The 284,566-nt window shown below is 42.4% G+C and overlaps 12 protein-coding genes and 2 long non-coding RNA genes across 23 annotated transcripts in view; 8 read left to right on the plus strand and 6 right to left on the minus strand.

Annotated features, from left to right (window-relative positions):
- Window positions 1-13,401: 13,401 nt before the first annotated feature.
- MFSD2A (MFSD2 lysolipid transporter A, lysophospholipid) lies at window positions 13,402-57,546 on the plus strand. 2 transcript variants are annotated; one of them, XM_026702642.2, is made up of 14 exons: window positions 13,402-14,007; window positions 17,192-17,317; window positions 20,296-20,420; window positions 31,259-31,382; window positions 32,242-32,320; window positions 33,804-33,976; window positions 36,521-36,611; window positions 39,318-39,439; window positions 40,720-40,803; window positions 49,513-49,596; window positions 51,575-51,687; window positions 52,196-52,339; window positions 53,064-53,240; window positions 56,786-57,546. In XM_026702642.2, the coding sequence occupies exons 1-14, from the start codon at window positions 13,918-13,920 to the stop codon at window positions 56,844-56,846; spliced, it is 1,593 nt and encodes a 530-aa protein (XP_026558427.1). In that variant the 5' UTR covers window positions 13,402-13,917; the 3' UTR covers window positions 56,847-57,546. The 2 variants fall into 2 exon arrangements, with proteins under 2 accessions (XP_026558427.1, XP_026558428.1); XM_026702643.2 differs by lacking the exon at window positions 13,402-14,007 and adding an exon at window positions 14,164-14,570 and having other exon boundaries at window positions 56,786-57,359.
- Window positions 57,547-80,258: 22,712 nt separating this feature from the next.
- CAP1 (cyclase associated actin cytoskeleton regulatory protein 1) lies at window positions 80,259-107,269 on the plus strand. The gene is made up of 12 exons (XM_087939418.1): window positions 80,259-80,346; window positions 89,077-89,198; window positions 90,362-90,462; window positions 91,904-91,981; window positions 94,295-94,489; window positions 96,513-96,677; window positions 96,799-96,982; window positions 99,719-99,909; window positions 100,476-100,599; window positions 103,176-103,258; window positions 103,995-104,138; window positions 105,856-107,269. The coding sequence occupies exons 2-12, from the start codon at window positions 89,087-89,089 to the stop codon at window positions 105,937-105,939; spliced, it is 1,461 nt and encodes a 486-aa protein (XP_087795544.1). The 5' UTR covers window positions 80,259-80,346; window positions 89,077-89,086; the 3' UTR covers window positions 105,940-107,269.
- A 393-nt stretch (window positions 107,270-107,662) lies between these two features.
- Window positions 107,663-121,690, minus strand: PPT1 (palmitoyl-protein thioesterase 1). The gene is made up of 9 exons (XM_026702641.2): window positions 121,565-121,690; window positions 117,911-118,020; window positions 116,965-117,092; window positions 116,295-116,365; window positions 113,163-113,262; window positions 112,338-112,428; window positions 111,299-111,397; window positions 109,315-109,386; window positions 107,663-108,487 (listed from the first exon to the last, which is right to left on the minus strand). The coding sequence occupies exons 1-9, from the start codon at window positions 121,680-121,682 to the stop codon at window positions 108,365-108,367; spliced, it is 912 nt and encodes a 303-aa protein (XP_026558426.1). The 5' UTR covers window positions 121,683-121,690; the 3' UTR covers window positions 107,663-108,364.
- Window positions 121,691-123,320: 1,630 nt separating this feature from the next.
- Window positions 123,321-126,913, minus strand: LOC113437686 (uncharacterized). Its single transcript, XR_015744720.1, has 3 exons — window positions 126,421-126,913; window positions 125,787-125,937; window positions 123,321-123,493 (listed from the first exon to the last, which is right to left on the minus strand). It is a non-coding gene; the product is annotated as an uncharacterized LOC113437686 (long non-coding RNA).
- Window positions 126,914-130,109: 3,196 nt separating this feature from the next.
- Window positions 130,110-135,450, plus strand: CGAS (cyclic GMP-AMP synthase). Its single transcript, XM_087939419.1, has 6 exons — window positions 130,110-130,329; window positions 131,312-131,586; window positions 132,318-132,549; window positions 132,886-133,134; window positions 134,022-134,121; window positions 135,039-135,450. Exons 1-6 carry the CDS (start codon window positions 130,110-130,112, stop codon window positions 135,448-135,450), a joined length of 1,488 nt encoding a protein of 495 aa, XP_087795545.1.
- A 1,912-nt stretch (window positions 135,451-137,362) lies between these two features.
- Window positions 137,363-147,118, plus strand: RPL11 (ribosomal protein L11). Its single transcript, XM_026702637.2, has 6 exons — window positions 137,363-137,483; window positions 140,837-140,990; window positions 143,087-143,193; window positions 143,272-143,403; window positions 145,444-145,554; window positions 147,041-147,118. The coding sequence occupies exons 1-6, from the start codon at window positions 137,430-137,432 to the stop codon at window positions 147,068-147,070; spliced, it is 588 nt and encodes a 195-aa protein (XP_026558422.1). The 5' UTR covers window positions 137,363-137,429; the 3' UTR covers window positions 147,071-147,118.
- A 2,877-nt stretch (window positions 147,119-149,995) lies between these two features.
- LOC113437719 (kelch-like protein 31) lies at window positions 149,996-162,212 on the minus strand. The gene is made up of 3 exons (XM_026702849.2): window positions 162,107-162,212; window positions 153,681-154,967; window positions 149,996-152,138 (listed from the first exon to the last, which is right to left on the minus strand). The coding sequence occupies exons 2-3, from the start codon at window positions 154,868-154,870 to the stop codon at window positions 151,406-151,408; spliced, it is 1,923 nt and encodes a 640-aa protein (XP_026558634.1). The 5' UTR covers window positions 154,871-154,967; window positions 162,107-162,212; the 3' UTR covers window positions 149,996-151,405.
- A 3,888-nt stretch (window positions 162,213-166,100) lies between these two features.
- Window positions 166,101-187,387, plus strand: ELOA (elongin A). Its single transcript, XM_026702636.2, has 11 exons — window positions 166,101-166,240; window positions 171,427-171,483; window positions 172,135-172,253; window positions 175,205-176,375; window positions 177,730-177,844; window positions 178,573-178,728; window positions 179,746-179,843; window positions 181,080-181,260; window positions 182,556-182,667; window positions 183,269-183,429; window positions 184,075-187,387. The coding sequence occupies exons 1-11, from the start codon at window positions 166,169-166,171 to the stop codon at window positions 184,134-184,136; spliced, it is 2,304 nt and encodes a 767-aa protein (XP_026558421.1). The 5' UTR covers window positions 166,101-166,168; the 3' UTR covers window positions 184,137-187,387.
- A 1,856-nt stretch (window positions 187,388-189,243) lies between these two features.
- PITHD1 (PITH domain containing 1) lies at window positions 189,244-197,082 on the plus strand. Its single transcript, XM_026702635.2, has 6 exons — window positions 189,244-189,545; window positions 190,784-190,827; window positions 191,439-191,516; window positions 193,268-193,372; window positions 194,979-195,087; window positions 196,357-197,082. Exons 1-6 carry the CDS (start codon window positions 189,348-189,350, stop codon window positions 196,456-196,458), a joined length of 636 nt encoding a protein of 211 aa, XP_026558420.1. The 5' UTR covers window positions 189,244-189,347; the 3' UTR covers window positions 196,459-197,082.
- A 1,276-nt stretch (window positions 197,083-198,358) lies between these two features.
- Window positions 198,359-220,738, plus strand: LYPLA2 (lysophospholipase 2). Of its 4 annotated transcripts, XM_087939619.1 has the most exons (11): window positions 198,359-198,466; window positions 207,131-207,227; window positions 207,306-207,523; window positions 209,352-209,383; window positions 210,837-210,902; window positions 213,010-213,057; window positions 213,824-213,894; window positions 215,666-215,739; window positions 217,066-217,167; window positions 217,350-217,526; window positions 217,984-220,738. In XM_087939619.1, exons 3-11 carry the CDS (start codon window positions 207,380-207,382, stop codon window positions 218,032-218,034), a joined length of 765 nt encoding a protein of 254 aa, XP_087795745.1. In that variant the 5' UTR covers window positions 198,359-198,466; window positions 207,131-207,227; window positions 207,306-207,379; the 3' UTR covers window positions 218,035-220,738. The 4 variants fall into 4 exon arrangements, with proteins under 4 accessions (XP_087795745.1, XP_026558417.1, XP_026558416.2 ...); XM_026702632.2 differs by lacking the exon at window positions 207,306-207,523; XM_026702631.2 differs by lacking the exons at window positions 198,359-198,466; window positions 207,306-207,523 and adding an exon at window positions 198,477-198,850.
- Window positions 220,739-225,263: 4,525 nt separating this feature from the next.
- Window positions 225,264-241,979, minus strand: GALE (UDP-galactose-4-epimerase). 3 transcript variants are annotated; one of them, XM_087939617.1, is made up of 12 exons: window positions 241,871-241,889; window positions 239,022-239,103; window positions 231,426-231,552; window positions 230,139-230,254; window positions 228,855-228,968; window positions 228,030-228,206; window positions 227,825-227,938; window positions 227,659-227,725; window positions 226,768-226,853; window positions 226,407-226,484; window positions 226,113-226,227; window positions 225,264-225,928 (listed from the first exon to the last, which is right to left on the minus strand). In XM_087939617.1, exons 3-12 carry the CDS (start codon window positions 231,544-231,546, stop codon window positions 225,873-225,875), a joined length of 1,044 nt encoding a protein of 347 aa, XP_087795743.1. In that variant the 5' UTR covers window positions 231,547-231,552; window positions 239,022-239,103; window positions 241,871-241,889; the 3' UTR covers window positions 225,264-225,872. The 3 variants fall into 3 exon arrangements, with proteins under 3 accessions (XP_087795743.1, XP_087795742.1, XP_026558415.2); XM_087939616.1 differs by lacking the exon at window positions 239,022-239,103 and having other exon boundaries at window positions 241,871-241,979; XM_026702630.2 differs by lacking the exons at window positions 239,022-239,103; window positions 241,871-241,889 and having other exon boundaries at window positions 231,426-231,778.
- A 4,153-nt stretch (window positions 241,980-246,132) lies between these two features.
- On the minus strand, window positions 246,133-262,977 carry HMGCL (3-hydroxy-3-methylglutaryl-CoA lyase). 4 transcript variants are annotated; one of them, XM_026702627.2, is made up of 9 exons: window positions 262,821-262,977; window positions 256,576-256,659; window positions 255,436-255,543; window positions 254,902-254,997; window positions 253,671-253,819; window positions 252,338-252,401; window positions 250,066-250,254; window positions 248,597-248,722; window positions 246,133-246,617 (listed from the first exon to the last, which is right to left on the minus strand). In XM_026702627.2, exons 1-9 carry the CDS (start codon window positions 262,929-262,931, stop codon window positions 246,516-246,518), a joined length of 1,029 nt encoding a protein of 342 aa, XP_026558412.2. In that variant the 5' UTR covers window positions 262,932-262,977; the 3' UTR covers window positions 246,133-246,515. The 4 variants fall into 4 exon arrangements, with proteins under 4 accessions (XP_026558412.2, XP_087795746.1, XP_026558413.2 ...); XM_087939620.1 differs by having other exon boundaries at window positions 256,576-256,662; window positions 262,821-262,946; XM_026702628.2 differs by lacking the exon at window positions 262,821-262,977 and adding an exon at window positions 260,972-261,094.
- On the plus strand, window positions 254,196-256,603 carry LOC148124892 (uncharacterized). The gene is made up of 3 exons (XR_015744757.1): window positions 254,196-254,509; window positions 255,824-255,909; window positions 256,458-256,603. It is a non-coding gene; the product is annotated as an uncharacterized LOC148124892 (long non-coding RNA).
- A 2,532-nt stretch (window positions 262,978-265,509) lies between the features above and the next one.
- Window positions 265,510-284,566, minus strand: part of FUCA1 (alpha-L-fucosidase 1) — a 20,268-nt gene continuing 1,211 nt past the window's right edge. Inside the window, exons 2-8 of the mRNA XM_026702626.2 lie at window positions 281,926-282,060; window positions 281,694-281,831; window positions 279,960-280,065; window positions 277,342-277,542; window positions 273,446-273,636; window positions 269,960-270,059; window positions 265,510-266,820 (exon numbers count right to left, since the gene is read on the minus strand). Coding sequence (XP_026558411.2) covers window positions 266,680-266,820; window positions 269,960-270,059; window positions 273,446-273,636; window positions 277,342-277,542; window positions 279,960-280,065; window positions 281,694-281,831; window positions 281,926-282,060 — 1,012 coding nt within the window. The 3' untranslated portion in view covers window positions 265,510-266,679. The remainder of the gene's footprint in view (window positions 266,821-269,959; window positions 270,060-273,445; window positions 273,637-277,341; window positions 277,543-279,959; window positions 280,066-281,693; window positions 281,832-281,925; window positions 282,061-284,566) is intronic.

Raw genomic sequence — 284,566 nt, forward strand, 5'->3', positions numbered from 1 at the left:
TTGCAGGAAATACGACTTCAGCAACAGAATGGTCAATGTCTGGAATACTTTACCTGACTCTGTGATTTCTTCCTCCAACCCCCAAAACTTTAATCTTTAACCTTAACCTACTATTGACCTCACCCCTTTCCTAAGAGGTCTGTAGGGGGCGTGCATAAGCGCACCAACGTGCCTATTGTCCCGGTCCTATTGTTTCTCTTTATTTTTCTTATATGTATCCATTTCATGTATTCATAACTATGTTTATACTTATACCTATTATCTTGTAAGCGAATGACAAATCAAATAAATCAAATAAATAAAATTGAAAATTGAATGTCTGAAAGACTTGAATTCAAAGCTTCCCATCAGTTGCAACAAGACTGCCTGCCTGATCTCAGAAAGCACATTGGTTAATGGAGATGTTTTTAAAAATGAAAGGCCCCATTGTTGAGCAGGCCATTTTTTATCCTTCCTTCAGTTGTAATTTGTACTTTGGGTTTTTTATGATCTTTATTATTATGGGTTTTTATTCATATTTACCATTTTTCTATCTTTGCTTTTTATCTATTGTTGTGAGCCACCTCAGAGTCACCCCGGTCAAGATTGGCAACTATATTAATTTGATAAATACATACATACATACATTACATAAAAGGTACCTTCCACTTTAAAAAATGTTCCAGATAAGTAGCCTCTTGACACAAAGGGACTCTGCGGGATAGATTGCTGTTTGTCATTCTCTCGACATGAAAGACTGAGGTGTTATTGTTTGTCTAAGGCCCGGTCCTGTTTGATTTTGTCCTGTGTAAGTCTGGGCTGTCCATTTGGTTTGATGTTTTTAATCTGTGTTTATGTATTTTCTAGTTTTGTACACTGCCCAGGGTCCACTGAGTGGCTTTGAATTCACATGAATAAATAAATAATAGACACGAAGTTTTCTGTTGATAACTTTGGGAGGGGATTAGCATACAAAGTTCTCTCCTGAGGCATTTTTGAAAGTCAGGAAGTTGAGTCATGGCAAGTGGTTTCTTGAAATGCTCTCAAAATGTGTCAGGAGATTAAAATCAGTTTCCAAACTTTATGGTGACCAGCTCTGAATGGACTGCTTTAAGACGAGAAAGTGGGGCCAAATGTTGTTTTCTTGCATATGAATAAAAACTGATTACCCATCATGTCAAGCCATGGTTTGCTTAATGTCAGTTAATAAAGAATAAACCAGACACAGGACAGACACAGACTTCAGAGGATAATTAGAACTGCAGAAAAAACAATTACTAGCAACCTGCCTTCCATCGAGGACCTGTATACTGCACGAGTCAAAAAGTGGGCTGTGAAAATGTTTACAGACCCCTCACATCCCGGACATAAACTGTTTCAACTCCTTCCCTCAAAACGACACTATGGAGCATTCCTCCCACTTATGATGATTTTTTTACTGTTTCCTAGTATGATTTGATTGCTTATTGTACACTATGACTATTATTAAGTTGTATCTTATGATTCTTGATGAATGCATCTTTTCTTTTATGTACACTGAGAGCAAGAAAAATTCCTTGTGTGTCCAATCACACTTGGCCAATAAAAAATTCTATATCTATCTATATCTATATCCATTGATGCTATCACAGAAAGCATCAAAAACTGTTGAGAACAGTGTCTTTCAACCTTGGCAACTTGGAGAAATGTGCAATTGAAATTGGCCGAGGAATGCTGGGAGTTGAAATTCACACATCTTAAAGTTGCCAAGGTTGAGAAACACTGGTTTGAAGTAAGCAGGCAGGAGGTAGACTCATTGCAGAACGAAGTCCGACTAATTCAACCCTCAATACCCCTCTAACTCTGAGAAGAAAACTTTCTCTAACTTTTCAGTAGTTTTCTTCCTACAAATTCCTCCAGGTCCCATACGTCACAACACTTGTTCCAAGTCTTGCCTTTTTGTTTGATCAGATTTTGATCAAATGAATAACAAAGAAGCAATATTAAGAAACATGACTGGATCTTTTGGAAGGACGCTTAGTTGAAATTTCAACGGCAAAACCCCAGTTCAGCAGATTAGGACACCAGGTGGATGGTTGTATCTACCCATCCATGTAGAAAGAGGCAGGCTGGGTGCCCTTGGTTGCCTTCCACACTGCGATATCATCTACAAATGATACAATCATGTAATATGTGTAATAACCTTATGATGCATGCAACGTCCACTGTGGTACAGCTAGTCCTCAACTTATAACCATTCATTTAGTGGTCAAAGTTACAACAGCACTGGCTGATAGAAAGACACAGCCCCAAAATTTGTACAGGTAGTCCTCAATTTATAACCACAAGAAGGACTGGAAAATTCATTGTTAAACAGTGCAGATTTAAATGATGCGCCACATAGCCATACCAAATTTTACAAGTGTGTTTTGTTTTTTTTGCCATGATCTTTAAGCAAATTACATATGGTTCCACACTGCTCAACCAGCAATGGGAAATATCCATCTGTAGCAGTTTAGAAACTCCAAAATTCACAACAGAAACAATAAGTGTAAACATATGCAAACCAGATACAGTAAAACAGTGATTTTTCAAGAATGGACAGATTCAGAAATGAAAGAGAAATTGATACTGATCTGCAGCAATTGACAAATATGTTGTCTGTCCACATTTGAATTAGTTACAGCAGACAAAGGGACAAGGAGACAAAATATCACGCAATACGCTCCACATTTCAGAGAACATTCCGTTTATAATATTGAGTGACATTATTTCTTTACATTTGTTATAGCAAACTGTAAGCAAGCTCGGGGCCGCTTACAAAATCCAGATACAGTAAAAGCTGTTTAATAAAACATAAAACAAGAGAGGAAACCTGGATTGAACCCAGGATGGGCCCCCCACAAATGCATCGACCCCAGGCCTGAGACGCCAGATCTTAAGGGATGGTGCAGCCCCTGGGAGAAGATGCCTCCGTATCCTGGGAAGATACTGTTCCAGAGGCTAAGGCCCTGATAGAATAGGGCCACTTCCTTGGCCATTCAGTACTGAGGCACTCTGCTAGAATACACTTCGGGGCAGAAGCAATTGGAGAGAAGTGTTGTGGTTTGCCGGCAGCGGTGCAGACGGCAGTGGAATCAGACAGTGGGGAAGAAAGGGCACCAGTCAGGGAGTCTGGAGAGGACTTGGACGAGGGTCCTGCATCCAATGCAGGGATGGAGCCAAGACCATCTGGGAGTGGGATGCTGCCTCCGGAGTCTGGCAGCAGCAAGGCAGATGACACAGGGGAGCCTGTTCCCAGTGCACGTGTGCGCAGAGCTGCTAGAAGGAGAGAACAGCTGAAACAAAAGGGAGTAAGGCTGGGAGGTGATTGCCCCTCCCATCAGGGATAAAAGTCAATCCTCGATGACGAAGAGCTTTGCAGGAAGCAAAGCAGTTCAGTAATTTCCAAGTCCTTCTTGAAGCTCAGTACTCTGGTCGGTTTTTTCTGGGGTTTTGGGTTGGTTGATGTTAGCCTTAATTGGACTTCTGTTTCTTGGCAGCATTCTGCAGCACCGAAAAGCGTGCTCTTATCTGGAGGAACGGTGTATAATGAGTTTTGGCTGGGAATGTAAGTAATTCCCAGCGTTGCATTAAAATAGTTTTACTTTTAAAATTAGTTTGTGTTTTATTAGGTTTGACGAAGCCTGGGTCAGAACAGTAAATGGGCCCCTCAGATAACTCGGTCTAATGCCCTCAAGGGCTGTAAAGGTAGCAATCATCACTTGGCATTACACCTGACTGACAACAAAGGCACTTTGCAGTGGTGACACATGAGCATACCAAAAAGCACATGTTACTGCTCGTGTTGCTACACCTTGAACTAATTGTAGCTTCAAGGGCAGCCTCATGTCGAACACATTGCAATAAGCCAGTAGGCACGAGTATCTGAAAAGCCGCCCGATTGAGGAAAGGGCACAATTGACGCACCTGGAGAACCTGCACAACGGCCCTCCTGGCCAGAGCTGCCCCCTGCACTTTGGGAAAGGAGCTGTGAATCTAGAAAGACACCTAGGTTGCCCTCCACTCTTGAATGTGGGAGCGCTGCCCCTTTCCATGGATGGAAACCTCTCTAAACCAGTCTTGTCAAGCTTGAGCCCAAGTCTGATTTGCACCCTCCAGAGGCAACCAACCTCCAGACTTGGGGTCAATAGATTGACAGCTTCACCTGCGCAGCCCAAGGTTAGCGTGTAAAACTGGGTACCATCAGCATACAGATGATACCTCACCTCAAACCAATGGGGGATCTCATTTAGCAATTTCAGGTAGATGAGAAAAGGAGGGAGGAAAGTATGAAGCCATGAAGCACCCCAGAAATGATGGGCCATGGGTGCGATTTCTCTACTGCTGCCAACACTGAATGAGACTGACTGCTAGAAAAGTAGCAGTTCAATCCTGGCTACTTCCAATCCTGGCTACCATGGTATCACAGGCTACTAAGAGATCAAAATGTACAAGGATGGCTGCCCCATCACATGTCAGTTCCCTCAAAGATCATCAACAAACACCCCAAATGCTGACTCCGTATAGTACCCTGGTCTAAAACCTGATAGGAACAAGTCCAGATGATCTGTTTCCTGAAAGAACCTTGGTAACTATTGTCCATGGATCTTCTTCACAATCTTCCTCACAGAACGATTAGAAATTGGACAATAATTGTCCAGCCTTGTCCACAACGATGATGAGGAGATTCATTTATAGAATGTATACAACTGCCCTTCTCACAGTAGTGAGAACTTTAAAGAAAATTAAGAAAATTAAAGCAACAATTTAACTATCTCAGCCACAATGCCTGAGGTCAAAATAATAATCTCAACTGATAAAAAAAACAACACTAACCAGCAGAGCTCGCCTAACCTCTTATCATGAACTACCTGGAGGGAACTGCAATGGTCTTCAGTGTCTTATGAAAACCTTAACAGGATCAAACCATCTAGATTTATTGGTTCCGGAGGCACTGCCATGAGAAATCACAATTCCTGGGCATTTTCCATTTCTCTTTGCCAGGGATTTGTCCACATCTCATCTTAAATCATTGTTTCTCAAATTTAGCAATTTTACATTGTGTCAATTCCAACTTCCAGTTTCCCAGCTTTAAATTTGCAGAGATATACTGCCTTAACAGCTCTTGCCACAGAAACTCAGTGAGATCTATGGCTCAGGCAAGAAACAACTTTAAAGTTGGGCATAACGTGTCTGACACAACCCACTCAACCAACATTCATCTAGGAAAGATTTGGTTGAAGAGGATGTTCCAGGGTCTAAGTGTCCCAAGGAAGAAGGATGGCCTATAGCAGTGGTGGCTAACCTTTTTGGGCTCCTGTGCCAAAAATTTCTGGAAATACAGGAAGTGACGAAACAGGCCTGTTTTTCGGCCTCCAAAGTCTGCACAGGCTTCCCTCGAGCCTCTGGGAAGCCAAAAAAAGCCTCAAACTGGCCGAAAAAATCAGCTGTGAGGCATGCACATGCGCAGAGAGGTAAGTTTGTCTGGGGCTCACGTGCCCGCACAAATGGCTCTGTGTGCCACCTGTGGCACGTGTGCCATAGCTTCACCATCACGGGCTTATAGTGATCAACCACAAAAGGCCATTTCTCAAGAATGTCACATTGTTTAGGATAGTATTTCTCAACCTTGGCAATTTTAAGATGTGGGAACTTCAACTCTCAGAATTCCCTAGCCAGACATGTTGGCTGGGGAATTCTGGGAGTCAGAGTCAATATATCTTTAACGTTGCCAAAGTTTCCTGGCAGGGGAATCCTGGGAGTTGAAGTCCATACATCTTAAAAGTTTCCAAGATTGAGAAACACTGGTTTAGGATCTTGTGCATCACAAACAAATCCTGAAGTTGGTGTGATGCAACTTGTACATGGCCAGGTACTAGACTGCCATATTCTGCCATCTTCCACACCAAGCATGGCAGCCTCACGTGGATTGTTGTTGTTGTTGTTAGTTGCGAAGTCATGTCCGACTCACCGAAACCCCATGGACAACATTCCTCCAGGCCTTCCTGTCCTCTACCATCTTCTAGTGTCCATTTAAGCACACGCCAACTGCTTCAGTGACTCCATCCAGCTACCCCATCCTCTGTCGGCCCTTCTTCTTTTGCTCCAGTGAGTCCGTCCTTCTCATTAGGTGGCCAAAGTATTTGAGTTTCATCTTTAGGATCTGGCCTTCAAAAGAGCAGCCAGGGTTGATCTCACATTGATATAGAATTTAATTATAGGCCACTGCATCGGGACTGACCTTCAGCAACTCCATTGGCTCCAAATGCCTGCCCTCTTTTTTCTCTGTCACTCCATTTTGAGAAGCAGAATTGTTCCTTCGAGTCCATTATCCATCCGCATCACATGCCCCTCGTATGCATCCTTGCTGATCACAGCCTCAAGGGAAAGCCAGCCTTTATGGGTTGAATTCTGGGGATCTTAATATCTCCAGCTTCATAATTCAAAGGTACTTTTCTTTCTTCCTCCCAGTCTATATATCTTTGATATTTCTACATTACCAGTGGAAAAACTGTTGCTTTAACAATTCTGATTGCCATAGAATCTATTATAAATCTATTTCCTTTCTGATCTTGTCTAATTTGTCCTTGTCTCTTTTTCTTAATCTTCCAGCACCCTTTTCCCTCTCTGCACCTTATCTATTCTTCAGCCCAAGAAAACAAAATTATCTACTATCTTTGCTTCTTTACTATCAGTTTAAATTCATTAAAAGGTTAGTTTTACCTTTATTGTTTTTATAATTTAACTAACCCCAGGTTTTTTTGCTTTCCATTTTTACCCCCGTAATGACTTTTGTAGCTTTCTAACTAAAAAAAGAGGCTATCATTTGCTTTATCTCAAATTTTTAGGATTCTGGCCTCCAATTCTAACAAAGTTGTCATCTCTTCCTCTCTTGTAATTGTTACGTTTGCCGAAGAAGACAACATGCCTTTCTTATCTACTATCTCCCTATTTTAAATTGCTCCTTTTCTCCCAATTCTGTCCTTTATATTGTCCTACATGTCAAATTCTGACAATTAACCCTCAACTTGCAACCATTCATTTAGTGACCTTTCAGAGTTGCACTGGCACTGAAAAAGGTGTCTTATGACCAGTCCTCATACTTACAACAGTCGCGGCATCCTCGTGGTTGTGTAATCAAAGGTTGTGTAATCAAAATTCATATTTATGATGGCTGAAGATTTGCAACCTTCCCAGCCAGCTTTCCACAAGCAAAATAAATGGGGGAAGTCAGATTTGTTTAACGACTGCACGATTCACTTAACAATTGCAGTGATTTGCTTAACAACTGTGGCAAAAAGGTCATAAAATTGCATGTGATTCATTCAACAATTGCTTTACTTAGAAATAAAACTTCTGCTCAAAACTGTGGTTGTGCATCAACGGTTACCTGTACATAATCAAAGGCCTTGGTGTGGCCAATGAAGGAAAGGAAATCTATTCTCTTGCTCTTTCAATTATCTATCTTATTTAATTTAGCCGTCATCTTGATTTCTCCGTTGAAGGCTTGGAAAGTAATTAATTGAAGGTGACCTTCTTGGTCATGTAATTAAACTCCTTACCTAGGGTCAGAATCCAGGACCACAGTGACCAGCCTCTGTTCCAACTTTGCCGTTTCGAAAAATAGAATGTTCCATTGTTACACAACTCTTGCTATTAACTATTTTTTCTTGAAGTCTAGTCATACCTTGTAATTTAAAACCCTCATTCCTTGACCTGGCTTGTGGAATGATTCGGAACAATGCTACTCTTCTACACGACACCCTTCAGATCCTTGAAGACTGTGATCAATCATGCCTCCCTATAGTCTTCTCTGCTCAAGGCTAAATATAATTCATGTCTCCAGCTGTTCCTCATCAGGTGCCTCATTCTATACTCTTTACAGTTTGGCTTGCTCTTCTCTGAATGTGCTCCACTCTGTTAATGTTCTTTCAAAAATGGGGTGCCTAGAACTGAATGCAAAATTCTGGATGTGGCTGGACAGGTACAGAATGGAGAAGATCAGTGACTCTCTGGAGATTATGCTTCTGTAGGATTGCGTTACTCTTTTTATCAGCTAACCATCCTATTGCCTTTAGGTTTATCTGATAATCCATGAAAGACATCTAGATCCTTTCTTCAAAGATTGGCATCCGATTTGGTCCAGCCACCTCTATACAGGTGTATTTGATGCTCCCTACTGAATGTTGGGTTTTGCCTTTCCATTGTTGAATTTCACCTGCCTCCTGACTTCCAATATTCCAGCTTGTCAAGATTCTTCTGAATCTTGATAGTGTCCTCCAGCATGTTTACTCTCCTTGTTTTTCCATTTCCTGCAAATTTTATAATCATATTTTCTAATTCCACATCCAAGTCATTTATGCATAGTGGCACTCCTCAATTTATGACTATTTTTTTAGTGACAGTTTGAAATTGCAATGGCACTGAAAAAAGTAGCAGATAACCAGTCCTCGCATTATGACCATAGCAGCATTCCCACAGTCACAGGAGTAAAATTTGGGCACTTGGCAACCAGCATGTATTTACAATTGTTGCAGCATCCCGGGGTCATGTGGTTTCTGTTCATGACCTTCTCAGCTGGTTTCAGGCAAGCAAAGTCAGTGAGAAAGCCAGACTGCTTAATGACCACATGATTCACTTAACAACTGTGCCAAAAAAGGTGATAAAATTGGCACAATTCACTTAACAACCATCTTGCTTAGCCTTGGAAATCCTGGTCCCAACTGTGGTTATAAGTCAAGGATTACCTGTACACTGAGACCAAAAAAGTCTTAACTCTATGATTGTTGTGGTTTACTGGCAGCCCGTGCAGACAGTAGCAGAATCAGGCAGCGAGGAAGAACGAGGACCAGTCAGGGAGTCTGGAGAGGACTCAGATGAGGGTCCTGCATCCGATGCAGAGATGGGGCCAGGACCATCTGGGAATGGGGTGTTGCCTTCGGAGTCTTTGGAGTCTGGCAGCAGCGAAGCAGAGGAACAAGGGGAGGCTGTTCCCAGTGTGTGTGTATGTGCAGAGCTGCTAGAAGGTGAAAGCAGCTGAAACAAAAGGGGCAACTCAGGAGTAAGGCTGGGAGGTAATTGCCCCTCCCATTAGGGATAAAAGCCAGGCCAAGATGACAAAACCTTTGCAGGAAGCAAACTAGTTCGATCAGTTCCAAGTCATCCTTGAAGCTCTTGCTACTTCCGTTGGTTTTTCTTGAATTTTGGTTGGTTTCTTTTCTAGTTAATTTGATACTTCCTAAATGAGGTAGAACGAGTGGGAAGTGGCTGGTGTGTGTGCGTGTGAAATTAAGCCTCCTTCGTATTCAGAAAACAAAGGAGCAGATATGGTTTAATTCTGCTTCAGCCCAGATTGCTGGGAGAGAAAGTAGTTTAAAAGTATTATTTAATTAACTAATTCATTGGCTTCCCGGCACTTGTAGTGCTAAGGAGCTGCTTGCCTTTTAAAATCCAGCGCTGAAGCCCAAGAGTGCTGGATTTCAAAATAAAAGCCAAAGAGCTCAGTGCTACAAGGAGAAGTTCCAGGAAGCCTTGTTGTTGGAGCTGAACTGGGCTTTACTTCTGTTTTGGCATCACTTTACAGAACTGAAAGGTGTGTGCTTATCTTGGGGACTGTTTGAGCTTAATTCCGGCTGGGAAGGAAAACAATTCCCAGTGCTGCAATAAAATAGATTTTGTTTTTAAAACAAGTTTGTGAATAATTATGGTTTAGAAAGCCTAGGTCAGAACAATGATGTACATTCGATGCTTCCTTCCAGCTTGACACAGAACCAGTGAACCAAAGGTGCAGCCAACTCCGTATTCATTTAATGATAGCATAATCCAGTCCTCATTTTACTATGTTCTCTCCTAAGATTTCCACCGAGGCGTTACCTGTGGTGGTGCAGTGGTTAGAATGTGGTATTGCAGGCTAACTTTGCATTCCCACTGCCAGGAGTTCAGTCCTGACCAGCTTAAGGTTGACTCAGCCTTCTGTCCTTCTGAGGTCAGTAAAATGAGGATCCAGATTGTTGAGGGCAAGACGCTGACTCGGTAAACTGCTTAGAGGGGGCTGTAAAGCACTATGGACTGGCATATAGTCAAAGTGCTATTGCTATTGCAAATCTCTTCCCACATCTAACCCTACTAAGGTTTAAGTTTCCTCTGCTTAAGTAGGAAGGAGCTTAGAAGAGGCAGAAGGTTAGAAAAGTTCTATTGCTGTACCATAAATACGCCCATATATTTTTCCAAGCTGGTGTAAATCTTCTAAGAATTGCAGAGGGCATCTTTCACACTCACCCACGTCTTTGCAAAGGAACAGCGGTTTCCTGGCTATTCTTTCCAAAGCTCTATCTGCTTCTTTCACTACAGATAGTCCTCGATATATGACCGCAATGTAAAGTAAAGCACTATGAAGCGGTATATGTGTCTAAGTGCGATTACTGTTGCTATTACTGATTTGAGGAAATCAAGGTACACTATGTCCACTACATTCCATACTGATTATTCTACCCAAAGAAAAACAAGTAGGTGTAAAACCTGCCTGCTCATATGACATTTCTGGTCTCTAACATTTTTTTCAAGCATGCTCTTTTTTGAAAGATCTTCGGGAAAAGGCATTGGTTTGAGGAACTACTAGTGCAAAGTTTGACAATTTGCACACTGTCTTGTTTTGTCGGAATAGGTACATCTATTAGTCTTAAGCCACAATCTTGTTCCGTATTTGTTAATACCCCAATTGTCTATTTCCTTTACTTTTCACAAAGTTACCAGCACACTGTCTTTGTTTAGGGAAAAGGAAGAGCAGGTGAACGGTTACACTGTGGAATTTATTACCACAACAACCACTAACCTGAAAGGCTTTTTAAAATGGATGTGACCAATTTATGGCTGAAAGTCAGCTGGTCACTTATGGAAAGGCTGGTTTGCAAACAATGCTAAGACAGATTTTTTAAAACAACCATTAACGAACCTGCAGGAACACTTCATGCAAAGCCAGAAATCAATGAAATTCAGGATTTAGCCTGAAGGCCAACAATTTATTGACCACAGGCGTAATGGCATTCACTGACTTTCCACAGTAGTTTGAAGTGAAGAATTTTTTTAAAAATTAAAAATTTCCAAAATCTGAAATTGAAATTGAATTTTTTTTTCTCTTCTCAGAAATCTCTGGTTTAAAAACCGAGATCCTTAACCCAGTTACGGCTCTTAAACTCCATACTCTTTATGGCCGTCTCAGAAGCTTAATTATCTCATTGAGCAAGGTGGTTCCTTGGAAGTTTTCCTAACACAAGGAACAAAGCTAAGGCTTTCTCAATTCATCCAATTAATTGAGGAGCTGCCCAATCCACTGACCCTCAAATGGACCAAACTAGTTCGATGTTCAGGCGACAGGCTTGATTAAAATATCCATAAATTAGTTTGTGCTTATTTACCCAACATACTTAATCAGATGAATGGAAAATTTAGCAGCTGTAACTTGCAACTTTGGTTAATTTTAATCTTGGCTTGATTTCTGCTTGATTCAACAACCAGATTAAGCATGGTGGCTAAACAGGCTTCAGGATTAAAGTGAGGGTCAAATTCAGGCTCTATTCTATGGTTAGTTATACTGTACTTGCCTCAAGTGAAAACGCAGGCTATGATATTCATTGCATTACACTGCATTACTTGTGAGGAAGGTCGGTGTGTTAAAATGTGATGAATAAATTATTGAATTATTGAATTATATATATTGAATTATTACAACCACAACTGAGCCCAAAATTTCCATTGCCAAGCAAGGCAATTGTTGAGTTTTGCCCTTTTTACAATCTTTCATGCCACAGTTGTTTTTTTTAAAGAATTTTTTATTTTATTTTGATAACAAACATAGACAAAACACAAACACAGAACATCAAATAAAACCATCTTTCCATTGTACAGTGTGTCGGTTGGTATATATCTCTTGTGCACAATATTAACAGTCTTTCTCTCCTAAACTTAAAGTTCATATTATGTAAATCACTATCCATATCATATTATATTGCTATGAAACTATTATTAGACTTTGATTATAAGTTCATATCATCCTTTTTGAGCAAATCTCAACTTTTACAACGTCTAGTTCATAATATCATTCATTTCACAATAAACAGACATAACATATCATTTCAATGCATCATCTTTACTATTATTTTATATCTACGGTATATTATAGTGTATTTTATTTCTCTGTTTTCTTATCTAGCCATTGATAAAATAAATCCCATATTTTATAATATTCTTTTTCTTCTTGCTCTCTAATTGCCAATGTCAATCTATTCATTTCTGCACATTCCACAGCCTTTCATGCCACAGTTGTTAAGTGAATCACTCATTCAATTAGAAACATGGTTGTTAAATGAGTCTGACTTCCCCATGGACTTTGCTTGTCAGAAGGTCGCAAAAGGGGACCACATGTTCCCAGGGACATTGCAACCATCATAAATACACGCCAGTTGCCAAGCGTGTGGTGCAAATACAGTACAGGTAGTCCTCAACTTATGTCCACAATTGAGCCCCACATTTTTGTGGTTAAATGAAACATTTCTTAAGTGAGTTTTGCCCTGTTTTAAGACTTTTCTTGCCACGGTCGTTAAGTGAATCACTGCAGCTGTTACGTCGGTCCCATGGTTGTTCAGTGAATCTGGCTTCCTCCGTGACTTTGCTTAACAGAAGGTCCCAGAAGGGGATCCCAGGATCCCTGGGCCAATGCAGTGGTCATAAATGTGAGGCAACTGTGTCAAGCATCTGAATTTGGATCTTGTGATTCTACGGCAGAGGGGTCTCCAAACTTGGCAACTTTAAGACTTGTGGACTTCAACTCCCAGAATTCCCCAGACAGCATAGCTTTCTGGATCAGTCTATTCCAAGGCTGTTTGGATTTGCCACAGTTCTGAAGTCGTGGTACTTAGACCGGTCCATAAAGCAAGAACTGGCTGGAGAATTCTGGGAGTTTGAAGTCCACAAGTCTTCAAGTTGCCAAGTTTGGGGACCCCCTGCTTCTACAGGGATGCTGCCATGTTGTAAGCCTGAGAAATGCAATGCTGCCATGTTCTAAGCCTTGAGTTCCTTGTTTTGCAGCGCCGCTGCAACTTCGAACGGTCACTAAACGAACTGTGCTCCGTCGAGGACTCCCTGCATCTCAGAAAAAGTCTGCATTCTTTGGATTTTTTTTTTTAACCAAGCAGACGGAAAGGAGAAGTCGGGTTCTTTTTCTTTTTCTTTTTTTTGGGTGGTTTTTTTTTTCCGCAGCCCGCGTCTTTGGAAGGAGGCAAGTCCTGCTGCCGGCTGTCCCACAGTGGGAAAGGCGAGGGTGTTTTCAGAGGCTCGGCTCCGGATTGGCTCCCTTAAGACACGGAGAATTTGGGCGGGGGGGGGGGAAGTGTTTCTAATTCCGGCAGAGGCGGGTGGGCTGGGCCAGGAGCGCCCTCCCCGTTAACGAGCCCGGGGTGGAGCCCCGGCTGGCGGCACGCGAAAAAAAAATCCCGTCCGCCGGAGAAAGGGGCGCATTCATTCATTCTCCCCCGCTCGGGCTGAGCTCTTCCGAGGCGCGCACACGGCAGCCTTCCGATCGTCTGAGCCTGTCCCGCCGCTGCTCCCTCCCGGAGAAGCAGGTTTCCCGCGCCGGGACAGAAAACGTCTGAAAGCGAATTGAGGAGGGGGAAAAAAAAACGAAGAAAGAGGAGAAAGGGAAAGGAGAGAGGAAAGGAGGAAGGCAAAGAAAAGAAAGAAAAGGGGAAAGAGAAGAAAAGAGGGGAAGAGGAGAAGGCAAAGCAAAGGCAGAAGGGAAGGGAAGAAAAAGGGGAGAGAAGCAGGGAAGGAAAAGGAACAGAAAAGGAAGCCAGGAAAGGCAAGGAAAACTTTCAAGCACGGAGATCCAGTGGATTATTCGGAGCCGATCCCCGGGGCTTGCCAATGGCCAAAGGAGAAGGAGCTGAGAGCGTCTCTTCGGCTGGTCTCTTGCAACCGAGCATCTTAAAACCGGAGGAGCTGGCCCGATCCAAAGTAAGGGCGAAAGGCAACGGCGGAGCAGGCGAAAAGGGGGGCCGGGGTGGGGTGGGGGGAGAGAAAAGAGTTCGCGAGGGCGCGCGGAGGGGCTGGAAACCCGCGCGCGCAGCTGGCCCTGCTGAGAAGAAGCCAGGGAGGATTTTTTTTTTTTTTACTCCCGAGGAAGCAACGGCGAGAAAACAGCTGGGGCGATCCACGTGCAGCCGATCGACCGGAGAAGAGGGGACGGGCGTGGGTGGGATCCCGAAAGCCCGGGGATGGGTCTGAGGTGTGCGCGTTTGCTCGCTCGCTTCCTCCTCCTCCTCCTTTTCCTCCCGAGCGGAACCGGGAGGGCAATGAAACGACCCACCTCAAAACCAAAAACACGGGTCCTGGAGGCGAAGTTCGGCGACCCCGTCCGGATTCCCGCCTCTCCCCCCACACACACTCTCTCCGGATCGGGGCGGAGGTGGGCGGACGAGCCTCCCTTATAAGGCTCGGCGCCTTCAAATTCGAGCGGGCTCGGGCGATCCACCATGGCTCTGCTGCAGGCGCTGGCTGGCCCCTGGCGTCGGGTCAAGGTTAGTCTTTTCCCCCGGTAGGACGGGGTGAACGGGGCAACGGGGGCGTGCAGTAGCGAAGGGGGCTGAGGAGAAGAGCGGAAAGCGGGCTGGCTTTAACGCCGCCGGAAAGCCGCTTCGCCTCTTTTCAAACGAGCCAGCGGGCTTTTTCGGTGAGTCAGCCTTAAAGAGTTTTACGAGACCCCGCGCGGTTCAAGTTCATTCATAAACCGTGTGAGGAGAAAGGTTCGGCCTCCTTGGTGCGACTTCCTCTTGGGGAAAATGTACACCTCAAGAGGCGAGAAAAGAGCTCTCGTTCTCTCTCACACACACACAAACACACACACACACACACGCACACGCACACACACGCCTCACAGCCAGTGAGAGCCACTCGGCTCGTTTCCTTTAAAAAAATATGTATATATAATTCATGGGGAAGGAGGCAGACTTTCCCCTTGAAGTCTCTCTTTCAAGCCTCGTGGCTCTGGGTGTGTGTTTCTGCCTCAGTGTGGAGTACTACAGAGAAATCCCGGCTGTTTGAGACAGGGGTGGGGTGAGGTTTTAATGCAGAAGTCTCCAAACTTGGCAACTTTGTGGACTTCAATTCCCAGAATTCCCCAGCCAGCATAGCTTTCTGGACCGGTCTAGGTACCACTACTTCAGAACTGTGGCAAATCCAAACAGCCTTGGAATGTCCTTGAGTTTTAATTTGATTGGAAAAGCTTCTCCTATATCAGAGGCCTCCAAACTTGGCAACTTTAAGACTTGTGGACTTCAACTCCTAGAATTCTCCAGCCAACTATGCTGGCTGGAGAATTCTGGGAGTTGAAGTCCACAAGTCTTAAAGTTGCCAAGTTTGGGGATCCCTGTTTTGAAATGCGAGGACAGCTTTTCAGGGTTTGACTTCCCACGTAGCCATGGGTGACTGGAATGCCCCGATTTCTAGCATCAGGTGGGGACTTATCATATTATGCATGAGAAGGTGACCTCGGGACGCAGAGGTCTTGAAAGAATGGAGGAATTCAGTGCTGAAAATCGTCCTCGCGCTCTTACCCCAGTTTCCACTTCTCACCAGGATGGCCAGTTTAACTGACCAGGATGGCCAGGAAACAAACCTTAATAGACAAGGACAATTCTCTCTTAAGACCTGGTGTTTCTTAATCTGTAACCTGAGCGCTGTAAGGGATGAAAGGGTTTTGATGAAGAGTTGGTTGGGCTCTGTCAGATGGTTTTAGGGTGAACACATTATGGGTTAAGTGAACCACACAAAAGGCTAAACAATAGCTGGATTCACTAAATGACTGAACACCCAATTGCATTGTAGTCCAGCTTTGCAAACATGGCCACCGTATGTGGCTTGATCTTGAGGTAACCATTGAATGTAAGCCAGAATTCAGGGCATAGCACTTGGCTAGGCATTACGGCACCCACCCAATGTTTTGAATTTAAATATTAATTCAGCTTTAGCCAGCATATCCAGTGGCAAGAGAAGGCAGGACTGTATCCAAAATACTGGAGAACATCAAGTTGTCCACCTCTGATTAAAGATGGTGTGAAGGTAGTCTTTGTGTCTGGATGTCTTAACTGGAAGGATCTCACTATTCTTTCACTTGTGACATGCCTTTTCATTAGTAAAAACTGAGCTGAATTTCAGAAAAGAAGCCTAATTAAATCAGGAATGGCAAACTCTTTCAAAACAATGCACAGTAGCATGGATTGAGTGTTGTAAATAAGATTTTCTCTAAAAAGCACTCCTGTGATTTCAGCCAATATGTTTACGATGATCCTTCTAAGTTCACACCGATTGGTTGTTTTGGGTGTGTGATTACCGCAACTTCTTGGAGATGATGCACATTTTCTGGGTTCACCCCAACATACATAATCAACTCTGGTAAAAATCCAGTGGTGTTCAAAACTCAGCTTTAACTTCTTGGTTGGGTCCAACGGGGGAGAGGATTTCAAAGCTGAATACTTTAATGCAACATCTCAACTTTTTCAGTCGTAAGAATTGTTGATAGCATTTCCAGAGTTGTTTGAGTGAATGAGGAGGTTGTTTCAGACATAGACCCTGCTGGCACTGGGAGAAAGTGTTTCATTGTTTTTTTCATCCCAGTTGGGTTGAAAGCGTGAACAAACACCACTTTTTCTGGACTAGCTTCTATTATCTGTCCTTGGTGAGATTTATTGCCTATTTGAGCTGGGATATTTGCAAAGGGTGAACAAAAAAAGTTGTTGCTAGAAAGTAGGAGTGATAAATACCTCAGGAAGATACGTGCAGATATTGCTAAAGAGACTCTAGAAGGTACAAAATTCTCCCTTTCTGAAGCTAAGTACAAATCAAAGTACTGGGTCAATTTCCTGTTCAGTGTATTGTGTGAATCCAGAAAATAAGTTAATTTTGCAAACTGAGTTGAGTGCATTTAAAGATGGATTGCATTTGATCATAGAGCAGTATTTCTCAACTTTGGTAACTTTAACAGATATGGACTTTAACTCCCAGAATTCCCCGGCCGACTTTCTGGGAATTAAAGTCCATGTGTCTTAAAGTTGCCAAGGTTGAGAAACACTGATACAGAGTGACTCCCGTTTGATTTTTCTTCTAGAGCTTTTGACCATTGCTTCCAAATTCTTTTTTCCAGAGAGAAAGCAAAACAAAGTTATCAATATGCAGCAAAGTGTGTTATGCCATTGGTGGAGCACCCTATCAGATCACTGGTTGTGCTTTGGGATTCTTTCTCCAGATTTACTTGCTGGACGTGGTGCAGGTAAGTCTTCACTGGCTTCAGTCCTCTCTTTGAGGCTGGGGGGAGGAGGGTGGCCAAATCAAAACTTATTTGGGACCCGTGTTGGATTCAGTTCTAGGCTGAGCCACTTCTACAGATTTACACCCAGTATAGATTTTTTTTAAGAGCTGTTTTCGTGGGGTTAGAGCTCCCCAAAGCTTTTCGTTCCGTGCAAAATTTCCTACATGCTCCACTCTGTGTAGAGTCATCCCTTTTCAAGGAAGCTTCTTGCATAGCCTTTTGCTTGAGGTGCTAGCTTTCTGTACGGCGATACTTCCTTGTTGCTCTTTCAGATCTGGTCTCAGTGCTGTGCCCCTTGTAGCCACGCTATGGGCAGCCCTCCTCCCTATTGAGCTCAGGATGCCAGGGCTTCTGCAGGGCCATGTGAAGGTAGTTTTTGACTTACAACCCCAATTGGGAGGAGGAGTTCGGTTGCTGAGCAAGGAGGTTGTGAAGTGTTTCATGCAGCCTTTTTGCCGCAGTTGTTAAGTGAATCATGCAGTTGTTAAAGCAAGTTCCATTGACTTTGCTTGTTGAAAGCTGACCGGGAAGGTTTGAAATGGTGATCACATGATCCTGGGAAATTGCAATTCTCATAAATTGCCAAGGACCCAAATTTTGATCATACCACCGCGGGGACACTGCAGTGTGAGGGATGATTGCAATGGTAACCTGGTAATTTCGACCAATTGCTAAACAAACGGTTGTAAGTGGAGGATTACACAGTAATGCACCTTTCTTGCATCCAGAATCTTCCGGTTGTGGTAGAGTTCAAATTCCCAGAAATCTTAGAAGCAGGGTAATTACTGTTTAGGAACTCCAGGAGTACCTAAGCCATAGCAATAGCAAATAGGCTGCCCCATTCCTCCAGAGCAGGGCTGGGCAATTAATTTTCCCAAGAGGCCACATGAGAAACCAAGGCTGTTGTGGAGAACCAAAACAATCGGGCTGTGTGCTTATTCACGTTTGATTTCTAATTTCCGATTGACCTCACGTGGGCCAGACAGGAACAGCCAAAGAGCGGGATGTGGCCTGGTGCTGCAAAATGCCCAGGTTTGGTCCAGAGGATGCCAGCTTAGGGAAGGAAGAACCCCCAAATTGCAGGGGTGCCTCTTGCTTTTCTCTGAGCTGGAACATCATGCTCCCCTTTCGTGTCTTGTTTCCCCGGGGCACAGAATGGCTCTAGAATCTCTGACCTAATTAATGTGAACCGATTCAAGGGCTTCACCCCACTTCTAGCCTGATATATGACCAAATTGTTAAATGCATTGTTCAGTCCATTTTACATGCTCCTGGCAAGTGTTCTCAAATGAAGAACATCTTGTTTTCTTGTGGTGCATTGCTTGCCTCGATTATATGTTCTCAGTGGCATTTCTCTTTCGGTAAATAACTCCTGCTGAGAAGAGCAACGTGTTTCCTATTGCTTGGTAACTCACCGACTTGACTTCACACATCCCACAAAGCCCCAGCTTGCTTGAACTGTAATTTGTTAAACAAGCTACACCGGCTTGGTTCAACAATCCCCCAAAGGCCAACCAAACAATGAATGTTATGTACAACTGTTGACATGTGGTTCCATCTGTATTTTGGCCCCGTCGTCCCCGGAAGCCTCATTGCATGTAGAAGTTCATAGCTTTGGGTGAAGAATGCAGCAACTCAACATTTCAAAACTTGAGGGTGGCAGACCTAAACATGCAATTAATGTGACCATGGAGATACTCAAATCATCCAGCTCATGGTTGTCCCAATGTGCTTTTTTTTAAAAGGAAGCTTGGACTTCCTTGGGTGTTTTTCTTTGAAAACATTTCATTTCTCATCCAAGAAGCTCATCGAGAACTGAAGAAGCTTCTTGGGTGAGAAGCGAAACATTTTTTAAAGGGAAAAAAATCCCAAAAGAAATCCAGTTGTTGTTTTTTGTTAAAAGTACCTTTGGGACAATTAATATAACTTCACCATCTGATAAAGCATCTCCAGATTCCAACTTCTCAAGGCCAGGTTTCAGCTCGAAACAGAATTTGATCCACTTAGAGAAGCTCAGGAGAAAATATTAAAACCACAGTGACTCACACAAGTAGTCCTCAACTTAAGACTTGTCACTTAGGAACTGTTTGAAGTTATGGTAGGCCTAAAAACTACTTAAGACCTGGATTCAAAGTTCCAATAGCTGCCCCTCCCCATCACATGATCACATTTTGGGTGCTTGGCAACTGGCCAGCATTTATGCCCATTTGTAACATCTCACACTCACCTGACCATGATTCATAACGTTTTTTGCTGGAAACAGGCATTTACTTCTGATTGCCAGCAGGAAAAAAAACCACCCATTGTGGAGAATAGCTTCACTTAATGACTGCAGTGCTCGTTTACGACTGATACAAAAAAGGTGTATGATGACCCGCTTAATAATCAGCATGATTTAACCAGCATAATTCTGGACTCAATTATGGTCATAAGTCAAGGATTAAGAGCCGTGGTGGCACAGTGGTTGGAATGCAGTACTGCAGGTTAACTCACTGCTCACTTCAAGAGTTTGATCCTGACCAGCTCAAGGTTGACTCAGCCTTCCATCCTTCCTTCCGAGGTGGGTAAAATGAGGAGTCAGATTTCTGGGGACAATGTGCTGACTCTGTAAATTGCTTAGAGAAGTCTGGGAAGCGGTATACGAGTCTAATGCTTATTGCTATTACCTGTATTTATTGAAAGAGATAGAAAGCAAGAGAATTTCTGCAGCTGTAGCTGCTGAAGAAACTGGCTTGAGTTTATATGTCCGGATTTGGTTCAAATACTGAATTTTCCACTTTGCCCTACCTTGCTCTCATCCCAGTGGGTTGGCTTGTTTCTACTTGTCCTTTTTTTCTGCAAGAGACCAATTTGCTTTGCTTTCCCTTATGACTTACAGTGAGAGAATGAGCTCTCATGCTCGAGTTGAATGGCGGTTCTTCCCTTCTTCTGTTTAACAGATGGACCCGTTCTATGCATCCATCATCCTTTTTGTGGGACGTGCGTGGGATGCCATCACTGACCCCCTGGTGGGTTTCTTCATCAGTAAAAGCTCCTGGACTTGCTTTGGACGCCTGATGCCCTGGTAAGCATGCCTGGATGCCATCTTGTGGGTGCCACTTTCAAACACAACTTCATGATGGATGGTGACGTCTGTCGAGTTTCCTAGTTACAATTTTCTTGTAGCAGGAGTAGTTTGCCAACACTTTTTTCTTCTCAGATGCTATTTTATCCAATAGCCTGGTGTCTCTTGGTATCTTCTCATCTCATATAAGAACTAGCCAGCTCCAACCTTGCTTAGCTTCCTGAAGATCAACCAAGGTTGGCTATGTTCTGCCACCTCCTGTGATGAAACTTAAGGAAGTTTCAAATGCTGCTGATCACAAGAGCACATTTGTGTGCTATTCTTTGGTAACGAAAGAGATTTGCCATTACTTTGTGATATATATTTTTTTTCAACACCCAGAACTAGTCTTCACCTTGGAAAGCTAGACAGAGATGCTCCTGTAGTCATTAGCAGTTAAGCTCACTTAAAATCAGTCTTGACTTACCCTAAAGTGCTGGGGGTTGAATTTATAGACAGAATCATAACCCTGTTGTTTGCAGTTCTTGATTGGAGAATGTCAAAAGCACCAGGTGAGTTTTGATCCCCTCTGACTTGAGTTGGATGAACTGGAGAGTTGGACTAGCTGTGGGTCCTTTTCTCCATTGGGGCTGTAGAAGAAGCTACTAACAGTGGAGGGAGTGGGTTGGTGTGTATCATAGTCGAATGTGAAACATTCAAGGGGTGCTACTGGCAACTCATTATGTCCCCTAGCTTTGTGACTGCAGCACTGTGAATCAATTCTGCTTCTGCCGCAACCTGGGAGATATTTTTGGGTCCTTGTAGAGCCATAGGAAGAAGGTGACTTGGTGAAATTGAGATGTCTTGCATGGTCTGAGCTTGTGACACAAAAAGTCTGTAGAAGTTCTCAGTCATCCAGGTCATGGTTGTCCCAAAGGTGCCTTTTTTTTTCAGGAGGCAGTTGGATCTTCTTGCTTTTTTCTTTTGAAGCCTTTTTGCTTCTTATCCAAGAAGCTTTTTCAGCTCTGAGAGGATAGTGAGGAATGGAAGGGTTTATATTCCTTGCAGACAGAGCTGGTCATTTGCATCCTTAGAGGATCATTGAAGCACTTGGAGGTTTCTCTGTGTGTCCTCAGGGTCACCTGAGTAGTGCTCATCATTCCTGGTTGTGAAGCAAAGTTTGTGTTTTGGTGGGTCATATAAGGAAGCAGTCAACTAGCACTTGGGACTGGGCTGGTCCATGAAAGGTTTTGTATGTGTAGATATTAAAAAAAACCCAACCACAATAGGCAACACATTTGTTCAAGCTACATCTTCTTCCCATATATTCCATTCTCCCTCTGATGTTTGCTTCCCCCGCCTCTCGTTTCAGCTGTTGGTGAGCATTTTAGGGATAGCATGCTCCAAATGGCTTGGGAAACACCTGTTGTCTTATTTTATAGCAAGCATGGGCAGAAGACTTTTCAGTATTGTTCCGGTTCTTGAAGCCCATCTTGTTGACCTTATTAATGCTGATTGGAAAATAGCAACTGCATGGCACCAAGTTGCCTGTAACAGGGTTGTTCAACCTTAGCAACTTTAAGATGTGTGAACTTTAACTCCCAGAATTTCCCAGGAAGCATGCTGGGAGTTGAAGTCCACCTACATCTTATAGTTGCCCTCAACAATACATTGATCGACCCAAATCACCTTCTCAATTCACATCTAAGAGTTGAACATCCACTCTTATTTGAACCCCCAAAGAAAAGAGAATTCTCAGTTTCACAAGACAACCTTCCCCTGATTGACAGCTTATACAGGACATCAGAACAGGTTATTCTGATGTCTACCTGGAGGTATAAAGACTCAAATAATGAGAATACAAGCATAAAAACCTAGACAGGATATTATAAAATGGGAATGCACGATGTTTTCAATGTTTTCTTACATTTGGATTTTTAGATATACCTAGGGCTACAGTCCAAAAATTGTTGCTTGATGCCAAGACAGTCAAACTTTGAGTTGATTTAATTCACTTTTACATAATTAAAACTGGTAGCTAAGAACAATTGGCAGTTAGAAGACTTTCCCATTCAGCATGAAGACTAACTGTTGGTAGCAAATGGTCCTTGACTTATAAGTTATAACCATAATTGAGCCTGAAATTATGGTCATAATTTGTTGGGTTCATAAGTGTTACAATCATAAGTGTTACAATCATCATGTTACAATCTATAAAATGGTCAGATTTTTTGAGGGCTGAGCATGGGTTTGATCTCAGAAGCATGAGGTTTCCATTGTTAAACCAACGAACCAGGAACTTTTAATAACTGCCTGGAATAATTCAGTCTTCTGGCTAGAATCATGTGTGTTCTCTTTGCGTAGATTGGCCTTTAAAAGGAAAAAAATTATAAGAGCAAAGAGTGTATGAATAAATGAGTTTATTCAGCCAAGCCTTAGGGACTCTTTCTGAAAGAAGTTTTTGTAAAAGCTTTTCCTGACTCTGGGTTCAAACAATCACAATAAGCCCATGTGAATAAAACACTGGAGTCCCATAATATGTAACCCTCACCGAACAGAAATGAATTATGTTTTATCATGCTGACTGGGGAATTCTGGAAGTTGAAGTCTGTTGTGGTTCACCGGCAGCCTGTATAGATGGCAGCAGAATCGGACAGTGGGGAACAACAGGGATCAGTCTGGGGGTCTGGAGAGGACTCAGATGAGGGTCCTGCATCCGATGCAGAGATGGGGCCAGGACCATCTGGGAGTGGGATGCTGACTCCGGAGCCTTCGAAGTCTGGCAGCAGCAAGGCAGAGGACCCAGGGGAGCCTGTTCCCAGTGCGCGTGTGTCCAGAGCTGCTAGAAGGCGAGAGCAGCTGAAACAAAAGGGGTGATTCGGGAGTAAGGCTTGGGAGTGATTGCTCCTCCCATAAGGAATAAAGGACAAGCAAAGATGACGAAACCTTTGCAGGAAGCAAAGTTGTTCGTTCGGTTCAGATTCCTTCCTGAAGGTCTTTGTACTTCACTTGGCTTTTGTTCTAGTTTATTTGACACTTCTGTTATTGGCACAGGAAAGAAATGTGGGTGCTTTTCTCAAGGGACTGTTTGAGAATTCATTACCAGCTGGGAATGAAAGTAATTCCCCACATTGCAATAAAACAAAACTTGTTTTTAAAATAAGTGTATGGGTAATTATGGTCTCGGAAGCCTAGAACGAAGTCCATGTGTTTTAAAGTTGCTAAGTTTGATGAAATACTCGTCTTACAGGTAGACCTCGACTTAACAACCATTTCTTTAGCAAAAATGACTTATGACTGGACCACACCCTTGCATGACCATCCTGGCATCCCCATGGTCAAGTGAGGATTGCCCTAGGCAACCCGCATGTATTTGCAATGTTTGCGGTTGTCCTGCAGTCACGTGATCCCCATTTGCAGCCAAGCCAGTTGGCTTCTGGCACTGGGGGAAGCCGGATTCATTTAACAAGTGTAGTGATTCACATAACAACAGTGGCAAAATGGTCATAAAACCAGGTGTGACTTACTTACTAACTGCTTTGCTTCGCAAGGAAATCTGGTCCAACTATGGTCATAAGTTGAGTACTATCTGCACTTCATATAATCTATCAAATAATGGCTGGGTTGCCACATGCTGTATCACAAATGCACTAATCCTAGTTTAGCTTAGTTTAGCCCAAATATTGTATGGATCCAAACAAAGAATCTCAAAGTCCTGCTTTGCCCAAGGCCTTTCAGGTACCTTAGTTGGCAGCTACCTTCACCCTTTCCAAGAAAATTACTGTCCTGGACATGCTGGCTGGCAGTGATGGGGCATGAATTGAAGGGTGCAGGGAAACCGTGTGCTTGAGGAATGCAGGTGTGTATATGTATTGTGGTGTGTTGAAGTACCTATAGTTTTCGCTCTTGGCATTTGCCCAGGGTAGTTGTTGGCAGAGTTGCTTCCTCTGGAAGGCCTGACACAGCCTCCTTATATCAGCAGCTAACTTTAGTGTCGCCTGGCACAAGAGGAATCTGGGATTTAGGAGGTCATGTCCTCAGGTGGCTGTCCTTAGTCCTGCAGGACAGCCTGATGCACGTTGCAGCTCAGTCATTTGAGAATGGCCTCCAGCTCGCCTTTTCTCCTTCTCTTCCTGCAATGAAACCATGCAAGGTTTTGCAGAGGTTTCAGATGGACACTCCTGAAAATTAATTCGCCCTTTACATCACAGGTCGTCCCGGATTTACACCATAATTGAGCCCACAAGTCGTGAAGATGGTTCAGAGGCTGATCCGAGTTTATGACATTTTTTGTGGTGGTCATAAAGCAAGCTCATTGTTCTCTATGGGACGTTTATTTTTGCTGGACACCAGAAGTAACTGCCAGTCTCCTGCAAAAATGTCATCGATTACAGTCGTGTGACTGTGGGATGCTGCAAACAGCCATTAATGCTGGTCAGTTGCCAAGCATTCCAAACATGACAGCTGGCCGCCCTGGTCATGTGAAACAGCCCCCTTATCACATGACTGGGGTGAGCAGCTGTCAAAACTTCAAATCTGGGTCGAAAGTAGCTATGTTGCATTCCGTGGAACTTTGAACAGTTTCTGAGCGTCCAGTTGTAAGTCGAGAATGACCTGGATGCATGTTCTTTCTGAGATACCTGCTCGCTCCCTGTGTAGAGGATCAAAGACAGCAGACATCCAGCCTGGAACTCAGCGGTGACGTTTGCACAACCTGCTAAACCTGGTGGTGGTTTTATTTGGTAGATATGTACCCAGTTGGCCATTCACACCATTGAGTGGTTTAGGATGCAAGATATCATGTGTGATGCAAACCCAGAAAATAGACTAATTGAGAAAATCCACTCAGCATGTTGCATGGATCTGGTTACTGAACCAGCTTTTGTTGTGGGAATTGAAGCTAGAAGGTGCAACGTTAAGAACATTGCCTTGAGCTCTTGAAGGAAAGGCCAGAAGTAAATCTAGCCATGAGTTGCTGTTATTCTCCCATCCGTTTCTACATGGGAGACTTTAGTATGAAAAGTTTCCAAGCTGTTGTTATGCTAGCCATGAGGCCTTTGGCATTTTCAGTCCTTTCATGATTCCCTGAGCCTTTGTGCATTTATAGTTCAGTGCATCAAATGTAGGAGAAAAGGCCAGTTATTGGGCATGGAGAGAAAGGGGAAGGAAGGACAGGCATCTCTAGGGAAAAAATTGATCCAACCCTGTGCTATGATTTCTCACTGCCAATCCCGTGGCTTACGACATCTTTGCATCCCATCTCAGGACACACGTACAAAACCTGAGATTTGCCTTGTGAAATCCTGATGCGCGTTTTGTTATTTTGGCCTCATTGTGGTTGTCCCATTGGAAAAAAAAAAGTGATTTGCCATCTCTTTGCCTTCTCTTCTCTCCCGCCTTCCCCGCCTGTGACTTTTTCCGGTTGGCTTTTTCCGCCCTGTGCTTGGCAGGTTGCAATGAAGGCCCATCGGGGTGGCAATAAGAAGCAGATTCACACGCCAGCCCTTTGGATTGGCATTGCATTCCTCTTGACAAATATCTCCTTTCGAAGGGAAACGGTTAAAGCCGTCCAAGTTCTGCAAAGGGGTGTGTGCTGAGAGAGAAGTGTGGCCGCCGAAGAGGAGATGTGTGTAAAACACACCACCCAAATCGGCCAATGGGGAGGCAAGGCGTGTGTGCTTGGCTAACATTCCATCTGGCTTCCTTCCTCCGACGGGCCACGCCTCGGGCTGGAGGTTACTCTCAGTCAAATGGCTCAGTCACCCTTGTGGGGTGAGTGGGATGTGAGACCGGCTAGGCTGGGCTGGGCTGGAGCTTGCTCTGCTTTTCTCCCATTTTTTTTTAATATACATTAAAACTATAAAACAAAAATGAAAATAAAAGTAATGGGCAGGGGAGAAAATGGAAGAGGAAAAAAAAAAGAAAGAAAAAAAAGCATTGGATTCCAATTTTTTTTTTCCAGCATCGTAAATTGCAAAACAGAATTACTGCTTCAGCTTTTGACTGTATCGGTTTAATAATCCTAACCGTTTCTATGGTTTAGAGTACAGTATAGCAGGCAAACTAATTGAAAGAGGAAGCAGCCTGGAATTAAGGAGAAACTTCCTGCCAGTGAGGATAATTAACCCGTGGAACTACTTGCCTTCAGAAGTGGTGGGGGCTTCATCACTGGAAGTTTTTGAGAAGAGGCCGGACAGCCACTTGTCTGGAATGGTAAAGGGCAGCGACACCCAACTTTTTGGGCACCAGGGACCAGTTGCATGGAGAGAGGTTTCTCCGTGGACCGGTGAGGATGTGGATTCCCATGCGGCCTGCATCCCTCGGATGGAGCTTCGCTTGCTTGTGTGGCCTGGTTCCTGGCATGCTGTGGCCTAGTGCTGGTCCAAGAACCAGGATTGGGGACTACTGATATAGGTTCTCCTGCTTAAGCGGAGGATTGGACTAGGAGATCTCCAAGATCTCTTCCAGCCCTATTCTGGCCTCTGCCCACAGCCTGGAATTCGATCCTGGTGAGGCTCAAGGTTGACCCAGCCTTCTATCCATCCGAGGTTGATAAAATGAGGACCCAGATGTTGGGGGCAATAGGCTGATTCTGTAAACTGCCCAGAGAGTGCTGTAAAAGCAGGGCTCTCCAACTTTGGCAACTTGTAAGACTTGTGGACTTCAATTCCCAGAATTCCTCAGCCGGCTTTGCAAATGGAAGACCATGTTCAACTGTCCTCTTGGTAGTTACCAGTTTCGGAGGATGCCTTTTGGGCTGCAAGGGGCGCCTGCAGCTTTCATGCCGCTGTAAACCCCTCCTGTAAAGCACTATGGGGTGGTATGTAAGCACTCTTGCTATAACAACAAATTACTTCAATCAACAAAGCCAAAAGTCAAAATTTTGCTTTTGTTTTTTTTTTCCTGTCCTGACCACAACAGTTTAGAAGTGGGTTTCTAGACAGAAATAAAACTGGGTATATTCTTGGCCGGCTGCAGTTTGTTCCCGAAGAGCTCGGCTCCTGCTCTCTGGTGGGAGGGATTCCTTCCTGACTGGTCATTCCCCCCCCCCCCTTCCCCTGAGCAAACCGCATTTTCGGCATTGGCCACGTCAGTTTCCTTTCTTTTCAGATCTAGGGCAGTTTGTAAAGATAAGCGAGCTGAGGAGATCATGGAAAGGCTGAGTAACTAGCAACCCCTGTGTGTATCAGAAGCACGCGGAGGAGCAGGAGGAGGAGGAGAGAAAGCTCTGGGCTGAGCTGCTACCTGGGGCTGCTTCCTTTTTGAGGGACACGTCATTTTTATGGTTCCACTTCACTGGAAAGAACTAGCTGGAAGGAAAACCTGCATGTCCAGGATCTTCCTCTTTCACTTCCTGCTTTCAGCTTGCCTCTTTTGTGCATGACGCAAAAGAAATGAGAGAGAGAGAGAACTCTGCTTTTGTGGGATACAGGAAGCCCTCGATGTACGATAGCTCACTTAGCGACTGTTCACAGTTACAACAGCTCTGAAAAAAGGAACTTACGACCCTTTTTCACATTTATGACCATTACAGCATCCCTGTGTTCATGGGATCAAAATTCAGGCGCTTGGCAACTGCCCTGTATTTATATAACCGTTGCTGTGTCCCATGGTCACGTGGTCGCTTTTGGCAACCTTCTGACAAGCCAAGTCAACAAGGAAGCCACGTTCACTTAACAACCGTATTACTAACCTAACAAGCCAGTGATTCACTTAACAACTGTGGCAAGAAAGGTTGTAAAATGGGGCAAAAATCACTTAATTTTGCTTAGCAGCAGAAATGTTGGGCTCAATTGTGGTCATAAGTTGAGGACTACCTGTATAAAATTATCTCCAAGGCCCATGAGGTCGGCTTCAACCCTCCTGACCTTCCCTAAGAGCCCAAAGACCTGGCTCTGCCGCTTAGCTTGGGGGCCTCAGTGGGGGGGCATCACAGGGGGAGAAGATCCCATCTCCCCACCCTCCCGTCGTCTTTTCATTGGGCTGCTGTGTTTTTGCTTTTTGTATTCACTTATTTACGTTTTTACTTTCTATAGTTTTTATCTTTTATGGTTGTAAGCTGCCCAGAGTTGGCCTGAGATAAGATGATCAGCCAATAAATTTCACATGCATATCTAAAAACAAAGAAACAAATCAATAAGACAGACAGACAGACAACTTGGTGCAGAAACAGAAAGCATTCTAAAGTCAGAAACCTGTTAGAAATTTCCTTCCTTCTCCCTTTCTTTCCCCTCTCCTTTCCTTTCCTCTCCTCTCCTCTCCTCCCCTCTCTCTTCTCCTTTCCAACAGACCATTGTTCTGGCACTCATAAAAGCTACATAAAATGGTCACAACATTTAGGGAAGTTGAACTATGCATGTCTCTAGATGATAGGTAAAATTTTCTCCCTTCTCCCACCTGACTAAAAAGAAAGACATTATAAATGAGTGTTCTTTGTTTCTCTTCCTCTCCTTGTCATCTCCGTGCTCCCTGCTCAACCCAAAATAAGTTTTCCCCAGTAACTTGCCTGACTGCAAGGGAAACCCCAGGAAATAACCCATCATCTGGAAGAAGAGAACATTTTTCATTTGAGTGGTAAAAAGTGAAGGCCAGCCTGTGCCGCAGGAGAAATCATATCCTCTTTAGTCTCCAAATTACTTTTAAATTCAGTGTGTGCTTTATTAAGTTTGAGGAAGCCTGGGTCAGAACATGAAGCCAGCTAAAGGTGTTCAGTCCTTCCACCTCGCTTGAATGGATTGGCTGAGTTTCTCTTTTCCCTGGTCTCGTTTTACACATCAGGCACGCAGGCTTGATTTATTGATTGATTGATTTGATTTGATTTGTCAATTGCTTACAAGATAATAGGTATAAGTATATACATAGTTATGAATATATGAAATGGGTACATATAAGAAAAAATAAAAGAAACAATAGGACAGGGACGGTAGGCACATTGGTGCGCTTATGCACGCCCCCTACAGACCTCTTAGGAAAGGGGTGAGGTCAATAGTAGACGGTCTAAGGTTAAAGTTTTGGGGGTTTGGGGAAGAAACTATAGAGCCAGGTAGAGTATTCCAGACACTCTGTTGCTGAAGTCGTATTTCCTGAAATCAAGTTTGGTGCGGTTAACCTTGAGTTTGTATCTATTGTGTGCTCTTGTGTTGTTATGGTTGAAGCTGAAGTATTCATTGACAGGTAGGACACTGCAACGTATGATTTTATATACCATGCTTAGATCAGAACCTTTCTCCCTTTCTTCTAAAGAAGACCATCTTGGCATGTTGCTGCCACTTGCAAGTAATGTTTAGATTCCTCTAGTCTTCTTCCTGCTGCTTTTCTGGACATTTTTTTCCTTAGGAACAACATTTTTTGCAAAAACATTGCTCTGCTTTTGATGCATTATGGAAATTTGCTCCACCAACCTAGCAACTAGCCTCCACTCCCTAGGAGGTCCTAGGAGATGTGAACATAAAGGGTCATTCTGAAAACTTAAAACTCTTAGAAATTTGTAAGGCCTATTGACTTGAAGAAGCGTAGACTGAGGGATTCTGGGAGTTGAAGTCCGCACATCTTCAAACTGCCAAAGTTGAGAAACATTGGACTAGAGAGAATCGTGCTTAACTGAATTCCCTGGATCTTAGAAATATAGTTTCAGGTAGAGATAAAAGTTTAGTCTTGCCGGTTTTATTTCATATGAGAGGCTTCCTAATCATGGCTTCCTAACTCTAGTTAGATGTAAATATACTGTTTAAATTAACAGTAGGCATCTTGACATCTTCCAGATTTTTCGGTAGGTCTCTCTTACCGTTCTTTTCCGGTGGCCATGATAGTTGGAACCAGGAGAAGCTGAAAGCCACAACATCTGCAAAATGACCGATACTGTATGGCTTGGGAAGAAGTCTAACTCAAAAGAAACATCGTGTGGGGTTTAGTTGAAATAGCTCCAATGGCTTGGTTTGTGAGTTAGAACAATGGCTTAAATCCTGCAAAGCACAAAGCCATGAATCCCATGCCAAGGTTGATGTCGTCCTAGGACTTGCGAGCCACGTTGAAAGCTGCACTCAAAAGCGAGGGTGGGGCTGGTCTTGAGTGGACAAGGAGATTTAAGGGGTACATTAGGTGCTTGAAGCACTGAGAAGTCTTAAGAGATTTATTTTGCAATGAAAAAAAAAAAAAAGGCCTAAAGTTCTAAGGGCATGAAAAGGATGTTCATAGACCATCATCTTGTTTGTTTATTCCTACATTAAGCCAAAAAAAAGCAAACCACTTAATGGCTTAGAGCCATCAGTGAAGGCTGAGTGTGTGCATGAGAGAGAGAGAGAGAGAGAAGAAAGAGAGAGGCTGGGTCCACATACTTCACAGGATTAAGCCAAGTAGAGTTGGCTACTGTGTGCTCAGCAGTTTGGGGTTCTCAGTTGTTGTTTAGCATGCTGGACCAATTAAGCCATCAGGATAAGCCACCATATGGTGTGTTTTTTTGGGCTTGGCTCTGGGAAGCAGTTATATTCTGTTAACCCAGCTTGGGGAGTGTGAGAAAATTGGCATTGGGTAGAAACCCGAGAATGTGTATTGTGTTGGTGGTTTTTCTTCAATCTAGTGCTGCCTTTGCACATTCTCATTGAAACGTTCCATAACTATGGTTAACTTGGGTTGTCCAGCTGGGGTTAATGTGTTCAAGGTGCAGCCAGTGGGATCCAAACAGAACAGTGAGGTCTCTTCCCCAAATTGGTTGGGATTTTGCTGAGATCTCACTGATCAGACCACCTTAAACCAACTTAGCACATATCACAATGGCGTGACAGCTCAATCCTGCCTTTCTTTGCCTTTTCTCCGAGCACCCCCGTATATTAACTCTTTCATTTGACTTGATCTCCCAACAGGATTGTCTTTTCCACTCCCTTTGGTGTGATCTCCTACTTCATGATATGGTTGGTGCCCGACATCTCTCAGGGACAAGTCATGTGGTACCTTTTCTTCTACTGCATTTTTCAGACCCTTGTGACGGTGAGTCTGTCCTTTCGCAATGCAGATTTTCGGGCCTTCCTCTTCTCCATGGTCCTTTCTTTTGTCCTGCCCTTGCTTGCTTTGATCTTCTGCTCCATACAGCACCTTGATGGGCTATCGTAAAACCAGCATATAGGTAAAATGCTGGATTTAAGATTGTCAAGATGGGAGGGGAGCTCAAATAAGCAAGAAAGGAACATTTTAGCAAGGAGAAGCAAACTTGAATGGACTCTGCTGTGTATCTATTGCTATATAGAACAGGGATCTCCAACCTTGGCAACTTTAAGACTTGTGGGAAAAGTTGGCTGAGGAACTCTGGGAGTTGAAGTCCACAAGTCTTAAAGTTGCCAAGGTTGGAGACCCATGATTATACAATGTATATCTCTGATAACCTGTTTCTAAGATTCTAGTCCCCCTTGTTCTATTGCAGATACATCCACTCTTAACCCACTGCTTGGAAACTCTTGGCTTAATGTTTGCAATTGTAGGAATATTTTCTACTCCTTGTAATGGGGGGGGGGGCACCATTTTTGCCATAGAGGTATCCCAATCAATTCATCAACATAGCCTGATAAAATCTGAATCAGATTTTATGTGCTGAATATGCTCTGAAGTCTTTCAACATATTTTAGAATTTAATTCGGCCTGTTGGTCTCTGTCCTCGTAAGGTCCCAAAGCTGGTTTCTCCCTGCCCATGTCCAAATCATTTCTTCCAAAAATAGTATGTCTTTGCATGTGTTACATCAAATCAAATCTTGATTGCAGCCATAGCCCAGCATATAATCCTTCTATATTTTGCATTTATAAGCGGAATTTGTGTGTACAAGCTTAGCATCTTTCCTTCTTTTCTCCTTGGCAGTGCTTCCATGTTCCTTATTCGGCCCTCACCATGTTCATCAGCAGAGAGCAGAGTGAAAGGGATTCTGCCACAGCCTACCGTAAGAGACCCCCATTTCTGTTTACGCAAAACTAATATTCAAAGGCTTCCACGCTTCTAACTATGGAAGCCGACTCTTCCCCTTCTGATACACTGAACTGCAAAACACCACAATTTGTGTGTGTGTGTATCTAAATGGCTGTCTGTCTGTCTGTCTATCTATCTATCTATCTATCTATCTATCTATCTATCTATCTATCTATCTATCTATCTATCTATCTATCTGACTATCTATGATCCATCTACTCATGCATCCACTTACCCATTCATCTATGTCTGTCTATCTGTCTGTCTATCTATCTATCTATCTATCTATCTATCTATCTATCTATCTATCTATCTATCTATCTATCATCATTCTAGTCTATTCTCAATACATATGTAAGCTTGCACATTTGCACCCTAGATGGCTTTATGGGAGATTTATTAGCCCACTGATGATTGTCTGTCTGTGTTTGCAGAAACATACATAAAATTGTACGATTGAACCCAAGGAAGATGCTAGGAAATTATAAGATTTTCCAGTCTATCCATTCTTTGTTTTCCAGTGGTTGTTTTTAATATTTGTCCCAGTGATCTAAAGAAATCTAAAGGGCAAAGGCAGTTTGATCTTGTTGGACTGCAGTCATTTTTAATTCAACCAGTGTTTAGCTTTCTTATGTAGTTTATATTATATGGAAGTGATAGGAAGAATTCTGCTTGTAGTATTCTCCAATACTTCTTTCCAGTTTTCCAGTGAGGTAGCTTTTGACTCCTTGCAAAATCCAGGCTGTAGTACCTTATTAGCCCATTTAAAGTAGCATTTAATGTGCTGTCTTGAACCCTTCATCTTGATAATCCATTCCACTTATCTGATGTGCTAAGAGCAGCTCATTGTATCATTGTTTCATAATTCATAACACAGATCTCATTTTCTCCCTTATTGGGAACGAATATAACTTTATAGCTAGGAAATGAGAGATAAAGTGAATTATTTTCTTTGATGTTTGAGAAATTCATCTTTTAAGAGGTGCTTGCTTACATGGCTATCAAGATGCTTTCACGTGGATGCATATTGCTTGGAACACCTTGACTAGGTTTACCTATCATTCTAAGCCACAAAATCTAGGGTCTATCTTCACATAATATTCTGGCTCCACCTCAATGAAGTATATTGTAGCTTAGCAGGATGGCTTGGTTGAAGTTTGTGTTCACTACTTGATGAACCAAAATCTTCATTTTGGTTCAGTTGAGCATGTTGGCCAACCATTGGGGGTGTTTACGAATCGAGCCTTGACATGTATGAATTATGCTTCATGAGGTGGTATTATAAATGAACTGGATTGGATGAACCCACAACTAACTTAAAATATGGTTGAGTTTAAAATGTGAACGCTGATATTCAGGTGCTCAATGAGTTAAAACCAGCATCTACCATTACTTTTGAAAGGGGACTCGGCCTATGTTTTATGCATTCTAATCTTATCTATCCCTGATTTCTACAGGCATGACAGTAGAAGTGCTTGGCACTGTCCTAGGAACAGCCATCCAAGGACAGATTGTGGGGAGAGTAGATATTCCTTGTATTTCTGACCCACCTTTCTTGAACATGAACAACTCTTCGGTGGTCCTAGAAGAAGTCAACATCACCCGTGACACGGGTTCGCTTTCTGATACGGTATGGACTCTTACGGACAATTCCGTGTTCTTACTACAACGCGGTAAAGCAGTGTTTGTCAACCTCGGCAAGTTTAAGATGAGTGGATTTCTGGGAGTTGAAGTCCACCCATCTTAAACTTGCTGAGGTTGACAAACACTGTGATAAAGGGTTTGGCTGAAGGATGAGTTGAGAAAAAGATAATCTTCATTTTTGTGGCTGCTTTGTTGGGCTAACCAAAGTGAAAAGACTGATGTTCCGCCTTTAGAGACAGAATGACCTACAGCCATGATAGCGAACCTATGGCACGCATGCCACAGGTGGCACTCAGTGTCATTTGTGCCGGAACATGATCTGCGGGTAAACTTACTTCACTGCACATGTGCATGCCTCACAGCTGATTTTCAGCCGGTTTGAGGCCTTTTTCAGCCTCCAAGAGGCTTGAGGAAGGCTTCTGCAGGCCGAAAACTAGCCCCGTTTCATCACTTCCTGTTTTTACAAAAATACCGGAAGTGATGAAATGGAGCTAGTTTTTGGCCTGCAAAGCCTGCAGAAGCCTTCCTCAAGCCTCTGGGAGGTCGAAAAAGGCCTCAAATCGGCCAAAAAATCAGCTGTGAGGCACAGTGCAGGTAAGGGGTCAGCGGAGGTGGGGGTTAGGTGGGAATTGCGCACGCATGCGTAGGGGGCACGTACATTGCCTTCTGGGTGCTGGCGCGCAAGCGTGTGTGTGCAAGCACGCGCACAATTTTTGGCACAGGAGCCCAAAAAGGTTAGCCATCACTGCCATAGAGTATCTTCTCCTAGGGAACAAAACTGGGACAGAGCTGTGGTCCAACTTCTTGTTCATTCGAAGAGGTAGTTGGGAAGAGATGAAACCAAGAGAGAAGATCAAATCTTCTTTGGTTCTTAGTTGCCAAAGCTCTTCTAATAAGCTGCATCCATATAAGATGCTTCAACTGGTTATTAAGTGAACCTCTTATTTTGGGTTTCCACCTACGTTGAACCCAGAGCTAATTAAATGGGCTTGAGGTGCACAACATGCTAAGATAACCCACGTTAAAATGGATCCTACTTAAAGGCTTATGCAGTCACTGGGTGTGTTGCTGACCTGATTAAAAGTTGTTTTGGTCAGTTTAGAAGTGTTGGTCAGTCTTTCATGTCTGAAACAAATGGAATTTCTGTCAAAAGGAAAAGAAAGCATCTGAATTTATGCCCATATATTAAAATATACGTGTGCAAGATGTAAAATCTTGTTGACACTAGAGAAACAACACAGTCCTCGAGTTACAGTTGAGCCCAGAATTTATGTTGCTAAGTGAGAAATTTGTTAAGTAAGTTTTGCCCCATTTTACGACTTCCCTTGCCGCATTTGTTAAGTGAATCTGGCTTCCCCATTGACTTTGATTGTCAGAAGGTCGCAAAAGGACATCAGATGTCCCAGGACACTGAAAACGTCACAAGTATGAACCAGTTGTCAAGCATCCAAATGTAAATCACATGACCGTGGGAATGCTGCAATGGTCATAAGTATGAAAAATGGTCATAAGTCACTTTTTTCAGTGCCGTTGTAACTTCGAACAGTCATTAAAGTCGAGGACTGCCTGTATTATAGACACATAGTTTCGATGTATCTACTTTAGCTACTAATCTGCAGATCTTGTAACATCAATACCAGGATGTCTCTTCTAATCAGAGTTTGATTTTATCTGGAAGAATTGTTGGGATTCTGGGATTATTGATACTGATTAATTTATAAAACTATTTACAAGATGGAAAAAACCCACCTCCTAATGGTTCTGGGGACCATCATTTAGCTACAATGCTTACTAACCCAAACCAGGTGACTATGGAACCAATCATGTTTAAAATAAACCCCGGTCAAGTTCTCAGGGTGCCTTATATATAAGATACTGCTTTTAACTGAATGTCTTTGAGGTTGTGGGATAGTTGCTGGCTGCAGGCCATAATAAATGAAAATGAAAATTGAAATTGCTTTGGGAAGGAATGTTATACTGTTACTGTTAATAAAATAAATTAACAATATTGTTATTGTTAATATAGCAATAATAGCAATGGCTTAATGTTCTCCTTTTTAGTAGATCATAAAACTTTTTAAATACTTCATGACCAAGGACAGGTAGTCCTTGATTTACAATGATTAGTTTAACCACAGTCCAAAATTACAATAGTACTTAAAAAAATGACTTATGACCCAGCTCGCAGCTATGATGTGGTGTGTCACGTGATTGCAATTTGGGTGTGTTGGCAACTGACTCGCATTTACAACAGTTGCAGCATCAGTTGACTTCCAACAAGCTGGGAAGCCAGAATTATTTAACGATTGTATGATTCACTTAATGACTACATGATTCACTTAACAGCCACCATAAAAATGGTCATGAAACTGGCCTAAGCATCACGTAGTGATCAAAATTCCAATCCCCATTGTAAGTCGAGGAATACTTTTAAGCATCCAATGATGCTTTTCTACAAAATATTCTGCTTGAAATATTGATCTCATTTGAAATGTTCCTTTTTTCCACCGTTCTTTCTATCCTTTTACAGAGAAATGCCTATATGATTGCAGCCGGGGTCATCGGTGGGATTTATATTCTTTGTGCTACCATTCTGTCTCTAGGCGTGCGGGAAAGACAAGGTAAGCCAAGTGAATCAACTCACATCGTGTAATATTATGTATTCTCAACCATGGCGACTTCTATGTGTGTGGACTTCAATTCCCTAATAACAGGCACAAATAACTAGATGCATTCATTGAGTTCAAAGCATAGAGGAGTTTACTATTGCAATTGCTACCTATATACAAGAATCTAGTCAACAATTGGTCAAAGTTAAATTGACACTAGATAAGGGATAATGGAATTCAAGGGGGAAGGGCTGGACTGGGATCTTTTGTGGCAATGCAAGGATTTCAAACTTATAACACATTTAACTCCACCTCCTATTTCAGCGTTTTTCTTCTCCTTCACCAAAATTCCTCAGCTGGCATTGTCCTTGCTTAGAATTCTGGAAGTAGAGTAGACATGCATAAAGATTGCAGTGTTTGGGATAAAGATACCTCTCTCTAAAAGGGCAGAAATCTTGAAAGCACAGCCAGATTGGTTGAGTCACTGAGGTCAAACAGATGTGAATCCATAATTTGAGTTGAATGATCATCTGCTAAAACAATATATTGCCTCAAAGAGGGATATTGCGATATGCATGGAACCTCTGTAGAAGCCTATAAAACCCTGACCATTTGACTTTAACGTTTTGTTAAATATGCTTTTACTTTAAAAGAATGAAATGAATAGGAATTTAATCATGCCAGCAATTATTTATTTCGGTTCTGCCTTTCCTCGGAGTGTGCAAAGAGTGTTACAGAGGACTTGCCCCAAGTATATTTCCACAACTCTAATCCTGGAAAGTAGATCGGACTTGAGTGGGAGAAAGGCTGGCTTAAAGAGATCTACACCATCCTTTCAGAAGTGTTCTCTGGCCCCCAAAATGCACTCTGATGACACCCTACTAATGAAGGATGGGGTTTTTTTTCTCTTGCTGGATACTGGAGGCGTGTTCAGTATCACTACTCCCACTAATTATGTCCACAGACTCATCAGAGGGTTACAAAAATCGCTTGCTTGCCCCTTGGGGCAACCTGATTGTCACTTTCTCTCCCGTGCCACTCCTGTTTAATACCTGAGCAAACTCTGAGGGAGAAAATGACAGTCTTGTGCAAGAGTTGGGGATTGCATAAAGCTGCCGTGCTTAGCCTCGGCTTCTCTCTCATGAGGCAACCCCACGTTCTGGTTCTAACCAGCTGCCGGGAAGCAGAAGTTGGCTCACTCCCTGGATGTGTTCTCTGCTTAGTCTTCGGGACGACGTGACATCCTTTTCAACCTCCTGAAGGAAAGCACCTTCTCAAGCCCACAGTGGCCTGGAGGCCTTGCCTGGAGGATGCTTATCAAAAGAGCCGCACCTCTTCAGCAAATATTACCTGATACCTCACCCTTGTCCACACACTTCATGTCTGAGAAATCCTTCTGAGTGTTCCTTCAAGAGAAAAGCCTTATCACCTCATGCACAATATTAAGATTAGCCGAGAGAGGAAGTTCGATGGGCAAACTTCCAAATATAGGACTGATGGGATGAAGTCATCAAAGGATAGGGCTGGATCATCTTTCGCTAATGGCTCACATTAGCTAAAGATAGCACACATTTACTCCAGTATAGGTCATTCTCAGCTCACAATCTTCTGTCTGACGACACTGAGAAAAGCCACTTATGACCAGTCGTTGCATTTATGAGGGGTTGCAACCTCCCCATGGTCACGGGATCAAAATGGAGGCGCATGGCAACCGGCACGTATTTACCAAGGTTGCAGGGTCCTGGGATTGCACAGTCGCCCTTTGCAACTTTCCAACAAGGAAGCCAATGTGGGAAGCTGGATTTACTTAACAAGCATGGCAAAAAAGGGCAGTAAAATCAGGCGTGATCCACTTAACAACTTAACAACCACAATCCCATTGTCATAAGTTGAGGACTATTTGTTTCTGAATGTCTATGGAGATTGTCAACCATCCAGGTCATGGTTGTCCCAAAGGTGCTTTTCCAAAAGACAACTGGACTTTTCTTGGTGTTTTTTTTTTCCTTCGCTCCTCATCCAGGAAATGAATTGAAGAATGAACTGAAGAAGCTTCTCGGATGAGAAGGGAAATGTTTTCAAAGACAAAAACCAAGGAAGTCCAGTCGCCTTTTGGAAAAGCACCTTTGGGACTGCCTGTATCTACTTTGTCCAAATCTTTTTGCATTGATTTTATCAGCTTGGTGCTGCCTTTTGCACCAGTAAAAAGGTTGGAAAACACCCTAATATCCAGCCTTTGTTTCTCTCTGAGGCAGACAACGGGATGGGCTGAAGGAAATGCACACTGAACAAACGCAGTTCAGGGAAAACCCTTGAACAGCCCTGTTGCCTAAGTAGGTGTTTGCATCATACCTAAGCTTAAGTTTCTGATTAGGGGAAAGAGTGAAGGTTTCTATGTTTTACTCTGGATTTATGGAAACTGCTGATTCGATCTCTTTCCTACAACAGAGGAGGAGCTCACTCAAGGCAGTTGTCCTTTTAAACCTTCTTGGACATCTTCCTCCTCCTCCTCTGGCTGGCAAAATTAGGATAAATTATTAGGATAAATTATAAATTATAAAATTAGGATAAATTAAAGCAAACAAGAACAATTATGGAATTAACCAAGACCATGAAAAATAACAAATGGTGTGTTCTAGAAATATGGTAGCCAAATACTTATGATCCAGAACGTCCATGGAAGAGAAGATGCTCACCTGCTCCTCGTGTTTTGCTCCACAGAGTCTTCCGAACTTCAGTTGGCTGAGCCGGTTTCCTTCTTCCAGGGTCTGAAGCTGGTTATGAAACATGGACCCTACATCAAGCTGATTGCGGCTTTCCTGTTCACCTCCCTTGCTTTCATGGTGAGAGAACTTCCAGTCTTTCCCATCACAACTTCTAGGTTTCTTCATCACACTTCCATCCAGGGAGTAGTGTCAAGCTGGCCACGCCCACCCAGTTGGCCACACCCACCAATCAGCCACGCCCACTCCCCCCCCCCAAGGTCAGCCCTGACAGCCCTGATGTCAACCCTGACGGCCTCAATGAAATTGAGTTTGACACCCCTGTACTAGAGCACAGGTAGACCTTGACTTACAACCATTCATTTAGTTTAACGTTACAGCAACGCTGAAAATGGTGGCTTGCAATTGGTCCTCATACTTACAAGTGTTGCAGCATCCTCACAGTCATGTGATCAGAATTCGGGCCCTTGGTAACCAACATGTATTTACCATGTTTGCAGTGTCCCAGAGTCACGGGATCCACCATTTGTGACCTCCTCATCTGGCGCTTCTGACAAAGTCAATGAGGGAAGCCAATTTGCTTAACAACTGCATGATTCAATTAACACCCATAGCAACAAGGGTAATAAAATTGGGCATGACTTACTTAACAACTGCCTTGTTTAGCAATGGAAATTCTCGCCCCAATTGTGGTTGTAAGTCAAGGATTACCTGCATCTTGAGTACATCCTAAAGGGATCCCAGATCTTTCTTCTTAGAGTTTAACCTGGGAAAAAGTCTAAAGCTCTTGTTGGAGAGTCTGTTTTGATTGTCTGGACCAAGTTGAAGGACCCTACATGTTCTGAATCTACATGCTCCCTAAGAATGCCCACGGCCTCAACATTTTGGAGAATGTACTGCCCAAATATCAGGAGTGGTGCTGAGGTCACTGCTCAGCTGAATCCTTCTGCGCTGTTGTTCGCTTCCAATTCAATAATGGACAATGAATTCCACTTCCCACCCTCCAGCTCTCTGGGAATATAATGAATATTTGTTGCCTCTACCTTTCTCCTTCTCTTTGGCATTTCTCCAATAGCCTTCTCTCCTCTACTTTCCTACCCTTAAGTAGTCAAAACAAAGATCTGCATTCTTTCAGGACTTCGCTTCTGGAACTTTACAGAACAGCATTTCTCCACCTTGGCAATGTTAAGATGTGTGTGGACTTCAACTCAGCAGACTTTTTGGGCTGGGAATTTCTGAGAGTTGAAGTCCATACGTCTTAACGCTGCCAACGTGGAGAAACATTGTGGAGATCTCTGTTCTGGTAAGGTTTTTTTTTTTTTTTATCAATTGCCATCTTCCTTTTCTCCTTGCCAAAATACTGTTGCTTTTTCCCACTGACATGTCTTGTTTCTTCCCAGCTGTTGGAAGGGAACTTTGCCTTGTTCTGCACTTACACCTTGGGGTTCCGCAACGAGTTCCAGAACATTCTGCTCGCCATCATGGTATGTGTTCTGCAAGGCATGCAATGACCTTCCTCCCTCCCTCCTTTCTCTTTCTTTCTTTTCTTCTTTCCCCTTTTTCTACGTGAGTTCAACTGTCCCTGGCATGACAGCTTTAGCTGGTTCAAGACTCACGGCTGATGTTATATAACCTACTAAGCTTGCTTGGTTAGTTTTTGTGTGATTTAATATGTTGGGTAGAGTTAATTACTTTATAGTTCAATATACTTTCTCAACCCTAAAGTTGGATTATTTATTTATTGCCAATATTTATTCTTGGGGACCTTGAGTGGGCCACCATATCATAAAACTTAGCTCAAGAAAACAAGAATGCAATGGAGACCCCATAATGAGGCTCCTACGGAAAACCTATGACCCAAAGCAGATTCAAACAGAACTGTTTAAAGTTACGCGTCAAAGTCAGCAAGATTCAGACCATCCGTATTTCCAAGGGGAGGATATTCCAAAGAGTGTGATGGGAACAAGAGAGGGGTTTGAGTATCTCTTTGAGTAATATTTTAAATAACTAGGAAAGTTTTTGATTAATGTTTCTAGTTCTTTGGAGTAACACAGACTGTTCTCCATATTCCAAACCCAAAGTGTTTGAAATGTATATAAACCAATTCCCTATTTTGGGGGAGGTCCCCTCCCTTTCATCCATGGGGTTCCTCTCCTTACTTATGCACAAATTTCTCTCTCTATATATATAAAAGCAAAATACCACTCAAGCATCATCACAAAATCTCCAGAACCATAAAGCCTACAAACTTGAAATTTGGCACGTATGTTCCTCTTGGCTTCTAGGTGCTCACTAAGAAAGGATTTTTCAGAGCATTAGTATTTCCTATATTATTATTCACACGCTCTGATGCTAAGGAGTTCTATTCCCCCTCCCCACCTGAAAAGAAATCTGTTCCCAATGCAAAACACAAGCAGAGGAGAGGAGTTTTACTTTCACAGCAGCAAGCAGCTTTAGTACAGAACAGTTGAGTTAAGACATGCCCAGGCTCCTTGCTGTCTCCTTGTTGCTCACACAGCAGATACGGTTTCAGTTTCCATATTTCAGTTTCCAAACAGCCCTCAACTCTCTCACGCTAGCCAGATGAATACCGACGGATGCTGGTAGGCAGAGGCACAATTTTTTTCCCTCTAATTTCCTCTTCCCAAAAAACTAAGCCCAACCAGATAGCTTCATAGTGAAGCACGGGTATCGAGCTAATAAAGATATACTGTATTAAACTACCTGTCCGATTTAGGCAAGGCACACAGAGCTAGTGAATCTTGCCGATAACTCACAGATAACAAGTGGGCCGTTATTCTTGCCCTGTGAATCTTAGATCCTCGGCAGAGACGTCTAGACCAGAGATCAGGTCTTTCCCAGCAAGGCTTCACCCAATAGATCCCAGGGCCGGGCTGCTCAGCACAAGTAGTCCTTGATTTGCAACCATTCATTTTAGTGACCATTTGAAATTACAACGGCATGAAAAAAGTAACTTATGACCGTCTTTCACGCTTACGACAGCTGCAGCATCCCCATGGTCAATGATCAAAATTCAGAAGCTTGGCAACTGGCATGTACTTGTGACATTTGCCGTGTCCCAGGGTCACACGATCCCCCTTTTGCGACCTTCTGACAAGCAAAGTCAACGGGGAAGCCAGATTCCCTTAACAACCAGGTTACCGACTTAACAGCCTGCAGTGATTCACTTAACAACCGCGGCCAGAAAGGTGGTCAAATGGGGCAAAACTCAGTTAACGAACCGTCTCACTGGAAATGTTGGGCTCCACCGTGGTCGTAAGTCGAGGACCGCCTGTAGCAAAGTGAAGAGCGTCCTCGTGGGAGAAGTCTTTCCGCTGTCGGGTTCTGCAAGAGAACCGGAGGACGTTCAATGGGGAAAGCCATCTTTCAAGGAGCCGAGCCCAGGCAATTAACCCTCTTTCTGGAAAGATGGCGTCGTTGATCACAAACAACGCGTTCTTTGTGTGCTTTTAGAAGCTGGTCTGAAAAGATAGGCGGAAACAAAACCCAGGCTGATCTTTTGTCCATTAAGCCTGCCATTTTTCTCCCCTCCTGCCGGCCCTTCATCACCAGAGAGAGAAAGCTGTCTTGATCAGGCTCGGAATGGAAGTCTGGGGGCCAAGTTTTCTGAGAAGGCCTGAGGAGGAGGAGGAGGAGAGGGGGGAGAAGAAAAGACCAGGCTTCCTGCCAAGCCAGAAGGGAGTAGAAACCAACCCCCACACACACACACCCTACCCCCCCCCCCATCTTTCCAAGGAGCACGGAAGAAAGTAGCCCATTTGGGGGTGGGGGATCTATCCAATGCACTGAAGCCTAAACTAATCTAACCGTCTGGGGGAATCCAATTGCCAAACCCATCAAAATGTAGAAATGCTTTTTAAAAAAAAAAAAAAACTCCACAACTTTCTGAACTGTAGTTGACAGCAGACCTCAGATTTAGGGCTGTAAACTCCCACCTATGTAATTTGCTAATTTCCTTTCCTTTCCCACATTCTCAAAAAGAGGAAAATGTTAACACGGTCGTTCACACACACACGCACACCAGAGAATCACACCTATTCCAAGCTTTTACCAAGTCAATTACAAACCTACATGCCAAACTTGAGACGTTTGTTTGGAGCTTTGAGCTTGCCTTGTGTTTTCGATGCCTTTAAAGCGGAGGTGGGTCTTCAGCAGGTTCTGACCAGTTCTGGAGAAACCAGTAGCGGAAATTTTGAGTAGTTTGGAGAACGGCAAACAGCAAAGTTTGGAGATTTTACAGTATCCTCCTTCCCCTGCCATGCCCACCAAGCTATGCCCACAGAACCAATAGTAAAAAAAATTTGAATCCCACCACTGCTTTAAAGATAAAGGTCAAGGTTCCCCTCGCACATACGTGCTAGTCGTTTCCGACTCTAGGGGGCGGTGCTCATCTCTGTTGCAAAGCCAAAGAGCCAGCGCTGTCCGAAGACGTCTCCGTAGTCATGTGGCCGGCATGACTAAATGCCAAAGGTGCACAGAACATTGTGACTTTCCCACCTAAGTGGTCCCTATTTTTCATCTTGCATTTTTACACGCTTTTGAACTGCTAGGTTGGCAGAAGCTGGGACAAGTAACGGGAGCTCACTCCGTTACGCGGCACTAAGGATTCGAACCGCCGAACTGCCGACCTTTCTGATTGACAAGCTCAACATCTTAGCCACTGAGCCCCCCGTGTCCCTTTTGAGGCTTTTAGAATATTGCATTTACTCAGCCTCTCTGATTAATTTATGATCCGATGCATTCTGCATGACCCCAAAATTAGGTCAGTGGGTTATTGGAACGTGGCCAAATGTGGTCCTTATGTACAAGCAGCGAAGGGTGTCAATAAAGGAAAGCAAGGGAAAATTTATGGGCACTGATGTGCTCCAACTGCTATTAGTGTCTGTCATGCATGTAGTCCTTGACTTTGCAAGCACAACTGGGGGCAGAATTTCCATTGTTAAGCAAGATGGTTGCTAAGCGAGTTGTGCTCAGTTTTTCGCAATGGTTATTCAGCGAATCACTGCAGTGAATAATGAGGTTGTTAAGGTAATCTGGCTCCTCCTATGGCCTTAGCTTCCCCAAAAGCCAGTGAGGAAAGTCGCAAGTGGAGATCACCTGCTACATTGGCCTTGTGAGAGGAACAGTTGTAAGTCGTTGCTGTAACTTTGAATGGTCACTACAAGAATGGTTGTAAATTGAATTCTCCTTATTCCAGTGGTGATAGAACCTTTAGAAGTAGGTCAGGATCAAAATGAGGCATATCAAAAATGAGAATGAAAATGTACCGCTAGTTTCTCCTCAAACTCAGTGGTGGGATTCAAATTTTTTTACTACCAGTTCTGTGGCCCTGGCTTGGGAAGGATACTGCAAAATCCCATTCCTTCCCAGCCCCACCCCACTAACCTGCTTTCCAGCTCTGTTCTCCTGTGCAGGGCAACCAAAAGAGGCCCAGCCAATCAGCTGGGACTCGGGAGGCAGAGAAGAGATGGGGGCGGGGCCAGTCAGAGGTGGGATTTGCCGGTTCTCCGAACTACTCAACATTTCCGCTACCGGTTCTCCAGAACTGCTCAGAACCCGCTGAATGCCACCTCTGCTCAAACTGCTAGTTTCTCCTCTGTTTTTTTTTTTTATTTCAAATGCGATGGGACTGTTACGACTCAAAGCAGGAAGAGGGGGCTCGATTTCCCACACTGAAAGAAAATCCGCCGTGGACTAGAACGTCGCCAAAGGGAGGAGCTGATAGGCAAGTTTTCTGTTATGCAAAGCTGCTGCCACTGAGGCGTTTTGCCATCCAGAATTCCCAAGATGCTATTAATATGTAGAGCAGCCTTTTGGGGGAAGAGCCGAGCTGAATGGGAATAGCAGCTTCAAAGCAGCCATTTTTAGCTCATTCCGATGGACGTCGTCATTGGCGGCTCAGCTTTATATTTGAGGCAGCCCGGTCATGAATGGAAGAGACGCTTTTGAGGGATGTTTAAGCCCTTTCAGCCAAAGAGCCATTGCAACCCCCAGCCACCAACCCTTCACTCACGCCCCCTCCCCTCCCCTTCCCTGGGAGATTAAGACGTTGTCTGGGCCACAGCAGCGGGAGACGAGGGTCGGCCCTTCAGAGAAGCCAGTCTTGCATTATTCAACGAATAGATGGCCAATCTCTTCTCACGCTTCTTGCTTTTAGTTTTTCCCCTGGATATGATTCCAAACAAAGCTTTGGTTTGCTAACAGCTGCTATTTATATTTCCTAAGAATGCTTTTGCCGGTCCAAGGGTGTGACTGAATATAAAAACGATGCTAGACTTCATTTGGGGGAGGCGGGGGGGGTTGCTTTGAATTGAAACGTGTCCATATCTCTGTGCTCCACCTGCTGTTTGTGAAAAGTTTTTTTCTCCCCCTGATGTAAATGAAACTTTAGGCATAAAAGAATATCTATGGATGCTCAGAAAAGCCACGTTGCTTCCTTATTTCAGCCTATGGCTCTCGTGACTTTGGCATAAAACACATTCTTATAACATGCTGCACCTAGAGCCTGAATTAGCCTGTTTCCCAAGTTGCCCCAATACACTGAACATCAACTAAAAATAAAACTAAACGTAAGCGAGAAAAACTGACAAAACCAATTGTGAATCTTTAGCCTTCCTCAGGTCACCAAACTTAAATTCCTTCTTTGTGGAATCTAAACCCACTTCTGGTCTACAGGTAGTCCTCAATTTATAAACATTCATTTAGTGTCCATTTGAAGTTACAACGACACTGATAAAAGCTACCTATGACCGTTATTCACACTTTTGACCGTTGCAGAATCCCCATGGTTAGGTGATCAAAATTCGGACGCTTGGCAACTGACTCGTATTTATGACGGTTGCAGTGTCCTGGGGTCATGTGATATATCTTCATTAACGGCTTAGATGAGGGAATAGAAGGGGAACTTACCAAATTTGCAGATGATAATAAGCTGGTAGGAATAGATAATACTCAAGAAGCTAGGCTCAAGATCCAGATGGATTTTGACAGACTAGAACACTGGGCCATATCTAACAAAATGAAATTCAACGTAGAGAAAAGTAAAGTCCTACACTTAGGCAAGAAAAACCAAAAGTGCACATATAGACTGGGTGAAACCAGGCTCCATGGCAGTAACTGGGAGAGGGATCTTGGAGTCTTAGTGGACAACCAGCTAAATATGAGCCAGCCGTGTGCAGCAGCAGCAGCCAAATAAGCCAATGCAATCCTAAATTGCATTAACAGAGGGATACAATCGAGATCAAGTGAGGTACTAATACCACTCTACAAAGCCTTAGTAAGGCCAAACCTAGAGTACTGCATCCAGTTTTGGTCACCACACTATAAAAAAGATGTTGAGGCTCTAGAAAAAGTGCAGAGAAGAGCAACCAGGAGGATTAGGGGACTGGAGGCTAAAACATAAGAACAGTTGCAGGAACTGGGTTTGGCTAGTCTAGGGAAGAAAAGGACCAGGGGAGACAGGAGAGCAGTCTTCCAATATTTGAGGGGCTGCCACAGGGAGGAGGAAAGGGTCAAGCTATTTTCTAAAGCGCCTGTAGGCCAAACAAGGAATAATGAATGGAAACTGAACAAGGAGAGATTCAACCTGGATATAAGGAGAAATGTTTTGACTGTGAGAACAATCAACCAATGGAACAGCTTGCCTTTGGAAGTTGTGGGAGCATCATCACTGGAGGCTTTCAAGAGACTGGACTGCCATTTGTCAGAAATGGTGTAGGCTCTCCCGCTTGGGCGGGGGGTTGGACTAGATGACCTATAAGGTCCCTTCCAACTCCGATTATCTGTTATCTGATCCCCTTTTGCGACCTTCAGACAAGCAAAGTTAATGGGGAAGCCAGATTCTTTTTTTTTTAATATATTTTTTGTTAATTTTCTTTTTTTTTACATCATAAAACATCTTGGTATCAACAACGTTCTTGGCATCTATACAGGATTTTGGTTTAAATATCATAATACATTATATTGCATTTGTCTACTATTAAATAATATCTTTAGCTATAATTACTATTCTTATATCTTTATATAGTTTACAAAATTTTATTTTACTTTCTTAAGGGTTGTTTCAATTAACTATTTTTTTGTCTCGCTTCTTGGTTCTGTTTGTTAGCCATTTATACCAATTGTTCCAAATTGTAAAGAATTCAGAGTCGTCTTTTCCTTTCAATTTCATTGTTAGCATATTCATCTCAGCACTTCCTGTTTACTTTGTGTATTATTAGTTCTTCATTGGGGGTATTTGGTGTTTTCCATACCTGCACAAAGGCTACTCTGGCGGCTTTTGTAATATGTAACACTAAGTATTTTACTTCTTTCGGTAATCTTTCTTTGAGGATTCCTAAAAGGAAGGATTCTGGTCTGACCTCAATCTGATAGCCAGTGATCTCTTTTAACCAATTTTTAATTTGAATCCAGTATGTCCTGGCCTCAGGGCACATCCACCACATGTGATAAAATGTACCATCAACTTTTTTGCACTAGGGAAGCCAGATTCACTTAACAAACGTGTGACAAATTTAACTACTGCAGTGATTCTTAACAACGGTGACAAGCAAGATTGCAAAATGGGGCAAAACTCTCTTAGCAACAAAAATTTTTGCGCTCAAATGGTGGCTGTAAGTTGGGTCTGTAATCAGTGGGTTCAGCCTTTCTGCTTCTCTTCTTTATGACTGAGTAGGAAGTGAGTCAAGTTACATTATTGCTGTATGGAAATTTCTAACCAGGCTAGGCCGAAGAGTAGGGAGTTTCAAATGGTGTGGGAATGTTTGTATTAGCCTGTTCAATGGGGAAAACTTGGTTCTGTGCTTCTGTATGTGGTTAATGTAATTGTTTTATTGCATTATAAGATGCAAATAATATCTTAAAAGAATGCAGATAGTAGATAGCTCAATAGAGAAAAAAAATGTAAAATATAAATTAAAAATTGTTAACAGTGTGCTAATTTAGATAACTTAAAGCTTTAAAGATAAGGGGGGAGTTTTTATTGATGTTAACTATAATTCTGAAATGTTAATGAACTTAACGTTGCTTGAACTGTGAAGTTAAAAATAAGTGGCATTGATAGCCCGTTGCAAAAGGCATACAATTATTTTATAACATAATTATGATTTGTATCTTGAGCTTGGTGAATAATACTGAGGTCTCCACTGTAATGTTATTTATTGTTGTTTATGAATATTAAAAGCTAAAAAAAAGAATGATCCTGAGAAAAAAGGAAAGGAAAGGGGGGGAAATGCTTGAAAAAATAGATAACTTCCCCTTTATTTTATTATCTGTTTGTTTTGGGTGCCTTTGAGTCAGTTTTTGACCCCTGGTGGCTTCCTGGGCAAGTCCCTGCAGTTTTCTCATTAAGATTTGCGGAAGCGGTTTGCCATTGTTTCCTTCCGAGGGCTTAAGTGACAGGGACTGGCTCAAGATCATCCACTTGGCTTTGTGCCTAACGTCTGACTAGAACTCGTCTCCTGGTTTCTAGCCTGAATCCTTAACCACTTAACCTAAACTGGATCTCTCCCTTCTTTATGCTCCAATGGATTTCTAAACATGGCTTTGGAAAGAGTTCTCACTTTCTGCACATTTTAATTGATGAAGCTTGATGGCAATCCATGTATACAAAAATATGATAGAAATAGTGGCCGTTGCTCCAAGGTAATCAGAGCAGCAGATTCTTCACACATGGCATTTTAGGCTTCTTCTGGTTGACTTAAATACAGGTAGTCCTCGACTTGCAATGGTCCTTGTTTAGTGACCATTTGAAATTACGACGGTGCTGAAAAAAGTGACTTACAACCGATATTTGCCCTTATGAACATCGCTGCAGCCCCATGACTGCGTGACCAAAATTTTGGCAACTGGCATGTATTTACAAATGCTTGGCAACTGGCATGTACTTATGACGGTTGCAGTGTCCGGAAGTCACATGATCAGCATTTCCAACCAGGTTCTGACAAGCAAAGACAATGAGGGAAACCAAATTTTCTTAGTGACTATGGGATTCACTCAACAAATGCAGTGATTCTCTTAACAACCATGGCAAAAATGTCATAAAAAGACCTGTGATTCACTTAACAATGCCTTGCTTAACAACAGAAATTCTGACCCCAATTGTGGTTGTAGGTCGAATCCCATCTACAGTATAATAAACATTCTTTTTTTTCCCTTTTGTTGTTCTCTTGCAGCTCTCAGCCACACTGACCATCCCTTTCTGGCAGTGGTTCCTTATACGTTTTGGGAAGAAAACTGCTGTTTACATTGGCATCTCGGTGAGTGAATACCAATAGTCCTCATCTTATGACCGGTCGCGTAGTGACCATTCAAAGTTACAACAGATTCCCCCAAGAGGTACTTACGACTTAATTTCAATGTTACAATACCTGCTCCTCCTCCCATGATTACGTGATTGCATTTCGGGCATTTGGTAACTGCCCTGCATTTATAAGAGTTTGCAATGTTTCCAATCAAATTGTTTGTGATTTACAACTTTTTTTTTTTTTTTTTTTGCCAGAAACCAGGGTTTACTTTCAGTTTCCAACAAAAAATGCACATGAGCTAAAATGGGTATGCTTAATAACTGCTGTGTTCACTTTACGACCACGGTGTTCGCTTAGCAACCACAGTGTTCACTTAACCACCACTGTAAAAAAAAGATCGTAAAATCAGGCATGGTCACAGGTTGATCTGCTTAATGACTGGCACAACGTGTGACTCAATTATGGCCGTCGTGGGGAAATAATGTAGTCTTATTCCCTGCTTAGGTAACTTCTGAACGAGGCCGCCATGAAAATCATTCAAGTAATGATTCAAACACATGCAGCTATGAGAGTTAAGCTTCATGCAGGGCCTTCTCTGGGGCCTATTAAATGCTGCAGCAGAATCTGAATGTTTATTTTGGAAACATCGGTTTTTGGACAGGGCTAAGACCTGTTAGCAGGACTATCCTGCTCCAGGTGTGTCCTATTTATATTTTCAGAGAACAAACCCTGAGGGCCTGATTGGGACAATCTCAGACAGGATGGGGGTTGAACTGTGGTGCCCAGCAGTGGTGGGATTCAAATTTTTTTACTACCGGTTCTGTGGGCGTGGCTTGGTGGGCGTGGCAGGGGAAGGATCCTGCAAAATCCCCCTTCCCTCCCCACCCCACTAACCTGCTTTCCAGCTCCATTCTCCTGTGCGGGACAACAAAAGAAGACTCAGCCAATCAGCTGGGACTTGGGGGGCGGAGCATAGATGGGGGCGGGGCCAGTCAGAAGTGGGATTTGCTGATTCTACAAACTACTCAGAATTTCCGCTACCGGTTCTCCAGAACTGGTCAGAACCTGCTGAATACCATCTCTGGTTCCCAGACTGTTCTCATTGGCGGATACAGTGGCCTTGTCCCAAAGGTTCTTGTTCAAGAGGCAACTGGACTTTCTGTTTTTCTTTGAAGCTTCTTGGATGAGAATCAAAACGTCTTCAAACAAAAAACAGCGAGTCCAGTTGCCTCTTGAAAAAGCAACTTTTGGGACAACCATGAGAATCTCCATAGATACAATGGTATTGCGTGCAAAACAGGCTAAGAGATCATTTGGTTGGTTGCATTTTGCTAGGTCTTGGTAGCATGTGCGTACCCAGCTGTGCTATATATAGTTGTGATTTAGAGCAGGTGTCTCCAAACTTGGCTACATTAAGACCTGTGGACGTCAACTCCCAGAATTCCCTGGGGAATTCTGGGAGTTGACGTCCTCAAGTCTTAAAGTGGCCATGTTTGGAGGCCCCTGGTTTAGAGTAAGGTATGAAACCAGCCAATGGTGGCTTATTCAATAAACCTTGATGAGTCGAAATATGATTCAGCGTGATGCATGAACCAGTTCAAAGACATCTATCGCGGTCAAATGTAAAGTAACCGATAAGTTTCAAGTCTAAATATCTATGGACTGATAGACATTTGGAGAGGTTTCATCTCCACCCATGGTTGTATCCGAGCAAGAATAAGGAAGCCGCTCTGAATTATTGATAGATTCTCATGAGCAACCATGGTCAAGTAAGGAAAGAAGCACCCACCCCCCAAAAAAGAGAAGCCGACAAGTTTCCCTTAAAGATCAAGTCATTCTTAGCTCTCAAGGTAGCCCAATTTTCTTGAGGCCCTTTTGTAGCCAAAATCCCTTTTCTATTCTGTTGTCTTAAGGTGCAAAATTGCATAAGTTCATTCAGGTTTTAATCCAGGTGATCTTCCTGAGCACGTCTTCTCTTCTCATCCTTCAGTCTGCCACTCCTTTCCTCATCTCAGTTGTGATTTTGGAAAGCAACCTTGTGATGACTTACGTGGTGGCCGTTGCAGCTGGAATGAGTGTCGCCGCTGCTTTCCTCCTGCCGTGGTGAGTGAATTGCCAGGTATCTTTGCCTGTTGTTAGAACCCAGTGTACAGTACAGGTAGACCTTGACTTACAACCATTCATTTAGTGACTGTTCAAGGAAATTTCCATGGACTTTAAGTGGAATTGCCTGAGAGTGGAGGAAATACAGTCATTTGGGTGGTTACTGACTTGTTTTCCAAGCCGGTACATTTCATACATTGTGCAAAAATTCCATCTGCAGAAGCTTTGGCTTAATGGTTTGGTTAATGTTTTAAGGGACGATGGAAACAGTATAAAGGATAAAATGTATTTTGATATAAAACTTCTCACGGAACGGAAAGGAATAGAATTTTGAAGCAATTAAAAACAGTTCAGCTCATCTTTCACTATGTGATTTCCTTTTTACTCGCATTGAAAACATTAATTTGGTGGCCGCTTTTGGGAAAGATCTGGTTCGTATCTTGTTCCTTAGGGAACCTCCTTGTGGCTAAACTGATTAGTTGGCTTTTGTCTTGTCTCCTTCCATTAGGTCTATGCTGCCAGATGTTGTGGATGACTTCAACCTCCAGCACCCGGACTGCAGAGGCCACGAGGCTATTTTCTTCTCTTTCTACGTCTTCTTCACCAAGTTTGCTTCCGGAGTGTCTTTGGGGATCTCCACGCTCAGTTTAGAGTAAGCTTTCACTATCACCCCGTTTGGCTAAATAGAATTCAGATTCCCAGCTCTTTTGGGATCCAGGAATTGCAATCCTTTGGAAATCTCTCTACTGATATGCCTAGTTATCAGCAATTTCCAGATGACACCAAAGGTAGTCCTCGAGTTACGACCACAACTGAGCCCAAAATTTATGTTGCTAAGTGAGAATTTTGTTAAGTGAATTTTGCCCCATTTTACGACTTTTCTTACCCCATTTATTAAGTGAATCACTGCAGTTATTAAATTAGTAACCTGGTTGTTAAGTGGATCTGGCTTCCCCCATGGACTTTGCTTGTCAGAAGGTCACAAAAGCAACTGTTGTAAATATGAACCAATTGCCAAGTACCCAAAAGTAAATCACATGAACATGGGGGATGCTGGTCATAAGTGTGAGAAATGGTCATAAGTCACTTTTTCCAGCACTGTTGCTACTTTGAACAGTCACTAAGTGAACTATTGTAAGTGGAGGACTATCTGTATAATTCCTGTTCCAGCATAATTTGGCTGAAACATAATGATTTGTCCAATAAAGAAAATATTACCCCACGACAAAGCTCGGCATTCAAACTCTCTACACAGCTTTGCTCCAACCGATCGTCCTCTTGCATCGTTTATTCTGATTTTGTTACCACCACAAAGTGGTTCAAATGTTTTTCTCTGGTCCCCTTTATTCAACCTCCCCCTGTTTAATTTGGTGCAGCTTTGCGGGATACAAGACTCGAGGCTGCTCCCAACCGGAGGAGGTGAAGCTGACTTTGAAAATACTCGTCTCCGCGGCCCCAGTGGCATTGATCATCTTTGGCCTGCTCCTTTTTAAGCTCTACCCCATCGACGAGGATAGGCGGAAAAAGAACAAAAAAGCTCTGCAGGATTTAAGGTGAGAGGTCTTACCTGCTACAGGCAACCGGAGAGGAAGGGAAGGAGGGATCTCCTCGGATGGGCACTGATGGGCAGAGGGAAGGTGGGCTGGGATTTGCCTTTCGTGGGCTGGCAATTGTTCTGACCCAGCCGAAGTTTCCAAAAGCAAACACAGATAAACTCCAAAACTGAAAGGTTCATGGCTTTATTCCACAAATTATCCCCTCTTTGTAGATAACAGGTGGCTTGCAGCCAATTAGTCCAATAAATCAGAGTCTGTAATCATCACACTAACTCCTTCGAACTTTTGCCTTTTGCAAAGGCATAAGCCGTTTGAAACCAGGCTTATATTCCCTTGAGGGAGGGGTCATTAATTAGCATTCTTACTCCCAAGTCGCCTGTGCTGCTCTTCCATGAATCATCCTGCTGTCACTCACACCCAGCACAGGCTTCTTGGGAACGTCCTCCTGATTGCTGCCGGTGAACCACAACACCCATGGGGAAACAAAGGTCATCACTCGTGCCATCGCGTTATCATGCAAACTTGAAGAAACCTTGTGCGATGATTAGGAGCTCTGGTGGTCCAGTGATTGAACTACACTATTGCAGGCAAACTCTACCCACAGCCTGCAGTTCGATCCTGATGGGGCTCAGGATTGACTCAGCTTTCCATCCATCTGAGTTCAGCAAAAGGAGGACCCAGATTGTTCAGGGCAATATGCTTGCACTGTAAACAGTCCAAAGAGGGCTGTAAACATTGTGGAGCAGTATATAAGTCTAAGTGTTGTTGCTATTGCTGTGATGTCATACCACAAGTGATGGCCTTTAGGGCTTCTACATAACCACCCGTGGCTGGCATAGCCAGCAGAAATGCCCTTCATTCAGGATGCATTGCCACAAGGTCCCCGCTCTCTCTCTCTCTCATCGTTTTTGTACCATGATGGTAAAAATAGAATTCTTTGAAGTTGCCCTCTGGATCAGTTCACATGTTACCCAAAGCCATGAATGTTCTGAATCGTGGTAAACTGAATAAAGACAATTGGCAAACTTTATTGAGGTTCTTGGAGAAGCAGCTAAGGACGTTTGGCCATGTTTCTCTGTTCCCCATGTGATGTCCTAAGATTTCGTTTAATAAAAAATATTCTAAAAACTTGGGTGACCACGACAATTGGCAGTGCCTTTCCTTGTAAAGTTTGCTGTTTCTCCCTTAGCGCGCGGTCTCCAACCTTGGCAACTTTAAGACTTGTGCACCAACTCCCAGAATTCCCCTGCTGGCTGGTGAATTCTGGGAGTTGAAGTCTATAAGTCTTAAAGTTGCCAAGTTTGGAGACCCTTGCCTTAGTGTAATGTGTGAACCAAGCCTATCTCTGAAGCTTCAGTGAAGCATAGCATGAACGTGGTGTGCTTTGTTCTGGTTGGGTTGGAGGCAGGAACTCTTACCTGCATACTTCATTCCCAGGGGCTGAAACTCATGGGAATTCCATGCTGCCCAAGACCATGTGTCATGTTGTGACCGTGTGGCAACTTCTATTATTTAGGGAGAAAGTAGGGAGATAGGGTTACCTCTACCCCACAGCTGCAGAATTCCAAGGGAATACAGAATAAGAGAGTTGGAAGGGTCCTTGGAGGTCTTCTAGTCCAACCCCAGGCTCAAGCTGGAGATCCTATGCCATTCTGTACAAATCACTGTTCAATCTGTTCTTAAAAGCCTACAGCAACAAGAGGACCCACAACTTCTGAAGGCCAGCTGTTCCACTGATTGAGATAGATGGTTGATAGGTGAGGGGGGGAGGGAGTGGGAGAGAGAGGGAGAGAGAGAAATGGAAAGATGATAGAAGATAGATAGATAGGTAGATAGATAGATAGATAGATAGATAGATAGATAGATAGATAGATAGATAGATAGATAGATAGATAGATAGATAGATAGATAGATAGATATAGAAAGACAGAGACAGACAGACATAGGTAGGTAAGTATCAAGAATTCCCTTGGAATTCTGCAGCTGTGGGACATAAGTAACACCAATCCCTTCTTTACCCTAAATAAGGAAACAAAAATGGTCACATTTAATATATATTTGAAAGAACTCCCTCTTATGGATAGCATTTGAAATCCTGAACCCCAGGAGCTCTGCTCGAGAGCATCCTTGTAACTTAATTGCTAAAACTTAAAATAGATCTGATGCTTCTGGCTCTGAGACAAGTGGCTATCTCATTTCTCTGATGTAGCACTTTCGCACCAGAAGGGCAAGCATACAGTAGAACATACAGGACACTAAATATAAAATGCTGAGTGTTCCTTTACCTTACTTTTGCAAACAGAAGTCTTGCACAGCTTCCTGATTGTAGACCCAAACCCAGAGATGACCCAGTGAACTCCAATTGAGTCCAGTCCTTCATTTACTTGCACCTATTAGACAGGATCTTGCCAAACTAAAGCTATGAGTTTTTTAAACTATTAGATACCTCTTGAGAGATTCTCAGGTGTGGCTACCGTGATTCTCTTCCCTGCTTCCACTCAGGACTGTGCAGTCTCTTGATGTGGGCCTCTCTCTGGGAAAGCTCTTGTGTTGCCCAGTCTCCACCCACTTTTCCTGCAGGTGCACATTCCAGCACACTGATGGCCTTTTAGTCTTCTTTATACTAGACTGTAAATATGGTTTTCCCAGTTGCAATGTAGGGCTGTGAAAGTTGGATCATAAGGAAGGCTGAGCGCCAAAGAATGGAGGCCTTTGAACTATGGTGCTGGAGGAGACTCCTGCGAGTCCCTTGGACTGCAAGGTGATCAAGCCGGTCAGTCCTAGAGGAGATCAACCCGGTCTGCTCTTCAGAAGGCCAGGTCCTGAAAAGGAAACTCAAAGACTTTGGCCACCTAATGAGAAGGAAGGACTCCCTGGAGAAGAACCTAAGGCTGGGAATGATTGAGAGCAAAAGAAGAAGGGGACAGCAGGGAAGAAGGTGGCTGGATGCAGTCACCAAAGCAGTAGTCATGAGCTTAAATGGACTCCGGGAGATGGTAGAGGACAGGAAGGCTTGGAGGAACATTGTCCATGGGGTCGCGATGGGTCGGACACAACTTCACAACTATCAACAACATACTAGACTTCTAACATTTCGAATTTGTCCAGTTCTAAGATTGTAAGCCCTTGGCTTTTCAGAAGAATAGGAAGAGTTCATATATTGTTCCATCTTGTGCAGAGAGAATGATTTGGGGGCCACCTACCCGAACCTATAGCTAAGTTAACCCTTCCTTAAGTAGCCATTCTTTATACTATGCCTGGCACAAAAGTAATCCCCAGCTTTGGCTTGGTCTTGTATTACACATGATCTTCCTTCTCTCGCTTCCAGTCTGACCTGGACCAGGTGTTGCATCATAGACTAAGCCATAGTTCATTTAATCATCTGTTGTAGAGTTAATTTTGGCTGGGTCAAAATCAAGGGGACCACACCCATGGCCTAGGTAGGATAACATGTGAACTCCGTCCCTGACTCTCTGCTAATGTGATATTTTTTCCTCCTAAGATGATGTACTTATTACTTTTCTACATTTTGACTCTTCCAGAGATGAAGAGAGCAACAGTAGCACCGAGACAGATTCTACAGAATTAGCCAGTATTGTTTGACCTTGCCTTGTCTTGGTTTACACCCTGGGATCCTCCAAACACAGGGCCACCATGACATCTACTGTGAAAGACTTGCTTCCATGGGAGAGCACTTGTGAAGCCTTAAAGACTGCTCTGGAAATCAAATATTGATCGACGTTGTGCCTTAAGTGGGATCCATGGATCACCAATTGTCAAACATACTTTAGATTTTGGTACTCCAATAAGATACCTCTTACAAGAACAAGCATCATCTCATCTGTGTCTTTTACCAGAATTGGTTTGAAAAACTCTGTTGTGTTATCATATCTTTTAAACATGTGTTATTTATCACTAATCCACCCACTGAATGGTGCAAATCTCTAAAGTACTGTTAAGTGCATTTTGGTATGTTTTTTCCCTATTCAATATTGCATTATATATTATATTATCATGGACCCAGATGGTGCTTTTGGTGTATATTACACCGGTGACTTGATCTTGTCGAAATATCCTTGTACTGTTTTTTCTGTAAATAAGATGCAACTAATGAATCATCCTGCGATGTTCCTGTTTATATATAAGTATAAATATATATATATATATATTTGTATATATCAAGCACCTAATTAAAGTAACTTAATGCTGTACATATAAAAATGACATGTTTTCCTATTTGTATATTGTGTACAGAAAGAAAACTGGATTTGTTAATAATGTACATTAAAATGGAAAAATAGCATGGCTGTTTTTCTTTAACATTTCTTTGAAATATGAGTGAAGATAATGCATTAATAATAGGAAACTATGCACATTATCCTGGTTAAGATAAACTGAGAGGGAGGCAAAAGAGCTTAGGAAAAATAATAAAAAAGATACATGTGGTATGACTATAAAGTTAATTGGATCCTCAAACTGATTAAATCTGATTAAATCTGCAACACAGGGAAATATTTTGCTCCATCTTTTTATTTGCGTATTACATTTGTCATTAAGCGTCGTGATTTCAGTTCTTTCACTGAAAAAAAAAAGGCAGAAAATAATATGAATGGAAGACTTTCAGTTCAGTTTACTGTGGTCATAGACCAGTACCATTTATGAAACAGCCTAACTAAGATCTATAAACGAGATCCAGGATACAGCCTATATTAAAATTATAATGTAAACACTAAAATTATATTGAATATGATAAAATCTAAAATTATAGCAAAGTAATAGTATTACTAAGAGACATGGTGGCTCAGTGTCTAAGACTTGTCGATCAGGAAAGTCAGTGGTTCAGTGATTCAAATCGCTAGTGCCATGTAATGGAGTGAACTCCCGTTACTTGTCCCAGCTTCTGCCAACCTAGCAGTTTGAAAACACATAAAAAATGCAAGTAGAAAAATAGGGACCACCTGGTGGGAAGGTAACAGTGTTCCGTGCACCTTTGGTATTTAGTCATGCCAGCCACATGGCCATGGAGATATCTTCGGACAGCACTGGCTCTTTGGCTTAGAAATTGAGATGAGCACCACCCCGTATAGCTGGAAAGACGAGCATACATGTGCAGGGGAACCTTTACCTTTTCCTTTAATAGTATTACTAGTAATATTAGTATTTAGTATCAAGATATTTAAACTATCAGTATGTTGGAGAAAAGCAGAGCTGGAGAGTGGAGTTAAAGGCATCATCAGTTTAGAGTCCTTGCGTTGCCACAAGGGATCCAAGTCCAAACTCTTCTGAATTCTGCTGACGCTTCTCTGGCACCATTTTAAATGTTGAACTCTTGTTTGTAGGCTTGAATAAATCTGTGCTGCAAACTTATCAATGATTCAATGCGCATGACAAAGAATCAACAGATTAATAATATCTAAAATTTAAATGAATTACACTTACAAAGATTGCATTGCGGATACATTGGCTCTTCGGGGTTCAACAGATATTCCATGCTGCTGCTATATGCACTATTACAAGGGACACTTCCTCTATGAGCAGCATCTGGGCATAACCTAAATCTGGGCAGCTGGAATATCTACTATCAGAAGTAGTATGAGTCCATTTAGATGTCTCTGTAAAAGGAGCAACAAAGAATCTGTTCTGTAGTTTCCATTTCTCTAAAATCACAGAGGCAAAGCCTTTCAGCCAATGGTACTTTTTAATATAACAGAGTAACAGAGTTGGAAGGGACCTTGGAGGTCTTCTAGTCTAACCCCTGCTCAAGCAGGAAATCCTGTATTGCACACCCCCAAAGACTCGGGGCTGGGGTAATTGTTGCCAAAGGTGCTTCAACAAAGTACCGAGTGGATATTTCAGTGTTTTTTTTTCTTTTTAATAAATTTACAGACATTTCTAAACTTGTTTTCACTTTGTAAATGATAGGGTACAGAGTGTAAATTAATGAGAGAAAAAATGAATTATAACAAGTGGAGAATCAGGCTGAAGCATAACAAAACTGACAAAACTGAAGGGGGTCTGAATATTTTCTGAATGCACAGCCTTCCAGACAAATGCCTGTCCAAACTCTTCTTTAAAACTTCCAGTGGTGGAGCATCTGCAACTTCTGGAGGCAAGCTGTTCCACTGGTTAATTGTTCTCACTGTCAGGAAGCCTCTCCTTAGTCCTAGGATAGCTCTGTCTTTGATTAGTTTCAATCCATTGCTTTTGGTTCAGGTGCTTTGGAGAATAGCTTGACTCCCTCTTCTATGCGGCAGCCCCTGAGATTTTGGAAGACTACTATCATGTCACGCCTAGTCCTTCTTTTAATTAAACTAAGGATACCCAATTCCTGCAGCGGTTCCTCATACGTTTTAGCCTCCAGTCCCCTAATCTTATTTGTCGCTCTATTCTGCATGCTATTAGGAAAGAGAGAAAGTTTTCCAATGGTTGGGTGTTTGTACTGTGTAAGGTAGCTGGCAGCAGTGACAATATATCAGTTGTGTACTGGTGACAAGGAAGCTATGGAGGATTTTTGTGCCAGGTGTGCAAAACAATCTGTCAGGGAATGTTTCAGTCTCCAAACAAAATGTTCTGAGTTGTCTGGAAGGGGTCCAGCCTTATAACTGATTTTTTTCTGGATATCAAAAAGCAAAAGTCAATTTGGTCTAGTGATTTAAGCCAGAACCCAGGACAGTGTGGCTCCTATTTCCACTTTAGGAATGAAAGCCGGCTGGGTGTCTATGGGCCAATCACCAGAAGATAGTCTTAGGCACAACAGCCAATTGGTGACTTTTTAGACTAATAATTCTCTCTCCGTCCAGTTCACCTGACAGGGTTGCTGCTGCTGTGGGGAAAACAGGAGGAAGAAGTAATATTAAATATTATGGGCATTAGGTTGTACGTTCACTGCCTTGAGTTATTTATAAAAAGAAGAATGGTGGATATAAATGCGTATACTAAATAAATAAGGAATTTTAGCAGCTCCAGAAAGATTTCTTTAAAATTGTGTCAGAGATCAAACAAACAGCAAAACAATTTAAGATAGACAGCTCTTTCTTTTCCCAATTTTGCATATATTCTGATAAAGTCACAGTTATCTGAAACTAATCAGGAAAATGTTATGTGATTATAAAAGGTAACTCCAGGAAGAAATTGACTCAACATACAGCAGCGATGAAAAGGGCAAATTCCGTATTGGAGTCATTTGTTAATGGACCAAAAATAATATTGCAATGTTGACTCTAGGGTACAATTCTGGTTGCCACGTTGGAAAAGATATAACAGAGCTGGGGAAAGTGCAAAAAACACAGCCACAATGACCAGAGGCCTTGAATGCTTTCCATCTTTGGAGAACAGAAAATACCTGTATCATTTTAGGTTAGTTTTGTTTTTAAAAAAAATCAACTGAGGGAGAATGTGATTAAGGTCTGCACCAGGGTGTCCAACCTTGGCAACTTTAAGACTTGTGAACTCCTAGAATTCGCTAGCCAGCATGCACTACTCTAAATGTCACTGAATTCTTGCCTTTTCTGAATCACTGCCTTTTCAAGCAATGTGTGATTTGGAGCACATGCACCATATTTCTTTTTTTTTAAAAAAAAATACCCAAATCTAAATCTTACATAATAGCACCTAAAATTAACTTATCTGTGAGTTCACATGAACGGACATGACAATAGAAGATTCAGCTCATTTCAATTTTTTTAAAAAAATTAATATTGGGATTCCTTGAGTGCTGTTTTAAGCGATGCTTGCCATGGGGCTGGCCAAAGTGTTCAGAGTTCGTTTTCTTGATCATTCATAAGACCCCTCATTTTGGCTTGAAGTGACTATCTTGCTTTCCAGATGGTGAAAAGGGACTCTGAAGTCAAGGGTTCTCCCTTTCTTTGCAACTTCAGCGTCGTTCTGGCACTCATTCAATGCACTTTGCAAGCCTTAACAGAGCATCGTTCTCAGAAGTGGATGGGAAGATTGCACGAAGAATGACTCATGCACGGCATGTCAATGGAAGGGAGCCAAAGAGCCAGGAGGAGGTTGTGGGTTAAAAATAACAAAAGGGATTACCCCTCAGATAGAAATGCTTTTTTCTATCCTCCCAACAAAACAGTCTGAAAAGCAGTTGGGGATCTCGAGCCAAAGGCAACCAAGTTAAAGGACTGGCTTATGTGAATCAAGAAGTGAAGTGCACTTGGATTGTAAAGGTGAGGGACCCGGCCGAGATGGCAAAATTGGCTGTTTTAATCGAAGAGAAGAATTTATCTAGTTTTGTTTCCACGTGGAAACCATTTCTGAACTTTGTACTTAAACCCAAAAAAAATGAAACTCGGATTTTAGGTTTTGATAACTAGAATGACTTCGTTGTTATAGAAATGGCTTGTAGCTCTTAGATATATCACACAAAAAGTTGAGGTTTTAACTTTTTTTGTACTGTATGGCACTGAAAAAAAGTCAGAAGTGACAACATGTTTTTCTTCTTCCTTTTTTTCTACTGCTCTTTTTCCTCCTTTAACTTTCTTAAGTTTTGTTTCAATTTGGATTTGATCTTTATTATAACTTTAGCCACTTCTTTTAAAAAGAAGTGAAGTAAATTTCCTTCAGCTCAGACAACATCAGATCATGCAATAGCAGCCTAACAAATAGAGCCACCCAGGGTCATTCAGTGGTCTTCGTTTTGTAAAAAATACACGAATTATGGGCCTCGTCATCCATTGGGCGAAAAGCTGACTGACATCCCAGATGCATATGGCCTGATCCTTTGGCTCAATAAAAGATCCTTCCTCATAAAAAAGGAGGGAGGGAAAAAACCCCAGCAGAAATGAGGGAGCTGCTGAGGAAAAGGGGTTTGTGGCGTGGGAAAAGAATCGAGGGGGCTATCTTGCCATTTGGATGAATGGTGGGGCGGAAACAAGGAGACAGAGGCAGCCCAGATAATGCCTTCCTGAATAGGCCAAGGAAGGCAGGCAGCTTCCAAATTAATGCCTGTGTGTGAAAAGGGGAGGGGGCGCTCATGGTTCTCCCCCATCCCCATGGAAGGAAAGAAACAACCGGTCCATTCAAGCACAAGTAAATTATATCCTCTGGAGAAGAAATGGGGAATGAGGTCAGGAAGTGGAGTGAATGCACAGCAGTGATGCTGGATCCACAGCTGGCCATGTGGATGGTTCCCTCCATGCTTGGGAGCAGAGATAGCTACAGACAGTCCACACACTTGGCTTATTTTAAAACTTATCTCAGCCTTTCCCATATTGTGACTCTTCTCTTCATGCCTGGGACTTCAGCTCCCCAAATTCTCAGGCATTGATGGGATGCTCACTTTGGGATCCTGGGTGTTGAGGTCTATCCCATCACAAGGATGCTAGGAAGGGAACATGGTGTAGCTCAATGTTTAGGCAAAATATTTCCACCTCAGTAGATGTAAATTTGTTTAGCTGCGGGCTATGAACTTTTTCAGTTTGGAACTGTGATCACCTCAACGGGAATGAGAATGATCATAATATACTCCATTTGTTGACAAACTTCATCATTTCTTTTCTCTTTTTGTCTGTAAAAACCAGGAGAATACAATTGGGTGACAGGGATATAAAATGAACCCAATTGCAACTTTGGTTTATAAAAATAGGTTTTAAAAATAGCCATGTATATTTTTAGGAAAGTAGTATGTGCTTTTTTCCTATGAAACTTTTTGGAAAACATAAAATTTAGTAAATTAAAAAAATAGTCTGACTCACATACCTATTTCTTGACTTCCGCTGACATTTCCTACCTTTATTTCATCTCTTGATCTTTGAGCTGCTAGATATAATCACAACAAAGAGGCAGTGTTTAAAATTGCATGTATGCTTTTCTCCTTCTCCCCATGTATGTATGTTTGTGTGTGTATTTATACACACACACACACACACACTTCTCTTCTCTTCCCCTCCCATCTTCTCCATACTGAACAATAAAAACAACACAAAAATTAAATTAAATTCTAATAGGAAATATTTTTGCACTTTAGCCTAATGTAGGGATTTGTACCAAACCCCAAACTACAGTTTTTCTATATTTCCATATTTCAGTTTTATGAAATATTTGATCTTCAGTATTGATTTTAATGATTACAGTTTATTATACTAGTTATCAATAACTTATTGTGCTAACCAGATCTTTTTAAAGTTTATGAATTGTAGGTCTTTTCTTAAAAAGTGATATAAAAGTAATATATATATTCTATAACTTTATGATTAGGGAAACATTGAAAACTTGTAATTTACATCTCATTTCAGATCCCAGGTTAATTTACTTTAATTTTAATAAGCATTTTATTTTTATATGCCCTTCTATTCTTTGGGCTTATATACTTTTTTAAATCATAGTTTTTCTTTAAGGATAAAAACGATTTGCATAGGTTTGCATCAATGTACCACTTTGCTGATTTCTGTACCTCCTGTAGGATTCTGCTGTTTGTAGACCAGATAAATGTATGTCCATCACAGGAGCTTATTGTGTAAAAATCAGGACTTTTTTCATTCATTTTATTTATACAACATAGAGAAAAATAGGTGCTGAACTCATTCATTTTCTATGTTTACCCGGTATAGTGAATCAGAAACTTAACCTGTTGTGGCTCTGGGCTTGGATTCAGCTCCTGTGATTGATATGAGTTCAAGTGAAGAGGTTATGTCAGAACAATATGAACCAGCCTGGCTTACTGATTGGACTGATAACCAGGATGAGGAGATGAGCGTGACAAAGGACGACAGACCTGATGTATTAGAATTGTCAGGACCTTTGACCTCCTCTGGTTCCTTATCTGATCAACAGCCGGGAATGGCTGACAGGGAAGTTTTGAGAGAGTCTTCTAGTGGAGATGAGAACTTGGAAAATTTGTGGTTAAATGTAAAAAATAGAAGACGGTTGAAAAGGCAAAATCAGCTGGAGCAAATGAGAAGGGCAAGTCAGTAAATTAGCATGTTGCCTTAATGAGTATAAAAGGACACAGCTGGGCTGGTACATTTCGCCAGGAACAAAATAACTATTTGAGTGAAGACGTTACAGCAAAGGGCTCTGAGGCTGAAGATTTATTGCCAGGACTGGTTTGCCGGACAGAGTAAAGATTTATGCTGTGGTTTCTGCCAGCCATTATCTTGTAAGACTTCTGTCCGTTTGATTTAATTGTGAAACGGCTGCTTTCTGTTTTGTTCGTTTGAATTTCGAAGGGGAGTCATAACATTAACCAATGTGCTATTATCTTATATTTCACTTAGTCAAAATATGAGCAAACAAGCCAGGATGAATACTAACCGAGTTTAGAAGGTTGTGTGAATATAGCCACTAGCTGCCAAGTTGGCAATGCTGCTTTCTGATGTCAAACAATGATTAAATTAATCTTTCCCAATCTGTTCGCTTTCATGTATATTGTAAAACTGATAAAATCTTCAGCTAGCAAGGCCAATGGCATATACTGTATATGGTAGGCAAGGCTCATCTTATACTGTACATATGTATCTATATTCCAGCAGAATGAGAAGTCTGCTGTTAAAATAATTATTTCAGGATGCAGCTAAAATATGAAGCTAATCTTTCTGATGGAATGCAAATGAAAGGCTAAATAAGTCCACTCTTCCACCCTCAAACACCAGAGATGCAGAATCATAGTCAACTACAGTAAGAAATATTTAGCAGCTAAGCAGAGTTTTTTTCCCCCATTTTTGTATATTGATCCATATATTAGCTGTTGAAACATGGAAAGAGAATCCAAAATGCCAAACGAATTCAAATAAATGTAATATTCTGGAGCATGGAATTATTTTTGTTCAAGAAATTTTAACATATGTTATAGATCTTGAAATGGAAAACATTTGGATTTTCAATAGATGATAAAGTTAGGAGTGCTTCTTTTTATAAGAGAAGGAAAAGGGGGAGAAAGATAGAGGTGGCATTCGGCAGGTTCTGACCAGTTCTGGAGAACCGGTAGTGGGAATTTTGAGTAGTTTGGAAAACAGGCAAATCCCACCTCTGACTGGCCCTGCCCCCATCTATTCTCTGCCTCCCGTTGAGTCCCAGCTGATTGGCTGGGTCTTCTTTTGTTGCCCTACACAGGAGAACGGAGCTGGAAAGCAGGTTAATGGGATGGGGAGGGAATGGGATTTTGCAGGATCCTTGCCTTGCCATGCGCACCAAGCCACACCACGGCCACAGAACTGGTAGTAAAAAAAAATTGAATCCCACCATTGGAGAAAGAGGAAGAAGAGAAATAATGTGCATGCAAAGCTAGACAGCCATTGTCACAAGCCAAGAGTCAGGAATCTGTCATCCTTAAATGCTACTATAACCAACAACAGGTTTCTCATCATTGATCCTCTTGGCTATGACTGCGGAACATTCAGAAATATATGAAAAGCCCTAAGTTCCTCATATACCATTCTCAAACTAGGAAACAGGGAATGGAAGTGTGGCTCCGGAGGTTGTAGAGGAGGCTGGGGAAGGGCAGAGGCCGGCTGGGCAGTCAGAGGAAGACCCAGACCCTCTTCATCCTAGGGCACACAAGGAGGAACGGAGAAGGGGCTAACGTGACTTATGGGAGAGGAAGTGGCCATGATCCCCCTCATTGGCTGTAGCTGGGGGGAATAGTATAAAGGAGGGGCCTTTAAAACACAGCATTGCTAGAAGCAAAGCATGTTTTATTTCTGGCTGAGGTTTATCTTGGTTGGAGTTCTTCTAACAGGACTGTGCGTTGTTATCTTCTTGAAGTTTGTAATTAATTATCCTGGTTTGTTGTGGAAATTCCTTCAGTGCGGTTTGTTTTGGTTTTTTATTTCTCCGTTATCTGTTCTTTGAATTTGGACTGCATTTCTTTCTTTCGGAGACTCTTTTGGAAAGAGTTTAATCTACAACTGTGAACAATTGAACAGTGAGGCCAAGTTGGAGGCATTAAAGGACATTTATTTATGTTTGAGAATTTATTACATGAGTGCTATTTCCCAGGTCATCACAGGAAGGCTAAGTCAACCTTAAAGTTACAATGGCACTGAAAAAAGTGACTTATGAACCATTTTCCTCACTTTAGACCATTGCTGCATCCCCAGGGTCATGTGCAGGGGTGAGTTTCTACCAGTTCGGACCAGTTCTACAGAACTGGTTGTTACCATTCTGTGCAGTTTGGAGAACTGGCAATTTGTGCCACTGGCTGGCCCCGCCCCTCTCCGCCCACCCCCTCCCTACCCCACCCAGTCACTCCTTATCTCGCATGCGTGCCATTCAACTCACCTGCGTTGTGCAAGCAAATTTTATGTGACAGACTCAGGCAGCAGATTGCAGAAAGGTAGATCTGTGAATGAATCTGTGATTCTGCAAGCAAATCTGCCTGCCTGCTTTGCCTGACTTTGGGTAAAAATTGTTCTTTTTTTTAAATAAAAAAATCAATATTTACATAAATATTTACAATATTTACATACAAGCCACGCCCAGCCAGTCATGTGATCACCAAGCCACCCACCCCTCCCCACCCCACAAATTAGGCCATGCCCATAGAACCAGTTGTTAAGAAATTTGAATCCCACCCCTGGTCATGTGATCAAAATTTGGATGGCAACCGGCAAATGTATTTACGATGACGGTTGCAGTGTTCCGGGGTCATGCGAACCCCCTTTGTGACTCTCTGACAAACAAGGTCAGTGGGGAAGCCAGATTCACTTAACAACCATGTCACTAATTGTTTGAACTCAATTGTGCTCTTAAGTTGAGGACTACCTCTACTGACAAACAGGCCCTGTGAGTAATTCCATCTGAAGACTCCTGGTTCCAGCCTAATCTCCCTGTTTTATCCCTATGCATATTTTTGCAGAATCAGAAAGTTTTCCCACTATTCTTAGGTCTTTGAATTACCCGAAGAACATGTGAAACAGCACCTGAAAATTATTTTTAGAGGGAAGAGTTCACATCCTGGCTCTGTTGCTCATATGCTAATACATCCCACTGGAGAAGAGAAATGCAATATTTTCCCTTGAAGTCATCTAATTACGAGACACGACATAAATTAGTGTTGCATAACAGGTTACGCTTTTTTATTCTGGTTTGACTTCTTTAGGCATAATAGTAACCAGTCCATCTGTACACTGGCCTGCAGTAGGATTATTTCCAGGACTGGAATAAGCGCGCCACCTCCTGGTCTATGTGGAAAATGACACGCTTTTAAACTCAGTTGTCAGCCACTTTAAAGCCATTTGTATTAAAATCCCCAATTTTGATATAACCACATATTATGGAATTATTAGCTCGATACCCGTGCTTTGGTACAAAACTATGTGATCAGGCTTAATTTTGGGGGAGGAAAATAAGGAGCGGGGGAATTCTGCTTCTGCCTACCAGCATCCATCAGTATTCATCTGGCTGGTAAGCCACTTTCTAAAAAGAAGTTTTATGTTTTTGTGTTTTGTGTGTTTATGTTTGATTGAGAATTAATAAAACCTTGGAGGAATGTCAGATGAGAACAACTGTAAACAAGTCAGAGGGAAATATAAATATGATGACTATATAACAGATAAATATAGAAAAGAAATGTAATTGAATAAGAGTAAAGAGAAATAATGAGAAATTTGTTAAAAGATATTTATGTGTTCATATGGAAATGGGGTAAATTAGAATTATGCGGTATAAAATAATGTTTTATCTGCCTTGTAAAGATTTACAATGGAAAGAGGTTTTATGTTTTTAATGTTTAATGATGTTTTGTTTGTCTTTAAAATTAATAAAATTTGTTTAAAAAAATAATAATAATATTCATCTGGCTAGTGTCCTGTCAATGTGTGAGAGAGTTGGGGGCTGTTTGGAAACTGAAACAGTATTTGCTGTGTGAGCAAGAAGGAGACAGCAAGGAGCCTGGGCTCAACTACTGTACTAAACTACTGTTCTGTTCTCTACTGTTTTGTACTAAAGCTGCTTGGTGCTCTGAAACTGAAACTCCTCTCCTCTACTTGTGTTTTGCATTTGGAACAGATTTCTTTTCGGCGGGGAGGGGGAGTAGAACTGCTTAGTATGAGAGCCAGGGATGGGATTCTACCAGTTTGGACCAGCTCTATAGAACCGATCGTTATGATTCTGCGCAGTTTGGAGAACCAACAAATTGTGCACCTGGCTGGCCCCGCCCCTCTCCACCTGCCCTTTTCCTTCCTAAGTCAGTCCTTACCATGCATGTGTGACATTGCACACATGCCTAACATCGCTGGCTGCATTGTCCCCCACCGAGTCACTTCTTAAGGTATTTTTTTCTCTTCCCAATGATCAGCTGTTCCAATGATCAGCTGTTCCAATGATCAGCTGTGTTGGAATCCTTCTCCCAATCTTACTGCTTTGCCCAGGAGACTTCCCTGAGGCCCAGGAGGCCAAAAAACGGACCACCGGGGGGGTGCTGCATGACCCCCCCCTGCGCTCCATTTTTTTGCCTTCCTGGGCCCCAGGGAAGCCTTCTGGGGAGCAAAACACTCCACCCAGGAGGCTTCCCTAAGGCCCAGGAGGCCAAAAAACGGGGGGGAGGGCGGTGCAGAAAAAAAAAGAAGCCATGCCCACCCAGTCACATGGCCATGTCCACTTAGCCACACCCATTTAGCCATGCCCACCTAGCCATGCCCACAGGGCCAGTTGTTAAAAAATTTGAATCCCACCCCTGATCGGAGCGTATTAATAATAATAATATAGGAAATACTCATGGTCTGATGGTCATTTTGAAAAATCCTTTCTTAGTGAGCACCTAGAAGCCAAGAGGAACATATGTGCCAAATTTCAAGTTTGTAGGCACACCCACGAGGGCCACACAAGATGCCACCACCACACTTCCATGTAGAAAGCAGACTCACAGCCACACAGATGAGACACGACCACGGACCAGAAGCCGTACCGCAGCTGCATCACTACCTGCTTCAAACCCCACCGACCCATACATGAAGCGAACGGACGCCCACCATGAAGATGTGGCACGACCACGAACGCGAAGCCAAACAACAGGATCACAGCTCACCAGCCCAAATACCCCAGCAACTAAGACTAACCTGAGCACAAGCAAGCCCCCACCTGAACAGAACACACCCGCAGCCAATCACAACACGGCCAACCCCCCAACCAATGAGAACACACCCCCAGCCAATCAGAACACAGCCAAGACCCCACCCAATCAAGTCACACCTCCACTAGCAGTTAAAAGGAAGAAGCAGCTGCATTACTCCAAGAAGCACAAAGCCGAAGACACAAGCCTGAAGATGATGAATGAGACTTCATCAAAACGTCACCTAGATACTTCCAATTTTATGTGGGAGAAAACCCGAATAACGATAGATAGATAGATAGATAGATAGATAGATAGATAGATAGATAGATAGATAGATATCATATATATATCATTACCGCAATAAAATCTAACAAAAATAAATGAATCATAAGAAACATTGCTTACAGTACTGTATGCAAATCTGCATATCAAAAGTGGGAATCTTAGTATGGTGTTCTTTGGATTCACTTCTTATGTCATTCATAATCTTGTCTGTCACATAATCTGTCACCCAGCAAGACACTAGAATACAAACTGACAGCAAACTGTACTCCTTACTAGTAGCACTGATGATGTTACCCAATTTGGGTAATGAAATATCTGCAAAGAATCAAAAAAGCACAGAGAACACCAAGGACCCTACAGTCCTCCTTCTCCTCTTCTCCTTCTCTGCCACCCAACAAACCCCAATCCATTCTAGCACTGATGATGTTACCTAGTTTGGGTAATGAAACATCTGGAAGAAAACAAGCAAGCTCAGAGAGCCCGAAGGAACTCTCATGTCAATCCTGAACTCCAAATGTTCTCCTTTATTAGAGAATGCTCAAGATCTGTGGTGGCACACAGAGCCATTTGTGTGGGCATGCAAGCCCCAGGCAAACTTACATGTGCATGCCTCCCAGCTTGAGGGAAGCCTCTGCAGGCTTTGCAGGCCAAAAAATAGGACCGTTTCGTCACGTCCTGTATTTCCAGCCTCAAATGGGCTGAAAATCAGCTGGGAGGCGCATGCAGGTAAGGGGGCAGTGGGAGGGATCACACGTGTTTGCACAGGGGGCGTGGGGGAGACGTGAGCAATGCCTTCTGGGTGCTGGCACACACAGGAGCCCAAAAAGGTTAACCACCACTGGTCAAGCTCATCTGTATAAAAAATTGGAAATAACTAAATACATGTCAACATACTGCATCTCATATAGAGCCTTGTTTGGCCAGGGTATTTTAAAGCCACCTGCCCTCACCTGATAATCTACAGGTAGTCCTCAACTTACCACCACAATTGAGCCCAAAATTTCTGTTGCTAAGCAAGAAAGTTGTTAAGTGAATTTTGATCACATGACCATGTGATGCTGCAACAGTGTGAAAAGTGGTCATAGGCAGGGTTGGGATACGACAGGGTTAACTACCAGTTTGGGATTTACAAGCTTCCCTGTACGCTGCGAGCCGCACGCCTGTAAATCATCATCAACACGCTGCGTGCAGAGAAGCAGCCTTTGAAACAGCCCTCTTTTCCTGCTTTTTAAAAAATGTCGCTATGCCTCATTCGGCAGCTGAAGTTGAAAAATCAGGAAATAAAGATCAGGTAAGAGCCCAGGTGGGCGGGTGGGCAAAAACATCAGCAGACATAAAACCGGTTCTATGTCTGCTGCTCTTCAGAGCTACCAGTTCTACAGAGGTGGACAGAACCGGTAGAAACCACCCCTGATCGTAAGTCACTTTTTTCAGTGCCATGGTAACTTGGAACAGTCACTCAATGAAAGATTGTAAGTTGAGGACTACCTGTATGGCTAGCTGCGTTGTAGTACATGTCCCACGTTGTTAAAGCTAGCGCTTTGGAAGGTAATAGGCCACAATTTCCAATCCTCTACAGGAGTCTTCAATGATTGTTAAGTGAATTGCTACAGTTTTAATTGAATCACACTCAGAGGTGATATTCAGCTGGTTCTGACCAGTTCTGGAAAATCGGGAGTGGAAATTTTGAGTAGTTCGGAGAACGGGAAAATCCCACCTCTGACTGGCTCTGTCCCCATCTATTCTCCACCTCCAGAGTCCCAGCTGATTGACTGGGTCTTCTTTGGTTGCCCTGCACAGGAGAACGGAGCTGGAAAGCAGGTTAGTGTGGTGGGGAAGGAATGGGGATTTTGCACGCTGGTAGTAAAAAAAAAATTGAATCCCACCACTGATCACACTGTTGTTAAACAAATCTGGGTTCCTCTATTGACACAAATGCTGATCACATGACCCTGGGACCCTGCAACGGCTATGAAATGCTTTGATAAAATGGAGTTCGCATCCAGTTTTTTTACATGGCAGCTTATGTGATATGTGTCACTGAGGACACAAATCATGCCATTTAGCTTAATTTACAATGCAAGTGATACTCACAATGCTTGTCTCCTTTTTCCCCACACCCGAGAAGAGAGGAGGGCCCCCCCCCCCCCCCCCCCCCCTCAACAAGGACACTACAACCGTCATAAATATGAACCAGGTGATCAGGTGACCCTGGGGATGCTGCCACGGTGGTGTGAAAAACACTCATAAGTCACTTTTTTCAGTGCCGTTGTAACTTCAGATGGTCACTAAATGAACGATGAGGGCTACCTGTATTGTAACTGTCATTCTGTATATTGTCATTCTGTATATAGAATGAACCTCATGTAGCTTCATGAAGGAAGAGCATCCTCTTCTGCATTATAGAAGCAACAGCAAGAACACTTAGACTTATATACTGCTTCCCAGCCCGCTCTAAGCGGTTTACAGAGTCAGCCTCTTGCCCCCAACAATCTGGCTCCTCATTTTACCCACCTCAGAAGGATGGAAGGCTGAGTCCACTTTGAGCAGGTCAGGATCAAACTCCTGGCAGTGGTCAGAGTTTGCCTGAAATAGCAATATTAGCGGTATATAAGCACTTAGACTTATATACCACTTCACATTGCTTTACAGCCCTCTCTAAGTGGTTTACAGAATCAGCGTATTGCCCCCAACCATTTGGGTCCTCATTTTACCTATCTCGGAAGGACGGAAGGCTGAGTCAACCTTGAGCCTAGTGAGATTTGAACCGCCAAATTGCAGTCAGCCGGCAGTCAGCAGAAGTAGCCTGCCGTATTGCACTCTAACCACGGTACCACTGTGGCTCAAGACTGAAATTTACAGACCCTCTCCTCATCCACAACTCAGACATAACAGTGGGGCAGAAAAGAACAGTATTAGAAAAAAATGCATCCAAATACTGGGGGGGAATCCTAAAAATAAGATTAGAAAGGAAACTTCAGATATTTTTTATCAGATAGAATTCCAGAAAACATAAATGAAAACTATCACAATTTTCTAAGATATACAATATGTTGACAGAAGCAAGGACAAACTTGGCAGAACTCAGTAAAATAGATTGGAAGGCTAAAATTGGAGAATATACAGCAGTGGCAAAATTGACGGAATATATCCATAATAGAAGATTAACTATATTCCAGCAGGCATGGTTCCTTTATACACAACACATTACGCTGTGCAAGGGAAATTTAGATACTGGCAGATGTTTGGAGAACTTAAATAGAAACCATCAACAATTTTTGACATTCCATAACATAAATTCTAAAGTGTAGCCCGATGGTTGAGAACACACATGGAAGGGAAGAGGATAATGTGTTATTAGAAAATGTTTCATAGTCAATAACATTTTTAAATCTTATTTTCTTTCTTTTGTATTGCACTATATCAACAATAAGAACATTTTTTTTTAAAAAAGGAGGATGTTAATTAACTCTATTCATCTTTTAACTCAGGGAATTGACCAACACATTAAAGCATTGGGTAAGCATTACAAAAAGTTTCAAAATATTATAAGTTAATTTTATTAATGCATTTACAGAAGGGAAGGAATCTTGCATCCCTTCTAAGCATAAAAACAATTATATCAACTGTAAGAATCACTGTTTCAGCGCTGTAGCATCATAAATATTTTATACTTTATTTGGCCAAGTGTGGTTAGACACACAAGGAATTTGTCTCTGATACAGAAGCACTCAGTATAAAACCAGAATATAATTCCTATAATAATAGTACTAAACTGTACAGCCAATAAAAGGGAGGTAAAAATAATAAAAAGGATAAATAATAATCCTGCAGCCACACCTATTGGTTAATATACATACACATTAGACAAAAAAATTAGAACAGGTAGTCCTTGACTTATGACCATAATTGATCCCAAAATTTCCATTGTTAAGTGAGACATTTAAGTGAATTTTGCCCCATTTCAAGACCTTTCATGCCTCCGTTGTTAAGTGAATCACTGCAGTTGATAAGATAGTAACCTGGTTGTGAAGTGAATCCGGCTTCCCCATTGACTTTGCTTGTCAGAAGGCCGCAAAAGAGGAACCACATGACCCTGGGACACAGCAATGGTCATAAGTATGAACCAGTTGCCAAGCATCTGAATGTTGATCCCATGATCATGGGTACGCTAGAAAGGTTAGAATTGTGAAAAGCGGTCATAAGTCGCTTTTTCCAGTGCCATTGTAACTTTGAATAGTCACCAAATGAACTGTTGTAAGTCGAGAACCATTTGTAGTTGTCGTATTTTATCAGCTTCAAAGAGTTAGGTGTTCAGCGGAGTGATGGCAGGAGGGGGAAAAAAAAATCTGTCCTTGTGTCTAGTTGTCTTGGCATACAATACTCTAAGGCAGGGTGTCCAACCTTGGCAACTTTAAGACTTGTGGACTTCAACTCCCAGAATTCCTCTTTGCTGGCTGAGGAATTCTGGGAGTTGAAGTCCACAAGTCTTAAAGTTGCCAAGGTTGGACACCCCTGCTCTAAGGCCTGGGGGATGGAATCGGCCCGCGGTGTCTCTGTCAGTGAGAAAGGGCTCCCGAGCTCCGTTTTTGGCTGCAACGGCCTCCTGTAACCCACTGCCTTCTCCAGCTCTGTTTTCGCTGGCAGAGGGTTGCAGGAGGATGTCACAGCCAAAAATGGAATTCGGGAGCCCATTTTCGCTGGCAGAGTATTTGGCCCCACAGGCACCCCCGACATGAGTGATATCAAGATGGCCCCACCCCACCAGCCCCTCCCTTCCCAGGTCAAACACAACCCTGATGCGGCCCTCAATGAAATCGAGTTTGAAACCCCCTGCTCTATAGCACCATCCTGAGGGAAGCTTCTGAAACAGATTGTGTCCAGGATGTGAGGGGTCTGCAAATATTTTCTCAGCCCTCCTTCTGAACCCACGCAACATACCGGTCTTCTATGGAAGGCAGGCGGGTTGCAATTATTCTCTCTTCAGTCTTAACTATTTGTTGGAGTATATATACCTGTCCTGTTTGGTTGCTGCACCGACATGACCGCTACGGATGTGCAAATCCAGAGCATCCTACTCAGCACTTATCTCTAATACGATGTAGCTGTTCTTGAACTGACTCTGTTTTTAACCACAGGATTACTTTTGAGGGCAATAGTTCTTCAAGGAAGAAAAGCAAAGAGGTGGGCTGGTCAGCTAAATGGAGAAAAGGAAATAGTTTGCATTCTTTTGAGCAACATGGTGCTTGAGGAATTACCTAAAAATGGATATAAGGAATTTGTCTCTATTCATCTATCCATTTCCTGGATAATGTTAAGTACGTGAAAGATGCGTCGGACTTACTCAGTTCTTATTCAGTGCAACAACGATGCATTGGAGTTATTCTGTTCTCAGATTCTCCCACATTTGTTCTCATAAGGAGAGCACATTCTCCAAATTATATAGTCCACTGCTATAAATAGGACAGTGATTGTTTTACCCAGCGTTGCCTACAGAACATCCATTCAAGGCATCGGAGGGGATTAGAAGGGTGACCAGATTCAAATATCCAATGTTATTTGAGTCCTGCTCAAAACGATGCCTTTTCTCTCCCACCTCCAGCTAAAGCTGTAAGTGGCAGCAGAAAACTCTTTTTAATTTAATTCCAAGTCACTGAAAATTACTGTGAATTATAATTCCTACAGTGGAAGCACGGTAAAGGTGATGGTGTTGGCGGAGATGGCAAAATTGACTGTTCTAAATAAAGGGAAGAATTCGTCTAGTTTTGTTTCCATTTGGAAACCACTTCTGGATTTTGTGCTTGAAGCTAAAAAAAAAAATGGAACTAATTTTAGGTTTTGAAGATTAGAATGACTTTGTTGTTACAGAAATGGCTTGTAACATTTAGAAGCACAAAGCAAAAGGCTGAGACTGTAACTCTCTTTGCATACCAGCTGCCTTCAAAATGTTGGAAATATTACTTTTTTAGTCTTTTTTCATTTCTTTCTGCACTTTTCTCTTGAATTTTCTTAATTTTTGTTTTTATTTGTATTTTATCCTACAATAAACTTTAGTAACAATTATTAAAAAAAATAAAAACCTACCATGAATTTCATTGAGTTAGCTTGGTAAGAATATATCTGTATATTTAAATACACACAGGATTCCTTAATCTGTCAACATTATTATTTAGGATGTCAATATTTTAAGTATAAAATTATTTAGCTTTCATCCAAAGTATTAAACAAAGGGAAAATAACACTGCAACTCACATTAAAGTATTAATTGTATGTCAATAGTTTCAATGTTAGCCAGTTACTTAATATTAAAATATCCATTGTATTACTTTATATACAAGTAGTCCTTGATTTACAACAGTTTGCTTAGTAACCATTTAAAGTTACAACAACACTGAAAAAAGTGACTTGACCGTTTTTCAGTTACAACAATTTTTAGGACCCCCATAATCATGTCATCAAAATTCAGATGCTTGGCAACTGGTTCATATTTATGACCACTGCTGTGTCCCAAGGTCACATGATCACCATTTGTCAAACCAAAGTCAGTGAGGAAGCCAGGATCACTCCATAACCGTGTTACTAACTTAGCAACTTCAGTGATTCACTTAACAACCATGGCATGAAAGGTTGTAAAATGGGGCAAAATTCACTTAACAAATGCCTCATGTAATAACAGAAATTTAGGGCTTAATTATGGTCCTAAGGACTACCAATAAATAAATAAACAATTTAACAAATAAAGGTGTAAGGCCACACCTAGAGTGCTGCATCCAGTTTTGGTCACCAGACTGTAAAAAAGATGTTGAGACTCTAGAAAGAGTGCAGAGAAGATCAATCAAGATTATTAGGGGACTGGAGGCTAAAACATACGATGAACGCTTGCAGGAATTGGGCCTGGCTAGTCTAGGGAAGAGAAGGACCAGGGTAGACAGGATAGCAGCCTTCCAATATTTGAGGGGCTGCCACAGAGAGGAAGAAGGGGTCAAGCTATTTTCTAAAGCACCTGAAGGCCAATAATAGATGGAAACTAATTCAACCTGGAAATAAGGAGACATTTTCTGACAGGGAGAACAATCAACCAATGCAATAGCTTGCCTCCGGAAGTTGTGGGGGCTTCATCACTGGAAGCTTTCCAGAGACTGGACTGCCATCTGTCAAAAATGGTGTAAGGTCTTCCTGCTTGAGTAGGGGGTTGGACTAGATGACCCACAAGGTCTCTTTTTATTTATTTTATTATATTTATTTATTTTTATTTGTCAATTGCTTACAAGATAATAGGTATAAGTCTAAACATAGTTATGAATACATGAAATGGATATGAATAAAAAAGAAACAATAGGACAGGGACGGTAGGCACGTTGGTGCGCTTATGCACGCCCCCTACAGACCTCTTAGGAAAGGGGTGAGGTCAACAGTAGACAGTCTAAGGTTAAAGTTTTTGGGGTTTGGGGAAGAAACCACAGAGTCAGGTAGAGTATTCCAGACATTGACCATTCTGTTGCTGAAGTCATATTTCCTGCAATCAAGTTTGGTGCGGTTAACCTTGAGTTTGTATCTATTGTTTGCTCTTGTATTGTTACGGTTGAAGCTGAAGTATTCATTGACAGGTAGGACATTGCAACGTATGATTTTATATACTATATTCCAACTCTGTTATTCTAAACAAACAAACAAACAAATAAATAAGTGCAGGATAAAATAAATCAATCTGCTTCTCCATTTCTTGGTAGCTGTATTTGGGGGTTGCGGGGCAGTTGGGGGGGGGGGGACTGCTTTTATGCACTTCTAAAGTCCTTTCCATCCAGTCCTGCATTTTTTCCACCCTTTCCACGGATGGACTAGATGAAAACGTCTCCCCATTTCTCGCGCGTGCGAGCCTCCCATCTCCTGCACCGAGTTGCCCTCTTCTCCTCCAGCTAGCAACCATCCCCCCCTCCCGCCTCCTCCCCTTATTTCTGAAGACTTTGAACGGAGCAGACGTCTCCGCTTGACAAATTTCAGAGCTGCGGGCCAGCTACGCCCGCTCGTTTCCACTTTCCACATGCCAATGACTGTTGATTTTACCATCTATGGTCAAAAACACCGAGAAAAGCAGGAAGCCGGGTTAAAAGAAAAAAGAAAAAAAAGCAGCCCGCCGCCTCCTTCCTCTAGGCGGGTTGCGAGTCCCACAAATATCCCCCAGCCGCTCAAGCCTCCTTTGCAAAGCCTGGGAGCTGCTTTTCGGCTCTTTTCAGTTTTTTTTTTTTTAAAAAAGCTGCTCGCCTAGCAGGCGGATGAATGAGGAAGGGGAGAGCAACCGGCCCAGCTTGGGGGGTGGGGGAGTGTGACCCAGTCTGGGGATGGTGTGGGTTGAATAAGGCTCCATCTGGGCTTTTGGAACCTGGATCGGGGAGTAAAGGTGCTTTTCGAGGAGGCAACTGGACTTTGTTTTTTTTTTCTTTGAAGAGGTTTCGCTTCTCATCTAAGAAGCTTCTTCAGTTCTGATTGAATGGTGGGGAATGGAAGGATTCATGTTCCTTGCAGACAGAGCTGGTCGTTTGCATTCTTTTAGAGGGTTGTTGAAGCACTTGGAGGTTCATCTGTGTCCTCAGTGTCACCTGAACGGTGTTAATCAGTGGCCCCCAACCTTTTCTGAACCAGGGACCGGTTTCACGATTATTTATTCTTCCACGGACCGGTACCTGAGTAACGCGAGACTCCACCGCCAGCGGGACGGCACTTCATTTGAAGCCGTCCCCCCCCCTTTTGACGAAACTAAGGCGCGAGCACCGAAATGCCGCTTTCCAACTGAAAACCTGGAAGCAACCGAAAACCCGGAAGCGCCGTCGAAACAAGATGGCGGTGCCCAAGCTTTGCGGCCCGATAAAAAATGATCCGCGGACCGGTACCGGTCCGGGGACCGGTGGTTGGGGACCCCTGGTGTTAATGATTCCTGAAATCTGCATTTTTTTCCCTCTGGAAATCCACTCCTACTCCCACACCATTCAAAGGGCGTTCATTTCAAATAGAATAGAATAGAATTCTTTTTATTGGCCAAGTGTGATTGGACACACAAGGAATTTGTCTTGGTGCAAATGCTCTCAGGGTACATAAAAAGAAAAGATACATTTGCCAAGATTCCAGAATCATAAGGTGCAACACTTAATAATAGCTATTCTATTCATCCCAAATTGCATAGCTAAAAGCCTGTGGAGATTCTCAGTTACTTGTTTTTTCTTTGAAGACAAGTTTCGCTTCTCATCCAAGAAGCTTCTTCAGCTCTGACAGGATAGTGGGGAAATGGAAGAATTCATGTTCCTTCAGACAGAGCTGGTCATTTGCATTCTTTTATAGAGTCATTGAAGCCACCTGGAGGTTTTACCTGTGTCCTCACGGGTCACCTGAGTGGTGCTCCTGGTTCCTGTAGTCTGCAATTTTTTTTCCTCTGGAAATCCATTCCTACTCCCATGCCATTCCAAGGGTGTTCATCGCAAATTGTATAGCGAAATGTTTTCAAAGAAAAAACAAGGAGTCCAGTTGCCTCCAGAAAAGCACCGTTGGGGCAACCATGACCTGGATGACTGAGAATCTCTACAGACCCATTGGGGATTAAAGTACAGGATTATGGGCTCTGCAATCCAGCTCCCCCAGAAACCAAGCTAGGGAAGCATGAGAAGGTTCTGCAAAAAGTCATCTGAGCTGCTTTTTGGTTCTGAGCAAGGATGTTAAGGTTTCAGGGTGTGCGTGTGTCTATGTACAGGTCGTCCTCAGTTTACAACAGTTCATTTAGTGGCCGTTCAAAATTACAACAGCGCTGAAAAAAGTGATTTAGGGTCGTTTTTCACATTTAACTGTTGCTGCAACTCCATGATCACCTGATCATAATTCAGACACTTGGCAACTGACTCATATTTATGACAGTTGTAATGTCCCGGGATCATATGATTCCCCCTTTGTGACCCTCTGACAAGCAAAGTCAGTGGGGAAGCCGGATTCACTTAACAACCGTGTTACTATCTTAAGAACTGCAGTGATTGGCTTAACAACTCTGGCAAGAGAGATCATTAAATGGGGCAAAACTGCCTTAACAACTGTCTCACTTAGCAACAGAAATATTGGGTTCAATTGTGATCGGAAGTCGAGGACTGCCTGTATTTGAACCCCACTGTTATAATGATGACAGGTAGAAATTATCCGGTAGATGAAGTGTGTGCATGCATTTCAGCCACATGGTGTAAAATTCCTGTAACTCCGACAGGCAGAATTTCAACCGGTGCATGAAGTATGTGGTGTCCCTGTGCATGTATTTCAACCACGCTGCATCCGCAAAGTGTAGAACTCTCGTAATTACGACAGGCAGAAATTCAACCAGGCTGGGAAGTTTATGCTCCATTTCTACTTCTGCCTGCACCGGAAACCTCCCCCCACCCCCATTCCTCAACTTTCCCGCCTTTCTGCTTCCCCGAGGAGCCCTAGCTGTCCATCTTGCCCAAAGCCCGCCCCGTCAGGGAAGCCACGCCTCCTCCCCGCCCTTCCTTCGAGCCTTCGGCTTCAAGAGCCTTCCGCCCAAATCCCACCTTTCTTTTTCCCCAGCTTAAACCGGGCGAGAGAGGCGTGGTTACGGCAATTTCCCTTTTAAGCCACGCCCATCTGGCGCGCCTTCTTTACCTGCCTTCTCTCGCTCTCGCTCTCCTAGCGTATTTCCGGTAACGCCGGAAGTGGTGCGGGGAGGGTTTCTGGGCGTCTCCAGGCGGAAGTGGAGCTGTCGGGGAAGGCGGCGGCGAGCGGCGAGGAGGTGAGCGGGAGAAGGAGCCGCGCCCTGAGCCACTGCGCGAGGTGAGGCGGCCGCTGGCGCTCCGGAGCGTGGCTCGGCGTCTCGAGTGGGCTGGGGCGGGTGGGGGGAGGGGGGAGAGTTGGTTTGAATGGCAGCTGTGTTGCACATCTGGAGGCGGTGGGGAGGGGAGGCGTGTTTGGGTCCCCACGACCCGCCTTAACCCGCTTCTGCAATGCCGTTTCCTGGATTCGCCCAAGCGGGGAAGGAAGCTGTTCGGAACCGGGGTTCGTGACGCTCCCAAGCCGCCCCAAACCGAGGTCAAAGCCGCGTTGACCTCGCCGACGTGGACCCGGCTTGGGCTTGCACATGGGCGTGCAAAGGGTGAACTTGATTGGTAGACTCGCGTCTCCTTGCAAAGAGGGCTCGGCTCCGGGATATCCTGGCTGCAACCCAGAGCTCCTTGGAAGGCCTTTTCCTTGCTCTCGGCGGGGCGTGGGAGGGGCTCCCTTTGGGAACTGCAGTGTCAGGCGAGGAGAACGGCGAGGCTGGTGGGGTTAAGCCACGAGAACAGACCCGTTCTCTGGCTTGGGCCAGCTCGGGATCCAGTTGTCCTTTGGGGGGCGGGGGGGGGGAATCTATTAAGAGCCATTCTCCGAGCTTAATGCCCAGTTTAACCTTTGGTCCAAATGTGAAATGAAAGAATGTGAAAAGCTTTGTGCATGGCTTTTACTGAAAAGCATGGTTAGAGCATTTAAACGCTGCAGAAGTGTGCTGCATAACTCTTCCATTTAGCTTTTTAGGGCCTAAATATAAAGCAGCTTTTGACAGATAATTTGGCTAAAATAGCCGATTTCCCAGACTATGACCGTAAAAGATGGAAGTGGCCTGCCAATTCCAATATTCTTAGTCATTGTGGGCAAGGAGGAAGAGACTGACGCAGCACTACATATTTTGCTAGTAGACCTAAGCAGAATTAGGGCTTCAAGATCAATTGCACAGTTTGAAGAGAGCGAGCAAGGAAAACCTGCTTGCTTGCAGAAAGCAGGTGTTGTCTTTAGGGGAAGGAGAATGGTAGCTAGTGGGAATTCATTTTGGAATGTGTCTTTGAATGCTCTGCGGTGTAATGGGAAATATGTGAGCATGAAAGCAGCAAGAGAGTCAGAATAGAAAAATTCAGTTTCATGTCATTTGTGGTTGGTCCCCTGGGGTGTATTCAAGTAATGTGATTGGAATAGAGCCACAGTTTATTACTGGTTCAGGAGAAATTTGAAGGTTAAATGAAAGATGTGTAAAGATGTGCTGACTTTAAGCCATCAGTTGCTTTGAAAATGGGTGTGCATTATACCTTAGGGACAGTTACTGAGTTTATAAATTGCACTGTGCTACAGTATGTCTTCATTTTGCTTTGCCATGATCTGGAAACCAATTGTGGCTTATTTAAGAAATGTTTACTGATACTTTAGACCAGATTATTTACAAAATAACTCTTAGCTTGGTTTGCACTAGGCTGCAAAAATCTTTGTCTTATTTGTCTCTCAACACACAAGAAAAAATTCCCACGTTGTAACTTGCAGATCAAGAGTTGTAAATTCCCAGTGAGTTGCATAGAGGAATTAAGATCTTTGGAAGCTGTACAATTAGCGGAAGATGAAGCTGTTGTATTATTCCACTCGATGGACAGAATCATAGGCATGTAACTAGGGTCAATATTAAGTTTAACACAGGAAGTAATGTGTAAAACCACAGAGAAGAATATGCAGCTGTGTACTCAATCAAGCCAAGTAGTTTCGATGTTAATCCAAGAGAAAAGTCTCTTCTCAAACAAAATATATAGTGAGTGGTGTGGGAAAGGTAATAATCCCACATTGTTATTGTGAGATCTGTACAGTGATGATTGGATTTGTGTGATATTTATGGGTTTGGTTGGTTGTACTGTAGACTTTTTAATGCTGTGGTCCCTGTTCTTATTCTAGGTTTTAATGTTGTGTTCTATTTTTATTATTATGCAGTGGCTGTTTTAATTTTGTTGTAAAGCTGCTATGAGTCTTTATAGGCTTGACAGCATAAACTCCATTGAAAGCAGAAACAGACTCATACCATTTTAGATAACTACTTGAATCAATGGGCAATCCCCAATAGGGATATTGTCAAAAATGTACTTTTAAATGTTAGGGAAGACATTTCTATTGGCTACATTCAGACATCATTAAAGCACAATTGGCTGAGTTCACACATGCTAGGCAATAATGTTGATTGGATATGCTTATTAACCCAATACAAGGCAAGCCACTTTGTTGGGTAATGTTATGCATGAATTTGCCACTAAACCTTGGTTCCTGTTGTAAACTCTCTAGGGAATTAGCTTTGTTATTGAAAAGGAGAATTCAGGTACAGTAAATTACATAGGGATGCTTTCAAATTGCTTAGCCCTGTGTTTTTAACAACATGTTGTTCTCTTCGTTTCTGCTGCTGTTTTCGCCCTGCCTACTTACTGTAGGTTTGTCAGCAAAATGTGGTTAAGTATCCCTTTCTTGTTCAAAGTCCATCTGATACTAGCCCAGAGCAGTAGCACTTACAAGTTCAGTTGGTGAGTTTCTCTAAAGTGCCTCTTTTGACAACTAAGCTTTGAACAATATAATGTGACTGACTGGATCCCCCTTCCCCAAGATTAGAAGCCATCCTAAAAATTCTGTTTGGTTGCAGATGTTTATCCTTCAAGGATTCATTGATGGTACCAGTGTTTGAGAATGACTGAGTAGAAATCACTTTGCATTTGCTAACTGTAGAGCACAAAAGCTCCCCCCCCACACAAAAAAAAGGCTTGTCCAAAAACCAAGGTCAGTGATACACTGAGCTATGTGATCCTTGTAGGGATGATGCTTTTACTGCTAACTATACTTGTGAAGTAAAAGTAGATGCTGAACTTTTTGTGTAAGCTGTGGCTAGTTTAATGTTACATTTGCACTGACAAATATGTAAACTAGCGAAGTATGTAAAATCTCCTGTTTGCAGTTTTCCCGTGGAATCTTTTTAAGATGGTATTAAAAGCAAAGCTGCTTAATTCAGAAACATTTCGTCCCTTTAAACCTTGGGCTTACTTGATCAGTGATAGTTTCTGAAAAACCGGAGTTCTCATTATAGATAGAATTTTTTATGTGTATGTCTTCAAATCAATCTTGACTGCTGACAGTTGTCCAGGCAGTTTTCTTGGCACCCATTTCTAAAGGGGTTTGCCCTTGCCCTCCCCTTCCTAGGGCTGGGAGAGGGAGAGGTCCAAGATCACCCAGTGTGGCCAAATCAGAACTAGAGCTCACAATCTCTTGATTTCTGGTTCGTTGTTGTAACACTGTGCCAAACTGGGCGCCATAGACGTGGATTTATGCATTTACATTTTACAGTGTTTTGTATTGCTCCTTCATAGACTTGGTGCTAATAATTAAACTCTGCAAGGGCCATTGCTTCCCAGTAGGAAGGCAAAGTTTGAATGTGGTTGAAAAGTGTATGCATTGGTAAAATGTTCCCAGCTGAGTATCGGAAAAACTTAGGGAAGTTTCACATTCTGAAGCCCATTGCAGACTTTCTTGGTGTTTTGTGAAAATATTTCTGGTGTCCACTTCCAAATAGGACTGGGTGTGCTTCTAGCTTCAGGCCTGCAACAGTTTGAAAGATTCCTCAGGATTAGTAGCAATTGCTTGCAGCTTTGAAGCTCAGCTTGGTGGAGAAAACGGGTTTGTTGTTCAAACAGACCATTATGGTATGTAGTAATAGACTTTAGTCTATTCTGTTAACAAATATTAATTTGTTTTAATGAAATGTAGGTAGACACTTTCCAAATTATTTGTATCCTAATTATTTATTTGTATCCTGTATAAAGTATTTGTATCCATTAAAATATGTCCTTCAGATTTATGAATATCAAGTATAGAACTTATTTACTGGAATCTACTCTCTTTATCCCTCTGCATGCTTTGCTGGAGTGATGCTGTACTATTCAGGTCTAATAACATGATAGCGTTTTAGCTAATAGTTATCAGAAATTATTAATTTTCTAATATTGGGTAGATAATTGTTGCAATGGACAGGGTTTATATATTGTGCGAATCCATGATCTGGTTTTGGCTTAATATGATGCATGAACACAACCAATTGTGTGAGGATTTTTTTTTTAACAATCCAATTTTGTTTGAGGCAATTAAGCTGAAATTTAGTCACTGCCATGTTTAAAAAGAAAAAAGAAAGCTACCCATGATTGAATATGTACGTTGCACTCAGCCAAAATATGATTTTATTATTTTTGGTTCAGTACACTTGCATTCAGCTGTTGTGGGTTGCATAAAATGAAGATGGGATATCATAATCAAGTATGGCATCGCACAGTATTGCATTCTAAAGCATGCTCTGTTGAACAACCTTTAATTGTCTGGATTCACAAATTGCTACAAGGCAAAGAATTCAAATGAGTGCATCCAACAGCTTTTCTTTGGCATTTTGTAGTCAAATGAGCAAGACGAAAAACCGTGGTCTTTTTGAAATTATTTTGGGTGCCTTAAGCCTTGCAGCTAAGCCAGAAATGGTAGTTTACAAATCAAAATGTCTGTGTAGTCAGAATGCACACAGTCAAGCCAGACAAGACATTATGTGTGGGGAACTATGGCCTCTTTATGACCTGTAGACTTCAACTCCCAGCATGGCTGGCTCAGGAATTTGGGTGGGGCAGTTTGAAGTCCACAGGTCATAATGGGACCATCGTTCCCACCCCAGGGTAAGATAATACAGGTAGTCCTTGACTTATGACCACAATTGAGCCGAAAATTTATGTTGCTAAGTGAGAAATTTATTGAGTGTTGCTCCATTTTACGACTTTTCTTGCCACAGTTGTTAAGCGAATCACAGCTGTTGTTAAATTAGTAATACAGTGGTTAAGTGAATCTGGTTTCCTCATTGTCAGAAGTTTGCAAAAAGAGATCACATGATCCCAGGACACTGCAACCGTTACAAATATGAACCAGTTTCCAAGTGGTCCAAATGCAAATCACATGACCATGGGTATGCTGCAGTGGTCATAAGTGTGAAAAATGGTCATAAAGTCACTTTTTTCCAGTGCTGTTGTAACTTCGAATGGCCACTAAGCAAACTGTTGTAAGTTGAGGATTACCTGTATGTGAACTCACCCTCCGTTTGGTTGGTACATTTTGCATAGTCGAATTTCTTTTTAAAAAAGTGTCCCATTGCACCACCAAAGTTTGCTGTGAATCATGGAGAAGCTGATTTAACTTTCCCTGATCCCTCCCTTTGATTATGACATGCCTTATCTTCGGTTTACCAGAGATTATGAGCAAATTGCTTTGGTTCTGGAAAATGTATCCTAGTTTTCCATTCCAGTTTCCTGCATGAGGATAGAAGCTCTGAAGTCGTGTAATCCACTTACTTGGAGGAAAAATTCCCTTTTGCGATGACCCAGAATGTAACACAAACATAACAAAATCCAAAACGTAAATAAATGTCCTTTAATGCCTCCGACTTGGCCCCCCTGTTCAGTAATTCTCAGTTGGAGATAAATCTTATTGAAAAATAGTCTTCAAAAGAAAGCAATACAGTCCGAACTTAATGAGCAGATAGAGGTGAAATAAAAACCCCAAAACAAACTATAATAAAGGAAATTCCACAACTTGGACCAGGATAAGTAATTACTAACTTCAAGGAGATAACAAGGCACAGTCTGTTGGAAGGACGCCAACCAAGATAACTTCAGCCCAAAATAAAACACGCTTTGCTTCTGGCAAGGCTGTGTTGTAATAGTCTCTCTTACATACTATTCTCCCCAGCTGCAACCAATGAGGGGGATCATGGCCGCTTCCTCTCTCGTAAGCCAAGTTGTTACCTTCTCCGTTCCTCTCTGCATGTCCTAGGATGAAGACGGGATGGGCCTGGTTCTTTCTCTGCCCAGCCAGCCTCTGTCCTTTCCCAGCCTCCGCCACACCTCCAATCCCTGTCGGCTGTTCTCCCTCTTCCTCAGAGTCCAACTCTAACAAGGGCATAGCACCTTTCCTAACAGCAGATATCAATCAATTCTGTAAATATTCCATGTTCCCATGTGCTGTCTCCAGTACCGGCAAAGTTTAATGGAAAAGCTTGGGAATAAGTGGCAGCTTAAAGCTTCATGAAAAGGAACTTTTTCTGAATTCATGAGCCACCCTGGGATCAATGCTTTTTCTGCAAAGAGGAAGTTGAAGAGTTTTCTGTTACAGGAATGAGGAAGCCTCCTTCCTCTTTGAAGCCTATGTGGTGACTTGGAGGCGCAAAGTGTTGCTTCAGGCAATTTTTGCTTCCTTATTGGGTGGATAAGCCTACGACTTACCACTAAGCTAGCCTGAAACGGGTTTGAGTAGCTCGCAGTTCAGTACTGTAGCCAGGCGTTGTCTTGATACGCTGTATTAAGCCAACCTCACAGTGAGCTACCCAGGTAGTCTTCAACTTATGACCACAATTTAGCCCAACGTTTCGGCTGCTAAGCAAGACATTTCTTTTTGAATGCCTTGAAAGCAAGGCAACGGTTGAGTTGTGTTGCATTTTATGACCTTTTCCCATGGCTATTAATTGAATCACTGCAATCTGGTTTCCCCCGTTGAGTTGTTTGTCCGAAGCTGGCTGGGGAAGTGGCAGGTAGTAATCCCACGACTCTGGGACAAGGCAACTTGTCATAAATACGTGCCAGTGGCCAAGCATCCAAATTTTGATGATATGACTATGGAGATCCTGGAACAGTGATGTGAGAACTGGTCATAAATCACTTTTTTCGGTCCTTTGAGCGGTCACTGAACAAACGGTTCCACGTTGAGGACCACCTGTACCATTGTTTGGCATAGCGCAGTCCTTACATGCCTGCCAAGGGTCTCCACCCACCAACACACACTTGTGTTACCCTGGTGTAACATCCCTTCCTGTAGAGCCTGAGATGGCACTATGATGAGGGGGGGGGTCTGAGCTGTCATCCTTTGTATCTCATTAGTAGCTGTCTCGGGCCCCGCTTCATTCTCCTGAGAGGTCTTTGTTTCATAGCCCATGAAATTTACATTGCGCGGTATCTCTTGGAATTTAAATTATGAAGATGTCTGAAGTCTTTCTAAGGACACTCTGGTGGTTTTCAGAGCACGGAGTCGCAGGTGGTGACAGTGGATCAAACATCATTTTCAGATCTAACCAACAGAAGGTTTTATTTTGACTAGAGCTGTGATTCACGTTGCAAGCAAGAGGAATGATTCACTGATCAAATGGCATAACCGGTTAAAAAGTAGCCGGCCCCTGGTCCCTCTTGGCATTTCCATAAAATGAAGAGATGGAGGGAGTGAGGACTATAAAGGGCCTCCCATTTATAAAGATAAGAGTAGGTTTTGTCCTCCCCTGAGGAAGATAGCTTTCAAAATTGAGGCGCCACCATCCATTATTTAGCATTCCTTGGAAAATAAGGTTGGGTAGGGAAGCAGACAAGGGTGCTTTTGTTTCTTATCTTGGACACCTGCTTATCTTGGCACATGCCCACCCTAAGCCTGGCAGACTAATTTAGCTAAAACCATTGCCCCAATTTGGAAGTTGGGCTTTGGATCTCACGTTCATGCAACATTTCTCTGCGCCCTGTTAAAGGAGCCCGACCATGAACCATCTCTTGGCTTTTGCTGTGAGCTAAAAGAACAAGGCTGTTCCTTTAAGGAATCCCTTCATTAAGAGAAGTCGAATCTTGCAGCAGTTCAGAATCTTAAAAGTCGAAGGGATATAAAGTTGGATTGTCTGGTGAAGGTTAAAGCAGAGCATGTTCTTCTGGCAGTTTCTGCTGACATCAGGACTGAAAAGATTATGTTTTATGGATTTGTTTCTCGACAAGAGATTGGACGGGAGATGAAGCGATAAACGTTTGCAACCTTAATAGAGCGTGAAGAGTCGCTGCATTTGTTTATATTTATGGGGAAGGTTGAAAGTCACTTCTTGCGTGTTTCTTCATCGTTTTTCTTGGGCTTTTTACTTTTTATTCTTTTTCTTTGACTTGTATTGGATTTTATTGTACTCCAGACTGTTAATAAAATCATATGCACACCTGTAAGTAGCCGAACTAGCTCAGGCCCCAAAAGTCGTCCTTCCAAACTGCAGCCTGCCAGAAAGTATGTTAATCACATTCCGTTTAAAATGACATTTAATCATTTGTCCTAGTATGACCCAATGTGGGGCTGCCTCCCCAACTCGCTACTTGGAGACCATATACAGCCTTCCACCCCCACACCATCTCCAGATCTGCTCAAAGTTCAAATGCTCCCCCTGGATGAAAAGTCTGTTTGAAAGCCATTGTGGAGGCAAGTCCTTGTGTGGGATAAGAAAGGCAAATGACACCCACAACTTTCGGTGTCTAAATACAAACTCAGCAACCGACAGTCCCCAGCCAAGCTAATTCATTAGCATGAATACAGAAGAGATTGAAGGATACCTCTACAAGGACAAGGGGATTAGAGATTAAAATGTTCAAATTACTTCCACCTGTTTAATTCTTATTGTATATCCAAGAGACAGGCTGCACCACCTCACACGTAGAAAGAACATTGTTCACCCACTTGTTTATTTCTGTATAAATTGCTGAGCGGTGAATATTGCATTTCTGCTCTGGGCTCAGTTTCAGTGGAGAGGGGTTTTGTTTTTTGTTTTTTTGGTCGATGTTCTGTAAATAAGCTTCCTTTCAGTGTTTGGCTGTCAGGTGATTATAAAAAGGCATTTTAGCTTCCTCCTAACACCATGGTCCAATTTAGCAGGTGCTGAAAGATGACAGAGCTGCAAGGTCTAGTTGAACGACTGGAGAAAGCTGTGGGGCGACTGGAGATGGTGTCTCGTGGTCCTGGCGTGCACGGTAGCCATGGGGACAGCCCCCAAAAAGGTAAGCTCCCTGTGCCTGATGATATTCCAAGAGGCTGACTCTACTCTTGTCCCCTGAGCATATTTGGGCAGCATGTGCCTCTGGTCCTTTCTGTGTGGACCAGGTTAGCAGCTCACTTTTCCTCCCCTGTACAAGTCCCGCCAGCTCTAAATCAAAAATATATAATAGCACTCGGTCAGATATGATCCTTCCTTCCTTCCTTCCTTCCTTCCTTCGCATCCATCCATTCATTTTGCATCTCACCTCTACTGCTTTTATACTCAAGGCAGCAAATATATATAATCCTCCTCCTCCTCCTCCCCGCACAACAGCCCTGTTGGGGTGCACTTACCTTCTTTTTAGTCAGAGTGATACTGCACGCTGCCAATATCAGAATGTTTGTTCCTTGCTTTTCTTTTTCCTAATTAAAGAAAAGCCAGCATGCTGCAAAATGTCAGCATGTAGCATCTGCATTCAGTTTCAGATTATGATAAGTGGAATTAGTAGGAGGCCTGTGAGGCAGCCAGAGGAGGAAGAGTAAGTTAGCTCCTTGGCATTGGCCATGCCCACATGGCAGGTCTTTTGTGAGCGCACCCACAATATGCTCTCAGCAATCCAAATGTGTTCACCCACTAAAAAGCACTGCCTATAAATAGGGCACCCTGTGAAAGTGTGTGTTCTACAAACCACATGGTTGGAACTTCTGATGGAGTTGAACTGTAGTCTTTATCGTGCTTGGAAGGCACAAAGTTTAGGAAAGAAAATATATTTTGGGAGTCAAAGTAATTGGAAAGGAGAGTGAATTTGCTTACTAAGGTTGGGCCACACTTTGGAGTTAATCTCCCAAAGATAATTTGCACTCCAAATTATCTTTTGGAGATTAGCTCCAAAGCAGCTGCCCAGCCCTGGTAAGTAAATTCACTCACCTTCCTAACTCCTCCTGCTCTCAAAACATACAACTCTAGTGTCTTGTTTGTAGCCCCTTAAAACCAGCTGCAGTTTTCCTGGGATGACACGCATGAACCTGGGAAAGAGACAGCTGCTTTAAAGGGTTTTTGCTGTGTTTACATATTGGAAGTCTCTTTTGGAGATTGTATCTCGGGCACTAATGCAGCTCAAAATCTTACTGCGTATTTGATATGTAACAGCCTCAGTTCTCATCTGCTGCTTTTCCTTTTTTTCAGGAATCGCTGAGTTTGTGCAAGCTTTTGATGAGCTCTTGGCAGGTCCAGTGGCTGCATACATGAAGATCAGCAGAGAAATTGGCAGCGAAGTCCAAAAACACGTATGACTCACGCTTCCTTCCTGTTTCCTATTTTGAGTGGACATAAAACACCACCCCTGATATCTTTGGCAGGCAATCAATTGAGGCTAATGGGCTTTCTGCCCAGAAAGTGAGGTGGCACGATCAGGCTCGACACAATAAATGGTGAAGGGAGACCATGTAGACCCTATTCATACACTTCGTTAAGGGGGTTGGCAATACTTTGGGAGTCCTAAAATTTGGTGGCCAGAGACTGCAAAAGAAGAAATGTTTAGATTCTGAAGACTGCGGTCATTTGGGCATGCCATCTTCAAATCTCTCCAGAATAGAAAATTCAATTTTCTGAGGAACGAGTTTGAATTAAAAATAGGAACTTGGCCTGGATTATTTTTCACGGGTATTGTTTTTGTGCAAAAGGATACTACGCCCTTCTCTTGAACTACTGGCTGTTGTGTTTTCTAGATACCTGCACTGACAGGAGAATGGGATATTTCTACATAAATTCTTAGGGTAGCCTTTTAAAATAAGCTACAAAAGTGGGTTAAGGAGCATTGAGACTACTCAAAGGATTGTGGTTTTTGTTTCCTTCCTGAAGTGAGATTGAAACTAAATTTCCTTCCTTTTCTACAGTTATCCCAGCATATTACACCAGCACTGACCTATTTCTAAAATATCTCTGTCCAGGCTTTAGGAAGCATTGCAGAAAATATTAACTTTCAGTAGAAGAGAAAGAGATAGCTCAGGATTGAACATTTGTGATGTTGCCTAGTTAGGTAATGAAATATCTGCAAGCAAACAAGCTCAAAGAAGTCCACAATATAATGCTATTTTAAAAATACCCGTTATTAGACAATTTTAAAATACTAAGAAATAATGCAAACTAAAATCAGAGAAAAGACATGAAAAGAATAGAAACGGAAAAGAGCTGGGGGGGTGGGGGGAAGAATCATTAACTCCCAATCTTCTTACAACAAATACAGGCCAATTAATATTTCCCCATCCCCTATGAAATTAGATACACCCTCACAATATATTGGCTTTTAAATCTTCTCTCTTCCACTTTTTCCCCTGCAAAACTCATCTTTCCTCTCCCTTCTCCAGGAAGTCGTCTAGGCTTGATTAATACACATATCAAATCTTGGTTATGTGATGGTCTGCTCCATTATGGATGGGCACTGCTTAACCAGCATTTCAAGGCCTTTGGCTTTGACTTATATTAGCCATCCCTGCAAAGTTCTGTAAGGTCCTGATAGTGTGTGGAAGCTATTGTTTTAATGATATTTTTTGTTTGTTTATTTCATTGTTTAATTTATCTTTGGTTCTTGAATGAAAAGCAGCATGCAAATGTAAGAAGCAATGTATATATTAACCTGTCTTACAGTCAGTCATTCTTGGAATTGTATTTTGCCAAACAATCATTGTGGCTAATTCATCGAGTTGTCTGTTTCTCTTTCTCTTTAAGGCTGAGATGGTCCATGCTGGATTGATGACCGAGAGGACTTTCCTAGTAACAGCCTCACAGTGCCAGCAGCCCATAGCAGTAAGTGGAGAAAAACCTTTAGAAGTATAGCGATGTTGCTCTAGTACAGGGGTCTCCAACCTTGACAACTTTAAGACTTGTGGGAGTTGAAGTCCAGAAGTCTTAAGGTTGCCAAAGTTGGAGACTCCTGCTCTAGTTGTTAAGGCAGCAGGCTAGAAAGCAGGAAATAATCCCATTTTAGGCATGAAAGCCAGCTGGGTGACTTTGGGCTAGTGACCAGGAGACAGTGAGTTCTAGTCCCACCTTAGACATGAAAGCCACCTGGGTGACTTTGGGCCAATCCCCAGGAGACGGTGAATTCTAGTCCCACCTTAGACATGAAAGCCAGCTGGGTGACTTTGGGCTAGTGACTAGGAAACTGAGAGTTCTAGTTCCACCTTAGGCATGAAAGCTGATTAAGTGACTTTGGGCCAATCCCCCTCTCTTATCCCAATCTAACTCGCTGGATTCTTGTGAGGAAAATAGAAGAGAATTAGATCTATATACTAGCTTGAGTTGTTTATAAAAATAATAAAAATGGGATATGAGTCAAATGAATAAACTGAATAAATAGTTAAAGAATTGGATTCTTTTTTCTCAAGGATATTTGCATGTGAACATGGAATTTTCTGAGCAGAGCCATCTTTGAAATAAACACCTTTTCCCAAAAAGCCAGAGTTCAGAAAAACCAAATCATACCTCACCAAATGGTGGTATTAGGTATGATGTGTAGATCAGCAGGTTGACAAAGCTCACTTTGAAACTTTGACCTGACCTGAACAGCTGGCTGACCTCAAGGTCTAGCTTAAGAATTTATAAGAACATAACTATTTCCCCAAATTCTCTCATTTGGGTTCATTGTATACTATCAGGATAGTTATGTTGACTTTTCAAACTGCCCTAAAAGTTTCCAGGCTAGACTTCATTAAAATCTTGTAACTAAGACTTCTTTCCTTCAGAACAACCTCTCCCCAATCTTTTAAAATGAGTTTTTACATTTCTGGGCCTTCTTTCTGGTTAGAGGGAGGTTAGCCCAGAGCTCTTGAGGAATTGTAACGAGTTGCATCTTTAAAAGATTGTGTTGCCTTTGAGCATTTTAAACTCTCCTAGTGCACCCAGGAAAGGTTACCCCCAAACAGATGAAGCTCAGGGGGAAGAAGCATCGATACTATACAGCAGTATTTCCCAACCTCAGCAAGTTTTAAGATGTGTGGATTTCCACTTTCGGCATGCTGAAATTGTAGGATTTGGTGAGGTTGGGAAACGCTGCCATACAAGCATGCAGGAAGCAATAGGAAGCCACCACTTTGTACTCCTGTTCTATAACTGCAGGTTCTACCTGGTGATGGAGGGTTGTAGTACAAGTAGTCCTTGACTTACAACCATTCGCTTAGCAATCATTTGAAGTTGCAGTGGCATTGGAAAATACGACTAATAACAATTTTTCACTCTTACGATTGTTGCAGCATCCTTGTCATATGATCAAAATTCGGACACTTGGCAAATGGGGTGTGTTTATGACAGTTGCACTGTCCCGGGGTCACATGATCACCCTTTGTAACCTTCCCAGCTGGCTTCCAACAAGCAAAGTCAAACCAGATTTGCTCCATAGCAATAGCACTTAGACTTATATACTACTTCACTGAGCTTTACAGCTCTCTCCAAGTGGTTTGCAGTGTCAGCCTCTTGCCCCCAACAATCTGGCTCCTCATTTTACTGACCTCAGAAGGATGGAAGGCTGAGTCAGCCTGGAGCTGGCCAGGATCGAACTCCTGGAATGAGCAGTAAGTTAGCCTGCAGTACTGCATTCTAACCACTGTGTCAGCATGGCATGATTCACTCAACAACTGCAGCAAAAAAAAAGACCATCAAATGGAGCAAAACTTGCCTAACAACTTTGGGCTCAGTTGTGGTCATAAAGATTTACGACCTAATTAAAACCTCATCATTGCAGCTCGATTGATGTCTTAGTACAATCCACAAACCAAGCAGTTCTTTTTTCAAAGGACGGCTGTTAAAACAAACCAAGGGTTAGCATGATGGTAAATCTAGACTTTATGGGTCAATAGATTCACACATGTGCTGGCCCTGGTTTAATTAGAAAGTGGAAGACAGATGGGAGGAGAACATTACGCCATTCCAAAAGGCAAAATTAAAAATATATGATAATGGGTGTTTTCTATCTACATGCTTAATCCCGGGACATAAAAACAGTAGCATCAATGGGAGGAATGGGCAGTCTTATAAATTACGATCAAGGAGAACCCTTAGCAGCAAGAGGATTGGGGTGCATAAATAGTTCACTTCTTGGTTTCCCTAATTTTGCAATTGCAGAGTAACTTCTCCGTCGTGTTGAAGCCAATATCGGATCAGATCCAGGTGGTCCAGAACTTCAGGGAGAAGAACCGTGGCAGCAAATTCTTCAACCACCTCTCGACTGTTAGCGAAAGCATCCCTGCACTAGGCTGGGTCGCCATGGTAAGGAATTGGGGGCTAAAACTTCTCCGTGGAAAGTTGCTTCCAGCTTCTCAAGGATGATATTATCTTTGCCAGTCTTGGATGCTGAGAGGGAAGAGAGAGAACACACCTTTCTCAAGCAGAATATTTCTATCTGTTCAGACACTGCAGTCAGACCAAGTTATTACCAGTTATTTCACTATTCCCTTTATCATCTTTGGTGTACAAAACTCATAAACTCCTTTCCCTACTCACCATGCAGGCTGGTTTAAAACTCAAGTTTTCTGGTTCATGTTGAATTTCCAACTCAAATTTCCAGGAAGGTAGCAAAATTTTACTCGCTTCTTATTGCTGTTAGAAAGGCCCTAATTTTGTCCTGGTTAAGGATGCTGAATCTGAACACCTATTATTGTTTTTGCTCTGTGTTACTCTATTTTTTATATATAGACCTGTTGGAATGTTATCAAATTCTCCTGTAAATTGCTTCTTGTGTACTATTAATTCAAAGGTCTTTATTAAATTAACTGAAATTAAACATAAGTTTACTCTGTCCAACCTGAATGGCTAATTTTCTGTAAGTGCTCTTTTCTTGTAGTCCTCCCAAAGCTAGTCCCTTATGTGAAGGAAATGACAGATGCCGCCATGTCCTTTTATACTCATTAAGGCAACGTGCTAATTTACTGACTTGCTCTTCTCATTTGCTCCAGCTGATTTTGCCTTTTCAACCGTCTTCTATTTTTTACATTTAACCACAAATTTTCCAAGTTCTCATCTCCACGAAGCCTCTGTTTCTTAGAGAAAGTAACTGGATACAGTGTCACATAAAAAGCATTGCCCCCCATATTTAAAAAATAAAAATAAAAATTATAAAGTTTTACTAGTTGATCTCTGGGTGAGTAGGAATAATACAGCTAGTCCTCAACTTGCAACCATAAAAGCCTATTATTACATAAGTTGTAAGCTCTAAGTGTGTCACTATGTGACCGAATCCATTTTAATGACCTTTTTTGCGGTGGTCATTCAGCAAACCCATTGTTCAGTATGGAGCATTTTTGCCAAAACCCAGAAATAAATGCATATTTAAAAAATAAAAATAAAAATTATAAAGTTTTACTAGTTGATCTCTGGGTGAGTAGGAATAATACAGCTAGTCCTCAACTTGCAACCATAACAGAGTCTACTTATTACAGTTTTAAGTTGTAATGGTCATAAAGTGTGTCACTATGTGACCGAATCCATTTTAATGACCTTTTTTGCGGTGGTCATTCAGCAAACCCATTGTTCAGTATGGAGCATTTTTGCCAAAACCCAGAAATAAATGCCAATGTTTAGTAAAAATATAAATCATATCACATGACTGCAGGATGATGCATACTGCTGTAAATGTGGGGCGGTTGCCAAGCAACCGAAATACAGCAACATGTCCATGGGGTGTGGCTATTGGAACTGTGGAACCGGGTCATAAGTAGCTTTTGGGTGGGGTCTGTCATAACTTTGAATGGTTGCTAAGCAACTGGTCATAAGTTGAGGACTACCTGTAACCCAATTGCAAGAAACAAATGTACAGCTAAAGAGCAAAGGCAAGACTTTGGATGGAATTTCGTATCTTGCAGTGGGAGTGTTCATATCTTACTAGGTTTCATAAACTGGGCATTTTAAAATCCAGAAAACTAAGACAGTAGTTGGAATGAAGAATGTCCCCCCAAAAAAATAGTTTTAGGAAAATTTCATGGCAAAAATTAAAACTCCATTTATGAAAGCATGTGGAGAGGCAGTGTGGGGACCGAGAGATATCAGAAGAAGATTCCCTTAGATATTCAGTATTGAAAGTTAGGTTGATATCTAGAGAGGCTCAGTCCTCCAGGCCATGGTTGTCCCAAAGGTTCTTTATCAAGAGGCAACTGGACTTTCTGGGGGTTTTTTTTGGGAAGAAGCTTCTTGGATGAGAAGCAAAACGTCTTCAACGAAAAATCAGAAAGTCCAGTTGCCGCTTAAAAAAACACCTTTGGGAAAGCGAGTTTGCTTCTCCTGCCAAAAAGCTTTGAGGAGTCCCTTCTTCCGAGCAGTTCTGTACGTAAAATGGAGGCGGTAAACTAGGACCCCTGCAATCAGCAGGCCCAACCCACTTAGGTTTTCTGGGTCTTCTTTCTCTAGTGATAAGAAGCACGTGGACTGGGTGAAGGCTTATCTCAGTATCTGGACTGAGCTGCAGGCGTACATCAAGCAGTATCACACCACTGGACTCACCTGGAGCAAAACGGTGAGTGTAACCTGCACCTCCGTATTTCAGGTGCTTCCTTGGGATATTTTCATTTGTCTGTTTATCAAATAGCCTAATTGGATCTTCTCGCCCCCGCTCCCTCCCCTCTCCATCCTTCCAGGGACCTCAGCCGACGGACGCGGCAAATGGATCTCGGGCTCCTGCTTGTGGGGGCCCGCCACCGCCGCCGCCCCCTGGCCCGCCTCCCCCTCCAGCACCCGCCTCCCCAACTTCTGGTTCAGATCCCTCTACCTCCCGCTCAGCACTTTTTGCTCAGATCAACCAGGGAGAAGCCATCACTTCTGGTAGGTGGATTACTTAATTCAGCCACAAGTGAGAGCTAGCCACGATTCTGGAAGGTAGCTTAAATTCTTGGTGTGTTTTTAAAAAAAAAAAATTCAAAAAGTCCTGGATGGAATTGTTCTTCCGTTTTCTATGCAGAGGATTATAGTCCAGGGGACGAGAGTTTCTGCAGGGTGCCGTTTGAACTGCATTCCATAACCCAGTTTTGCTTATCCAGTTTTAACAAGTTGCCAAATGTCACAAATGTTAATTCTCTTACGTGGACAGATGGTTGGTGGGGCTAAAGATAGCAGCAAGTTGGACGTTTACAACCGAAAGCAAGTTAATGTCTTTTGAACAGTAACTTGGCCTCAGAATTGCAACAAGGACTTAGAAAGAGATTCCGGGAGCAGATTAAGTTGAAATTTAACTAGTCTGTGCTTGCACAGCCTTTGGAGGAAATAATGAAACGAGGGAGTTACATTTCCCAAATCTGCAGCCATAGTAACATGACCAATAGAAACAATTTGAATCATTGCTTGCATCTTTGGAATTCTGCACCCCAGAACTTGGGTTTTTTTTCCCATTCCTTTGTCTTGCATTAAACAGAGCTAATTAAACCCTGTGTCCTGTGGGGTGCCTGTGAATAGGGTAACCCCACAAGCACATTCATTGCCCTGCAAAACACAGAAGGTTGTCAAGGTGTCTTGAAATTACAGCTTTTGTGCTACCTGGATACAATTGGAACACTTCCTGTTCTTTTCCAAATTTCAAAATTGCTCGATACTTTTTTTTTTAAGCAAATCAGACAGGAGAGATTCCCTTGAGTTATACACCCATTAATATATCCCTTGATTATAAGTGCTTCATTTTCCCATCGGTCGAGTGAAGGATCCCATGTTAAGAATATTGTTCTGACCCAAGCCTTGTTCTAATTAAACAAACACAAACTGTATAAAAGCAAACCTTTTTTAATGCGGCACTGGGAATTCTCTGCATTCCCAGCTAAGAGACATTTAAACCTAATTGTCCGATATCAAAAACAAACCCTTTCAACATTGCAAAAGGCTGCCAAGAACAGAAGACTAGTTACTGATTAAATATCCATTGACAGAAGTTTCAAAAGCAAACCGGAATAAGCAGGGCTTCAACGAGGACTCGGAGTCTAAAGAACTGCTTCCTGCAAAGACCACATCCCCGAGGGCTGGTTTTTATCCCTTATGGGAGGGGCCATTACCTTCCAGCCTTACTCCCGAGTCGCCCTTGCTGCTTCAGCTGCTCTTTCTCCTTCTAGCAGCACTGGGCACAGGCTCCCCAGAGTCCTCTGCGTCATTGCTACCAGACTCCACAAGCCCCAAAGGCAGCACCCCACTCTCCGATAGTTCTGGCCCTATCCCTGCATCACACACAGCCCCCTCAGAGACCTTTGCTGTCTGCACCTGCTGCCGGCGAACCACAGCAAATATTGTTCAAAGGGTGAATTGTCCTTAATTTGACTAACGAGTCATCTTATTGGTAAGAGGGGCAGCATATAACTTTAAGAAACAAAGAAAAAGTGACGTTGGGAAGACATTTTTTAAAAAAATTTTCATATAACCTTTGCTTGGTTTTCTGACACAACACCTCAAAACTGGACTTTATTTATTTAAGAGATTTGCATGGCTGTCTATCTAAAACAGATCTGGATGGCTCACAACCACAGATCGGTTGCGTTAACCGTGTACCGGACTTCCTCATTGCAATGGGATGTGCCATTGCCTTACTTTATCCTTGCCAGAACTCAGTGAGTAAACATAGAGTGATTTCGATATAGGTAATCCTCAACTTAACAACCATTTGTTTATTTAAAGTTGCAAGAGCAGTGAAAAAAGTCACTTATGACCATTTTTCACAAGTCTGTTGCAGCATCTCCATGGTCATATGATCAAAATTCAGGCACTTGGCAACTGGCATGTATTTATGATGGTTTCCTGGGGTCACGTGACCACTTTTTTGCGACCCTCAGACAAGCAAGGTCAATGACAAAGCCAGATCCACTTAACAGCCGTGTTACTAATTTGACAACTGCAGTGATTCAACTTAACTTAAATGTGACGGAGGTTGTAAAATGGGGCAAAACTCACTTGGCAACTGTCTTGCTTACAGTGGCGATTTTGGGATCAATTGTGGTCATACGTTGATAACTAATGCCAGCTAAGATTAGACTTAAGCATTTGTAGTATGCTTAAGTCTGTAAGATTGTACATATGATAAAATCATATATCACAACATCTTACCAGTTAATGAATATTTCAGCTTTATCAACAACAACACTAGAGCGCACAAGAGATATAAATTAAATGTAAATCACTCCAGACTCGATTGCAGGAAGTATGATTTCAGCCACAGAGTGGTCAATGTCTGGAACTCCCTACCTGATTCTGTTGTCACCTGCTCAAACCCCCACTCCTTTACCCTCAAACTAACCTCTGTCAACCTCACCCCATTCCTAAGAGGTCTGTAAGGGGTGTGCATGAGCACACAATCGTGTCTACCGTCCCTGTCCTATAGTCCCCAATTATTAGTTCCTATTTCATGTATTTAAACTTATGTTTATTCTTATTTCTGTTATATTGTAAGTGTTTGACAAAATAAATTAAATAAACTACCTGTATAATAAGGCCATTTGGTCAAGTATTTTAAGTTCCCAAGACCTCACAATGCATAATGGGTTAACGAAAGGTCTGAACGCTGCCAATGATGCTTTCCTCCCCTCCTAGGCTTGAAACACGTGTCCGACGAGATGAAGACCCACAAAAACCCGTCGCTGAAAAGCCAAGGGGGCCCTATACGAACAGGACCCAAACCCTTCACCGTTGCCAAACCTGCCTGCACAGTCAACATTTCCTCCAAATTGCCTGCCAAGAAGGAGCCTCCCATGCTGGAGTTGGAAGGCAAGAAATGGAGAGTGGTGAGTCCATAGGGGTTTTTTTTTTTTTCCACCTTGGGAGGCTGGTTCTTTGCAAGAGAACCTCCTGGGTTTAAAAGAGTCCATCAGGCAGGAATCTGGGAAATCGCTTTGCTTGCATGAGAGTGTATGAATTGTGTCGATACATAGAGGCATGAGTTGAGGTGATGCATCCTTGGTTTTCAAGCCCTTGGGCTTTCAAGAGGCACATTGGGCGAGGTGGCCCCCTTTCTAATAGGAGGAGGTAGAGCCAGGACAAAACCTCAATTACCTGGAAATGTAACTACAGGTAGCCCTCACTTAGCAATCATTCAAAGTTACAATTGACCTCTGGTGAAAAGCACCAATTGGAGCAGGGGTGTTCAACCTTGGCAACTTTAAGACTTGTGGACTTCAACTCCCAGAGTTCCTCAGCCAGCTTTGCCAAAGTTGGACACCCCTGCATTGGAGGAAACATACTCCTTTAATGATCATGGTGTTCACTTAAGAACTGCCGCAAGAAAGGGCACATTCCCATAGTGGAGAAGGGAAGGAATCTTGAATAATAGCAGCTGATCGTTCCCCTTTAGGAGAACCAAGAGAACGCCACCAACTTGGTGATCCGCGACACGGAGTTGAAGCAGGTGGCCTATGTTTACAAATGTGTGAACAGTACACTCCGTATCCAAGGCAAGATCAACTCCATCACACTGGGTGAGTTCACACCTCTTCTTTGGGATTTTGTTGTTCAGTCACAAAGTTGTGTCCAACTCTTTCCAGACCCTTCTTCCCCCCGTCCTCCACTGTGATGACCTGGGGCATGGCACAAAGGCAACACAGTCAGTTAAGAATCCCTTTATTAGCTCCAACTTTGCCCCCAATGTCCTGGTTACCTTCTGGCTGGAGAAAAAAAACTCCCAGGAACAAGTCCAAAACGTGGGCAACAAAAACTGTAACTATAAGTCCAATCAAAATGAGGTAATTAGTTTGGCAGGGCAGGAGCCAGAATTCCAGGCACGGCAAAACTCAACATGGTTGGAAAGATTCCAGGAACACACATAAGCAAAGTCAATACAAGATAAACTCATGTTTGCTCCCAGCAGACACCGCACTCAACTTGTATCCCTTTTAAACTCTCATTCCCAGATGTTGCTAATGAAGGGAATCAGGGCTCTTTCCTCCCCCTGTAAACCACTCAACCCACATTGCTCTCTTCGTTCTTCCCTGTGTTCCCTAGGATGAAGAGGGGGTGGGCCTGGATCTTCCTCTGAACTCCCTCTCCCTTGTTCTACTTCTCCCCGGCTCTGCCCAGCCAGACTTTGCCCTTCCCCAGCTTATTCCACAGCCAACAGAGCCACACTCCCACTCCCTGTCAGCTGTTCGTCTTCCTCCTCGGATTCAGACTTCGATGGGCATGACATCCACTGCTTCCTGGAACTTACCTAAGTTTGTGTTCACTGTGTCGATGACACTATCTGAGTTGCTGAATTGAGGATTAAGTGATGGAATTAGAACCTAAAATAGGTTGGATTTCTAGGACAAATGACTTCGAAGTCTGAACTGTCTGGAAACAGGATAGAAAACAAAATCATCATTGAACTCTGAAACCATTTTGGCTCCAAGTAGAGCTTGCTTTGGAGAGTGGTTCATACCTGTCGATTCAGGTGTATGCTTCTGTGATGAAATTAACTCCTGTAGAAAGATCTCGTATATATATGTGTTCTGTCTCACCTTTCTTCTTTCCAAAAGATGAAAAGAGTACAAACTCACACAAACACAGGCAGGCAGGCTGGCTCGGACTTCACAGAGTTAATTCTTTGGAACTGATAATGTCCTTGGCATTCCAACACGCTCTGCCTGCCAAGTCCGAACTGATAACAAGTAAAAAGCTACTTACAGAAAATTACAAGGCAGACCACAAAGAAAACCTGAAGTAAGATCAAACTTTGTCCCGTACAAAGTTCCAGCCGACAACACACCCACTTTTATCCCTTGTGGGTGTGGCTCAATGACCCAACTCACTCTGACCCTCCCATGCTTCCTACGTTGCTGCTCACATTTCTCCCTACAATGCTGCCTAGAATCAAGCCAACATTCTTCCTCTTGACTCTGTCAAGGGCTGCTCCGATATGCCTTCCTTCTGATTAATCTCAGGCTGTTCCTCTCGGTTGTCTGATGAAACCTGAGGCATTACCAGGGAGGAAGGCATTGCCAGAGAGGAAGGTCCTGGGGAGGAAGGCATTCCCAGTTCCTCCTCCTCCTCTTCCTCTAACAGCACAGGCTCGGGAATCGGAGCCACAACATATACATACATACATACATACATACATACATACATACATACATACATACATAATGTACTGATTTTATAAGAGACATCTAGATGGCAGCATTTAGATCAAGGATGTCCAACCATAGCAACTTAAAAACCTGTGGACTTCCAACTCCTGGAATTTTCTAGCCACCAAGGTTGGACACCCCTGATTTAGATGATTTTGGACCTGCAGGAAACCCTGACATTTTAGGCTAGACTGGGAAGGCAGAAGTACTCTGAAAGAAAGGAATTCCATGCTGCTGACTGGAAAACTACAAGTTGCTGTTCATGAAGTCAGTAGTTGAGTTTGATTCTAGAGAGACTTCCTGTCAGCCTTCAAGATCTTCTTTCTGGCTGTCATGAGTAACGGGGGGAGGAAGGGGGGAAAGTATGGGAAGTGAGCTGGAGGGGTTACTAACTTATATTGTATACACTGAGGAGGGTTTCTATTTTTTGCTTCGCTTTCTCTTCTCTGCGCAACTGCAAACCTTTATCTGAGTAAGCCAAGGTCAACTAATCATCACCACCTGGAGATGTCCACATAATGAGGTTCCCAACTTTTAATTGGAAGAACCGTTTGAACTATTGGGGGTGGGAACATTTCACTCCCTTGATATATGTGATGTACGTGCCTATTTCCCCAGGTTCAGAATTCTCTTGTTGCTACCACTTGACTTCCAGTAAAAGATCACCTTTTCTCTAATTACAAGAGTCTAAGTATTTCTTTCTTGGATTTTGAACGGAGCACCTGCTGACACTTCCTTACTCAAACCTCAAATGCATGTGTGCTCAGCCATGTGGTGATGGTGGTATTTTTGGTTTTCTTTCTCTTGCATTTGATGGGGGGGGGAGTTTTTATATTGGATTGCCCAGGACCAGTGAACGAATGATAGATCGTAGCTAGGTTGAGGTTTATCTTCTTAAAGGAAACAAACACTCCATGCTAGTCTCATTTTTCTCTTTCTCTCTCTTGCAGATAACTGTAAGAAGCTTGCGCTGGTATTTGATGATGTAGTGGGCATTGTTGAGATAATCAACAGCCGTGATATTCAAATTCAGGTAATGTCCCTGGCTCGTCTCATCTTGACAGTAACTTCCTCCCACCTGACATCTCAAAACAGTTGCCGGTGTTGGCGACGAAAATGCAGTAGCTCACCTTCCTGCCCTTCATTTCTATCTTACATTTAGGGAAGGGGTAGTAAAGTTGTGACCCTTAGCCAAATTTCTGCAGTCCTTTAGGAATCCATGTCCGTTCTTGGGTTTTAGGAGTCCATATGTCCCTTCTTTTTGAGGAATAGCAATAAGCACTTAAGACTTACATACTGCTTCACAGAGCCTCACAGCCCTCTCTAAGCGTTTTACAGAGTCAGCCTCTTGCCCCCAACAATCTGGGTCCTCATTTTACCCACCTCGGAAGGATGGAAGGCTGAGTCCACCTGGAGCCTGGTGAGAATCGAACTGCCAAACGGTGATCAGAAGTAGCCTGCAGTACTGCATTCTGACCACTGCACCACCACGGATCCATATGTCTCTCTTTAGTTTTAGGAAATCCGTATGTCCCTTCTTGGGAAAGTGTAAAAAAGAGGTTCAGAAGAAGAGACTAATGGATTTCGATTTCTGGCTTTGAACTTGTTCCTCCTGGTTGCTCTACTCCTGTCTACCTTTCAGCTTCTAAATGCACCATGAGGGAAATGTGATTTCCATAGAAGAAAAAAAGAATGTTGCCCAGTCTTAACCGTAAGAGATGGAGCCCTTGGCTGTCTCTCACCATGGTCTTTTTTTTCCCCCCCCCTAGGTAATGGGTAAAGTGCCAACCATTTCTATCAACAAGACAGACGGTTGTCAAGTCTACTTGAGCAAGGGCTCTCTAGACTGTGAGATTGTTAGTGCCAAGTCCTCGGAGATGAACATTCTTGTTCCTACAGACAGTGGTGACTTTGTGAGTTCTTTTCCATATTGCTCTGAAGGGGGTGTTCATTAAGGCTGAAAAGGGGAGGGGGCGGGATAAAGATAGTCCTCGACATACGGCTGTAATGGAGCCTGCCAATTAGGGTCGTATGCCGTGACCTGATTTTGCAACCTTCTTTGCGGCAGTCGTAAAGCAAACGCATCGTTTGCTAGAAGTAACCTGTTGTTAGGTTTAACCAGTGTAAAATGTGATCAGGTGACTGCACGATGCTGCAGATGGCAATGAAGGCAGCCATTTTGAAATTTGATCACATGGCTGGGGGGGGAGGTGGAGTAGTGGCTGTTGGAACTTCAGAACTTCCCCTTTTCAAGTAGGCTGTAAATTTGAATGGTCACTAAGCGAACAATTGTATATCGAGGACTATCTGTACTCATAATAGAAACATTCCTCTCTTGCTGAAGCAGATAATGGTTTCAGGGAATTGCATTCCTGAGCAGATGTTCTTGGTTCTTTAACAGGAGAAGCAGGTTTTTCACTGGCAAAGATCAATGCACTAGCTATAGTCACACAGCATACTACACCTGGTTAGTTAATTCAGTTTCTGAATCTGCAAACAGTGAAACATAGAACTAGCTAAAGCTAGCTTACGGATTTAGGTTCATGCAGCAGCTGCCAAAAATAATGCGCAGTGAGCACGTCATGCAAACACTTCTGCTAAGTTCATAACTGACCTGCATGAACCTAGCCAAGGAGATGGAAATTAAAGAAGCCAAAACTTTAAACTTGGGGGTAACCATCCTCAGAATGAAGTATTAAGTTCAAGAATTTCCAACCAGAAATGGCACAACCAGAATGTGTCTGAATGAGGAAAGCTAGCATGAGGCGTATTCAAATCCAGTTCTTGAAAGAGATAGGAAGTCCCTGAGTTAAGTACATCTGATTTAACGGACAACCTGTAACTATGATAGGCTTTTATTACCAAAAATGGCAGGTGACATTGTCCTTCCTCAGACTGATGAACTAAGTTGCCTCTTTTCAGTGGTTTATCAAAACATTGTGTGGCTTCAGCAGTTTGTCAACTCAAGGAAAGTGAATGCCACCCACCATTTCTGGTAATAGGCAATCTGCTTGTAAGTGTGAGTTCCAATAGAGGAGAATGTTTGTCGCTCAAGGTTAAAATGAGAGGTCCTTGATTCTTTCTGAGCCTAGCTTTCTTGCAGTCGTTTCATTACCAAACTACATAACTTCATCAGTTCTAGTAGGGTTTGCACTCATTTTACCTTCAAGTGGCTGGATGTTACAGTCTGTGACTTCTGACCTTATACAAATTCAAATTAAAGGCAAGAGATAGGAACAGAACTCACTTATCTGGGGACTGCCTATACTTTGGGATGTAGAAGATACTGTGCCAATAAGTTTCTTTGCAGCTTTATCATCCTCATTGATCTGCGATCAAAACCATTGATAGCTGGAGAAAACATTGCCTTCTGTGACACAGTACGTAATCAAATACTGCTGTTAAAGGAAGAAAATTTGTGTTTTGGGGCTTCCCTCAAATATCACGTTGCCCAGCTACTCATCACCTATGGGAAACGGCATATAAATTGGATGAAATACCAAATTATCTATCAAATTAGGAAAGGTGCCACCTAATGGGGGCCTATGCGCAGAGGCGGAGGTGTCCTCAGCACCCGGGTTGTCTATCTTCTACACCCCAATCAGTGGCTTATATGTTTTGTTTCCCCAGAACGAATTTCCTGTCCCCGAACAATTCAAGACGCAGTGGAACGGGCAGAAGTTGGTCACCACGGTGACGGAAATCGCCGGATAAAGATGGCCTGGCGCTTCACCACCTCCCCTTCCTCTACCATCACTGCGGGACAAAAAAAAAAAATGCTTTCTGGGGACCGGCTTTTAGATTCCTTGTCCCCCTTTTTTTTCCCTCCCAACTCTCAGTCTGCTTCTGTCTTCTGAAAGTCCTGCCTCCCCCTCCCCTCACTGAAAATACCTCAGGCTGGGATTTGGGGGTAGGGTGGCAGGTTGATTCCATTCTCTCCCTTGACTGGCAGGAAGGTGTGGCATTCACTCCCCCACCCCCACCCCCCACCCCCGGTCAGGCAACACCCCATCCTTGTCGAATCGATGTAGGTGTCACGCAGGCAGGCACCAAGGAGTGTCACTTAAATGAGGAACCTTGAGGGCGGGGGTAAAGTTTCTTTCAGGATATGGTACCCACCCACCACCCTTTACAGATGTTTGAAGTATGCGTGACAGACGTAAATTGGGGGAATCCAAGGGAATTCTTTCTGTTCAACTAATCTCACCAAGAGGTGCTGAGAATAGCTTTGCTGGACCAAAGGCTGAAAATGGGATGTGTAACATTCCTTCTCCCCCCGTTTGCCCCCTTCCTGTGTTGTCCGTGTAAATTCTGTGTTGTGCCATGATGTGGGGGGTGGAGAAAAGTGCCCTGGGTTCAGGTGCCACAAGATTGGAACAAATGCTCCTTCCTGGGCACCCGTCCAGCAGTTCGAAAGCTGCCCCTCGACCCCTTCCATTCACGCCCTCCTACAAAGGGAAAATTGTACCCAAGAGGCCTCTTCTGAACAACACTGTTCAATCTTCCAGGACAGTTTTTTCCCAGAATCTGTATCAGGTTGTTTTCCCTCCGGCCAGGGCAGAATTAAATCTCCATTCCAAGAGAAGTGTTTAATTGTTTGTAAGCACAATTCCATGGTGTTTTGGTTCCATTGCTCAATGACATTTATTAGCCCCATAGCATTAGCGCACACACACACACCCCTCTTTAGCTAGCTCTCTCTCTCTCTCTCTCTCTGCTGATTCTCTGCAGAAAGTTTCGTGTCACACAGCACTCTGGTGATCGTGACCAGGTTGAAGGCATGGTACTGAAATGACCCACCACAGGGAGCTGCCTGTCTTAACTGTAGTAATGCAAATTGCCTCTTCCCCCGCCCCCTACTCCTTTTGCCACATTTTTGAGTTTTCCATTTGAAAATTTAACAGAAGATATACAACTCTTATTTTGAAACTGTCCTGTGACTCTTACTTCTCTCCTGAGGCTTGTGAAATAAAAAAAAAAACTTTCTTATGTACTTAAAATTATACTGAAGATAGAATAAAGTTAATGCCAAGTTGCTCATAAAGTGTGATCCTTACTAAGCTCAACACAAGTGTCTTTAGAGTTGATCGTTCATGTTTCATTGTTGGTTTTCTATAATTCTCACCAGAATGCTTGTTATCTCCTGCTTAAATAATCTCTGCCTTGAGGTGCTTTTAAAATATACTGCCTGGATGAATCTGTAGCTTACTTAGGGTTGGCTCAGCCCGATACTGGCTGAGGAATTCTGGGAGTTGAAGTCCCCATATCTTCAAGGTTGAGAAGCATTGGGTTAGGCTCCCAATACATTAAGCCCGCTTAGCTTATGATGTAATGCTTTATGGAATTACAGAAAGTACAAATTGTCCAGTCAAGTATAATTATCTACAGATGATGTGTTGATAAGTCACTTTAGCCCTGAAGTTAACCACCAATGCGATTTAAATTAATACTGGTTTTATTAGACTGTGTAGAGTTCCAAAATACTCCTCTTGTAATCCAAAGAAAGTTATGAATTAACATGATTTCAACATATTTTAAATCTTGTGCCCCCTGTTTTGGGAAATCTAATCAATGGCTTTTCTATCAGAATTCCTTCCAGCATTGACAGTGATGCCTTCTACCCATGAAAGCTCACAGTTTTCAGACAAAAATCTCAGCTGCGGAAACACCTCACCCCTCCATGCCTCATTCAGAGTGCAGCCCTATTAAACCTATTCAATATCTCCATTCAGAGCAACTACACAATGGCATTTACGGTGCTTTTGAATTTCTTTAGACTGACACTTTAACAAAATCACAGAAGTGGTCCCTCTGTCAAATGTGACTTGTATCGCAAGCACCTGATGTGGAAATTTTACACGGTGAGAATGGTATCAATTACACCCTCCCCAAACAATGGTGACAGGCTCATCTACAGCAGGCAAGTCCTGGAGACGAGGCCAGGTTGGGTTTTGAAAAAGTTTTAAATACTTGCAGTTGAACGTGACTAAACTGTTAATCCTGAAACGGAAGAGTAGCCTAGCAGGTTAGTAGAAACAGCTTGTCTTTCAAGATAGCCCTCTGTGAAACATATCCCACCTTGCCATGAAAATACCTCCAGCCACCAAACCCTACGCTAGAACAGCCTGGCTCATCGGCATCACTGCAGAAATGGCAGTATGTTCTTGAAGAACCACTCTTTGGAAAAGCGGAGATGGTCTCCTTCTGCCTGAAGGAACACCAGCTTCCCTGCTTGGTCCATTTCCTTCAGGCCCAAACGATCCTGCAAAGAAGGAACAGGCCAGTTAAACATTTAGTCAGAAACGAAGAGACAAGACAACAGCAACGTGCACACTGTAAGCCAGCCAGCCACATTCCACCATAACATTTAGGGTGTAAGGAAGACATCTGGCTTCATTGAGTAATTCATAGGTTCACGCTTTCTAGGGTTTTGCTCTGTACAGCTGGAAGGTTTGGCAGGTGGCATCATCTAGCCAATGTTAAATAGCTGAGCTGTGTTAGTCTTAAATGGAGGTATGGGGCTCAGAGCTATAAATTAGACTGGGAAGTAGACAAAAACTTCAGGCAATAAGCAAACCTCGGGTAGCCAATCCAAACCAGAGTTGGAAATAACCATTTTTATAGCACACAGACATAGCTGCAGTCCTTTCTTGACCTAGTTTGTTAGGTAGCCACAGTTCTAGAGCAGTGGCCCCCAACTTTTTGGCCACCAGGGATCAGTTCTGTGGAGAGGGGTTTTTCCGTGGACCCGAGGATACGTGGTTTCGCAGGCTCCCTGAATTCCATGGATGGGGCTTCGCTTGTTTGCGTGACCCAGTTTGGGGCATGCTGTGTGCCCAGTGCCATCCCACAGATCGAGGGTTGGGGACCTCGGCTCTAGAGGTGCTTCTGCTGCCTGATGGGTTTCCAATCCCAGAAGCAATTTTTGAGGTCATATTTATATAGACCTCTCTCTGATGTAGTTGCCTGAACAGAGAAATTATGCCTATTACCATCATGCTGGCTGCAATGTCAGATGGGAAGTTTGTCTCAAACTAAGTTGAGTTTTCAGTAATTCAAAGGAAAGAGAGCAGCACTCAAGGTAATCACCTCCGTGTAGAGTGTCGTCTCTTGAAGAGGAATGGTCTCCTTAGTCTGGCCGCTCCGGTAGTAACCAAACCACTTGGAAGGAAAGAGAACAAGGCGGCGTTAAAATTTATTGTGATCCCGAAGGTGTTTTTTTTTTTTTTTTTTCAAGAGGCAACTGGACTTTCTGGTTTTCCTTTGAAGATGTTTTGCTTCTCATCCAAGAAGCTTCTTCTTTATTGTGGGGATCAATCCCTGGAAAGAAGCTAAGAGCCAACTTCTCAGGCTTCTTATCCTAATGAGGACTTCTAGTGATTGGAGCTGGATTCTCAAAAGTGGGAGAGGGAGAAAAGCGATCAATCCCCTACACCCCAAAAGGGGAGACCTGCCAAGAATACCACGTTTGAGGATGCTGTACTCAAAAGTGGGTGTCATGCCCCTGTCAGAATCTGATTCCGTGGGAGAGGCCGAGCAGCTGAATATTGGCTGTGGAAGACACTGGGGAAGGGCACAGTCTGGCTGGGCAGAGCAAGGGAGAGGGAATTCAGAGGAAGACCCTCTTCATCCTAGGGCACGGAGGGAGGAACGGAGAAGGGAGCAACGTGAGTTGCGTGGTTTGCGGGGGAGGAAAGGGCCTTGATTCCCTTCATTACCTGCAGCTGGGAACACAGTGTTTAAAAAAGGGAGTTTGCGCACAGCAACTTGTGGGAAGCAAATCGTGAGTTACCCAACTGCTTGTTGGCCTTTGAAGTCTGCAATTACTTATCCTGCCCTGTCCAGTTAATTGCTGCAGCGTGGTTTGTGTGGATTTTTATTTACAGTTTGTATGCACTTTGTTTTCGGACTGAATTTCCTCCACTTAAAGACTGTTCTTGGGAGAGTTTTTTCTCCAGCCAAAGGTAACTGGACATTGGGGGCAGAGTTGGAGATATTAAAGGGACTCTTCTTACTGATGTGACTGTGTTGTCTTTGTGCCACGCCCCTTTGGGTCATCACATTGGGACAGGTGGTCCTTGACTTCTAACCATTCATTCGTTCAAAGTTACGCCACTGAGAAAAGTGACACATGACTGGTCTTTACCCTTAATAACCATCACAGCATCCCCATAGTCGCCAATATCAAAATTTGGACACTTGACAACCGGCATGTATTTATGATGGTTGCAGCTTCCCAGGGTCAGTGATCACCATTTGCCACCTTCCCAGCCGGCTTCCAACAAGCGAAGTCAAACAAGTGAAGTCAAGGGGGAAGCTGGATCCACGTAATTTACTTAGCAACTGGAATGATTCGCTTCACAATCATGGCACAAAAGGTCATAAACTGCTGGTTGTCACCTTTAAAGCCCTTCATGGCTTGTGACCGGGTTATCTGAGAGAGCGTCTCCTGCCGGTCACATCTACCTGACCCATTAGAGTAGGGAGGCAGGGAATGCTGTGGGTCCCACACCTGAGGGAGATACACCCGATGGGACCTAGAAGAAGGGCCTCCTCTGTGGTGGCTCCCTCTCTCTGGAACATCATTCCCCCAGAGATTACAATGGCCCCCTCTCTAATACTCTTCCGGGAGGCACTGAAGACCTGGTTCTGCCAGCGGGCCTGGTGAACCCAGAGTGGGATGGAGCCCATCAGATGGCTCGTGTGATCTGCTGTCGTTGGGGCGGGGTGTGTGTGATTTTATTATATTAATTTATTTGATTTTTTAATTAGTTTTATTGTTTTAAATGAGGCTTTATATTCTGTAAGCTGCCTTGAGTCACCATGGGTGAATAGGCGGCAATATAAATTCAATAAATAAGTAAATAAAATCAGTTGCGACTCGGTTTAACAATCACCTTGCTTAACTGGAAATTCTGGTCCAAACTGTGGTCATAATTTGAGGACTACCTGGAGGTTTTTTTTGTGTGTGTGGATTAAGAACTGCCTTTGGGCAACACACAAAAGCTAAATCCCACTTTGATTTTCAGGTGGGCACATCTTTCGTAGCACTGAACCCTTCTGAGCTGCTCACCTCAGAGGCCGGGGGATCTACCATTGTGTCATTGAGGAACCGCACCATCACAAACTTTTTCAGAGTCATCAGGTTTTTCTTGTAAGTCTCATTGATGACCTGGAAAAACAGGTAGGGAAAGATAAATTGCAGAAGAGTGTTAATGGCAGAAAACATCAGATTCTACTTTAAAACAGTATCTTGCTGCTACTGTTACTGTTTAATACCGGATATATATAAACGGGGAAGGATAGGTTGACATATTTCTTCCTCAAAGATTCCAAAAAGACTTTTAGTAAAAAAAATGTAACACAATGGAAAGTTGACAGAACAATGCGGTATAAAGGGGATTTCTAAGGCATTGAACACACCCAGACCTGATTTGTTTCTCTAAAGCTGCTGTGTATTTTGTCTACAAACAATGTCCTAGGATTAAAGTGTAGAACCAGTTCTGGTTTTGCTAACTGAATTTCCTTTCAAATGATTCAAAACTCACTCTTTTTCAGGTAGATGTCCCATAGATTAGAGCCGTGTTTCTCAACCTGGACAACTCTTAAGATACAGATAGTTCTCCACTTACAACAGTTCCCTTAGTGACCATTTGAAATCACAACAGCACTGAAAAAGTGACTTATGGCAGTTTTTCACACTTATGAAAAACTAAATGGGACAAAACTCACTTAGCAAATTTCTCACTTAGTAACATAAATTTTGGGCTCAGTTGTAGTTGTAAATTGAGGACTGCCTGTTTGTGGAAATTCTGGGCGTTAAAAGTCCACATATCTTGAAGTTGTGAACGTTCAGATATACTGGTTTAAAGTCCCTGCGTTTGCACCTCTACTAAGCTGTGGTTTGTTGATTCATTCCCAGTCATTCATTTATTTTAATTATTCAACTTATATGCCACCCATCTCGTCAAAGGTGAGTCGAGGCAGCAAATTACAAATTGCAAACCCTGCGGCTCGTTTTCTAGCAAAGAAGCACTTCAACATAATGTAACATGCAAATCAGAATAGCCTAGCCTGTTTTTGCATTGATTAGAGAGTTGGGTTTGGCCTACCCGCTCCTGGTTGATGTCCGCCAAGAAGAGACTGCTTCTGCGGTATTGCTTCTCATTCACCGGATCATGCCAGTATTGTGCCTGGACTAGGCTGTGGGAGAGAGAGAGAACAGGTCAATCCGCAAATCATAAAAGAGCTTTTGAATTTTTCCCATTCTACCCATTTCTCCCCCAATATATATTGGGGCACCTCCTATCTATCTATCTATCTATCTATCTATCTATCTATCTATCTATCTATCCATCCATCCATCCATCCATCCATCCATCCATCCCTCCCTCCCTCCAGTGATGGTATTCAGCCGGTTCACACCGGTTTGGGCAAACCGGTAGCAAGGATTTGGCATGGGTTGCCGAACCGTTGGTAAGTTTTGGCTGGCCACGCCCCCAACCCGGTCGCCACTGGCTCGCTTGCCCCGCCTGCCTGATGCTTGCTCACCCCACCCGCTTGTCGCTCACCCCTTAAAGTATTTTCCCCCCTCTCGACAATCAGCTGTTCATACAATCAGCTGTGCTGGGATTCCCCTTGCAGCCCCACACCCTCCATTTTTTGCCTTCCTGAGCCCCAGGGGAGCCTTCTGGGAGCAAAAACGCCCCCCCAGGAGGCTTGCCTGAGGCCCAGAAGGCCCAAAAAACAGTGGGGGGGTGGCTGCAAAAAAGGGGGAAGCCACACCCACCCAATCACATGGCCACACCCACCTGGCCACGCCCACAGAACCGGTAGTAAAAAAAAATTGGATCCCATCACTGCATTTATCCATATATGTATGTGCATGTGTGTTTGTGTGTATGTCTTCATCTGTCTCCGAAAAAAGCCAAACTCACCGACGCTGAATTGCATCTGCGTAAGCAATATCCAGCATTTTTCTCAACCAGTCACAGATATGCGAGCTCTCCCCAGGGCAGTGTGGGAAACCGAAAACACCTGCAGCAGGAAGGGTGTCATTGAGGAACTGCACATGGTCCTAGCTTGTCAAACAAGCCCAGAAAAATTCTGCCCCCACCCCTGCTCCCCTGACACTAATGCATACAGGTAATCCTTGACTTACAACCATTCGTTTATCCTAAAGGGTTCTGAAACCTGAATATGAAAACTGAAGAAGCTTCTTGGATGAGAAGCGAAAAGTTTTCAAAGAGAAAAAAAAAATCACAAGTTTGTCCAGTTACTTTTGGGAAAAAAACACCTTTGGGACAACTATGACTTGGATGATTGAAAATCTCCATAGACAACCTTTCGTTTCAAAGTTACAACGGCACTGGAAAAAGTGACTTATAATCATTTTTCACATTTACAATTATTGCAGCATTCTCTTGGTTCATGTGATCAAAATTCGGATGTTTGGCAATTGGCTTGTATTTATGACGGTTGCGGAGTCTTTTGCAACCTTCTGACAAGCAGAGAAGCCAGATTTATTTAATGACCATGTTACTGACTTAACAACTTCAGTGATTCACTTAACAATTGTGGCAAGAAAGTTGCAAAATGGGAAAAAATTCACTTAACAACTGTCTTGCTTAGCAATGGAAATTTTGGGCTCAATTGTGGTCATAACTCGAGGACTACTTGTATTTTTTGGCATGTCAATGGCTGAAAAGTTGAGCGGTGGAGGTGAGGAAACAGTTACTTATCTAGCAAGTCACCTACTTTAAACAGAAATCTTTATTAGTTGTAGGATATCTAAAGTCTTCAAAACAGGGTGCACATGATTCAATACTGTGTGGACACTTCTCTGGGATCAGGGTGGTACATTTTGTACAGAGAAGAGCAACCAGGATGATTAGGGGACTGGTGACTAAAACATATGAAGAACGGATACAGGAACTGGGCCTGGCTAGTCTAGTGAAGAGAAGGACCAGGGGAGACATGACAGCAGTCTTCCAATATTTGAGGGGCTGCCACAGGGAGGAAGGGGTCAAGCTATTCTCCATAGCACCCGAAGGCCAGACAAGGTATGGAATGGATGGAAACAGAACAAGGAGAGATTCAACCTGGAAATAAGGAGAAACTTTCTGACAGTGAGAACAATCAACCAATAGAACAGCTTGCCCTCGGAAGTTGTGGGAGCTTCATCGCTTGAGTCTTTCAGGAAGAGACTGGACTGCCATTTGTCAGAAATGGTGTAGGGTCTCCTGCTTGGGCAGGGGGTTGGACTAGATGACCTATAAGGTCCCTTCCTACTCTGATTATCTGTTAAGCAATCTGTTATATGTTAACATCACCCCATCAGCAAAACAAAGTTAGGCAAAGTTAGCAAAGTATGGGTTGATGGAATCCCCATTTTTCTAGGTATATGTAGTCTATCCAATGCTTTGCCCAACACATTTTTCTATTCTTTCCTATTGAAATTGTGCAGAAAATTGTGCTCTCAGAGTTCATCATTGGTTTGCCACCAAACATCAGCAACATAATATCAGAGGTAGGGGTTAATAAAAAAATTAATTCAGAGTCATGTGTTGCCTAACTCTAGTCCAAACACACAGAAACTTGGAAATGAAATTACATAGACGGGAAAAATGTAATTCATGCTGTTAAGGGAATTAATTCCAAGTATTCTCTGTCCGTAATTATCAGAATTACTGGTTGGGGGGTGGACTAGATGACTTATAAGGTCTTTTCCAACTATGTTATTCTATTCTGTTCTGTGATTAGACAACAAGTGTTTGGGATCTTTCAATTAAAAAAAAAACATACTTAAAATAACAAAATCAGATTGTATTAGTCAAGAAACAGAAGGTAACGTTGAGAAATTAAAACCCAGTAAATTGAATTTTAAATCAGAAACAGCAAGTTTAGACAAAGACCTCTTAGTAAACCCGTAGTTCAGGTTTAACACCCACTGGAGTTTCTCCAGCTGAATCCCATGGGAGTTTGATAGGGGTTCATTAGAGACTAAGAGGGAGGGGCAGAGATAACACAAACACACCCAGTTTTCTATCACCAGAGCTTTGCCTCTTGATCACAAGTTCTGGATTGGGGCTTTGTTTTCTTTAAACTAACAAGTTCCACAGCCTTCAAAAGTTGGGAAAACCCTGCAGTTAAGACTGGGATGCTGGAAATTGGATGCTGGTATTTTCTGGTAGTATATCAAGAGTAGGAAACCTATGAGCAGCAGCACACAACCATCAAAGATCCTTCGATCAAGTGCTGACATTGTAACAAGTAGCCATTTTCAACAGCACAATTATCAGTAGATTTGGAGGTCTGGGGGTTGTGTATAAGTAGAGCAAAAATGGCAGCACAAGAGTGTAAGCTGCACAACTCCCTTTCTCACTCTTAAACCCCCATCCTCTCCAAATTTCAACATCAAGCCACAACTGTGTTAGAAGATTTTTGGCTCTTCCCCTTCTTTGATATCGTTGCAGCCCTTGACTCAAGAGAAGTTTCTTCCTTTGTAGCAGATAAAAATTTTACGTGCCGTTAAAAGGGAAAAAAAAGTCGACCAGAGCACTTCCAGAAATAAAAAAAATACCAGGAAGATTGTGTTAAAACACAATTGTGGCTTGATGTTGAGGTTTGGGAAAGATGAGGGTTTAAGTACGTTGAAGATGGCATTTAATTTTGTTGTACGAGGTGCAACAATAAAGTAAACTAAAAACTAAAGAGTGGGAAAGAGAGTTGTGCAGCTTATAGTCTTGTGCTGTCCTTCTTCCTCTACCTATAGACAACCCCCATAGCTCCAAATCTAATGAAAATTGTGCTGTTGAAAAGGGGTCTTTTGTCATTGAATTTCAGCATTTGATCAGAGGGTCGCTGGCAGCTCATAGGCTTCCTGGTTCTGATTTTCTACCAGAAAAAAAGCTACTTTCGGTGTCTCAGTGTTTTTGTAGGGTTTTCCCAACTTGGATCTTGGATCCTTCATAACCAGCAGACCTTGAAAGGGTCAAATTCCGCCTTCTTTATAAGGACAGATTTTATGATGTCCTAAAACTATGCTCATCTTTGAAAAACAGGGTTACCTTGTTGTTGACCTCCTATGGAAATCAGGTTGAACATAGGTGGAGATGGACACCTTTGCACCACGGCTCTCCTAAGGAAAGGGGAAAAAAAAACCAGATCACTACCAGAAAGACGTCTTCTACCACAAAACAAAACCAGGAATCCACCTTATTAAAATTTCAAGTGTTGTGGTTCAGCATTAATCATTGGTGTTGCGTAAGTTGGGACAGGGATGGGAATTGAAGTTCCAGAATATCTAGATCGCCCCAGGTTGGGTGGCATAAATTGTTGCTGGGTTCAGTGAATCCTGTTTGTAAAAATAAGGTAGAACTGGCAGCATGAGCAGAAAACTAAAAGCTATAAATCATGCTTTAGAAACTATCATGGCTGGTATTACATAGGACACTAAGCCAAAACCAATGAAGGTGGCATTGTGGCCTTGTTTAATGAGTGGACTGGTCAATTTAAAACAGATAGGCACTTTCACTGTATCCCAGACAGATCTACTCTGAGCTGTGATGGCTCTCCAAGAGATTGGCTCATCAGCTGCCTCTCTTTAATGGGAGAAATCAAGGACTGAATTCAGATTTTCAGGTATGCAACTAGGAATTCTACCACTAACATGAGGGCATTCCATTTATTGACACCATTCCCCAGGGTCTTCCATTATCTCCTATTTGAAATACTTACAAGAACTGCCCGCCCTGTGAAAAGCCCATGGCATTGTAGCCACCTTGAAGATTTGGATCTTCAGAAAGCTGGTCACACACTTTCTTGACTTGATCATTGACATTCATGAAGAAGCTGTTCTCCATGTCCTAAGGAAAAATGAGAGGTTGATGAAGAGTGGCTAGCCAGCTGTGAGAACTTCAATAGTTTGGCCTTACAGATAAGGTAGGAAACCTGTTCAGAAAGGCATGATCTGATTTCCAAAGTCCTAGAGAACAGGTCTATCAAGAGCTACCAGCCTTGATGACAAGGTACAGTCTCCAAATACACCTCTAACACCCGGTGCATGGGAACAACAATAGGAGGACTGCCTTTGTCTTATATTGCTCAGCTTCCTAAAAACATCTGGTGTGCTACTTTATGTAGAAGAGCAGGCGGAGCTGGGGGTGGTGGAGTTAAACATGCCATCAGTTTAGAGTCCTTGTATTACTACAAGCACTCCAAGGCCAACACTTCCTGAATTCAGTTAACCTTTCTCTGGTGCGAATTTACTGTAAGTGTTGAACTTTAGTTGATCAGATTCTTCTGTATAAGCTTCAATAAACCTATACTGCAACCGAACTGATAGTCCTGATTCTTTGTACCTGACATCTTCTGACAGAAACTAGGTGTGTCTTGGCTTGAATCGGTGGGCCTGCTCTCAGGTTTCCAAACTTCAAGGTTCTTTGTTTATGGATACTTCTCCCTCTTCATCCAGATGGTCCACCCAATCAACTAGAAGTGCACAAACTATTTTGACTTCAAAACACCCCACCTCAAGTACAAAATAGGCTGTTCCAGCACCCTACAGCACCCTGGGTGGACCAGCTGCATCCAAGATTTTGACTCTTCCTTTTAGAAAAGAGTCTAAAAACATCTAATTCATATGTCTGCATGCTGAAAGCACATATTGTATGAATCCACTCACATCAATTAAACTGTTGCCTATCTTCAAAGACAGCACATAAATTCCTGGGATTTTCTCTTCCACAATTTTTTTAATATATCCCATGCTTACGGGGTTGCAACAGCTATCTCCTATAATGTAAAAAAGAAAAGAGAGAAGTTTAGAAAATCAGAGTGGCTGTTGGTCCAGGTTCCTTGATTATTAATAGCATTAATGGCATTTAGTCAAATAATAAGCAAATGTTTAAAGATGTGTTTTAAATTATTAATATATATAAAAGCACTAGAACGTTGCATAAAATGGTATAATTCCGGTTTTCTAGCAAGGAAAAGCTGCTTTAGCTGACCTTTGAAACCATATTATACTTCAGCTCACAGATTCTTCTAAAATTCAGTCAGCTGGTTCAAATGTAAGCATAGACTGTCTGTTAGGAATAACAAGGTTACCTAACGTAGTTTGGGTAAAATATATATAAACTATGATTGTAAGTTTAAGTGAGTGTCACTTTAAAAACTGCAAAGCATGTAATTTTGGGTGTGGTGTAAAACCACCATAAGAGGGAGCAAGAGAACCTGATTGATTGCTGACAATTACTGGATTGCATGGTTTGTTAGCTGCGTATTTTCCCCTACTGCTGAGTTGCTGAAGGAAGAGAGGAGTTTTTGAGTTCTTCATATCTCTACTGCAAGGAGATATATCACTGGACTGATATTTGTAAGTTTACTGACCTCTCTTTTTCATCACTGGAATTTGCAACTGAATAATCCCTGAACGGACTGAACTAGTGAATGATATATGGACTGTTTTGACTATGCTATAACTCTTACTGGAATAAACTATTTAATTAGCACTGTGTATCTGTTTTACTGAGTGTAAGCTACAAAAACGTTTATCTCACATATTTTGCCTGCCTGCCTGACAGCGGTGCAGATCCTGCTAGGGTGTATCCCTAACACTGTCACCTGGCTAGTTCTGAATAAACATAGCTGGTTTCTTGCTATCTGTATTATAAATATATTATAAGTATTTATGTGCAAGAAATTTCATCTTAAAACAAGAGTCTATGAAAACAGAGGATGAGCTACTGACGTAAAGATTATATATCAATGAATTTGATCTAGTCTTCATGATACCAATCTCTTCCAAATCCAAGAAGACTCTGAGGCAGGAATCACGATAAGCAAATCTTCCAAAAGAAATACGAACTATTGTCTCCTGCAACCACCCTTTTGCTTCTATTTATTCCCCAGGGAAGGGCCATTCAGCATCCCCGTGTGCCTTTCTTCCTGAGTCAGCCCGTTCCTCGGTAGTTCTTCCCTCCTGACAGTTCTGCGTATATGCTGGAACAGGCTTCAGCTGTACTTCTTCCCCACTTATCTCCGACACCCTAGGCAGCTGGGAAATGTCGAACGGCTCTGGCCCTAACTCTGCTTCCAACGCAGAGCATCCATCAGAGCATTCCCCAGACTCCAGCACTAGCCCAAGTTCCTTCCCAACCTCCTCATTGTCTGAGTCTACTGCCAGCTCTGCTGGCAGCTGTTGGGCCACAACAAAAGCTACAAACAACCCAGATTCGAAGTTCTGACATACACACACAATGATCACATTCTGGGTGTTCAGCAACTGGCATGTATTCTTGTGCCCTTTGCAATGCCCTACGGTCACATGAGCACAATTTATGATATGTTTTGCCAGAAACCAGCATTCCTGCAAGGAACATCCATTGTATAAATAGGTTTGCTTAAGGACTGCTGTGTTTTCTTAATGTTCAGGGCCTTTTGTGAATGTGCACAACTATTATTCTTCAATGTGCATGAGTATTATTCCTGGCTCAATTACAGTTATAAGTCAAGTCAACTTGTATACTAAAAGAAAAGGCTAATCTTCCATTTTACGAATTATAACCATTCTCAATGCATATTTACCCACCCCCCAAAGATGAAGGAATCAACTCTTCCGCTGCAGAGGGAAAAAAGGAACTATTTTAAAAACAGGAACTTGCCTTAGTCATCACAGCTTTCATTTTTATACCAGCCAGACAATTTCTACAGCAAGAAACATCAGCTGCTTTCATATTTCAGCCTCTAAATTCCGTGAGACTTTTGTAAGTAAATCATTTTCACAACAGAGCTAGTATTTGATTCCAACCTTGGTGTATTTGAATCTATTAAGGGCATACCACCAATATTATATTTTAAGTTAGTGTTTGCCACATGAAACTGACTATTCATATCAATTCAGAAACTCCCATGAACTCAAAGGCATTTATGTTACTTCCAAATAAATATGTATAGGATGTTGATGTAATTAATTTTCTACCAGTGAGCAATTAACTGATTACAAATAAAAGTTTGCCAGAGGCACCACCATTCTTCCACTAAGCATATGAAAAAGAAAAAAAAATAAGAATCCGACCATGATTAAATGTGTCACCATGTGTGCCCTTTACATCACAATATAGAAAATGAGTACAATAATAAAATGTAATTTTACCAACTGTGCAAAACTCTTTTTTTTAAAAGGTTAAGGGAGTATATAACCTAAAAGTCACCTCCAATTTTATCGCCCCAAACAAAACCTCAGGAGGAAAGTTGGGTGAGTGCAACTGATTAACCTGAAACCATTCTTGAATTCCACTCCCAAGGAAATACATGTCTGGGTGTCTGTCCAGTATACTATCTGGGATTATGTGTAGGACAGGGTAGGGTGCCCTACTCTGGGCAGGATGTCCAATCTTGACAACTGGGTGGACTTCAACTCCCAGAAGTCCCCAGCCAGCCATGTAGGATCTGCTTGCCCCATAATCTACAGGTACTCCTGGAGTTACGACCACAATTGAGCCAAAATTTCAGTTGCTAAATGAGACAAGTGTTAAGTGAGTTTTGCCTCATTTTATGACCTTCCTTGCCACAGTGGTTAAGTGAATCACTGCAGTTGATAAGTTAGTCATCTGATTGTTAACTGAATCTGGCTTCCCCATTGACTTCGCTTGTCAGAAGGTCGCAAAACCATCATAAACATGAACCAGTTGCCAAGCTCCTGAATTCTGATCACATGATTGTGAGGGCGCTGCAAAGGTCGTAACTTTGAAAAAACGGCCATAAGCCACATTTTTCACTGCCGTTGCAACTTTGAACGGTCATTAAATAAACTGCTGTTAAGTCGGGGACTACCTGTAGTAGTAGGAAGAAGCTAGGGCACCCCTGAAAGAGATCAGCAGAGATGGAAAACCCACTTTCTCTGAGGTGGGGGGTCATCCTCCATTGCAAAAGAGACCCCCCTCCAGATCAGGTGTGCCTCCATCCTGGAGGTGTTTTGTCCAGTTCAGATTCGCCTGACCCCACAAACGGTCCGATTAACAAGATTTACTGGTTTCTACTGGTTGGTTTTCGATTTTAAAGTTGTTTTAACTGAGAGCCATCCGGTTCCTGTCAACCGCCTGGAGGCGGCGGACCTAAGATTTCATGCATAAAGTTACGGCTAACCAAATAAGGTTTCCCCGATACAGGGAAGCGTTGGCGCACAAGCCCCATCACCCCCAGCCTTGACTGCGAAACAGAAGCGAAACCAAGCCGCTCTGGCTTCAAACCGGCTGCAGCTGGAACTGGAAGGGACAAGTCCCCGAGACTCTCTGAATCCTCCACCCCGCCTCCCCTCGGGCAAAACCTCGCTCACCCATGCCGTGCCAGATGACCAGCGGCACCGGACCGGCAGCGGTCCCCGAGCTCCGACGGCCAAGCCCGCCCAGCAGCAGGAGCACCGCAAGCAGCGGCAGCCTCCCGACCGGCGCCATCCTCGAAGGATCATGTGACCCGCCGCCCGCTCGGGCGTCACGTGACAGCACCGCCGGCTTGGCCTCCCCCGGGGCCGGTGGGGGGTGGTGGATGGCAAACAAAGCCTCGCTTTCCCCCGAGGCGCTCTGGGAGTTGTAGTTTCGAGGGTTTGCCTTGGGAAAAGTTTGTTTTTTTCGTCCATTTCAGAATTCGTTGCATCAATTTCATTTAGGAAGGGATGGGGTTATTATGGCAGGTTGGCTGTTCATTCAGCCAATGAGGATGACAGGAGTGTGGTTTAACAAGGGTTAAACTAAGCCAGAATGATTGGTTCCATTCAGTCTAGTGTCCCGAAATATATTATGATTGGACCACAATTTATGAATTTAGACAAATGAAGAGAAGTCAAGTCTCCAAACTTGGCAACTTTAAGACTTGTGGACTTCAACTCCCAGAATTCTCCAGCCAGCTATGGAGAGTTCTGGGAATTGAAGTCCACAAGTCTTAAAGTTGCCAAGTTTGGGGACCCCTGGAATAGAATAACAGAGTTGGAAGGGACCTTGGAGATCTTCTAGTCCAACCCCCTGCTTAAGCAGGAAACCCTACACCACTTCAGACAAATGGTTGTCCAAACTCTTCTTAAAAATTTCCAATGTTGGAGCATTTGCAACTTCTGGAGGCAAGTTGTTCCACTGATTAATTGCTCTAAGTAAGATAGAGCTTAAGTTTAAAGGAGCTGCCATCCAACTTTATCGAATCATTGTTGAGATGGGAGGCCATATAAATTGGATGGATGGATCTCTACTTCTCTGTGTTGGTCTACAAATAAAAGAATCAGAAGTATTCTACTGGAATATTATAACGGAAGCATTCCAGGGAACTTATGCTCAACTTTAGAAGCACAGAATTGCAGCTCCTTACATTAATTGCTTGTATATATTTAAATGTGCACTTGAATCCCTTCCCTGAATGGAGAACTGCTTTTTGCATGTATTTCATACCAAATTGGGCTGCCAGATCTCTGCTGCAAAACTTTAGAGTAGACTAAAATGACAGCCAAGAAAATATACTTTCAAAGACAACTTTTTGCTGCTCTCTAGTGGCCATCTGAGTTCTTGTAGTCAGGATCCGTTCCTTCTCAACCTCAGCTGCTTTAAGGTGTATGGACTTCAATTCCCAGAATTTCCAAGGCAGCGTGTTCTTGGCTGGGGAACTCTGGGAAGTTATCTTAAAGTTGCTGAAGTTAGAAAGTGCTGCTAGTTTAATCCCTGGCAGCGTTGCTTTAGTTTGTTCAGGATGCTTGTTCAAGATCCTTCCATGAGGGAGAAAAGTATTCCTGGCCATAAAGTTGATGGTTAAGGTGGTTTATTGGTTCCGTAGCATGCTAGTTTCCCTCTTTTACTTTTAATGAAAAGAACCTAAGAAATAAAAGGGAGAGGGGTGTTTAATGCTCCTCAGCACCTCACTATAGACCTGTTAGTCTTCTATCCTCCCAGCCAATGTGGTAAATTTTAGGACATGCATTGCGAGTTATGGATGTGCGATAAAAATGCTGCTACGGTGAACAAACCCCATTTTTATTTTCATGTTTTTAATTTACACCAACTCCAGGGAGTACCAATGCCATTGGTTTTCTTTCAAGTCTCTTCCTAGTGCTCAGTCTTGTGATGATGAGGGAACAAAGCCAACCGCTGACCCCTCACCAGAAGCTTTACTTCCTGCTTGCTTTTATAGCTGACTTGGTGATTTTAGTTGGTGCCTCAGCCTTCTTCTCAACAGATTTGATTTACACACACAACCATCTGTCTCATGTCACGAATGGCAGAATGACCTACCAAGAGAAAGAAGGCATTATGGCAGAGATTTAGGACATCCCAAACATCACCCTAACATGATACGCCTGGTTCTGGCTTCAAATTGGAGCATCTTTTGTGTCTACACATTTTGTTTAAAAGCAAAAGCAGTTATGAACGAACTAAGCAGGGCTAAATTTTGTAGGATTTAAACTGGAATGAGGTGACAGGAAGGGTAGAGCTTAGTGCAACTGAGCCCACTCTTCCCACTAGTGGACTGGCACACCAAACATGCTATGTGAACTGATGTGAATTAATGTGTAAAATGTATATAGATGCAACAGGAACAGTCTCCCACTCCTGTCCAGCTTCTCAAGCTTCAAAGATGAACTTGAACAAAACACAACTTATTAGAAAAGCTGTTACTAGTATATATAGTATAGTGGTATACTTGTACTAGTATATAGTAGAGTATACTAGTATATAAAAATAAGAGCAAATCCAATTATATTGTAGCACTGATGATGTTATCTAGTTTGGTGATGAAACGCCTGCAAGAAAATCACCAAGCTCAGAGAGCAAAATGGACCCCACAGTTATTAGAAAATGCCTGGAATTTAATCACATTTTCCTGGCCAGCATGCTTCTGAAGCCATTGTGTTCATGTGCCAGTCATTGCTTTATGGGAGGGCAGAAAGATGAAAATGTAGATTCTGGGCCTTTGTAAACAGTAAAGAAGCTAATTTAGATAACCAAGTCTGCTTATCACCATCAAGGTCAGCTTCTTCACAGCTTGTGCTTAAGCTCTGATAAAATCTCATTTTTCCACCCTGTTTTCTAATGCAGAAAATGGAAACCTCCAAGCTCAGACAGCACCAAGGATTTCAACATCAGGGATATTCCTTCATTCAATGTATACGCCATCTTTAAATCAAAGAAGATGAGGGTAATAATAAACTACCTTCTATACCAGGGGTGTCAAACTCGCGTCATCCCGGCAACATCACGTGACATATCAGGACTTTTCCCCCCCGTTACTAAACCGGGCAGGGGTGGGTTTGACACCCCTGTTCTATACTATTCCCAAGTAAATTCCATGGACATGAGTATGAAATCATCAGAATCGAAGCAGATTCAATATTGTCTTTTTATGCCCAATGACACAAACAATAATACATATAGTTCAAGAATGTCTCCTCAGGATCTCATCCCAGCGACTCCAGAAGCAGTTAGATGGTTAGCTTCCTTAGATGTCGAATTATAATATCCCATTACAATTCTATGGCTCCAATTATATTATGGTGATTTTATTATGGCTTTATCTTAATTTTACATTTTATCTTGTACATTGTATTGTGAACATTCTGTGTCTGTGTGTCTGTGTGTCTGTGTGCCAACATAACTGATATACAACACTGAAGGGGAAATAACTAGAGGAGAATCTTCTACAGAGGTCATGGAATCACTGATACATATTACGTATACGTATATCAGATGTCTATCAGATACATATACATATATCAGGTGTGGTATTCAGCAGGTTCTGATCAGTTCTAGAGAACTGGTAGCAGAAATTTTGAGTAGTTCGGAGAACCGGCAAATCCCACCTCTGACTGGCCCCACCCTCATTGATTCTCTGCCTCCCGAGTCCCAGCTGATCGGCTGGTTCTCCTTTGGTTGCCCTGCACAGGAGAACAGAGCTGGAAAGCAGGTTAGTGGGGTGCAGAGGTGGTATTCAGCAGGTTCTGACCAGTTCTGGAGAACCCGCAGCGGAAATTTTGAGTAGTTCAGAGAACCGGCAAATCCCACCTCTGACTGGCCCCACCCCCATCTATTCTCTGCCTCCCAAGTCCCAGCTGACTGGCTGGGTCTCCTTTGGTTACCCTGCACAGGAGAACGGAGCTGGAAAGCAGGTTAGTGGGGGGGGGGGGAATGGGGTTTTGCAGTATCCTTCCCCTACCACGCCTACCAAGCCACGCCCACCAAGCCATGTCATGCCCACCAAGCCACGCCATGCCCACAGAACCAGTAGTAAAAACTTTGAATCCCACCACTGCTGTATGTGTGTGTGTAGGTATATGTACATGTATATGTATATGTAGACATACACATACACACTCACACTGGTATGTGTATGTGGTGATTCATTTAACAACTGCATTGTTTAGTGATGGAAGTTCCAGTCCCAATCATGTCATAAGTTGAGAACTACCTGTATGTACTGAATGCCAGCACTGGGCAAATGAAGGCCATATGGAAACCTCCCTCATTTTCCGCTCCTGCGTAGCCTAACAGACAACACACTTTCCTTCTTCCTAGTTGTGTACATACCCCCAATCTTATAAACACCCTGCAGAAGCGGACGGAGGGATTTGCTAACAGGGTGGGAAGGAGGGATGATAGAGTCCAGAGCTTCCAGCAAGGTGGTCCCAGAAACAGTGCCCTCTTTCCTGGTGATGCTCCAGCTCTTGAACCAAGCCATCTGCAAAAAGGAGCAGAAAATTGGCTGCCAATTTACAACAATACTACACCATTATGCAATTTTGCTGCCAAATGTAAGCCAGAGGCTTCCAAGATTTCAGGGGGTGAGCTAAATACCTTGCTTGCTCTTACAATACACTGATTTGGTTACAGATGTTATTAGAACATAGTATTTCTCAAACTTGTCGACTTTGAGATGGGTAAACTTCAACTCCCAGAATTCCCCAGCCAATCACGCTGGCTAGGGAATTCTGGGAGTTGAAGTCTACCCATCTTAAAAGTTGACAAGTTTTGACAAACACAGCTTTAACACAGGAAACACACATCTTAAAGTTGACACACACATATGTGTGAAGTTCACACTCCTTAAAGTTGACAAGTTTGAAAAACACTCCTTTAACACAAGGAACCAAATTTTTAAACACCAGAAACACTACTTAAAAGCCAGGGAATGAGAGGAAGAAGGAGTCCATAAACTACGCACATTGCTGCTGGACTCCAACATGTTGTCCCAGGCCAGCCAGAGATGGATATGAAGGCAACAGTGGCCAGATTGTGGCCAATCTTCTTGATGTAGGTGCTCACTTCCTTGATGATTTCCTGATAGCATTGCTGTAAGGAGACTCTGTGGAATCCATCTTGTTTACTCCAATTATTAGTTGCGTCATCCCTAAGGTGTAGGCGAAGAGGGCATGTTCCCACATTTGCCCATTCTTGGAGATGCCCACCTGAAGTTCACCTACACCAATAGCCACAATCAGCCTAGGGAAAAACACCCAAACCAGATGATTTTCATTGGCCACCAGGGTCCATTTTTCTTGGCAATAGGAAAGAAACGGTTTGCATTGTTTTCTTATGTTCTTGGCTGACAGTCCTGCTGTTTGTCTGTGGTCTCCTATCCAAATATTATCCAGATTCAATCTTGTTTAGTTTCCAAGGCCAGCTAAGGTCTGCTACCTCCTCAGACAATGTAAATTTAATTAAGTGTAATTCAGTTCCACGTATACAATTCTGTTTTGTTTCCAGTCCATTTAGGTGGTCCTAGCTATCTTTTCTGAATTTGATTTCAATCCTTGTTTTCTCTTGGCTTCTCACCAAAGTTCAGACTCTGGGTGAACCGTTCAAGACAGACCAGACTAGAGGGAGAATCTTATATGCACGAAGATGGAGAAACACACTAATTCTCACCATGGAAGAATGAAGATGATGGGGCTGGCGGAGATGGCAAAACCGACTGGTTTAACTAAAGAAAACAACTTATTTAGTTTTTGTTTCTACTTACAAGCCCTTCTGGATTTTTTTTTACTCAAAAACGGAAAAAAACTGAAACTTTTGACTTTAGGTTTTGATTATTAGATTTTATAATTTTAGAAATGGCTCGAAATGTTGTGAAATATAAAGCAAAAGATTGGTGTTGTATTCATTTTGTATCTTAGAGAGCTGAACCCAAAACTTTTCCCATCATCTAAACAACTTTGCAGCTGCCCAGGGTAGGAATGAGATTCTAGAAAAGGAATTGAGAGAATGTAAAAGCAGTAGAAGGCCAGAAGCTTCTGGATTCCTCTGGGATATTCTGTCCCCTGAAACCATAAAGACTAAAGCCATCCCCTGTGAGAGACTTCATATTGTATTGTGAACCAATGTTTATGGTCTTTGGGGTTGGCCAGAATTAATTAACTGCTTCATTCAGGAAAGGCTGGTTGATCCCAGAGCACAACACAAAGTGATGTATGGCTCTCATCAAAGACACAATTTACTCCACATGCTAAATCAAGCCAAACTGGAAAGAGAGCTGGGTGGCCTCAGTGCAACATATGAAGTCAGTCCCTTGGTCAAAATGGAGGCAACCTTGCCCATTTCCTGACTGTTGAAATGGAATGTTTGCTCCCTAAAATTCTCAGGGGTTGGAGGGTGTCTGTTGAAAATAGGCAGTTGGTGAGGCGGTTGGTGTAGGAGGCTGCTGTGCCTTAAATACACTGGATTTTGGAAAGACAAATCGCCTGTCCAAGAGGACCTAGACTGATATCTAGAAGAATCCAAAATCTGGAGCAACCTCCCCCTCTAGCAATAAGTACATTAATGAGTGTTAATAGTATCTCAATCTTTTATTATTGTCTTACAAGATAACATCCTTATCTTGCTTCAGGATGAGAACTAAAACATAGATTAAAGAAACCAACTGATTTAGTATTTTAAGCCCTGGAACTTTTAAGCACTTAATATAATTAGACTTAGCAAAGCTCCTGGCTGCATGGCAAATTGTTGTTATCATTATCATAGTAATTTATCTTGTAACTGCACTTTTCATTCCAGAAGCTGAAAGTATGTGCAGACCAATAAAATAGTCTCCAATAGTAACAATATTGATAAAAAGAATATTAAGACCATGAAAACAATTAAAGTTCAACTTGTATAGTGCCAGTTCTAGAATAGAGAATCATTTAAAATGATTCCAAATTGCAAAGGAGGCCAAAGAGGAAGACATTTGTAGACATTATAGTAGGTATCTATAAGGTTTTTTGTTTTATCTCAGATGCAGACAGGGGCCCCACAGGGGGTCAAAATAGTTAAGGAAGTGGCTGTTTGTGTATTCAAAGTACAACACACAACCCCTTTTTAAATGTGCATCACAACAATGTAAAGATCAATTGCACAACCACAGCTGCCATCTTAATTTTGTCTCGGAGGTTTGGAGGTTAAAGTGGGATTTGAAATCATTCTTATAAATAAAGGCAATATTGAGCTATTAGTCTAGCCCAGTCTTTCTCAAAGGTGGCAGCTTTAAAGTGTGTGGACTTTAACTCCCAGAATTCCTCAGCCAGTCTGTTCCAGAAGTACCGGTTTAACCCTTTGTAAGCATGCCACACAAAGATAATTTGTGACACAAAGCTGCTGTGACTTGTTTCTGTCTCTCTGGTCCCTTGGTTTGGAATATACCTGTGACCATTGCAGATATTCTAGGTGAGGGAAGATGCAGGTAACCTATAGTTGACTTCAAAATCCCATAAACTACCGTTACTATCATCCCCACGGTCATTGGGAATGATAAAAGCTATAACCCCAAACTCTGGGAAAGCATTAGGTTACCTGCCCCAGTACTAATTCCTCAAAATGGACTTTAGAGTAGCTCAGGTACTGCTCAGTCTGCTATTTATTATATTTATATTCCACCTTACTTTCAAGTGCCCATGGTAGCGTGAAGACCACTTCTTCTACCAATAGTGCTGTGAGTTAGGTTGGACTCTGAGGGATTACAGGTAGTCTTCAACTTAAGACCATAATGGACCATAAAGCGGAAGGGAGAAGGGAAGGGAAGGAAGGAAGGAGAAGGAAAGAGGCAAAAAGAGATAGATTGTCAATGCAAAATTGAAAATATGAGGAGAGGTGTTCTGACCCAAACCTTGTTCCAAGGAAACAAACACGAAACAGAGGGAACAGCAAAACCTTTTAATGATTCTTTACGAATTCCATTCCTTCGCGGTTAAAAGGCTGTTTCAAACTAATTGTCTCTGATAAGAAGGAGCTTTGCCAAGTTTATGCAAAGCTGCCAAGAACACTAGATAAACTTACTAAGAAAGATTTCAAACACAAAGAGTCTCCAAACACCAACCAAGATACTCCAAACGTCCACAAGGCTTGAGTGCAAAAACTTCTTTGCTTCCCGCAAAGAACTCCAGTTTCTCAGCTGGCTTTTATCTCTTAATGGGTCATAAGTACCTTTTGTGTGATCCATTGGAACTTTGAAGAATCACTAAGGGATCAGTTGTGAAAAAAGGACTAATTTACCTCCAGGTATCCCAGCATACTTACTGAGCTACATGGGTATTTGAACCTGTTCCCTCACTTCCAGGAAACCATTCTGGATCTTGGGCTGAGGGAGGGGCAACTTCCCCAGAAACCCCTAAAGAGCCTCTTCTCAGGAACAGCTAGAGTAGAGGTCTCCAAACCTGGCAACTTTAAGACTTTAAGGAGAATTTGCCAAGTTTGGGGACCCCTGAGCTAGAGTCTTGGTTTCCCCTCTCCAAGTCCAACTCCTTCAGCCCCGCATCATGCAGCCTCTCTTCTCACACTGGCTTTGTATCTGGCAATTCTATTCCTCCCAAACTGTACAAGTTCTAGTCTCATTTTCTTCCCTTCGTCCTCCTCCCCACCCTGATCAGGAAGGACCAGAAGATGGAGACGATGTTTCAGAATAAGAACCGAGGGAAGATGTGCAGCAAGGTCCCAGAGGTGGAAGAATATGGTGGTCACACTCCATTGCTTCCAGCTCAAATGTCTAATGATGGGAATTGGCGTAGTCCCAAGGTGCCTACAACCTCAAAGCCAGACCATTTAGAGTATCCTCGCACACCAGTTCCTTGGTCCAAACGCAAGTTCACCCACAAGCCTGCAGGTATGTATCTCCTGCTTTGGTTTCTTCTTTCTCTTTCTTTCTTTCTTTCTTTCTTTCTTTCTTTCTTTCTTTCTTTCTTTCTTTCTTTCTTTCTTTCTTTCTTTCTTTCTTTCTTTCTTTCTTTCTTTCTTTCTCTCTCTCTCTCTCTCTCTCTCTTTCTTTCTTTCTTTCTTTCTTTCCTTTTCCTTTTTCTTCATTCCTCCATTCATTCCTTCCATCCATCTCTCTCTCCCTCCCTCCCACCCACACAGACAAGATTTCAGCTTTGATATTTCTGGTTTTTTTTCTTTCTTTGCATGTCCATTTGTCTCCCATCTTAATGAGTTTGATCAACGTCAGGCCCAAAGAACCAAGAAAGATACCTGGTGATTCTTCCAAGCTGAGTTCTTTATTGTTTTCACACCTGTAGACAGAATCTTGCCAAACTGAAACAAACTATCTGCATCAACAACATACTCTGGGAAGGGCTGCCTTCATCCGCTTTTTCTCACATAAAACATCTGAATTGAGTTGTCTCTTTCTCCTCATGCCCTCCTTCTCGGGAATCCATCTGACTGCATTCCATCACAATCAACCCTTAATGGTCCATGGCTACATCTCTCCTCACTCCCCAGAATGTAATGTGGAAAATGTACAAAAGTGAGGCAGTAAACTCAGTTGCGTATCTCCCCAGAAGTGAGATTCTCAGATTTCACTGAATTTTACCTCCTGATGAGCAATGGATTGTAAGATGCTCATGAACAGAGATGTCAAAGGCTGGATTAATTCTACTTGGAAGGCCAGCCAAGTCTGTCTGCACAATCTCTCCATCACCCAAACAGCCAAATCCAAACCTAAAATGCAGTACTTTTCTCCAAGGATGCTTTCATGGCAAGGACACTGACCCAGTGGTAGCTGCTCTTGGATCTCTCCATCACTGTGGGAAGGGTGGGATGGGAAACCCGTCTGGGCCATAATTCTTAGCGCTTTTTTATTTCAGCAGGTCCCACCACCTCCACAAAACAGTCAGAAAGACTAGCAGCCTTGGCAGCCATGGCAGCAGGAAGTGGAGGCCACGAAGGGCAACAGGCTGAAGACATTGTGAAGGTCAAGAAGGCCAAGACTTTGCACCCAGTGCATCCAGATAAAGTCGGAGCAGTGGATGTGGTCGAGAACTTCATAGCCCACTTTCTCACTTACCTGCATGAGTGTCCAGAAAGACCTGACTTCAAGGATACCAGAGAACTGATTCCAGGAGATAATTATGCATACGAACAGGTATGGACAGTGTTAGATCGGGTAGATTGGCTCCCACAGAGACGCGAGACCAAAAGTGATCATTCAGCTCTTTATTGTATATACAGACCAGTACAAGTCCTGCGAGCCGCGGCAACCCTTCATATAGGAATTGCTTGCGGCTCGGCAGCCAATGACAGGGCTTTGAATCTCCCGCGATTGGCTCAGCCAATCGTGGCTGATTCTTAGCACGCCAATCATGGCCGTTTAGTTGGCCAATCAGGTTGCGGTCCGTGTGGACCGATCAGGATTCAGAGTTTGGAGTATGCTAGTACAGAACAGACAGCAACAATCAGTAAATTATTATAAACATCTGTGCTCATTTATCACAGTGTTTCCCATTTCCCAGATGTGTGAGCTTCTTTTCCCAGAATTCTTCACAATGGCCATTGTGGCTGGAGAATCCTGGAAGTTGAAATCCACCAATCTGGAAGTTATTCATCTTGGGAAACACTGGTGTAGAGCAGGGGGCCATCCACACAGGAGATTAAATGAAGGAAGACGGCAGCCATGCCTAGGTGACCAAAGCCATCCCTCTTGTTAGATGCATGGAGGACACAGGTAAAAAAAAGAGGTGGCACTTTCAATTGCACAGGTGTGTAGCCAACTTTTTGATTTAAAAAACAACAACGATTAAATGCCCAAGAAGGAATCGTGTTAATTCTACCTAATCTAAATATGAGATCTTCTCTGAATTGTTGGTTTGCCTTTAGTTCTTATGTCCAGGTGAGCTTGAGGTCCTCCTGACCATCCCCCTTCCGGATTGCACCCAATACATGGAAGTAGAAGGCTACAGAGGCCTCTTCTACACCTTGTGCCTCTTGGAGAAGTCCCATGGCTTCCCAGCAACTTTTCTCCTAGAAGATGAGAAAACCATATCCCCAAGGAACATCATGGAGGAATTCTGGAAGCAGGTCAATGCGTTCATCGACACGGTTTATTCAGGTGAGATTTCCAGATGGGACAGCGAGGGGAATACAGGTAGTCCTTGATTTACGACCACAACCAAGCCCCAGATTTCTGTTGCTAAGGTCATAAGTGCCTCCACGGAGGTCTATTGTAACTTCAATTGTTAAGCTACTGGTCATAAGTTGAGGACTTACCTGCCTTGGGGAAGTACATAAAAGAAGAGAAGAGAGATGCAGCAATAACTTTCCTTCTGTATTCCATCTTGCATCGCATTCACACGTTTACCTGGGGTGGAGACTGTTTTGCTCTGCTTGCAATCTCTCGGGGGACGCTGTCATATTCACCTGATGAACTCTCCGCCTGCTGTCTCAGTGCCTTTCCCAGGTTGGCAGGTGAGGCTGGAGAAAAAGAAGCCCAACTGTCCCACAGTTAACCTGGTCATGCTGGATGGCTGCGGCACCACGTTCATGACCGTGAACCTCATCCTTCTCCTGGAGTTCGCCGGCCAGTGGCCAGGTGCAAAAGAGGCCAGACAACCGATGGAGGACAACCTCGTGGCATGTCTGATGATGGAGAAGTTTTATTTTGTTGCCGAACAGCGTCTGGGGAGACATAATAAAGGTAACAAATCCGAGTTGGTGCTCAGCAAAGATTTTTGTTTTCATCCAATAAAATCGTTTTCTAAATATGCTAGGCAAAGGTTGCTATCTTGCCAAAATAAAAACAGAACGAGTTGAAAAAGAAGTGCAGATAGTCCTAGACGTACGACCACAATTGACCCCAAAATTTCCGTTGTTAAGAAAGTCTTGCCCCGTTTTATGACTTTTCTTGCCACAGTTGTTAAGTGAATCACTGCAGTTGTTAAGTTAGTAGCACAGTTGTATAATGAATCCGGCTTCCCCACTGAAGGTCGCAAAAAGGGGATCGCATGAGCCAGGGACACTGCGACTGTCACAAATAGGGGTCAGTTGCCAAGCATCTGAATTTTGATCATGTAGCTGCAACGGATGTGTGAAAAATGGTCATAAGTTGATTTATTCAGTGCCATTTAAACTTTGAACAGTCACTAAATGAATTATTGTAAGTCGGAGGCTATCTGTACTGAGAAACTCATTTCTCTTTTAGTAACTCCATTAATGTTTTATCCCAAATCTATGATATTGATCTCATTCTTGTAGGTACAGGTAGTCCTTGACTTATGAACAGTTGCATAGCAACCGTTCAAAGTTATGATGGACCCTTGAAAAGCTACTTATGACCCCATTTCAAAGTTCCAAATGGTCACTGTGAGTGCATTTTGGGCACTCGGGAACTGACCTGCATTTTGGCTGTTTGAAGCACCCCACAGTCCCATAACCACAATTTATGACAGTTGTTCCAGAAACTAGCTTCTACTTCTGACAAACCCGCCCCATAGTGAGCAGTGGCTTTGCTTAATGGTGGATTGTACAGATTTCAACACCTGTCCATTTCTCTCCCCCTATATTCAATATATGTCTACATTTCAGAAACATGGAGAATTTCCTTCTTTCACATGGAAAAAGAGATTTTATACCACCACAGCAGTCCTCCAGCATGTTACAGACACCACGGGTCAAAATGCTGCAGGTATGTGTGTCTAGATTACCTTACATAGTCTAAGTCAGCACGAATTTGCTGAAGGTACCTTTGAGTTAGACCAAAAAATATTTTGATTGCATCACCCTGATGGGATGATGATCAAGAACCCGGCATCTTTCAGGGGCGCCATGGCATTTCTCAGAATCTCTAGAGTTTGTGTCACTGCAGTATAAAAGAGAGGTTGAGACTCTAGAACAGGGCTGTCAAACCCACGGCCGTAGGTTGGATGCACCATGCCCACACCTGGTCTAGCAAAGGGGGGGAAAGTCCCGATACGTTATGTGACGATGACGTGACGACGCGAGTTTGACCCCCCCTGCTCTAGAAAGAGTGCAGAGAAGAGCAACCAAGATGATTGGGGGACTGAAACCTGAAACATATGTAGAATGTTTGCAGGAATTGGGTAGATCTAGTTTAATGAAAAGAAGGACTAAGGGTCACATGGTAGCAGTCTTCCAATATCTAAGGGGTTGCCTTAAAGAGGCAACCTATTCTCCAAAACATCTAAAGACAAGACACAATGGATGGAAACTAATCAACGAGAGAAGCAATCTAGAACTAAGGAGAAACCTCCTAATGCGTGAACAATTAACCAGTAGAACAACTTGCCTCTTGAAATTGTGGATGGTCCAACACTGGAGTTTTTTTAAGAGACTGGACAACCATTTGTCTGAAATGATATAGGGTTTCCTGCCTGAAGAGGGGGTTGAAGACCTCCAAGGTCCCTCCAACTCTCTCATTCTAGAGGAGCATTAGATTAGAAGAAGCTAAAAGACCATGTTGCAGCCCTTCTAACAACGAACCATTGACAATCCCCACTCCCAAATCACCCTGACAGATGAGGAAGGCCTGGATTAGAAGTAGACTTGGATTGTGATGTTTTCCTTTTTTTAAAAATGTTTCAGGAACGATTGTCTGAAGATGCTACAAGATCTGGTGGATTCTCTTAAGATGGAACACCCACTGATGTTGGCCCCTCTGAGTTCTTATCACATCCAGACGTCCTTTCTGCACACCCTCTGGAAGTGGAAGGCTGACACCGACTGGAAACCTTCAGACGTCGCCTACTGCTTCGAGAGAGTCCTGGGCAATTTCATTCAGGAGGTGGCCTCCGCTCACCTGAGCCATTTCTTTCTCCCCACATGCAATCTGTTTGCGGCAAAGTTCTTCCCGCCCACGAAACTGAAGTTCTTGTGCTCTCATCTTAGAGAGAAAGAAGCCACTGCCAAGACATCCCACCAGAAAAGTTATCCTGCTCTGGCTGTGCGTTCTGACATGACACGGCCACACTGGGCTGTTTTCAGTTGTTCTCCCTAGTGCGACAGTTTAACCCAGGGGTCCCCAAACTCGGCCACTTTAAGACTTGTGGACTTCAACTCCCAGAATTCTCCAGCCAGCATAGCTCCGCCTCTCCATGAAGCTGTTCTTTATGAAAACACTGCCTCGACTCAGGGCTCTATGGCATAGCTGGCTGGAGAATTCTGGGAGTTGAAGTCCACAAGTCTTAAAGTTGCCAAGTTTGGGGACCCCTGGGTTAACCCAAAGATACCTGCAGCTCCACTGAGCCAAAGAAAAGCTGGGCACCTTCTTTGTTAATGACCAAGTTGTTTAAGCCAATCCAGGTGATTCACAGTTTTGCCATTGCAGCAGGTGCTAAGAATAATTCTTTATGGGTTTCCAGAGGGCGTTCTCAGTCCTTCTTGTAAAATCCATCAATCTTTTCCATTCATTTCCAGTCACATAGTCTGTGGGGAGACTAACGTTCGTCCCATAAAAGGCCAAATATTACATCTCAAGTGACGATGGCAGGCAATCTCTTTGGATATTTTGAATTGCAGTTCCCATCATTCATGATGGCTGCGCATTCTGCAAGGGGCTGTTGAGAGTTGAACTCAAAAGTAGAAAGGACCATGGCGGATTCTGCCGTTACGGTTTGATTTATAAAAATAGGCAAAGATAAAACATACTTTGAGCCTCAGGAGAAAACCGATTCCAGAACAATGCACTGATTCATTATTGTTAGCCTGACTACCAACTGGAAACTAATTTTATTCTCCCTTTGAACTTCTGCAAAGGAATGTCAATTGACATTCTTGGTGTTCCAGGACTCCCACTCCCAGAATTCTCCACTAGCTTATTAGGGGGTGCCAGTCTAGAGTTTGTATTTCTTTTGAACCTTGAATTTTAAACTGAGTGACTTTTTTTCCAAGGGCAGGAACACACTGTAAATTCAAGTGGCTTTACCCCATCGTCATCACCACCATTAATACCAACAGCAAGATTTGCAAATGTGTGAATGGCTGGCTAGGGAATTCTGGAGTTGAGGTCCACAAGTCTTAACGTTACCAAGTTTGGAGAGCCCTGGTTCAGATCATTGTTTCTTTCGTTCGTTTGCTTCTTTTCCTGGTTTGGTGGAATAGCCAAGTTAATGAGAGGCACACAGTTTGCTTTTCATGTTCTTGTTGTGGTTTTTGATGTGAACTGCCGCAATAGTTTTTGTATTCTGAAGAAATCTGTTCCATTCTTCCCTCCCTTGTCTGAAAATATACTTTTTTCTCCCAAAAAGCTGAACTGGCAGTTGCGTTTTTGTCCTTTGCAAGCTTTCTATTAAAATGTTCAAACAGGTATAAATGGCTCGTCATTTTCTTTTTCTTCTTTTCTCCTATCAAACTGGTCTTCCAGCCACCTGGAGAAATGAGAGGCCCTACCTGGGGTTGTGCAAAAGTGTGCGGGAGGATTGTGGTTTTTTTTCCCTACCCAATTTGATGGCGGTTAAGAAGTGAGAAACAAAACGGTACTTTCTTACCTTCAAACGCTGCCCACATATATTGCTGAAATGTTGGCCATCTCTGGAAAGCAAGAAATGGTTTAGACTGGAAGGTGGTGATCAGCGCAAGATCAGCCAGTGAATTTCATGGCAGCTCCAGTCAAAAAACAGGCAACAGCAAAGATGCTTAGCATTGCAGCTCACCAATCTCTAGAACAATGTTTCTCACCTTTGGCAACTTTAAGTTGGGTGGAGCTCGACTCCCAGAATTCCCTAGCCAGTAATGGCCCCAATTGTAATGCTTCATGCTGGCTGGGGGGGGTTCTGGGAGTTGAAGTCCATACAGTTTAAATTCTCCACGGTTGAGTTTCTTGCTACCCCGGCTTTAAATGATGGGTAGGATGGCAGTGCTTTCTTCCTGCCTTCAGAGGGCAGTGCGGCGTCCTCAATTCCGCCTTTCCATGGAGCCCCTCTGTACGATAACACGGCCCCGACTCGGACTCTATGGCAGATCCGCGCGACCGGCTGCATGAAGATCCTCTTCCGGAGGCCTCGCGCTCTTTTCCACGCCTCCAAAATGGCGGTGAGTAGTCATTCTGCCCCAGTTGGCTCCGTGGGTCGCCTTAAATCCATCTCCATCCTCATGGATCTGAGGCCCTTCGGCCAAGGGATTGGGGCAGCAGGCAGGGGAAGGGTCTGGGCCTTTTTTGAGGCGATTATGGGTAGCGGTCAGCGGGGATTCCTGCGCGTACGAAACGGTGTAGAAAAAATGACCGGCCCTCTTGTAATGAATTCCCCATCTCGGCCTTCTAATGGAGTTCATCCTCCGCCAAAGAGCGCAGGACTGCTGGGCCTGCCTGTGCTTTTTCCAGTTAAAGGACTACTATGGTTGGGTTCCCACGATATACTGAATTTAAGTTCATTTTAATGGGGGTGTGTGTGTGTGTGTGTGTCGGTAGCAATGCAGGTTAGGTGAATTCTCAAGACTTTGTTTAGGTGATGTAGGGCAGGGGTCTCCAACCTTAGCAACTTGAAGGCTTGTGGACTTCAGCTCCCAGAATTCCCAAGCCAGCTTTGCTGGCTGGGGAATTCTGGGAGTTGAAGTCCACCAGGCTTCAAGTTGCCAAGGTTGGAGACCCCTGATGTAGGGGATCGTGCATGCAAGTCCAGAAAACGTGTATATTCCGTAGAGGTCGTTGTGCGAACAAGAGTTTTCCTTTCTATGTTCGGCTGGTGGCTAATTCCCACGTTGCTCCTCTTCGGCTCCTTGTTGATGATAATCCGAAATGCATTCTTATTTCATTCCTTGGGAAAAGTGTTGTTCGTTAAATTCAATCTCAAATGGTCATCCGTGATGGTGTAGCCACAGCACGAATTGCCCACTGCCCTGGCCCACTGCCCTGGTCGCTATAATCCCAGTCTTGATGTTAAGAGGAATAATATTAAATCTGTATTCCAGCAAAACTTAAATTTTACAGCAGTGTAGAAATGCAATTTAAAAATGTCTGCTAAGGTAAGAGCAAGGCCAACCATAATCTATATATATGAAAGCGAAATACCACTCATGCATCATCACAAAATCTCCAGAACTGTAAAGCCTACAAACTTGAAATTTGGCACATATGTTCCTCTTGGCTTCTAGGGGATCACTAAGAAAGGGTTTTTCCAAATGACTATCAGAGCGTTTAGTATTTCCTATATTATTATTAACATGCTCTGATGCTAAGGAGTTCTACTCTCCCCTCCACACATGAAAAGAAATCTGTTGCAAATGCAAAACACAAGCAGAGGAGAGGAGTTTCGGTTTCAGTTTCACAGCACCAAGCAGCTTCAGTACAGAATAGTTGAACTAAGCCACACCCAGGCTCCTTGCTGTCTCCTTGCTCACATAGCAAATACTGTTTCCGTTTCCAAACAGCCCTCAACTCTCACTGACAGGACACTAGCCAGATGAATACTGATGGATGTTGGTAGGCAGAGGCAGAACTTTTCCCCCCTTATTTTCCTCCCCCAAAACTAAGCCTGACCACATAGTTTTGTAGCGAAGCACGGGTGTTGAGCTAGTAATAACATAAGGCACTACAGTTCTGGTTTTTAAATATAATTAATAAAAAGGTGCATAAGGAGGACAAGTAATAGAGGGACACTCTGAACAAAAGAGCATATGGTTTGTAGGATGCTGCTGTATTTAGTCCGAATGTTTTGTTTCTGTGCTGTTTGTAATTGCATGTTGCCACATTTTTAATGTGAAGCAGATTTGGATGGAGAGCACTGAATCTGTTTAGTGCAAACTCTGCTTAGCAGTTTTCCCAAGCAGAAGGAGTTACAGATGCTGCAGGTAGTCCCCAACGTATGACCACAATTGAGCCCAAAATTCCTGTTGTTAAGTGAGACAGATGTTGTGAGTTTTGCCCCATTTTACGACCTGTCTTGTCACAGTTGTTAAGTGAATCACTGCAGTTGTTAAGTTAGTAACAAGGTTGTTAACTGAATCTGGATCCCCCATTGATTTGGTTTTCAGAAGGTCACAAAATGATCACATGACCCCGGGGCACTGCAACCATCATAAATACGAGTCAGTTGCCAAGCATCTGAATTTTGATCATGTGACCATGGGAATACTGCAGTATTTATAAGTATGAAAAACAGTCATAAGTCACTTTATTCCATGTGGTTGTAACTTTGAATGGTCACTAAACAATCACGAAACAGTTATAAATCGAGGGCTACCTGTACCTTTTAAAGCTGATGGTGTCAGTAATTGAACCCCGAACCTTGGGTCTCCAAAACATGCCTTCTGCAACTGAGTTATAATTGTACCCTATCAGTCCATTCAAATGTGAGGTTATGAGTCGTTTTTATTTTAGAAGAATATAATAGCGCTAACAGCAATAGCACATAGACTTATATACCGCTTTACAGTGCTTTACAGCCCTCTAAGCGGTTTACAGAGTCAGCCTATTTGCCCCCAACAATTTGGGTCCTCATTTTACCCACCTCAGAAGGATGGAAGGCTGACTCAGCCTTGAGCCTGGTGGGATTCGATCTGCCAAATTGCAGGCAGCCGATAGTCAGCAGAAGTGACCTGCAGTATAGCACTCTAGCCATTGTGCCACCAGAGGCCCAAATAATACTACTAGTGATGAAAGTTATTTTCACTCATGCATCTTTTAGATTGACCCGTGTCCTGTGGTATTTCTGTTTAGGTGTAAGCTAAATCGTAGCTTGTACCCTAATGATAAATTGCGGGGACTTTGTGAATTTCTACACAACACTCTGATTATTTTTGTTATTCAAGGTATACTCTGTGGGGCCAAGGTGCCCTAACCCTCTGACTTACAAGTAGAGGTAAAAATTAATGGTGCATGAAAATCCTGTTTTAATTAGCTACCAGCAAATTAAATAGAAAGTCAGTTTTTGAAACTGGAGCGTCAAGGTTTAGGAACTATTTAATCCGTACTTTGTTCTGTGTAGTTCTCTTAAGTCTGCTTTGCGTGCTATTGACAGACATTCCGACAATGAGATGGCAAGACTCTGTGACTTGTGCAGGCAAAGAAATATGGGGATTGCTATGAGATTTTGAATCGACTATACCAATAACTCTTACTTGGTACTATGGTGGCTCCCTCCTCCCTTAGTCTGCTACAAGGTAGACTGGCAGTTCAGTTGAAGCTGGAGAGATCAAAAACAGACAAGGGTTTACAATCAGAATCGATAGCTGAAAACTACTATGGGGAAGAGAGGGGTAACCAGTTGGAGGTATTTAAGGTGTTATGCTGGATTTGTAGCATAAAACCAAAAGTAGCCTTGCCAGTCTCAAGAAATCTAATCTCAGCTCCAAGTGTTACTTATTGTTTCAGACTACACATGATGAGAATAAGACTGGGCTCTTTTTGCCATCACCACAACCTTTTTTCTCCCCCTGCCATTTTGTAGCAGCAAGACCAGGGTGAGAAGGAAAACCCCATGAGGGAGCTGCGCATTCGCAAACTCTGCTTGAACATCTGTGTTGGAGAGAGTGGGGACAGGCTGACTCGAGCAGCCAAAGTGTTGGAGCAGCTCACGGGACAGACTCCCGTCTTCTCAAAAGGTAAATTTGCTCCAAGGCATTGACTGAGCTACAAGAACTAGCAGCCTTCACCAAGCTGGTAGTAGGAACTTCGATTTAGTACTTGGCTGGGGAAGGTTATTGTAGAACAAAGTCTTAACAGATTTAACAGATAATCAGAGTTGGAAGGGACCTTGTAGGTCATCTAGTCCAACCCCCCACCCAAGCAGGAGACTCTACACCAGGGGTGTCCAACCTTGGCAATTTTAAGACTTGTGGACTTCAACTCCCAGAATTCCTCAGCCAGCTTTGCTGGCTGAGGAATTCTGGGAGTTGAAGTCCCAAGTCTTAAAGTTGTCAGGTTGGACACCTGCTCTCACCATTTCTGACAAATGGCCGTCCAATCTCTTCTTGAAAGTCTCATGTGATGGCGCTCCCACAACTTCCGATTGTTCTCACTGTCAGAAAGTTTCTCCTTATTTCCAGGTTAAATCTCTCCTTGTTCAGTTTCCATCCATTATTCCTTGTCTGGCATACAGGAGCTTTAGAAAATAGCTTGACCCCTTCCTCCCTGTGGCAGCCTTTCAAATATTGGAAGACCTCTATCATGTCTCCCCTGGTCCTTCTCTTTACTAGACTAGCCAGGCCCAGCTCCTGCAACCGTTCTTCGTATGTTTTAGCCTCCACTCCCCTAATCATCCTGGTTGCTCTTCTCTACTTTTTCTAGAGTCTCAACATCTTTTTTATAATGTGAACAAAACTGGATGCAGTAAGGCTTTATAGAGTGGTATTAGTACTTCCCTTGATCTTGATTGTATCCCTTTGTTGATACAATTTAGGATTGCATTAGCTTTTTTGGTGGCGGCTGCTGCTGCTCTTGAAAATGACTCCAGAATTATTTGAGGCTTTCCTCTATGGGATTCCAAATACTTGGGGTGGTCATGCTGTGAAGAGTTTGTTTAGTGCAGGCGTGTCAAACTTTCATTGTCATGTGACGTATCATGTCTTTTTTTCCCCTTCGCTAAAACGGGCATGGGTGTGGCCAGCACAGGACACATCCGGGCTGTGGGCTGTTTGACCCCCCTGGTTTAGTGTCATGATCTGGTGTAAGTAAAGCTTTTGACCAAAGCTCAGATCCCTAAGCTTCCTTGTCAGAAATCAAGAAACAGGCTAAAGCACCTGACTGCTCTGTATCTTCCAAATTAATTTACTAGAATCCACACGTGGCATTTATTTTACACAATGTCCAGTTTTTTATTTTCTTAAGTTAACTGTATAAACTGTATTTTACATCTTCATAATTATATATGTAGTTTGTAAGCTCCCTGGGACAATTGTCATTCCAAAAGACAGCATGAATAATTTTGATAGGTGAATATTGGAGGTTCCGAGTTCAACAGAGGATACTTTTACTGTCAGTCTCATTTTTAGACATCTTTTCAACACACAATGTGGGCTTGAACTCTTTTAAAAATGGGAGCAGAATTCAAGCCAGCATATCTGTATTGAGGATAGCACCTAAAAGTGGGTTTTTATAGACCACATGCTCTCTAATTTCTTTAAAATAAATTTGTCATTGAACTGTTGTATTCATTCTACTGACTTTGAGCCACTGAGAATAAGGAGAGAATTTAATGAATGGGCAAGTCAATATTCTGTCCAGTGAGGAAAAAGCAAACAAAAAAACAAAAAAGCCAGCCTTTGCTGTTTTGCCATCTGATTCTACAATCTCATCTTGTCAGCACTGACAGGAATATAGTAGTTTGCTCTGGTTTCCAGTAACAATTGAGCTGGAAATACTTCATCTGAGCTTTAAAACACTTAATTATAGGTGAGAGGTGATGCTTCTTTTGCCCTTAAATGGACCATTACGTGGGGGTGCCCATAGCCTTCTCCAACCTGGTGCCTTCCAGATGTGTTGATCTAAGTGTGGTGATAGGTATCCCAGCAGGTGGTATTAAGTAATATCCAATACATCTGGAAGGTTGCAGATTCAAGGCTGATATGAGCTACTGACTCCGAAGTTCTCAACTGATCCTTGGATTTGGGATTTCCTCTAAAACCCCATTAGATTTGTTGTATTTGCTTGAAGTTTGTTTTCTGACTCCAAAAATAGCTTATGAAACTGCGTTTTGCAGCTCGATACACTGTCCGATCTTTTGGGATCAGGAGAAATGAGAAGATTGCTGTCCATTGCACTGTTCGTGGGGCAAAAGCTGAAGAGATCTTGGAGAAAGGATTGAAGGTAAGCAGCTGTTAAATCACTTTTCTAACACATGGGGTTTGGAAGGGAACAGATTTAAAACTAATGTCATTATTTCAGGTGCGAGAATATGAATTGAGAAAGAATAACTTCTCCGACACTGGCAATTTTGGATTTGGGATCCAAGAACACATCGACTTGGGAATTAAATATGACCCCAGTATTGGCATCTATGGCTTGGACTTCTATGTGGTTTGTATATTTAGCTTAAACTTCTACATTCTTAAGTTTTTATGTTGTATAACTCTAATTTGGACTCTTTGTAACATTGCAGTGACAGCAGGGATGCTTGTCCTGTTTTCATAAAGATTAGTATGCTAAAAAATGGGAAAACAGATAAAATGTTGCAGCTGGTATCCTTGAGTAACACATGAACCAAAACAGAGATGGTGCGCGGTAGTGCAGTGGCTAGAATTCAGGATTGCAGGCTAATTCTGCTGACTGCCTATTGCCGGCAGTTCGAATCTCACCGGCTCAAGGTGGACTTAGCCTTCCATCCTTCCGGGATAGGTAAAATGAAGACCCAGATTGTTGGAGGCAATATGCTGACTCTGTAAACTGCTTAGAGAGGGTTGTGTAAAGCACTGTAAAGTAGTATACAAATCTAAGTGCTATTACTATCAGATTCCATCTGTAGCATTAAACCACTTATCTCCTTACATTCTGGCTCCGTGCACTTGCCAGTAACATCTGTAGAGAAGAATTTTATGATTTAACCTTGTGTTTCTCAACTTGGACTTCAACTCCCAGAATTCCCCAGCCAGCCCCCTCCCCATGGCTGCCTGTGGAATTCTGGGACTTGAAGACCAAACATCATAAATTTGTTGAAGTTGTGAAATGCTGATTTAATCCTTTATACAGCACCATTGCTGCTGCCTGGAGAAAGCTTGGACTCTTCTTATTACCAAATTTGGTCTTGAAGAATTCTGTCTCAATCTAATATATCTATGAAAATTTAGTCAGGAGCCTGTATTACAGGGAATATCGTAGGAGAAGCAGGGGCAGAATTTGGGGCCAGAGTCAAAAGAGGAATCAGAGTCACTATGAAGCCTGAACAACTAAGTGCAACTCCTTTAACCCTTACCTAGGGCCAAAATAGTTCTAACCTTTGAATAGATTTTTTTGTGCATAGGCATAAGCAATAAATCAGTTCAGTTGGGATTTCACGATTGGAATTTAGTGGTCTCTTCTGGCCTGACAAATATACAGATAATAAACTGAGAAGCATGACCAAGAAGACGGTCATTATTACTATTGCACCCAAGAAAGGGGTTGAATCAGTTTTAGAATAATTGGAAGTTTGTTGGTTTCATTATGTTCGTGGTTTTGTTTCACTGGAGAATGAAACCAGCATATATATTGAGTGAAGCACTTTTGAAGATGTAAACATCCTGGTGCAAGATATTTATAGGAGGTTTGATACTAGTTTCCTGGCTATGACATAACTTTCATTTCCAGATTTTTGTTTTTACAATTGATGGGCTTTTTGTCATGTGGCTCATTTTTCACCATATTGAAAAGAGAATGGATTAAGCCTGTAGACTGTTTTAGAAAACCTAATAAGAATTGATCTGTTCTGGCTAGGAATATCCTGTGAAGAGGTACTTTCATTTATTTTGGAGTGTTCATAATTTTTCTTCCTTCCACGGAGCTTTAAGCTGTGCCATAACTGTTAAGTAGATTAGTATCTAGCCTGTATCTTGCAGGGAGGCCTTTCACTTCTACATGGTTAAGGTCCTTAAAAGCTGTAGCTGTTCTATATCTCAGGCTGAACACTCTAGAGCGGGGATCTCCAAGCTTGGCAACTTGAGTTGGCTGAGGAACTCTGGGAGTTGAAGCCCACAAGTCTTAAAGTTGCCACGGTTGGAGACCCCTGCTCTAGAGCAGAGCTGTCAAACTTGCGGCCTGTGGACCAAGTGCATCACATGCTGGCCATGCCCGTGTCTAGTTTAGCGGGGGGCGGGGAGTCGTGATATGTCACATGACAATGTGAGTTTGACACCTCTGCTTTAGAAGCTGGGACCCACACAGGCTCAGCCTCTGAAAATCTCAAGGGCCCCCATGTTGATTAACCTCTGGTCTCCAAAATGTCTGGTGCTAAGTCAATGTTCAACTGTTTGCTAGTTACCACATTTAGTCCCTTTGAAATACGGGGAGTATGTCTGAAAGGCTTTCCTGAAGCATGGTCTTAGGAGTTAACCGTGCTTCCGTGTGCTACTGCTTGCACTTCAGGTTCTGGGGAGGCCAGGGTTCAGCATTGCTGACAAGAAGCGGCGAACTGGCAGCATCGGGGCCAAGCATAGAATCAGCAAGGAGGAAGCCATGCGCTGGTTTCAACAAAAGGTAAACTGGCGTGGCTTTTAACCACCTCAAACAAGCTTTTGAAAAGCACTGTGGTTGGTCTGCTCTGTTGGGTTTTACATCAGTGGCAGGCATTTCTTAAAGGAGCCTCCCCCATCGGGTGCCCTTCATGGAGGACACAGTGCACCTCTGAGAATCCCCAGATACCATGTTGGAGAGCCATGCTGCCTGAGAACATTGGGGATTGTAGTTCCAGCTACAATTGGGAGGCACGTCTCCAGTCCAGTTTATGCAACACATTGCCTCCCCCATCCCAGTGAGGAATGCCAAAAGTATACAGGGAGTTCTCCACCTATGATCGTTTGTTCACAGATCGTTCAAAGTTACAACAGTGCTGGACAAGGGGCGGGTTGTGACCCAACTCTCAGTTTTCTGGCCATCCCAGCATCCCCACAGTGACATGATCTTGATCTGGAGACACTTCGCATTTACAACCAATTGGGGTGCCCTGTTATCTTTTGATCACTTCTTGTAACCTTCTCCTCCAGCTTCCCTAGAAAGTCCATGAGGAGGCTGGCAGGGAAGGTCACAAATAGTTGGGATATCTCACACCTCTCCAGCCCCTCACCCACTGCCTGTGTAGGACTTGCAACTTCCTGTTGGGTTCTCCACTGATTTTGGTTGTGGGAAGCCAACAGGAAGTGGCTTTGCTTTATGACTCTGGGATTCAGTTAATAACAGCAACTGGGACTGCAGTGATGCAGTCACACTTTGCAAACGTGCTTAGAAGCGGAAATCCTGTCCCAATTGCCACCCTCCGCTGAGGGCCACCTGTCTTTGCATTTCAGTAGAACTGTGGGCGATACATTTCTCTTAGTGGTTTTGCTGGATTGGATAGTTTTGTGGAGTTATCTTGAATTGTTAGTATCTACCAGTCCTTAACTATGAGAGATCTATTAAATGTAAAAAGAGGAGAGTGTGCTTCACATATTACAGCAAATTGTAATTTATACAGTTTTTATTATGCATCATGTAAGTCATAGAATATCCAGGAACATTGCATTTCAAATCTGCTTCCATGTGAGAAAACTGTTCTTTATTCATGAGATCCTTCATCCTTCAGCACTTCATTCATGAGATCCTCTTTTTTTCAGCAACCTAATTGCAACAAGCAAAATTTTAAAATAGGCTCTTAGTTGCCTGGGTTGAGTCAATAGAGCCTTTGAAGACAGTCTCAAATGAGTTATTCATCCTTTTAGGCCACAGTTCAGAATAAAGTGTCAGTTAAATATTGTCCAAGCTTCAACCTTTTTGAGCCCTTTTTGTGAGATTGTTGTGCAAACATTCACACATGTGGAAGTTGGGGAGAGAGGGGGATGGGATATGTGAACTTTGAATGGCTTGAGCCTGCTGTGTGGTCTGACATAGCCTATAAATCTGAAAAAAATAGAGTGTGATGGAACTTACGTGTTTAAAGCATATACTTGCCTTGCTTATATCTGATCCAATTTCTTTCTTCTTTTTGCAGTATGATGGCATCATTCTTCCAGGCAAATGAATTATTTCCACTAGGAAATAAGTGTGAATAAAATTTTACATTGTTTAATTTGCTGTCGTGTAATCTTCTCTCCATGGACTCTATAGTTGGGCATTGAATTTCACTCTTTGGAAAGAAACTTCAAGTTTAGGTTAAACTATTTTGGGGCAGCAATGCTGCATTGGGTGGGAGCATATGGGTTTCTGAAGAGGTTGATTGTTATTCGTTTGATTTGGCAGTTGTCATCCAGAAGCCACCAGTGTGATCCAGTCAGGATTGATAGCAACATTAATAAGTATGCATTGGTCTTCCTTTTTATGTTTTGTATGATAGCTTGGAAAATATCCAGTTTTCATTCAACCAATTTCCCTAGGCCAATGATTGCAGCAACTTTAAGATGTATGACATGGCTGGCTGGGGAATTCGGGGAATTGACGTCCACACATCTTAAAGTTACTGAGTTTGAGAAACACTGTCCTAGACCAGGAATGAACGATTCCTGGCTGCATATAACCTACCAGCATTCCAGAAGTAGCACTGCTGAAATCTGATGGTCAATCCTTAACAATGTATAATCCTTTGATTTTGTTCCAAATGTAACAGTAGGATTGGCGCAGGCCAAATTCATTTCTACTCTAAAAAAAACTCATCAAAAGAGACAGAAATTTGTAATGTTTATAAGTTGAATCATATCAGTTATTTCTCTAGGATGGAGTGGTTTCTCTTCAGAGAAATTCCTACTTCCTCCCTGATCCAGAACATCCTGTTGTACCATTGCTCCAGTACTATCCCCTTTTTCAAGAGAGGTGCATTCACAGCCTGTCCCATCATGGAGTTTGATCCTTGCTGGAGATGATAGACTGTGCTATATAAATAAATGCCTTGGATTGGTAATTTTCAAGGCTCATCTGCCTATTAAAACATGTCTAGACATGTCTTAACTCAGGAAAAGCTTCTTTCCCTGACAACCAACCTCTCAAGACCAGTCTTGGGCTTAACAATAGACCTGTCTCAGCTGTATGTATTATCCCCTTGTGTTCAATTTGTATAAAAACATTTGTCCTATGCTTGCAAAGTTCATTTGCTGTACCCAGCCTGCAGTTACTGGTCTTTGCCTCCTTCCTAAGTGATCGTCTGGCAACACCCCAATTTGAAAATGGGCGTGAAAGAGACACAGCAATGAAAGAAGAATGTCAATTTTCTGATAGAAGCTAGGTTTTAGGGAACAGGTTCTGCAGCTAAATTTCTTTTTTAAAAAACTTGGTCATGAGGTGTCTAAATGACCTAACAAAAGGTGGAAAATTACATTTGTTCCAACTAATAAATGTCTAAAGATGCTCAAATAACCTGCCTTTTTGTGCATAGCCAGCATTAACTGAGACAGAATCTTACAAGTGGGTAAGAATTGATGCTATTGTTAGAATGCAGCACGTTCTGAGCTCATACAACACAATCATAAGTTGGACACCTCACTATATCAAGTGTATTCTGCAAGCTTGTTCTAAGTGGGTTCTTAAATCAACACAAAACTAAAAAATCAGGACAATTAGACTAAGCCATGACCAACTTTCAATATGCATGCTGTATGAACACAACCATTGCAGTTTGCTTGCTGTGAATGGAAGGAAAATGTTGATCTGTTGCACACAATATGTATGAACAATCTTTTGAATCTGATTAGCTCACAACATACAAGACTAAAGCCAGCTCCAGGTGTGAATCAAGTTGTATTTGAACCTTGGTACATTTAATTAATCGCACAATAACTGTTTGACTTTCCTGTTTTTGTCATTGCACATGGCACATCTTCCATCACAACTTCCCCCTATAGGATGGTAAATAGAGCTAGTTTGGTGCAGCGGTTAAGGCATTAGGCTACAAACTGGGACACTCAGCCTTGGGCTAGTGACTGGTCATTTTCAGCCCAACTTCTCACAAGGTTTTTGTGGGGAAATCGGAAGGAGTATTGCTACCTTGAGGTGTTTCTACAAATAATAAATGGATATAAATAACAGTGCTGGTTATAGAAACATCACTGATAAGTGTTTAATCCGCTTCTAGCTTCATAGTATTAAGTGAACCCAGGCCGTTCTGGCTTCTTCAATACAATCCAAATAAAGTGATAATATAAATCTAGCCACCATTATCCACCCCACCCCAAATTAAGGACTGGAAGACAAGTTCGCCTATCCTGCTGAGTCCTTTCTTTGAACTATTTACTGTGTGATTTAAGACCCATGCAATCCCATCCTCTCCCATCAAGCTGGCCCATATGCATGTTTTATAACCAGATTGTTACCCCCAGCATCTTTGGAGGCAATCGGGGCGGAGCAAAAGAGTCCCAACTGACTACTAAGAAGATGAACAATAGTTCTTCATAGTCTTGTACAGTTCCACATAGAAACTGGTGCATGTATTTGAAGCATTGTTTCTCCTAGACCAGGTGTGGGGATCTCATGGCCCTCCAGATGTTGTTAAAATACAACTCAACATGTCTTCATTAGTGGCCAAGTGGTCAGGGTTGCTGGGATCTGTAGTTTGCCAAAAAGCAGAAATAATGGATACTTCCTAGTTTAGTCCTGTATAGAAGCAAATAAGGGAGGCTGGGAATATTCACATGACTTTAAGACGTCTCTGCTTGGTTAATGAGAATCCACTCCAGAGCTGGTATTCAGCAGGTTCTGACCAGTTCTGGAGAATTGGTAGTGGAAATTTTGAGTAGCTCGGAGAACCGACAAATACCGCCTCTGATTGGCCCTGCCCCTCCCATCTATTCTCCACCTCCCGAGTCCCAGCTGATTGGCTAAGTCGTCTTTGGTTGCCCTGCACAGGACAAAGGAGCTGGAAAGCAGGTTAGTGGGGTGGGGAGGGAATGGGGATTTTGCAGTAACTTTCCCCTGCCATGCCCACCAAGCCACGCTCACAGAACCAGTAGTAAAAAAAAAATTAAATCTCACCAGTGATCTACTTTATTTTCTTTGGCTCTTTATGGTTTGTGGTTTACTCAACACCTCATTCAGGATATTAGTCATTTTTAATTAATGTGACAGATATTCCATTTAATAAACATAATCAGCTATTCTGGGCTTGCAAATGACGTTGATCCATAAAATAATCAAATGAGCTGATTTTAAGAAATTAACCAAGCTAATCCTGGCCATACTTAGCATTTGCAAGCTCGTGGCTTGATCTGGTTAAGGAGGCTAAGTAAATAAAGATATGACTAATCTTAGGGCTGAAATTTGGTTCCTGCTACAGAACAATAGCACCTCTTTTAGTTTGGACAACAGGTTTGGCAACAAACATGTCTTGAGCCAGGTCACTGGGCAGATGGTGGGGCGCATTCCTAACTGCTTAGAGGGGTTTAGAAGTTGTGTGAATACCCATGAAGGAGCAAACTGGTAATTTTTTCATGGAATAGCAGTGTTTCCCAGGTGTGCTGACCAATAGAGGAAAGACACTGGGCCCTAAAAAGACTGCAGAGAAGAGCGACAAAGATGATAAGAGGTTTGGAGGCTAAGCCGTATGACGAACGGCTAAGGGAACTAGATATTTAGGCTAAAAAAAAAGCTTAGGGGAGACAAAATAAGTGTCTTCCACTACTTGAATGGTTGCCACAGGGAAGAGGAGGATTTATTCTCCATAGCATCTGAGGGCAGGAGAAGAAGCAATGGGTGGAAACTCATCTGAGAGAGATCCAACCTGGAACCAAGGAGGAATTGCCTGACAGGGATGATGATTAAACCGTGGAACAGTTTGCGACTCAAGAGTTGTGGGTGACTCCATTGCTGGAGGTTTTCAAGAAGACAAGCAGGGAGTAAACGTCCAGGATCTCTTCCAGCCTAGGATTGTATGATTCATTATAAAGAACCATAGAGTACTAGATGACTAGACTACTTCAAACAAAACACAATGTAGCTGGCCCTTAATTAAGGGCTGAGGTGTCCTAAAAAGCTGGCCACTAAATTCATTGAAAACAGCCCCTTCCCCGTCCCCCAAGGCTTCCCAATCCTTTAAAAGTAGGATCTAGTTATGGACGAAGGGGGTGTGTGAAGATTTTCAGATTGTATAACGAGGAAGAGAGGTCGCTTTCAGAAATGAAGCGCATTGACAGCTGATGAATCGGGTCTGGACATGTTTCAGTTTTCAGTTCCCCAAAAGGAGTTATGGAAAGGTCCACAGATAAATCCGAGCATCAGAAAATGTGTCATTATTGGGACATGAACCACAAACCCACACAACAACCTGTGCAATGAGATCTCTCTTCAGCCAACGCCACGTATCCTTCACCTTTCCTGTGAAGCCTCTGATTCAACAAGTCACCAGAGCCCAGATTTCCATCTCATCCAGCTCCCTTTACATGCTCACAGAGGCAGAGGCCACTGAACTAGCTCTGGAGCTCCGGGTGTTTGCATGAGGAAGAGCAATGGTGCAGCAGGACACCCCCACGGTGCCTTCCAAAAGCTCTCCTTCCTCGGTCCATTCGTTCAGATCCGGGTTGAAGGCGTGAATCGTCTTCTGGTATTTTTTCCCACTTTCATTCCATCCCCCAACCAGAAGGATTTGCCCGTCAAGCGTGGCCACCCCTGCCATGCTCAGGCCAGTGGCCAAGGGGGTCATGAAGCTCCACTGGTTGGTGGAAGGGTTATAGCACTCCACTGGAATGACATCGACCCTCTCCCCACGGGGGCCCAGCTGGCTGCCCCCAAGGACATAGGCCCGGCCAGCCAATGTGGCAGCACAGTGCCAACCTCGGGGGCTGCTCAGCCAGCTACAGTCCCGCCAAGAATCCAGGACAGGGTCGTAGCTGCAGACGGTCCGGGAATAAGCATTGTTCACATAGCCACCGGTCAGCAAGATCTTCCCGTCGATGACCACGCTGGCGTGGCAGCAGCGTGGCAGCTCCATGTTGGCTTTGGGTTGCCAGCTGTTGGCCGAAGGGATATAGCATTCGATAGAGACCAAGGTGCCTTTTGCGTTGCGGCCTCCGATGGCATAGAGGTGCCCATTGAAAGCACTGAGGCTAAAGTGAGTCCTTTTGTGGGTCATGTTAGCCAAGTGTAGCCAAGTGCCAAAACGTGGATCATACCTGCAGAGAAAGAAAAGGATTGTTCTTGAGGATTTGATGGTATCATTTGGGGACTCTAACCATGAGACTTGGCACAGGAGCCTGGCAGAAAGGAGGAGAGCACTGATGCCATAATTTGGGAGGGACACGGGATCAAAAAAGTCAAGATCACACAAATGTGTAATCAAAGCCAGTCGTTTAAACATGTGTTGTAATGCATGTGAGGAGGGGCTGAGCTTCAGTTGCACAGTTGAAGGCTGCCATTTTGATTTGCTTGACATCCTTCCCAGATACCCCTAGACACAAGAAATGAATTCAGCCAAACCCAAGATCCTTGTAGCATCAAGACCAGTTGTTTCTGAATCTTACGAGGTTGAAAATCTTGGATTTCAACTCCAAGAATTGCCCAGCCACTCGTGCTGGCTGGGGAATTCTGGGAACTGAAGTCTACACATCTTCAATCAGCAAAATTAAGAAACACTGAACAGGACAGTGATTCCCAGTTTTGGCAACTTCCAAGTGTGAGCACTTCCACTCACACAATTCTCACCCAGGGCCCTGTTGGCTGTGGAATTCTGGGATTTGAAATCCACACACCTGGTACTTGCCAAGACTAGGAAAAAGAGGTCCAGGAGAAATTTTCTTGTTTTAATCAAGGCCTCATTAGAGGCCTTAAAAGATTTTTTTTTAACATATCTTTAAAATTCTCTGGGCTTTTAAAGACAGAGCAAAGTCTATTCAAATGGCTAGATTCAAATACTGCTTAAACCATCTTTGAATTTTGCTTAGTGCAGTGGTACTGGTACCAAGCACTGGTCAAAAAATGCTAGGTGGCAGCTGCGTGATTGAAAACACTCCCTAGAGACTGGTCAGTCACCATCTTATCTTTCTTTTGCCTTCCCTTCCCCTGCTAGGTGCTGCTGGTTCAGTGTAACAGATGAATACAGCCATTATTTTCCATTACAAACCACAATTAAGCAATGATTTGATTTCATATGGGAAAACATTCATTGGCCTGGTTCACTTAATATAATATAGCAAAACGTAACATGGTTTATTTGTTTTTTCATCAGGGTGTTACATGAATCAACTACAGGTAGTCCTCAATTTACCAACTATTCATTTAAAGGTTCAAGTTATAACAGCACTGAAAAAAATGACTTATGCAGGATCCCTATGATCACAGGATTAAAATTTGGGCACTGGGCAACTGGCATGTATTTAGGACAGCTGCAATGTCCTGGGACCATGGGATCACCTTTTGTGACTTTCTGATAAGTCATTGGGGAAGCCAGATTCATTTAATAACTGTGTTACTATCCTAAGAACTGCAGTGATTCACTTAACAACTGTGACAAGAAAGGTCGTAAAATGGGGCAAAACTCATGTAGGCCTTAAAAGGAAGCATTCACATTCTTGCTTGGAGATTTGGAAGGGCCTTTTCCTAACAAAGTAGGCAGAATGATGTAAGATGCAACAATGATCCAGCCCAGAATTCAGTCAGTTCCCCATATTAAACCTCTTTGCTGTTCCCAAAAGATCTCATTTTTGTATTTTTATTACCTGCATAAGTTGCTAATGGCATGTTTTGCTTGGTTCCGGGCGTCATTTTGATCTTCACCGCCTGCCACATAAAGGAAGCTGTCCATGACGGCAACACATTGGTTGAAACATTTGGTGGGCATCTCCGTCAGCTTATTCCAGTTCCCTTCTTGATCTCTGTAGCTCACGTCTTTGCTGAGGGCCTTCTCTGCAGAGCATGGCCGCCCGCCAACTATCAGCAGCACCTTCTGGCTCCCTCGAATTTTGGTTCTTCGGGACTGAAGCTCGTTTTGCTGATAAGGAAGCAAATGGTAATTCATCGCATCCACCAGAAGTTTGTGACACTCTGGGTTCTGCATCATACACGGAACAGGTTGGACGTGGTTGATCAAGTCATGAGCCGGGATTGTGCCGAACCGCACATTCTTCAGGAGATCTGCCCCATACTTGATCCTCTTGGCATCAAACTCAAGCCATTTCATGGCAATCTGAAAGACCACCACTTCACTAGGGAACTCCAGGTTGTCATCCATCAGCAATTCGTTCAAATGTTCAAAGGTGAGTTTCAAAAACTGCTCAGTATCTGAGAACTCTAGGAAATGTTCCCGGATGAACCTCCTGGCAGCATCTTTAATCCGACCGAGATTGTATGTGTCTGCCATATTGGCAATATACATCCAGTTTTTCACATTCATCTCCTGGATGAGGAAATCCGAGCACATGTTGAGCAGCGCATACATTTGCAGGTGGCTGGCCGTGGAAATGGTGCTGCCAATGGTGTACAAGGAAAGACTCAACTTTCCCGTGTACGCGTATGAGATGACGGTGGCCAGGCCCAAGGAGGAGATGTCATTGAGGACCACTTGCTGAAGGCTGGGGTCCTTTTTCAGCTGGTTTTTGAAATATCCACTGCAGGAGGACATCACCAGTTTATGAACTCTGAACGATTTGGTTTTGGTAGCAATTGTGAGATCGCAAAGGAAGTGCTCTTGCTGCAAGGAGCTCATCTCCAACAGCATGTTGGCTCCGTGGCTTGGATTGGTGACTTCCATGGCAGTGCAAAGGAAGCCATCAGAACCATTTTCAAACAAACTGTCCAGCTGATGATGTTGGTCAATGTCAAGAGAAGGATCTTCGGCTAAGGTGAGGTTAACAGGAGTGTCTCTCTTTGCCGGTTTGCTCTTTTTGGAGCTTTTCTTCTTGGGGGCCATTGGGGCGAAGGACGGACTGCAAGATGGTATCAAGAAGATGCTTGGTCAAGGAAGACACATCCTACCCAGCCTATACTAGCCTTCTCCAACCTGCACCCTGCAAGAGTAGTTTATTAATGACAATATTATTGTGCATTTTCATAAACAAAAATCAAAACAGTGTACATCAGCAGAACATAAAGTTAGGTGTTGACAGCTCTCTTTAAAGCCCTTTGCAGCATGAGTCCAGGTTACTTGAAGAACCATCTCTCAGCCCAATGACCTGCCCCAGCTATGCTGGCAAAGGAGACATGCTCTGAATACCAGAGGTGGTACTCAGCAGGCTCTGACCAGTTCTGGAGAACCAGTAGCAGAAATTCTGAGTAGTTCAGAGAACCAGCAAATCCCATCTCTGACTGGCCCCGCCCCCATCTATTCTCCGCCTCCCGAGTCCCAGCTGAACAGCTGGGTCTTCTTTGGTTGCCCTGCACAGGAGAACAGAACTGGAAAACAGGCTAGTGGGGTGGGGAGGGAATGGGGATTTTGCAATATCCTTCCTCGGCCATGCCCACCAGGCCACACCCACAGAACTGGTAGTAAAACATTTTTGAATCTCGCCACTGCTGTGGGCCTCATTGACCAGGGAGTTTTGACAGGGAGGGCCTAGGAGAAGCACCTTCTCTGCCATTGCAACATCTCCCACTGCCCACCCCCAAGGGAGGTGACCCCCAACCTTCCATGAGAGCTTAAAGATCTGAGTCTGGGGCTCCAAGGGGGAGGATTTCATCTTGGGAGTGGTTGATTGGTTAGCAAGACATCCCAGCCTCTCCCTCTCTCCTCATATTCCCTCTCCCCATCTTTTTAGCTAGGTTAATTTTATATTATTGTATTTATACTATTATACATGCACTTTTAATTTTATAAGCCGCCCAGAGTTACTGTCTGGCAAGATGGGCAGCTAATAAATTTACAAGCAAACAAAAAACAGTTCAGAAGAGTTGCTTTATAACATAACAGGAGAGTATGAATGCAGCATCTCTCCATCTCATTAAAGTAGCCATGTCATTAAAGCAGCCATGTCTTTCAAATGCAGTGCCCCATTGATAATCAGCAATGTTTGCACACTGCACATACCCTTATTGTGGTTGACTGAACCACAAATCAATGTTCACATTAATCCAATCTTCACAAAAACTTGGGGATGTTATATAATACACTAGTTAGCTGACGTGGTTTGCCACCACGGATACAAACCAGCTGTGATGATAGTAAGCAAGACCTTATAAAAAAGGGGAGGGGAGACACTGCCAAGGAAACCATCAGATAAGGAACAACACAGCCTGCATCTGGGTAGTGGGTTGGACAAGAGAACCCTCCCTTGTTTCTCTGTCAGTAAAGGAGACGGCAGCGGAATTGTGTTTTCAGACTTGCAAGATCCTGTTAATGTAGCTTTCCAATAAAGTAGAATGAGCTCATCTGGTCATGTTCCCTGCCTGATCTACCTGGGAATGCTGATATACCAGCTGGGTTTATCTCAGTCTGCTACATCCAGAGAGCAGGAACTTGGACAAACTGCATTCAGTCCCAAACTAAGCATGTAGGGAATCCTGCTCTCTCCAGAGGAACATTGGCCCAATGGCGTCCCCAGCTGTTCCTGTCCTCCTCCCCTTCTGAGCAAGGGGGATGAGATTGCTGAGCTACTGGGTAAGAGACCTGTTTGTAGCAGGACAGAAATAGCCAAGTGGCTGTGCCTCACATTCCCCCCTCCAAGCTAGATAGAAAGATCAAGTTTCTGGAAGGTTAAGCAATCTATCGTTCTTAGAATAGGACGGTGTGGATGAAAGGACAAGAAGTAATTCACTGTTGCCTTTCCAGGCTAGGGTTGCCAATATTTGCTGCTTGTCTCTGTAACTATGCCTTTAAGGGAAAGGTGAGGCATTGGCAGATGTTAATATTTATCACTCCCTCCAGGTATGCAGAATTGGAGCTTCCCTCTGTTGCTAGAAGGACAGGCTGCATCCATGGCCAGGAAGGTGTTTGGTCCCAGGTATTGTGAAGGTGCCAGCCTTGGCTTTGATGTGCTAAAGGCAAAACACACTTCTTTGAGGAAGGAGCCCAGATTGGGCTACTGAAGTAGGATTTAGTTGGAGCTACCCTTGAAGACTTTGTTGGAAGGCTACACCTGGGTTTCAACTCTAATTGCCAGAAGCCATTTGTTCGGATCATGTGACTGCGGTAGTATTTAGCAGGCAGTTCAACGGGCTCAGTTGAAATTTGCGAGAGGTGGAAGATGGTTAGTTTCTATGAGTTGTTTCTATGAGGGTTTGGTAAGAGCTGCTTGGTATCTCACCACCATCTGAAATGGATTTTGTGGGCCTTTCTGTTATTTTCTACATGGGAGCCTGTTCTGGTTTCTCTCCTGCCTAAAACACCTTTTTTTTTGTTTGGATAGTGCTGCCTTTTCCTTTTGAAATGAGTTAACGGTTGATTAGTTTTGTAACATTTGGTCGATTTTAAGTTGACAACAGCTCTTTCCTCTCTTTCTGGGGTTATAGACTGAACTATCAACAAGCCAAGTTAGTTTTGAATGAGGGTGAACAAACACAGGCTTGAGTAAACCATGGTTTAACTCTGAGTAAGTCAATGGGGTAAATGCAGTTTAAATATAATATATTTAAATATTTAAATGTGGATGATGTGAGACACTCTATTACTTTTCCCTGAGTGCATACAACAAATTACTTAACAGTAGCTCTTTCCATTTCTACCTAATAATATGACCTGAAAAATACACTGTAATATACAGAGAACCATAATCCATAGTTAACAAACCTTGATGGCTCAATTTGCATAATGCAGAAGAAACATGGTATAATGTATTGGACCAGAATGGTTATACAACATAGTAAGATACAATGGTTGCATTTGTATTCTGTGGGAAGGTTGGTTAGTTTTAATGTTGGTTAAGCCAAAAGTGTTTCCTCAGAGATAAAGGTAAAATCGCTAAATTGCAATTTTTAAACCATGGTAATATTAAGCTTACAAAAATAATTGTAGCACTTTTTATTAGATTTAATTTTTGCTTTGGTCTTGCAATCATGCCGGAATCTAACCTACATTAGTTTTCAAGAGCCCATGAAGGTATATATACCATAGAAAATTTATTTCTAGATAAATGGATATATTCTGTAACTGTAGGTTTAACTGAACAAACCCTTGTAATGTTTAAGTCTTCAGAACATGGTAAATATAATAGCTTGTGTAAGCACAATTGCCTTTCTTAGGAAAACGTGAAATTTCTGCTTCTTTGATCTGGTTTTATTATAAAATTATTTGGTAGGCACTGGAAACTCTGTGAAGGGATTGGAGCGGGGATAGCTGTTAAATAACTTCATGGGCTCCTGAAAGTCTACTTCAGGCTAGATTCCAGCATAATTACAAGACCACAGCAAAAACTAAATCTCATGTAATTCAATGTGTTGCAACAATTATTTTGTATAAGCTTAATATTTACTACCATTGCATCATGTTTAAAAATGGCAATTTAGCAATAACTTTAGGACGTCTTCTGTGGTGACCCTTCTCCCCTGGATCATGGAGGAACACGTCCATCTTAAACAAGCAGAGTGGGTATCCCCACATTTTTTGCTGACATTGGCACTTCACTAAGCTGAAATTCATTTGATTTTGGTTTAGACTTATGGGTAAAACCAGCCAGTGTAGCTTTTTCAATAGACCATCATTAAAGCACAGGTGAGTATAATGTGTGAAGAGCACAGTGTGTGAATTCAGCCACAACAATTCCTGGTGAAAAAGGTGCTTAGTGTTAAGTTCATGCCCAATTAACACACACACAAACTCTGTGTTCCACCAACAAAACACCTGAGAAAGACAGGCTGTGTCCTCATAACACGCAAGACTGGAATATTAGTTGCTGAATTATCAACCTTGGTTGGTAATGTACACTGAACCATGAAGAAACCGAATTGGCTGATTTCACATAACGTTGCCATAATCTTATCATTTTAATCTTCTAGTGCATTGTGCAAATGTGGTCTGTACTGGTAGTCCTTGAGTTGCAACCTTTCATTTAATGACCATTCGAAGTTACAGCAACACTGAAAAAAGTGATTTATGACCAGTTCTCACCCTTATCACCATCAATCCCAAGTCATGTGATCAACCTGTGGGTGCTATGTTTACTGTGGCCAAGGGAGCTTCTGACAAGCAAAGTCAACGGGGGAAATCAGATTTACTTAACGGCCACATGTTTCACTTAACAATGGTAGTGATTTGCTTAACCTTGGCAAATAAAGTAAAATGGGCCATGACTCGCTTAACAACTGCCTTGCTTAGCAGTGGAAATGTTGGGCTGAATTGTGGTTGTAAGTTGAGGACCATCTGTAATTTTAAACTATGAATTTCTGTAAAGGACTAATTTGTGGGCATCAAATAACCCACTCCACACCAAATGTGTAGGCTACATATTAAGGTGGAGATATATAGGTGGTCCTTGACTTACAGCAGTTTGTTTAGTGACCCTGCAAAGTTACAATGGCACTGAAAAGTGTGAGTTTTGACCATTTTTCAAAGTTACAACTTTTGAAGCATTCCTGTGATCAAAATTCCGATGCTTGGCCACTGGTTCATACTTATGACCATTGCAGTGTCCCAAAGTCTTGTGATCCCCTTTTGTGACCTTCTGACAAGCAAAATCAATGGGGAAGCCAGATTCAGATAACAACCGGGATACTGACTTATCAAGTTCAGTGATTCACTTAACAATGGAGGCATGAAAGGTCATAAAACGGGGCAAAATTCACTGAACAAAAAATGTTGGGGACACCTATGGTCGTAAGTCGAGGATTACCTTAAGGTGCAGATCTACTGGCCTAGAAAAATAAATGTTCTTATGGAGCACCCTTCTCAGGATGGCGCCTTCCTGGCTGGAACTCCTATTGCCTCCTCATATTTGGGGAGTGATCATTCCAGCCCCCCAAAAGAGGGCATCTAATTGGAACAGCTGTTATCATCAACCAAGGTTCTGTTCTTCATCTTTCTTAGTTCTTCCTCAGCTAGCAAAATGGCATATTTGGAAAAAGAGAGCTGACTTTTGTTTAACAAGATAAGGTTTGTCTTGAATTGCAACCTAGGTGGGGTTTTTTGGTTGTTTTTTGGAGAATGAGCCATTCTAACTCTCATTAAATCCAGGCAGAAGTGGTATTTAGCAGGTTCTGACCAGTTCTGGAGAACCGGTAGTGGAAATTTTGAGTAGTTCGGAGAACGGGCAAATCCCACCTCTGACTGGCCCCACCAACCCCATCTATTCCCTGACCCAGCTGATTGGCAGGGTCTTCCTTGGTTGCCCTGCACAGGAGAACGGAGCTGGAAAGCAGGTTAGCGGGGTGGGGAGGGAATGGGATTTTGCAGTATCCTTCCCCTGCCACGCCCACCAAGCCACTCCCACCTAGCCACGCCCACAAAACCAGTAGTTAAAAAAAATTTGAATCCCACCACTGAATCCAGGTGTTCCATATGAAATCTATTTAGGTTACTATTCTATATATATATATTCTCTCTAAATTCCATGGGGCTTATTTTGGAGAAAATAGGGGTAGGATTATGCTCTTAGGTTGGCACCTTGTCTTTCAATTATTCTAGCTGCACGATCCCTACCAGTAGTGCAAACAATCAATGAAGATTAACTATTGTACAGATCGTTGTAAATATTCATCCATTGTATATATTTGCATATTTAGTACAAACTGTATAATGTATAAATATTATGCATAGGCTCAGTTGTGGTAGACAACTACCCTCCATAACTTTTGAAGAAGATTCTTCCTGCATTGAATTTATTCAAGGTATGTGATACAAACACACTTTGGGGACAAATGAATTGCACACCATTACAGGTAGTCCTTGACTTACAACAGTTCATTTAGTGATCATTCAAAGTTACGACCGCACTGAAAAAAGTGACTTATGACCATTGTTCACACTTACGACCACTGCAGAATCCCCATGGTCACATGATCAAAATCTGAATGCTCGGCAAGTGATTCATATTTACGACGGTTAAAGTTTCCCGGGATCTTGTGATCCCTTTTTGTGACCTTCTGACAAGCAAAGTCATTGGGGAATCTAGATTCACTTAACAACAGTGTTATTAACTTAACAACTGCAGGGATTCACTTTACAATTGTGGCAAGAAAAGTCGCAAAATGAGGCAAACTCGCTTAACAAATATTTCACTTAGCAACATAAATTTTGGGCTCCCTTGCGGTCGTAACTCTAGGACTACCTGTGCCGGGAATGATCCCCACATTTATTCCGCGCATGCTCTGGAACTATGAAACAGTATTTAAGAATTCTACATTACATGTAATTGCTGCTTTCTATGATCACATTGTAGGTAAGTGTCTTGGTAAATTCTTCACTCTTTGGTATCTCTTTTTGTTCTTCACCCTTTTTTTAAAATTAACAAAATTTAATCTCTCAAATTAAACAATTGTGTGCCCCCCCCTTTTTTTTTTGGAAGGGACCATCTTTTTGGTCAAATCTACAAGCCAAACTTTTAAAGTGCAGACTCGAGATCTCCATCCACCCCCAACCCTTCCTTGCATAGTGATCTGCGTCAACGGATACCAAGAACTGCTAAGTGATACTTTAGCTTCACAAGGAGTTAGATGGAGTTAGATCAGGCCAAGTTCTGCATACTGTAATCCAGGATATGTTGTAAGCAGCTTGACCATTTTCAAGTCTGGTGCGATTGACCAGAAATTAACCCCTAATGAGTCAATTTCTAGATTTTCCTTGCCCTCTGCCCCCTTGTGAATAAGCCACATTTTCATCATCCTGATTCTCCAAAATATATTTTCGTCTCTGGAGAGGTGACTTGTGTGTCATGCAGGAAGTTTTAAAAGACTTTTCTATGGTCTATTCAAAAGTCTATAATGTATATGTATATAAATATTCGTGTATATATAGATAAAGATGTATAGATATAAATACACCATCCAGAGAAAAGTCTGGGGTTTCAGCCATGACATTTAAACTTTTGACAGGTACTTTTCTCTTTTTAGACCTTCGCAACGGAGAACTCTTTCACAGAATGACTTCTGTTATCTGCTCAGTAAAGTCTCAAAAAACCTGGAAGCCCCCGCCCGACATCCAGCAAAAAAAGAACAAGGAAAAAGAGCAACTGGGCTCATTCACCAGCTGGGCTCAGAACCACTGCTGTCTTTTTGAACTTACCTGGAAACAGGGGGACGACCCAGCAGAGGGAAAGGATCCAATGCCTGTCTGCTCCACACGCTGGATGACCCTACTACCCTGCTGGCTCCAGCAGAGACCCTGAAATGTGGCAGTGCTCCTGCCCCTCCTCCCTTTTTTCCCAATTCAGCCTGGCCAGCTGACCATCCTTCTCATATCGCCTGTTCCCTTGGCTGGATGCTTGTGACGCAGGGAAATGCCTGATAGGGCTGGAAAGAGAGAGTGGGGGCCAAGCGTCCCACTTCAGCTTCCAGAATTCAGAAGGCTCTGAACTGCTCTAGACTGGACTGACCGAGGGAAGGGAAGGAGGATCAACTTTGCAGAAGGAACTGCTTCCTTTCTCATTTCCAGCATCTTCTCTCCAGGAACCTGAGGCCAGCTAATTTTCTAGTGCTTACCCCAACCCTCTTTATTTGCTAAAAGACTCTTTCAACAGTTTCTCAACCTCAGCGACTTGAAGATAGAGTTGGAAGGGATCTTGTAGGTCATCTAGTCCAACAACCGCCCCCCCCCCACCAGCCCAAGCAGGAGACCCTACATCATTTCTGACAGATGGCAGTCCAGTCTCTTGAAAGTTTTCAAGTGATGAAGCTCCCACAATTTCTGAAGGCAAGCTGTTAAGATGGGTGAACTTCAACTCCCAGAATTTCCCAGCCGGCTATGCTGACTGAGGAATTCTGGGAGTTGAAGTCCACCTATTTTCAACTTGTTGAAACACCGCTCTACATAAATGCATGCACCTACACAAAGTTTTTGTTCTTTCAACTGATTTTTTTTTTTGAGATTCCATCAACTCCATTCAGCTGTGACTTTCTCCATTTTTCACTTCCATTTGCAGGACTATGAGTAATATTAATAATGACCTACTTTACAGAGTTGTTGTAGGACATTCTAAGTGTATCAGTATAGTATATGTATTTTCAAGATTATTCTGGGGATGGCGGGGTAGGCTTACAGAATAGGCTTTTGATCAGAGATCCCAACTTGCCCCACATACTGTAGTGTCTGAGCACACATGGGGCAAAACACACAAGTTCTCTTTGAGTCCCATTAGACAAGTGCTCATTGTCCAGAACTATCCTTACCACCAGCAAGGAAGACTGCATGTGGCACAGGTACAGCAAAAGCTGGTACTCAGTTTTACACCGTTTTTGTATGACTAAACATCTTATGTAAAAACATTGGATCAAAGCCATAGGTAGGCAACAGAAGTTATCTATGGACATCTATGTATTGTATCAAACAACTTTAATTTCTTTGTGCTTTGCAGAATGCTGTTGACCTAGAAAAGGGTAGCACAATTGATGTGCATGTATGTTTGTTGTAAAGATTTAGTGCCTTTGTCCTATAGCGGCAACAAAGCAAAGTGGCAGAATCTGAAAGCTGCTTTGTACTGTCAGTTTTAGCCTGCATAGGGAGTGATTTTTTTGAATGAAGTCTTCTTTCTAGATTCCTTATGCAGAGTGGAGGGAAAATGCATCAAGTTCAGTGGAAAGAGCCAGGTAGAGCTATTAACTCTCAAAACTTCTTAACCAGTTCCTTCAGCAACAGGTAATCCTTGACTTATGACCACAACTGAGCCCAACATTTCTGTTACTAAGCAAGGCAGTTGCTCAATGAACTTTGACTCCATTTTACGACCTCTCTTGCCACAGTTAAGTGAATCACTTGCAGATGTTAAATTAGTAACACAGTTTTTAAGTGAATCGATTCCCAGTTGACTTTGCTTGTTAGCATGTCACAAAAGGGGATCCCATGACCCCAGGGTATTGCAGCCGTCAATAAGTATAAATATAAGTCAGCTTATAAGTATAAGTCAGCTGTTCAGCATTTCAATTTTGATAACATGACCATGGGGATGCTGCGACGGTCATGTGAAAAATCACAAGTCACTTTTTTCAGTGCGGTTGTAACTTTGAACAGTCACTAAATGAACTCATGTAAATTGAGGACTACCTCAATTTCCTACATTGGAAATAATGCTTTTTTATGGATGATTACTATCTTTTCTCTTCACACAGCCTGAAAAGAGACCATGAAAACATTCATCTCTAGGAAATCTTTTATTGACCAGAACTGGCACCCAACTCTCAAAGACCCCTGTTGTTTTGGATCAAGGGGTACGCACCAGTGGTGTGATTCAATTGTTTTTTACTACCGGTTCTGTGGGCGTGGCTTGGTGGGCATGGCAGGGGAAGGATAGTGTAAAATCTCCAGTCAGAGGTGGTATTTGCCGGTTCTCCGAACTACTCGAAATTTCTGCTACCAGTTCTCCAGAACGGGTCAGAACCTGCTGAATACCACCTCTGGTACACACCACATCTTGCAGCAGTGAACACCCTAAATTAACTTTGCATCATACCAGTCTGAGGAGAATAGCTCATCTGTGCTATTTTTTCCTAAATTCCAAGCTTGTGTCCGTGTGCTTGGTGGGAGACTATTTTGCACAAATGTTTCTCTGAGAAATGAGTTAAAATCTAAAGAGTGGAGTTTTTTGTAAGTACAAACGTGGCGTTTTAGAGCCCAGTCATCATCTTTGCTTTGTTCTCAATATACTGGATGCCCTTCCCATACTTTCTGTTTAGCCTCCCTAGTTGTTTCTATAGGAAGAGAGGAAGGTACTCTCTCAGTCAGAGCTGCTATTCTGTGAATGGATTTTCTTCCCCATCACATGGCATGAATTTCTGGAGAGCCTCTACAAAGTGTTTTCAATTATTCAGGTGTGCCTCTCAACCCTGAGTGATTTTAGGGCTCCTCCAGAATGGATTTACCTATATAGAAAAATGAGCAAATATGAACATAATCCAATAAATACACACTACCCCCAGAAATGGATTCCATAATATTCTCAGCATCCATTTTGTGTGTTATGTGAGACAATACTGGGCAACAGGATCTTGTGACATCCTGGCCTAGCTCATGTAACGCATGCAAACCAGCCAATTGTGACTTGTTTGTTAAAACATAGTAAAATAACCCACAGCTGACCTGGGTGCAAAGTATGAATTTAGTCTGAGCCTGCAGTACATTGCCTTTTGATTGGGAGATTTAAAAAGTGTATAAGTCATAATTGCTGGTCTCTAGCATAGACTATAAAACCTCCTATTCGGGTTGAAAACCATGGTTTTATGTGCTATTATGCCAGGAGTACTTTATTCAACAAACTTGGCTGATATGTTGCATGAAATACAGTTCTGTGTAAGCTGCTCTTTTAAAGAGAGTCTCAATCTTCATAACTTTTAAGATAAATGGACTTCAATTCCCCAAATCCCCCAGCCAGCATGGTTGGCTGAGGAATTTTGGGAGTTGTCCATATGAAAGTCGCCGAGATTGAGCAATACTGCTTCAAATTCTCTAATTTGTAAATATGTTTTAGGAAGTAGTGGTAATGGTTTCTTTAAACTCTGTAAACGGAATTCCTGCTTCTGGGAAAGAGTATATGTGATTCAAAGCATTTTGTGTGAATGTCAGTTAATCTCTGTTCATGCTCCTGATTTATCCAACATGGTGAGCCAGCCCAGATGGATGATAGCCTCCATAAAGGCTAAAAGCTTCATGCTGGTAATGAAGGCCTTATTTGAACTCTTTCTGCAATAATACTGGAAAAATCGGTGAAAAAGCAGAAGCACTTTCTGGAGAGGAAAGAGCCAACCGTGGCAGGCTCTTGCCAATATTCAAAATGGCCGCAGCAGGAAGGTTCTTGCCCTTATTTAAGATGGGGACGTGCTCATCTGTCCGTTTAACAGCTGGTTTGCCCTGACCCGCGATGGCGTTTTTCCTTCTTCCCTGCCTTTTCGACTGTGAAGCCTTTGCCAGCTTACGAAATGGCGGCACCGGCTGGCGAAGGGAACGGCCGATTGGTCTCTTTTTGAGCCCCGCCTACTTTCCCCTCCCCTTCCTTTTTTTGCCCGGAATAAATATGGTGCCACGAAACAGGATTCGAGAACCTCCAGGAGTTCGGAAGGAGGAAAGCCCCGCGTTCTCCTGGGAAGCCGTTGAAGCAACGGCCACTTCCGCCGAGCGGAGACCTCGCCAGGAGTAAAAATGGCGGGGTCGGTGCTGGAAGATGTCCGAAAGCTGCAGTCTCGGCTCACTAACGCTTCGGAACCGAAGAAGGTAAAAAAAAAAAAAAAAGGGGAGGAGGGGGACGGGACCCTGAAGGGAAAGGCAAATTGGGCGGAGAGTGGCTCTGGGGTGGCCGGATGGCGTCTGGGGTGACCCCGCGAGGGGGGCCAGCAGGGGTCCCTTTAGGAGAGCCACGGCGAGAAGTGGGAGAAATGAGGGGTGCCCGAGGGAAAGAGGGGCGCGAGCTGGGTTGGGTGGGGGCAATCGCGCATCGGGTGGGGTGGGGGGGGGGGAAGGCGAGAGGGACTCTGCTTTGGGGAGGGGGGGGTCAAAAGAAAGGGGGGCGAGCGAAGATGCAAGTGGGGCGCCCCCCATCGGCCGTTACTGGGCAAGCGAAGCCCTGCGAGTTTTTCACGCCGACCAAAAGAACCCCCGCCTCCCCTCCTCACCCCCCTCCCCATTGAAGATGTATGTTGGAGGGGGAGATCCTTTGAGAGCAGCAGGCAGCGAAATTTAATTTTAACGCATGCCCGACTAGTGTACGTTCAAAGTGACAGTAAAGTTAGTCTAAGTCCAAGGATGGCGATACTTGGGCTAGGGACGCGTACAAATCCCAGACACACACACACACACACACACATACATATATATATTGAACCGTCATCCTCCGATACCTAGATTTATAGGGGGTCTACGTGTCTGGATCGTTCAATGGGAGAAGCCGGAACCCGAGAGAACAGCTGTTTAACGGCTGAACTTTGAACTCACGAGAGAGATCCATTTCCATGTCCATTATCTGGGGGTGGGCTGGTTTTATGGGTTGTCGTTTCTGTTCCGGATTGACTACTAGGCAAAATTGTGGGGGGTCGAAGTTTCCAGAGGGCTTGTCGTGTCCCTAGAGCAAAAGTCTTCCAACTTGACAACTTTTAAGACTTGTGGACTTCAACTCCCAGAATTCCTGAGCTAATAGGACTGAAGGAGGAGGAATTCTGGGAGTTGAAGTCCACAAGTCTTAAAGCGGTCAAGTTGGAAGAGCCCTTTTCCCTAGGAGGTGGGGGGGTGGGAGTGAGGGCTTAGCCAAACAAAGGCTCTTGGGGAGTTTTATTGCTATGTGTGTTTTTAATAAAAATTAAATCTAAAAACAGTATTGTAGTCATTATCAAGTGGGCTGTACAGTAGTCGCCAAAGGCTTGTGGAAATGTGTGAGTCTCAAAAGTAGGGGACTGTGCATGTTGCCCACCTTTTATTCCAAATATCAGGGAGGGACATAAGAAGATGCTGGCAATACTATTTGAATAACCTGTGGTGTGTGTGTGTGGGGTTTTTTTTTGGACATCACTAATGTAGTGCAGGATCTCTGCTGTTTGCTTCAACTTTACATAGACAACTGCTGAAAGAAACCTCTCCTGCAATCCTGAATATCTTTAATTATGCTAAATAACCTGCAAAGAAAACAATCAGAAGTTAGAATCTGCAAAGGAGTAACTGCTAAGTGATTTTCTTTGTGTCCTAAAGATGTAAGAAGCCGATACTGAGATATAGGCTCTTTGAATAACATTTGAAAGGATGAAGGACTGGGATTTCTTTTTCTTCTGGTTCAGTGGATTTCTCCTCCACCTTGCAGATGAGCATCCATTGAATAGTTTATAGTTGTTGTTTTTTCATTGAAAGGACCTGACGTAAGGATAGAAAAGAAGGCAGGGATATGATAGACTAAGCACTGGGCAAAACTAATTCTGGAGTATATTCTTGCATTTTAAATCATCAAGCAAAGAGATGTTACTTCTAAAAGCACTTCATGGAAATGATGGCTTGAACATTTTGTGTTTTTTTTTCAGGAGCAATCTGAGGTCTTTACTTGAAAAAACAAATGCAAATAGGTCATTCCTGATATTTGGGAGTTTTAAGAACTTATTGAGATGTGTACTTAAAATACTTTGGACATGGTTTGAATCCTTTTAAAGTGCAAATCTGAGGGGTCACTTAGGAATATATTCTCTGCAAACATTCCATTGAAAATGTTGCTAGTACCATACTTGCTGCTATTTATTGAAGGACAAAAATCAATTATGAAAGGAAGGAAAAGTACAGCTTGTCCGCTACTTTTGCCTTTTCATTTAGTGCCTGTCCATAAGTATGCTTTCACTTATGTGTATTTGGGAGAGAGGCTTATTTACTCTGGAAAATCTCAGTTTTTGCTTAAAGTGTGAAGTGAACTTCTAGCCCATTATTGAGATGAATGCAGGTTGTGTTTTTTTTACCTTTTGGGAGAATTTTTCATAAAGATAGTGCGATTTTGGAGATATTGGGGATAATCTGTAATGGAGTGGAACATAGAGAAGAGACAGTTTCCTTTTCTTGTTTTCCTGGCTTTTGGGCTAAGGACAGATTGGTTGGCAAACTTGTTGCTGTGGTTAACTATGCCAGTTGGTTAAAGGGCTCTCTGTGTTCTTCGCTATTTCTGAAGAATTGTGAAGAGTTGTTTCCCTGGCTGGTTTCTAAACTTTCTCCGGTAATTTCCAAACTCTGTGTGCAAATTTTATTGTGGCCTTCAATAATCCCTCCTTCCCCTCACTGTCCTGATTTTGTATTGCACGTCTCTGCCATCCACCTTCATGTGTGTTGTAGAAAAGAGGAAGGAGAAAATTTATTTTGCAACTGTAACCCCTCTTGATTCATAAATTTTCCGATGGAAGAACCTGCAGGGATAAAGCATGTCAGGCTGCATGTGTGTGCCAGACTATGTTGTCATAGCAAATCAGAGAGATTTGGTCCCCCTCTAATTCTATCCCCACCTCATCTATACCTTTATGTACCCTCTATGGAATTCAGGTATGGATCTAGTCTATGATCAGTAGGTGGCGGTCTTGTGCTCTCCAAAATTCCTCTCTCCTGTCTGATTTTTGTTCTTGCACCTTTTGTTTTACATTTATTTAATTTTATTCCACCTTTATTATTTTTATAAATAACTCAAGGCAGCCAGCATAGCTAATATTCCTTCCTTCCTCCTAATTTCTCCACAATAACTTTATTAGGTGGCCTGGGCTGAGAATGAATTGAGTTCAACAGGCAACTCCAACAGCAGGGAGATTGGTATGTTGACAACCCAAATACCAGAGTAGAGTAAAGGAAATCTCGATTCGGAGGTTAGGACAAATGATGGAAATTGTTTGAAGCAAATTCTCAGAAACATTGGCTCTTAAAATTCGGCAAATCAAGACATTCATTTCACCAGTTATAAACGTATGGCTTAAGAAATTAGATTACTCAAGTATCTTGGTGAAATATTTTTGCCCCCAAAATATCATATTCATTAAACAAGCAAATCATCTCTTGATCCATCTTTCTGAAGTCTGTCCTCCTTTTATTATTGCATTTGAACCTGTCTTTAGAAGATGAAAAATAAATTTCCGTATTTTAAGTAGATGTAAAAAGTGATGGGGGAGAGAAAATGTCTTTTTCCCCCACTCCTAAAAAGCAAGCTATGCCTGAACACAAATTTTCTTTTCTTGAGCATCTTTTTTTTTTTTAAAAAAAGTCAGACTGAACACATATAAAAAATGCTTCAGATTTGAAAAAGCTGTTGGAATGGAAGAAAGCATATTCAGCCTTTTTGGGGTTAGATGTTTAAATTTCTAGCCTAGAAGAATAAAGGTGCCAGAAAACTGGAGTACGAATTTTAGAGATCAAAAATGTTTCTGTGTGGATGTAAGCCTATCCTGGAAGTTTGATCAATTGTATTGGATGGTGTGGGAGATGGAAGGATAGTCAACTGTTCTTCAACTGTCATTAACGGTCCTTACATCTCCCACACCATCCCATACAACTGATGAAGCTTCCAGAGTAGGAAGCAAAACCTCTTCTTTTTACTTAAAAAAAAATAGTCCAGTTGCCCTTTCAAAAGTAAAAACCACTTTTGATACCCACCTGTTATTGTCCAGAAATTTTACAGTTGGGACTCCCAACTGTTGGTCATGTTGATTGAGGACTAAAAATGGTCAGGGGTGGCATTCAAATTTTTTAACAACCAGTTCTGTGGGCCTGGCTAGGTGGACATGGCCATGTGACTGGGTGGGTGTGGCTTCTTTTTTGCAAGCCCCCTCCCGTTTTTTTGTTTTTTGTTTTGCTTCCTGGGCCTCAGGCATGCCACCTGGGGGAGGGGGGGTTGCTCCCAGGAAGCTTCCTCGGGACCCAGGAAAGCAAAAAACAGAGCATGGGGGTAGCGTGCAGGTTTTTGGCCCTACGCTCCGTTTTTGGGCCTCAGGCAAGTCTTCTGAGGGGCGTTTCTGCTCCCAGGAAGCTTCCTTGGGGCCCAGGAAATTAAAAAAACAGAGCATAGGGGCCCCGCAGGTCCCTTTTTTGTCTCCTGGGCTTTGGGGAAGCCTTCTGGGCGAAGCAGTAAGACAGCGAGCGAGATCCCAGAACAGCTGATCATCGGAACAGCTGATTCTCGGGAGGGGGAAAATACCTTAAGGAGTGACTGGGCGGGGCAGAACGCAGTCAGCGATGTCGGGCATGTGCAATAAGGATGGACTGGGAGGGGAGGGCCAGCCGGGGGTACGATTTGCCGATCCTCCAAACTGCGCAGAATCATAAGAAAGCGGTCCTATCCGGTAGAATCCGACCCCTGGAAATGGTCCCCTTAACCTGCTGCATGGTTCCAGGTTGGGGGACGCTGCCTTTAAAAGAAAATGTATTACAATTTGGAAGGCTGCCATTTGATGGATGTTGTATTCCATTGGTTAAGTTTCCTGGTTGCTGTTATAATGGAAGACAAGAGTGGGTTTCTCCTCCCCCCTTATTATGGAACATTTCTGTCGATCAGCAATGTTACACCAAGGCTTAGCTATCACAGGAAGAAGGTGGATGAGGCAGGTATATGGGAAGCCTTTCCCCAAATTCTTCAAACTACTAAAGGTATGCAGAAATATTCTCCTCGGGAGAGACCTGCCTCTAATCCAACTGGATTTTCTGTTACTTTTGATTCACACGAGGATGGGCCTCTGAATAGAACCTGCTAGCAGCTCTAGATCCCTCTGGTTAAACCTACAATCCCTGTTTTGGTGGGATTGCTGCAACCGTAAGATTTTAGCCCTGTTTCATTTGCCTGTTCCTTCTGTGGCATCTTAGCAGCTCTGTGGGTTTTTTGTTTTTTTTTGAACTTCCTGACTACTGTGGAAGAAAAAGCTCTCCATTACAGAGTGAAGATCTCAACCCTTTTCTGTTCTCCTCTGCAGCTGATGAAGAGCTTGAAGAGACTTGCTGAACTGCCAATCACAATTGAAATTCTTCTGGTAAGTTATTTCGTAGGACCATTTCTTGCACTTGGAAACTTAGTCCTGTTGGAGATTCCAAGTATTGCTGCCCAGGATGGAGGTTCTGCGGAGTGAAAAGTTGCAAATCTGGATAAAAAAGGGTAACCTCTCTGAAGATGGATTGATTGTTTATTTAAAAGGGTTGATGGCATGGCGTCTCACAACAGCAGTAAAATCCAATAATGACAAAACATAGTGATCTCCCTCCCTCTCCCTCCCCCCATACACACACACACTCCCATAATCATCTCTTTGGATGAACTTTGCATTGTTGAGGCAAAGAATTCTTCTGAGGATGTGGACTTGACTGTTTACTGGGGAGCAATAAAGGGTCACTGGAGCCTGGTGGTTCCAGTCTGGCATAGTATCCTTTGAATCATCTAAGCCAGGGTTGGGCTAAAACTGTCCTGCTGTGATGGCTCTACCCTTATTACAAATGGAAATGCTCAGACAGACACTTCAAAATACACAAACATGTTTTATTGCTCCACATATATATCCTGCTAAGCCATAACTGCGCTTTGAATAAGTCACAATTGGGCTTGCATTCAGCCCCAATTTGTTTATTTGTTTTAGGCTTAGCATGTTGTATGTCCTTGTCAAAGCTGTTTTTCTACATCCTTTCCACAGGAGACTGGTGTCGGAAAGACTGTGAACAGTTTACGAAAACTAGAACACGTTGGAGAATTTGCCAAGAACTTGGTGGCAAAATGGAAGAAGCTTGTGCCAGTTCCACAGGAAACAGAGCGGTGAGTTGGGCTTTTATAATATCTCTTCTTAACAGACAATGTCCTTGTGTAGTTCATCTGCCCTCAAAAACAATTTGAAGCTCTGTTTCCTGATGTAGCTCCACTGCCTGATGGAAAGTGCCAAATGTCCCCTTAAAGCTTTAATAGCCGGGGAGAATATAAACAATGAAAGATCAAGATAGTTTGATAAAATAATGTGAAAGAAAAAAAAGTGTAAGCTCTATAGATAATATGTGAAGAACAGTTGCAGGATTTGGGTATAGTTAATCTAGAGAAGGACTAGGGGTGACATGATAGCAGTATTTCAATATTTGAGGGCTAGGCAAGGCAAGAAACAATGGATGGGAACTAATCAAGGAGAGAAGCAACCTAGAACTAAGGAGAAACTTCCTAACAGGGAGGACAATTAACCAGTGGAACAGCTTGCCTCCAGAAATTGTGGGTGCTTCGGGACTTCCGGTTTGAGCCTCTTCACGGACAGACCAAAACCGAGATCATGCGCGGTTTCAATCCGTGCTCGCCACTGGAGCGCCCCGAGCCGGTTGGTTTCAGGGCTAAGCCACCCCGGAGAGGTGGTGAAGAGGGGGGAGACTGCCAGCAGGGTTGAGGAGAGCCGCATCTCTCCTCAGCAGGCCATTACTCCCTTTCCCGAAGGCGGTTGCAGCGTTGGTCAGAAATGGCCACCTCAAAGAAGAACTCAACCAGAAAAGGAAGTGCAGGAGGAAGATAAAAAGAGAAAGTCTTGTTTGACCAGGTTAAACTGCAAAAGCAACGACTAAGGTACCCTGGAATTTAAACTATAAAAAAAAAAGTAACATTCCCAAATAAGACTTTGAAGCAGCGAAGGAGAGAGAAAAGGGAAAGGATTTGGTTTTTTCTTCTTCTCTCCCTTTCCCTATACGGACAGCTGAGAGATTTAAGCAAGAAATTGGAAAAAAAAATCCACTTTGACATCAATAGGCATTTAAGCTGAAAATAAAATGTCAAAGGGATAATAAAGATTTCTGGATACTTAAAAGCTTTTAAAAGCAGGAAAGGAGAGAAAAAGAATAAAAGGGCAGGATCTGGAAAAAAGGGAGGAGACTGCCTTGAATTAAAAGGAATTTACAGTAAAACTTCAACAAGACTTCTAAAAGATACATTTTAACTGAAACTTGGCAACAAAATAGTAGAACCCCAGGAAGAGAAAGTGGAAAAAAGAAGCAAAAAGAAACAGTTTGGGAGTATTTGATTACTTGGTCTTCTCTGGATTTTTGGCTATTGCATTTGAATGACTAAAATCAATCGGGTGGTTGTTTAAAAGTGTTTAAAATGGCACCACTTTTAGAAGAATTGAGAATGCAACTTAAAAAACAGAAAGAAGATGCACAAGAAGGAAGAGGTTCTTTTGGCTTCATATTTCAATTTTTAGAAATGGAGATTTGGAATTATGAGAAACAACAAGAAATGCCTGTAGAACAAGAAGATTGGGACAAAGAAGAAGCCATCTTTAATGAACAAGTAATTTTATGTGGGGAAAAAAGGAAAGGTGGGGGGGAGAGAATGAAAAGTTTAAGATTTGGAAAAACAGCCCCCAAAAAAGAAAAATAGTTTGAAAAATAAGTATAATATTAGAAAGCAACAGAAGAAGGGAATACAGAAGAGATAATTAGAAGTAGAGAGACAAGGGGGTAAAAAGGGGAGGGAGAAGAAGAGAGGGAAGAAGGAAAGGAAAATAAGTTACAAAGGACAGAAACAAGATATAGAGAAACGGCCTATTTAGAGATAATGGGTGAAAATTTAATTGAAAAAGGGATTCTGCAAAGATACATAAGATAGTATTGTTATATTAGAAATAAAAATAATTTTAGAAAATTTGAAACAATGTATGATTAAAATGATGGATAGAATAGTTATTGTAATCCAGTGAAATGTTTGTTAATAAATAAATGAAATAAAACGAATGACAGAATTGAATTAGGAAAGGATGGGAACATTTTAATTATTTAATGTTTTATAAAATATAAGTGAAGAGGAATAGGGGGAAAAAATAATTGTGGAAAGCTTATAAGTGTTCCCAAGGAAGTATGATATTTAATTGAAAAGAAATTTTAAAGGTTAAGATTTTAATGAATATTAATAATGATAGAACTGAATTGGAATGGAATGTTTTAATTGCATATATTTATAATTTCTTTTTAAGAATACAGTGTGTATTTTAGGAATGTACCAAGCAGAATTCGATTGAAAGTTATGTATTATATTGAACGTTATAACCTTAAGGTACACATTGAAGCTTAAATAAGAGTTGAATGGATAAAACTAAAAGATATAAAGGTGTCATACTCCAATTAGTAACTACAGGAGAAAATTTGTTTAAGGAGAAAAGATAATATGAAATTGAAACAGGACAGACAAAAGTATAAATATAATGATTTGAATTGAGATGAGATAATCAAAACAGAATTGAGAAAATTAAAAGAGGGGGGAAAACTATATAGAAAATGTAGAACAGTAATAAGATATGGAACAGAACATAAAAATGAGTATGAAATTGAGTTTGTGTCTGTATGAAGAAGTGTAACCCGGGACCATGCTACTTTCAAAAAAAGATGTTTTATTTGTATTATGTGGTGTTTTTTTTTGTGAAAACCCAAATAAAATTCTCTCTCTGAAAAAAAAGTTGTGGGTGCTCCAACACGGGAGGCTTTTAAGAAGAGATTGGACTGCCACTTGTCTGCAACGGTATAGGGTCTCCTGCTTGAGCAAGTGGTTGGACTAGAAGACCTCCAGGGTCCCTTCCAGCTGTAACCTATTCTAAATTCTAATCCAAGAAAGTAGAAGTTGGCTGCATTCTGTTTTGGTGTTAAGAAGAAGACGGGACTAGGCAATTGTAGCTTTAGCTTAGGTTTTCAGTCATCTTTGATTAGATTCAGTAATCCAATCCTTTCCCTGTTTTTCCTTTTTTTAAGGCATACTCTTGAACCTACGGAACAGGGTTATGACCGAAACATCTCGAGGAAACGACAGCGAGACCTGTTGCCCAAAGAGGACAAAGAGGTCTACTCAGAGACACATCAGCCTTCTTGCAGCCAGTCATACGAGTCGGATTGTGGAACTAAAAAAGTCAAGAGGTATTCAGACCCAGAAAAATCCCACCATGATGTAAGCTATGATATTCCACAAGACAGGTCATGGAGGAGAGGGTCTTCTGACCAGGAATGTTCTGACTATGGACACGCCGTCTCATCGGAGCTCAGCGAAAGTCCTCAGGAACTATATATGGACCTCCATCATGCTGAGGAACAAGAGAGGGAGCAAAAATCCTTTTCCCGAAAGGGGTTTAAAAGCCACCAGTTTCACGACAGAGAAGAAGTTACTCATAGGAATTTCAGTGACTCTCAAGAAAAAGCGAGTTCAAGTCGGAGCAAAGAGTCTAAACCTTCTCACAAAGAGAGGCAGCGGCCAGAAGCCAAGGGGAAAGAGAAGGCACCTGTATTTGGCTCCGAGAGACTGCCAAAGGGTTCTTCGATCCATGACGCTTCCTTATCAGTCAGTAGCAAGGAGAAGCTGAAACCCCCGGACAGCCTCAAGCGAGACAAGAAAAAAGAGGGCAGCAGCACCAAGAAACAGAAGGCCCACTTTGATTTGAACGATAGCTTGAACGAACATAGGAAGAGACAAAAAACTCATGACCCCCCAGAAAGGGCCAAATCAGAAAAGGCGAAATTTTGCATGGAAACCGTATATGGAGATCAGGAGAAACCGAAACCTGAGGGAGATCTGCCTAATAAGAACAAGGAGAAGAAGACTTCCAGCAGCTTTAAAACTTCCGAGGGCAAATCCAGAGTCCTTGAATCCAACAAAAGACCTGCCAATTTCTCGCCTCCCGGAATGGGAGAGGTGGAGGACGAGTATGAACAGCCCACCATGTCCTTCGAGTCCTACCTGAGTTATGACCAGCCTCAGAAAAAGAAAAGGAAGCTGGCCAAGCCTACGACAGCTCCGGTCCCAGAGAAAGGACATAGCAGCAAGCAGAACGGTTCCAAATCAAGTGCCAAGAGCTCAGACGCAAGCCGGAAAGCTCCCAAGCAGCCGAGCGAGAAGAAGCCCGTGGAGGCATCTGCATCTAAAGCAAAAAAAGTAAGGGCTTTCACGGGGGGATTATTGGGGGGATATGGTCAGGTGCACCTAGCCATCGTAATTTGTAAGTCATCGCTTATCATTAGGCCCAGTGTTGAAACTCAAGCAGATGGTGGTTCCTTCAGCAAATTGGTCAAGCAAATCAGGGCCTGCCTGCACCCAGGATATTTTAGCACCTGGAAGTGAATGCCAGACAAAGGTTCTGCAGGTTTCAAAGGCAGCTTGCGCTTCTAAGAGTTTGGGCCCGTTAAATAACTATGCCTGTGGGATTTTTCAGATGTGCTCTAACCCAATATCCACCATACCCATGCTGGTTTAGCACTTGTAGAACCATCCTTTTGGAAGAGGCCAGATTGGAAAAGGCTGAGTTTATATGAATCCTATTTGAATTTTCCAGACTGAACATTGAAATTTCCCCCCTCTATTTATGGAACACACCCCTCTTTAATATTGTCCATTTTTTTACAGACATCTTTGCCCTTTTAATTTGTTTCTCCTCGAGAATGATGCACGCAATATTTATCTGTAACTGTTATTAGGAGGTTATGTTCACGTGTTAAAGGTATTGGGCTGCCCCGCAATATTTCTGAACAGAATGATAAAAGAGTTAGTAGCACACAGGCACGTGCTTTTTTTTTTTTAAAGTGCTATGGGTAATTTTTTTTACTATTTTATTAACTTTATATGTATGCTGTCTATTCCCAAAGTCTTTTCCGTAAGGTTGAAGGTATATAATACCTCATAAATGATCTGTTATGCAGTGGAATGGGCTTATCTATTAACTTACAGGGATAAAACATGGAGCTCCGTCCTTTCCAAAACCTCTTGCTGAGTAAGCTAGCTTGGGTGCAGTTTTCTCTCCAATGGAAATGAAAAGAGTCCTTGGTGCTCACTGTGCTTGGCTGTTTGTTTGTAGATGTTTCATTCCCCAATCAGGTAACATAAGTGCAAGTGAGTGGGATTTGCCCTCTGCCAGTATAATATTACCTGCCAAAGAAATATTTAGCTACATCTTTTCCATTGTTTGTAACGGAATATATAAATATTTAAAATAATGTTTTAACATTGCTCCCTAGACCAATTTTCTATAGGTTGGTAGGTAGGCAGGACTCGGCACTGAAAAAGGTTGAAGAGGCAAGAGGATTTGTTCTTTGAATTCCCCATCGTTCCTAATGACAAAATATTCAACATGTTTGAGTTTACCTCTGTTGAAGTACAGCCTTCTCAGAATGTTAAGTGAACAGTTTTGTCATGAGTCTGTTTGGTTCCAAGGATGATCCCCTCCCCCCGCTCCACAGTAAATTCGGACTTTCGTAAAGCTGTCTTAACCAAACACGGGCTTTCTCCCTTCCAGATACTCATTGATGTGGTGCCGATGCTCCCCGACATTCCATTGCCTGCAATCCAGGCAAATTATCGTCCTCTTCCTTCACTTGACACGATCTCATTCGCCCAACCAAAGAGGAAAGGTAAAGTCGGAGCGGAATCTTTTCATTTACTGTTTCTGAATGTGGTGGTTGGAGACAGATTGGGTGATACAAGAAAAAAAATCATGTTGAAGTTCTGAATTTTTCTTTATCTTTTATTTACTTGCCTAGGCCTTCTTCCTCCTAGGAAAGTGGGGGGAAGACCGCTATACAAATATAACACGAATAGATGCCAATTTGGATTCAGGGAAATAGTTGAATAGCTCAGTTGGTAGTTGATAATTTATCTGATGCTTTCCGAAAAGGAAAGGAATGTGATTGTGGCTTTGCTTCCAAGCACATTGCATCTTAGCTGTTTGATCATGAAGATTTTCCTTGTGCAGTGAGGAATCATCTGCATAAAAAGCACAAATATATCTTCTTTTTCAAAGCACAAAATTACCTATGTCCACTGTTCCCAAGTTGGATTTATTCTCTTGAATTAGAAGCAGTAGTTTTCCATGCAAGCCACCCAGAATAGTCCCAGAGCGAGATAGGCAGCAAATAAGCTTAACAAATACATTAATAATGGAAGGGCCTTCACAAGCTACAGGTGTGTATGTATGTAAACTTGCTATGTAAAAGACGTGTTTGGTAGCTGTAAACGAGGTATTTAGTGCAACCTCTGTGAACTTTCCAGCATCATCTGGTGGGGTTGGAGTATGTTTTTGGTCTTCTGAGACCTCCATGCTGGCCTCTAATGAGTCTTTTACCATCCCCTGGCCTTGCAGCCCTCTCCTCCCCGACTGAAGAGGATGAGGCGGGTTTCACAGGACGTCGGTTGAATTCCAAGATGCAGGTGTACTCGGGCTCCAAGTCGGCTTATCTTCCGAAGATGATGACCCTCCACGAGCAGTGCATCCGGGTTCTCAGCAATAATATTGACTGTGAGTCCGAGAGGTTGTCGGACTGTGGCCTGTGAAGGGGAAGGAGTTTGACAGATTGGGATATTTACTTATTTAATAAGTAGGTTTATATGGTTGCCCAATTCACGGCAACACACATGCAGCTTTTGATTCCTTGCATTGAATACAGGGAGTCCTTGACTTACGACCATTCAGTTTAAGGACTGTTTGAAGTTGGAAAAAAGGGAGTTACAGCTGATCCTCACACTTATAACCATCAATAGCATCTCCACAGCCATGTGATCAGAATTTGGGCCCTTGGCATGTATTCATAACAGTTGTAGCATCCTGGGGGGGGTCATGTGATTGCTACTTGCATCCTTCCCAGGAAGTAAAGTCAGTGGGGGGAGCTGGATTTGCTTAAGGACCCCATGATTCACTTAGCAACCCTGGCAAAAGGGTCTTTAAATCAGGGATAACTCACTAGACTGTCTTGATTAGTGATGAAATTTTGATCCCAATTGTGGCCATAAGTCGAGGACTACTTGCATATCTGTCATACAAACATTTGCATTAGAGGGTTGCTTAATTCATTACCCCTCCATCCAGCTGACCAGTTCTCTTTCAAAGCTCCTTTTCTTTTACAATCATGTTAATTTCTGATTTGCGGGGGGAGAGAGCTGGGATTGGCATGAAACGATCCACGAAAGAATAGTTAAGCAAATGGGCTAAACTGACAGTAGTAATGGCTTATTTAACTTGGTTTAGTCCTAAAGCAATCAGCCATTCTGTTGTTCCTTGCCTTTCTTTCTAGTTGGTTGGGGAAACTTGATTTGGGCAACATCTAGTTATATATTTTGCACCCGTGACATTATTGGGAGACCATGTGTGACATAGAAAACATTCTGGTCCTTCTATCCATACTTAGCTGATTTGAAGCCTCCTGGATTTCAGAAGATGCTTCCATGTCCTGTAACACATATAAAACCAAATACCTGTTTCCTGCTTGGAAAGTGTGCCCTGAAAATGAAGAAAGATCTATCTGCTTTTTTCTCCTAGCCATCTACGAAGTGGGTGGCGTCCCATATTCTGTACTTGAGCCTGTTTTGGAACGCTGCACTCCAGAGCAGTTGTATCGCATCGAGGAGTACAATCACGTGAGTGTTACTAGATAAGAGGAGTGTTACTAGATAAGGGGTGTGTTGATCAGTGATGATTCTTCTTCACCATTTGTTGTAAGACCAATAGATGGTTCAGATATACAGTGTGATTTAATCTTCAAGGATTGTGTTTGCTCCAGGGCTTAAAATTAGACATTGCTCCAGGTTGTAGTGCCTCCAGAAAGGACAGTGGGTAAATTTCTCAACCTGACAGTAGAAGCTGCCAACTTGAGAAACACAGCTGTACAGGTAAATTAATTTTGACCTGCTCTGCAAGGTTGAATGGATGTCTCTGAAGTCCTTGGCAGAAATTTTACATGCTGCCATATTTTACATGATACCAGTACTACCAAATGACAAATTGGCATTTGGCATTGGGAGGTGATGAAGATACTGGGATTGCATTGTAAAGCCCCCCCTCCCAGTGAATCTTGGGACTTGGCTATTAGCTAATGAAGCTAATGGACACGTTTCCTTCTATAGCAGCCTCTCACATAAAGGGTATGGTAATAGGTAGCTCAAAAAACCTGCTCTTAATTACCCTGTGATATTTCCAAGTATATTTGGCAGAGGGAATTCAACTGGACCTTGAAGTTGTTACATGTATGTTACCAGCTGCTGTTCTCCTTAAGTATTCCTCTAAGGAACAAATAAAGATCAAGTAAGATAGAGTGACTTTAGAGGAGGTTAGCATCTGTACCCCTTAATTTTCTCAAACCCCACGAGGATGAACAGCAGCAAAATGACTAAGGGGCAGGTGATAAAAGAAGTCCCTTAGGAAGAGCCAAAGAGGTTCTGTGCACCCGGAAGGCTGTTATGTAAGCCTTGACATTGCTTCCTTTACCACTAGTCCAAATAGCAGAGAGGACAGAATTTTCCAAAATTGTCCTTGTTGACAAAAGTGATTCCATTTCTCTCCAGTGAATGATCCTAAAGGAAAAGATTTTTACAGGTAATTCTCAGCTTAAGACTGCAGTTTGGTCAGAATTTTAGTCGTAAATTGTGAGGCATTTACGTGACTGGACTCGATTTTACAACTTGGGGTTTTATAATATTTCCCTGGGCTTTTTTTGAAATCTGATAATATATCTTCTAGTAAATTTGCATCTCAGACAACTAGATCTTGCTTCATAAAGGTTTTGAATTTGCACACTTTCAGGATAATTCTCTTATTTATTTTTTCGGAGATACTCCAACCATAGGCTCAATCTTCCTTTGCCTCTTGGCTTCCAGGTTTTAACTGAAGACACAGATCAGTTGTGGCACAATCATTGCCAGCGTGATTTCAAGAAGGAGAAGCCAGTTGAATTTGAGAGCTGGAGGGAAATGTACCTACGGCTGCATGATGCTCGAGAGCAGCGACTTCTGATGCTAACTCAAAACATCCGTTCAGCTCATGCCAATAAACCCAAAGGTACTGAGCCGGCATGGAGATAAGAAGAGCAGGGGGAAAAAGGCTAGGAAACCATTTTTTTAATCTGAAAGGATTGTGGCCAAAACAAAGTGGGTTGTCCTTTTCTTTTGTAAGTCTTTGCAAAGGAAAGGAAACAGTTTTTCCCTCTGAAATTTGATTGTCCTGGCATAAGGACAGGATAAATAACACAAAATTGCTACTTCTGCATGCTACTACAGGTATCCCTAAACTTACGACCATTCATTTAATGATAGTTTAATGGCCAGTTGTGACCTTTCCAGTCATCTTCCAACAAGCAAGTTGAATGTGGGAAGCCAGAGTCACTTAGCAATTATTCACTTAACGATAAAAATTCTGGTCTCAGTTTTGATTGTAAGTTGAAGGCTGTCTGTACATAAGTCTTAAAAAGCTATGACTCTAGAAAGTGTCTGCAGTAATGTGTGGGAAATTAAAATTGTCTTAAATTTTATTTGAACAACCCTTTAGATGGCCTTTAACATTACTGGTTGCTAGTTGAAAATTGGTCTAGCCTGTTCTGGAGGGTTTAAAGCCAATGTTTTCCATGGCACGAACTGAAACATTGCCTGCACATCTCTGTACATGGCACCCTCACCTTCTAGCATCCTCTAGGCATATTGGATGTTGACTCCCATCATTACTTTGGCTGTGCTGTCTTGGAATGAAGGGAATTGAAGTCCCACAAGTCTAGAAGGGGCCAGATCTTGGATGGGCTGCTAGAAATCAGCTCATGGTGAATAGATGTGCAGCCTTTTGAATAATTGGCAACCGCGCCCGGCTTGCCACATTGACTTGGGCACATTCTGGGGAGTTCTCTATTCCTTTAACTCAGAGGATGATGAAGGTTCTAGTGAATGTTTAGGGAGATTTTCAGTCATTGAGATCATGGTTGTCCCAAAGGTGCTTCCAAAAGACAACTGGACTTCCTTGTTTTTCCCCCCATTAAATTAGAACTGAAGGAGCTTCTTGGATGAAGGGGAAAAAGCCAGAAAGTCCTCTTTTCTTTTGGAAAAGCACTTTTGGGAGCTCCAGTGAATGGTGATACCCATTTATGAGATTGCAGATCTGACTTGATATGCTCTTGTGCTGAAACTATCCTATAAAAAGCCTGCATGCTGGAAACAAGAGTGATCATAGGAATCATCATGTCTTAGGCGGGAAAGAAGATTTCCACCAAAGAGGAGGCATGCTTCTTGTTAGCCATCCTCCCCTACCAGTTCTCAGAGGGGTTTTCTTTCTGGGCTGACCTCTCTTCCTTGGTTTTGTTCCTCTTTTAGCCAGAGTAGCTAAGATGGCATTTGTCAACTCAATGGTCAAGCCACCCCGGGAAGTGAGGAGAAGACAAGAAAAATTTGGGACTGGGGGAGCAGCTGTCCCAGAGAAGATCAAGTACGTTTTCTATGAAGGCTTCCAGTTTATCTTCTTCTTGAGGGGTGGGGGAACAGGGGCAAGTTGTGGGGAAAAGAAATATGGGAGGCTGTGCCTATCCTGCCTGTAAGCATCCATTTTGGGAGGAGACGCAATATCTCGAGTGATTATGCTATGGCTAACTTTAAATACCTATTTTAAATACCAGCTTAGGCATCACCTGTGCTTCCAGCATTGTTTTAATACAGCAGCTGTCATCCCTCTTATGACTGTACTTGAATTACTTTGTTTTGAAAGAAGGAATTGTTAACCTTTTTTAAAAAGGTGATGACAGGCCACTAAGAAAGTGTAAAATGGCCCTAAATAATGGGGACAGAAGTAAAATTTATTTTTTCCAGATCCAAATTCCCGATGCTCGAATGAAGAGGGAGTAATTGATCTCCAGCAACTCCAGTTGTTCCTGGATGACACCTTTTCTGTGTCTATTACAGTCCAGGCTCCGCTACAGAGATTGCCTCGACAAGCACATTTGTTGAATATGCAGCGGACCATTCCTTACACTCACCGTCTTCTTCTTCTTCTTCTTCTTCTTCTTCTTCTTCTTCTTCTTCTTCTTCCTCAGAATCAAACCTGTATTCTTCACCGCAACTAAAAGTAGCAGTGTTCACACAGAAGAGGAACAGGCTTACGACAGGCCCAGTACCAGCACCGGCCTCTCAGGTTCATCCCTGGGCAGCAGCACTTCGTCAGTGATCTATGACCCAAGGAAGCCCGCGGTGAAGAGTAAGTGAGCCGATGCCTCCACCCTGCAAAAAGATGGAGGGTTTTCATGAAAAAATACTTGACATTAATCTCAAATGGGATTAAAAAATTATTTTTTTACAATGGTTCCATGCATAAACATTTTTGAATTGTGTCCATTTTAACATTTGATATAGTAACGACTGATAAACACAACACACTATCAAAATAAAAGCTCTTTTCAGGGGCAGCAGATTCTCCATCATTTTTAAAATAGGAAGCAGTGAGGCAAAAAACTGAAGAAGTGCTGTTTTTCACCTGTCAGGCAGTTCTTCCCCGCCTGCCATAAAAGGCTTATTCAGAGGCCTGGTTTGGTGGGCAAAATGTCTGGTTCAGCACAGTTGCAACACTATAGCCAAAATGAGAGAGGTACATAAATTAATGGGAACTATGTAAAGCCTTAGGCCCCTAGAGAAAGAAATCACTGGCAACTAAATACGTGCCTTGCAAAGATTTTTTCCCCCTACCTATAAAATAGAATTGTCTTACTTCATTATATTTCTAACTCTGAAGATTGGAAACCTTTTCCTTCAAATGCAAATCCAGATTTATATTCTGTATATATCTGTGTATCTTAATGTAACAGCTTATATGTCATAACCTCTCTTTTCTCTTCTTGTTTTGCAGAAATTGCACCTATGATGGCAAAGACTATCAAAGCTTTCAAAAACAGATTTTCTCGAAGATAAAGAAACTGTCAGGCTCCAGTGAATGCGAAGGAAAAAAAATCTTATGGAAGCAGTGCTTAAAGGAAAAGGGAGGAGAAGTTGCTGGGCAGTCTCTGAGTCCCCCAAAGCCCCTGTTTAAGACCAACTGCACAGTATTGTTCAAAACCACCTTTTAGTTTCTTCCCTTTGTCCCCGAAATTTTTGTTTTATCTGCCAAGCATTTTGCAAATATGAAGTCTTGGCACCTGGCTGAGACACGAAGGTCCACAAACTATAGCGCTTTCTTCGGTCTCTTTTTTTCTGGACTCCAGAGTGGAAAGAGAAACAAATGCCTTCCACCAACCACCTGCAGTGTTTGTTCGTTTATTTGACTCCCCTCGGCCAGTTGTAAGACTTCAGATCTGCTCTTCTAGTGTCTACTGTGAAAGACCATCTATTTTGCAGATACTGTTCATAATTAGCAACCTCTTTTAAAGGATCTTTTAGGACTTTTACCATCTTGGTCAACCTTCTGGCAAACGATTTCCCCAAACATCATTTCCTCTTCCTTTCTGTTTTTCAGTTGCAGCTCTTAAGTGTTCATCTCATGCCTAAAACCCATTGTGCCAGATACAAGCTGATTGGCCTTTCTATACGGGGACATCTGGAGGTGCCACTGTCGTTATGTTTACTTGGCAAAGGGGAAAAAAAAAATAAAAGTAAGAAATGGGTACGTGTTATTTTAAACTCGTAGGGAAAAAAAAGCAGCACAACTCAGGAAGCAAAGAATAAGTCACTTTGTACAAATCTGGATTTAAAGCATTCATCTGAGGTTTTTTTATTTTAAAAATGTATAGTGATGATAAGGGGTATGAGTTCTCCCCTTCCCATTTTAAATTGAAAGCAAGGACTTATATTAGATTTTCCTCTTCAATTCCTCTGGTTTTAACAACAGAGCGGGCACTTTAATTCACTGTTTCCCTTTAAAGAGCTCCATTGACAAAACTTCACTCATCTAGGAGTTTCGTTATGTCCCAGAACAGATAAGATGCCATGCCAAGTGGGCAGGTTTTGGTCTGGAGTGACAGCGTCTGTTATGGAATAATCTACAAGAACATTTCATACATCGAACAAGCCAGGCGGGGGAAAAGGTCTGAAAGTGGTCTATCTGTCTCGATGCTTTATTGGCTGCTGCTGTTTTAGTCCTGGAGAGGACACTGAGCTGATGATCTTAACTATAGGTGTGTGTTGTAGAGGGGAAAAAACAGACCTGGTATTGGAAGGCTTGATGGTATGTTTCCTTAGTGCTACGGTTGAATGAAGGTTGACGTCCACGTGTTTTATGAGGAATCTGGCCTTTTCCTGATGACACGGATAGAGGAATAAGAGGCTCCCCCACTGGCCTCCTAGTGTGCCACCATTCTGAACTCTGTGGCCTTTGGGTTTTCTGCTGATACCCAGGTCGTCATGAGAGTGGTAGTCACAAAAGCCCTACTTTGAAAACCAGTAATTCTTACATAAATGTAAAGCTGGAGGGGATATGTAGTGTGTGCCATGTGGGATAAGAAAACACTCTTGATGAACTCTGTCCAGTCCAACAAACAATATCATCTGAAGTTCCAATACATAAGAAAAAACCATCATATAATTAAAATTTTATATGCTATGTATTTTGTGTATGTTTATATGCACATACATATACAATACACAAAAGAGGTATGTATACATAACACCCACACAAAATGCATATAAAATTGTAATTATGGTATATGCATTTTGCGTATGCATGTATGTGTATATGTATGTATGCATACATATTTACGTATGCATATATATGTGTATAGAGATAGATAGATATATAGATAATATAGAGTTAAAGATATATATGCATATATGCATACATAAATATGTATGTGTACATACACATACACACTACATGCATATAAAATGCACATAACAATTTAAATGTATGATGGCTTTTTAAAAAGGCACTGATTCCTCCATGCAGGTTTGGAGCAGATTTTAAATCCTCAGCATGTGGTGTATTTTCTCCTTTTTGTTGTTGGATTTGGTGGTAAGAGGAGAGCCCAGGAACCACAGAAGGGAAAAGAACAAGTGTCTTGTTGGTCCAACCGTTAGCTATAAACATTGATGGATCGTTTTCCCCAACCGCGTTTTTCCCATTCCAGAAAATATCTGGAGAACTTAAAATAATCAACTGGCTGGCTGGAGCCCCTTTCTTGGCAGTGTCACATTTTTGTTTCGCAATGGCCTTACTTTGGGACACCATTCCCAACCTGAGATGGTGCTTCCCAGTTGGGCAGGATTTGAGTCCCCATTAACCCCTGCTGACCACAAGTTATGGGGTTTCCTATCCAATATATCTGGAGAAGGCAGGTGGTAGAGAAGGTTGGCTAATGCCATTGTGACAACTTTTCATAGCACAAACCTGTTACCAGATGGACTGATAGCAGTAGTGAAGAGTGGCTTTTCAAAGCTTGTGTCAACTACAGGTATTATGGGCTCATCCCCTTTAAATGCTGTTTTTGTGGCCTTAATGGTCAAGAAGAACACTTGTAGATTAACCACTGCACTGTTGGTACTGTTAATGAGTGAAACCATTGGCTAAATTCCACTATAATACTTTGGACTAATTGATTACCTTATCTGATTAACATCAGAGCTCAAATTATGTACTGCAAGCTTACCCAAGCAGGCTTGTTCCAGATGTTTTAATCATTTTCCACATTCTTTCCCAGTGGTCTCTAGGGGGGATTCTGGGAATTGAAGTGACAACATCTCAAGTCGGGTTAGAAATCATTTTCACGGAAAGAATTGTAGGAACCTCCAGTTCACTTGTCCCTCTTTAATGTGGAAGGTATTTTTATTTTATTTAATGTTTTAAATTTAGGTTAACGTTACATGAATTGGCTTTTAACTTCATTTTGGAACCTTTTTAACGGGTGGGAATACACAAAAGATTCATTTTGAATCTGAATTATGACAACTCGGCTTCTGATTCTTGTTGGGGATCCCACATATTTTAAAGTGGGTGCGATTTTCGGTTGCACGCTACATGCAAAAGAGCCATAGGAAAATGTGGCCCCCTGCTGCTGCTCCCCCCTCCCTGTGTATACTACAGAGAAAAGGTAATACATTTGTCTGTTGATTCCACCCTTGTAAATAATTTTCTATTTTACTTTTTTGGTGGTAACTATCGAGATAAATATTTTAATTAGATAACTTATAAGAAATGAATTACATTGTGTATCAATAAAAGCCAAACACTGGAATTTGTCTCATTTTTTTCCTCCTCTCCTCTCTGCAACTGTACTCCCTGGACCCCAAAAATAAAAGTAACAATTCCTAGACTGTCCCCCAGGCTGTGCTGCCATGCCAAGAAAATGAGTGATTGAGAGTTTTAGCTAAAAACAGAGATCTGTGAGAACTTAATAGGGTTCCATGAGAGAGACTTAAGAACAACAAGGACAAAAGGTCACTTGGACCCAGGCCAGAGACTGGCCATTTTTGGAAAGGCTGGGCATGCAATATAGATGCAATTATAAAGCATAGAATTGGGGAGGCAAAAGGTATTACTTTAGTTATGAAGTACTGTATATACTGTACTATAGGCATCTCTTTAAATAGCCAAGTTCATACAGTACTTCATAAACAGAGTTCTGGATCTTTTGGCTAAAAAATTGGGATGGCCAAAACTTTTAATGGAAAACCCAGAATTAATTTCATACAATGTTCTTTCCTGTGTATTTTGATTCCCATTAGTATGACCACCTTCTTTTTGTTCTTTGTCTTATATCCAGAGAAAGTACTGGAGGTAGCTTTATTGTTCTGGATATTGTCCTAGGTTTAAGATTTGGTATTTGTTCAAAGAAGATTGTACAATTCTTCCTTCCAGCAACTTATTTGTAGAAGGTGTTTTTTGTTTGTCATGCATTAATTGTACAAAAGATCTGTCTGGAAAGAGTTATTTATCTTGAAGGAGACAGTCTTTCAGTCATGGCAATACATATGTGGAAATGTTCAGCTTTCTCTATCTGGTTCTGCCTCACAGTGGCTGAAAGTTCTGAGTTTTATAATCCTAATATATCTGGAAGGCACTGTGTTGAGGTACCATGATAAAATCCAACATTTTGGGAAAGTTCACTTTAAAATTAAAATTTTGGTATGGCTAGGACAAATATTAATATTTCCTTTAAAAGTAAATTGTATTTCACACCTGTAACTCCAATATAGTTAAATAAATATGGGGTAATACAATTCTTTGCAGTGAACTCTAAAGGGCATGTTCTGGGTTTTGAAGGATTGGAAGTCTTGTATCTCTGCCATCTGGGGAATATTTAAAAAAAGATAATTGAGAATCCACAATTAAACTCCAAAACCCATGAAAGATATGCCTTTACTCTGTAATAGAAAAGGAAAAAGGTAGCTCTTAAGACTTGGTTTCATGCATTCAACTGTCACTGGCTGAGATAAGCCAATCTACTGAACAGGGTTGGTTGGAAATCTGTGGGCTGCACTGGCACAACATGCTCAAGTTGGTTAGTTTTACTTTTTCTTTGCTTTGGCTCAGCACATTGCAGAAACCCAGCCTGTGATGTTAATTTGTAGGTCAGTGGATTGTTGCAAGCCCATGATTCATTCAGGTGCCCGAATATGTGCTGTGCAAACACTGCCTGTGGTTTGGTCTCCGTGCACTGTGTGAAGTAGTCTTTTGAGGATACAAACTACAAATCATGGCTTAGCTATTGGGCAAAGCAAGTCATCACAATTGGCAGCTTAGTGCAAGTGTTCTTGAATCACTTTTTCCCTCAGGGCCCCTTCCTTACGGAGGACCCCCAAAGAACTTGTTTGCATGGATTATATTGATCAACAGTTACTATATTAAAAATTAAAATTGACCCATGCACTGCCATTATCACTTCTCACGAGGGCCTGGTGGGATTTTAACACTGAATTGCTTTTCAACGTAGGCTGGCCAACGTTGGCTTTGAGGACCCCTGAGAAGGTCTTGGGGGACCCCAGAGATCCGAGGACCACGGTTTAAAAAACGCTGGCTTAGCGCGCTGTACGACGGCAAAAACACCTGTTCGGTTGCCTGGGCAGCGAGAAGGCAACGCCCCTCCCCACGTGACGGGATATTCCGGAAGGACGGTACTGCGCCTGCGCTCACTTTTGTTGACGTGCGCGCGTGCTGTCGGCGGCTCTTAGGTGGGGGTCCCCTCGCGCTAGACCATGTCTCACGGGCACAGCCACGGCGGGGGCAGCTGTTGCCATAGCGACGACCACGAGGAGCCTCCTGAGCGGCGAGGCCAGGCCTGGGGCCTTTACCTGCGCATCGACCGCGAGCGCCTGGAGTGCCTCAACGAGCGAACGGAAGGCAGCGGGGCGCTCGTGTTCCGCGCCTGGGAAGACCGTGGGGATAAGGAGAAGGTCGGTCTCTCCCCGGGAGCGGGCGGGGCAGTCGGGCCGTAGCTATTCACGGTTCAGGTGTTCCAAAGAGGCGCCTTTCACACAGCGCCCGCAACCTTGAGTGGAGTCGCATAATAGGACTCCTCCTCACAGCTAAGGGGTCAACGCAGTCGCCGAATGAATATTAGGCTATGTGAGGGTTTCCTCAACCTTGGCCACTTTAAGGTGGGTGCACTTCAACTTCCAGAATTCCTCAGCTGGTATGCTGGCTGGGGAATTCTGGGAGTTGAAGCCCACCCATCTGAAGTGGCTAAGTTTGGGAAACCTCGATCTATATACATGAATTATGTTAATTAAGATTGACGTCAAATCCTTAGTATAACCAAGGAAACTGCAGCTCTGGAGATGATTTGATCTTGTTGCTCAAGAAATCAAGTATTTTGAGCGTGCCAATGGCCTGTGCAGCTTGATTGGGAAGCTATGGTTACATCAAACCATGGCTAAGTATGTCTTTTCAACTACCCATTTACCCAGGAGAGGTGAATGTTGTGCTGCTTAGATCAATAAAAAACCTAAGCATATTAGAAGATTTCCTGCCATCCCCCAGATCTTCTGAAATATGGATGATAGAGCAGAGGGACAGGAAAGAGGAGAGTATAGAAATGCAGAGTATAGTTAGCTTGATGGAAATCCTAAAGCACAAATGACATGGTTTTGATAAGCATGTTTCGATATTGGCACCTGTCATTGTGCTGGTGTGGAGTCATTTGCCAAGGGTTATTGATGTTTTTTAATGACAGGATTTATAAATGGACTGAAGTATTAGGATATATTATAATCTGAATACTACTATTGCTGTTTGTAATATAATCCTTGCATTTAAAAAACATGAACCCATATTATCTAGGTACATGTAGCACATTCAGTAAACCATGTCCAAAGAAAACAGTGCTGATTACTGTCTATAAGGCAAGCTAATTTAATGGTTTTTTGACTGTACAAAAAAAGGCTCCCAACTTTCGTGCACCTTCTGATTGGAATATATATTCTATTTTGATACTATTTTGCATAGCTCCAGTCTTCTCTGTGTATTATAGGTGTTTAAGCACTTTTTCTAACAACTTGAGTTGAAAGTCCCCCATGAGGTCCTCAAGCAATCATTTTGAACATACTGGTTTTTGTGGGACAATTGTCCTTTGCAATATATATTTCAACTGAATGTAAAACTCTTGCATTAAATCCTATTCATTTTTTCCTAGTTTGTAGAAAGTGATGATGATGAAGAGCTCTTATTTAATGTTCCGTAAGTAGTCTTTTTTTTTAAAAAAAAATATTGCTGGCTTTTGATTTCCTTTTGGAGATTTTATAACATGGTTTTTGGAGGTGGGCTGATAGCAATCAAATAGAGAGAGAGCCAGTTTGTTCTAGAGATTAAGGTGCTGTCTTAAAAGCCAGGAGACTGAGTTCTATGTCTTCCTTAGGCATAAAAACCAGCTGAGTGACTTTGGACAATTCTGCTCAGCCTAATCTACATCACAGAGTTGTTGTGGGGAAAATATTGCGTATGTTTGCTAATTTGAGCTATATATTTTTAAAAGGTAGGATAAAAATCTAATAATAATAGACTATTTTTAAAATAATTGCATGGTCTTCTTTTAACTAGATTCAGCCAAGATTGGTTACTAAGACAATTTATGGTGAAAACCTCACATTGTTAGTAGAGTTGTGTAAAAGATATATGGTTATTTTGTTTCAGTCTTAACTGATGATGTAGTTTAATTCCAGAACCTCAAGTTAATGGGATTCTAGTGGCAGATAGTGAAAATAATAAGATTCCTTTCAGGCTGAACTAGTTACAGTCAACTGAACAACAACAAAAAAGAAGGATCAATGGCATTTTTTTTCTTTTTGCAGATTTACAGGCAATGTGAAATTAAAAGGAATAATTGTGATGGGAGAGGATGACGATACGCACCCCTCAGAAATGAGACTGTAAGTTGAAACACTGGACAGATAATTCATGTTGCAAAAGCTGCTTATTAAGATGACAGGTTTTTTTTTTACCGCAATAAATATATGAATGGTTTTAGCCTTAAATTTTGCTCTAATAATCTGGGCTGCCTTGCTGTAAAATAATGAAATGCCTTTTTGTTGATTTTCACCTGCTCTGAAATTCTGCAAGAAAAAAAAAACATTCAGTTTTCACCAGAACATGTTTATTTAGGATTCAGTTTCCCTGCATCCTTTCAATCACTTACAAATTGTGTTCTCTTCAGCAAGATTCTCTGTGATCTATTTATTGAATTCCTACTTTTCTTTAGCTGTTTTTGTTTTAGTAGTGATTTCCTGAACTTGTTATTTATTTCAGTCTGTGAATAAATAAAAGACTAGGAAAATAATTTCTGGAATTATAATAATGATTCTTTCTTAATCTCAAGGAATTCTTATAGATCTGTTTACCAGCCTTGGCTTGAAAGTATAGATGTCTTTTCATGGCTGAGAGTCCTGAGAGCCAAACAGCTACTAAAAGAATCTGTTTGGAGTGTCCTTGTATTATCACTGCTTTTTAGTTTTAATTTCTTTCCATATTGTAAGTTTTAATACATGTGCTGAAATAACTTCACTTTTAGAACTGCAGTATGATATTGTTGATGGCTTTGCCTGACAACCAAATTTCCATTTGTCATTTGCTATTCTTAGTGGCTGGTTTATTTATACATTTATTATGAAACTTTATATGCCTCACTATCTCTAAGGACTCAGAGTGATTTATAATAACAGTAAAAGGAGAGCCAGTTTGGTCTAGTGGTTAATCACCAAGCTAGAAATGAAGAAGCTGTGAGTTTAGGCATCAAAGCCGGCCGGGTAACTTTTGGCTGGTTACACACACTCAGCACATCCTACCTCAGTGGGTTGTTGTGGGGAATATAGGAGGAGGAAGGAGTACAGTGTATAGTGTACAGAAGTACAGTGTGTTTTTGCCACCTTATCTATAAAAATAATAAAGGCAGCATAAAAAATCTTCAATAAAAATAGCTACCAAAGCAGAGTTATAGTAGCATTCCAGTTCCACCTTCTGTGCCAAAGAATTCTTCGAAAAATCTTTTGTACTTGCCCTACAAAAAGTAAGTAAAGTAGTGAGGGTTTCCCTGTACCTCAAGGAACATTGAAGTTGCTGCTAGTAGGTAATTATCTGGGGCCTTGTTACTTGTTCCCCAATGAGCTGAGCACACAAGATAGACTAAATCTGTCAGGAGAAATTGTCCTATATCTTTACTTGTGCTGAGCCATATAGGACTTCCTAGGTTAAAAATAATATCTTCAACAGAACCTAGAAGCTCAATGGCAACCAGTGCACAGCCTTGCTCTTGGTTATTAATTTCGGGTGCTATACCATTCTGATATTTGAATTTGTAGATTTTTTAAAAGGGAAATTTGTAATGAGTGTAGAGTATGACTGAAGTCCTTAACTATAAAATTAATAATTTAATATATCATTGTTGACTTTTATACTTAGTTACTTATAGGCCTGTAAATTATAAGTATATTATTATTTGGTGGAGTACAATGTTCTAAATAACTGAAAGTGAACTTTTTCAACATTGCTTTTTTGATCATCACTTTTGTGTTATACTAAGAACTAGTTTGAGTGTTTCTCCATTTTCCAGTCCAGATGACTACAGTGGTTAGCTGTTGAAAACATCAGGTAACATTTGTATGAGCTGACCCTTGCCTTTTTCTAGGTTTAAGAATATTCCTCATATGTCCTTTGATGATACTGCCCGAGAACCAGATCAGATCTTCAGCCTGAATCGTGATGTTTTAGGAGAACTGGAATATCCTACAAAGTATGTCATGGCTTATTCAGTCTTTATTCAAGGTATCCAGTATTTGAGCTCCAAATTCAAGAACACAAGCCTTGGGCTCTAATAATTGAGGGTACCAAGATGGAGAAGTTTTTCCTCCCCCAGTTCTTTTTTGTGGAGAATGTAGCAGACTGTAGAGGAAACCACAGCAGTAAAAACTGTGGCTCTGCTTCAGGTGTGGGAGGGACTCCAAAGAGAAGAACAAGTGCTGCTAAACCATTTCATAATCTGTGTATTTTAAAATGTTAACTCCTAAAATTAGTTAGCTGCCATATGACAGCATTCCCTCCAGTAGTGTTGGAACTGAAATTCCAATCCCAGCATGTTTGCCTACTACTAACTGGCTGCCCTCTAGCAACAGCTCTCAGGGGCAATAAACAGGAATCGCACAGCTAAAATTCAAAAAAATGACGTTATTTCTTAGTGAATGAATTATATGGTGAACCATTGCCATTGCACCGGGGAGGAAAAACGGTAGTGGGGTCCTCATGGAATGAACAGTTGAGGGACTGTGTGTAGTTAGGGGAATTTAAAGTCTTAGACTTTGGGGAAATTTGCATTGAAGTAAGCTAATTTCTTATGTCCCCTCCCCTGCTCTTCCCAGAAGATGGGGAAAGTACAGAATATATTACATTTTGTTGTCCAGTCAGGATTTCAGAAAGGGCGATCAGAAAGAAATAAAATGAAAGTTGCCATAAAGAGGTCTGGAAAATATTAGGGTAATACTTCAGGTCACTAAAACTGGTTAGTGCTGCAAAAACAGCAAAATGAGAGGGGTCCTGGTGTGAATCACCCTTAAAAGGGAACATCTGAGGGAAGAACCTTTAAAAATGCATATTTAGATTGGTTTATTATGGGATTCTACCAGCACTGGGAACAAAGACTTGTGTGCCCCACTCTTTTTGCTGAGATAGCACAAATTCTTCCCAACAGTTACTGCAATGCAGAGCTGAGGTTGCTTTTTCTTTCAGCCTTTTTTAGCTTCTGTGAATGTTTCTTGATTTTAGGCAGGTAGAAATTCTGGTCCTGCTAAACTATAGTGAAAAGTTTTACTAGTATTGCTTATCCTGAAAGGGAACGGTATGATTGGGGAAGAGGGCTGTGTGTGTATGTTGTATAAATGGATGTTCTGGCACAAAGTGTCCCTGCTTGGTTGCTGTACTTGTTGGGAAGTACTAAATGATGATGGAAACCTCTATCTTTCTAACCAACCAATCAGTGCTGTGCTATACAGGCTGGTTAGCCCTGCTTGGCTTGTTCTTTCTTTTACATGCCAAAACTGTTGGCCAGGGGCTTTTAATGTTTTTTAAAGAATGAAGAACCTAGGAATCTTGGTTTAGACATGAAATCAAACAAAGATACAGACAGTGGCTTTGTGGTTTGTTGAGTTGATGTGGCTGGCAGGAAGATCCAAAAAGAGCAATCTACTTGCTCAAGCTGAATGCTATAATATACATTATTTGCAGAATTAAAATTTGTGTGGGGGAAAAAACTTGGCTTTGATACTACTGTTTAGTTCTAGAGGTCAAAATGTAAAAACTTGTCCTATATGTTACAATTGTAAATGCAGAATTTTTTCCTTTTCCAGAATTGCTCGCTTCTCAAATGTTTATCATCTCTCCATCCACTTCTCCAAGAACTTTGGTGCTGACACAACAAAAATCTTTTACATAGGCCTAAGGGGAGAATGGACAGAAGTAAGTGTGGGGATGGAGATAACAGATGAAAACACTAAATAAATAGATGTGGGGTATAGAAGCTTTTGTGACCTCAAAATGTTCTTATTAACAGATTCATGAGCAGGAGTCTCTGAGACTCTGGCATAATGTTCATACTTAAGAGAAGGTAACTGTTGTTTTATAATGTCTTTCCAGGCTAACCTTGCTCATCATGGCATCCTTCAGTTACCTTGGACTGCATGCCTTTAAAATTTGTGTTGGTTGGGAGTTCTGGGAGTGGTTGTCTTAACAAATCCGGATCATGTCAGCAAACCCCATGTTCCACCCTTAAACTTCCTGTTTCTATTTGGGTTGGATGATGAGTCTGAAGGAAACCTCTTTGAAAGTTACTTAAGTATCCCCCCTCCCAGGTTTTTGCCTGTCTGAATCACTGCTAGTCAAATATAGCACATCATAAAAGGCCTGTTTTCTTCATTAAATAAACTTCCCTGCTACCTCACTGGTTGGTTATTATCATGCCTCAAGAAATAACTGAATGAGTGTTATTTTAAGCCTGAATATGTCCTTCCAACTGCCATTTTCATGCACTTACAAATGGATTGGCATGAAGGTGCCTCAAGGTTTCCTGTTTTTAGATAAACCAGGATTTATTTTTCTATGTTGAGCTGGGAGATAAAGTGAAGAGTCTGAAGTAATTGTTAGAGTCTTCTGTTTTTTTCTAGCCTTGTCCCTTTTGCTGTTTCCTAGCCCAGTGCGTTTCAAGCTAAGCAGCCATTGGCAGGTGTTGACTCAAATTCTGCCATGTTGAGTAAATGTGTGAAAACATTTCAGTCAAGGAAGGTCCCATTCTGTCCTTGGAACGGCTGTTCTGATTTCACTGGAAATGTTCCAAGGTCAGAATGATTTATTCTGACTCATCAGAAGTGTTTTGTTCTTGAAAAGGATTTCTCTCCTGGGAAGACCAAGGTCACAATAGCTCATTTAGGCCCAGAATATGTTCAAAACGTGATCTTTGGGGATTGCACATCCCTAATTTTTAACCTGTGCAGACAACGCAGTGTGAAGGAATGACGTGTTATGAATTTAGGTGGGAGGGTTAAAAAGAGACAAGTTGCAAATTTCTCAAAAGAAGTACAAGTTATTCAGAATGTACGTGTAATGTATGTGTTTGTAAGAGTAGATGTAATGGTGGTTGGTCTCAGTGGAGAGGAAAATCAAATGATTGCTCTAGCTGTCCAAGATATACAAAGAGACCTCTGAAGAAATGTTCAAATTGTTTCTCTGCAGCCTCATCGACACGAAGTGACCATCTGTAACTATGAAGCAGCAGCAAACCCGGCTGATCACAAACTTGATCAGATCACACCACAGACACACTTCATTTCCTAACTGGGAAGGCTTGTGCAACGACAGAACACTGAGTAGACTTACAAAGATGTTGAACAGTTGAAGCTAAAAAGGATGGCGTGGCAGTTACTCTTTTTGCGATGTATGCATGTGGTTTTGGAAGCATTTGGTATCAAATGCTTGGCAGATAGGTACAAAATTACACTGTTGCGAAGGTCAATTGTGAAAGTTGATCTTAAAATCATTAACTCTTCCTGGACCTTCACCATGACTGTCTTAGCAATATCTTCTTGGCCCAGAATGTTTCTAAGATAGTGAATTTTTTGTTTAGTTGCTGCTATTTTTCTTGCTGGCATACATAAAGAGTGAGACTATCAGGTGGTGGCCCAATCTCTAGGACTTTCTTCTGGTTTTTGAATATAGTTTTGATATACGAAAATTAAATGTTCCTGGTGGGATCTTGGCTAATTTCCAGTGTATGTGATTTCTCCAGCATAATAGTGACATAATAGTGACCAAAGTGCTACAGGAATTGCCATAAGCATAATTTAATAGCTATCTTGCTGATGCATAACAATGTTGTCAGTTTAAAGCCTAGAAAATATAAAGATCTATGAATTTATCTTGTCTAAAATGCAACTTTTTGTAAATAAACATGGCAAAGAATCCCTTGAGTACTTCTTTAAAAAAAATCTGAGCTGAACCTTTTTTTAATGTTGAGATACATCATTGGTACAAAATAAATGTGGTAAAGTCAAAATGGTATAAAAAATAAAATTATTGTGGAATGCTCCCAAGAATAGGAGCATTTTGATCTGTAGTCTCTTAATTTTGTTCAATAAAAAAATCAGATTTGTGGACTATCAGGAGCTGTCCTTTCAAGACCAACCCCTAAACTATTAGGTAAATCTATTTAAATGGGTGGCCTTGCATATTGCTTAGCATGTGATTTGATTGGTTTCTGTCTATCATGTTCTGTTAATCTAGTTCAGAGTTTTTCAACAAACTAGTTGATAACTGTGCCCACTAAATTACCAGTATTAGTATTTCTGTTCTTGCCTTACCCCTTATGTTAGAGTGGTAACACTTTATAATATCCTAGAGCTGATTTCCAAAGTTCCCAAAGTATTAACTATCTCATTTTGTATTTTTAAAAGAAATACTTGCTGCAGTCTTCTTCAGCTAATGTTGGAAGTGGTTTATGAATATATACTTAATTGTTTTCATTTTAAACAAAGATGAAAAATCTTCCATGAAATTTAGCCAAGAGAGATAGAAGCTTCCTGCTACACACTTTTCTTTGAATTGTCCATATAGAGCAGGGTATTTCAACCTTGGCAACTTTTAAGACTTTAAGGAGTTAAAAGGCCACCCATCTTAAAGTTGCAGAACCGAAGGCTGAACCCTACTTGCCAACTTCATCAGTTATTAGACAAATGCCACCAGGGATTGATTACAAAACAGGACATCCTGTTCTCCCCACAGTGCACCATTTATGTGGATGTTGTGATTAAGTCTGACAAACATAGCCAGAGGCGTTTCCAGTTGAATTGCAAAAATAACAACCATGCCAACCTTGCTGTTTACCAGCCAGTGATGAACACTCAGTCAAAACCAGTTATTAACCTCTACGATCCATTACCAACTCGGGGGAGAGGGGGCAGAATCCCAAACTCTGTCTTTCGTGATGACAGTGGGACACGATACTGAAAGAACAAAAGCATCCCCAAAACGGAAGAAACCCTGGAGCAGGTAGACCAGGAGGAAGAGTACGGCCACAGAAAAAACGGCCGCAAGATGGCTGCGCCCTTAGCGGCCCCTTTTTCCGCTTTCCGTACAAGCCTAGGCAGAGCGTCACAATCTCTTTCCGGCCGGGCTGCTAAGGTCCCCGCCCACTTGTCTAGCGCGGGATTTGGTGGTGGCGGAAGTTCCGGAGGGAGGAGGAGGGAGGGGGGAAGTGAGGGAAAGAAGGAGCGCGCGAGAGCTCGAGCCTGACTGAGTCCTCAGTCAGAAAGCCGGGTCGGAAGAGTCGGAGCCCAGAAGAAAAGAGGTGAGGGCGGGGAAGGTCAAGGCGGGAGGCGGGCGGAGGTTCGGCATGGGGCCGGGCTTCTCTTGGGTCCGAAACTGAGGAGGGAAGGAAGGAAATATTGGGAAGGGGGCGGGGCAGGCTGCCCCCAAGGGCCGTGTGTGGCGGTTGGGAAGGCGGGGGGAAGAGCGGCCTGAGGGGGATGAGGGCAGAGGCGTCACCGGATCCCGGAAAGGGCCCCGAGGAGGCCTGGCGCGGAAACGGGAGAGCAGCCCGGGTCCTTGATGCTCCCGGGGTGGGAGGAGATGGGGGTGGGGATGGGCGGGGTGATGCCTTTATTCGGGCCGACCGAACCCGGACAGGTAAGAGGTGTGCAAGCTTTCGAGCTCCCCGATTCTCTCTAGTCAGGTGAGACGCCGGCGAGCCTGAGGAAAAGGGAAGAAAGAGTGTCTGAGGGTGTTGGGGAAACTGAGGAAGGAGCCGGTGGGGGTGGGGGAATATCCTGAGTTTATCCCGGGTCGCGTATGAACAGAGGCTGCCCTGTCCATTCGGCTTGGCTTTTAAGGGAAGGTTTTTTGTTTTTGTTTTTTTAATTCGGCGCATAAACCGGGAACGGGGGGTTTGTTCGTTCCGCAACAAGGAGAAAGCGCGCGGATGGATGAGGAAGGTCTAAAGAGTGTCCGAGAGGGCAAAAGACGGATATTTGGGGGAGCCGGGCACTGGAGAGGCAAGGCAGGCCACACATCAGGGTGGGTTCTTGGGTTGCTGAGAGTCGGGTAGGAGGAGGAGGAGGAGGATCTCCGGAATTTGCAAGAGGTTTTTCTCCAAACTCTCACTTGCTCCGTTAAAAACTTTGCTTCGGAAATGGAACAAAGCAGGTGAGGCAGCTCTGGGCTTCCTTCTTGCAGCTGGGGAGGTGAAAAGGAACAAGAAATATTCAGCTGAAAGTCAGTGGTTTTCTAAGTTCTCATCGTGGCACTTGAGTGGCTAATGTATGTCTTGAATGAAGCGATTGTGATGCCTAATGGGCAGTGCGGGGGTTTTGTTATCTGATGCTATAAAACAGATATTTAATCACAGGAGCAGTTTTAAAGTTGTGGGGCTATAGGAAGGGCTTTTCAGAAAAAAAAAACATAGAGCAGATTTCCAGGAGATTACTAGGCCATCACAAAAGGTATGATGATCGTATTTGACATCTCCAAATTTCATGAGGTATAAAAATAAAGGCTAGTCATAGATTGTGTGTAAATGTAACAACCAGTCTCTGTAATAAGAGGAATAAAATTATCTTATGTTTTATCTTTTTCTTAAAATCAGTTTATATTTAACAAACATATAACCTGTTTGAATGCCCAACAATGCTTGCAGCTAAGGAATGTGTGTGTGTGTGTGTATGTGTAGGGTAAACATTTGAATCCATCTGGTGTTCTTGTAATAAAGATAGTAATAGTTTTGGTTTTAAGTTATTTATAAATATAGATATTTAACTCATTGAATGTATCAAATCAAAACTTTCTGAACTTCCTAGTTTGGTGCTTTTGTCATGGTTATTATATGTGAGACTAGCCTTTAATGAAAATCATGTTATTTATAATATAGTTTATGATTTTGCTCATACATGTTTTTTTCATAAAGGTTGTATAGAAATATCCTTAGGACATGGGAACAAGATCTCTTTAGATTGGCATTGTAATTTTCATAGCAGTCATATGCTTCTAAAACATATATACAGGATGTGTACACTTTTTTGTCTGTTGCTATCATCTGATATTTGATTACAGATGTTCCCCATCTTGTGTAACACAATCTAATTTGAACTCAATTTTACAAAAAATGTTTCAATTTAAAAAAAAGGAAAATAACAAGTACATGTAGATTTCTATTCCATGTTTTAGGGGCAGTTGGCTGAATTTCAGCTTCAGCAGAAATTTGATTACATAAAGCCTGGATTATATAAGTTCATAAATACCTAATCCTGTATCTAAATATGGGGCATTGTCCAACTGGAATTTCTGTGACTGATAATGGTTATTGGTTTTGCCTTCCATGACTTTGAGCAGTTCTCTTTCCAAATTTGTAATTTGGGCATTAGCCATTTATTCCCACCTAAGGCTAATAGCTCTTTATTAAGAAATATTTTATACATTATGTTGAACAGGCAAAAGATTGATAATAGTAAGGTGTGGGGAAAGTTTAAGAGGAACTGTTCCTCTTTCCATTTCCCAAATAACAAAATTGGTGAATCAAACCATTTATGGTATCATTTGATTTGTGGTACCCCATTTATTGTATATGAAACAATTTGCAATTTGTTGACTTCTGTATTAGTGATTTTTTACATTAAAAGGACCAAAGGAAGAGAAATCAATTTTAAAATTATCTTTGATTATAATTAAGAAAATTAGCATCAGCTTATTTTCAAGAGGAGTTTTATCTTACCATAATTTCAAGGAAATCTTCTCGATGTCACCTTTGGATGAATAAAAATGATTATATATTTGCAGCCTAAAAATATAATAGCTTGTTGGCGGATAAATATCAGTAACATAGTACCATCGGTAACATAGCCACGAAAAAATATCATAAACTGATGAATTGACTTTCAGGTTCTTTGGAAGTTTGCTCACTCTGTGCTAGATCTAAGATCTAATGAAGAAGCTAATTGTTTTAGAATTTCTTGGATTAGGAGTTCATTGGGGCCTTGCAGCAAACTCATCTCTGAGAGCTGTCATTTCTGAGCAAGCTTTATTAATATTAGTTTCCTTTTGTTAACAGGCCATGTAGTTGAAATTTTGTTCACAATTGTGAACTGCTTCACTTTTCATGCAAAGTTGGGTAAAGAACTATAATGGTTTTTTAACTCATTTCATTCTCATTCTAATAAAGGAAGGTACTACGGAAGAACCATGCAGTGTTCATGCCAAGTTCCTTTTCCAGGTTTTTTGTTTTTAACTACTGTATGGCTAACAAACTTGCTCCAGAATCAAACTGACTATGAGGGAAATTCTTTACTGCCTTTGAACATGAATTTATCTGATCTCTTTAAAAAGCCAAGCCAATTAGTGACTGATGCTTCAGTTTGTGGTAACAAATTTCAGAAGCTTAATTAAAAAATATTTTGTCAAGTTCTCTTTCTTGTGTTTCCAAAGAGATGTCTACCTTCTCCATTTACATCTTTTCTGTTTTTTTAGCAAATGGTCTTAACCTTTTTTTGACTATGTTTTTTGTGACTTAAATATAAATCTGTATCCAGCCTTTCCACCAGTGATTCTGATCAGGAATTTATTTATTTGAATTTATAGTCAAGGACTGGAAGGAAAAGAGAATGGTAGTAATTCAATCTGGTGGATAGAGATTGCAGCAAATATTCAGAGTTCTCGTAACTTTGATTCTTGATATATAGGTGTCTTGGAATCTGGAGGTTTTTTTCTGACTTGTCAAAAGGATAATTATTAAACTTGTTGCCTCCTGGACTTTCTTTTGTTAATCAGACAATGGCATGAAATAGAAACTAGAAAAATATGGTTCTATCTCTATGAGATTGTGAACATACCTGCAATTTTGTACCCCAGTCTTCTCAGCTTCTTGTCATCCATTATTTGACATACTAGGCTAATTACCCTGTATAAAGTCAGGCATAATTAAATTCTTTGTTTCACAGCAGAATTAAGTGTACCTAGCACGTAAAGTTTTTCCTTGATTGAGTTCATAATAACTTTCTTTTTAATTTGCAACTAGGCTTCAGAAATACTATGGTTGGTCATACAGTTAGTTAGATGTTTAGATTGCATTAGGCATTTTTAACCAGCTATGAAAACCTTCCCAAGGGCCTGGGATAAGCAGATATTACTATTCAACAATATTAAGATCTTTGCAGGATGTAAGCTATTCCAAGTAACACTGCCTTTTTCAATTGCCTAATGGTGGTTTTGTCAATACTCTGATGGTGTTCTAGTGGTACTCCAGATGTTTTAAAATTATACCAAAGGGGCCTATTATTATTGGTACTACTTTTGTTTCTTCTGCCACAAATAGTTTTGCTTTTATTTGCAGATCTTTATATTTTATTATTTTCTCCAGTTATTTCTCTTCTCTTTTGCTATCTCCAGATGTAAGACTGTCCAAACTTTTTTTTTGTCTTGGTCCCAATAGTTCTTGCTTGGGGGCAAGAAGTATTTCTTGCAAGTATTCCAATGCATCTTTACTCTTACATTGTTATTCCATTGTTTGTAATCAGCTTGTAGAATTTTCTTGCATCAGCTAACTCGGTGGTTCACTGTTTCTTCAGCTTCTTTGCAAACATGGCATTTGCTGGGTATCTTCTCAATGCTGGATTTATGCATTTGTTTTTAAGGCTTGGTCTTGTGCAACCAGAATTAGTCTCTCTTGTCTCTTTCTTCAACGTTCCTGTTTCCAGCCATTGCCAGGTCTTGCTGTTATCTACTTTACCTGCTCTTTTTAATGTACCGGTCATAGAATATTTTGTCATCTGTTGTATCTCATGGGCAGTTTTGTTTCTTTGTGTTCAGTAAAGTCTTCATGTTGTACTAGATTCAGTGCACCTTCTTCACTGCCCTTCAGCTATTCCAGTGCCCTTTTTTTATTCAACTGGTGTATTTGCAACATTACACGCCTACCTGTGCTCCTTGGAAAGTACAAGTGAACATTGCTGCACAGATGAAGGGCATGATTCATTATCATTATTTTTCCGGTCCTTCTATCCAGTGCTTCTAGTTCAGCTTGAAGCAGTCCCCTATTCCAGTTGTGTATCTAATGAGTAAAATTGCTCAGGTTTTAATTGTGATGATAGCATTTCCTCCACTGAGATTGAATTTTAAGATCCAAAGATTTTCCACCATTTCTGCAGTTATTACAAGTTGCTTTTGAAATCTCACCTTCCAAAGGATGTTCAACAATATGTGAATTGCTTGGCATGCATATTTTTGATACCTACTTTGAGATTAGTAATTAGAACTTCAAATCAGAATAGACCTAGCCAAGGGACCATTTAGTGAATCTCTCACAATCCCTGTTACCACACCATTCATATTACAGTTAGAAGAGCATTTTATTGTATTGTGTTGGAGTTGGGTGGAAATTGGAAATATGAACAAGTTGCCTAAGAAGTGACTTGTCCCTTAAAAATGTTTTAATTTGAGTTGCTTGTGGGTCTATACCAATGATGGGAAATTAATTTTTCCAAGGGGCACATGAGAAACTGGGACTGTTATGGAGGACGAACCAATAAAGCTATGAAGGCACACAGGCCTGCATGCATGCACATATGTAAATTTTTTAAAAAATTGAAGTCACCTTCAAAATAAAAGCAATCCACATGAGCCAGATAGGGAGAGCCAAAGGGCCCAATATGGTCTATGGACTGTAAAATGCCCAGGCCTGGTTTATACTGTAATAAGAGAAAGATTTGGGCTTATAATAAAGGTAAGGAACATTGGAAGGGGAAGCTGGCTGGTAAAGAATGTCACCAGTGCTTTGCATTGTAGAGAAAACTGAAACTGGGATTTCTTCTGCAGACCTAGAAGACTAGTTCTTTTATTTTATTTATCCTGGAAAAAGTGATTTTCAGATAGATTGTCCAGTTTCGGAGTTTTCCTTTCCAGTGTTGTTTTCCTGGCTGTGATATTTTTCTCTTCTTCTGACTGTGTCATCAGCAATAGAACCAGAATGTAGTATGATTGCATTGCAAGAGACAAGTCACAGAAGACTTTCCCATGGCAGAAAGAAAATGGCCTTTCTGATCAAGCCGTATGCTGTAGATAATATCTGCGGTAGTTACTGTTTTTTCTTCATTAGCTACATCAGTAGTAGTGCTGTGGTGATAAGGAAAATACATTTGAGTTCTTCCTGCGCCTGGATTGTTATCCGCATTTATATAAACAGCTGGGCCCTTTACTTGGTGGGCATGAGAGAAAATTTTGTTTTAATCTTTCAGTCGTTGGGGTATATGTAACTTTGTTTAAATGAACAGTCCTTAAACTGTCCTAAATAAATAACTTCCTCTTGTGTTGTTTCTCAGGGTTCTGTATGGGATAAGAGCCTCTCTTCAAAGTGGGTAAAACCTAAGTTTGGAAGTGACAAGTGAGTTAAAGGATGGAGTAGCGCCTAGTTTGCTACTGGTTAGTAGCGCCTAGTTTGCTACTGGTTTCAGAGTGAGAAAAGCTTTTCACAATGATGGCAAGGTCATTGAGATGCAATACTCCAAAAGTGAAAGCATTATAGAGAATTGTACATTCATGTTTTGCCAATAGAAGCTTCTTAGCAATATCCTTATTGCTCTGAAAGAAGCTGAGGCTGTTGAGGAAGGTGCTAATTTATTTTCCTTCGTACTGAATATATAAAATTATTGCTCAATTCACTTGACTAATAATCATTTATTACTTCCTTAAGTGTTATGTGAGGGGGGAGAGTTCCTATCCGAGACAAAATGTTGCTGGAACTCTGATCATTATCATTTGAAGATTCATTTATCATTTATATTTTCTATTAGTTTTCCTTTTTTAAATTATTATTTTAGCTGCGGACAAATGTAACTTTCTCCAGCTCCAATCAAAGTCTACGGTTGAGTGGCTCCCTTAGCTTATTCATCAACTAGATTTTCTGATTATTATTGCTAGCTAAAGGCAGGTTCACAGAATTGGTGAAAAATAAATTACTGCATGTTGGTTTTCTTTCTTTAAACGGTGGTCAGTGCTTAGTTTAGGGGTAGAAGGCTTTGGAATATGGGCCACTTGGATTGTTATTTTTTGCCAGGAAGTCACACTACAGTGGTTAGACTTTTACAAGACAACAGATTGTTCACTATAATGGGTAACTTAGCTAAAAATCTGGAAATGGCACTTATGGTGAATTTTCCATTGTAATTCCTGATTCTTTGGGGAGCATTAGAAGTAAATGCTGCCTGAAGGCTGGCTCTTTACAGATTATATTTTACACAAGGAATGAAGTGTGTGTGTTTTAGTCCTGCCATAGGCATGAAAGCTAGCTGGGTGATTTTGGATCAGTCCCTCTCTTTCAGCCCAACCCGTCTCACAGGATTGTTATTGTGGGGAAAATCAAAGGCAGATGTATTTGGTACATGTGCTGCTTATTGTAGCAAAAACCATGGCTTGCAGAACTTGGGTAATATCTTCTTATTGTTATTGACTCAGGATCCCTCCCCCACCCCATTTTACATTTTGCATTTGTGTCTTATTGGTCTGAGATAATGAGGAAAATGAAATGAAATTAGTCAACTTAGATTTCAGTGGGGTTTTTTTACCTCCTAGCATACTGTTCTCCTTTTCCTGTTTATCTCCCATTAAAATAAAAGGCTGTTCTTTCTGTTTGTAATACTCTATGAGGTTTTTACAGCTACAAATGAAATAAGCTAAAGAATAGTTGAAAACATTTGGAAGTAGTTTGTGTTTCTAAGATAAATCTGGAAAGAGGGAAGCAATAGCTAACACTTGGCAATCAATTCTTAGTACATTCTCATGTACACACGCACAGGCACAGAGTCTTATATATTCTAAACATATATTTCTTAGTGTAACTATGTCTAAATTTTTCTTTTGCAACAGCAGTTTCATTTAGTGTTCATTCTGTGTATACCTAATTTACAATTTATAGATATATACAAGAAGTGGGAAAATAACCTTTAATAAAATACTTTTAAAAATTCTTGAGAGCAATTCAGCAAATGAATTACTTGTCTAAAAAAATGTTTCCCAATCTGAAACTGCCAGTTGGCCTTCAACACACAATTCTCAACCAGCATGCTGGCAAGTGTACTAATATAAGAAAGCTAATCTAAATATACAGAACATGTAATGTTTAATACCTATGACTTATCTTAATCCCAGCATGTAGGTAGGTCATTGTCCAGTTGCTGAGAAAATTAAGACACCTTAGAGTCCTTTTCCCATTATTTTTAATATTCCTATACAAAGTAAAGCTGTTGTTGCCCCAGCTGAGTGGGGTTTTAAAATATTTACTGGTTTGAGCATCAGGTGCAAATTTTGCTCCTAGTTTTAGGTAGCACAATTCTGTTTTAGCATATAAAACAACTTTTAAGTTAAAAAGAGTTTTAAGAGTATCCTTGTGAAATTGTTAAAACATGCTGTTATGAGATATAAAGAATAAAATATAAAGTATTTTTAATACTTTAAAAATACGGAGTTGGATTTTGGTATGAACTATGTTAAGGCTTTGTGAAGCACATTTTCTAGAAAAGCGCTGTCTTCAGAATAATTGACTACAGCTTATTTTTTTCTGATCTAATAGCCAAAGACAGTCTTTAAACATGAATGTTCTGGGTTACAGATGTTACTCAAAAATGCTGATTTCATTAAAAATGAAAAAAATAAAAATAACTTTAAAAGAGCAAACCCCCTGTTCTTCATTGTTTATGAACTAAGAGAAAACAGAAGGAGTTTGAGAGTGAACTTGCAGGGATTTGATGGGAAGGTATGAATCTTCTGGATCTTAAAGTGGTTTACTTACTTACAGCTCTGCTATCAGTTCCTAAAAAGTAAAAGCTGTGGAGTATTTCTTACATTGAAATTTACAGGAAAATTGTTTAGAATAGACATTTCACTTTCAAAATTCCCAACCATCCCCAGAAGTCATCCAGCTCTAGGAGGTTGATTTAAATAGATTAATTGGTTGTGTGTTTCTCATCCTCTGCAGGTGTGAATTGTATAGTTGTATGTGCGGTAACAACATGTCTGTCCCCCTCCTTGCTGATGCTGTGACCATTTCAGGGACAGAGCGGGAGACTGCAGCGGTAAGGGCAAGATGTTTTGGGCTTACCATCTGTTGGCATCCAGAAAGCTTAGGGAATTAATGGTTTTTTCTCCTTTAGCCCATCCTCTCTGCTGATACTGAAGGCAAAGGGATTGTTCTCCCCATAATGGGGAGGCTATTTCCAAGAAAGGAATGCTGCCGGTGGTAAGAATTGGTACGCTTTTCTGGAGGCTGGGGGACTACAGAAGGAGATCAGATCAATTTCCTCCCTTTCCAATAAATTGTAAAATGTTGTTTGTAGGACCTCTGCAAAATCCACCCCGTTACCTCTGGCAGGTAATTAGTCCAATTGTATCCTACTGTGTTGCCCTCAGTGCTGTTCTCTTGCACTAATTAGGTAATAATTGACTAAAACCTGCTTCCTCCCCTCCCCCTCCAGTTGTGGGGCTGGTGTGGTGAATTATTGTAGTAGGTAACACTGTACTGTGGCACTGAACCAATGCTACAAAACTCCAAAACTACTTTAATTTTCAGTCCCATTGTTGGCCTTGCCTGCACTTGTGCCATCCTAACTCACTGAAAATGTATTGCTTGCAGTGTGGAAGAGAGAATTTTGCTTTCCCTTTTCCCAAGATTTAAAGTCTAAAAGTCAGCTAGAACAGTAGTAAACACCCAATATGTTCGCCAAGATTAGCTTATTTTATATAATTCTGCTTCCACAATATAACCTGAGGAGTGTGTGAATAGGAACATAGCAAGTCTTGGCACTGAAATTGTGTCTTCCTGACTATTGTTAGTACTATCGAATCTGCAGAGTCTTCCTTTTCATTTTTCAGCATCTTAAAATTTGGCCTCTCCAAAACACTCCAAGATGCACATATAGTAAACCATGTATACTGTGTGTCATATTCTGCTCTTGTATAACTATTGCGCAGATTCCACAAATTTGTGAATCATGAGTGACTACAAATTCAGCAGTACAATTCCAGCACTGGGACCATATCCTTTTTCTAGAATATTATTTAAATCTACATAACACACTTAAAATGAAGTTATAACTTTGATTTATTGAGGGAATGGGTATGAATTTTTGGAGTGTTCTCTCGCTATTGGAACTCATGGGATTTTAAATGATCAAAATGCCAACTTCCATCTACTGTGGAATTCCATTGAGAAATGTTAAAATATTGAAATGCTTTCTTCAAATATGTATTGATCGATATCAAAGATGGGAGGGAAAATGATTATAGAATTTGAAGTATCTTTGGCAAACAACAGCAGTAAGAGAAGGAGTGGATTATATGAAGAATAAAACTCAGGCAGTAAATGATTTTCTACCCCAGAGATTTGTGACCAAGAATGGGGAGAAGGACCCCATAAAATACAAACGTTTCTGCTCTTCTGCCACAATATTAGAATCCACAAAAATTTCCATTAAAAAAAGGTGATCACACTCAAAAGTGATTGAACCAAACTAGATCCCAAGATCTGTGCTGTGAGTAAAACTTGATAACTCTCTGTGGGTTCCTGGAAATGGCTCCTTTGCCTTCTGGGATTTCATCAGGCACTGCCTACTGCTTCTACTTCTACTTCCCCGGTCTTTAGAGAACTTATTCTCTATAGTAATAGAAGCTTCACTTATCAGGAAGCTGAATTCTGTGCTCCTGCTCTGGTAGAATCACTTTATATCTTGCTTTGGTGGAAAATAAGAATTGAACTAGGAAGGAATCAGGAAGAAACCGGCAATGGCAACCTGTCAGATTAACTCAAAGATGGCAAGAGCTTTGGCCCAGCTGGCGCCATATAAGGAGAAAGCTTTCTTAGTTAGGCATGAAAATTCCAAATGAAGGAACTTTGCTCAGTTAGTGAAATGTAATATTGACAGATATATTTGCATATTTTTTTCCCAGTGAATCATCTTGTTGAGGGGAAGACATGATAGGATGGTAACTTGGTCACAAATGGATTCAGTCACACACATCTTCTTTTTCATCATTTTCTAACTACCTTAGGTTGAGTGATTCCTGCTTCTTCCCTTCTGCGTAATCTGTTTTTGTTTTGCAACTAATTAACCTCACAGAATGCTTCCTGATTACAGTAGCTTTGCTAGACTTTCTCACTTGCTGAGCTGGGTAATGTGCTTATTTTCTACTTGACTTTGCAGGTCATTTTTTTGCACGGGCTTGGTGACACGGGGTGAGTATTGGGGGAAGCCTGGGCTGTATACCTGTGCTGGTACTGGGAGTTGGGGAGGCAAAACCCCCTCTGCATTCATAAACCTGGATTGGGAAATCAGGAGCTGAAGGTAAATGTGAAATGTTGGGATTGTTGCCAACATAAGGAGCAGAATATTAAAGGATTGCAATGAGAATATGGTGACTTTGGAGTTGAAAACCTAGTTTTTGCATAGAATAGAACCTAGAAAGCTGTTGGCCCATCTAGTGTAGGAGTTAGCAACTGTAGGCCAATGCAGCTCCCCAACAATTAATTTGATTTAAAAATGGACAAATTTTGTGGCATTTTTCTTTGTTGGCTTGTTTAAAAATTAAGGGTGAAGAGCAGGAGTCTCATGGGAGATAGAGCAATCCCATTTCCTCATTTACATCAGTTTAACTACAAAAACTCCTACTCACGTAGCAGTCTCCTGTCCATCTAGCAGTTTGAAAGCATGCAAACGTGAACAGATAAATAGGTACCACTTTGGTGTAAAGGTAACTGCATTCTGTGCACCTGTGCATACAGTCATGCTGGCCACACAACTACAGAAAGATCTTCAGACAATCCTGGCTCCCTCGGTTAAGAAACTGCGGTGAGCACAGCTCCCTAAAGTCAGATACAAGAAGACAATGGAAACCTTTACCTTTACTTTTAACCGCAAAAAAATTGATGAGAGGAACTGCACAGATTGGGAAAGTATGCGGAGAGTGTGAGAGGAGTGGGTTGGGAAGGGTGTACAAGAGGTGCTGCATGGGTCAAGGAGGGTTGAAACTATGCAAAGGTGAAAGAGGGTATACGAGAAGTGCCATGTGGTTGTGGAAGGGTACGCAGGGGTGCGTGAGAGGCACTGCTTGAGTTGGTGAGGGTGTATGAGTGGCTGGGGCAAGTACACAAGGGCTGCGGGAGAGTGGAAACTTACTCCAGGGACTTGTGATATTCCCCGCTGGCTTCCTCGTGACTTTCTGGGGATGCTGGCATAGAAGGCTGCTAATGGCAGTCATGTGATCGCGGGGTACTTGGCAAGCAACTGATAGTGCAAAAGGCTTGCCAAGCACCCGTATCACAGTCATGTGGCTGGGGGCGGGTGCTAGGATGGCTGGAACTCTGAATACCATTTATTCAGCGCCAATGTAACTTTGAAGAGTCTGAACAAATGGTCATAAGTCAAGAACTACTTGTATATCTGAATGTTGCCCTGATATTGGGATATGATCTTCTCTCCCAAGCTGTCCTCACCGATGCAATGTTTGAGTAATATATTGAATCTTTGGCACAGATCCTTATCGCAGCTGGCAGATATGAGCATATTCCCAACTGCCTTTTTTTTTTAAGAAAATTGAGCCTCTGAGATGAGGCAGTGAAAAAATATTTGCCTTTTCATGTTTATGTTGGGTGGTGATGGGACCTGCTTTCTTTTGCCCTTCCCCTTCAGGCACAGCTGGGCTGATGCTCTGTCTTCTATCCGGCTCCCTTACGTGAAATACATCTGCCCTCATGCGTAAGTATCACTGTTCTGTCTTTAAAATGCAGGTTGAAAAGCACTGAACTTCATTTCCAATTTGCTGGTTTTCCTTCAGGGGTGAAAACATTAAAGCACTTGTTCTATGATATTAATGCTGTCACTGGCCATACCTCTTGTATCTTTTGGGCAGGGCAGAGGGATGAAATGTGGCTACTGCACTGAAAAGAGTTTCCTACCATTGCTCTTCAGTAAAAAAAATTCCGCCCTTCATTCCATGGCTTTCAGGACAGTGTACAATCAACATAACCACCATTACAAAAAACACAATAACCTAGTATTGCCCACAAAGAGTGACTCTATAACAATAACGTGCTTGGATTCTCAAATATTGGATTCTGAAATATTCTGCCTAATACATTAGGGCATCCTGGGAAGAACTTGATGCAAATGAAGGCAAGCACTTGCTAAAGACGTGGCAGATGCCACTTCACATTGTTATGTATATAGTGATAATAATACCTTCAAACCTGCCTATTCCAGGTTCTTTTATCCACCAATAGGTGGATAAAAATGCCAAATGCAGTCTAAACATCTGGCTGATTGTGCAACCAACCATAACAGTAATAATAGATATTTGTAGCCACCACTATCTTAAAACAGTAAAAGACCAAGAGACTTATTCACCATAATCTTGTGGTACACCAGGACTTAATCCAAAGATAGAAAGCTTGATAATGGACATGGCTAGAGGTTGCTATTTGAAAAGAGGGTTGTAAAATCAGGAGAGAATAGTATCAGCAAGGGAGAGAACCGCAGGTTGCAAGCAAAGTATAATAAGCCAAGGTGTTACATGGCTTAGAAACTGGCATATACTTGTGATATCTGCTTTATTGAATGTCACTCTATCAGGCTTTCCCATGCTTCCCAACTTCTCAAAATGTGTAGTTCTTACAAGCCTGGAAACTTACGATTAAAATACTGAGCTATAGCTATTTTCCCTTTGACCCTATTGCCTTTTTCTACAACTTCCATTTTTTTTCACTCTTCTTTAATAGACAGAAAAAAACAGACCTATTCTGACCTCTTTTAGGCTTGAGTTCACTGGCTGGAAGTATGTGCAAGGGGTGACATAATTTGTGCCAAGAAGTTTCATTAATAATTTATCCTGATTATGTATGCTTAGGCATTGTGTTCTTCCTATTAAGAGCTACTAGGGATCCGGAATTTGGACCATCACAAAGCCCCAGCTGAGCCCCATAGCCATGTACAGAATTCCAAATGTGAGACCCTGGTAGCAACTGAGGTTGAGACTCATCCACTGAAATAGACAGGAAGTTGATACACCAAATAATGAGCAGGAATGCATTTCCCACCTGAATATCTCCAAATCCTGAACAGGCAAACATCAAGGCCAGAATGAGTTGGGGCCTTCAAAGGGACTGCACAGTTCTGCTTCATCCTCACATACACATAGTAAATAGGAGAGATGATATCGGAAAGTATGCAGAACTGTGCCTGAACCTACCACCAACCCTCTTGCCCTTCTCGATGTTCATCTCTTACCTTAGAACATTATCCCGGTGATTTTTGCAGCACATTCTGTGGCTGATTCTATGCTATCTTGCTGTCAATCCTGTTGCTTGAGCTTCTGTGATGGGCAGTAGGCAGATAGTCCCCAGTTCCAAAGCCAGTTTTGCTGAGGGCAGAATCAATATACAAAGAAATGGCGGAGTGTTTCTAAGCTGCTTCCTAGCAAAAGCAGCAAGCCCAGGATCAAGTCAGTCCCCTAATGGTCAGATCCCAGGATAGTTTACTAGGCAACCACATCAAACACTGCTTGGTTGAGCAGGGACTCTAAATGAAATAAAGATGGGAGAAGGAGAGCAGCTTTGCTTTCTCTTGCTTTACAAACCTGATCTGCCTGCAAAATGGCTTCCCAACTGCCAGTTTTATGGGAAAGGTCTAGACTGTAGCATTGATCTAAGCCGCTCTTGTTGACTTAGTGCACTTGAAGAATTCCAAGAGTGTTGGTGTTATTTTTTTAAACAGTATATTTTCATATTTCTCTATCATTTTTAATTCCTTATCCTTTTTACCTGTGGTCCTACTAGAATTATACCCCATCTTCCGTCTCTCTTTGCAGACCCAGGATCCCTGTCACTCTCAACATGAAGATGGTTATGCCCTCCTGGTTAGTATTAAATAATATTCCGTGGATTATTAGCAGCCAAATTCATCTTCTGCCCTATTTTCAGTTTCGTGTGCAGCTGGAATTGCCCTAGGAGCATTGGGAAAAGACCTCGGAGAAGTGGTGAGGGAAAAGATAGTAGACTAATGGGTTGGTGCAAGTTTGGAGAGAATACATGGGGTTTACTCATGGAAGTATTCATTTAGTAACATTAAGTATGTGGTGTAAATATAGTCTTCTTACACAGCCTTATTATAATCTTAGCAGAGTTGTATTTATTTTCACTTGTTCTTTTTGGCCTTTTTTCAAATTGCTGCCTGCTACAAAGATTCAAATTAAGCTTTCTCCAAACCGCTACCCTCCAGATATGACATAAATATCATGACATGCCCAGCTGTGGGGAGCTGCAGTCCTAATGTTTTCGATCAAAAATTGTTGTAGCTATTAGTTTCAATTCTGGGCAGTGACATGGACACTATTCTCACTCACATATCAGATGAATCCTGATTTTAGACCTGTAATCCGGCATGCCTTCACCCAAAAGTGGAACGGAGTCGGTCATTTTATGCCTCTTAAGGTCTGGTGGAATGGGAGTCAGATGGAAGATGCTGAGGGGTAGACAGAATTTTGCCCCTATTCCCAAATGCTGCTGCTGGAGTTCCATATAGCCAAGTTACCACTGCACCATACTGCTATTATGACTCACGGCTTTCACGTGTCTTAGAAGATCATGACAGTGATGGTCTTTCCTTTTTTCTCCCCATTTCAGGTTTGATTTAATGGGGCTAAGTCCGGATGCACCAGAAGATGAAAATGGCATTAAAAAAGCTGCTGAGAACAGTAAGAGAGGTGTTTCCTTGGGCATCTTCCGAGTCGGCCCACGTTTCTCTTAATCAAAATTTCCAGTGGTTGGAAACCAAGAAAGGCGGGTTGGGGTCATTTCCTAAGCCTAAAAAGAACTCTGAACAGTTTCTGCTTTTGCAGTTACTGCCTAATTCACACAAAAAGTAAAGCCAGCAAAATGGCCTAGAAAATTTAATTCCTTGTACATAGCAGAAGCCAGGTGTCGAGATTCTCCAGCTGGGTGAACACTGGGCCTCCTCTGCAGGCTACTTTTTGAAGAACATAAACAGTCCTTGGGAATGTGCAGACATGCAAGTCATAAATCTGAATAGAAAAAACAAAATAAATCTTTGGGGCTTGAGGGGGATCCAATTTGCCTTGGTGCATATATAACCTTTCTTTTGGGGAAAAAAAAATGCCTTTATTAAAATGTCAGACCCATATCTCAAATAATTTACATCAAGGTTGGGCAATTCAGATGATCCTGGTGAACACACACGGTCTCCTTTTTGTGGCCTGTGCGTCACTGACAGATTATTCTGATTAAATTCAATATTGCAATTGTTTTTGTTTGGGGCTATGCATATGGAATTAAGCTGCACTTCATGAGCTGACTTCATTTAAAAAAAAAAGATGAATTCCATTAGAGCCCCTTCCTAAGGAAAGAGCCAATGCTGTGGCAATAATATACAGAGTGGAATTACAGTATCTTCCACTGTTCTTGGAGCCCAGGAAAAAAAAAAAATTGTAGAAGGTTGCAATTCCTGACTGCCAAAAACATTGCCTGCCACGTGGTATCTGTGGCTCTTTAAAGCAGTCTGCCTCTACCCTGCTGCCTCTTTGTCTGTGGGCCATACGTTCTGGGAAGTGCACATACCTGGAGGGCCCCAGGTTGGGGAAAGGCTTCTCCTAACTGGAAACTCTCCCAGATCTAAGACAGAGATAAGGGGACAGAATCTGGGCTATTCTCCAAGAGATCATGTCATTTCCCCCTGAGCTGCAGCCCTTCTTTGATCAATGGAAAGGTTAACGGTGGCAGGAAAGAGAGGATCAAGGAAGCCTCGAATTGCACACCTGGCACTTTCCCAATCTCTGCTTATTTCATGTGTTCGTATAAAGGGGGGGGGGGGCAAGCAGGCATCCCTCTACTGTTTACGTTGCTCACTGCAACAAACCAGAATTTATATGCTGCATCGTAATAATAACTAAGGAAAAGAAGAGTTATCCAATAGGCAAGTAAGAGGAACTAAAGTAAAAACATTGAATGAAATATATGTAGTCTATGAAAGAAATGCCTTTCTAAAAAAAGGGCTTCTCCAGCTGGCAAATTGCTGTCTGAGGAAATCACACAGCCTCCCAGGGAGTTCTAAAATTCATTGTGGCCAGAGAGTAGTTCCTTTCTTCAAGGCTGGCTGAAGAAGAGAGTCACAGTTCTGCCCTGTGTGGTCATTTGAAACCGCTTCCTTCCTAAGGCAAATTCCAGAGCTGTTTTGCAAAACCAAAGCAGTTGTAATGCTGTGGACTTTTGCACCCGCCCTCACCATCTCCCATGGTTTCTTACAGCATACTCCCCGTTTACTTGCACCTCTGTTCTTTGAGCGCTGATTCTGTAGCTCCTTCGGCTTGAGTTTTTAAAAAGGGGGCATTTCTAACAGAGCGAACCATGTTATGAATCCATATTAGCAGACCTGTTTGCTTCATGACCACTTCCAACTCTGTGCTAACTTGCTGCCAAACTGAATGTCTCTTTTCTCTTTCTGCATTCCAGTTAAAGCTGTAATTGACCATGAAGTAAAAAATGGGATCCCAGCCAACCGAATCATCTTGGCAGGCTTTTCACAGGTGGGAACTGATGGGGCACGGAGGAGGCAGTTCTCTATGCAGACTAAGAGTAGGTCTGGTTTCTGGGGCACCTGCAAAGCCCCCTTGACAGGGAATGGAGATGACTAGCTTCCTTTAGGACAGTATTTCTCAGGCTGGCTGGGGAATTCTGGGAGTTGAAGTCCACATATCTTAAAGTTGCCAAGATTAAGAAACACTACTTTAGGATGTCCATCTTGACCACATAGCTGCACCAAAAATGGAAGAAAGCAGGGTATTTTTTTTGGAAGCCCAAACTTGCTCCAGAAGGCGTTATTTTGAGTCCTGCTGCTTATTGGAAAAAACACATGTGCAGCTTTGTTAGGCCAAGTGTCAACCATGCTGCAAAAAGAGGCAGGATCATGTGGGGGGAAAAAGAGAACTGCTCAAAAATTAAATTATTGTGATGTAATAGTCATGTTAATTAAAGAATTGGAGTGGCACGGTGGCTCAGCTGTTAAGACACTGGGCTTGTCAGCTGGAAAGCCAGCAGCCCAGTTTTGAGACCAGGCTACAGGGTGAGATCCTGTCCTCGCCCCAGCTGCTGCCAACCAAGTAGTTGGAAAGCATAAAAATGCAAGTAGGAAGGGAAGGTAACAGTGCTCCATGACATCATGTTGGCCAAATGAGTGCAGAAATATCTTCAGACAATGCTAGCTCAATGGCCTTGAAACGAAGATGAGCATCATATTGCCAGCAATAACTAGCAGAGTAAAATCGGCAGGACTCCTTTCCTTTTATCTTAATTAAAGAATTGAGTTGTTTGATTACAGAGCCGTAAAAAGGGAGTTCTAATACAAGCATAGCACTTCATAGTTTATACTTCAAAGAGGTTGGAAGGGAATGTCAAGCTGTATTTATATCTCTTGAATAGTCCATGGATCTCAGAAAAAAAGATAAAATAAGCTTCTAATTCTTAAGATTCTGGGAAACATGCATTCACACTTTGCAATAATGTCTGCCAAGCTCCTCTAAGGTAGATAGAGTTGGACATTTAGAATGGATTTTTAGCACTCTGTTTATTTGTTTTCTGTTTCCTTTTGGGGCAAACAGTCTCTTGTCAAATACTCTCATTCAACTTCCCCATAGAATGGTTCAACTTGCTGACAGCTAAGGATTTTTTCACGTGTGAGATTCTGATAAGCAATTAATTTGAAGGGAAGGGTTTCTCGAGGCCTGCATTAGGGGAATGGCATTCTTTGCTGTGAAATGGGGGGAGCACCAGAGGAGGAGATTGGTTTGGGGAAGGACGTTTGACCCTTACTGGAATAAATTCCGACCAGTTTCTCTGATGTCGTTGTACTTCAGGGGGGCGCCCTCTCCCTCTACACAGCGCTCACTTGCTCTCACCAGTTGGCTGGCATTGTGGCCCTCAGCTGTTGGCTCCCCCTGCACAGGACCTTCCCTCAAGTAGGTGGCTTAACCTCTCTTTTGGAACTGGGGTGGGGGGAGGGGGGGAGAGTTGCATGCTGGGCCAAGGTCAGTTGGATGGAACCACTCCTTTGCAACGACCATGCCAAGATACCAACCTCTGTTCGTGGATGATTCACAGCTTACCCTGCTGCTGCTGTTTTTCCCCCTGATGACTGCAGGCAGCAAGTAATGGTGTGAACAAAGATATCGCCATTCTCCAGTGCCACGGTGAGATGGACCCAATGATCCCAGTGCGCTTTGGAGCTCTCACTGCAGAGAAGCTGAAGGGGGTGGTGAATCCTAGTAGAATCCAGTTCAGAACCTACCCAAGAATGATGCACAACTCTTGCCCTCAGGTTGGTTGGCAGCCATACCGTTTCTCATAGCTGGGGCCTGATTGCAAAAGGTTCATGCTGAGATAAAGGTACTTTACGTTGCCCGGCAAGCTCTGTCACTAGATCTTGAAACTCTTCTGAATCTCAGCTGGCAGCAGCTGGAAATGGATCCCTTTTTTGTGGAGCTCTCCCTTAATAAGGACGCCTTCGTTACGTAATACACACTACCGCTTTCTAAGAAAGCCACATCTCTCAGTGCCCTGTAGGCTGAACTTGCTGGACTGCTGTCCATGTCTGCAGAAAATTATGATCACGGGTACATGTGTATTTAGTTTCTGAATTGATAATATTTGGGGTATGCTAAGACTCGGGGTGGGGGGCAGGAAGGGAGGTATCAGTGCTAGTTTTGTGGGTCCCTCTCTCTAGCGTGGCATCAAGAAGTATAATAATAATTTTCCCTCCTCTTCCATCTGTGCAGGAGATGATGGCCGTGAAAGACTTCATTGAGAAGCTGTTGCCCAGGATTTAAGCCGAGCTAGTCAAGACTGTTCCAGGGAGAGGAGGCAGAGGTCACCAGCTTTGATCTTGAACCCTTGACCTGTTGGCTGCAATTGGAAGCCATGGCAATCCACCTCCTCACCAGTCACTCGTCTCCTTTCTTGAGCCTTCCCCTCCTGCCTGTGCTGTCCCCCCTCCTGTGCAAAGGGAGGGGAGAGGGCCCTTCTCTCTCGCAGGGCGGGTGAAGGTACCAAGTGGTTTTAAGGTACAGCTGAGATCCTAATCTTGCAGATTATTATTTCAGTCGCCTTTCAGTATTTCCCTATTCTCTCCTCTCTCCTGTTCCGTCTATCCCTACTCCCCCCAACCCCCAACCCCCAAAAACCAAATCTAAACATAAACTGCCTGCTGTGGCAAAGAACTGTGTGGTAGCCAGAGGCTTAAAGCAAAAGGTATTAAGAGATGGTATTCTGGCTATTACAGTACTTTCAAAGGAGTTTCACAGTTCAGTCTTCTGAACAGTCCATCGAGCATCCTTCCCCTCATGATTCTCAGCCCGTCCCACTTCATATTTCACTGGAACCATTTTAGCGATGCAGGCAGGCTCAACTTTCTCAGGCCTGCCTGGCAAGGCAGGAAATCTTGTTTCTGCTCTGCGCAGGCTATCGGCTTGCCACTCTGTGTACCACGCGTTCTCCTCCAAACTTCCCTCAGCAAAAAAAGGGGAAGAGTTGTGTTGTGTCGAAGGCCCACGGCCGGTTGGTCCCCCAGAGGCAGCTTGTAACACTGGCAGCTGCTCCACCAGTCCCTACCCTGATTGGAGTGATAAGGTGGTGGAGAGGACCCACTGCACCAGGAATCACTCCACTTTGTGTGTTATGGACTGTTTTGTATTGTGTTCTCTGATCCACGCTACCTTTATCCTGACCCCCGGGCTCCTTTTTGTTTTTGTTGGGATCAAGAGAAGATGGCGATTCCGGGGAGCGGACTCAAGATGGCTCTGGCCAGTAGGCCTCTCTAGGGTACGGTCTCTGACAATTCCACTTAAAGTCTGGGCAGTGCTCAGACAATGGCTGTTCTAGCCTGCTATGCCAGCTTGTGTTCCTGCCCAGTCACACCAAGCCAAGTGCAAGCTGGGTTTTGGTGTGTGCCACGTTGCCAGAATTGTGCTCCTGCCTCACCACCCCTCCTTTCCTGTGTGGTTCCCTGAGTCCATAGTCTCTCGTTTCCCCCCTGAGATCCGGCTTGTGCCTCAGAGCAGGGTGCTGTTGAACAGCAGCAGTGTTTCTTTTCCTTCTCTCCCTTGCTCCAGTGAGTCCTCCCTGTGGGCTTATAGGACTTGCAGCCAGGGATAAGAGGCAACTTCAAAAGGAACTCCCCCCCCCCCGCCCCCTTTCTTTGGTTTTGGCGAAGGGCTAGTCTTGTGTGTCACCTCTCCACCTGTTCTGTGTGCGGACTTTGCGCCCTTCCTTCTCCCTGTCCTATGCAGTCCTTTTCACTGGGCAACAGCAATAAGAAGACACGGGACTAGGGCATGTCTGTCCTTTCCCCTCCTGACTTTGGTGATGGGATAGAGACAGGCTTACCCAACAAGCCATTGAAGTTCCACTGCATTTTGGGGGAAGCTGAATCAAGATGCTTGTGAAACCGCAGGCTCCCTCTCATGCCCCGTGCTTGGTAATCCAACCAGCGTTGCCAATGCCCTCTGCAAAATTGGCTCCTGTTCTCAGAAGATGGACTTGTGGAGATGGCATGAGTGTGGCTCTTGTGTGGCAAAGGCAAAGCAAGACCATCCAGTGAAAGGGATACACGGTTTGGGCAGAGGAAGAGGCCTGGCCTCTTTGTGCACCCCCCTCCCCACCAGCAAAGGTTCCCCGGATTGCAGGGGCACCTCAGTCAGGGCAGCTCCTGTTCACACAGGTAATATAAGTGGTAGTGGAAAAGGAGAATGTCTTGAGCCTCCTATTTTTTTTGGCCAGGAAAACAAAATATTCCTCTCCAGCTCATTTGTGTTTCCCCCGTTTCAAGGGAAGGGCTCCTGCAGCTGTCTGACCTGCACCTTGGGAGTGCGAATGGGTAGGAAAAACGCTCATGCCCAGTCTTGCCACTGAATATCACCAGACAGTAATGGTCAGATTCTGAGATGGTAAAATGAGCTGTACCACCTACGGACTACAAGTGTGTGCAGATATCATTCTTAATGTTTCCATTAAAAAAAAAAGACTTTGCAAATAAAACATAACAACATATAAAGGGAATCCTGGCTCACCGTTTCCCCCCCCGCTCTGCTTATTTTTTTAAAGAATGTGGTTTGTTTTGATAAATTAGATTCTGCACACATTTGTAGTCAGAAGGGTTGCCGCCTACTTCACCATCTCCATGTTCTAAAGCATTTCAGCTTCCTTCTACACCAAATAACATGCAAGGGGCTATATGGGGACAGGTCGGTTGTCTGTTGCCACCACTCAGCCCCTCTCAGGCCACTGAGTTGCAAGTGGAGAGATCTCTGCTCTGGTTTCTGCTGGCCCAGTTTCCTCATTGGGCCTTCCCCAAACTCTTGTCAACATGGCCTGCAAGGTATAGAAGGGATGGGAACGAATACAGAAGCCCAAGGAAGAAGATGGCTTCTCTCTGTTCCTGCAAGGGGATCTCAACAATCTCTTCTCCTTTTCCCTTTGTCTTCCTTGTATGTCATTTTAATTTTTGTGTTCTTCAAGATTAAACAGAAACCACCATTGGTGCCTCACCTTTTGGTTTGTTAAAGTCTAGTTGCAGGGCGTCACCTTTTCCTGCAGGGAGGGTTTTAAGTGTTTAACAGCTCTTACGAACATGTGAAACTTGGGGTGATCTGGACTTGACTGCCTGTGAGATGCTCGATAACCAGAGAAAGAGCCGTTCCAAAGGTGCTTTTCAAAAGGCAATGGAGCGCTCAGTTTTTTCCTTGAAAGTATTTAGCTTCTCATCCAAGGAGTTTCTTCAGAAACTAAAAAAGCTTCTTGGATGGAGAAACGAAATGTTTTCACGAAAAAAATGAATCTCCAGTTTGGGACAATCATGGCCTGGATGATTGAGAATCTCCGTAGACGGAGAAAGAGCTTTTTACTTCTTCTGGGCTCTGCCTCTCTATTCGAATATGCGTATATAGCAGCTTTCGCCATGCTGGCCTAGTATGTTGAGTAAAGTCAGCCTTGGGTGAGGTGATCCACCTTTGGGCAATTGTCTGCACCCAAGGATTGGTCTGGAATTCCATACAAAGGGCATTGAACCTCTGTGTGCGAGATAGAAGGGAGTAGTCATCTCCAGGAGGATTGATTTTATTTTTCTTTCTTGCTCTGTTCTCCGTTCTGCTTCGCAAGGTTTTCCTCCAGTGTTTCTCTGAGCATTGTTATTTGACCCTTGTTTCAGATTTGGGGCATTCTGAATGCAAGCAGGAACTTTCCCTCTGAGCATCCAGCCTCTCTTCCCTCCTGTAACTCCCAGCAAAAATCAGAAATTTCACTGTGGTTGCATTTTATGTGAAGTACTCACTCCCTATGGGAAATTGTCTTCTGAGAGCCTCTCTTCAGGTTCTGCAAATCCTGCCAGGCAGAATCAAGGCCATCCCACCCACCAGTCAGCAGAGTTGCTTTACCACATGAATGTGCTCATTTGCATAGCAACCAAGCCAGGCTTTCCATCAGAACAAGACCTTGAGGGTTGTCACGGGCAAAAGTGGCTCTAAAGTAGTTTTGAACAGGCTTTCATTTCTTCCCCTCCTGTTTTTTTTTTTAAGAGAGTTTAATAGTGATTTTGATTATACCTTCAAATTGCTGTCATCTCCTAGCAATGTGGTCCTAGCAACCACATAGATGTTTTCCATGATGATCTGTCCTTAATTTGGTCCTTCAGGTCTTTAAAGCCTAAAGGTTAACCAGAAAGACTAATCTGGTTGCTGCTGGTTGTCCCCCTTCTAATCTTTCCCAACCTCAGAGCCTTCTCCAGAGAGATGGGTCTTCAAATCATGTCCAAAGAAGCATAATTTGAGCCTGATCACCTAATATACTAATTTTTAATGATGTGTACAGTAAAAGACATTGTGGGAATCCAGCCAGAGCCCTTTATAAACCACTTTTAGCAATTATAGTTTATTCAACCCATAACAAAACATCTTGCATCTGTGCAGCCAGCGAATACTGCAAATTCATTACTTATTTAGATGCCGCTGCAACCAACAACCAATTCATATTACCACCTCAAAAGTAAATAATGTATTACAGCAATAATATAATTTATTCAAAGCATTTATTCTTGATATCACTTTTTCTCCCTAAGTATTTCTGGGATATTGTTATCAAGTTGCTTGTTAGCATTTCCCATGTTTCTTATATCTGATTCAGATTTTCAGTAAGTTTGATTTTAGGGAGCAGGCAAAGCTTTTAGGGAAACTTTGGCTTCCTTTAAAGAGGGTTACCTTTTATAGCATATTTACTGTTGTAGGGATCTCTTAAAATCTGTACTGAAATGCTTCTTGTACCACTTAAGAATATCTGAAAAGTATTTAAGAATAGCTCACAGTTGAACTGTAGAGTTCTTGATGCTCTCCAAGTTTGGTTGTTTGCTTGCAGATGTTTAATTACCTGACTAAGTAGCTCAATCAGTTTTAGTGAGATTGAAATCGGCTCTCTATATAATAGTTTCTCCTGCCACTGTTGGTGGATGTGTGATTTTTCTCCTTGGTTGCTCCTTAATTATAGTTTTCTAGATTGTTTGTCTGGTGTTGATCCCTGTTTATCTGATATAGGTTGCTGGAAAGGATGTGTTCTAATCTTTTTGTTTCCTTCTTAGCTTTTTATTGTTTCTTTTGAATGGTGTGCAAATGTGGTTTATCTCTGTGTCTATTGATGGCTGATTTATCTGAATGCTAAGCTTCCAGGAATTCTCTAGCATTTTTAGATTTGACTTGATCTGGAATGCTCATTGTTTCCTAAAAATGAAACTATGGTAGATCTGTCCATGTGTTGTGAGTTTTAGGAGTTTTCATTGTGTCATCCGACTACTAGTTGGCGTTCATGAATGTGCTCTCCTAATCTTATACTTCTCTGACTCAGACATGTTGTAGATGGGTCTTTTGGTTTTCTTAAGAGGTTTTGGAGAGCTTTGGTTGATTTGTGTGCCTTGTAGTTGTAATAGTCTGTTGGTTGTTTGTGAGAGGTTTTTGATATTTGGCAGTGCTGTCCTTTTCATGGCTTATGTTGGTTGTACTATAGTAGGTTGAGTGGCTAGTCATTTTTCTGATAATGGTGCAAATCTGTAACCCTGCCTTTGGGATGGGGGAGTTGTTTGTGGCATTTTTTATTCTTGCTGTTTTTTTTTTCCTAACTCTGCACAGTTCACCAACGTCCATCCTCTCTGGCCTGAGAAAGAGCAATTCTAAGTGTTGTCAGCAAAGATTGGGGAAGGGAGGCTGTTGAATAAATAATGTGCGTGCTTTAGTAAAACACAATTATCTTTTTTAAAAAATAGGATTCCCTCCTTTCCTAGGAATATTACTACATCACCACCTTCAAGCCCTTGAAGCAATTTTTATTTTTAAGTGAAACTCACATGGCTACAAAAAGGTTGCCCATTCCTACGCTTGAAGCATCCAAAAAGGGTTTTTTTAATGTATGTGCACATTAATATTAATTATATAACATTGATGTCCCGAGCCTTGAAATCCATTTAAATCACTTTCAAGAGTTGTTCTCCAAATGATAAGGCTGACATTAGGGGAAAAAAAGTGGGATTTCAAAAACCACTTGTTAATTACTGGCCAGGGAGTGGGCAGAAGTACTCGATTCTGTATAATAATCTGAAAGGTAGAACACAACCATAAAGGTTAAAGAATAAGTCCATACTTGCTAATGCTAAATCAAAGTAGCTTCTAAGGGAGGAATGGAACAGGAATGCAAAAGAAGATAATTTATGGCCAAGCAGATAGAGCTGTTCCTTCTTGCCCCTTGCAGATTCCACAAGTGTCTGTCATTTGCTCTTCTGGGTTAACACAAAAAGACTGGATATTCAAGAATGTTTGGGTTGGAAGGAACCCTGAAGGCAATCTAATCACTTCTCTAGTGGATAATCATGATCATCATACCAGGATTTTGACCAGGTGGTTTGCAGTATGAAAATTAGAACAAAATTTGCTTTTAAGCTGTAAACTCAAATTGGCATAAGAAGCTAAAACAAAAATGCTAACCAGACGGAGCTAGATTCCTTATGCTGCACAAAATGCTGTTTGTAAACAGATGGTCATTGATCCAGAGCCTAAAATAGTGGCTTCCATTGGAAACAAGAAATGCAGTGATGGGATTTAAAAGTTTTTTTTACTACCGGTTCTGTGGGCATGGCTTGGTTGGGCATGGCAGGGGAAGGATACTGTAAAATCTCCAGATTTTGCTGGTTCTCCAAACTGCTCAAAATTTCTGCTACCGGTTCTCCAGAAGTGGTCAGAACCTGCTGAATACCACCTCTGAAGAGATGGGAGACTGATTTAGGTTATTTTCAGTGTATCAAAACAAGCCTGTATTGGGCTTCAACCTGAATAATGAAGTCATTTATACAGCCAAGGAAAGAGGTAGTGATTTGCATTAGAAGCACACTGGTGGTCTCTACATCAAAAAATGGAAGTGGGCAAAAGCAATTCTACTGCAAATATTTTAAAGAGCACGCCAGTCTAGTCTTATATTTGCAACATGAGCAGATACTTTCACAGCAGTGAGCACCGGAATTATCTTGTATTTCCGACCTGGATTTGAAGTTATGGTGGTTAAGTCTGTCCTTCCCCCAGTCATGTGACTGTACTTCAGGTGCTCAGCAACTGGGCCACATTTACGGCTGCCTGCAACGTCCCTAGGTCACACAGCCTCATTTCATGATGGCTTTCAGGAAAACTGCCCATAGTGAACTACTGGTCCACCTAAGGACCACAATATTTACTTAATAACCACAAAAGTAATAAAATTGATGCTTTATGACTGTCAGAAATTACTACTATGATGAGAAGCTCCATTATGGTCACAACTGGAGGACTATACTGTTTACCTACATTGCTGTCAGACTATTATGCTCTTCTGCTTTTTCTCAATTTACAATCTTAAAGCTATTGGTGGGAGCATCTCTTTTCAAGATGTTAGAAACTTCATTGCATGCAGTACCTTTAGTTATATCACTATCCAGAAGAATTGAAAACTTCACTAAGAATCTGTGATGTCTGTTTTAGAGATCAACAAGCCCAACAGGTTTTGGATTATAGTCTGATCAATGTTAAAATTTACAGTGTGCAACTTAAAAGAGATACTTCCATTATTATTTTGCTCAAAAAAAAAGTACAGTTTATAATTTATAAAAAGAAATGGAGATAATGACAAAACCCACTTTACCCGCCTCAGGCTTAGTTTTTTTACCCTGGCTCTTCCGCTCAAATGAAAGAACCAGGTCTCTGAAATCTTGCACTCTTAACCCCAAGCAGCTCTCATCTCTTGAAGCCAAAAAACCCAAAGAGTTGTGGATTAAGTTCCCCTAAAACCAACCAGGCTTCTAGGGAAACATTTAGATTTTGTCCTCCTGTGACATCCAGCTAGGTGTCCCGTTGCTCCTCATTCAGTAAAAAAGACGTTGCCTCAGTCGGTAAAAAGGCTCTTGAGTTTCTGGCAGAGAGATGGGATGAAGAGAAGAGAACCAGGCCACTTAAGAGGGCAATGGCATCCTCTTCTGGCGTGGTGAGTCGGCTCCAAAAAGGAAAGAAGAAATGAGCATGGACCATCTTCCTTTTTCAAAACTGGTCAGCCCTTGGGTCTTCACCAATGTGCTAGTGGTTGCATGAGAAGAACAGGCAACATCTTCCATCTCCTAGTTCTTGCTGAAACCGGTGGGATTCTGTGACTGCCACCGCCATAAGTCCTCACCTGAAAACAAGAGGAAGAGGAAGGAGAGTAGAGAGAGGAACAGTGAGGGTCCAGCAGCTTGCCTTTAGGTAGGTATCAAAACGTACCGGGAAGGGTAGATGGCCATTTTGTTCTTGGGGGGGGGGAAGGAGGAGCGCAAAATGTTCCTTGAAAGATGAGCAGCAAGCAGAAAGTTTCTACTTACACATTTTGTCCAGGCCAAAGATAGCTTTCCAAGCCAGCTCCTGCTCAGCTAAACCAGGGTTTGCATAACAAGAGGCTACGTCCCCTTCTCGGCGTTCAACAATCTTGTAGTTTATCTAAAATAAATAAATAGCCTGCCTTTACATTTCTGGGAAATGAGTTGGATACGGTTGCTAAGATGCCAAGTGAGAGACTGCTTGAGGTTAGGTCCCAGGCTGATCATAAAACCTAGCAGAGCGGATGGCGGATTTTTAAGTCTTGGCGTAGGAGACCCCCATATTGGCTGTCAGCCTACCTGTCTCCCAGATGCCTTCTCCATGGCTTTGACCATCTGCAAGACCGAGTAGCCAACACCAGTCCCAAGGTTGTAAATCTGTAAGAATGCAATTTTTTTTTGCTCATATTATTCTATGCTCCTTTGTTAGAGGGGGAGGAGACCTTAAATACGTGATACACCAACTTATTTTCAGTGTGGATCTAGCAGGCGGATGCAGAGGGTGCATCTGATTTAAAGCTATCAAGTTTGGTATCCTCCTGCGTTGTAAGATCATTCAGAAATGAAATAAAGAAAAATAATGACTACGAAGAAGCCCTTTGACCTAAGCAGGGCATTCTCCTTTTCAAAGGATGGACACTTTTATAAAGAACATCCTTACCTTGCATCCACAGTTCTCCTTGAGCTTCTGCAAGGCTGCAATATGGCCCTTTGCCAGATCAGTTACATGGATATAATCCCGAATGCCTGTCAAGAGGACAGTCTGTCAATGTTCTGTTCACCCAGCTGGTGCACATGTATTTCCACAACTTTAGAAGATGTGCATTCAAATACACACAATACAATATAACAGAAGACATTTTGCACATTTGGCCAGGGGTGGCATTAATAGTGTCTCTTTTCCAAGCCATTTAGGGATTCTGCTCAACCAGAACTGCTGGTCTATTTCTTGAGGCCTGGAGGGGCTGTGTAGTAAGTCTCAGTTCCCAGCAAAGAAAATCAGTATTTGAGACCCAGGAGGTGAATATACCTAGTTCCATTTTAATCCAGCCCATGTACATTTCATTGTCCCTTTAACTAGTAGTTTACCATCAAGTAATTCTACCAGGAAAGTGTTTTACACTTTCCTAAAATGTTGCCATAAATGACACTCGCAACCATTCAACCCCAAATAAATTTACTTTTATAAAGCACTTGAAATTTTGTGGGATTGTTAAATCTTCTGGTATTAAGTCCTGGAATGTCTCAGAAGGTGATAACGGAATCTTGAGTCTTGGGTTATTAAGATTATGTTTTTAAAAATATGTATATGAAGCAGAGATGCCTGACTTCCTAGAGGTGCTTAGCCCTGGTTTAAGATGGCAAGAAAGTAAGTACTGGTTTCAGAAGAATTGGTGGACAATAGATTCACATCTTCCTTGGGGGAAAGTTCCAGATTGTAACTTGCTATGCTTCTTTTTTCCATTGAGCTTCTCCACTCAGCCTTTTTCTTTTTTGTTTTTGAAGTGGGGGTCTTCATTTTATAGTTTGGATGATACTGAGCCCCACGCACCTGTCCCATCCACTGTGTCATAATCATTCCCAAAGACGTTCAGATGCTCTCTGCGCCCCACAGCTACCTGGAACAGGCAGAAGATGGGAGGGAAAATGAAAAAGTAAACTCAGAAAATCTTAGTGCAGCTGATGGAGCAGCACAAACTCTTTTAAGATCTGTATACCTGGGCAACGTAAGGCATCAGGTTGTTTGGGATGCCCTGGGGGTCTTCTCCAATTTTTCCGGACTTGTGAGCTCCAATAGGGTTAAAATATCGCAAGAGAACAGCGTTCCAGTCCTAGGATGAAAAAAGAACAATCCTAGGATGAAAAAATCTGGTGGGACAGAGCAGACTAAAAGGAAATTAAGGTGCACTGTTGATCTCTTACTGGTTCCGCCTTGCACAAATCTTGAATAATCTCTTCAATGAAATACTTGGATTTGCCGTAGGGGTTGGTGCAGCTGCCGACCGGGTGCTTCTCATCAAGAGGGAGGTAAACAGGGTCGCCATAGACTGTGGCTGAACTGCTGAACACGATGTTCCTGACTCCGTGGGCTTTCATGGTCTAAGAGGCAAAAGAAAAGGACAGATGAGCTAGATTCTGAATTGGGTCAGGGGCAGCAGATAAATCTGGCAACGGGGACAATATTCCTTGCCCTTGCTGTATCCAGGCCAGCATGACTGGATGAAGACTGGTGAAACTGACGTTCCCATCCCAGTGCTTAATGAGAGGATACTTTATGCTATGGTTTTGGGGTATGGGGTCTTGTGTTAGCATCCAAGATGGCCTTAAAAGGGCATATACTAGTTGATCCCCAACTGGACAGCTTCTAGATGTCTTGGAAGCCATTTCCCACATTCTTCAGCCGTGTACTACTTGTCTAAAGAAGCTGAAGTCCAACAAATTTGGAGAATTTGGGAAGGCTCTGCTAAACACTTTCAAGATGCTGCTGTATAGCGCGCTAACAGTTTCAGGATTTCAACTTCAGATCAAGAGATTCTGGCCTATCAACATTTGAGCCCAAGATGGTCTGATCTGCAGATTGGTAAAAATGGCCACCCAAACCCTAGTATAAATTCTGATTTATTTATTTATTTTGCTCTTCTCAGATACATTTGCTGGTGGCTGAGTGGGAGCCCCTTCCCCACAACCATCTTCTATTGACTCTCTATAGCTAAACGTTCATTATAATCTTGCATAACGGAAACTCACCTCTAACAACCGGATGGTCCCTGTCAGATTCACCTTGTAATATTCCAGTGGCATCTGGACTGATTCTCCAACGGCCTTAAGACCCGCAAAATGTATCACTGCAGAAAAGTGATGCTGGAAATGGAAGGAGGACCAAAATGATGTTACTGTTGTTACTCGGATCAAAGTTCACCTTCATTGTGGGTTTCTTTTTTCTCATTAATGGATATTTAACTTTTAAGCCCACTTTTCCATTAAATTACTTTAGGGTGGTCTAAACTGAGAAGGCAAACATGTGAAGCCTGGATCAGAATGATTATTGAATACGTGGCCTATATGGTGACTACATTCCATCTCCAAAGAATCACCAAAACAACCCCACAACATTATCTGAGGCTACTGTTTTTCAAGAGTTTGGAAGTATTTGTGTCTCATTGGTTTTTCTGCTCCCATGCCCATCTTTAAAAGTCTCACAAAGGAAAAAAGAAACTCGAGACGGAAGAAAACATTCTACAAATGAGAAGCATTCATTTTCCTGCTGAATTTCAGAAGTACAATTTTGAACTCCAGGGCCACCAACATTGTGCCTACGAATCTGTGTGACCCACAGACTGCCCATTCCATTCTGATGGCTGCTCACAGAGCACAAAAACACACTGGAGTCTTTGCCCCTTTGTCTTTGCCCGTTTTTTGGGAAAAGGCCAATTCAGATGACTCAACTGAATTGACGATGCAAAAATCACTTATAAAATTCTTCATACGGTTACAAGCCAAAGCTTTAACCTCCATGTCCTCAGAGCAGAGATATCCCCCCAACAAGAATGGACTGAGAGTTTTTTCCTGCAGTTTTTCAGCACAACCAGGTATACTAGAAGTCAATATAGTCATGATAAAATTGATGCACCATTGATGCAGAATTCTGGAGAATTTGCAGAATTTCCTTGGGCAGTACCAAATCTCTCCCAAGATCAAGACTCTTCAAACTTGGCAGCTTTAAGACTTGTGGACTTCAACTCTCAGAATTCCTGAGCTAACATGACTGGAGGAAGGGGGATTCTGGGAGTTGAAGTCCACAAGTCTTAAAAGCTGCCAAGTTTGAAGGAACCCTGCCCAAGATTGATGGGGTGAGGAACCAAAAAGGGAGGGAGGCAACCGGATAGGAAAAGGCAGATGAGCCTTCTCCTTAGGCAAAGTTGGTGATGCTGCTCAGTAGCAAAAACTCAGCTTACTTGCAGAAGCTGAGCCAGTTTCATAATTGGTACAGTGAAAAGGGAAAGTGAAACCATCAGATTAGAGATATCTTACCTTTTTGAAGAGCTCCTGAAGGGCTCCCTCATCAAGAACATCCAGTTCTTGGAATGGGATCTCCTTTCCCACAATCTCCATCACACGCTGAATACTCTCTGGCACCCTATTTTCTCCTGCAGAGTGAATTAGTGTTTTTGACACGATGCCGGATGGACTCGGCCTCATGCCAGTCTGTTGCTGCCCTCTTTAGGGAGAAGAGGGTAAGAAAGCCTCCCCTCCCCAAGCCCTTAGCCTGGAAGGATGCTCCTTTGGACCTTAGGGCTGTTCTCGCTTTTGACTGAAAACATTCTGATCTCCATCATTCCTGCTTCCCATCACATAAGCCAAACATCTCCCACCCCGCCCTGGGAACAGCCAGATATGCCTTTTCTCTCTTCCATTTACTCAGAAATGCTTTGGTACTGTCAAGGCCTTTAAGAAAAGCAAACTCAAGAAACAATCCTCTGTATTTCTGAAGGATCTTCAGTGCTTATTTGTAAGAGAACCTTGAAAGCCCACCACAGCAATCGTCCAGCTCAACTTATAACCAGCATAACCAAGATGGAGTCTCTTGTTTGCATTCACTTTCCTCCCCCTGAACTTGACTTTTGCAATGGTCCTCCATCTTCCTGTAATATCTTTCACTTTTCCCAGGACTGTTAAGTCATTCCATCATAAATACTCCCTCCACTTTCATCCCAGTGGCTATCTGAGTAGGAAATGAGAGCAGGACTAGAACCTGGGCCTTTCTGACAGTATTTTAAGAGGTCAGTAAAGGATATTAAGATGAGGGTTTGGCCGATGTTTCAGTGCCACCCTGAGGCGAAAGTGAAATAGCGCTTTGCCTATGAGAATCAGTGGGGAAGGCAACATTGTTGGCTCCTCACTCCAACTAAGCCACATTTATTTAGCTTAGTTGATAGACCCAGCCATAATTTGCAAGATGGATGCAACTTACACACTGGGGTTTATTTGATTCTGGTGTAGTGTGTGTTATAAAACCACTTGTTTATAAAACCATGGTTTATGACTAACTTATTATCTGTAAAGTAACCCATGATGATAAACATGGCTTAGAATAAGGCCTGAATTGAGTCACTGGTTCAAGCAAGCAGTTGTTGGAACAGTCTGCCTACAAAACCAGGCATTTCACCATAACTTTAAGACTTGTGGACTTCAACTCCCAGAATTCCGCAGCCCAGCATAGTCTTAAAGTTACCAAGTCTGGAGACCTCTGTGCTAAGTGGAAAACAACAGCCTTGGATGCAAATTTTGCATCAATCAGCTCCTGGATACCGCCCTTACCTCGGATGGCATTGTGGAAGTTATCGATAACTACTGGGGTATAGCCAGCCTCAACCAGTTCCAGAACACAGTGGCTCCCTATATAGCCAGCTCCACCAGTCACAAGGATCTTTTCCGACATGGTCTTCTGAAGAGAAACAGAAAAATCTTTGGATGAAGAGAAGAACTGGTTTTTTTCTGGGAAGAACAAGTGTATTATGAAGAACTGCGGCCAGGATGCACAATTCATTTTCCCAAGAGACCACATGAGAAACTAGGACTGTTATGGAGACCTGAGCCAATAGGACTATGAAGGTACATAGGCAAGCATGCATGCAACATATATAAATTGAAGAAAAAATAACAGCTTCAAAATAAAAGCAACCCATGCAGGCCGGATAAGGACAGCCAAAGGGCTAAATGTGGCCCAGGGCCCATAAAATGCCCAGGTCTGATTTAGGCCAACCTGGAACACTCCAGATGTTTGGGGAACGCAGAATGAACATTCCAAATCTCTAGATTGGTTTTCTGGGGTGTGTGGTTTCAACAAGTCCGGAGGGCACTAAAATGGGTAGAAGCAACAATGCCTGTTTCCAGCATCTATTTTCTTGGTCAGATTCGGTGCCAATAGAAACCTTCCTGAGAGAAGTCACTCAAAACTAAAAGGCTAAGCATTCTGTCAGAATTCACAAATGTTGATCCTAGGCTAAAGGCAGGTAAAAAACTGGACCAAGGCAGTCTGGAAAATGGGGGTGGTGCCTGGAGACAGTTTAGTAGTGAGCAAGGCGGGTTTACATGGAAGCAAAAGGATTGGGCAGCCTGAGTAGCAGGAATACCAAAGAGATCGCAAGGGCCCTAGCTCTGCAGAAGTGAGAATTACATGTTTACTAAGCTCTGAACAGTCTCTGTCAAATATACACTGCTCAAAAAATAAATACAGGGAACATTTAAACAACACAATGTAACTCCAAGTCAGTCACACTTCTGTGAAATCAAACTGTCCACTTAGGTAGCAACGCTGATTGACAATCAATTTCACATGCTGTTGTGCAAATGGAATAGACAGCAGGTGGAAAGCATAGGCAGTTAGCAAGACATCCCCAATAAAGGATGGTTCTGCAGGTCGTGACCGCAGACCACTTCTCAGTTCCTATGCTTTCTGGCTGATGGTTTGGTCGCTTTTGAATGCTGGCGGTGCTTTCACTCTAGTGGTAGCATGAGACGGAGTCTACAACCCACACAAGTGGCTCAGGTAGGGCAGCTCATCCAGAATGGCACATCAATGCGAGCTGTGGCAAGAAGGTTTGCTGTGTCTGTCAGCGTAGTGTCCAGAGCACAGAGGCGCTACCAGGAGACAGGCCAGTACATCAGGAGACGTGGAGGAGGCCATAGGAGGGCAACAACCCAGCATCAGGACCGCTACCTCTGCCTTTGTGCAAGGAGGGACAGGAGGAGCACTGCCAGAGCCCTGCAAAATGACCTCCAGCGGGCCACAAATGTGCATGTGGCTGCTCAAACAATCAGAAACAGACGCCATGAGGGTGGTATGAGGGCCCGACGTCCACAGGTAGGGGTTGTGCTTACAGCCCAACACCGTGCAGGATGTTTGGCATTTGCCAGAGAACACCAAGATTGGCAAATTCGCCACTGGCGCCCTGTGCTCTTCACAGATGAAAGCAGGTTCACACTGAGCACATGTGACAGATGTGACAGGGTCTGGAGACACCGTGGAGAACGTTCTGCTGCCTGCAACATCCTCCAGCATGACCGGTTTGGCAGTGGGTCAGTAATGGTGTGGGGTGGCACTTCTTTAGGGGGCTGCACAGCCCTCCATGTGCTTGCCAGAGGTAGCCTGACTGCCATTAGGTACCAAGATGAGATCCTCAGACCCCTTGTGAGACCATAAGCTGGTGCGGTTGGCCCTGGGTTCCTTCTAATGCAAGACAATGCTAGACCTCATGTGGCTGGAGTGTGTCAGCAGTTCCTGCAAGATGAAGGCATTGATGCAATGGACTGGCCCGCCCGTTCCCCAGACCTGAATCCAATTGAGCACATCTGGGACATCATGTCTCGCTCCATCCACCAACGCCACGTTGCACCACAGACTGTCCAGGAGTTGGGGGATGCTTTAGTTTAGGTATGGGAGTTGATCCCACAGGAGACCATCTGCCACCTCATCAGGAGCATGCCCAGGCGTTGTAGGGAGGTCATACAGGCATGTGGAGGCTACACACACACACTACTGAGCGTCATTTTGACTTGTTTTAAGGACATTACATCAAAGTTGGATCAGCCTGTAGTGTTTTTTTCCACTTTAATTTTGAGTGTAACTCCAAATCCAGACCTCCATGGGTTGCTAAATTTGATTTCCATTGATAATTTTTGTGTGATTGTTGTCAGCACATTCAACTATGTAATGAACAAAGTATTTAATAAGAATATTTCATTCATTCAGATCTAGGATGTCTTATTTTTGTGTTCCCTTTATTTTTTTGAGCAGTGTATTTGTTTCCACCTTGCAAAGCTGTTGTGAAACTACCAAATCAAATTTGAAGCATTTTAACAGCATAGGAAGCCCCTTTTATATACCCTCCATTCCTACATTTCTTCCTCAAAAAGAAATGACACCTCTATATCTTCTAAGAGTCATGGTGGCCCAGTGGTTAGAATGCAGTATTGCAGGCTAACTCACTGCTCACTCTAGTAGTTCGATCCTGACTGGCTCAAGGCTGAGTCAGCCTTACATCCTTCCGAGGTCGGTAAAAACAGAGACCCACATAGTTGGGGGCAAGATGCTGACTCAGTAAACCACTTAGAGAGGGCTGTAAAACAGTACGAAGAAGTATACAAAATTAAGGGCTATTGCTATAATCATTTTTACCCTCAAAGTTTGCGGAATCAATATTGATCTTGGTTGGAAAAAGAAAGAAAAATGTGGTTTATGCAAGTAATATAAGCTGCCCAAGAATAAGCTTTCTATAATAGAATCCTTCCCTCTTTGTCATCAATCAGACTTAATAAGTATTTCCTTGCGCTGGAGTTCTTGGCAAAAAGTAAGCCAACCACTGAGCATGAATTAAATTCCCCACCCTGTCTAATTAATGTCAGTCTCCATAAAAGTCCTGCTTGCCAGATGTTCATAAGCATTTATAGAGCTCATCTAACAAACTGGTATTGTTTGCATTTGCACAATTCAACATAAGCAGTTACAGATCTACTGGCTACATTCGTACAACATGCTTTATCTTGGTTAGCCTTTTTTTTTTTGAGTTCAGAACCCACTGTGAGCCTAGCCCATTTGATTACAGACCCAGAAAATGGGTTAATTCAGTAACCAAGATATGTTTTGTTATGAGACTGTGATAAATAAGAAAAAAGGAATAGAAACAGACAACTCTTCCACCCACCGATCTCCTTCCCATTTTTTTCATTTGGTGTCCTTATTGCCAGGGAAGGAAATTGCCACAGCCCATGATTCAGACACCAGATCACTTAAGTGTTCTGGGATAGATATTTCCTGACAGTTAGAACAATTAATCAGCAGAACAATTTGCCTCCAGAGGTTGTGAATGCTCCAACACTGGAAGTTTTAAAGAAGAGACTGGACAACCATTTGTCTGAATAGGGCAGGAGTCCTGCAACCTCCAGGCTGTGGCATGCCAGAAACTGGGTTGCACGAACAAGCGAAGCCCCATCAGTGGGATGCAGGCAGCACACAAAACCACGCCTCCTCCAGTCCACGGAAAAGCCTCTCTCCGTGGAACCAGTCCCTGGTACCCCAAAGGTTGGGGACCGCTGGTATAAGGTCTCCTGCTTGAGCAGCAGGTTGGACTACAAGACCCTCCACGACCCTTCCAACTCTCTTATCCTGTAAAAATATTTTCAGGAGAAACCAGGGAGATCTAATCCTTCTGTAAACACCAGTGTCCTTTCTGTTGTCATATTTTTTTAAAGTTTTAATTTCCTGGTCTGGCTTCTGATCTTTCACACTGACATCCCTCCCTCCCTAGCAGATATGTAGCAGGCGGAGAGTTGCTTGTGTTCCAGAATTTAGACTGAGAACTCAAATCCAGCTTATCTAAATATCTCTGGGGGAGCAGGAGAAAGCTGACGCTTCTCAGACTGGGTTGTCAAAATCACACTTAACCTAGGAATGTTGTAGTTCTTTCCCTAAAACCATGTCTTTGCCAGCTTCTCCTCCCTTCCATGCTCAGTCATGGACAGAGCCACTCTCTTTACACAGAAAAGTTTCTGTCTTTCTGTTCCAGGAGCCTATTGCTATTTATTTTCCAGTCCCTGAAAATATAATATTTTGTGAAAACAGACGCACTTCAGTCTGAAAATGACGAGGTTGAGGTTTTGACAGGAAGAGAAGAACTGGACTCAGAAGAGCTGCTGAGAAGCGGGAGTGGAGGGCCACCTGGACAGAACTGCCCACCCCAAAGGGCAATGAAGAGAGAGTCTGTGTGCCCAGAGCCACAAGGAAGACATTCATCTTGAAACACCCACCCACCGTTTGAATGCCGGTCAAAGTTTTAGGCTTGATCCTGGTTTCAGACTCAGACTCAACTTCAACTATCTGAAACACCCAGTATATCTCAGCAGCCAGAGGTGGCTGATCCGTTTTCCCTAACATCTTAGTTTGCCTATCTATAAAATATACTTGTTTGTGGGATCCAGCCTCAGCTCCTCATTCTTGCTTTCAAGAGTCTCCCGTAGCTTTCCCGCTCCTTATTTCTTAACTCTCAATTTCTCATTAATACTCTCCCTCTGACTTTTGCTCCTTCAACTCTACTTAGCTGTCCAAAGGCCATTAACAAGAACTCAAACACAGCTTCAGATCATTCTTGCAGCAAAGAATGATCTGAAGCTGCGTCAAAGCTCCTCTCTTCTTCCGACTCAAAGGTTGGCGCAATTTCCAGTACAAAAAACGGTACCAAGCACAACTGTTTCTCTGCATGCAGAACCAGATTGAGGCCTCATCCTTCCAGTGCTTCTTTCACTCACTTTTAACTACTCAAATCAGTGGCCCCCAACCTTTTGGGCACTAGGAACTGGTTCCATGGAGAGAGGTTTTTCTGTGGATCGGAGGAGACGTGGTTTTGCGTGCTGCCTGCATCCCATGAATGGGGTTTCGCTTATTTGCGCGGATCGGTTTCCGGCATGCCATGACCCACTGCCGGTCCATGGACCGGGTGTTGTTGACACCCGAGGTAGACTGCAGGCTGAAAGGAATGGAGGGTAGGATACCATTTCCTTCTTCTAGAACAGAGGCCCCTAAACTTGGCAACTTTAAGACTTGTGGACTTCAACACCCAGAATTCCTCATCCAGCTATGCTGGTTGGAGAATTCTGGGAGTTGGAAGTCCACAAGTCTTAAAATTGCCAAGTTTGGAGACCTTTGCTCTAGAACAGTGTTTCTCCGCCTTGGTCACTTTAAGACGTATGGACTTCAACTCCCAGAATTCCCTGGCCAGCATGCAGCACTTGAAGTCCAGGCATTTTAAAGTGGTCAAGGTTGAGGCCTTGGCCAAAACAGAAGCTCGGAGCACTATTTGCAGTTGCAGTGCTTTCCTTTTCTGCCTTTTCTCAAGAGGAACAAGCCATCTGTCTGGCTCTCACTTGCTCCTCCACCCATCAACACACTTTGGCTGGGCCAAAATCATGCTGTCACTCCAATTTTGCTTGCTTTAGATCTGCTGCCTCTGGCAAATAAACCTGTCTTCGAGGAGAAAGCGGAGAGTGTGAGTCCTCCTGGAAACGGCTGCGTCTTCCTTGTCCTCATTCTTAAAAAATATTTTGATTCCCTGGTTTGGTTTCTGTCACCCTTTCACACTGGTCTCCCTTGCAAATCTTTAGCAAGTGGAACTAGCAGGAGTGGGAGGGTTGGGGAATCTAAGGTCCAATCTTTAGTTCCAGCTTGTCAGGTATTTATGAAATGTGTTCGTTTAGAGCAGGGGGTCCCCAAACTTGGCAACTTTAAGACTTGTGGACTTCAACTCCAAAGCTGGCTGAGGAATTCTGGGAGTTGAAGTCCACAAGTCTTAAAGTTGCCAAGTTTGGAGACCTCTGGATTAGAGCAAAAAATAAAAAATAAATCCTGGCTATTTGGCTCCCATGCTGCTAGCAAGGTATAGAAGGGATTTTTTAAAAAAGGATCTGCAGCAGTTCACTTTCTTCCTTCATCGCCAACCTTTTACTTGGCTAAAAGCCAACCTGGTTCAGGATGTAGTGATTATTCACTATTTACTCAGAGATATTAAAAACCAGGAAGCTGAACACTTGGTATGACTGGTGCAATGGGGTGACAAAAACGTTCACCCACTGGGAGAAGAGATCTGAGCTGGGCTGCACTTCCTGCAGCCAGTTCCACGTGGGCAGAACAGGCCAACCCATAATCAAGCATGCAGTTGCAGAGCCAAGTTGGCAACACCTTGTCCACACCTGGGCCATTTGCCTGAATCAGAATACCTTAGCAAAGGGGCAGGATGACGTTGCTTCTTTGTTTTATCCATCAAAGCTGAGACCTGCCCAACCGGAACTGGTACAGAACAAATTCCTTAATACGCAAGGAGACCTTATAATAGGATTGGCTCACCTGTAGTCCAATGTATCAGGTGAAGCAAGTTAGTCTATTTTTAAAGCAAGTTTTAAAGCAAGCTTGATAGTGAATCTGGCCGACAGTGGCTTGTTCACAAACCATAGTTAAAACAACTATCATTCAACACAGGGATTCAGATTTTTTTTTTTTTTTTTGGAACAAATTTGTAGTATCCGTTTGAACATTGCTGAGAACTATTCTCCAAAAAGTAGTAAGATGGGTCCAAAATGAAATTTGATTGCATTTCATTGATAGTGAAGTTAAATAGAGGACTTATTACTATTCCATCAATTTAAAAACATTTCTCCAGTTTGTCACTCTATAATGTAACAATCCTGGGGAATCCATGAGGGACTTTAGAGCCAAAGCAACTTTGATACTTCTGCTTAGGTAAATGCATGAACCCAAGTGCAAGAAATTAGCAACCAGGAATTGGTGATGGAGGATCAAGAAATCTTCCACTTGCCAAATTTTCCTTCCTTATGATTTTTAGCTTTGGGCATATTAACTACAATTGTCATTTTGCTGTGGCTCTTTTTCAACAATATGTGACAAATGTTTGCCCCTTTATCAGGTCAATCCACATGAATAAGTGTGCAAAACATACCATTTTATATCTAAAATAATTTCACACACACAAAAGTATCTTGCTGAAAACAAGACCTCCCACATTTCACATGCAACAGTTTGAGCAGGGACATTTTGCGCACTCTCGCAAGTCGGTAGCATTTCTATTGGACCTATAGGGGTGCATTGCTCGACTCAGCCCATTATGGGATTCACTTGGTTTTCACTTAACCCAGGGTTGGGCAGCTTCCCCACAACTAAGCTACAACTGTCTCCCACAAGCGGCTCGAGATTTGCAGGTGAAATTGCTAAACAGGGAGGGACATGTTAACTCGTAAAGCATTCCTGGCTGGCTATCGAGTTGCCATGGGAAGGAGAGGGGGGAGAGAGGGGGATGGGGGGAGAACTGGTGAAGCAGCATTAAGGCCAGAGGCACATTCCATGCATACCTTTCTCAAGGCTGTATTCCAGAGGCGTGATCTCTACAGCCCTCAAAGGTGCTCCGTTGGAGAATGTGATTTATGACACACCCTGGGGGGAGGGGGGAAACAGGGTCATAGTTGAGCCATAAATAGTGAGGCAAAGCTGACTTCACTTGGGTACCTGCAGACATGTTGCTCCTAATAAATAACTGTATTTCTTTTGAAAATTGGCTCTAGGCTCATGGTTTAATTAGGGTATCCGTCAGAACCCTGACACGATGGTTATTTATCTCTTCTGACTCGTCTTTCAGGTTTTTAAGAGTGAGAATGGGACTGCCTCCCTACACCCTCAAATACATTTGCTGAGAAACTGGCTGATTTCTGGCTGCATCATTTGGTTGGTGAAGGGGAGGAATTTAGGGAGGGGATTAATAGTGGAATTGGAGTAGTTTCCCTCCAGAGCCTCCCACTGCAATATTTATCCTTACTGCAACAAAAATAAATTGTACTAAACATTAGCCCTTCACTTGAATAAGGGGAGGATGGGATGCGGTGATCTCCCTATGTGCTACAGACTGCCTATTCTTAACACATTAGGTGAACCTTACAAATCATGGTCCATTTAGATAACAATCATGTCAACCAAAAGCAATTTACAATACGTGAAGTTTGTTGGAATACAACATTTACTGGAAAAAGTGGTATCTACTAATATGCAACTGAAATTTAAGCAGCTGGAACTTTCTGCCAACTGTGTATTCTTCCCTCCCAGTCTATTTATAAATGACAACTAATGGCAAGCTGATTCACTCAAAACATTGCAGGGCCATACTGCTTTTCAAATTAATTGCACCCAATCAAATATTGCTTTTTCCATCGTTTTCTTTTTATGCTTTATAGTGAGTTTTTTTTTTCTCAGTAGACTGCTTTTATTGCAGACAGTTATACTGAATAAAATTTTTATTACAGCCTTTGGCCAATCAACAGATTGTTATATTGTTCTTTTTTTCTGTGCGGTGCTCTTCAGGAATGCAAGAGCTCTACTGAGAAAAGTAAACCACAATAAATCGTATCCTACTGCATCCCCTCAAACAGAGCAGAGTGCCAAATCAACCTGCTGAGCTCTCTTCATACTGAAACGGTCAAATGATCAATGGGGGCTATTCAAGACATTGCTCAAAAGACAATTTCTTTACATTTTCTCCATGTAAAATAACAGCTTCCATTCAGTCCTTCCAAGAGAAAAACAAATCACTGTTGAGATTACTATCTGTCCTCTTCCTCCAGTACCGAATAGATTGTCTATGGAGATTCTCAGTCATCCAGGTCAAAGTTGTCCCAAAAGTGCTTTTTTTTCCCCCAAAAAGACAACTGGACTCTGTTTTCCTTGAAGATGCTTCGCTTCTCATCCAAGAAACTTTAGTCCTCATTCAAGAAGGTTCTTCAGTTCAGTACTGAAGAAAGTTCTTTGAGAAGTGAAACATCTTTAAGGAAAAACCAAGTCCAGCTGTCTTGAAAAAAACAAAAAAAAACAAACCAGCGTTGGGACATTGGATAGCCTGATTGCTCAGACTTGGAACAGATTTCAGGCAGGTAGTAGTAGACATGTACCATGAATTCACAGAACTGCCAAAATGTCGATAGGAGGGTCAAAATGATAGAAGCATCTTTGCACCATAAGCTCTGCCCTGCCTGAGTGTCTGCTTGGACACTCCAAGTAGTGAGACGGGGTGGAGCTGTTGTTGTAGGTCCAATAGATATATCACCGACTTATAAGAATGTGCAGAATGTCCCATCTCAAACTGGCATTTGAAATGTGGAAAGTCCTGTTTTCAGCAAGAAGCTTTTTGTATGTGTGTGTGTGTGAAACTATTTCAGCTATGAAATGGCCCATGCCTGGGCTGGGAAATTATATATATATATATATATACAGAAGGTGTCTATAACAGGGAAACTCTTAGGCATTATTGCCAAGACAAGCATACATTCTCATAATCCCCAGCGGTTGATCTCGATTTAAAAAAAACCAAAACAAAACTTTGCTTTTTAGGAATTTGAACAAGCAAACTTTTGCACTTCCTCAAACTTCATCTAGTTTCTGCCTGCCTACCAGGCTAAAGATGCTGCATTTTCCTTCTTCCTTCTAGACTAGAGCAGTCTTTCTCCACCTTTTCAGATGAACATGGGGAACGTCAACTCCCAGAATCCCCTAGCATGAGTATGCTAGGCTACGGTACGCTGGGAATTCTGGGAGTTGAAATCCACCCATGTTCAAGCTGCCAAGCAAGAGAAACACTTGTTCTGGGGATACAAGGTGCAGGAAGTTTTCTCCAAAGCCAAAGAAATCCATCGTCAGCCCTTCCCCTTCTGGTTGAAATACCTGCCTCCCAGCCAAGGCAGGGTGGTCGATGCTGGGTGGGAGAGGGAGAACTCCTCGCTTCCCTGAAAAGAGCCAGGCAGATCTTCCCTGGAGCTGAAGAGCCGTCTAGACTAGGGGTCTCCAACCTTGGTCACTTTAAGCCTGGAGGACTTCAACTCCCAGAATTCCCCAGCCAGCAAAGCTGGCTGGGGAATTCTGGGAGTTGAAGTCCTCCAGGCTTAAAGTGGCCAAGGTTGGAGACCCTGGTACTCTAGAAGGGCAACGGGGCAACCTTCTTGCCCGTTTTCCGACCCACCTTTGCCAGCCAAGGCGGAGACCCGCACGGCCTCCCCGCACCCCTGCCACCGTCTCCCTTCTTAGCCGGGCGGCAGGATTTCTGCGGGCAACCCCACCGCACTGCAACCCAACCGGTGGCGCCATTCATACGTTCAGCCGCACTCTCGCTGCCCCGCCACTCAGTCCGCACCACCACCACCCTCCTCCTCCTCCTCCTCACCTGCATCTCCCGCTCTGAGTCCTCCGAAGCAGCGAGGTCGCCGCCCCTTTATGGGCTTCTCCCGGACCCCGCTCCCTCCTCTCCCCTTTAGGCCACGCCCCCGCGGGTTGCGCGCCTGCGTACCGCTGCCTCCCCATGGAAACGTGTCCCATTTGGTCCCGCCTTGTTCCCACCCCCTCCTTGGTACGGAACGTGGCGAGAGCCAAAAAGGTGCCCCATTTGCCACGCATCCTTTGATTGGAGCTACCGGGAGTTCCGGAAAGTGCTGTAGTGTCTTTGTATCCTGTTTTAGGAAGAGGGTTTCCCCCGCCCCCCAACCGGAGGTTGCAAATGGGGATTCTCAGCCCGGAAGAAAACAGCAAAGTTCTGAGTTGCGATATGTGGTTTTATAGTTCAAGGCAACAGAGTGGTGCATGCCTGGAATGCACTACCTGAATCTGTGGTTTCTTCCCCAAAACTTTAGCCTTAGAGCAGAGGTCTTCCAACTTGACAGCTTTAAGACTTGTGGACTTCAACTCCCAGAATTCCTCCTCCAGTCATGTTAGCTCAGGAATTCTGGGAGTTGAAGTCCACAGGAGTCTTAAACTTGCCCAAGTTTGAAGACCCTTGCCTTACTGTCTACTGTTGACCTCACCCCATTCCTAAGAGGTCTGTAAGGAGCATGCATAAGCATAGGCGTACTGTCCCTGTCCAAACATTCCCTTTTATTTGCACCCATTTCATGTATTAATAATCAAGTTTATACTTACATCTGTCAACACATGCTTGACATAATAAATAAATATAAATAAATTAAATAAGGCATTCAGTTTCCCATTCAGTTTTGGGAAACCCCGCATGAATGAGAAAGAGAAAGTTAATCTTTTTGTGGGAATCAAGTGTTCAGCGCAGTAATAGCATGAGTGGGAAAAAAACTGTCCCTATATCTAGTTGTTTTGGCATGCAATAAGAGCCATAAACATATGAAAGGAAGAATCATAATAAACTATCCATAAACTTCATCCTACAGTAGTCCTCGGTTTACATCCACAATCAGGGCCTGAATTTCTGCATGGTGGCTGAAGTGAGTTGCATCTGATTCTATGAACTTTTTTGTGAAGGGATGTTAAGAGAATCTGACTTTTGCTTCATAAAAACCATTTGGGAAAGTTGTAAATGGTAATTACATGACCCTGGGATGCTGCAACGATCATGAATACATGCCAGATACAAAGCACTCGAATTCTGATCACATGATTGTGAACGGTTGTAAATGCAAGTACTGATTGTAAATAACATTTTTCAGTCCTATTGGATCTTCAGATGATGACTAAATGAATGGTTGTAAGTGGTTGTACTGGTAACTATGTAGAGACTGCTTATCAGCAATGCAATTATTTTCAATAACCTTTTTTCAAAAATTCAACACATAACAAAAGTACAAATGTATACTATCCATTCTGTATACTGTACTATACATTTGGTACTTATGCATAATGAAAGTATCTGAAGATATGATAAAGTATCTTAATCATTTTTGCACAGCTGTTTTGAGAATGATAACCATTATTTTTCCTATGTCACAACAGGATGGAAAAACCCTTCAGGTGCAATGCTTTGACTGTGGACAGGGCCAAAGCTAGGTAGTCTTCCACTCCAGGAATTTCTCCCAAGATCTCTGAACCTTGCCAAAGTGTGTGACTTCTGAGCAAGCAGCAAGATGCTGAACTTTCCAGCAAGGTTTGATCATGACTGTGGATACTCAGCAGAGAGGTTTTACAGAAACGCTACTGCCATGGTGACACAGTGGTTAGAATGCAGTATTGCAGGCTGCTGACTGTCAGCAGTTCAATTCTGGGCTGCTCAAGGTTGACTTCAGCCTTCTATCCTTCCGAGGTCGGTAAAATGAGGACTCAGATTGTTGGGGAAATATGCTGACTTTGTAAACTGTCTAGAGAAGGCTGTAAAACTCTGTGAAGCTGTATATAAGTCTAAGTGCTATTGCTATTGTTACTCTCTTGGTAAATAATCCCAGCATTGTGTATTGTGACACTTGGAATCTAGTTATTTATAATCTGGGCTTGTTAAGTAACCACAACCTTGTAACTCCCTTATTGGCATTGTAATCAATCCTAAATCTTTGACTTCACTTCAGACTGCTTGACTTGGAAAGTTCATTGTCCAGAGAAGTCTTATTTACAATTAATTGCTGTTTCAGTACCTTGTTTCGATTTGTAGAAGCATGTTTTTTCCTACATATGACTACAAACTGGGCTCTGAAAGAGTGTTTAAAACAAGCCAGGATGCAAAATGTGGCTTTATTTTGGCTCTAGAACTGTTGTATTAACCTTTTAATACCTCAGCATTTTAGACAAACATTCCCTAAGTTCATATATCAACACGACCAGTATTTCGGAGCAATACAATAACAATTACTTTATCTCCACAAAGGAGTTAAGTATAAATTTTTTTTTGAAATAACCTGCCCTAATTTAAATGTTTTGTTATTTAAATAACCTAAATGTATTTGGATAGGTTCAAATCAGCAGTGAACTTTTGGAGTATACTGCCGTCTAGTGGCCAGCTCTGTATTGTTGACAGCTAGTTCTTGACTTACAACCGTTTGTTTAGTGACCATTTGAAGTTACAGCGGTACTAAAAAAGAGGCTTATTTACTATTGTTGCAGCATCCCCATAATCAGATAATCAGAATTTGGGTTCTTGGCAAGCGGCATGCATTTGGGACAGTTGCAGTGTCCCAAGAGTATATGATCACCGTTTGTAACTTTCCCCAGCTGGCTACCGACAAGCAAAGTCGATAGAGAAGCTAGCTGGAATTTAGAATGGCTGGGACAGAAAAATGTGGGAGAAGAGAGGAAAACAATTTATTCTTGCTTAACTTGTGGCAAAGCAAGTGATATACCATCAGCGGCTGTCAAGGGTGTCCAGCCTTGACTACTTTTAAGGCCTGTGGACTTCAACTCCCAGAATTCCCCAGCTAGTGTTCTGACCCAAACCTTGTTCCAAGGAAACAAACATGAAACAGAGGTAACAGCAAAACTGTTTAATGATTCTTTACGAATTCTGTTCCTTCACGGTTAAAAGGCTGTTTCAAACTAATTGTCTCTGATAAGAACGAGCCTTACCAAGGTTGTGCAAGGTTGCCAAGAACACAAGATAAAGTTACTAAGAAATATTTCAAACACAAAGAGTCTCCAAACACCAACCAAGATACTCCAAACGTGCACCAGGCTTGAGTGCAAAAACTTCTTTGCTTCCTGCAAAGAACTCCAGTTTCTCAGCTGGCTTTTATCTCCTCAGGGAGGGGCCATTACCTTGCAGCCTTACTCCTGAGTCGCCCGTGCTGCTGCAGCTGCTCTTTCCTTTGAGCAGCCCTGCGTGCACATGCAGTGGGCACAGGCTCCTTGGGGACCTCTTCATCACTGCTGCCAGCCTCCACAATCTCCGAAGGCAGCACTCCACTCCCTGATGGTCCTGGCCCCATCCCTGCATCACACGCAGGCCCCTCATCTGAGTCCTCTCTCTCCGAGACCTCAGCTGTCCATACCTGCAGCCGGCGAACTACATCAGCTAACATGGCCAAGGTTGGACACCTTTGGGCTAAGTATAATATCCAGCTCAGACAAGGAAATGGGGGTCAAACATCCAGAAGCACCCCACACCCAGTCACAGAGCTTCAGTCTGGGACCTTATTTATCTTCATCTGTGGGACCTAAGCTGGGCCCCAAGATCGATCCCCCCAAAAGTAGCGCTAAAGTGCAAAGCTCAGTGACAGTAGCAGCCCCAAACTGCAAGGTTGAAAGTCCAGCAACAAGTTAATCAGTGCCAAGCAAATCCAACATGCGCTTGGTCGGTTGGTCATAAGTGGACAGACCATTTGCAAAATCGCTTAAAACATTTGCAAACATCAGTCCTGTCACTCAGAAAATTGAACCACAGTTGCTAAGTGAATCACTGCAGTTGTTAATTTAGTAACTTGGTTATAAAGCGAATCTGGCTTCCCAAAAATCTGACTTTGACAAAAGATCACATGACCCTGGGATACGGGCAACCGTCATAAATTCATGCCAGTTACCAAGCGTCTGAATTTTGAACAGGGATGCTGCAATGGTCATAAATGTGAAAAATGGTCATAAGCCACTTTTTCAGTGCCATTCTAACTTTGGTCATGAAATGAATGGTTCTAAGTTAAGGACTATTTCAAGTTTGGTTCCATTGTGCAGAACATTGGAGGAAAATCAAATGGCACAAATAACATTCAATCCAGAGTAAAAATGTGTTTTATTTGGAAAGAAATCCCAACATACATTTTTCTGTTTCAAGGCTTGACGAGGCAAATCCTGTAGATCTCAACTTTGGACACTTTTAAATTGTGTGGACTTCAATGCCTTTGCCCCTTAAGACAATTGCAACCTCCATCTTCAAACACATCCAACACGTTTGCTAGGGAGCTCTGGCGTCCTACATTCTTTTAACGTCTTCTTCCTTTTAGTGTAAAATCCAGCTGTTTCATCTTCTGGTCTTTTAATTCTGAGTCATTGGATAGTGCTTAAATACAGTGAGGGGAACAAATGCTAGCACGGCAGTTTCCAGACTGCCATAGAGTTTTGATTCCCAGCAAGTCCAGGAAAGGCACTGATCTACCTCACAGTTTGCAGGTGGCCTGTGCAACTTTTGAACTGGTCTTCCGGTTCAGCATCTTGCAGATGAAAGTGCCTGCTTCAAGGAGCTTTGATAGATCCACACCCTTTGGTAGGTTAAAAAAGAGGAGAAAAAAGGACAGCTGTTTATTTTGCATTCACGAAGCTACAAGGCAGTCCTCAAGTTACAACCACAATTGAACTCAAAGTTTCTGTTGCGAAGCAAGACGGTTAAGTGAATAAGTGCCCCAGTTTATGACCTTTCTTGCCACGGTTGTTAAGTGAATCACTGCAGCTGTTAAGTTAGCAACATGTGAATTAAGTGAATCCCCATTTACTTGGTCAGAATGTCACAAAAGGTGATCATGTGACCCTGGGACACCGCAACCACCATCAACATGAACCACTTGCCAAGAATCTGAATTTTAACCAACTGACCACAGAGATGCTGCAACAGTTGTAAGCATGAAAAAGGGACATAAAGTTAGTTTTCGAGTGCCAGTGTAACTTTGAGTGGTCACCAGGGGTGGGATTCAAATTTTTTAACAACTAGTTCTGTGGGCGTGGCTTAGTTGGTGGGCGTGGCTTGGTCATGTTATTGGCTGGGCGTGGCCAACTCAACATCACTCACATCGAGGCACGTATCTCCTCGCCTGGCCTTTCATAACTGTGGGGATGCTGCAACAGTCGTAAGTGTGAAAAACGGTCATAAGTCACTTTTTTCAGTGCCACTGTAACTTTGAATGGTCACTCCACACAAGCAAAGTACCAGCAAAGGAGGGAAAAAAAACTCCAGAGATGTTCCTGAGACAGGAAGTCTAGTCCTGCCAAGAATGTAGTAAGGGTTAATGGAGAGGCAGTTTCTGTAAGCAACACCAGAATGTTTCTTTCCTGCTTTCCTTACAGGATTAGGCCAGTAATTTCTTCTAACAACCGGTTCTCCGAACTGCTTAGAATGTTAACAACCGGTTCTAGCGAATAGGTGCAAACTGGTAGAATCCCACCCCTGGTGGTCACTAAATGAACTATTGTAAATCAAGGACGATCTGTATGATATTTTGCCAGGCTTCTGTTTCCTGTGGGTTGGGAACATTTACAGAAACATGCAAAAGACTCAAGTGCAGAATCTTTTGAGGACAGTAGTCTAAAATTTCTTTTCATACTCTTTAAAGAGCAGATGTGGGTTAGAAGCCTTTCATGTGTGAAACAACACTTGGTTAAGATATGCTGGGAACAAAAGAGCTACAAGCTTTAATTGGGAGATTTATTTACTGACTCTTTAAAGTGTAGCTGTAGTTGATTAATATAGAGTATTTTAAACAAACATTAAATTCTAAATTCTGGGGATTATTTAGTTTTGGTCTTATTTTACAGAATTAAAAATAATAAAGTCAAACCAGGGGAATAGTAAATTGTGTTTTACTTTACAAAGGAGCAGCAACTTTATTAAATGCAGGAGCAAACAAACACTTTTCTCTTATGGGCCATCTGCTCTCAGAAGCAATGTATGTTTGTCTCATGCAATGGATACGACCACTCGCTAGATTCATACAATACACTCACTAAATTTAGCTATAAACCTACAGCTACATTCACACATCTTAAGCATGTATTAAGTTTGGGAAGCACTTTTGTTCTGTGCCTTGTATGAATTAAGAGCAATTGACTTTTTGCACAATAGTGGAGAACTTAGGCTAAAGCCAGTTTGGTATAGTACTTAAGGCACCCAGGCTCAAAAGCAGGAGGCTGTGAATTGTAGTCCCAACTTGGCCATCAAAGCCAGGTGGACAACTTTGGGCCAGTCACTTTCTCTCTGTCCAGTTCACCCAACAGGGGATTGTTGCAGGGAAAACAAGAGGAGGAAGAAATATTGGCTATGCTCACCAATTTGTGTTGCTTATAAAAAAAATTATAAAGGAGGGATATAAATAAAAAGGCTGCTAAGCTATCCCACTAATTAATTTTTCGTACTTTTAGCATTTCGAGATCCAATGAAAGCTTGGTAACCTATAGGTTTAGTTTATCTGCTGAGGCCTACCTCCGATAGCCAGCTAAGGAGAGAGAACTAAAGCAGTTTCCCACTTACTGTGTGAATCCCAAGGCCGTGCAGCATGTACACCATGTCTTCTGTTGCCACATTTCCCGATGCTCCCTGAGCATAAGGACAGCCTCCAAGGCCAGCAACTGATGAATCGACCACATTCACACCCATCTGCAAACAGAAACAGAACCCTCAAAGAACCGTTTGCAATAGTTATAATAAATCATGAGAAATTACAGGAAGCTTTTGAAGATCCAAATAAGGTTTCTCTTCTCTTTTTTTTTTTTGTGAAAAATATGTATTACTAGCTTGATACCCATACTTTACTACGAAACTATGTGGTCGGGCTTAGTTTTTGGGGAGGAAAATAAGGATGGAAGGCTGAGTCAACCTTGAGCTGTTCAAGAGCAAACTCAACGCTGTAGGCAGAGTTTGCCTGCAATACTACATTATCTTCCATATACATATGCCTCCTTTACCGATATTCTCATTCACAGGACCTGTCTAATGCTCAGATTTGATTTAGAGAAGGTAGATGGTGAGCAAGCTGCTTTCGTTCTATTACAGGTACATATGACCGTAATGCTCAGATTATTGTTAGCAGTGATAAAATGCAGTCATGACTATGGCTGCAAATGGAGTTTTGTTGTTGAGCATCAGAAGTTCAGTCACATGATTGCAGTGGGGGGGGGCGTCACTGCTGGAACTTTGAATCCATGTTCGTAGAAGTTCACCCGGGTGAGCCTAAGGGAGGGGTCAAATGCGTCATCAATCTTGGGCCCCTTCATGCCCAAGTCCATCCCTCCTTGAATTCTTTTCTATTCTTATCTCCCATTAAATTTCCTTTAACAGTTAATAGTTCAGATTCTTGTAGAGAGCACACGCTTGCAATAAACCTTGAACTGCCTGGACTTCTGATTTTCCACCCTGACGTCATTTTTTGTGTCAGTCATAAGTCAAGGACTACGTCTAAACAGGGATGTTAAACTGGTGGCCCGTAAGCTGGATGCGTTATGCGCAAGCCATGCTCACCCCGGCTCGGCAAAGGCAAAAAACTCTGCAATATGTCGTGTGACACAATTGAGTTTGTCACCCATGGTCTAAAGCAGGGGTCTCCAACCTTGGCAACTTTAAGAGTTGTGGACTTCAACTCCCAGAGTTCCTCAGCCAGTAAACTGTCCACAAGTCCATTTATGAACCCACAAGTCCACTTATGAAGTCCACAAGTCCACTTATGAACTCTGGGAGTTGAAGTCCACAAGTCCACTTATGAAGTCCACAAGTCCACTTATGAAGTCCACATGTCCACTTATGAACTCTGGGAGTTGAAGTCCACAAGTCCACTTTATGAACTCTGGGAGTTGAAGTCCACAAGTCCACTTTATGAACTCTGGGAGTTGAAGTCCACAAGTCCACTTTATGAGCTCTGGGAGTTGAAGTCCACAAATCTTAAAGTCGCCAAGGTTGGGAACCCCTGGTCTAAAGGTTGCTTCGAAGACTAAATGAAAACTCACCTGTAGTGCTACTAGTGTATTGGCAAGAGCTTGTCCATAAGTGTCGTGGCAGTGAACTGCAAGGGCTTCAACGGGCACCTCCTTCATGACTGCAGACAGCATCTCCTTCATGTTGCCTGGGGTGCCCACACCAATGGTGTCGCCGAGGGAAATCTCATAGCACCCCATCGCATACATTTTCTTTGACACCTGTCGCAAAGAAGATTTTTTTTTTAATGTAGCTTCTTATTGGTTTTTCTTCTTTTGCAAATTCAACAGACAACTGTAATAATTAGGATGGATTCATCTTCAGGATTTTCTTTTCCTGGAACTGGCGCTCAGTCCAGTTTGCCCAATTTTTCTTGCCACAGCTGCAAATGGCAGGTAAATAAACTTCAGGTTGAGCCAAAGTTGTTTTTTTTTTTTTTTTGCCAAAAGACAACTGGACTTCCTTGGCGTTTTCTTTGAAAATATTTTGCTTCTCATCCAAAGTGCTTCTTCAGTTCTTGGATGTGAATCAACCTGTTTTCCAAGAAAACACCAAGAAAGTCCAGTTGCCTTTTGGAAAAAAACACCTTTGGGACAACCATGACCTGGATGATTGGGAATCTCCATAGACTCCCCCAGGTTGGGCTTCTCAGGTGAGACTGAGAGCACAATCCGTGGAATCTTCCTTGCGGAATCCATAGGAAAAGTACGGTTTAGATCAGGGGTGTCCAACCTTGGCAACTTTAAGACTTGTGGACTTCAACTCCCAGAATTCCTCAGCCAGCTTTGCTGGCTGAGGAATTCTGGGAGTTGAAGTCCACAAGTCTTAAAGTTGCCAAGGTTGGACACCCCTGGTTTAGATCATGAAGATTCCAAGTCATAAAAACTGCCCTAGCCATCTATGCCACCCAAACCAAGCTTTCCATCTTTATCCAGAAACCTACATCTACTTGTTCACACAATCAATTTCCTTTAGATGGGAAATCTTCTTGTCCTCAACCCAGATTCCTCCGTGATCTGAATTTTACAGCAATCCATGACTGTTAGTTTATAAAAAAAAATACTTCAATATTAAAGCAATGGATAACATGGGCACACAACTCTTAAAATCAAAAATATTCATAACAGGTCATCCTCACTTAATGACCAGTCACTTAGCAACTGTTTGAAGTTATGACAACCCTCCCAAAAGCTACATAAAACCCAAATTCTCAAATTCCAGCTGCACACACACACACACACACACACAAACTCCCCACAGCCACAGGAACACATTTGAGCATTTGGCAACTAGCTCAACTTTACAGCTAGTTGCAGTGGTGTTTTCTTAACAACCATGGCATTTGCTCAACCACAAAAAACTTGTAAAATTGGTTCTAGGCACATGAAAGCCTTGGCTTAGAACTATTATGATGTATGACATAAATTCTGGACTCCATGACAGGTGTCATTATGGTCATTCCATCCTTCCAAGGTGGGTAAAATGAGGACCCAGATTGTTGGGGGCAACATGCTGACTTTGTAAAACCGCTTAGAGAGAGCTTTATAGCACTATAAAGCGGTATATAAGTCTAAGTGCCATTGCTATTGCTATTAGTTGAGGACTACCTGTATAAAATAACCTTAGTTCTTCAGGGAAAAGCCAGCTTTCAGAGTTTCAACCTCTGGGATTTCAATTTGCATCACTCAAACTGAACTCTAACACATCGTAAAAGCAACGGGGTGAAAAGGGGAATGCGCTCAATTTATCCCACGCAGAGGTGCCGTGTGTGTTTTTCCTCATTCACTGACAGCTGCTGGTCAGAGGGTTGGATATTTATGAGCCTCACTCCAAGTCAAGAGGTTTATTCGCATCTAATTCAGTGTTGTTTATGGTGAGTTAAAGCAGCTCACCAAGGCCCAGCTAAGTACAAACAAACAACCTGTCCGGAGATACTGTAGGATGCCGAAATAGAACATGGAACTTTCTCCATACAGATCGATCCTCCGACCCAGGGGTCTCCAACCTTGGCCACTTTAAGCCTGGCGGACTTCAACTCCCAGAATTCCCCAGCCAGCTTTGCTTGAAGTCCCGCCAGGCTTAAAGTGGCCACGGTTGGAGAGCTCTGGTCTAACCTGTGCTCTCTCTCCTGTCCTTGCAATGAAATCGGAACAGAAGGCAAATCCTACTCAGTCAGTAGGACAATACATGCGTGGTGAGATTTAACACTCTTCTCAAAGGCTCGTCTTAGGGGGTTTTTTGTAGAAAAGTGGGAGTTTACCAGAAAGAACACTTCTTCTGAACAGGCCCACGTCACAAACTCACCTCTGCCACTTTAGCAGGAGAAATCTTTCCTTCATAAGGGCAGCCAAGAACGCAGGAGACGTAGCTGCATGGAGGAGGGAAGAGAAATGCAACGCTGTTATGTAAAGTCATGGAAGCCGGTTAATGAAAAATAGCAGCCCCTGCCTCCCTTGGTTTCGTTCACAAGATATCGATCCATCACGTAATATCTTTTGATGGGGGGAACAGGTGCAATGCAACCTCTTCCCCAGGTAACTTCCCCAGGTCACGTAGGGTTTTTAAAAACATCTACAGAGGAGGAGGAGGAGACTGTTTATTAGAATAGAATAGAATAGAATAGAATAGAATAGAATAGAATAGAATAGAAAATACAGAATAGAATAGGAATAGAATAGAATAGAAAGAATAGAATAGAATAGAATAGAATAGAATAGAATAGAATAAAATAGAATAGAATAGTAGAATAGAATAGAAAATACAGAATAGAATAGAATAGAAAATATAGAATAGTAGAATAGAATAGAATAGAAAATACAGAATAGAATAGAATAGAAAATACAGAATATAATAGAATAGAATAGAATAGAATAGAAAATATAGAATAGAATAGAACAGAACAGAACAGAACAGAATTCTTTTATTGGCCAAGTGTGATTGGACACACAAGGAATTTGTCTTGGTGCAAATGCTCTCAGTGCACATAAAAGAAACAATACATTAGTCAAGAGTCAAGAATCATCAGGTACAAGACTTAATAATACTCATAGGGTGCAATAAGCAAACAAATCATACTAGGAAACAGTCAATATAAATCGTAAGGATACAAGCGACAAAGTTACAGTCATACAGTCACAGATGGAAGGGGATGGGTGATAAGGAGTGATGAGAAGATTAATGGTAATAGTAATGCAGACTTTGTAAATAGTTGGACAGTATTGAGGGAATTATTTGTTTAGCAGAGTGATGGCTTTCAGGAAAAAACTCCCCTTGTGTCTAGTTGTTCTGGTGTGCAGGGCTCTATAGCGTCGTTTTGAGGGAAGGAGTTAAAACAGTTCATGTCCGGGATGTGATGGGTCTGTAAATATTTTCACAGCCATCATGAGGACTAACTGCTAAACAGAATTCCAAGACAGCCTGAAAATCTGGGAGTTGCAGGCTAAACACATTTGAAGAGTGCTAGATTGGGAAGATGGAGCTAAGAGGAACATTTTTGTGTTTTCTGGAAAGGATGCTGGATAGTTTCCTGCTTAGATCCTTCTTTCGTCCACGTCTCAGCCTTCCTTCCTCCTTCTCATGGGCTACACATAAGGATTCTTGTTCCTCACCCAAATCAGCATGCAGTGCTAATATTTACCCTCGGACTGGAATACTGGCTTCTTTGGATGCCTGCAGAACATCACTAAATCTTTGCAGACTCTCCTCTATGGAACAGTTGATGTTCTTTCTTGTGAAGAGTTCCGAAGCTGCTCCAAAGATTGACACTTCCTTGGCTCCGGCTGCCACCTACCAACAACACAAAAAAGAGCTTAGATATTATATATTTCTCTGTTCAGAAAAGCCTAGCACTTGTTCCTCCCCTTGTGATGACTTTATCCATTATGTACTTATTAGATTGTTATCCCACCTTTATTACTTTATAAGTATCAGGCACAAGGAATCAGAACGACTCTGTGAGCGAATAAAAGTTTCTTCTTTGTTGTCGCAATGTCTATTTACAAGAATCTTGCCAGATTCTCTTGGGATGAGTAAGATAAGGCTTCTCCTGCTTCCTGCAGTGCAAGGACTCTAAACTTAGCCCCCTCTTCACTCCTCCCCTCATGCTACCACAAGATGACAAACATACCTAATATTCCCTCCTCCTGTTTCTCCCACAGCACCAACTCTCTGAGCGAGATAGGCTGGGAGTGTAACTGGCCAAGGTCACCAAGCCAACCTGCTGGGACACAAGGTCTTCCGGACAACCACGTCCGCAAGACACAGGGAAGCAGAAACTCTGGATGAGAAACCAGAAGGGCAGTGCCAAAGCAACGAATGGGAGAGCCAGCTGTAGCTCTTCAGTTCAGGCTAGTGATCTGCCTGGGTGAAGATATGGATCTGCTTTTTCAGCTGAGATAGACAAGACAGATAAGTATTTCTCGACTTATGACTAGTTGCTTGGTGACCATTTGAACTTCTGATGGACTGAACTGGGAGGTACTTTTTACCTGGATTCAAAGTTCTGATAGTTTGGGGCGGGGGGGTGTCCCCCAGGGTCATATAACTGCATTTTGGGTGCTTGGCAACCAGGCCGTATTTACAGCCATTTGCAGGCCCTGTGGTCACATGAGCTCAATTTAAGACAGTTTTGTTGAAAACCGGCACTTTTACTTCCCATTTTCAGTAAAACTGGCCCATAGCAAACCATGGATTCACTTGTCACAACTTACGACCGTAATGGGAAGGCTCCATTGTGGTCATAACTTGAGGACTTCCTGTACCTATCAAAGAGCAGTACAAAAGAGTGCCACGGGTTTTATAGCTCCACTCATTAGTACCTTCCTCACTAGTGCAAAGACCTAGGAGCTTTTTGACTGCAGATTTCTTACCGCTGCTTCAAATCCCTTGAGATTGGGCGTCAGAACAGGGTAGCTGACCCCAGAGACCTTTCTGATGCCTTGCATAACTTCGGTGTGGTCAGCCATCTAGGTACCAAAATGAAAAACAAACAGGTTTAAATTCCTCGGAGATAATCCTGCCACATGCTGTACTAAATTGAGAGGACTAATCACCCTTTGTAAGTGTAGAACAGGAATATCCAACCTTGGCAACTTGAAGACTTGTGCACTTCAATTCCCAGAATTCTGGGTGGTGAAGTCCACAAGTCTTAAAGTTGCTAAGATTGGACACCCCTGATGCACCTCCAGCCCTTAGATCTTGCATTTACTGCGATTAGCAGGAAAACATAAAATTGTGCCTCTCATTATGAAGGAAACCAAGCTGAGACATTCATTTATACCAAAGACGAAGCCAAAATTTGCTTTAATTAAGCTATGTTGAATAAGCCGAAGGAGCTTATTGCAAAGGAGCAAAGTAATTGTAGCTTGTGTAGACAACTTCTTTGCGTTCTTTTCCATACTGACCTGTGGTACCCATTTTGGAGAGACAAAACTGGTGGCTTCTATAACGGAGAGACCAGTCTCTGACAACATGTTGATTAAGTCAATTTTCACCTGGGTGGGAACAATATTCTGAAAAGAGAGAGATAATTCCCCTTATAATAGCAATTCTATAATTGTATTTCCTTATCGACATTTAGCTGTTGGCTGAATTACTACATTCTATAATATTTCCCATTTTTTGCTCCTTTATACTATATTTCCCTAACTGTAGATTTTTAAAATGGAGCCCACAAACAAACAGCCACACAGAAACAACATACCTATTATAATAAACAGAAACACATTTGCCGGATTTAATTTTGTTGACTTTGTGACATCAATCAGATTTGTAAACACTTCCTTTTCTCAGGTTTGCCGATGCCAGATGGACTTTGAGACTGACCCAAACGTTTACCCATTGCAAATAAAGCTCCATTCTTGTGATTCTGCATACAGGTAAGTCCTCAACATATGACCACCCATTTAGCAACTGTGCAAAGTTAGAACAGTGCTGAAATTAGGGACTTATGACTGGTCTTTGTATTTATAACCACTGCAGCATTCCCTGATTGCAATTTGGATGCTTGGCAGTCGGCATGACAAAGGCTGCGGTGTCCCAGGTCATGCGATCAACATTTACTTCCCAGTTGGCTTCCAAAAACAAAGTCAAAGAGTGAAGCCAGATTTGATTAACAACCACAACAAAAGCAGTTGTAAAATCAGGCACAGTCATGTGTAAACTCACTTAACAACCTCATTGCTTACAACTAGTGCTCAACTTACAAACCATAATTGGGACTGGAATTTCAGTCATTTGACCACTTTTAGGGTGGTCATTAAGCAAATCACACGGTCATGTCCAAATCCACTCTCCCAAATGGGCATTTTTGGTAAACACTGATTTATTGGCACATTCCAGCATATTTCAAGTAATTAAACTAATAGGAATTCTGGGAACACAGAGTGAGGGTTGAGTTTTTAAGCTATGCCAATGTTTTACCTAGGAGAAAAATCACAACAGCAATGATGTCAAAACATTCATTTCACAAGCATAAAACCACCAAAGCCACTTATTCCAGATTTCAGCTACAAGCCAAATATAGCTTAGCAGAGGTCACTTGCCTTTTCATTCTGCAAGCCATCCCGTGGACCGACCTCCACTATTTTCACATGCTTGGGAAATGTTCCAGCGGCTGATAAACTGAACTGTAAAACAAGGGAAAGAAAAAAAATGCCAATTCAGTAGACCATCTATAGTATCCTGGGTATATCAAATGTAAGAAACATTACTCTGCTCCTGCTGTGATTCTGCAAGAGATGCCATTTTGTTAGCGATAGATATGTTAATATTCGTTAACCTTTCAATCTCCAGATATGTCAGATTATAACCCCTTGAGAATCATGGGATTGCAGTTTGTCTTTAGAAGAAATCAGGTCCAGGAAGATCTTATTAACACAGGCTGGCATTTATAATTTCAACCATTTTTTTTCCTCCAATTTACTTTTATTCCTGAAGTAGTATAAAAAAAAAAATATCTTGCCATCCCAACAAAGTACAAAGCAGCTAAGGCTATTTCATGTCTACACCTTTGGAATACAGCTTCCATTCCAACTAATTTTGTTTGCAAAACGACTGTACAGGATTGGCATCCAATTACAAATGCTCCATTCAGTAGCACTGGCCAGCCTCAAGTCTCACCTTTAGAAGATAAGAAGTGCCTTGGCACAGCGATAGAGAATCCATTCTGAAGCACAAGGTCTCCGAGGCAGTCTTGGCACATCCAGACAGGGCTGGGAAAGACCTTTTAGAAACCACGGACCATCACTGCCCCAGATTTCAATGCTAAACTAGAGGATCCCAAATCAAGAAGCTTTCTATCTCCCTTAGGATGGCTCAGCAAGAAACTCCTGCCTTGCTTTCTAACTACTGTGATTTGACTCAGTTTCTCCTTTTATATTGCTTCATTTGGGGTGTAATTCAGCACTGTCGTAAGACATCCCTGCATGCAGATACTATATACTGTACACTTCTTCAATGCAGAATGCAGTACACTTCTTCAAACATTTTTGAAAACCACTGTGTTCTAGGGAACATTTTTGAAAACCACTGTGTTCTAGGGAACTCTATGCTGCAGGAAACCGCAAAATTAAAAGTTCATTGTAAAACTTATGGTATAAAGGAACTAAAACACAGGGGTATTTTAGAAGACATTATATACAGGAGTCTCTGTGGTTAAACTGGGAGAAGATTAAAAGATAATGTTATTTGAAAATTCCAGTCTGGCTATCGACTATTGAAGCATTTTCTTATCCTATAATATACAAAAAGGAACAAACAGATATGGTGAAATATTGAATGAAAAGGGTGAACTTAAATCTATAAAAAAACTAGAGGAACAAGGTATAAAAATGAATTGGTTTTCATACGCACAAATACATTCAAGGTATGATAAAGATTCTAAAACAGAAGGTTTCTATGATAAACTGACTGACTTAGATAAGATTTTGACAGGTACTGATCAAAAGGTGATTAAAAAATTGTATGGATATTTATTAGAAATTAAACTAGAAGAAGAACAAGTTAAAGAAACTATTATTGCTTGGGGGAAGAATTTTGGATATGGGATTGATCTAGAGAAATGGCAAAAATTGTGGTCTCAAAATTATAAAATGACAATGCCAACAGCATATAAAGAAAATTTGTACAAGATGTTTTACAGGTGGCATTTTCCCCGACAAGAATAGCAAGAATGTTCAAGAATAAATCCGAAAAATGTTGGAAATGTCATCAGACACCTGGCTCATATTACCATATGTGGTGGACCTGTGCGGATGCTAAAAAATACTGGACTAAAATCCACACGTGGTTGGAAAAAAATGACAAAAAAACATATAGATTTGAAACCAGAGATATTTTTATTGGGAATTTTACCTGAAATATATAGTAAAGACTTGAAATACCTGATTGTAAATGTATTAACAGCAGCTAGGATTGTATTTGCTAAAAACTTGAAAAATGAGAAAACACCATCACAGGAGGAAATCATTAAGAAAATATTGGAATGTGCTGAAATGAGTAGATTGACATTTGAAATTAGAGAACAAGACGATAAACAATTTTATAAAATTTGGGATCTATTCTATCAATAGTTAGACAATAAAATATAGTAATGAAATATGTAGACTTTTAGAAAATAATAAATATATAAAGATGTATTCTTTTCTTATTATATCTACAAAATGATTCTAGGATAGATTTGGGATGATAATATGAACTGTCATAAAACAAATTAAGTAAAATATGATTATTTCATAAAACATGGATGAATAAAAGTATGGTCAAATGATTGATAATGATATTAATGTATTTAATATTTGATTGACAATACGAGATTGTATACAATGTAATTGTAATTGAAGACTACGAAATGGAAGCACAAAACAATTTGTAAACCAACTGGCACGCTGTATGTATATATATATATATATATGGAAGATGGCTTGATGTTTTTATGTTTTGTTTGTTTATGTTTGTTTTAAAAACCAATAATTTTTTTTTAAAAAAAGTTCATTGTAAAACTGTAGTAGTTAACCAATCTGCCCACATGTCAATGTTTATCAGCTGTCCTTCCTGGCTACCTATCATCTTCTGATACGCAGTTTTAGATAAGATCATAAATATATTCTAGGAAGCTTTCTTCATTTAAGACAGGAGTAGGCAACCTGAGGCTCCATAGCTATCTTTGGCTCCCAAGCCGTGATTTAGTGGCTTCTGATCCTTTCCCCAACTACTTAAAAACAAGCTATGTTTCTGCATATTTTCAGGTGTTGAAGACACAAAAAAAAATAAAACTTCATGAAGCTTATGGGTACAAACAATACACACCTCCACAAAGCACTGAGGCAGCCATGTCTGCCAGAAAGCTCAATGCTGCTGTTCCAAGGCCATTCCCAAGTTGTACGCTCATGAATGTAAAAAGGCAGCTGCCTGGAGAGGCAACCTGGGAATGCCCTTGAGGCAGCATTAGTAAGTTATCCAGCGAATGAGGCTCAAAGGTTTGAGTGCTACTGAAGGAGGAATATTTAAATCAGGGGTGTCCAACCTTGGCAACTTTAAGACTTGTGGACTTCAACTCCCAGAATTACCTGGCTGACCTAGCTTTGCTGGCTGAGGAATTCTGGGAGTTGAAGTCCACAAGTCTTAAAGTTGCCAAGGCTGGACACCCCTGATTTAAATCATCTCCACCCACATAAAAGTCCTAGCAGAAAGTCCTAACCCTGCATATACAGGTAGTTCTCAGCTTACAATAATTCATTTAGTGACTGTTCAAAGTTAAAACAGCACTGAAAAAGTGGCTTACAGCATTTTTCACACCTACAACAGTTGCAGCATCCCAACGATCATGTGATGAAAATTCAGACACTTGGCAATATATAATAAATAATAAACAGTTGCAGTATCCCAGGGTCATATGGTCACCTTTTGCAACCTTCTGACCAGCAAAGTCAGTGGGGAAGTCAGATTCACTTCACAAAACATGTTACTAACAACTGCAACGATTCACTTGATATCTGTGGCAAAGGTCGGAACATGGGGCAAAACTCAGCGGTATTGCTTAGCAACAGTTGAGCTCAGTTGTGGTCATGTCAAGGACTACCTGTATATGCTACATCATGTTCTTTCCTTGTTCTTGCCCCCCCAAAAGGCACAGCGCCACATAGTAAAAAGGGAGCCATGCTTAGCTTAGGATAAGAATGACTCCCCACCCCCCACCCCCCAAAAAGACCAGCCACCAAGCAAATTGGAGTGCATCCTAAGTCCTTGGAAAAGTTAAAGCTACTATTCTTATCCCGCACATGTTGCAGCCACAGATCAGAGTTGTGCATGGAGACTTCACCTCTCCCCAGGACTCCCAGCCAGGGTCGAAGAAGGCTCAAAGCCACAGCTCCCTACTCCAGACATACACCCATGTAGTAAGGAGAGGTGCAAACGTTCTGCCCATATTGTTTTGTTGAGCAGACTTAACTTTATCACAAACTTCTCAAAACACTTTAGGACTCGTGGAACCCACGTCACGGCCCACTTGTTCTGATTCCCGAGTGAAAATCTCTCTCTCTCTCTCTCTCTCTCTCTCTCTCACACACACACACACACACACGCTCAGGCGATGCTTGGGAGTTTTTCAAATGGTTTGCATTGGCAAAGGACTGAAGCAGGTGGCGTTCTCCCAACACAAAGAAGCCAACAGCCAACCTTAACCTTAATCCAAGTCAGTATCTGAAGCGAATGCAGCCACGGGTTTTCAAGCTAAGAAACCCAGGCAAGGAAAGCGCCCTCCAGATTTTTGGAGGGACTGCAACTCCCAGAATCCTCTGCCATTCACCCTCTACGCCAGAGTTGCTGGAAACTGTAGTCCCGAGCGCGCGGAAGGCGCCCGAAGGTCCAGCTAGGGCAGCGCCCGAGGCCACCTTGCAAAAAGGCCCAAGTGGAGCCGCCCCACTGGGCTTGGTCGCTCACCGGCCGCAGCGAAGCCACCAGACGCGGCAGCCCGCGCTTCAGTGCCACCATCCCGCCGCGTCGTCTCACTCCGGAGGCGGAGGAGGGTCACGTGATAGGCCCCTTTTTGCCGCGTCACGTGACCGCCCTGGACCACGTGGCCGCGGATCAGTTCTGAGAGCCTGGGACAGGGGTCTTCAAACGTGACCGCTTTAAGGCTTGTGGACTTCAACTCCCAGAATTCCCTCCTCCAGTCCTATTAGCTCAGGAATTCTGGGAGTTGAAGTCCACAAGCCTTAAACTTGCCAAGTTTGAAGACCCTTGCCCTGGGTGGTCTCTCTCCCCTGGCATCCTCTGAGCATCGAGCTACAAGTCCCATCATCCCCGGCCAGCAAGATTTATGGGCGATGTCTTGGGAGGTTCTTATCATCCAGGGCCCCAGTTGTCTCAAATTTAATTGAAAAAGCACCTTTTGAGACGGTTATGGGATATGGAGTCCAAACTTCTGGGGAACCTCCAGTCACCCCGGGCTTCCCTGTGAGCAGTGGAGGCGGCCGAGCTTCACACCTACCTAACTCCTGCCCGTTACAAAGAGAAGCAGGGAAATGCGTGCAGAAGATGTGCTGCTGGCGAGGTTCAGCTTACTCCAGACCTTAACTGAACCTTCCTACCTTTGAGGCTTTGTGTGGTTTACTCCTTCCTTGCTCTCTGCTGCAAACCTTTCGTCCTCCAACCTGACAGCTCCCCTACTCTGGCTTCTATTCCTTTACAACAGCACCATACTGGTGTGGATTTTTCTGTCACTATGAATTGAATTGCCTACTTATCTTCCAACAGAGGAAACTGCCAATTCCAGTATTTACATTGTCAATGGCTCTCCAGGATTTGGGGAGGAGTTTCTTCAGCATCAAACCTGGGATTTCCTAGATGCAAAGCAGGTATCCTCTGTATTACCTGTGCTTCCAGCCTACCCGGTATTCCTATAGGACGGTGATCATCACTCTTAAACATATTATGCTATCTGTCTCGACTCTTAAAATTAACCTTTGCCGGGAAACACCTTCTCAGCCTACCTATTTCCATTCCCCTTAAATGAAGTTTCAGTCATAAGCATATTGTAATCATTACCCCTGAGGACTTAAGTTTTGAATAACTATATTTGAGGTTTAATTACATTCACGGCCCAGCCAAAGTTTGCTGCTCCTTAAACAGCTATGCTGGATTAAACCTGTCTGGTAAGGAACTCTAGGAATTGAAAGTTCATATATATGGAAAGTGCCTAAATTGGGAAATTGTATAGAACTGTGGTTTGATATTATGGTTAAATGCACTGATCTAGGAAAGACAAAGAGTTTTAGGCCTCCCTTAGGCACAAAAAAACAGTTGGATGATTTGGGGTCAGTCCATGCACTCTCAAATGAAAACTCCTGAATTGTTGCCAAGAAAACTACATGAACTATCCATGTAATCATTAGGAGTCAAGATTGATATCGGATTAAAAAGTTATATCATTTATTTAAAAGTCTTTCTTGAATCCAAGGTGGACTTTCATTTTGCTGCGACTTTTTATGTAATTGAATTTAATTAACGCCATTCATAAACCTTTGTAACTGTAAATTCTCTTTTGCTTGGAACATTTCTGGTTAAACCAAACCCCTTAGAACCTGATTCTATGCAGAGTTGTTAAAAAAAACTCCCACTAAATCCCATGGGGATTACCCTTATCCTAGCATGTGCACAAGAGGGTGCATATTAACTGAAATCTAAGAATCATACCATTTTTCTTTGTTGCATCTTATACCCGTTGCAGCAATTTAGATAATTCTACTCTCATTTTGGTATTTGGGGCAAAAAAATAAATGTCACATACCTGCCCTATCAAGCTTCCTCTCCGTAAAGGCCCCATTTGGCACTCTGGTGCTTCCTGCTCAGGCAGAGGTGCAGCTTGTGCTGTAGACCTGGAGAAGTGTCCTAAGCACATTTATACCATTAAATCAACAAGAGAAGATGGCTTGGGAACAGACCCAGTGTTTGTTTTGGCTCTTGCAAGCAATCGTCCCTTCCACCTGGTAAAATGAAGAGATGCGTATCCCTTATTCTCTCCCCCCAGGGTTCAACAATATTTGTGCTGCGTTGCCAAGGCCACATCCTTCACTTGTACACAAGGCACGTGTCAACACCGTGGCTCTTCACTGTGGTGCAAGGGGCAATCCATGCCAAGCCCCATTTGCCAGCCTGAACTACGGTAGTCTTGGATTCCACAGATCCCATAAGGCCGGTTGAGAGCAATGACATCAATTTTGTCTCTTGATCTTTCGGCTGGAATGGATTCCAACCCGACCGTCTATTTTGCAGGCCGTTCTTGCATAACCCGGCATTTAGTGACGTTCATTGGCAGTCACCTTTATTTGGAGCAAGTGGACCCTGGCTCTTTCCCCCTGGAGGCATTAAGAAATCACTTATCCAAACTGATCCAAAGTAATGAAAGGGGTGTCTTTGGATCAGGGGAAAGAGCTTACAATGTCAACCGCCCCGCTGGCCTGTACAGCAAAAGAAACACCTGGGACGTTGGTTCAATTACCAAGAGTAGAAATTTACGGAGAGATCCATACAGGCATAGAAGAAAAACCAGTTCTGAGGTTTTGGCGGGAAGCGCAGTATAATGAAACCCCTTTTACTTCCCCCTCCCCAGGCCGCCCAGTGTCCATTGTCCACCAATCCAGGTCAAGCATTTTATTTTGGGAAAACAGTCTGCACCTTTTCAAAAGTCCTCAGTTCGTGACCTTGAGGTTGTGAGATTTTCTCAAGCTGCAAATGGCGCACTTGAATTCTTTCTCCCTTCCCGGCTTCCCACACGTTCCCTTCATACCCTCCCTCGTTTCTTTGTCAAGCTGAGAGCAGAGAGTGGTGTTTTGCAAGTCAACTTTGACGTACTATAGCTATAGTTTGAACGTAAAGTTGCTTTAAAATTTAGTCCTTGACTTGTTAAAATTGGGACCAGAACTCCTGTTGCTAAGCAAGGTGCTTATTGAGTGAAATATGCCCAATTTCACAATACTTTTGCCAGTTAAAGGTAGTCTTCGCGTTACGACCACACCTGGGCCCAACATTTATGTTGCTAAGTGAAACATTCGTTAATCCAAAATCAGGTTAAATTCTTCTTTTAGTTGAAATGTGTTTTAGAGGTAGTTTTACAAAAATGTGTGCTCCTGCAGAACAGAATTAAGAAGATCCCCCAAAAACATTCTAATGATCTTGCCAAAAGTAATATTTCTACTCAAATTTGTTCCACGGAGTGCTGCGCCATAAAGCAAGACCAATGCAAACATTTATTTGTATTTCAATATTTATTTATTTTTCTAAAGGCGATAGAAAAAAATAAAGGCACCGTGATTGATACATTGCAGAAATCTAAATCAGAATAATCTCTTGAAATCTTATCCAGGTGGTCTGTGACTTATGACCACACCTGAGACTAAAAATTGTGTTATTAACTGAGACATTTATGAAGTGAATTTTGCCCTATTTTACAACATTTCTTGTCTCAGTTATAATCACTGCAGTTGATAAATTAGTAATCCAGTTGTTAAGTGAATCTGGCTTCCCCGTTGACTTTGCTCGTCAGGAGGTTGCAAAAGGTGATCACACAACCTGGAACACCGCAACCGTCATAAATATGAACCAGTTGTCAAACATCTGAATTTTGATCACATGATCATGGGATGCTGGAAAGGTCATAAACTATAAAAAAACCGGTTATTTTTCAGTGCTATAATTTTGAATGGTCAATAAACTATTGTAAATCAAGGACTACCTGTACAGTCTACATGTTGCTATATCCCCCCCCCCAATTTACCAGCATTGATTTAATTTATGCATGCAAAAGGCTATTCTTTTTGGAAATTTGATTCTAGATATTCTCCCAGTTTCTCATTCGCTGTCTTATCTGACCGTTGGTATGACACATCATTGGAATGGGAAGAATTGCAAAACACAAACCATACAATACTTAAACCTCTTTACATTGGCTAATTCATTGCTCTGTTCCCTTCTCCTAATCTGGAGATTGTGGAGAGGTGACAATATTCCACACACTGCATCACACTGCTCCACATCTCTCTTAAGGTCATTATTTCAGGCAAAAAACTGTCAAAGAACACCTGATTGCGAGAGCATCAGGCCAGCTCCTGGATCCTTACCATCTGGGTTACATTAATTTGCAAGGGGAAAATCAGTTTATTGGGAAAAGGTGCTCTCATCTTATCTTAGTGTCTAAATGAGAAACATCAGTTTAGACTCCACTGCTCCATCTTGTGACTAAATACTTTTTCTTTCCTGAACAAGGATATGACTGGTTTGCATTTAGAAAACCAGAACCATCCTTGAGGGATGGAACAGAAGTGTATTTCATCACCTATATCCTAGTCTATTAAAAAAACAAAATCAAAAGGGAAGGTAGTAGCAAAGGAAGATTGCATGAGAAGCCCGCGAGGAAAGTAGATGTAGACCAATAGAGAACCATTGGCTGAAACCTATGGCTGAAAGGGGCTTAGTAAATATGCAGTTTATTTTTATTTATTTATTTGATTTGTCAATTGCTTACAAGATAATAGGTATAAGAATAAACATGGGTACGAACACAAGAAATAGGTACGAATAAATGGGGGCAATAGGACAGGGACGGCAGGCACAATTGTGCACTTATGCACGCCCCTTACAGACCTCTTAGGAAAGGGGTGAGGTCAATAGTGGATAGTTTGAGGTTAAAGGAGTTGGGGGTTACAGGATGTAACAACAGAGTCAGGTAGTGCATTCCAGGTATTGACCACTCTGTTGCTGAAACCGTACTTTCTGCAATCAAATTGTTTCAACTGGATCTTTTGAGCTACCAAATCTTGCCTGGATGCAAGAATGACCAACAAAAGACTAAAAAGTAAGAAAGGACTATATCTGTCACCTCCACAGATGGAACCAGTAGATAGGATTTCTTTTTTAAATGTAACTTTCATGAAAACAAACATAGCATTAGACCCTATTCCAGGAGAGCTCTCTGCCTTGGCCGATATTGAAATCCCCAAAAACAAAACCGCGTATCATAATACTCTGCTTTCCAAGAATGACATTATTTTTCTTCTCAAGTCATTTCATCATTTCAGTACACCTGGCATATCGTTCTCTATTGCCCCATAATGGGATCTATTATTAGTGGTTTGCTATTAGCAGTCCCAGATCATTCAGCGTTCCCTTATCCCCTGCTTATTTTTAAGCGTAGCTTCAAGGCTTCTCTGTTCCGCCTCAAGCAGAACGTCTGTGGAGGCTTTTGAAGTCACCTTCTGAAGTTAACCTCATATAATTTTTTTCATCCAGGACTAACTGAGTGAAGTAGATTTGCATTTCAAAACCAGCTCCTGGGAAAAATGGCATTTCAAGGCCTCTTCCACAGCCAATTTTGCATCAGAAAATGTAGACATTTTTCTTTTCACTGAAGCAAAGTTTCGATGTTTCTCAGCCCAATTTTGGCTTTCTGTGTTACATCGAGATTAACTCAAGCTGGATCTCTTAATTTACAACCATCCTTTTGAAAATGGTAAGCACAAGGATGGCCAGCCTGGAAATGCTAAAGCATTCTTTTATGTGGAACTTCTTCCAGATTTGTTCAGGCTCTCTTAATTACCAGGTTTAAGCACGAGATAAAAAGGATGGACAGTCATTCTGCGATTTGTTTCCCATTAGGATACTCCAAGTAGTTTCACAACCCAGCCGTTGTTGATTGGGAGAAGCCAACGACTTTCTGAGGACAAGAAGACCTGCAATTCTTGTTGTGGTGATGACTGCCATTTTAAAGGCTTGAAGAATCCCAACATTGTGATCTGCCAAGGATAAGAAACAAAAGGTAAAACACTTCCTTCAGTTGGGCTCAGCTGCTAGAGACTCTATGCATAAATAAGGCTTTTTTTGACAACAATATTTTTATCTATTGCTCTGTCTGTCCATCCATCCACCCCCCACATTTAGAAACCACCCATCTCCCTCACAAAGTGACTCTGAGTGGTGTACAAATAAGTTATAAATACATAAAAGCTATATATAAATACTTCATTAGCAGACAGTTAAAACAATAAGAGAATTAAAAATTTAAAAGCAGAGAGGTTTCCAAGGTGCTAGCCAGCCTCCTGGAGTGGAGAGTTGGTCTGACAGAAAGCCACTTGAAGAGACTAGAAGCATTTGAAATGTGGATTTACAGAAGGCTGTTACCTACAAGCTGGGTTGACAAAATCAGAAATGAGGCTGCCTGGGAAAGCCAAGGGAAATCATCAAAACCATAAAAAAGTGAAAGTTAGAATATTTCGGACATGTGATGCAACACCCTGAAAAATACGGCATATTTCACTTAATCCTCCAGGGAAAGATTGAAAGCAAATGAGGTCCAGGCAGAAGAACATCAGGGCTCCAAAATCTATGGGGCTGGTTTGGACAGAACTCAGCAGCACTTTTTCGGGCGGCTGTTTGATAAAAATAGGATTGCCAACATGATCACCAACGTCCGATGACGGATGTGTCAGAAGAAGAACTAGTGTCTAACTTTTAACAATGGGGAGCTGCATTATGACCTATTTTAAATGCCAACAGCCATAAAACAGCATATCTTTCTTTCCCAAGGGCTGAACATAGTCTAATTGTATCCCTTGATGGTATGTTAGCATTAGACCAGGGGTCTCCAAGCTTAGCAACTTTAAGATTTGTGGACTTCAACTCCCAGAATTCCTCAGCCAGCAAAGGAATTCTGGGAGTTGAAGTCCACAAATCTTAAAAGTTGCTAAGCTTGGAGACTCCTGCATTAGACAATTAAAAATTAATGTGAGCAATAGGTACACCGCAGTTGCAACACAGATGAACCACCAGATGAAAGAATTTAACAAGGTGAATTCTGCAAGCTTTAAGTCATTTCATTTCCTGCCTATTACAGGAACAGTCTGGCATCCATCCGGCTAGTAAGAGAGTTTCCTCTAATTGATTGAGAAATAGAATTTTCAAGTTCTTACAGTAACTATAATCCACTTATTTTTAATTAAAAATCTTAGAACATGAATCTAAAATTTGACAGACTTGGAGAATTTCAAGACTGCTTTCTTCTGTAGATGTTCTTCCTCCCGTAGTTACGTTTTAACAGCTGAGCCTTACAGGTAGCCCTCAACTTACTATCATAATTGAGCCCAACATTTCTATTAAGTGAAATATCTGTTAAGTGAATTTTGCCCCATTTTATGACCTTTCGTGCTACAGTTGTTAAGTGAATCCTAGTAGTTGTTAACTTAGTGTCATGGTTGTTACGTTGAATCTGGCTTTCCTGTTGACTTTGCTTATAAGAAACTCAAAAGGAGATCACATGACCCCAGGATACTGCAACCGTCAAAGTATGAGTCGGTTGCTAACCATTTGAATTTTGACCACGTGACCATGGAGATGCTGCAATGGTCGTAAGTGTGAAAAACAGTCATAAGTCGCTTTTTTCAGTGCCGTTGTAACTTTGAACGGTCACTAATTGAACTAATATAACTCGAAGATTACTTGTACGAGATTTCTTGGCTAGCTGAAACCCAAGAAAATGCAAGTCGCAGCCAGGCTGACAGTCATAGAATGGCCTCTCGACAGAGATACGTTAAATGGCCAAATAAACTTCCTGTGCATTCAGTAAAATCGCATCATCTTCCTTCTGGTGGCAAGAGTCACCTGGGGTTCTGGATTAAATACCCCAAAGTGCTCCAGAGCATGTAATACCCCAATTGCCAATCTCTGCAATGCTTTTGTAGGGGAATATTAATAAGGGTATACTAAATAAAAGTAGAATATACTGTAGCATTGGTGGGGACTTGTTATTCAAGCATTTACTTGACATTCGTTATGTGCTATGTAACCTCCTGCAACCCTCTTCTATCCTTCCTGCATCCAGGCATGCCAGACAAATGGTTGTTATCTGAATCCATCCTAAATCCATAAATCCTTTTCCTGTCACCCCTATTCCTGAGGAACTGGCACGTAATATATCTCAAGCTCTCCGGGCAAAACACACACACCTTTGACCTGAGCATGTTAGTTCCGTTTAGCAGCAGGGAACCAAGTGGCTAATTTGACTAATTAGGACAACAAGGAAATTCCCCAAGCTTAAGATAACATTGAAAGCATCCTTTTGCAGGAGGTTAGGAGGCTGGAGTTCGAGAATAAGACAATGATAGTTTCAGGGTATAAAAGCAAACCATACTTTCTCCAAGGTGCGGCGCGCATTGCATCTATATATCCTGGATAGAGTACATCCAGATCTTTATTTCCGGCCATAAATAAAATCTGTTTCTTTTTACAAGCCTCGTCTGGAGTCTCACTGTTTTTGGCATTTTAAGTGACTCGGGGAAACTGCTGGGATCTTACACTTTAAAGCAGCTGCATCTTTTCCCAGGATGATACAGCAACAGTGGAAAGCAGCCATACAATTCTGGAAAAAATTGCACCTATTTAAAGAGGAGAAATAGAATATTTGTAGCTCAGGGTTGAACTCTGCGGTCCTGAGTGTTCTCTAAGCTGACTTGTTTTTGTTGAAGATGTTTCATTATCCAATTAGGTAACATCTTCCATGTGATGCATTCAAGAGTTGCAGACAGGAGTTGTATTCATGTTGCAGAGTATTTTTCCCAAATTATTTTTGAAGTGTGGTGTGTGGGTATTCATTTGGTTAAAACAGTTTTATGTTCTGCTTTTTTTAAAAAAAAAATTGCATTTATCAGCAATGTTTTGGTTGGGGAGAATGTTGGGCTTTTTGGTGTTTCGGTGTTATTAATCTTGTTTTAGATATCCTGCAGATTTGGCTTTCCTCTGTGCATAATTGTTGTGAGAGACTTTTGTGTTGTTGTGGAAAAGAAACTGACTTAGTTTACGAAACAAATTAGATTTCCCAAACATCACAATGTGCTACTCCAGATGATTTCCAAACCGCCTTTTATTTTTCATGTTGCTTACTTGAGTACTTGCAGACACAACAGGTGATGAAAGAGTCAGCACATTGTCTTCTGGCCACACCAAGAAAATAGCATAGACTGCCGGCCCTTTTGAGGTGTACCTGGAGAGGAACATAAGGCAAAACGCTTGAATTGTGGCAAACAATATGGAAGTATTGAAACAGACAGCCGCCACTGGAGATAACAGGCCTTTCATTTGTGCAAGTCCTTCCCTCGATCACTTTGAGTGGAGGTGAAGGCCAGAATACTTAGCTTTTCTCACACGCTGGGGCTGATCAGCCCTGTGTGATGAAACCCTCAGCCTCGCACACCCTCTGAACATGCAAATATTGCATTACTGTCCGTCCTTGTTTTTCAACTGCTGCCGTCAACAACATGGCAGGGAACCTGGCAAGACATGTGCGAAACTTTCCACAAACTGCCACTGCAGGGAAAGGCTCTTCTAATGTTCTCTTTGTCACCTCCAAAACTACCCTTCCTTGTTTATGACCCATCTGTCACTCCTTCACAGCTGGGCTAGAAGTTTTCATACAATTTTAGGTTTCCTTTTAAAAGGCGGAGGGGGGGTGAGGGGAAGAGATTCAGATTTGCTTTTGTTTCACAGAATAAAAACAATCCTACCGTCTTTCTCTTACTTTCCACAGATCCATCAAAACACTAGCAAGTCAACTAAAATAAACAAAGCCTTAAGTTTTAATTATTTTTGAACAAGGAGAAGGTACTAGGAAAGTCCTTTGAACAACAGTTGTAAAAGGCTGTAATCTAGCCACGTCCTGCCACTAAGTCCAAAGTAGCACAAAGCAGTAAAAAAAAAAAAAGCCAATTTTGAAAACAAATTTTCATGGACTGTGAACAATAAAAGAGGGGAGAGGGCTCTCATGCTCAGTCAACTGAATCTACACTAGTTATCTGCATTTAACCAGATTTTTCCTGCATTTTAAAAGTGCAGCATCACATGCAGCGTTTTGCAAAAGTTGCTGTCTACCACTTCAGTAAAAATAATACACATTTAAACCTTAACTGAGACGCTTGATGACTATTTCTCTCAGCTATTTTTCTGAATGTTCCTAGGGTAACCAAATAAAGAGAGGCAAAAACATGCCCACTTCTAAGGTAACAGTGCATACAGGTAGTCCTTGAGTTACGACTGGAAATAGAGCCTGCCTATCACAGTCATAACTTGGGCGGTTATAAATCAGGTCACCCACAGGATGAATCAGATTTTACAAGCTTTTCTGCAGTGGTTGTTAAATGAATTATTGCAATTGTTAAGTGAAACTGCACTCCTTAAACTGAAAACAGTAAGAAAATTCCCATTTTCACCAAAAACTCCATAAGGTATGGTCACATGAGCGCAGGATGTTGCAATTGTGGACTGGCTGCTAAATGAGGTCATGTGATTGCAGGGGAGGGGTTGGAACTTCCAATCTGGAATGTCCCGCCACCCCCACCACACACACACACACACACACACACACACAGGTCCATTATAACTTTGAAAAGTAGAAGGCTCCCTGTACTCATAACAATCTCCTGGGGAAGGCCTACTCTCCAGCCAGAAAGTTATAGAAACTTGCTCAGAACTTCAACCTTGTGACTTCTACATTTGTGTATAGCAACAGCAATAGCCATAGCACTTAGACTTATATACCGCTTCACAGTGCTTCACTGCCCTCTCTAAGCGATTTACAGAGTCAGCATATTGACCCCAACAATCTGAGTCCTCATTTTACCCACCTCAGAAGGATGGAAGGCTGAAGGAGGGAGTGAGGGAGGAAGGAAGGAAAGAAGGAATAGAAGAAGGAAAGGAAGGAAGGAAGAGCAATAAGAACTTAGACTTATATACCGCTTTGTAGTGCTTTCCAGCCCTCTCTAAGCGGTTTACAGAGTCAGCCTATTGTCCCCAGCAATCTGGCTCCTCATTTTACCCACCTCGGAAGGATGGAAGGCTGAGTCTACCTTGAGCCTCTGGTGAGGCTTGAACTGCCAAATTGCAGGCAGATGGCAGGCAGCAGAGGTAGCCTCCAGTACCTCACTCTAAGCACTGCGCCACCATGGCTTATGTTTTGTGCTCCTCTTGTTTCCAAGCAGATGCAGGCAATGCTCGACTGCACATTTTGTTGAGTGACTGTTCAAACTTAACAACAGCACTGGAAAAAAATGACTTACAACCGTTTTCCACACTTACAAGCATTGCAGCATTCCCCATGGTCATGTGATCAAAATTCAGACACTTGGCAACTGGCATGTATTTATGACGGTCTCAGTGTTTTCCGGGGTTATATGATCCCCTTTTGCAACTTTCTGAGAACTTGACAAGCAAAGTCAATGGGGAAGCCAGATTCACTTAATAATAGATTACAAAGATCACAGTTGCAATGATTCGCTTAACATCCATGGCAAGAAAGGTTGTAAAATGGTGCAGAATTCACTTAATGATGGAAATCTTGGTCTCAATTGTGGTCGTAAGTCGAGGACTATCTGCAATGCCAAATTTTTGCTCATAGGAGCGTTAGAAACAACGCAATTCAACCTAGAAATAAGGAGGAATTTCCTGACAGTGAGAACAATCCACCGATGGAACAGAAGTTGCCTTCGGAAGTTGTGGGAACTTCATCCCTGGAAGCTTCCAAGAATAGTGGACTTCCATCTGTCAGAAATGGTGTAGTAGGGTCTCCTGCTTGGCTGGGGGTGGTGGTGGAATAGATGAGATCAGTGGTCGCCAACCAGTGGGCTGGGGACCACTGGTGTCCACGAGAAAATTTTGGTGGTCACCCCCAAAGCAATTAATCCAGGCTGCGTGGAAACACAAGGCTGCAACGCCCACGTGGCCCGCGGGAACACAAGGCTTGCGTCGCTTGCATTGCAAACACCACAAAGTAGTGAGGGGAGGGGGGGAAAGGGCAGAGGGGAAACTTGCCCCACTCACTCCACGTGCCTCACCTGGCCACCGGGCTTCTTCTTTCCGCTTCTTTCTTCTTCTGCTTTTGGCTGTACACAAGGAAAGCAGCAAAAGTCTTTCTTTCTCTCCCCCAAACTCTGCCAGAAATGAGTCTTTGGGACCCTTGCAAGGCTTCCTGCTCCAGGAGGCTGTGCCGGCACGACAAGTCTCCCAAAGACTCATTTCTGCGGAATTTAGGGGAGAGAAAGAAAGACTTCTGCTGCTTTCCTTGCATAAGCCAAAAGTCTCTCTCTCTCTCTCTCTCCCCCTGAGAGAGATCTGGAGACAATATCCTGCGATCCCAAATAAAGAATGATCGATCCGTAGGAAAATGGGGTGGGGAGCAGACTTTTTGGGGCATTTTCCCAGGGTGTCTGGTCTGCAGGATTTAAAATTTATGAGTTTGGTGGTCCCTGAGGTCCAAAAGGTTGGCGACCCCTGAACTAGAAGACCCTACAAAGTCCCTTCCAACTCTGTTGTTCTGTACTGTTCAATGCAGCAGAGGGTCCGAGAACAAGCAGCCGATGTCAACAAACTTTGCCTTACCAGGTCTCCTCACTGCGGTTCTCCTTCTGCGTCCGCCAAGGCTTGGATTCATATATGGCCTCTCCGTTCACCTTCAGCCACATGCCAACAGCCAGGAGCCTCTCTTGGAAAATTGGAGCAATCAGTCCTTCTTTGGTGGGCCCCACGTTGAGAAGGTAATTTCCTCCGTAACTGACAGTACGCACCAGTTGCTATGGCGAAGCAGAAAGAGAACAAAAATCTATTTAAAACCCTTTACAGCCATGCGTTCGGTCTGGCGGCATTCCAGGCTTTGAAAACATTGGGGTATGCAGCCATGAAAGCATCTGCATAGTTCAGAACGTCGGCCAAGGTCTTTACAGTATTTTTCGCTCCATAAGACGCTCCTGACCATAAAGATGCACCTAGGCTTAGAGGAGGAAAACAAGAAAAAAAAATCTGCCTCTGCACCCTTGCCGCAAACAGCCCGGTCAGCTTCAGCATGTTATCGTAGCCCCAGCATGTGGTTCATCAGGGCTCCACTCCTTTGCGCTGACCCTCGGTCAGCTGAGCAACAGCTGGATCCCAGCCTCCCGTAGCCCTGCCAATCAATGGGCTGGCCGACTGGAAACGCCACCATTGCTGCCTCTTCCAGGTCTGCTGCCTCCACTGGGCGGCCTCCTGGAATACCGCCGATCAGCTGTTCCAGGCGCAGGGATTGCTGCCGCCGTTCACCGCTGCTGCCTGTCACCACCGCACCAACTCCCTCCCCCCAGGTATGGCAAACTGCAATGTTCACTCCATAACTAACTTTGTCATTTGTATCCTTATGATTTATATTGACTGTATGATTTGATTGTTTATTGGACCCTATAACTATTATTAAGTGTTCTACCTGATGATTCTTGACCCTTGACAAATGTATCTTTTCTTTTATGTACACTGAGAGCATTTGCACCAAGACAAATTCCTTGTGTGTCCAATCACACTTGGCCAATAAAGAATTCTATTCTATTCTATTATGAACACAGAATTATGGCTGTACGTCATGCTGTTCATTAAGCAGATCATCAACAGACTCGATTTTAGGACATTTTTAGTGGTGGCTATTAAATGAATGTGGCGGTAAGTGAGCGAACCCATTCTTGCAACAAGCATTTTTTGCTAGAACCGGAAGTAAACAATGGTGTCCAGCAAAAAGACATTGTAAACAGCGATCATGTGTCCATTACAAACCGCTGTAAATATGGGCCAGTCCCTAAGCGCCCATAATGCAATCACATGACAGTTCTGGCTCGGAACTTTGAATCTGAGTTATGTGTCTTTTGGGGTGGTCATCGAACCAACTTTTTTTTTTAAATAGATTTTATTAAAGTTTTACAATTAAAAAACCCACAAATCATGTTTAAAATTTTTGCAGTACATTGTGGCATTGGTTTTTTCCATCTTCTATTATTTATATCTATATACATATATACATTATTCATATTTACATTATATATTAGCTATTATTCCTGTTATCTATCAAAGTATATAGATTCTCCCAGACTGTATAGAATTCTCTTTTTCCCTTCTCTTGCCACTCCATAGTAAGCTTATTCATTTCCACACAATCCATAATTGTTTTAATTATGAGATTACACCCCGCTTTCCAATAAGAACCAACTTCAAATGGTCACAAAGTGACCATTAAACAAGGAACCAGTCACTAAGCAAGCAACCAGTCGTTAAGCAATGCCACCTGTAAACTACATATTCATTCATCCCAAGGGGTTTTCTAACCGGCCCTAAAAATAACAATAAATTGCATATGTGATTCACCTGAAGCTGAAGGGTACTTTATAGGAGGGGCGTCCAACCTTGGCAACTTGAAGACTTGTGCACTTCAATTCCCAGAATTCTGGGAGTTGAAGTCCACAAGTCTTAAAGTTGTCAAGGTTGGAGACCCCTGCTTTATAGTACTGATTTTGAAAAGCTTTACTCATCATCCACTGACACCACCCCCAGTGTCTTAATAATTAAGAGATAATAACTAGTATAATTAAAGATAGTTTAGTTGCATTTATGTATTCCTGGGAACCTATCTTACTTTCAAAGGCCTAACAATTGCAGGAAAGGTCCAACAATTCCTGGAAATCATTCCCGCTTTCAAAGACCTAACAAAATCCAATTTTTATATTCATTGTTGTGATCCTCTTTGTACTCTTGAGGCTGCCTGTGTAAGACGAGGTCAACACACACATCTAGCCTCCCAGTCAGCAAGTGCACACACAAAATGGAGGCCAAGGCAGCAAGCCAGCTCTAGCCAGCTGAGTGGAAAGCAACACCAGAAGGCTACAGATTATTTGGGGGAAATCTGTAGAAAATTCCTGCTCCTTGCTTTATAGCATATCAGTTGCAGGAATTGACGCTTCTCTGTCAAGCTGCCTAGGTTTGCTTGGTTGTTCATTCACCTTTTCAATTTAAGCCAGTCTGGTTTAGTGATGAAGGAACCAGGAAACAGTGAGGGCCTCAGCCCTGGAAAACTGGCTGGGTGACCCTGGGTCAGTCCCTCTCTCTCAGCCAGACCCACTACGCAGGGTGGTTGTTGAGGAGAAAAAACACGTATTACATACATTCATGGCCTGGAGTGACTTATACAATAGTAAATACAGGAGAGAAATCAACTAAACAAAAGCCTGTCCTTGAAGTGGAGGTGGGAGCTGCTATCTCACCAACTCTCTTGGATACAAATGTGGAGATTATTTTACTGCAAGTAAACTCTGCCCACAGCCTGGAGTTCAATCTTGATCGGCTCAAGATTGATTTAGCCTTCCGTCCTTCTGAGGTCGATAAAATGAGGAGCCAGATGGTTGGGTGAAATATGCTAAACTGCTTAGAGAGGACACCTTGAAGTGATATGAATAGCCCCCTTGACTTACAACAATTCATTTAGTGCCCGTTCAAACTTAGAATGGCACTGAAAAAAGTGAGTTAGGACTGCTTTTCACCATTGCGATCTTTCCAGCCTCCCTCTGATTATGTGATCAAAATCCAGGTGCTTGGCAATTGACTCATATTCATGATCACTGCTGTGTCCCAAGATCATGCGATCACCTTTTGTGACCTGCTGTTCTGACCCAAACCCTTTTCCAATACAACAAACACGGACCAAAGGGAACAGAAACCTTTTAATGATTCTTACAAATCCCCGGTTAAAAGGCTGCTGCAAACTAATTAACTTTGATAAGCACGAGCCTCGCCAAAACTGTGCGAGGCTGCCAAGAATAACAGATAAGGTTATCTAGAAATATTTTACAACACAAGAGTCTTCAAATACCAACTAAGATACTGCACTGTCCACGAGGCTTGAGTTTCAAAACGTCTTTGCTTCCTACAAAGAACGTCCGATTCACAGCTGGCTTTTATCTTCTTGAAGAAGGGGCCATTACCTTGCAGCCTTACTCCCGAGTCGCCCGTGCTGTTGTTCTGCTCTTTCCTGCGAGCAATCCTGCGCGCACGCACACTTGGCACAGGCTCCTCGGGAACCTCCTCATCACCGCTGCCAGCCCACAATCTCTGAAGGCAGCAGTCCACTCCCTGATGGTCCGGGCCCCTCATCTCAGCCACCGCTCTCCTCAGCCATCCCAACCTGCTGCCTGCTAACCACAATACCTTCTGACAAGCAAAGCCAGATTCACTTAATAACCGTGTTGCTAACTTATCAAAGTGATTCACTTAACTACTGAGGCAAGAAAGGTCATAAAGTGGGGCAAAATTCACTTAACAAATGTCTCGCTTAACAACAGACATTTTGGGCTCAACTGCGGTCATAAGTTGAGGACCACCTGTATGTAAGCCTAAGTATAATTGGTATTGTTGCAGATCCAGCGGTTCTTTGTAGGTTCCACTGAACTTGGGTATCCCTTCAGCCTTTGCTTATCCTTCCCAGGCCTTACCTGAATAATGGAAAACTCATTCATGACTTCACCAACTTGCATGTTGCTGCGATATCCCCACGACTTTTGGTCCACAGAGCTGCACATCTCCCACTTGTGGTCTGGCAGAGAGCTGGGCTCGAATTTATCCTGACAGTTGTAGTAGCCCCCATGTTTGCAGGAGCAATTGATGCCCCATCGATCGTTCACCACCACGGTATCCTGGAAAAGAGAAATCCAGAAGGGGCCTTTGAGGTTGGTGGGTTGCATTACTGTCTTTTAAGGGTAAAGCAAAGGCTTTAGGGCAGCCCTTGCCAGCCCCTCCAAAGTGGGCCGATAGTTATTCCAATGTTATTCCATCTGAGGTCAAAATCAAGGGGAAGCATCCCTTGGGGTGGGAAGGAAGCAGCCTCCATATATCAATCGATTGCAATTCTCAGCAGCCCCAGTCAAGCCTGGTGAGGGACTCTGAAAATCCCAGTTCATCCACATTAGTCTCTCCTCAATCTTAGCAACTTTAAGAGGGGTGGACAGAAAATGCTGGCTGGGGAATTCTGGGAATCTAAAACCACAATCTTATAGTTATCAAGGTGGGAAAACACCGGTCTATTTCTTGAGGGCTATAAGATGCCTAGCCCAGAATCTGTGTCAGGAAGCAACGGTTAGCGACGGTTTGCAGCTTTCTATCCACCCCCTTCCAAGAGGTAGCAACTTGCAGACGGGGAAAGTAAAAGGATGTGTACAAAGCAAAGAACATGCTTTATTTTGATCCCAGAATAAAACATCCAGTTTTCTGTTCATGAGTGTGCATGTGGTATGCTTAGCCAGACAAAGCCTTTGAATTATGGAATGTAGCTACTTTAACGCTGCAAAGTTGGTGCTCTGTTGTACCAATTCACTTGGCAAGGCACCTGAATGCATAGCTCCAATTAATAAATACTGCATAGCAGTATAAATATAGCTATAGCTCTAAAATTAATCAATACTGCATAGCTCTAATTAATAAATACTGCAAATAATTTATAATGCAGAGATACCAAGAATTGCTGCAGGCTAACTTAGACACACTTGTCTTAAGACACATTAGTTCTGCATGCTAGTGTTAATCAGACAGATTTCCTCTGCTCTCTTATCTAAATATTAAGTTTTACTACAACATAATATAGAATCAAGATGCTCCTGACTTGATCGAGAGCAAAGGCACAAGAACAGGGCGACCGATTGATAAGTCTCCCCTCCAGATTGCACTTCAAAGTTGGTTCTTCATGCTGGCACCTCCCATCGCTTTCCCTCTACAGCAGGGTTGTCAAACTCAAGGCCCACGGGGGTCAGCCTGGATATATCAAGGGACTGGCCTGTGGTAGCTCGGGTGGCTAAAGTGGGCCGTGTGCGCCCCCCTGGCGCCTAGTTTTCACCCTCCATGGCCTCCTGCAGCACTCTGCCAGCCGAAAACTGAGCCGAAACTGGGCTGAAAAACAGGCCCAAGACGGCCGAAAAATGGCCCCCAAAACGGGCCATGTGGCCCGTTTTCAGCCAGCAGAGTGCTGCAGGAGGCCATGGAGGGCAAAAACGAGGTGCGGGGGGCTGGGCGCAGATCTCCGTGCACCCTGTTTCGTCTGGCAGAGTACTGCAGGAGGCATCCGTCCCACATCCCCCTCACTGCTGCCAACCCACCGAGGGGAACTACAATGCTGATCTGGTCTTCGAAGAAATCCAGTTTTTCACCCCTGCTCTACAATCTTACACTTTGTATACATGGAGTTGGAACAACGTAAGCGTAGCTAGTTCTCTCCACATTTCTTTGTAACATGCAGGATAGGAACTTTTTTGCATTTCTGACCTCTTGAGGTACCCAACCTATGACACCAGGTTACCTGTAGAGTCCCTTGGTAGAGTCGGACTCTGAGGGAGAGGAGGAACAGCTGACAAGGAGGGGGTGTGTGGCTCCGGAGGTTGGGGAGAGGCTGGGGAAGGGCAGAGGCCGGCTAGGCAGTCAGAGGAAGAACCAGGCCCATCCCTTGTGCATCCTAGAACATGCAAGGAGGAATGGAGAAGGCAACAATTTGGCTTATGAGAGAGGAAGCGGCCATGATCCCGCTCAGTGGTTGCAGCTGGGGACAACAGTATAAAAGAGAGACAGTTAAAACACAGCATTGCAAAGCGTGTGTTATTTTGGGCTGAAGTTATCTTGGTTGGCATCCTTCCAACAGACTGTGCCTTGTTATCTCCTTGAAGCTGGTAATTACTTATCCTGGTCCGTTGTGGAAATTTCGTCATTGTAGTTTGTTTTGGTTTTTTATTTCACCTCTATCTGCTCATTAAGTTCGGACTGTATTGCTTTCTTTTGAAGACTATTTTTGAATAAGTTTTATCTCCAACTGAGAATTATTGAACAGGGGGCCAAGTTGGAGGCATTAAAGGACATTTATTTACGTTTTGGATTTTGTTACGTTTGTGTTACACTCAGGGTCATCACATTACCTCTCCCCGCAGGACCAGGAAAACGAGGCCAAAGTTTCATTTAGGATGTAACCAGGTGCAAAGGACCCAAGAATCAACCATTTTAATGGTTTCCTCCTAGTTTAAGCAAACAGGAGAACAACCTCCAAGTCGAAACACCTGCAAGTGCAGATAGATACCTTAACTGGGCTATCATTGTATAGCCAGGCAAGGAAGGAAGTTGAATTCCAATAAGTATCTGGAGCTTCCCAGTCGCCATCCGACCAAACAAGATCCGGCTTGTATCTAAAAGAGAACAAGTGATAAAATCAAAATATTTAACAGCTGCATTTTTCTTGTAGTAGTCCTTGACTTATGACCACAATTGAGCCCGAAATTTCTGTTGCTACACGAGACATTTGTTAAGTGAATTTTGCCCCATTTTACGACCTTTCTTGCCACGGTTGTTAAGTGACTCACTGTAGCTGTTAAATTACTAACACAATTGCTAAGTGAATCCAGCTTCCTTGTCAGTAGTCGCAAAAGGAGATCACATGACCCCAGGAGACTGCAACCGTCGTAAATACAAACCAGTTGCCAAGCATCCGAATTTTGATCATGTGACCACGGGGATGCTACAATGAATGCAAGTGTGAAAAATGATCATAAGTCACTTTTTCAGTGCTATTGTAACTTCAACCGACTGTTGAGGGCTATGTCAGGATTCTGGCACTTACTCCAATTAAATAATGAGCCTCGAGCCACACTCCCAAAACTTCAAAGGATTTATTAGAAGTTAACATGCTGGCATTAGCCAGCATGTAGCCAACTCTAAGATACGTAATTCACTGTCACCCTTGATCCTGCTCCCCCCCCCCCCGCCGGTGTATCATCCAACGAAACACATCCATAGCCAAGAGTCATCAATCATGCTCTCCAATTAGATTTTTTTCGTGGCAGAAGCTTCAGTCATCTAATCAGTCTTTGAAGAAAATATAAATGGAATGTACTTTCGATTCCACACTGCTGCCTGCTCTTTGAAACTCCCCCTCCCTTCTTTCAGTTGACAACTATAAAACATGTATACAAAATGTTTTATGAGTTGACAGGCTACCTGTTTTGGATCATCCTGCTAAGTTGAGTCTTTGATTTCTCCATGATGACACCATTGTAATTAATTAACGAATTATAACAGTTTTTGTTTCTACATTGTATGTACAAGAAGTTCTACTTTAGCAACTGCCTTATTAGCAGCCACTTGGTATTGCGATGGTGATGAAAAGTAATTTTTAATCCTCTGTCCTGTGAGCAACCCTGAGCGCATGCGCACTTGGCACAGGCTCCTCGGGAACCTCCTCATCACTCCTGTCAGCTCCACAATCTGTGAAGGCAGCAGTCCACTCCCTGGTGGTCCTGGTCCCTCATCTGAGTCCTTGCTCTTCTCAGCTGTCTGCACCTGCTGCCGGCCAACCACAACACTAGATGTTACCAGACCAAGTAACATCTTTAGAGTGGGTCTTGGGGTGAAATGTTTTGTTTTGTTTCTCTTCTGTTTACATAGGTCTTATGTGTTGTGCTCAGTGGGTCGCATAACTAGATGCGTGGTGTGAAATTCAGTTGGTGAGGAGGTGAACGGTTCTGTTGGATTCTTATAGGTTCATATGCTGGTTCTAAGTCAATGTGTTTATTGATGGATCCATTTGTAGAGTAAGAGGCTTCAATGAATTTGTGTGCGTAATAGGTTTTGACCTGGCTGATGACTCTGGCTTGGTCCCAAACAACTGGTGTTATTCATTGTCATTAATTCAAACAACCAGTCATGTGACTAACTGATCATGACAATACACAAGACATATACAAACAGAAGAGAAATCTACAACCTGAGCTACGGATATTCTCTACTATTTCACAGCCCAAAAATGTTTGGCTTTTACCTTAAAACAAGTTCATAGAGTTCTGGAAGAGTCTTCTCGGAGACAAAAAATTGGCTCTTGAAGCTATTACTTTTGTCCAGTAAATACAGTGGATGAAACCATTCAAAAAGGGAGTGATACAGTCCAAAGGATATGTTTCTAAGATTAAACAAAACAAAAGTTATTAGCTAATTAGTAAACCTACTTTTTTTTCTACATCAACTTGATTCCCCCTTTAAAATTAGATTGATACCTTTTTCGGACAGCCTCTCCTAGATCACCAACCAGGTCACGGTGGGGACCAGTATCCACTGAATTCCAGTTCCAGGACACGTTCGATCCCCAGTTGGTGAAGCCTTCATGATGCTTAGCAGTAAATACCACATACCTGCGGGAACCAAAGACAAAGAATTAGAAGGATTAGTATTTATAAGGTGAATGTGGGAAAAGAAGTAAGTTAAAAACATCAACATGAATAAGGATACACCAAAAATATGGAATGCTGAGGTTTTAGCCTGGTGTGCTCCACCCAACTGAGGTAACACCAGATGTAGAGATCTTTGCAAAACCTTATTCTGTACAGAACAATTGTTGCTTGGGAATAGATATATCTATTCTATCCTATGGAACATTCTGATGCTGGAGGTGAAATCTGCCTGCTCCCTTCCGGCATTCCAGAAAGACCTTAAAATATCCTGGTTTTGCCAGGTGGCTTGGGGCACCGATATTGGAATGCTTTTCAATCTTGTATCTTTTTCTCTACTGGTGTTGGTAGGAATCTGAAATTAGCTTGCTTTCTGTATCTCTGCCTCATTGTCCCGGCAGCTTTCTCACATTGCATGTCTTGTTTGTTTAACAATTTCCTTGCAATTTTGTTTACATGTATTTTTACTACCTGTCACCTTTATATATAATTTGTTGCTGTTTCCCTGAGACTGGTGGGCTCGGCCCACCTTCTCTCTTGGGTAAGCAAGCTGTATCGAGCCTATGTTAAATATAGCTAAATAGGCTACCTTATGGGTTGCCCTTGTAATTTTTTCACTGACACTTTGAAGTCCTATTTTAGACCAGAAACGTCCATCTTTGCTGCTTAATAACTATCACTCGGGCCCTAAAAATTGTGCACATTATGTATCTATGGTGGAATAACCAGCTAAAGGAGAAGGGGGAGTAAGTAAACAGGCGTGCCAGCATGGAGTCTCTCTGTGGGAGGAAACATTCATAGACCAGACTAGCGAGGCCTTATCTACTGGTTCCCATGGGAATGCAGTCGGTCTGGCCAGATTCTTGTAAAACAGGTGATCAACAATAAAGAAACTATTGTAGCCTATTGACAAAAGTTGTTCTGGTTCCTTGCATCTCACATTAATTTAGCCAGATTGGCTGCATTCTCTTGGGAACCAGTAGTTAAGGCCTAGCCTATTCTTTCTATGGCGTTTCCTCCCAGGAAACCATGCTGGTATGTCTCTTTATACTTACCTTTCTCTTTAACCACTGATCCCTCTCAGTATCACAAATCAATGCTGTGTATAGCTTTTTCTCTGAGCTTTACACAATTGTTTTTAGCCATGCCAATTATAATTTCGGGATTCACTCTTACGGATCTATTTATACAGCAATACTTCTGCCTTAATTCTTCATGGCAAGAAAAGCCAAGAGTCCTTTTTTCAATTCTCTACAGTTTCAGTGTCCGGCTGCTAGAAGAACTTTAATCGATCTTGGCAGATCTTAAAAGAAAACTAAACTAAATTAAGCAGAGCACCACAGGAGGGAGACCACCAGAAATTTCAGGATTGTAAGCGAGTCCAAATAGTGGAAAGAACATTATGGAAAAAAGCAAAACACAAGCCCCTTTCACATGAACGCCGAGAAAACTACAGGGACATAGCCATGTAGTTGCTAGAAGATGAATGTAATTGGAGGGAAGATTGAATCTCTATGAGCAGGGCTGGATTTATGGATCTCACTAGTTTATTCATACATCATGTATTATATGGATTTGATGGGCTGAGCACATCCATTCCAATTCTAAACTACTGCATGACTAATGATATGATGCATATTCAACAACTAAACAGACCTTGGCTTAGTACTTCTGTGTGAAATCAATCATTGGGACTTATTTCTAAGACATTTACATAGGAATATACAGTAAGAGGTATTTTTATGACAAGCATCCTACTGTTAATTTTTAAGAGGTGCCAATTCTATGAAGTCGAATTCTCCAACTATGAAGCATGTCTAAGGCCAATCTATATACTGTGTATATAACTTAAAAGTTTCCTTTGCTGCGGTGAAAGAATCCATGCTCATCCTTAGAAGCATTCCTTTTTATTATAGAGGCAAAATCTGCATTAAAAACAGGGTGGGGGCTCAAGCAACTCAAAGAATACCTGAGAAAAGGTAGTACATGACCCGTTTAAGTACTGGATGGACCAAAGCCAGAGTTTGAATTTCTCCTGTCTACAAACATCTGTGAATTGGGAATACCAGCAACCAGTTCACAGGGAATCAGACTGAGAGATTTCACATCTATTTGTACTTTTGGACAAAAGTCCAAAAGCCCAGGCTAGAGAAGAACCAATATACTACCTTATCCAGCATCCATCACCTGCTGTCAAGAAAGCTATGAACGCAACAAGCTATTAGTTATATGCTGTACTCTAGGATAGAGAAAATGTAGTTTGGAATGCACCAAGAGACTAAGCTGCTATCTATTTGTTATCACCGCCTTTAAAAAGAATCTAAAATTGCTGAAGGCAACCACATACATTCGGAAGTTCACAGGATATGTTTCAAATGCAAATGCTGTCCTGGCTTGTTTCCCCATGATAAGGCAGAAAAAAACTGCATAATATCATTACCTGGTATTGCAAACGCAGGATAATTTGCAC

The sequence above is a fragment of the Pseudonaja textilis genome, chromosome 10 (assembly GCF_049901715.1).
Source record: "Pseudonaja textilis isolate UNSWEBS1 chromosome 10, rPseTex1.2, whole genome shotgun sequence".
NCBI classification, from domain to species: domain Eukaryota; kingdom Metazoa; phylum Chordata; class Lepidosauria; order Squamata; family Elapidae; genus Pseudonaja; species Pseudonaja textilis.

Coding starts and splice junctions, on each gene's coding strand:
- MFSD2A (XM_026702642.2), top strand. CDS start 13,918: ATGGCCAAAGGAGAAGGAGCTGAGAGCGTCTCTTCGGCTGGTCTCTTG. Junction 31,383..32,241: donor TTTTTCAGACCCTTGTGACG/GTGAGTCTGTCC, acceptor TCTCCTTGGCAG/TGCTTCCATGTTCCTTATTC. Junction 32,321..33,803: donor GGATTCTGCCACAGCCTACC/GTAAGAGACCCC, acceptor TGATTTCTACAG/GCATGACAGTAGAAGTGCTT.
- CAP1 (XM_087939418.1), top strand. CDS start 89,087: ATGACAGAGCTGCAAGGTCTAGTTGAACGACTGGAGAAAGCTGTGGGG. Junction 91,982..94,294: donor AGTGCCAGCAGCCCATAGCA/GTAAGTGGAGAA, acceptor TTGCAATTGCAG/AGTAACTTCTCCGTCGTGTT. Junction 96,678..96,798: donor GACTCACCTGGAGCAAAACG/GTGAGTGTAACC, acceptor CCATCCTTCCAG/GGACCTCAGCCGACGGACGC.
- PPT1 (XM_026702641.2), bottom strand. CDS start 121,682: ATGGCGCCGGTCGGGAGGCTGCCGCTGCTTGCGGTGCTCCTGCTGCTG. Junction 109,387..111,298: donor TAGATCCCCCGGCCTCTGAG/GTGAGCAGCTCA, acceptor TTTCCTTCCAAG/TGGTTTGGTTACTACCGGAG. Junction 108,488..109,314: donor AGACGACACTCTACACGGAG/GTGATTACCTTG, acceptor CCTTCTTTGCAG/GATCGTTTGGGCCTGAAGGA.
- CGAS (XM_087939419.1), top strand. CDS start 130,110: ATGGAGACGATGTTTCAGAATAAGAACCGAGGGAAGATGTGCAGCAAG. Junction 131,587..132,317: donor ATAATTATGCATACGAACAG/GTATGGACAGTG, acceptor GTTTGCCTTTAG/TTCTTATGTCCAGGTGAGCT. Junction 132,550..132,885: donor CATCGACACGGTTTATTCAG/GTGAGATTTCCA, acceptor CTGCTGTCTCAG/TGCCTTTCCCAGGTTGGCAG.
- RPL11 (XM_026702637.2), top strand. CDS start 137,430: ATGAAGATCCTCTTCCGGAGGCCTCGCGCTCTTTTCCACGCCTCCAAA. Junction 140,991..143,086: donor GACTCCCGTCTTCTCAAAAG/GTAAATTTGCTC, acceptor TGCGTTTTGCAG/CTCGATACACTGTCCGATCT. Junction 143,194..143,271: donor TCTTGGAGAAAGGATTGAAG/GTAAGCAGCTGT, acceptor TCATTATTTCAG/GTGCGAGAATATGAATTGAG.
- LOC113437719 (XM_026702849.2), bottom strand. CDS start 154,870: ATGGCCCCCAAGAAGAAAAGCTCCAAAAAGAGCAAACCGGCAAAGAGA. Junction 152,139..153,680: donor GCCATTAGCAACTTATGCAG/GTAATAAAAATA, acceptor CTTTCTCTGCAG/GTATGATCCACGTTTTGGCA.
- ELOA (XM_026702636.2), top strand. CDS start 166,169: ATGGCGGGGTCGGTGCTGGAAGATGTCCGAAAGCTGCAGTCTCGGCTC. Junction 166,241..171,426: donor ACGCTTCGGAACCGAAGAAG/GTAAAAAAAAAA, acceptor TCTCCTCTGCAG/CTGATGAAGAGCTTGAAGAG. Junction 182,668..183,268: donor GCTGTCCCAGAGAAGATCAA/GTACGTTTTCTA, acceptor CTTCTTCCTCAG/AATCAAACCTGTATTCTTCA.
- PITHD1 (XM_026702635.2), top strand. CDS start 189,348: ATGTCTCACGGGCACAGCCACGGCGGGGGCAGCTGTTGCCATAGCGAC. Junction 191,517..193,267: donor CACCCCTCAGAAATGAGACT/GTAAGTTGAAAC, acceptor GCCTTTTTCTAG/GTTTAAGAATATTCCTCATA. Junction 193,373..194,978: donor GAACTGGAATATCCTACAAA/GTATGTCATGGC, acceptor TTCCTTTTCCAG/AATTGCTCGCTTCTCAAATG.
- LYPLA2 (XM_026702631.2), top strand. CDS start 198,645: ATGAGGGCAGAGGCGTCACCGGATCCCGGAAAGGGCCCCGAGGAGGCC. Junction 215,740..217,065: donor TCTTGGCAGGCTTTTCACAG/GTGGGAACTGAT, acceptor GTTGTACTTCAG/GGGGGCGCCCTCTCCCTCTA. Junction 217,527..217,983: donor TGCACAACTCTTGCCCTCAG/GTTGGTTGGCAG, acceptor CCATCTGTGCAG/GAGATGATGGCCGTGAAAGA.
- GALE (XM_026702630.2), bottom strand. CDS start 231,672: ATGTGGTCTCTTGGGAAAATGAATTGTGCATCCTGGCCGCAGTTCTTC. Junction 230,255..231,425: donor CTTCCACAATGCCATCCGAG/GTAAGGGCGGTA, acceptor TTCACTCTGCAG/GAGAAAATAGGGTGCCAGAG. Junction 226,228..226,406: donor AGAAGGCATCTGGGAGACAG/GTAGGCTGACAG, acceptor TATTTATTTTAG/ATAAACTACAAGATTGTTGA.
- HMGCL (XM_087939620.1), bottom strand. CDS start 262,931: ATGTGCTTAGGACACTTCTCCAGGTCTACAGCACAAGCTGCACCTCTG. Junction 256,663..262,820: donor GAGGAAGCTTGATAGGGCAG/GTATGTGACATT, acceptor TCCCTTGTTTTA/CAGTTCAGTTTATCAGCCGC. Junction 254,998..255,435: donor CTCCAAAATGGGTACCACAG/GTCAGTATGGAA, acceptor TTTGGTACCTAG/ATGGCTGACCACACCGAAGT.